The sequence below is a fragment of the Pseudopipra pipra genome, chromosome 3, assembly GCF_036250125.1.
Source record: "Pseudopipra pipra isolate bDixPip1 chromosome 3, bDixPip1.hap1, whole genome shotgun sequence".
In the NCBI taxonomy this organism is placed as follows: domain Eukaryota; kingdom Metazoa; phylum Chordata; class Aves; order Passeriformes; family Pipridae; genus Pseudopipra; species Pseudopipra pipra.
The window spans coordinates 40,002,592-40,290,949 of record NC_087551.1 but is presented as its reverse complement, the minus strand read 5'-3'; the positions used below and the strand labels follow the sequence as shown (position 1 = coordinate 40,290,949).

At 40.9% G+C, this 288,358-nt stretch overlaps 7 protein-coding genes, 3 long non-coding RNA genes and 1 other non-coding gene across 33 annotated transcripts; 4 read left to right on the top strand and 7 right to left on the bottom strand.

Moving 5' to 3' along the window:
- Nucleotides 1–9,906: 9,906 nt before the first annotated feature.
- On the bottom strand, nt 9,907–22,589 carry LOC135411351 (uncharacterized). Its single transcript, XR_010429108.1, has 3 exons — nt 22,351–22,589; nt 16,970–17,047; nt 9,907–10,471 (listed from the first exon to the last, which is right to left on the bottom strand). It is a non-coding gene; the product is annotated as an uncharacterized LOC135411351 (long non-coding RNA).
- A 23,860-nt stretch (nt 22,590–46,449) lies between these two features.
- Nucleotides 46,450–59,175, top strand: LOC135411337 (uncharacterized). 2 transcript variants are annotated; one of them, XR_010429102.1, is made up of 3 exons: nt 46,450–47,108; nt 48,573–48,785; nt 58,680–59,175. It is a non-coding gene; the product is annotated as an uncharacterized LOC135411337 (long non-coding RNA). The 2 variants fall into 2 exon arrangements; XR_010429101.1 differs by lacking the exon at nt 58,680–59,175 and adding an exon at nt 53,453–53,560 and having other exon boundaries at nt 46,451–47,108.
- On the bottom strand, nt 53,969–90,405 carry LOC135411335 (uncharacterized). Of its 7 annotated transcripts, none has more exons than XM_064648763.1 (8): nt 90,317–90,405; nt 65,871–65,953; nt 65,674–65,772; nt 64,641–65,074; nt 63,970–64,051; nt 58,535–58,607; nt 55,905–56,081; nt 53,969–54,370 (listed from the first exon to the last, which is right to left on the bottom strand). In XM_064648763.1, exons 3-7 carry the CDS (start codon nt 65,730–65,732, stop codon nt 55,950–55,952), a joined length of 780 nt encoding a protein of 259 aa, XP_064504833.1. In that variant the 5' UTR covers nt 65,733–65,772; nt 65,871–65,953; nt 90,317–90,405; the 3' UTR covers nt 53,969–54,370; nt 55,905–55,949. The 7 variants fall into 7 exon arrangements, 6 of the variants coding, with proteins under 6 accessions (XP_064504833.1, XP_064504837.1, XP_064504839.1 ...); XM_064648767.1 differs by lacking the exon at nt 90,317–90,405 and having other exon boundaries at nt 64,641–64,704; nt 64,956–65,105; nt 65,871–66,191; XM_064648769.1 differs by lacking the exon at nt 90,317–90,405 and having other exon boundaries at nt 64,641–64,704; nt 64,956–65,074; nt 65,871–66,191.
- Nucleotides 90,406–96,321: 5,916 nt separating this feature from the next.
- On the bottom strand, nt 96,322–104,453 carry TOMM20 (translocase of outer mitochondrial membrane 20). The gene is made up of 5 exons (XM_064648770.1): nt 104,226–104,453; nt 99,048–99,094; nt 98,256–98,337; nt 97,856–97,998; nt 96,322–96,727 (listed from the first exon to the last, which is right to left on the bottom strand). Exons 1-5 carry the CDS (start codon nt 104,347–104,349, stop codon nt 96,683–96,685), a joined length of 441 nt encoding a protein of 146 aa, XP_064504840.1. The 5' UTR covers nt 104,350–104,453; the 3' UTR covers nt 96,322–96,682.
- Nucleotides 103,289–103,423, bottom strand: LOC135412538 (small nucleolar RNA SNORA14). The gene has a single exon (XR_010429734.1). It is a non-coding gene; the product is annotated as a small nucleolar RNA SNORA14 (small nucleolar RNA).
- Nucleotides 104,454–105,274: 821 nt separating the features above from the next.
- RBM34 (RNA binding motif protein 34) lies at nt 105,275–112,388 on the bottom strand. 2 transcript variants are annotated; one of them, XM_064648760.1, is made up of 10 exons: nt 112,159–112,388; nt 111,784–111,929; nt 110,493–110,712; nt 109,859–109,918; nt 109,260–109,303; nt 108,687–108,770; nt 108,403–108,466; nt 108,232–108,274; nt 106,376–106,494; nt 105,275–105,642 (listed from the first exon to the last, which is right to left on the bottom strand). In XM_064648760.1, exons 1-10 carry the CDS (start codon nt 112,342–112,344, stop codon nt 105,331–105,333), a joined length of 1,278 nt encoding a protein of 425 aa, XP_064504830.1. In that variant the 5' UTR covers nt 112,345–112,388; the 3' UTR covers nt 105,275–105,330. The 2 variants fall into 2 exon arrangements, with proteins under 2 accessions (XP_064504830.1, XP_064504831.1); XM_064648761.1 differs by having other exon boundaries at nt 111,784–111,926.
- Nucleotides 112,389–114,744: 2,356 nt separating this feature from the next.
- Nucleotides 114,745–204,640, bottom strand: ARID4B (AT-rich interaction domain 4B). 4 transcript variants are annotated; one of them, XM_064648757.1, is made up of 24 exons: nt 204,410–204,640; nt 203,205–203,266; nt 173,708–173,818; nt 169,196–169,261; nt 168,513–168,603; nt 164,208–164,287; nt 161,772–161,863; nt 158,776–158,914; nt 155,140–155,219; nt 153,768–153,841; nt 152,768–152,913; nt 148,778–148,850; nt 147,520–147,614; nt 146,303–146,400; nt 145,823–146,090; nt 144,644–144,816; nt 134,591–134,842; nt 127,943–128,027; nt 126,929–127,121; nt 124,236–125,447; nt 122,224–122,334; nt 119,288–119,503; nt 117,465–117,611; nt 114,745–116,508 (listed from the first exon to the last, which is right to left on the bottom strand). In XM_064648757.1, exons 2-24 carry the CDS (start codon nt 203,208–203,210, stop codon nt 116,378–116,380), a joined length of 3,939 nt encoding a protein of 1,312 aa, XP_064504827.1. In that variant the 5' UTR covers nt 203,211–203,266; nt 204,410–204,640; the 3' UTR covers nt 114,745–116,377. The 4 variants fall into 4 exon arrangements, with proteins under 4 accessions (XP_064504827.1, XP_064504829.1, XP_064504826.1 ...); XM_064648759.1 differs by lacking the exon at nt 204,410–204,640 and adding an exon at nt 204,102–204,270; XM_064648756.1 differs by lacking the exons at nt 203,205–203,266; nt 204,410–204,640 and adding an exon at nt 177,646–177,904.
- LOC135411333 (uncharacterized) lies at nt 177,987–192,943 on the top strand. The gene is made up of 2 exons (XR_010429099.1): nt 177,987–184,733; nt 192,775–192,943. It is a non-coding gene; the product is annotated as an uncharacterized LOC135411333 (long non-coding RNA).
- Nucleotides 204,641–204,968: 328 nt separating the features above from the next.
- On the top strand, nt 204,969–228,324 carry GGPS1 (geranylgeranyl diphosphate synthase 1). 9 transcript variants are annotated; one of them, XM_064648789.1, is made up of 4 exons: nt 204,969–205,140; nt 210,668–210,760; nt 219,362–219,432; nt 223,188–228,324. In XM_064648789.1, exons 2-4 carry the CDS (start codon nt 210,694–210,696, stop codon nt 223,947–223,949), a joined length of 900 nt encoding a protein of 299 aa, XP_064504859.1. In that variant the 5' UTR covers nt 204,969–205,140; nt 210,668–210,693; the 3' UTR covers nt 223,950–228,324. The 9 variants fall into 9 exon arrangements, with proteins under 9 accessions (XP_064504859.1, XP_064504865.1, XP_064504860.1 ...); XM_064648795.1 differs by lacking the exon at nt 210,668–210,760 and adding an exon at nt 222,735–222,802 and having other exon boundaries at nt 204,986–205,140; XM_064648790.1 differs by having other exon boundaries at nt 204,986–205,140; nt 210,656–210,760.
- Nucleotides 228,325–231,112: 2,788 nt separating this feature from the next.
- TBCE (tubulin folding cofactor E) lies at nt 231,113–257,268 on the top strand. 3 transcript variants are annotated; one of them, XM_064648784.1, is made up of 17 exons: nt 231,113–231,131; nt 231,479–231,611; nt 234,563–234,647; nt 242,650–242,838; nt 243,904–243,992; nt 244,680–244,779; nt 246,526–246,628; nt 250,738–250,814; nt 251,075–251,170; nt 251,783–251,847; nt 251,937–252,001; nt 252,455–252,607; nt 253,341–253,494; nt 254,032–254,100; nt 255,168–255,227; nt 256,548–256,639; nt 256,895–257,268. In XM_064648784.1, exons 2-17 carry the CDS (start codon nt 231,512–231,514, stop codon nt 256,985–256,987), a joined length of 1,590 nt encoding a protein of 529 aa, XP_064504854.1. In that variant the 5' UTR covers nt 231,113–231,131; nt 231,479–231,511; the 3' UTR covers nt 256,988–257,268. The 3 variants fall into 3 exon arrangements, 2 of the variants coding, with proteins under 2 accessions (XP_064504854.1, XP_064504853.1); XM_064648783.1 differs by lacking the exon at nt 231,113–231,131 and adding an exon at nt 231,201–231,282; XR_010429107.1 differs by lacking the exons at nt 231,113–231,131; nt 256,895–257,268 and adding an exon at nt 231,200–231,282 and having other exon boundaries at nt 253,991–254,100; nt 256,548–256,688.
- Nucleotides 255,739–287,877, bottom strand: B3GALNT2 (beta-1,3-N-acetylgalactosaminyltransferase 2). Of its 2 annotated transcripts, none has more exons than XM_064648785.1 (12): nt 287,687–287,877; nt 272,486–272,633; nt 271,122–271,222; nt 269,834–270,027; nt 268,695–268,790; nt 265,539–265,649; nt 264,707–264,788; nt 263,283–263,466; nt 261,474–261,599; nt 259,215–259,374; nt 258,716–258,772; nt 255,739–258,350 (listed from the first exon to the last, which is right to left on the bottom strand). In XM_064648785.1, the coding sequence occupies exons 1-12, from the start codon at nt 287,778–287,780 to the stop codon at nt 258,216–258,218; spliced, it is 1,488 nt and encodes a 495-aa protein (XP_064504855.1). In that variant the 5' UTR covers nt 287,781–287,877; the 3' UTR covers nt 255,739–258,215. The 2 variants fall into 2 exon arrangements, with proteins under 2 accessions (XP_064504855.1, XP_064504857.1); XM_064648787.1 differs by having other exon boundaries at nt 264,707–264,785; nt 287,687–287,876.
- Nucleotides 287,878–288,358: the final 481 nt, after the last annotated feature.

The window sequence follows — 288,358 nt, the reverse complement described above, 5'->3', positions numbered from 1 at the left end:
GAATGCCAGTGCATGCAGCAAGGGCCACTGAAATATTCCCAAAGCCACAGACAAAGCTGACAATTTACAATATTTTAGCATAAGCTCTGACCCCGTATACAGCAAAACAGATGAATGGCACTTCCCTCAGGGCAGGAATCTCATCTGAAGTTGCTGACAACTCACTGTTTCTCTCATTGCTGTCCCACTCTTAATCACTGTTTGAGATGAAACTTTTTCTAACCCATATTCCAGCCTGAAGATGTCCAGAAGAAAGACCCTTGACCTCTCTCCTGGTAGCCTTCTCAGCTCCTGGCAGTGCTGCCTGTCAAGATGCTGTGGTATTGCTTTGTGCTTGCAGGGCAAGAGGAGTGGGTGGTCTGAGCTAGGCTCCATTCCCCACTGCCCTGTGAGGAGCCTGCCTCGGGGCAGGCAGCAAGGCCTCCAGCTGGGAAAAGAGCTCATGACAGGAGTGGCATGCCCAGATCTCGGCCAGCCTGACTCTCCCAGCTTCTTGAAAGTTCAGCTCTGTTTGCTCCTGTTGTTGGCTCTGAAGAAGGAACAAAGCAGCAGATGCACCACTTAGTCAGTTTTGGTATTGCACAACTGAAAGAGAATAGGAAAGCACCCTCAGGAACTGAGCCAAGACCATAATGGAGACAGATTAAGCAATACATGCACCTGGCTGTCAGAAGTGTAAGATACTCTCTCCTTAGTAATTACAAAGCAATTATGAAGTTAACAGCAATTCCAATAAGGACATGTATTTCACAATAAAATTTTGTTCACGATCCATCAGGAACAGTCACACCAAGGAGATACAGCTCTGAAACCAAACTGTCCTTACCCCTGCAGGCGTAGTCCTCTAAATGCCAATCCTTGGTGGGGTGGTATCTTGCACTGAGTTGCCATTAAATTATTAGTTATTAATAGGATGTAATTGAAATTGTACTTCAATGTGACTTTAAAAAAAAATCTCAATTTTAAGATAGATAATAGAAACTAAGATGAGGTGAAGAGTTTGTGTATTGGGTTTTTACAAGCTTAGTTAATCTATATTGTAATTCTGTAAAACCATAAACAGATTCAAGCTGGATTTCAATATCTCTGAAGTCATCAAAGTCTGTTCTGCATGCTCTGGATGAAAAGCTTCAGAATTTGTGACTCTTTATAGTAGTAAAATTACAATTATCTCAGTTTCTCTATTCCATCCAAGGAGTAAACAGGGAACAGAAACTGTTCTAAGGTTCAGAGCAGATCCACCCCTGAATTTGAGATTCTAATTCAAACTCAGATCTGTTGAAATTTGCAAAGTCTGACTTGCACTGAAATCCAGCTTTGTTACAAAGTGCTGAGGTCTGCCATTTTGTGCCTGTTCTAAGAGAAAAAAAAATCAGCTTGCCCTGCCCCAAGTACTGCATGGCAGCACAAAGTGGAGGTCACCTGTGATGGCATTGTACTGCCACGGCTCACAGCCAGGAGGAACGCTGCACCATCACCATTTGTTAACAAGGACTAGAAATTATTGAGCAAGTGACCCAGGTTGGCTGCTTCAGCACCTGGCCTGACCTGAGCCTGGAACAGGTTGCCCGAGTGCACGTGGCAGCAGTGCCCACAGGGATGTCCTCTGGTGCCATTGAACTGGATTTTCAAGCACTCCAGATTCACATGCAGGCTATAAGCCTTCCCACAGCCATCAAGCCATCCAGCCAGGCAGTGACATTTTAGTATTGTCCATTTCCCCAACCTTGCTCTACCTTTATGTTGCAGATGAGCCCATCCCCACAGACACAAAAGAAAGGGTGACCCAGGCTACAAAACTATAAACACAAAGCATTCAAACCTATGACAGAGGAAGAGAGCACACAGAACACGGATGGCATCGGATGAAGAAATGCTGCTAATGTGTGCATAAAACACACTAATTGCATTCTCTGAGGGGCTTTCTGGGCAAAAGCAGCCAGCCAGGAAATCTTCCATCAAGACTAGCATTAATCTCCTCACTGTCTCTTTCTCATATCTTCTTTCAGGCTTTATTTCATTCAAGTAGTGAAACCTGTTGTGGTTTACTTTGATAAAGGTAGAGCCAGTCACTCAGTGTGTTCAGGCAATGGGGATGTTTTACCATCTTGCTGCATCGCCAGTAGGGCTGAAAAGGTGCTATTGTGGTTTGACAGCTAAGGGGATATGTGATTCTATCAAGAGGTATCCAAAGATTTAAGTGCTCTATAAAGATTAAATAATTAATTATCAGAACTCCTGGCAGAAATGTAGCCAAGCATTATCCCCATTCTCCACACAGCAAGGATATTTTTGTAATGAGGTTATAAGAGCTACCCAAGGTTATAAGAGCTACCCAAGGTTTTTTGTGAGCTAATGAACTAAAGCACAGACAGTGTGAAAGCCAAAGTATGTGAATGCCCTCTAACAAACTGGTAGACAGGGGCTTGAGCTCATGGAAGACATACAATAGTACGTATGAGTTACAATTTTAGTACACAGAGCTCAACAGCACTTGGAGGGTTCAGAAGGGAAACAAGGTGGCCAGGGAAAACTCTTACACTTCTATCTTCTTTTTGTCTTCATCCCCTTTGACCAGCAAACATCACTAAGGAGTTTTTTAGTTCAAATTATTTATGGGATGAATTTTTAGCAACTATAGCTAAAGTAATGGTTGTAAATACACCTATGCATGTGTGCGTATACATGCATAGACACACAGAGAATTGCACCGCTAGACTTCACAAACTTAGCAAAGGCTGCAATACCCCAGATACAACAACTTGATGCCTTTCCCTCTAGTGTCCCGTTATGTCATCTTTTTAGTTGCTTTATCTATGCTTAGATCATATCTCTGGGGCAACGACTGCATCCTTTATACATTTCTCTGATGTGCTTTTGAGATTAGAGACACCGAGTTGAAATAACTCAAGTGTCTCCATGAAGAGCATGCTACATTTCTGTGTTTTATGGTGGGTCCCTGGCAGTGAGAAGCTTTAACAGCAAAGAACTAGAAGGATAAACCATAGATCACCTTTAAATGACAACATTTCAGTGCATTGCACTTGCTGTGCTGTTGCCTTAGAAGGAGCCACACAGAAGAGGTAAGCAGGGTAAGGTGGTGGAGAGCTCAGCAGTCAGACCACCCCTAAACCACATCTCCAGGACCAAGTGTCCCCTGCTGCTGATGTGTGGGTACATCATCTGCACCAAATTCCTGCATGCCAAGTGGCTGGACAGAGAGCACCTGCACAGCCCTTGGGAGGCTCAAAGGCCTCCAGACTGACAGCTCTGCACATCATGCTTTCTTCTTATCCCCTGATACTGCATTTAGTTCCCCATTGGCCCTCTTTCTCTCACCAGTTTTGTTCAGCAAACTTAGAGTTAGCCTCTTCCTCTCACCTCAGTCCAGATCAACTAACATTACTTTTTAATTAAAAAAAAAAATTAGCTTGCCTTGAGCATTGCCCTTTTTATAGACAACTTAATGAAACAAGGTACAGCTGCCCTGATGCTGCCTCCACACCACCTGGGAGAGCCCTGACAGTGCTATCTGCCCAGGCCAACAGGAATTCATCCAAAAACCCCCATGGTTTGATGAGGACAGCCAAGACAGGGCCCTAGGTGTGACCAATGGACCCTTTGGGTCATGAGAACCACATGCTGTGCCAGGGAGGAGACTCCCCAGCCCTCTCCTGCTCACTGCCATGCTGGCACCCCATCCTGCTACCATCAGGTCAGCTCTGTGGGGCCCCAGTGCTGCTTCTTTCAAGCAGGTGTCATTTGTTTCCTCTCCGTATCACATTTAAAGGCCGTATTCATCTTGTCATATCTCGCAGCAGTTTCCCTGTGGCAAGTTGCCGAGGATGATGCTGGGATGTTTATTTCACCCTTTTGTTAAAAAGGATGACAGGTTTTTGGATGAGCCTGACATGGCTTGTAAAAGCAGAAAGGAAAAAACAAGTTGGTCTGAGGTGAAGGAAAAGAGGTATAGGCTGAGAATATTTCTGAGGCACCCGGATTTGCACTAGGAAGGATTTGTTCCCTTGTGTGAGCACAGCTCCTGTCATCAATAGTTTTGACACCATTGCCTCCCACTTTGACAGAACTGGCATGCTCACCAAATCACTCTGCAATCCCTCTGCACACAACTTTCTGGAAATTTGTCTTCATATCTTGATGCAAACTGCCAGAACTGGGGTTTTCTTCTCCCTGGTTTGTTTTCTTTTAATATGATACCATTACTTAATGGAAGTTCTGGAGGGTTGGGTTAATTTTCTGTTGAAAGAGAAAAGAGTCATCCAGTGGCATTGATAAAATCTGCTTTGGAACAAAGAGAGTATTAACAGGGAAAGGCTGACGTCTCCTGGCACTGCATGGGTCTGAAAGGATGCAGTAGCTTATTTACAGTGTGGTGGCCCCTGCTGCTCTGAGGAGGGAGTTTATGCTGCCTGAACATCACCTCTGCACTGACCCCAAAAGTAATGGGATCTCCCCTTATCTTCCTGCTCCTCCTCCTCTCCCCCAAGCATGAAGCTCATGTTAGCCTACTACACCCAGCACTTGTCATTCCAACACTTGCTGAGATGAAGGGTGTGTTGGGACACAGCGCCATGGTCAGCCAACACTGACCTAATACAGCATCCCTGCTGAAAGCTTACTGTCTTATCCTGCCTCTCATCGCTGCTCCTACCTTCCTGCCACCTGCCTGACATCAGACGGAGGGCTCATGAAGCTGTGGAGTGAATTGTTGCTGCTCATCCACCCTCCGGAGACTGAGCACTGCCTCACCAAGTCATTCATTTCCACCTGGACCAATGAACTGCTCCAGCTCATGTTGTGGCTGTAGGAGAGCTCATACAGCACTCTGTGGCACATGAACCAGGGAAAATGCAGAAAGACCCTCTGGTATGGCAGCATGACTTTAGGTGAGCTTGATGGTAGCCCAACACTCCAGCCTGAGCGGCAAAGGATGCCCTGCCCCTGCTGCAGTGGTGCAGCACCAGATCTGGGTAGTGCTTGGCCTTGCAAAGACTTATGAATTGTGCTTAGTTTCCAGTAAAAATCACTCTGCTACATTTGCAGAAAATGTAAAAATACAATTTTGAACCAGCTTAGCCTGGATCTGCTTTTCAGTCAGATTTCCCAAGGGAACAGGTCATGAGACGTGCAAGAGGATGTTGGGATCAAGGAGGTGGGAGCATGGAAAAGAGCTGAGGTTACAGCAGTAATAAGGTGGAAGACAACTGAAAGTTAGAGGGAGATGGGGGTTTGGGAAGGAGCTGTCAATGCTAAAGGGTGCCCGAAGTTATAGGGGACATGGTGGAGCAAACATGTTTCAGTGGTGTTGCAGAACACAAAGGACATAAATTTGTAATAAAAAGGGCTTTTTGAATTCCATAGCTCATGGACCAAATGACTTTTTAAATCCAGGCATTCTGTACACAAATGGACTGGATGAATCCAGCTACAGCCCAATACTGCAGGAAGCAGATTTATCATGTGAAGTCAGCTCTCCATTTAAAACAACTGGTCACTGCGCCTCTGAACAAGAGTCTAAACCAAAGCCACAGGTCCAAAATACCCTACATCTTGGGAAATTGTAGTCTGCAGCTGGGGCCTCCAGTACACACTGCAAACATAGCATTTCAGACCAGCCAGCCATCTGCAGATGCCAAATGAAGACTATTTCCCAAGACATCAGGCTATTTGTCTGGCAACAGGCTACATGTACAGTCCCACTCTCACACAGCTCATGTCAAACAGAGAATGATGTACTGTTCACCCCAGATCAGCCCACCAACACCTCAGCATAAGGAGAAGCAGGAATAAATTATTTGTTCCCACCATCCCTGAAGAAGATGGGAACAAGCCACCAGCTGGCCACCAGCAGCCTCAGGAGGGATACGGACCCAGTGAGCAGTGTTCAGAACCAAGTATTCACTGCTCCCACAGAGGTTAGCTGGACAGTTTACAAGATCAGGACTGCATACACTATGGAAACAGCAACAGCCTTGGAGAGCCCAGGTAAGCAGCAGGACCCAGGAGGGAGGAAATCCCATATCTTGATGGGGATGCATGTGCTTAGAAGTTGCCACTGACCCAGCTCTCCTTGCTGCTGAACTCATTGGCATCGCAGGGTAGGCATTGCTGATGCCCTGTGTATTGGTCTCCTGCTGATCCCAGTGAAGCCAAGAAAAAATTCAGCTTCTTTCAACTTCCAGGGAAACAGTGAAGAGCTGTGTGGTTTTGCAATACTCCATCAATGGGAAGAACACTCCAGCATGCCTGCCAACAGCCACAAAGAGCCAATTTCCTGCTTTCTGCAGTGCAAGGAGGGTGTGAGCAGGTATGAACCACTACACCACTGGTAAACAGCTACCAGAGCCAGTGAAATCTCTGCCTCAACCACTTTAACACAAAGGGCTTCTTAGGCTAGTGCTACCATGCTCTCCCTGTGCCCCGAGGCAGGCAGGGATGGATTACCCATGGCCAAGGGTGAGGCATCCCAGGACAGAGAGGATGAGGAGCCTGGGTCATCCTGAATGTTTGTCAGCTGGGCACATAGCTTGGCTGTTGGCACACACCACACTCAGGCCTTTCACCCTGGAAAGGCAACCCCAGCACCTGGGTGCCTTTATTGCCACTTCCCAAGGGGTGACCAACCTCTTCCAAATACAGGGAGAAGGGGTGGAACAGTGGGCTCAAAGCAAATGTGGGGCCAGGACCTTCCATTTTGCACGAGTGAGTTGCACTGTAACATTACAGTCTTGGAGCTTTTTCTAAGAGATCTTCCCAAGGGATCTGAGAGCATAGTGCCTCGCTTGCTCTCCCTGTTTCTGAGCAGCCCTTCCCATGCCCTTTTTGCTCATCTGAGAAGTACAGCCCTTTTCAGGTTTGTAGTTCCTCTCAACAAGCACACTATGAATTCCTGTCCTGACTGAGAAAAGGGTAGTTTGCTATCATTTTCACGAAGTGCTGACTTAGCTAACAGAGCCTTTGGGCAGATTACAGTAAATTTACTGCACTTCTCAAAGTCTATTTCCTTAAGTGCAGTGAGCTGTCTGCAGAGAGGTACTGACAGTTCCTGTGCCTTTTCTTCTCTCTACCATCCAATTTGCAGTGTGAGAAAGATGAGATCTTAAAAACGGACAATTAGTGCCCTTACTAATTACCGGTACTAAGCATCTCAATTAGAAGAGTGCTCCAGGGGGCCTTAACCAAAGCTGGAGCTCTGCTGTGCCAAGTTTCATGTGGTGCTGTTCCTGCCCTCATGTGCTGCGAGGGGTTACCCGAGACCCACAGTGCTAACCTGACCTGGGTTGGTTTTCAAAAGGGAAAATTGAAGAACCAAGACCTCCAGCTATCACTTGGCAAGCAGAGCCAGTGTCATTGCAACTCTTCTAGGAATTTACTCTCCACATGCTCATCAGATTCATTGTGGGTTTGCCCTCTGTGGGGCTTTGCTACTAAATGCCTTGGCAAATTACTCTGCATTGTGAAGCACACAACCCCAAGGTTTGGTCCCACTTTGCCCCTCTCTGCCGTGTTTTCCCTTCTCCCTCAATGAGCAAAACTGAGATTCCTGGATCTGATACGAAGATGAGGAACATGAAAAGGAGATTCTCTGAGTCTGAATACATGAGCAGAGAGAAACTCTGCAAATTGTCCCACTCTTCATGAACAAAAGCTAAGCTGGGATGATGTGATTGCACATATCAGTGGAGGATCTACAGTTAAAGTGAATGGGATTACAGAAAATGTGGACACAGCAGCTGAGAGAAGGGCTAGGAAGCATGCAAAGGACCAGGCGTTGGTGCAAAGAGTAGATTGGAAAGATGCTGTGTGTTTGAAACTCAAGAAGGCAAGAAAATATTAATGAATCAGCACCAACCAGTAACAAAGAAATCCATTATTTATAGGGAAGAAAATAATTATACATGCAAGGTCAAAGAAGACATTCTCACTGAAGTTTCTAAAGAGACATGAGAGCAGAAAGTAATTGACTGTCTAGACAAGCCACTGCTCAAACATTGAAATCCCGTGATTTGGATAAGTAGGAACAACTGGGTCATGTTGGTCAAACACAGATAGTCCATGGAGGGAACTCCAAAAACATATCCACAAAGGAGATGGGTCTTGGTGGCACCAGGGACCACACTGTGGACACCAGGCTGAAAACTCAAGTCCCAAAACTTTTCTGAGGGGACCAGGGAGACTCCCACATTAAAGGCTGGAATTCAGACAACTTAGGGCAAGCTACATTTGCTGTATGGATTCAAGTTGATTCTTCAATAAGAAAAAGCTCTACTCTATTAGATAAATTCTTGTGTTTGCCACAGGATATTATGGTCCAACCAGCAGAGAGGCAGGCAGCCTCGAGCATCCCAGGAGGCCAGTGGGAGCCAGCACTAGCCAGGCCATCTGGGCACAGGCTCTTTCCTCATCAGCCCCAGGACCCCAGGAAGAACAAGATACTCTGGATTTGGGTATCTGGGGAGCCGGAGAAATGCCACAGCCTGAGGGTGAACCTACAGCTTGCAGGAGGCAGAAAGCAGCAGGTTCACCTGACAGAGCCCGACAGAAAATGAAGCTGCCTTCTGAATTGGGAATATTTAGATGCCACCAGTGCAAATAATAAGCACTCAGAAGCACAACAAAGAAGCACAAGGGTGGACCACAGGCCTTACATAGCAAGAGATGCCTTTCCTCCGACAGACTTCTTTGCTCAGCTTGTTCAAAGCCAGCTTGATTACCGCTGCTGCCACTGGCAATATCGATGTGGCCATCCTGCTCTTCTCCCACCATATGCACACCATCCACCTCCAACAGCACAGGTCGAGTTCATGCTCCTGGTGGCTCTTCCTTCCTCTTCCCACAGCCTCCCAGGGGCACACTAAGCAAACAGCAAAAATCCCTTGCGCTGGCCATTTCCCTCTTTACTAAACCTCATCAGTCTTTACAAAGAAAGACACACACACACAAATGAGAACCCAAATTCCCAGATTTCTGCAGGAAGATCTGATGAGTGTTTGTTTTGCTTTTCAATGTGGTATGCATGCTCTTTGTGGAAGCCGAGGGCATTTTCCCACTAGGAAAAGCATTTACTTTAAAGCCAGAAGGCCCCACAGTTACAACCATTCTCATAGTTATGAAATACTACCACTTTGCAGGGGAGAGAGAAAAAATTACTACTAAGAATGAAAATCAAGTACAATTGGCAGTTTAGGTAAAAAGTCTGTTATTAGTAATGCTGTGCCAGTATATTAGCCTCATAAGGACAACCTGGATTTCCTTCAGTTGCACTGGCCTGAAATACTGGAGGTGATTCACTTGACATCTAGATGTGGGTCAGATACTTATCTCTAACCTATATTAGATGCATGAGGACAGGCTTTGCAGTGTTCCCTTCCTGGGAACTGGGAGCTTGTGGACAACCACACAATGTTTCCTAAAACTCCAGCCCCTTGGGCAGAGCAGAATGAAGTGCTGCATGCCTAGAAGGCTCATGATGGCACATGCACCTCTATGTGAAATGCAGGGGGGGGAGGAGACCAGATGGGATAAACTACACACTAAAAGAAAATGGGTCTGAGTATATGTGCACTTGGATATCACATAAAGCGATTTGTAGCTGCAAGTTGGGTGTAGTTAAAGGATTGAGTAGAGTGGATGCTACGCTGGAAACACATGGAGAAATCAGGACTAGTGAGCTCTTGCTGTGACTCCCGCTGTGAAACAGCATATGAGATGCTGTTATGACATGTGCAGTCTATTGGCCATCACTACCAACCTTTCACACAGCTCATTAGGGAAAGGTCACGGGTTATTTTTATTTTAATTCCCAAGGACATACTTGGTTTGCTTCACACACTTCTACACAGGATTTCAATCTGCACACCCAGATCTCTCCACCCTTATAAACACAGCCATACATAGCATGTATTCCTTTCTGCTCTTTACTTATAAAACAAAACACAAAGCCATAAAAAGCCTTCTCAAACTCCAGCTGTACCACTTTATGGAAGCATTTGAAAACTATTACTTTTAGTGAATTCACTAAAAGTATCTGGCATATTATCCCAGTTTTGAAGATTGATTTAGGAAGAGACTCTCACCACCCATCACATCTGGAGTGGTGCTTTGCTCCAGGAGCAGTAGCAGTGTCCACGGAACTACTCGTGGAGTAGCACCAGGAGACTCAAACTTGATTAGGAAGCCCACCAGGATGCTGAACCAGTGGACTTCATCCTCAAATCAGCCCCATCTGACAGCTATCCATGCAAATTCACTGACAGTGTCCTTGGTAAGGCTTTGGTCTCCCTCTTTTTATTATTTTACCTCCTCTTCATTACACGGACCATCATTGTAATGCTTCTATCCTTGAGGAGGTCACCTCTTGTAATAACATGGTACTTTCCTTCCTGTAGCCAATCATAGATCCTGCTTTTAACATGGTGTCAAACATCTGCTTCAGGGTAGTTTATCCCTTCTGTAGAGGAGATAAAAGGACAGTGTTGGTAGGTGACTTGTCCAAGGTCATTCAGTAAAGCCGTGGCAGACCTGTGGTGAGGCACTGGGACATTCTGGATTCTGCTACATGGCTTGCCAGGATTTTGCACAGGAAGAAAGTTTCCATGTTTGTCTTTTCTGAGTTACTCTCACATGAGGAGAAGAAAGGACTTTCTTAATTTAAAAAATGTGTATGTCTCATTGCGTACCCCTCCCATAATGTAAGAATTTGTCCTTTTATAACTAAACAAGCCTGTAGGTTGCCAAAGCAGGGTTCCCAACAATTGTCCTAGTGTTACAGTAAGTGGCAGCCACTTTGGACTGTTGCTGGAGATAAATGCACATTGTTCAGAAAGATAATGGTACTTTGCATCTGGTTACAGTTAATTCCAGCACTGGTTTTCTCCCAGGCAACTTTCTTTCCTATTTAATGTTTGTTTAAACCTTCTTTCTGCGGTTGAAGTGGCTTTTTATTAATATGATACTAATTTATTGATTTCATCACTTTTGTCATGTCTATATTTTTCCTTCTTCAAAACACTTCACTTATATTGTTATAAGGAAGCAAACACATTGGCCAGGAAGTTTCTATCTGTACATTTTCCTTGGAAGCCAGACTTGCTTTCACCTCAAATAATATCCATCTCACTCTTCCCAACCTCCACAGATAACTCGGACAATGCTAAATACCATTTGACACCATTAAACCCAGAAGTTGCCATAAACAGAAATACTTGCCAATGGAAAAAGCGCTGTTCCTCCAAGTATCTCAGCGCCTTCTCCAAAGGCAAAGAGATGTCTCATTTCACAGATGGGAAGATGAGGAGCAGAGAGATTAAGTGTAGGGGGCCACAAATCATACGGGCAGGAATTGCAGGGTAGCACACTCTGCTGCTGCTCAACACACTGATGGGGTCTCACACTCATCCTTCTCTATACCCAAGAAGGTCCCAGTGATATCAGGGTGTATCAAGGCCTTTAAACCGGCACAGGATAGATGAAAGAGATCCACGTATATTTTGTTCCCTCCTCAACTGCCTAAAGAAGGTTCCAAGCATGTGTTCTGCCACTCCTACATCTAAGATGAAATAGGAGGGAATGATTTTTTTGCATTAAAATGTATGAAATAGTGGAGACCGCTCCAGTATTTCAAGGAGCAAAGAAATATGGACTGTAAGTGTTCCTCTGAAGTGCAATCAGCTGCAACACATAGACACCTCCTGTGCATAAGTGCCCAAAATACCTAGAATAATATTAATCTGGAGACCAGCTAGCAAGGCAGCGAGAACAGGCCACATTCTTGGAAAGTGTGAATCAGCACAGCCACGTGGACTTTCACAAGATGCACAGCTTTGCCTCAGCTGATGCTGTGGCTACTTGCAAAGAGCAAAGGGAGGAGGTGAAGGATGGTGCCCTGGGTGGGTGCTGCATGTGGGTCCCCTATCCATGGTGCTCCATGGCAGCACCATGGTGTAGGACCCCAGTGGTGCTGGCTGCCTCTTAAGTACAAGGGCCTTAAGAGTGACTTTCAAACCCAAAGTGCTGCTTTTGTCTTTCCTCTGCTATTTGTTTGGATGGGCACATTGCAATAACATTTATGGTAGGAAACCTGTTGTGAAGAGTGCCTTGGATGAAAGGAAGCCTGAGCTTATGCCTTGCTGACTTTGATGTGCACAATTCACACAGCCTCTGGCTTCCTTTTCTGTGCATCTTAACTGATTTCCCCAGTCAGATGGTTACACCTTCCCCTCGCCTCCAGCCTGTCTCGCTGCAAGAAGCCAGAGAGAGATTTTCCCTTCATGGTGAGCCTGGATGTTTCAGATCTCAGAGCAAAGACCTCAGCCAGTGCCTGCTCAACCTCTGTTTCCAGGGGAAAGAAGTTGCATTTTCCACTCCAGCAGCTTGCATTAGGGATCCTGTAAGATGAGCAAAGCAATTTTGAACAGCTTAGGGCAACAGTTCGTTGCCCTAAGCTTTAGCCATTGCTGCAGAATCATGACACCTCACACAGCTTGGAAAGGAAAGGGGCCGTAAGAGGGACCAAGGCCATAAATTTATATAATGCCTGTTCCTTTAATTTGTGGCAGAGGTATGTAAGTAGGCAAGTAAGGCGTGATGGCTGACAGCTTTCACCAACTGTTCAGACACTTAAGGCTTTTTTAAATCTATCATCTACATCCCTTGAAGAGAGATACAAGCCTCTCTTTTCCTACTGCTTTCTATTCCACTCCTTCCCCAGGCACTCCCTTGAGGCCCCATGTCTCAGATTTACTTCATCTATTTTTCAAGAAGAACAAGGGGCAGGTGGTGCCTGCAGAAGCTGAAAGAGAAAAGATGGACATATCTAGCACATGCCAAGAAAATAAACATGAAATCTCTGGAGCCACCCAATCCTCTGGAACACTGAGCAACTTGCCACTTTCTTCTTGATGCATTTATTTTTATGAGCTCAAAGAATAAAGTATTGGATGTTACACAGCAGCTGTCCCAGGAAATAATTCACTCATTCCATTGGTGCAGACTTCGAGGGAAAAAAAAAAGCAGTGAAGGGGGAAAAAAAAGCCAGTTCCTTTGCAAATATCCAGTTTCCCAGCAGCTCTAACAGCGTAAATGAGAAGAATGTTTGGATTTGGTGTCCCTCCAATTCTCGTGGTTTCGTTGAGGATTTTGGAGAATGCATTTACTCCTTTGCTAACTGCAAGAACAGATTTATCCTGCAGCCATGTGCTGAATGAGTATACAGGCCTAAAGGGAGTCTGAAAGCATAAACATTTACTTCATAAAAGAGATTCTGCAGACAGGAAGCCAGAGACAGTTGACTCTGGGTAAGCATTTGTGCTCCATTGTGAAAAAAAGTGCCCTTGTTTGCCAGCAGCCAGAAGGAGACACGCATACACTTCATGCACTGGCCTTTGCTACGGTGGACAGTGATCCAAAGGGGCCTAGGAAGAAGCTGTCTGTTGACTGAGCCATAAGTGAGGCAGTTCCAGCACTGCCATCTTTACTGCAGATGCAAAACTGGCCCCAGCTCCGCCTCTTGCTATGCAGTGCTTTGCCTTGACTCGGGATGGGGAAATGCAAAAATAGCTCCATAACCAGGGAAACCCCTGGAGCTTTGTGTCTCCCCTCCAGATGCTGTAATGAGATACAAGCTCATAATTTAGCCTTTCCCACAGTAGGAATATCAGTGAGGACTTCTTTCCTCTTTACCTGGCTGTTTATTTTCACAAAACTTGTTAAGAACATAAAGTTGCTGAGATCTCCATCCTTCTGACAAATTTGATTGAAATCTGCCAAATGTCGAAAGATGTTTGTCAGGGACTTTCTTTCACACATACGTGAACAAAGACCCCATGGGCCTTGCTCTGTTGAGAAGCCAGGCTACAAATGCAGGAGAAGGGAAGCACTATTCCAAGGGGAATGATGGCAGTCTGAAAGAGGCTCACCAGCCTCCTTGCATCCTGTAGGCATGTGTGGAATTTTAGGAGCAGCCTGTACCCCATTAGCTTTGGGTTACCTGCATAATTTTCCAAAAATGTGGCAGCATCTCATAATTTTTCATTACAACTTCAAATCCCAACATGGAGAATAGAACCAAAGCAAGAGTTGCGCACAAAATGAAACATCTTCCGGCAGCATCTTGCCATTGCAGGCTACTTATATTTTTCCTGAAAAATGAATAGTTAGGAGGTTCAGCCCTATCTGCCGGGAAAACTAAGCACAGATGAAGTTGAAAGAGGATGTAGCAAACACTTCTGCAATGTCCTCCCAGCCAGGAGCTTGCCCAGGATAGAGGGGCCTGAACCTGTGCTGGGCACACTGGGATCACTGCACCACATGGCTCCTCAGCTGATGACAATCCCCAAGCAGAGCATCGTGCATGCATATGAAAGCAAAATGCTGAGGAAGACTCTAGTATTTTTTTTTTCCCATGGCATGGTGTAGAAGTGATGGAGTGTACTTGGTCTGGACAATTGCTAATGTTTTCATTTTTCCCTTTCTAATGTCATTGCTGCTTGACTGTTTAGACTACAGCTCCTGGCACTGAGGAAGAAGTTTTACGAGCCTACCCACCGAGAACACTTTTCCTATGCTACCCACCAAGGTCTGACTATGTGGGAATTGGGGACACAGTGTAGCAAGTCTTTTAACCGATCACCAGTCTGCTTTTCCTTGGATATGTGTGAATGTATTTGATGGGCTGTTTTGAGATCTTAACTACCAATTTGTATTTGTAGAGGAAAACCAATAGATTTAGAGGCAGTAGATTTCGTTTGGGATTTTGGCCACAAGATCCCTTATAAGACCAAGACTTTCCAGCTCTCAGGTGATGAAAAACCATGGTTGATTGCAAATACTGCTCTATCTCAATAAATGCCGAAGTCTGTTGAAGGACAGTCACAACCTATGCACAGGATAAGGAGCTGAAGGGCTGGTGAATCATCAGCATTATCATTATCGCATACAAATCCAAGCAGTTGAATCATTGCCTTTCAGTGGCACCTTTCTCCCCATCATCTTTCCAGACCTCTTTAGTTTTCTGTCCAGATGAAGAAAAGACTGTGCAAATTTCAGGCTTGATGGTAGAAAGGCTCATGCATGGAGGATGCATACAGGAAGCAAAGGGGTAACTAATCTTCCTACGTGCCTGCCGTTATCAGTGAAGATAGACTACTATTTTTTGAGGGCATTTCAAAAGAGAAGCTTCACAGAGGTGCTCTGAACTATTCCCTGCAGGAGCCTCTTTCTCTCTGCCAGGTAGCCTAAGGCTTGCCTTTGTGGAAACCTCTTTAGATCGAGTTTCTTGGGGCTGATACTGAGGTTTGCTGTCAAGCCAAGAAAATCCTCCTTCATCTGCTTTTACTCAAGCAGCCCAAACCGGCCCCAAAGGCAATGAATAGCAGCATCCTCTGTTGTAAAGGCCTAAAACTTGGATCAGCACCAATCACTTAAAGTTATAAAGAAGGATCATCCTACTTGATGAAGCAGGCCTACAGCCCAGGGAAGTTGTGAAATCTCCATCCTTGGAGATATGTAGAATGTGCCTGAGCAAGGCCTTGAAAAACCTGATCTCCTTGTGAAGTTCTGAGCAGGAGTTTGGACAGAGAACTTCAGAGCTTCCGTGTGTTCCACAGTGTAGACTTAAGCAAGAAACTCTACTGAAACAGAGCACTATACAGTACACATTCCTCCCCATGTGGAGAGGAATAGAACAAAACAGCCCAGGACAGATAGTGGTGGTATGTAACACAACTAAGGAAGGCATCAATCAGGTACTGCAGAGATGAATGTGATGTAAAACCTGCCCAAAACAGATCCTTTACCAAACATCCTGTTGCCACCAGCACTTTCTGCAGCCTCCATAGCTGCTGTTGAAACGAAGGCTGATATCTTGGCTAACTACTGGTTCATAAATTGTTATGTGGCCAGCAGTGAGTCTCAGGACTTAAAATAGGCAAGGGTATGCAAGACTTGAAAAGCAAATGGTCCTCATGGGGCTGTCACTCTCCAACAGTTAACTCTCAAAATTATTAATTTCAGGATTCCCAGGTTTACAAGCTCCAGGCTTCATGGTTATTTTCAGTCACTGCCAAAATAAAACTCAGTTTCCACATGCATACACTTTCCTCAGACTCTCCCCCCTACTGGCCTCATCAACATTTTCTATCAGGAAACCCATTATTTATACTCTTCTGGCAAAGACATTATATTTCATCGGTGTTGCCAGCAATGCCAATTTCCCTTCCTTACAGTTCTATCCCAAACTGTTTTCATTTCTCTCATCTTGTATTTCTCAGTAAACCAATAAAGTACAAATTCTAAGCCTTCCAGTTTCCCTCTTTTCCCTCCCACAATAGTCACTGATGTCTAACTACAGACGTCTGTGCTTCTTTTCAATAACTGTGCATGCAGTTGCCTATAAAGTATGCATATGATAGTGCAGGGAAATTCCACACACGTTTTCCCCATCTGAAGATATACCGGTTAATACGTTACATTTATATTGGGTCTGGATCATGTCCTGCCATCATTCCGCGAGGAGAAATCCCAAGGCAGTCAACAGAGGCTTTTCAAGCAGATAAATGACAGAACTTGGCCCTACAGGCAGAATATTGTATGATATATTTCCTTTTCTGTTTGCCAAATTGATGTTAAGAAGAGGTTATGCACTTAGACAGTCATCATAAGTTTCAGAAATAATCAGCAGACATTTTTACTGAAACCCCAGAAAACAGAGCAATTAATCAGAATACCACTGCTTTTTCTGTGAAGTTACAGTTGCTTCTATTTTACTGGCATTGCATCACCTAGCAGTTTCTCCACCATGGAAGTTTTGAGGTCACTATTAATTTATGGGGGAAAGCCTTTTTTACTCTGGGTTTTCTGAAAATACACAAACAAGCACCACTCAGACATGACATAACTGAACCACAGATCCAAGCCCCTCTCAGGTTCCAGTGTCCCCTTTGGTACCCACCAGATGTGCTGCACCCATGGAGAATGACTGGGGAGGACGCAAGTACATTGAATAAGCTGTTACAGGGGGGCAGGTGGGCTGAAACAAAAGGCAGATAAGATTGACACTTTGATGTATTTGTGCTCTGTGAAGGAGCAAAGTCAAATTAACAGTCTGAGCTCCCCAATAGCAATGGCATTGAAGGGGAATATTAATGTAGTTACCACATCTGCATCTCATTTTCCTTCAGTGTTTCCTGGTCATACTGAGTTCACCCACCGGAGAGTGACATAACAGCATGAGCTGATGGGAAAGTGTCTTGAGATGGAGTGTGAGGAAAAAATATGCAGAATACACAAATACAGCAAGGACAGAGGGAAGTGAGTTGACCAAACCTTGCATTTTCCATTTATGAAAAATGATAGGAGGCATTTTTAGGACACCTCCTGTCTCCCATGCACCTGAAACAGCAGTGTTGCCAGGCTCAGTATTTAGCCACGGTCCTCTGTCACAGTCTGGCATTGCCTCTGAAGGCTTGCTATGACACAGAAGTACACACACACCTCCTGCGATGGTGTTAAAGTGCTGAAGCACACCATTTGCCCCCGTGGAGGGTCCCAAAGTAGGCACTGCACACATGTCTGCACAGGATCCCACTGAGTGTCCCTGCATGGTACCACACCAGCTGCTGTGGGCATCTTCTGCAAGATGCCCACGTAGACAAGTTCTGTGCCTTCAGGTAGGATTAAAATGGAGGAGGCTGAAGCCACCTTATTCTAAATGACTGGAGTTCAGTGCTCGTTAGATTCACGGTGATAGGCGAATTGCCTTTGCTTGCTTGAGGGCATCTGTGCTATCAGGCCAAAAGTTTGTGTGTGCCAAAAGTTCACAAGTGGTGACCTAATTACCTGTCTGTAGCAGCAAGGCTGTGGTATCTGGCAGGCAGATCATGCAATACCTTAGCACTTAGGTCAAGGCACTAAGCCTTCTTGAATTGCATGTTTTAGTTGTATCTGGTTTCGTAGAGAAGTCATGGACAAAAAATTAACTGCAGCAATGGAGGTAATCTAGGGAGTTTTAAAGATTTCTGTTGGATTTTATCACACTCAACAACGTGTCTGCTTGAGTTACAATTAACGGCAAAGTTCCCACTGAGTTTGACAGGGCACATCCATGGAAATATGAAAAAAGCATCAAGTCTTTTTTCCTACCTTACCTCCCCTCTCACTTAGAGGCACATTAAAAGAAACACTGCTACCTCTGAGAAAATGACAAGCTCATGGTCCCAGTCCAAGAGGGGTATTGGGCCTTCTGCCCCCAGGGGAGCATCATAACAGCCCAAAAGAGGTACCTGTCTGTGTCGGCCATGAGCCACAACAGGAACCCCAAATCCTACTCCACACCAGCATTTCCCCTGAGCTGTGGGAAATCTCACAGTGAGATATAACCAGTACTTGAGCATGCTGGCAGGGGTCCACCTACGTTGGGAAGCAATGTCTTTGGGAAACTGTATTCCACCTTCAGGAAGAGCCACGTCACACTATCCTCCGCTACCAGCATCCTTCATCTGGCAGCTCTGGTTCCCTCAAAAAGGTAGACCATCAAGGACTTCTCCATGAGCAGACACACCCAGTGCTGATTTGCAGCCTGCCTGTGTCATCAGTGGAAGACACCACCGATGAAATGGGATGTCCCAAGGAAACACGCGGGATGAAGTATTTCTTTGCTTCTCAGCCTGCAAGTGCCACAGCTACATTTGTTCAAACTGTGGCTGCAGATCTGTCTCCCCCCAGCACTTTGCCCTCCAGAAAAAGATTGCAGCTTGTTAGCTGCTGCCTGGGCCAGAATGCAGCTCTCACGGGTGTGTGGGGACCAAACTCAGAAGTGGTCCTGGTGCTGCAGCTGAATGTGAGGGAAGATATAGTCTCCACTCCAGCAGGAGTCAATGGGGATGCCATTGTAGGAGAAAAAACATTCGGGTAAAGAGCTCAATCTAAAGCTTCTTTGGTTCTATTTGATTTGTCAGTGAAATAAAATTGGAAGCTTTGCAGCATGCTTTTTGTTCTCTTCATACTTTTCTAGCTCAGTGTAGGGAGTGAAGAGGTGCAACACAAAGATTATGAGTGACAGGTTGATACAATGATTAAGCATCGTGGCTTATTTTCATTGTTAGACCAACTAAGCATAGCTAGCAGGTAACAAATCTGAGCTGCAATTAAAGGTCTGCAGTGCTTTTACTAGATGAAGTTCAAATTCACAGACCTAATTCCTGTTCCTAGACCTTGGTATCATGTTAGAGGTGTGAGATTTTATTCTTACCTTTTTCATCAAAGATGACAGAAACTGCACTGGAGGCAGTGATCAGATGGCTCTCCTGCCACATGGCAGCACGAACCTCAACTGCAGCAGCAGCAGCAGCAGCAGTTATGTCATTTAAGGGGTCTGTACATTTTGATCCTGGTGGCTCCAAACACAGACTTCATCCTAAGTCAGAAGGCTGGTCTAAGCTCTGTCTGAAGCTTAGAAACTTCATCTGTCAAACAACAAAGAACCCCTTAGCTCTGTTTCTGGTCGTTTATTCAAAGGTGCTAGAGTAGCCTTCTGTAAGTTTTAAATCCTGATGTAAGGGAAATTAGCCATTGTTCTCCTTCAGGATCCCAGATTCACTACTATTAGCATTCAAAAATAAAATGAAGTTATGGCCAGCTGTGAAAACACTAGCTAAAGAAGTTGCAGATGTTCCTAGGGGAGCTACTGAAATATTTTGGCACTTTTGCTCTGTCATTAAAAACAAAACACGATAGTCAGTTAGGGCTGCAGTGTGAGTTCAAGGGGACAGAAAAAAACAGGAAAGCATTGAAGAGTGCTAATAGCGAATGTGGGTTCAGCCCTACAAAAAGTTTGCAAAAGCACCAGCATGACTCCAGCTCCCAAGCCTCATGCTCTACCCTGACTGTGGCATTTAGGTCCTGGAGCCTCAACGAGTGGCTGCAGAGAAGTCAGGATTGCAGTAAAAGCATTTGCCGCAGAATCACCAGTGTGAGCTAGAGACAGCTTTGAACAGGGCTTGGTACAGGATAAAGGATGGCAGCAGGCAGGTATAATGGTCTGGCAAATACACTGCTATGGGTAAACTACTTCTAGCAGCCAAACTTGATCAACCTAGCTCAGGTATCTCCACAAGACACTACTCCACTTCAAGCTAGCTCCAATATTGGCAACAGGGATGTAGCCTGAGACTCAAAGGAGACCAAGAAGCTTATAAAAATATAAAAAGGGGGCCCCTAAGGCACCCTTGAAATGTTTACTTCTAAGAGCAGGGCCTAAGCTGTTGTGCATGTTACAGAAAAGAGTAAATTGCTCTGCCTTAAGCCAGCCAGGAGGAAGCTTCATTCCAAGAGCAAATAGTTCCCATCTCCAAATTCTTTCATCTTCCTCTGCCTGCTTCTTTCTGGCTCATCTCTACTTTTACTCTTCTGTCCAGATGCTGTGGGGAAACTCTAAGGATTGAAAGATTCTGCCCTAATTCTCCCTGAGGAAAAGAAATGAGATACATAGCCAAACAGGTGAGGAAGATGCAATCAAAGCAAGTGTATGGCCCAGAGATAGGAAGGTGAGTGTGACAAGGTAGTGCTGGGAAAAAAGTGGGGCTTACCCATTCATAAAGCCTGCCTTGGAAAAGGAGGCAGAGCCAAGAAGCAGTAACTGGTCCAGTGCACATTAATACCTTACCTGGGAAGGGGGAACCTGTGTAATGCACTATGCAGAAGGCTCCAGGTCCAGGTAGCAATGTACATATGAACTGTAGTCACAGAACTATCTGTGAGAGCCATCTTGTGCTACCACTCACTGATATTCCGCAAGTTAACAGCTGGGTTGACGTTAATTAGAAACACTTTTGCCTTTTCTAATCCCTAATAGGTCATGTAATCCATGCCAAATGAATTGTGGGGTTTTTCAGAAAAATAGATTGTAAAAAGCTCTTTCATCTACTGGAGAGGTTTGAATAATTGGACATTTCTACTGGAAAATTAATCTCTGATCTAATAGACATCACATAGCTGAAATTTTCCTCAGTGTTCACTTCTGCCCAGACAACTGAGCACCATGCTGTATCCTCCACAAACAAAATGTCCATCCAAGAAAAAGAGGTTACTGCACTCAGTACAGTACTCGGAATCTTGATATGCCACCAACTATGCATGACAAATGCTGGAAAGGAGCAAAGCCTACAAGAAGAAAAGAGCGTGCATGCTCTGGAGAGGCAGAAGGGTCCCAGCCCACAATGTTTAAGCCTAGCTCCAAATTTTCTCAGCGTTCCTGCTTTTTTGGATGGGAGTTTGGATCTGTGTGCATTTCTGTGAAGGAGGCAAAGAGGAAGGGAGGGAGCCTTTTCTTGGTTCCCAAACAACATCTCAGCCCATTTCAGGCTCACCCGCCAACATCTAACAAGCAAAGACAAATAACATCACAGCTCCACAATGCTTAAGCTTGATTGAATGACGACAATTCCATGATAAATAAAAAAGAACATCAGAGCCTTCCACAGCTGCATCAACATTATCTATTAAAAAAAGCATGACACTACATGAAGCTTTGGCTGTGCAAGCCAAGAACCTAAATCAGCCACAGTTTGGAATGAGGCCATTGTTGAATTCTCGTGTAAAGCAGTGCTGCCATATTGCTTACTTTCCACTGAGGTTTTCCACAAATTAACAGCTGCAGCAGACTCCCAGAAAACAGCAACCCTTTCCAAGTCTTTCTTCTCTGAAAATGTTGTTTCTTCACTTTATTCTTCCACATATGGAAGGGGAGAGGAGGGTAAAAAAACCTCCACAGCCCTATGAAACAAACCTCCAAAAAACCCAGACAGACTGTGAGAAAAATTAATCACAAAGATTGCCTGGAAAGAGAGTGGTTATCTGTAAAATTAAATCAGTGGTGGGCCCAATTTTTCTTTTCATTATACCAGCATGGTGGGATGGAGAATCAAACCCAGGGAAAATATTTCTGGAGCAGCCCTTCTGATTTATGACTATCTCAGCCACTCTGACAAGATCAGAAAACTGCTGGAATCTTTCCAGCTGAGCACCACCAAAGGCCAAATCATTCCTATTTAGGGAAAAACAAAACTTCCCTCTGCTTCAGTGAGAATAGTGTTTGGCACCAAGCACAGAGAAAACTGCCTCATTTCAGCTGGATTGCTGAAGTGCAGCTGAGACAGAAAGGTAATATCACGCTGGTGTGGGTGGCTTCAGATCATACTCTTTCCTCCTGATTGCATCTTGGACATCACTAGGTACCACATAGGGTGATGCAGAGGGATTCATTATAAGTGACAAAAAAAACCTTAAAGAAAAAATTTTTTGATTTTTAGCATGCACAGATGGCTGTTGACTCACTTGAGAGAGGAGCGATGGAACTAGCAGACTGGCAGAGGCAATGGGACTCTCAGCATTAGGAAACACGGATTCATGGAGTGGGTTGACTTCTGAAGATCTGTGAGCTGTGGTGTAGTAATAAGCAATGCTTGTGCAGAGAGACGGGGCTTTCCAGCTGGTGGAGTCCTGGGTATTGCCTCCTTGTGACTACCAGCATGATGCAAAGATGTGGGTTGCTACGGGTATTTGGGTGTGCCCACTAAGAGTAACACAGGGTGCTAAAGAGAACAGCAATATAAGGTCATAGAGGGTAGCCAGTGCTGTGCCCTTCAGCGGCTGCTGACCCCAGGGTCACATCCATGCAGCTACAAACAGACACAAGGCCTCTGCCAAATGCAAGTCTGCTTTGGGGAGGGCTGGGAGGCTGACAGCCATGTGAACTATCATTAAGAGAAGCCTAGCACCTTGGGAAGTCAACTGAGATGAGCCTGCACCACTTTCATTGATGCTGTTACAAACTCCTAGCTGACTTACCCGGGGTGTCAGAGGCAGGAGTAGCCTCAAGCCCAAGGGCCATCACAGGGCTGTGCTGGCTCCTCTTCCCCATCTGCTGCTGGCATGCTCTGCAGTCGCAGGAGCCACACATTGCAGTCAGAAAACAGGTACCACAAAGCCAAACTTCCTAATTCCAGGCAGTGTAGGATGTGACAACATCGTGTTTAGGTCAAACAGCAAACTGCACCACATGGCGACTCACCCAAATGCACTGCTACCTGAGGAGGGAACTTATCTTACTGCAAGTCCCCTTCTCCATGAAGTCCTTCTCTCTCCGTTTTGTTCAAGTTGGCATCTGGAGGCTTGCACGTTGTACTTCTGATTTAAGCCATGTACAACCTATCAACAGCCAATTCTCTGTTCAGGGAAGTTTGTCTACAGATAATTTTTTTCCAAAAGTATCAGCCTGCTGGCAGACCACTGGAGCACAGGACTGCTGCTTCAGCTTCAAGTACAGAAGCCTCTGCAGTCCATGTTGCTACTGACCAGAGTCCCTCAAATTTTGATGGCCATCTCACACCTCTGTGACCCCACTTTATTAGCTAGGTCTCATGTGATCAGTGCTCACTTCACACAACAAGCTGGAAAAATAAACATAGCTATCTCATCTTTCAAGTATAGCCACTTCCTATGAGTTAAAAAAAAAAAAAACAAAACACCAAACATGCAAATAATGCTGGAGAACAAAGGTCCTGACCATTTCTTCTGACCCCAATTTTAAAAAAAGGTTGAAATATCAGTTTACTACTGAGGGGCTCTGTCCTCAGTACACTCCCCAGCCTCAGAGATGTTCTGTCATACTGTTCGCTAATTGTTTTCAGTGTTTGATGTGAATATTTTTGGCAGTTGGTTTGTCATGAATTGACACTTATTTTGTCAACCTATCTTCAGCAAAACTGCACACCCTCCCTCCTCGTAGACCTGTCAGAAACATAAAGATTACTCATTGCATGTTTCTAAGAAGCTCCTGAAGCCAGCACTCAGAGTTTGCATAACAACCATTGTCGACAATCCACCTACAGAAGCTTAAAAATACAGATTTGAATGGGTGAAGAGAGGCCGGGAGTTCTCAGAAGGACGAGTCAGATTCAGGATTTTATTAATAGAACCGGAGGTGTGCTCATGAAGGCAGAAAAAAACCCCAAAACCCACTCTCTTGTTATCTTAGTTGTCATCAGCAGTCACCTTTTCAAAAACAGGCAGGCGAGATGCAGAGTATTCCTGTAGATGAGCAAACAGAAAGCTGCTGAAGAAAAACATGAGAGCAAGATGGAGAGCAGCAAGCACCATGGATCATCGCTCAGGTCCTCCTTGGGAAGTGCTGGGCGTGCAGCTGCCTGCTTCATGCCCACTGGCCTTGCTGAAGGGACTTCATCTATTTTTTTTCTAACCTAGTGCCACACATGTCACCCCTGGAGAGTTAATTGCCAAACAAAGGGAACTCGCCAGAAAAACACAAAGCTGTTTGTGGCGTGGGCTCCAGTGCTCTCTCCAGCAAAATAAAGCAATTATACTAATTAGAGTGCACAATAGGCACTCCCCAAAATAGCAGATTAATAGATGCAGATCAGCAATGGCTGTTGGTGAGGGCAGGGAGTACCAGAGCACATGATAGAGAGAGCAATGGGTGGCTGGTGTATATTCCTGCCATGCTGCCGCAGCAGCGCCTTGTCCATCCCTGCCTCCGCAGGTAGGGAAGGGGCAGTGCGTCATGGCCACCTCCTAAACTCGGGCTTGCACCTCGAAGGATGGCAAGCTGCGGCACAGTGGAGAAGGTGCTGACCTGCCTGAAGGGTTTACTATGCGCTTGTGCCACCTTCTCCCAGGTCTTTGGAGGAAGGAGGGACATTGGGGGTAGTCACGAGAGCGAGGGGCGTAGACAGGAGAGCTCAGAGAACAACAGGGACATCAGAGGTGTCATCCAGCCGTGAAAAAACCTCCGCTCTGAATAAACATCAACACTGACAGTCTTTTCCAAGCCAGATCCCCAGCCTGTTAGGTTCACCATTAACAACAATCCCTGCAACTTTCTCAGCCTTGCTGTTTACACAAGCTAGAGCTTTCATACATAAAACTCTTAAATGAAAACATTAAAGAGCAGCTGGCGCCTCTTGGAAAACTCATAAAAAGTCTGTTTCCAAACAGCGTCGCTTCTATACCATAAATTTCTGTATTTCTCACTCGCCTCATTCCTTATTTCTAAAGACATTTGCATGAAAACAGGAACTTTGTTTATTAAAGAGTTCATCTGCTCCTGCTGTTAATTTCCCACCTGAAGCCAGAATCCCCTGGGTATGACATCAGTAGTACAGGCTCTGGAAATGATCATGAAGTCACAAACAGTGGGTTAGGGCTCCACTCAGAGAATAAACAGAAAGAACACAGAACCTTTCCTACTGCCAAACCTCAGATCCTTATCCAGTTTTTCCTGGAGCAACATCCCATTGACTTCAGTGGGACATTGACCAAAATAAGGCTGTCAGCAATTTCTGTTTCAGCCATTCCTCCATCCTGTTCCTGCCTCCAGGGCATCAGGGACTTGCCCCATGCATCAGTTCTGGGACACGAGAAGCCCTGCCCTGGTATGATGCCGGTCCTCCCAGTGCCACATCCTCACACTGATCTCTGAAGCAGGGGCAATCCGAAGAAGATACCAAGAAGATACCACCTCACCCCTGTATCAGTTCCAGTGAGAGTCCCCCTTTTCCACTAAGCACCATGATATGACTTGCTTGCATGAAGGCCATCACATGGGGATCTCACACAGTCCAGGAGAGAAGCTGCTGGGATACATGAGACCAGAAGGGAGCCCTGCTGCAGCTGCTCCACACTGCACATGGCTGTGGGGGAGTGGGGCTGCCCCATGCACAGCCACAGACAGGAACAGCAGCAATGGAGACTGGGCATGACTGAGGGCAACTGAAGATCAAGGATAAATACCTTTACAGTGAGACCTATAGGAAGGAAAGATCTGTTTCATGTGCAGAGGTAGAAAAAAAGAAACACAGAAACTAAAATGTCTCCTTGTGTGCAGATGGGAAGACACAGTAAAGATGGTTTTGGTCAGAATGGATCCAGCAACACTAATCAAATCTACATTTTTCACCTCATGCTCCAAAAAAAGCACAAGAAAATTACTGTGAGTTTAGAGGGCTTCATTAAATCTCTTCTCACATATAAAATCTCTGACACAGTTGAAACCCTCCCCTCCCATCACCAGGCATGCACAGCTAATATATAATTACCCAGGCCAAATACTACTCTTTTTTAAATCGATACCCATGCATGCAAGTGGTGTATTTTTCATGTGATGGCTCTCTGCATGAAGCATGACGTGCTTGTGACGGATCTCTGCATGAGTGCCACGATGCTGTGTTGCTGCAGCAGCAAGTATCATCTGGCCCCACACAACCAGCATTCTTCATCCTGCAGCCTGTGGTAAGCAGGCTGCTTGCCTCACTGCCTTCCCACCCGTGGCCACATTGGCATCTAGTCTGGGCTGCTCAATACTACTGTTGAGCAGACACCTGAGGATAGATGTTTGAAGATCTACATACCTGGGAGAGTGGGACGTGGCCAAGTGGGACAGAGACAGTCTGGTTTGAAACAAGGTTATTAACACTGCATGGGAAAGGTGGAGGCAGAATATGGCATTGATCAGATACAGTCCTTAAAGGATTTTTTCAGTTCATCCTTGTACTCCAAGCTTTAAAATCTTTACATACATAGTGCTACTTTCCTTATTCAGAGCTGGTGCTGCAATCCTGAACAGTGTTTCAGAAAGACTGACTATTTGTCAAACACAAGCAGGTAATATTTGATATAGCAGAGGGGAAAGAAAAAAAGAAAAATATATGTATTTACTCTTGCAAATAAAACCTAAATTCTTCTCTTAGTGAAATCACTGTGATTTGATTGATCACCACAAACCTGCTCCATGGTGACAGTGCTCTGCTTTCATGACCTGATTTGGGCTTTGCTGCTGGGAGACACTGTCTGGGGAAGAGTGAGCCAAGCAGCTCTCCGGATGCATGGCATGGCACGGCACAACCACCACGTGGTTGTCCTCCCTCGGGTCCACCGTCAGGTCCCCCTCCCCCCCAGCTCTCACCAGAACAGCCTGTAGGCACCACAGCCTTCCGTTTCCTTCAGTTTGGTCCATTGTTATAGCAAGTCCAAGTGTTTTCCTTGGCATATGCTAGTAGTCCCATAGTACTGTACTTCCTCCACACAGAATAAGTGTTATTTAATAGCTCTGATTATTTTGGAGAGATGTTCAGACTTTTTTTTTGAGAAGAGAATATACTGAAACTGCTTGTATTGGCTGCTTGCGCCTGTTTTTTCTGGATGGTACTGGCTCTCTTTGTACAAAATACGAGATACAGACCTGGGCAACTTTTCAAGAGGGGCACAGTGCCACTGTCACATGTGCCTTGTTTAAAGGAGTTGTCACCTCTGTCAAGATAAGCGTGCAAAAAAAGGAAATGCAGGCACACTGGGAAGAGGTGTTCAGGCTTTGCGCTCAGTCACCCCAAGCACGCACCCAACCGAGTCAATAAGAATTTGGTCCAAAGCAAGTAACAACAGGAAGAGCTGATAAAGGTCCTCTGGATGCTGTTATTTATCCTCTTAGCACACCTCCTGATAGCATAACTCTAACCTGTCAAAGAAGGGTTGCCCTCGTTTCTTGATGTGGATACAGGCAGACAAAGAGTAAATATTTCAGTGCAACCGAAAGTGCCTCTGACTCATCACATCATCATCATTTTTCTGGAAGCCCCTGGCTTCATCCTCTTTCCTCAGCCCTTCCCTTAGGATAGTTCATTCCAGGAGCTCTGCATTTTCTCAGAAAATCCCTAATGTTCTCTTCAGGAGTCAGTATTGTTAATTTTAAAGAGCAAGCAGGAGATGAGCCCTCCCTTGCTCTGCCTTCCAACCCTTGTTTTTCCATTTCCTTACTTTCAAATCAAAGTGTAACAAATGTTCAAGGTCTTCCTCCCACCTGCTTCTCCAAGGCAGTTTTAAATTAGCCATGATTTCCTTGTCTTCTTGGCTTCTCATTTTTTCCAAAGTCTGTACTATCAAATTCTAACGCCCTCCTTCCCTCTTTGTTATTCAAGGCAGCCCCACTTCGCTCCCTTCGTGCTGCTCATTCATGAGGACACTTCCGCCCACTCTGCTGAGCCAATATTCCCCACCTCTGTTCTGCATAAATGCTTTCATCCCCACATTAGTCTAGCTCTAACTTCCAGCAGCTGCTTTTTATTTTGGGGTGGGGGGTTTTTTGTTGGGTTTTTTTTGTTTGTCTGTTTTGTGTGTGTGTGTGTGTAGTGTGTGTGTGTGTCTGTTTTGTGATCAGCCCTTCACACTCTGCAGGGCTACAGAGTCTTTCTGAAGTGAGTTCTTTCCTGGGAGTAGGGCAGATCATGGCAACAGAAGTGAAGGTTGCTTGCTGGAAAGATCATTTGTTCTCTTCAGTAATGAAAAGAAAAATAAATTGCTGCTAATTCCAAGGGGGCCCACCCTCTCCTTCAGGCATCTTTATAGCCATGAAAATTACAATGTCACTGGTATTAACGGCGAGAAACAGCAACGGCTCATCCCACTGATCCTACAGTGCTCCCGACAACAGCTGAAACTTCAAATTAAATTAAGAAGCTACCTCCCCAACCAATGCCTTCCAGCAACCTTTCACAGAGAGAAGTGGGGCCACAGGGCATGACTGGAGAGGTAGTGAACATCCAGGTTTCTGGAGGTCATGGGGGAGTGAGTCCCAGACTGGTATTTTTTTTTTAAAATGAGGGTGGTGAAACACTGGAATGGGTTGTCCAGGGGTGCCCTATCCTTGGAAACATTCAAGGTCAGGTTGGACAGGGCTCTAGGCAGCCTGATCTAGTTGAAGATAGCCCTGCTCATTGCAGGGAGGTTGAACTAGATGGCCTTTAAAAGTTCCTTCCAACCCAAACTATTCCATGATTCTATGAGATCTGGCAAGCATTCTCACAAGCAGAGCATTGTATGCCCCAGCATACAAGGATAGTGACCCATGGAGAGCTGACACAGGCCAAACAAATTCCCATAAGGTGGAAGTGGGGGGCCTGGTCAACCAACCTGTCCCATCTTTAAAAAGCCAGGAACACACTGCAATCAGTGAGAGCTAGCCAGTTCAGCCACAACAGTGGCCATTCAGACCTGAGGTATAAGGGTTAAACTTGCCTGGCTTTTGAAACCCCAAAATTCTTGTGTGCACGGAGCTGTTACACTGCAATTTACTACAAATTGATGCTCCATTTATCTATCCATAGCCTTGGCATCTTGCTGCCCCTACACTCCTAAATCACCCTTCTTAGACTCTTCTTATTTAATTTTCCAGCTCTTCAAGCAAACTCTTCCACTAACAGTCTCTGCATACCTCTGAGCCCTCATCTTTGAAAATGCTGGCCCTTGTTTCACTTTCCATGCAAACATGTAAAGGCATGAAGCTGCAATGCCATGCCAGAAAAAGCAACCCGGGTTGTTTTGGTACATGCAGTGGTCAGTATGCCCTGATGGAGAGCCTACCAATGCAGGCTGCCACATAACTAATATCCCAAGTTTCTGAGCCAGATGAGTCCTATTCCTTCTCTTGGCCAAACCACAGAGACAAGAACATCCAGCCTCTCTGACATCTCACAAATCCTGGGATCAATGTGGAGATACAGAGAGGGGAAAGACGAAAAGCCACCAAGCTGCCCAGCAATGCTGGCATTAGGATCTGGGACATTCTCATGCTTGTGGAAGCAGTGATGCCCCTTACTGGAGTGGGCAGGCTGTGACATTTGACTGAGGGCGTCTTATCTAGATGCAGTAGTTGAGACCTCCCTCTTGAACATACCGATGAGCCTCACCTACCTTGGCTGAGATGAAATCAGAGGAAAGCCTGGGGAAAATGGAATCTGAACACAGTAAAAAGAGATATTTACATACAAGGAATAGCTGTAACACCAAAAACCCATTCTTTTTTTTCTGCTAGCCTGCCACACCACTTTGAAAAATCCTTCTCTTTCTGCTGGCCTTAGTCCTCTGGGTGAGGGAAGCAAAGGCATATAGCACTGCACGTTAATTCTCCTCCGATGCTCCAGTGGTGACAGCACATTTCAAACCTACGGTGTGAAAGCCCCTCTCAGACACTGAGGCAACCCTTGCTCTGCTGTGCTTCTGCACGGGCACCAGAATCAGCACCAGAATCAGCACAGAAACACATCTGTCTAGGGCTGGCATCTTTGATTTATTGATTTGTTTTGAATACATCCTCTTGCACATCCAACTCTTCCCTCCAAGGACACAAGACCTTTGCACTTTCCTGATGACTTCATCCTTCATACTCCACTACCACAAGGTATAGGTCAGAGATCAGATGACAGACTTGACCCAAACTGGCTGACAAAGGCTTCTCATCTGTTTGGCATGGCATTCAGAGAAATCGATTCACTGAAGTGTCAATGCTGCATTGCATTCAGTAGTGGTTTCCAGGCATGCCATGAAAGGCACCAGCACATCAGTGGGCTTATTGACCCATTCAGTAGAAATTCTGGTACTGAGCATCCTTCTCAGTTCCCCAGTTTGAGGGTGAACTTTAATTCAATCTTTACATCAAGTATAAAGAATAAAGGTTTCAATTTTGCAGAGTTGCCTTCCCAACACTTTTCATAGGCACCCCTAAGGTCTCTTCCGAATGAAAGCAATGCTACCTCTTTCCAACATCAATGGATATTTCATCCTTTTTGCTCTAAAAATTAGCTCTTCAAGGGGATACTGGTAAGCATTGAAACAGGAGCAGGTACAGATAGAAATGTGCCACTGCTGTTCGTAAAAGACAAAGCACAAGAAATGACAAGTTCCCTGAATGAGCACCCTCAGATGAAGTCACCTGTCCTTCCAGGTCCTGTCATCTTCAGGCACACAGATCAGCCCTAGACTTTCTTTCTAATTTTGCTCCATCTTACCATTGAACCAGACTTCAACTCTCACAAAGCCCATCCACCTTGTCTCCTCTCATTATCAATACTTTCCTGAGCATCTATTTTCTCCATTTTCCTCCTCAACTCCTTGTGAACTCATTTAGCACTTTTGCTGGTTTGCCTTGTTAATAATTATCTATTCCTCTCCTCTTTCTCACTTTTCTCCAGGGAGGAGGGAACCTGCCTGTCCAGGAGTGTATCCCAACAGTGGACAAGTGTTAATGTCCTGCTGGTGTCCTGACCCCTCTGCCCTCAAATACCAGCCACTTGGCAATGGGGCACTTAATAAGACCACCTCACAGTGGAATCCAGGTCCCATAGCAATAACATACATTTTCTGAATTCCTAAAATCTGCAAAAGACTATGCTCCAGGGTTTTTTTCACCACCTGCCTAGTGTGGTAAAAATGAAGACCCATTTAGGACAGATGACAGCAGATTAACAGTGTTAAAATGGAAGTCTACAGATGTTTTTGCCACTAGTGTCCGAATAAACAGGGACTTCAACAAGGCTAGATATAGTTTGGCGAAGATATCAGAACTTTTCAAGCGCTTTGAATATTTTTAGGTATACCCATCAGTAACTGTAGACAGAGTTAGGTAATTTCTTGGGATATATTTGAAGTAATTTGAAAAAGTGAGCATGAAAACTGAAAGCACTATGGAAATGTGCTCTGAATGGCTGCACTATGCTGACATAAATTCCTAAAGAGGGAATTTAGCACAGAGGAGGGAACACACACACACACACACACACATATATATACACACACATATATATACATACATACGTATATATATATGTATGTAAAATTCAGTTCAGAGATGGCTGGCTGGTTCTCAGCTGTGGTGCCCCAAAATGCCCCATTCTGCAGCCTTCTGAAATGACAGGCTGTCTGATATGAAAATCACTTTGAACTTTCATATTTCTGGTCTACAGAGTCTCTTTCTATAAGATTTCTCCTATGCATTGATTGCTTTTGCATATGATGACTGTTTTCAAAGCCAAGTCACATATTCAGCATATCTTCACATTGTGGTTTCACTATGCAAATTGCCTGTGCTCCTCTCTTCTAGGTACTGTATCTGAAACATCCCCCTGCCTTTTTACCTCATCGGGGGTCCCGTCAGGGCTTGCTTCCCAACTCCAAGAGCACAACCAAACATCAGCACATCCACTGAACAGGCTGCTCATATGGAGAAATGCCTCACAGTTTGAGACAGAGTCTTGTCAGGTTGATGTATAAAAAAAGCCCTACATTCATTTCTCTCACTTGCAGGCTTGCTGCTTAGTCAGCTGTTACACTGCCGCGTAAAACTTTTGCTAAAAGAGCTGTGGTAGAAAATAGCTGATCAGTAAGTCTGAAGTGTCAGAGCTGTCTGGGTAGGTGGAGGCACTAACAGGAAGGCAGGAAACCCAGTCTGTAAGCTTAGGGCTGGGAGAGAGGAAACCGTTTCCATTCAGCACAGAGATTGCTGGGCAACACTGATGGAAGGGCTCAGGCGCAGCCAAAAGTCATTTTTTTCTCCTCTGGTTTAATGATTCCTGGTTGCTGGAACTTGGAACCCCAGGGAGGAAGAGTGGGCCAGCCTACACTGAATGCTGCTCCTTGCTCCTACCCTTGCAGCCATGGAGAACGGAGAGAGAGGATCTATAAACATTATTTCACAGAAGTATGTGTGAAATAACCCACATAAAACACCCTGCAAGACGTTTTTTAACTGCATGCTACCTGTAACACCAGCCACAATTAGCACACTAACTTATTTACATGTCATAAATCCACAGCTCACAAAGACCTGTTGTACTGACTTTTTGCCACACACCTGAGAGCTTTGGTAAATTCGTTAAATCAGACTCTACCCTTTCTTACGAAAGGTTTCAGCAGTTCTCAGCAGCATGAAGGTAAATCACACAAGGGCTGCCTTGTCCTCCCAGACTCACAGCTCTAACATTCACCTCTTTGCAAGTCCAAATCCTGATTAGATCTGGGAATAGATCCTGCAGATGGATCTAGGCATGGGGAAAACAACGTACCAAAGACCTGGAGTTCACTAACCCCCTTGGAGCCCCCACCAACATCCCCCAGCCTGGCAGCTGCTTCAAGGCAGCTTTCAGTTTTAATCACAAATTATTCTCCTGACAGCCCACAGTAAAATTAAAACAAGTATCACAAGACAAAGAGGCTTGACTTTGCTTTAGAAATTTAATGCAATATCCTTCAGAGGTTCTAGTTTGATTCCAAGAAGAGCAAACCAGTCACGCAGATGCAGCAGCTGTGCCCAGAAGCACCTGAGGCAGCAGTGCCACTGGCTTCTCACACCCTGCGGTATCTGACAGCGGTTACTGCACGTCAGCGCCTCTGGCCAGTACTGCCAGTGGGCTGTGCTCTGCTCTGCCCATGTACACACTGCTATAGATGTCACTGCACAGTCTACATTCCTCCTCCTCACTGACAAAGCCCAACAGGGAAATACATCTCTTATAAGCAGTTTGAACCAGACACTCTCATACCAGTGTGCGTTGTGTGAGGGAAACCAAAAGCAAGTTATGTTTGAACCTGCAGTGTCCAAACAGCTTGACTAAGCCATAAAAATGCAGCTGTATCAGTACAGAGACACTCAGAAGTGTGCATTTGCTCCTGAGTATGCATGCATGTGCTTGCAGTGTGGTCTTAGCACTGCCTGGCACACTGAAGCCTTTCTGCAAATTAGGGATGAGGGATTATTTTTCAGTTTCCCAATTGGCAAACTAAGGATTTACCCATCCCTCCATCCCTCCCACAGAGGTCTTCTGAGAATAAACTGTTATTTGAACATTTTGAAGGCTGGAAGTGCTAAAAGCCAGACAGGAGGGAGTGGTCCAGAGGCACAAGGAAGCCGAGCATACATTCAGCAGAGGAGTTGTCCCAGCTAATGCACAGTGAGCTCCCCTTCTCCCTGAAAAGCCACTCCAGACAATGCCTAACAAAATGCACATATTGCAGAGACTCACGTATTCAATTTTTCCCAGAAAAGAAGAGAGCAGTGGTGGTTTCGGCAGTGAGCGCACACCATGTATTGTGCATGGGGCTCTGCTTGGGCTCTGACTGCTCAGAGCATCATATCACCTCTAATGCCTGTCCATTAACAGAATTTAGGGCCCACATTTCTCATTCCTTTTCCTACTCCATTCCTGGTGACTGCCAAAGGCAGACGTTTCCACATTCCTCTTCCCTAAAATAAGGCAGCAGCATTCCTTGTACATCATGATTTAGCATCTTCAGTCGATGAGGCAGTGACCAGTCAACCCAAATGGCATCATCACATCAGCAGGCAAAACCCCTAAGAAGCACAGAAATTTATTTATCTCCCCTGCACCATACTACCGAAGGGGATGGTAGGAAGAAAATGACCAGTGGTCACCTACAGCACTCACCAGACCTAACAGCACGTGTAGATCCAAATGCAGAGGACCCTTGAGCTCAGCATGGCGGGGCAAGGGAAGGTCAGCATCAGGGAGCAGCGAAAGGGATGGCTATGCACACCCCCACTCCACTGCCAGCTGAATCAGTGAATGATCCCCCTGTCACACATGGCCACAACCTCCACACAACTGAGAAGAGGGAAAAATCTATGAACTGCAGCCTGAAGAAAATACCCTGCAGTAGAAATCATGCTACCTTTTAGCCAAGAAAGGTGTTAATAACAAGAAGGATTGAACGGAAGAAGGAAAGATGGCTGTTCTGGACACTCCAGCAAGTTTCCCATCTCTTCCCTGGGTAAAGAAGGGCAGCAAGGCTACAGAGTTGACCACCTATATTGGCATTTTTCCCACTAATTGAAGTTTCCACTCACATAAAACTATCCCATGTTAATACATTGCACTTTCATTAAAATCACATCAATTCTTTATATTTTTATTATGGCATATAAATTAGATTGTCCAAACAAAACAAAAAAAGTCATTACAAAATGAAATTCTGAAATTAAGTGCTCCATTCCAACCATTTAAAAAGGGAACATTTTGAACAAAATAATTTGGTCTGTATATTTTTCTAAACAAAGCCTGTGCCACAACAAGTGCAATCCTATAAAGACCATTTGTATTAATAAAATGGTATTTTTGCAATATAAAAAACTGTTGGCAAAGTGTTCAGCTGGGTTTATTAGTGTCATTAAGAATCCTCCCACATTCCCTTATTTTTCCATGGCTAGGAAGGAGGTACATTCAGAATTTCATTATTTGAAAATGAGGCAATAGATAAAATAAAAAATAAAGAGCAATTTGTACCGCTGTAATGGTTTCCTCTCCAGAGCTTCACAGCAGTTTAAAAAAACTCCATGATTTAACCTCCTCTCTTGCAGTGTAGCTATTTCCCCCTTTTATAGCTGGGGAAAATATCTCTTGAGAGATATCTCTCTGCTCGTTTCAAACATCTGTATTCTGCGTGCCAAGAGCCTGATTTACCACAGTTTATTGTGCTCCAAATCAATGTCTAGGATAGGTACTCAGTATTTCTAGCAAAAGAGACCACAGGCATCTCACATCAGCTATCCCAGACTCCTGGAATCTGCTAGGGAGCTGGAGTGAATTTGGGACAGTGGGAAACTCAACCCCTGTTCCTTAGCTCTGGGTTTCTTCTCAGTTTCCAGGCTCCAGGGCAGAGGAGGCAGTGCCTTTCACCTTGTTCTAGCCTTCTCCAAAAACACGGGACATTTCAGATGTTTTGTTAGGCGGGAATAAGCTCTTTGCAGAAGCACTGACTGGCTCAATTCTCTTTTGTCTGTTTTACAGTCTCTGCATTCCTGTTGGGCGACATTTAAAAACGCAGAAGAATTCCCGGTATTTAAAAAACTTCTTATTTTTAATGTTTTCTGGTGCCAAAACTGACAGACGTCTATGTATGTACGGAAAAGGCAGGAAAGCAGGGCTGTTTCTGGGGAAGAAATGCTTCTTTCATTTCCTTCCCTCTTCAACGTCGGTTGATATTAATTTTAAACCTGGCTGGCACTCCAGGAGAGTGAAAGATCTTGTTCTTTCATCCAAAAAAGTATCAAAAAGGTGTAGCTGCAATTTTAAAGCAACCCCACCAAGCCATTTAGTTCCCAAAAGGACGGTGGCTTTCCTAGCAGCATAGGGTTTGCCATATCAGATGCAGCAGATTACCAGATCACAAAGCCTTACTGCTTCATTCTAGCCATGACCCATATTTCATCCTATGCTTCAGAGGAAGAAGAAAGGCCTTCATAATGCATCCTAAACATAACCATATGGAAAAATCTTGTAGCATTTAAAAAGGATAAGCAAATAGGGTCCCATAGAAATACTAGGACGCTATAGCATTCATTTCTAAAATCCCAGTGGGGCAATTATAATGTCTTTAATTTCTATAGCGGGGAACTGCTTTCCTGCTATATTCTATAGGCAGTTGTGATGAAAGATTTTCAGCACAATAAAGACAGGACAGAATGCAAAAAATATCCTGATGCCCAAATGTGTGAAAAATTGAATCCTTGAACTCTACTTTTTAATGAAGGTAGGCCAGGATTCGATCTGTACCTTTAATATTGTATAATGACAGTAACTATAAAGACCCAGAACTACCACAAGGACCGGTGAGGCCATTAATAATAGTAATAAACACAGTTCTGCATGAGGAAAACACCCAAGGAATAAAAAAAAAGTAATTTTAGAATATGTTATGTCCTCTGTAAAATTCCCACTGCATTTGTACATTGCACTAGCAATTAAGCAGCAATTCCCTGTCTCAGAAAACAGGCTGTAATCTACCCTATGTTATCAGATATTGCTTAGGAGGTCAGGAATGCTCCAAATGGTGCTGCTTCTGCTGGGGTCTCCTTGCCCTTGGGGCACAGGCACCAGCCAGACGTGGAGAGCTGCTCTCGGCCTCGAAGCTGCAGGGCAAGGACTGCCTGAGCTCCCTGGCTCCGAGTAGGATGGAGAGAGTCCACGTCTCTGCCCTGGCTGCTCAGAGAGAGCAGCAGGAACAAAAGCAATACCCCTCTTGCAGAGGTGTGTACCATGGTGTTATTTGCAGCATTGAAGCTTTCCCTGGAGAAACGGTTTGCATGGAAATGGGGGAGATGCAGCCCGTCCTGGCTGCTGGCACGGGGCCCCTCCTCTAGGCTGCTATGGCACGAGTCCTGCCTCACTGAGCACCGAGAGCCAGTAACCTTTCAGCCTCCCTCCTTCCCATGTACCACCAACTGCCATAGGTCTATAGATGGACAGCTGCATCTTTAACAAATATACCAAATGTTTCCCTTCCTTGTACTGTTTTTTCTGGGTAACTCTGGAGAGCAAACTGCACATTTTGCTCCTTGGTTGCACAGTTTCAATGCCCAAATCTTTTCCCCCCATAAGGCAGTAAATGCAGCTATTGTTCTGCCAGTTGGTGGGGTTACTGCTTTTTTGGAGAGCCTCGTGGACCTGGGTGTTGCTGCCAAGGTAATGCATGATGTTACACACTTTAGAAACCATCCCTCATTGTGTAATGATACCCTACCACCACCAAACAATTTAGGACTCTGTCAGGCCAGGGAAATAACAAGCCTGGAAGCTAGAGGAGAGAAGATTAAAGCAAAGCAGCAACATGGTTTTTAATTGTGCCTTAGAATTTCTAATCTAGTTAATGGCCCTTCCAGCCCATCTTGTGTAAAGACATGAGCATGTGGCATGTACTGAAGGAGGATCAACACTGACACACCGACAGATGCGCTTATTGGCACAAGAGACTAGATTAGGTTTTGGACTGGATTTTTTAACTTGTTAGCTAGCCAGCAGCAACTTGCTTTTTTGGAGGGGGAGGGATCAAACAATTGCTGCAGAGGGATATTTGTTCCCTGGCACTTCATCTTCTTCCATTACAGATTCTCTGTTTAAACATGAGACAATGCTGCCATTCCTTCCCCTGATTCACTGGCAATTCTTTATCCATCTCTGGTGTGCTGCTTTGGAGATTTTTTTGGCTGGAATTTGATCACCCCAGCCTGCCCTTTTACTCTCTCTCCATATTTTCCAACACTTCTGTCTCCTTCATCACTTTCCAAAGCTCTGCCATGTAGTGAAAGCCTGCAAGTTAACCAAAAGTTCAACACGTTCACCTTGACACCATGCAGTTTTGCTTGCCCATCTGAGGAGGATAAGGAGCGAGTGCTTCACACCAAAAGCAAGCCGGCACGTGTGGCAAAGAGCACAGCACAGAAGGTGGACAGTGGCTGCCTGCCAAGAGGGATGCAGCTAATGTTTAACAGCACATGGATGAAAGCTAGCTCTGTTCACTTTCCTCGGGAGAGTCATCCCACAAGTTGACAGAGGGCTGTTCGCTGAAGAGGGCAGGAGTCATTTAGGACAACTGAATTCTAGCTGGTGGGAGGTGGGGGATTGCACAAGTCCCTGGAGCCTGGCCAGGATGCTGGTTAGAGGTTAGAGGTGCCATGGGTGCTCTCATTCTGATGGCAGAGTGCTGCCAGAGATGTCCTGCCTTCCCGCCAGGCTCATAGCTTTTCGGAGTTCGAGCAGCAGCTGAGCAGAGGCCGACTGGCACACACACATCTCCCATACAGCCCACGAGTGCTCAGCCCAGTCCCCCTTTGCCATCTCACCACATCCCCATAACACAGGCAAGTGAAAGGGAGTAGAAGTTTGGGGCAATGATGGCACTGTAACTGGGCTGCACTTCTTGATAAACCTTGTGTGTTCCTTCAAGTCTTCTCTCCTTTCTCTCCTGCTGTGTCTGGCACCGCTGTGCATGATCCCCACAGGGAGAAGCCACTGCTCGGACACCACATCGCTGCTGCAAGGGTGGCAGGAGCAGGGACTGAGACTTTGATGGAGCACAGCAGAGACACCACAGCCAGGGCTGCTGGCAGAGGAGTGCCTGCGCCTGGCTGGCTTTCCTGCAGCCACACAGCCCCAAGGTTGCGCCTCTCAGGGAGGCTATTCATGGAGCAAAGGAGTAGGCTGGGGCACTATCCCTGCTTGTGGCAGCATCCCAGGTGGTGCCAAGGCATGTGCTTCCAGAAGACAGCAGCAGTCTGAGGAGCCCTTGCTAAGACCTGGCTCCGAAAGCTGATGCTCTGGGGTTCAGAGGCTCCTGTGCCTGCACCCTCCACATGGAAGGTGAACACACATCGTTTCCCTAGAGCAAACAAACAGGAGCACCCCAGCCAAATCCCTCCTAGCCCACAGGAGCAGTGCCAGGTGAGGAAGAGAACAATTCACCCACCTACAGATGAGATCGCTGTACAAACAACCACATAGGAAATAGGTGAGCCACTTGAAGGGGCCAGTTAAGCAGGTAATAACAAGGTCTGCTCTGCATCTACCCTCCAGAGAGTCACCAGCCCTCAGCCTGGGGGCTTGTATGTCCCAGGAAGGAGCTGGAGGAGCTGCCAGGAGCCTCACCATCCCTTCTGAGGGCTTAAATAGCTAACATGCTTCCTGCATGCCCGCACTGAGGAGTCTTGCTGCTTCACCTGGCCAAGCTGCTCCTTCAGTGGTTTTCCAAGCATGGTACATTTATTTTTTAATTGGGTGAGCAGTAACGATCAAGACCTAAGCTAGTGAAGAGCAAGAGGGCTCTTATCAAGCCATACAGCCCCTTTGGGCCAGCATTAGCACCACTGCACCCAGCTGTGCTCTGACTCTGCATTCCATGGGAGGGTTCAGGGTCCCAGCCTGCCCCTGGGGCACAGTAAGCATGCCACAGAGAGCTAGTCTGTGCCCACAAAAACTACAGCCTACAGCCAGGTTTGTCCTGCAGGTTTTTGCTGGTGGAACAGTGTCACTGAGGTAAGTGCAGAGATGCAGCCATCTGACTTGCCAAGGCAGGACACACCTGCAGCCCTGGGAATGTTGCAGCTCTGCAAGGAAGATGGGCAGGCACTTCTCAGTCCCATGTCCCAAATGTCATCACAAGGGTTTTGCTGAGCATGGAGGTCTGAGCAGAGAGGTGGCTGGCTTCTGGAACAGGCAGATGGTGGTGGATCCTCTATCCAAAACTGCAGATTCTTGGCCCAGGGTGCAAATGGCAGTAAAAGAATGATTTGTCTGCAGTGAGAACAGAGGGATGCCAGCTGTCAGCTCTCAACCTGACCTGCAGTTCTGAATTCTTGGTTCAGCTCCCTGTGCAGAGGCAGGACAACCTGTCCTTAGTCACAGCCCTGCTTGAATCCACGCCCTTCAGATCCAAAACAAACAACAACCAGTTCCTGGTAGGGCTGAGGAGCAAACAGCAGGGCCATCAAGTGAGAGCTGGGTGGGAGCTTCTGGCTCCAAGCCTGAGTGAGCTGGAGAGGAGGAGGAGGAAGCAGGAACATTGCTCTCCAGAGAAGGGGTGCAGCAGGGGTGTCAGAGAGTGCACAAGTCAGTTCGTAACTACCAGTTAGGGGACCAGCTATGCATTTAGGAGGTGCTTCCTTGTGCCAGCCATAGCTCAGCAGCTAAAGGATCAGCAGCATGACAGCAGGAGCAGTAGGCTACCAGTAGGCTACCACTTTCTCCTGGCCACCCACGGTGTTCACCCATCTCTTGCATTCATACACATGTAGAAGCCCAGGGCCAGCCACTCTTCAAACTGCAAAGTTATTTAGCCCCAGAATGCTGATTCCTCCCTCAGCAGGGAGGAAATACAACAACATGAGTCCATCAGGGGAAAAGGATATACGGGACAGTAAAATACTGTATCTGTCTGTCAATGACATGTGGGATGCTGCTGAAAGAATTTTGGAATGACCATGAGACTTTTTGAATGCTCAAACACTGAATGAGTCAAAAAATCATCTGTGTCCTACAGAGAAACATTTTAGAAAACAAAGGAATTGGCTTCTAGCAACATGATGTAACCTTGGTTTTTCCTCCCCTTATTTTAAGTGTATCTCTGGGTGTTTGCTTTTAAAGCTGTATCCATTAATAATGTGCCTCTATATTTATTTAGAGATATGTCAAACAAGGAGCACTTATCCGTAGCTCCAGGCAACCCAACAATTTTAATACATAAACAGCTATATAAATGAGTCTCATAATCGTCCAACAAAAGCTTCAGCAACAAAGAACACCATAAGCACACCGTCTCTTCTCAGGATGCTCGAAATGTGGCATCCACTTCAGCAGCCAAGGAGAATAAATAAGCTTTCCAAGGGAACTAGCTCGGGTTATTACAGATCAAATGGAGGAACAAGTTGTTTGCCTTTCCTTAACTTAAAAAAAAAAAACAACCAACCCACAAATGGAAAAACATGGGCCAGTTTTTCAAGCAAGCTCGGCACATTGCCCACCTAAATTACACTTACATGCAAGTGCATGCAAATGCTTAGTTTCCCTGGTCATATGCCTGAACTGCATCCACATTTTCCTCAAATGCCTTCTTGAACGCGACAGGACACGCATGAGCAGCCTCCCCAACCTTTCAGAAACCAGAGCATGAGCACATTGGTGGAAACAGAGGAAATACCTGCATTCCTCCAAAGTACAAATGTGGCCAAAATAATGATGAGTCTGAAAAAAGACCAAGTGAAGGCAAAGGTCAGCGTGTGGGACTTTTCAGAGTGGAGGGGGCTCAGCTTGATGCTTGGCATGAGGGGGCCTTATCCCTTTGTGCTTTTAAATGTATTTTACTACAGGAGGTGGGGAAAAAAGCCAAATAAAACCAAGCAAACATTTTCAGCTTCTGCTGCAGTTTGTAGATGGGTGACTAAACACTGCTAGGGATAGCTCAGCCCCCAGCAGATTCTGATGCTGTTAGCTCTTTCCCTTCCAGAGGGACAGGGAGCTGCCAGCTGCTGAGGTGAAGGGAGGTGCACGGTGGGGCACTATGTGGTGCCCCTGTTTCATGGGCAGGCAATTGTGCCCCTGCACAATGCCAGCCACTGCTTCAGGCCAAGCCCTGCTTCACTGAAAATCCAAAAAATGTGCTTGCTGAAACCTTGCAGGACCTATCATACACACTCCCTGCCATTAAATACTAATAGTGATGTTTTTCTCTGGTTTTACTCTGGTGAGATGCTGCTGATCTCTCAGTTGGGCATCATCCACCCCACACGTGGGACCACAGGACAGCACCAAAGACACCAAGCTGAAACTCACTTTTGTCTTTCTGGCTGGGAGTTACATGCAAAAAAATTATATCAGAGTGCCACAAGAAAGAAGGGTAAGAAAACCCTCAGGAGTTCAGCTTAGACACTTTTTTTAAAAAATCCTCCTCCCTCTGTCTGTCTGATGCCCAAAGGAAAAAATAAAGTGCTTGGACAGGCCAGTTTGGTGTGAGTCTCTGTCCCTCCCTTCCTGCTCCCCCTTGCTGCAGCACAAGAGGAAAAACACTTGAAAGGCTCTTGGGGGGGCGGCCGCAAGGATGTCTGTTTTGCCTCCACTCATGCCACTCTTCCTTTTGCAGCTTTTCTCACATCCAGAGAGGATAAAGGCACCCAGGTGCCTCTCTCACATACACACACAGACGAGCACATTCCCATTCAAAACAAGACTGCAGTGCATTGAACTTGTCCCTGAATGTAACCCTTCTGTTTTGAACAGCCCTGCTGGCTCCTGCCTTGGGCAAGGTTTCAGTTTCCCTGTAGCTTGATGACGTGGTTTGGGCAGGATTTATAAGGCTTACAAAAAAACCACAATTAAATCTAAGGGGCAATGGAGGGGATTGTTTTTTTCTTTCTTTTTTTTTTTTTTCCTCCCTTTTCATTGCTTGCTTCTAGGACCAAGGCAAAAGTTGAGTTGGCAAAAGTCCACTGTGTTGGCTGGAGCTTGAATTTCTAGCCAAAAAAAGCCAATTTCTCCAAGTTTAGATAAATTAATTTCCTGAAGTTTTTCAAACGTTTTCTTTGCTCTAAGTGACTGAGAAGACATTGACATTTCAGTTGAAGAGCAATTGAAATATAGGACCTGAAGGACCAAAGCCATCTCTGCTGGAGCTCTACTGTGGCCAGCACTGAAGCTGCCGATGGTGAGAAAACCAGATTAAGTGAACATTCTTGAAGGTAATGCAGGTAGGGAGGGGAAGCCAGGTTGGGATTGAAATATTCCCTCTGCTTCCAGGAAGAGAAGAGCCATCCTGTTGGGAAGGGACCCAGTCAGGTCCCTGTCTGACCCCTAGGGCTCGAAAAATGGACATACCCAAATTCAACAGGAAGGAGCATGACCTCCACTGGAAACCAGAGATGCTGGGAAAGACAAAGCCTGTGTCCCAACTTTGTCCATTGAGTCCTGTTCAATAAATAATAACAGAGTGTGCTGGAACTGTGTCAGCTATGTCATTTCAGGTGAGAAAGACTTGTGTTTTCTAGGTACCAGCTCTGTAAATCCCTGAGGAGCATGCTGCCAGTGCAAGCAAGGGTCACACTGTGTTCAGCAAGACACGTGTGCACCAGCAGCCACGTGTGCCCAGGCAAATGCATTTCTCTGTCCTGTACAAACTAAACTTCAGACCTTGTGGCCTGATTTTCTTAATCCAAAAGCAAAGGTCAAACAGAAAGTACATGGCTTTGGTTTATTTATGGAGAAACGTAGCCATCAGAGTTTCCAAAAGCATCAGCAAATTCTGCACATCCATGTTTAAACCCCACAGAAAGCCCTGCCCTCCCAAAGCCCTCCCTGTTTGGGTGGCAGTGTCAGGAGCCAGGCTCAGCATCAGGCAGCCTGGCACAGCCCACAGCAGAGCCATGTCTGCTGGGAGAGGGGACAGGGTGAGCTCAGACACAGAGCATCCTCTGAGGATGTCGGACTGCTTGGATTATTTACTTCTTTCTTATTACATTACTGAAAAGGAGAGTGAGAAAAAAATGCTCCCAGCTCACCCAAAGAGGAAGTGGGTAGGGAAACTTTGAGATTTCTCAGCCCTCCAAAAAGCCCCGTGGCTGGATGTGAGCATGGCCACCACAGCTGCCCCTTCACCATATGCACCACCACCATCCCAACAGGCCTTGCACCGCCTCAATCCTGATACCCACAAGGAAGTACAATCACTTAACCGCATAGCCAGTTTCTTTTCTAAGCCTTCGGGTTGCCTCAGAAGTTTTTTAAACAAGACGCTTTCCTGTTTTTGAAACCTGTGCATCTGTATGGTTTGCAGGTTACTCAAATAACCTTATCACTTGAAGCAACGCTGGCATAAATTTCAAAACTGCTTACTGCGGTGCTCCCCTCCCCTCTCCACACATATCTATTTACTCATAGGGAGCCTTATTTACAGTATCTTCCTGCCAACTGCTGACACAGAAGAAAAAAAAGCCCTGGGTTACACATTAAGCTTTATCGTTGAAGTATTCATGCCAGACGGTGTCCAAACAGAGTTAACTGACTGACCTTAGCTCAGGGTAAGCCACACAAGGGGGAAATTTCTATCGCAATCTGCTTGCACGGGCAGAGCTCGTTTCGCACCACCAGCTTTTTCATCTCCTCCCCCCCTTCGTCTGGGCTGAAAAGGCTTTTCAAAGAAAACACAGTTTTATTTTCAGAAAGCCAACTGAAGTAGAGCTGGTTCCTTGCAAGTTTGTTAAACAAGGAATTACCAGAGAGGTTTGCAGGTAAATGTTAGGGCACGGAGAGGGCTGCCTGTACAAAAATACTGACCTAAAATCCATGCAGTCTGTAAGCCATACACATTCTTATGCCAAAATGGGGAAAATGAAGAAGACTGCTCTGCAAGAATATGCTGTTCAGAGGGTCTGGAAAATCCAGAAATCAGCTTCACTATGCCTGTTTTGCACAGCAGCTTTGGAAAGATCTGCCAAACGTAACAGTTTCATTTGACAGTCATCTTCTGGCTTAACTTCTGAGCTGGCCAGTGGCCATCTCACGTTGCACAATAAATGCCTGCAAAATTAATCATAAACTCCCTGCCTGGAACTCCCAGTGCTGCTCTCCTGAAGGGTACCCGCAGCCTGCTCCAAATCCCTGCCACCAGCTCAAATCCTGTGTTCATCAGTGGCCCAGCGGGCGAGGGAGGACAAAGCATCACAAAAACAACCCATGAACTTTATTCTTCCACTCCCACTTCTGTGATTTGCTGGCCGAGCCGTTTACCTCTGTGTACACTTCATGACAGCTACACGATAGATGGGCACACAGGAGCTTATCTAAATCTCACACTTCGCAGCCTTTCTTCTCACAGCTAATGCCTGGTTGGTGAAGAAAGCTGTAGGACCCAGTCCAGGGAAAGAAGAACCAAGAGCTGCTCGCAGATTAACATGCTCTCATCCTCTCTCTCCAATACATTCATTACTGCCAAATCGGTAGGGATGTGGCAAGGTCCCCTTGCTGCAACACTGTCTGCATGTGTTGGTTTAGTCAGTAGGGACTAATGGGAAGGTAAAGAGGCAGAGTGGGTTTGTTGTTTGTGAGAAGTGTTGCTTGGCCAACCCTGCCACAGGAGCGTGGGGCATGGGGCATGCAGCATGGGTGGGGCATCATGGCACTACCTCTGCTCCTGCCACTCCCTGGATAAACTAGGTCCCACTTAAATGCTCCTATGTAGGGGGACACAGGAAATGTAAAATTACTTTCTCCTGCCAAGCTAGCTGCTCTGCAGTGGGGAGGGAAAGCCTCTGCTCCTCATTTCTTATCCTCAGCGTTCAGTGCTAGCATCTGGGGGATGCCTTTCCCCACTGCCCCTGTCCCACCATAGGGGTGCAGCCCCTTCTCTGGCCACCTCGTTAATGGCTTAGCACCTCGTTTGCAACATGGATCTCTCCCTCCATGAACTCACCGGAGAGCTGAGGCTCAGGCAGCCCTCAGACCTTCTGAGCACACCTGGCTCTTGCCCAGCTTGCACTGGGCTGCTGCTGTCATGCTGCCAGCCCTGGGCTTTCCTGCAAAGATGCGGCCATCAAATCCAGGGTGCTATCTCTTTTCCCTGCAACTCTAATTAAATTGCTCATTTAAAAAATAAGTGAATTGCATTCCTACTATGTTAATTACTTCCTCCTATGTAATGCTGTTCTTCCAATAGACTAAATTGAATTGAGCATACAAACATCCCAGGAAAATAACAACAACAACAAAAAAAACCCACCAAAACCAAACAACAAGTAGGATGTAAACAGCTCCAGAAGGGAGAGAGAATGCATTTCCTAACATCTCTAACACCAAAATATAAAGGTATAAAGTAAATGTGATTAAAACCAGAGAAGCAAGCAGTACACATTTTATTGCTATGTTTTCACTTCTTATTTCTTTTTAACAAGAATAAAAAATAAATTGTGCAACCTCCACCAGGAAGTGAGTGGATCTTTGAACTCTGCCATCTGGCTAGTGGAATCTATATTTTCATCGCCTCGGGTTACAGGTTAATCCTGCCAGTTTTTATTATTTGTAGAAGTAGTTCGCCTCTCGGAAGCTTTTATGGTCTCTGTCACAGAGAAGACTGCTGCTGAGCAAAATACATGCTCAAAATACTGGGGTCAGTGGAGTGAGGACATTGAGCAGGGAAGAAAAGAGAGAGAGAGAGAGAAAAAAAAGCTAGTTCTGGCTAATCTAAAATTATCCTTTTTATTACAAGAGAAGACACTGCAACATGTGCTGGCAAATTTGCCTCGCATTGCAAGTCAGCACAGACAGGAAGGCTGAGCCTCCCAGCTCATGGTGGAAGTCAAGCCCGAGCATGCCCAGCAGCTGGGGAGCCCCACGTGATGACAACAGCATCCAGCTCCATCTGGTGATGTTCTCCCAGCCCCCCGGGCACTTTTCCATCTAGTCTTGCAAGCAGCTGGATCAATTTACTCTAGCCTACGGTGCGCTGCACAGGCACAGACTGAAATTATTACTCATGGAAATCCCCTCTGTCTCAGTGCTTTGAACAAGGAATCAGGTAGCTTTCAAGCTCCTGACAATTAATAGCCTTTGGTCGAGGGAGAACAGTGCAAACACGCTGGAAGCAATGGGTTTCAAAACAGCTTGCTTAGTTTCTAGTAAATTAAAGGGAGTGGGCGGTTGAGGTACACGGTAATATTATCCAGCACAGTGTGGTCTTCACTGACGTCAGCAGGACATTTTTTTTCCCCCTCTTTCTCTCTCTCTGCCTGTCTCCCAGAAAGAGACACATGGAGGTTAACTCTGACAGAAGCATGGCTCGTACCACCCGGAGAACCTCCAGTTTTCCATCAACAATGCCAGAGCGCAGATGCTACTATGTTGCAAATGAGCAGCACCAAATTACATGCAAGTCATTTCAGAGGAGAAAAAAGCTGTTGGAAACAGAAATCATGAGGACTTACAGTATGTATTTCTCATGTGACATGATTAACCATCCAGATTAAGACCATTCTCTTCCTGCGGCTAAGAATACATCCTCTTCTCAGATTTTGCTTGAAATAGCGCATTTGTCCACGACCCCTCCCTGCAACTGCTGTGCCCTTCCCAGTATAGCTCTGTGGTGTCTGTGACTGTGTTTTCTCAGTCTCACTAACACATCATTTTCTCTGAGGCCCCTGTACTGTAGGCTGGAGGCATTATACAATAGCTGCCAGCTTTGCATTGAAAATATGCCAATAAGTTCAGCAGAAGAATTCTGCTATGCTTTCAGCACACTTTTCAAAATGTGATTTCTGTGTGCAATCATATATGCTTGCAGCCTTTTCATACATACTAATTGTATATCTAATAAAAGGCGGTTGGACAGCAAATAAAAGGATGCACAACACTGAGATGCTGCAGGTAGGAAAACAGACCTAACCTAGGTCTGAAGACATCACCTTCCTGGTGAAACATAACACTACAGTGCCCATATTTTCTGTGTCAAAAATGTGAAACATAGAAAGTGTTTGGGCCAGAATTTTTTTAGGGTTGCAAAAGACAAAGGGGACTTTTTTATAACAAAAATGTGTACTGAAGCTGCTGTGCCAGGTTCTGACTCAACACAGACGCATGCATACTCCTCAAAGTGGAAGATTTTTCCAGTAATTGAGTGGACTGAATGAGCTCATCATGACCCACTGAGCAAGTTTTTTTAGTATTTGTTTTGAGCAAGAGAACAGCTTCGATCAGTGTTTGCACTCAGTTGACTTCTCCCCTCTTCCCAAACTTTTGTTGCTTTCATGAAACACCCATTCCATTTGGCTCCTCTTGGTAAAAGGAGCAATTTTTTCCTGAGTGTGGCCACAGGACCTAAGTAAATATCGCTGAAGCATTAAATGTATTAATGAAATGTATTTAATATATTAATGAAATGATACTGCAGGCATTGTCGAGTTGCAGGATCACCGGAGCAGGTGAGGGAGAAGAGTACTGTCCAGGAAAGCCAAGAGACACAGTTCTCCCACAGAACACTGCAGAGACAGACAGTGCATCCTTGTGCAGGAGGCTGAGGGGAATTTGTGAAAGTGGAAGACCATGAATCACTGCAAACAAATTATGTGATCACCAACTGGCACATTCTTCTTGTCCTTCCATATCCTGATCTGATTTTGCTATGGTTACCTATGCATCTTGGTACTATTCTGCCTGCTGCTCTGAGGGGCATTTTTGCTGCTTGTCATTAGGTATGAAACCTAACATGCTGTAAAGGTTGAGGAAAAGGTCTTGAACCAAGTAATTTTTGGCAGGAGTAGCTGTAATTCCCTCAGGGCCACAGCTGCAGATTGGACTTTGCTGCAAACACCGCAGTCCTTGTGTGCCTGCCTTTGGGGAACGAGTCACAGATTTTTACAAGTAAATATTGCACAACGTTTTCCTTTTCTGCAGAGTTGCCTGCTGAGGTCCCTTTGACAACAGTGTCTTTCAGGATTCATTTGCACCTTTCATCAGGACATTTTGGAGAAAAAAATGGAAGGAATTAATAGCTATCCGTAATTATGCCTCAGATTGGCAGTGCCTGGGGGTGAATGGAGCTCATATCTCCAAGTTGCCATTCCTGAGTTTTAGCCACCAACCTATGCTCCCTTCTTTCTGCAAATGGTAAGTACCTATTGCTTTACACAGTAGGCAAAGACAATTATGCTCCAGACTTTGAAAGAAAAGGAACATTGGTGAATACATAACTCTGCTAAGCAGCACTTTCATTTTAAAGAAAACGCTCTCCTGTTTTCACACCCAAAAGGCACAGCCTGCTTTCTTTCAAGGTCTCACCAAAGAGTGGGAAAGGCACCCCAGAGCCCTGCCTAAACAGCTTTGGGCTCTCCGACTGAGCATTTTAACAACTTAATTGTGGCCACAACAGCCTGCAGCACAATGTGACCAGCCACGGCAGAAGAGGTTGAAAGGAAATCCACAGGTTTCTCCAGTTCTCTTTTTCAGCTATATTTGGAAATGTGGTCAAGCCCAGGTCAGGCTGACCTGCAGAGCTATCTTCAGACAGCCGTTGGCTGCCCTGCCACATGAGAGCAGAGCCTGAGCCCAGGTTTTCAGTTCCAAGCAAGGTGGCCCTGATGGTGAGAAACATAGCCCAGCCTGCTCAGCTTGCGCTGAGGTTGTGCACATATACTGGTTTTGTGGCACAGGATCAAAGGCAGCTGCCAACTCCTATCACTCTGGCCACCAAAGAGCTATGGGCTGGTCATGGGTCTGAGCCACTCACACTACAGGCAAGGCTGAAGGTGGACCTGAAGGTGCACTTGCCTGAAGGTGGGAACGAGACAACCAGGCAGAGCAATGCCCCATTATCTCCAGACAAATGCAAGCAAAAATGTTAACCATCCCATGAGACAAGCCTTTTGTGATTGCCTCTCACTAGCCTTGGTGAGAGACACGGAGAGGGAGAAAGCTGCACATCACAGCCGGCAGGCAAAGAGTCCTTTACAGGGACGCCCTGAACTATTATTACCATCACTCTCCTTCTTTATAAAGCCTTCAGATAGCTTTCCAAGATGGTATTTTTGTGACCAGACAAAGGTCAGAGTCCCTGCTATGATAAATCAGGCCTGATTCGGAGGCAGGTTCAGCTGACAGAGTCATCTGACCAGCGCAGCTGTGCACAAACCCTGAACCAGTTCCCTTCCTATGTCTCTGTCAGGCTGGGCACGAAGCTCAGACATCTGCTAGTTCCTGAATTACAGCGTGCACGCAATAACGGACGTGCCCTGCTCGGGGAAGCTTGTGTTTATTATTCTCCAAGCTTTGCATCAACTACACACACAACCAGACCGCAGCGTCCGGTCACCAAATCTGCTGTGTGCAGCTGCTTTGGCTGCAAAAATGAATGGTGACTTCGTAAGCCTGTGGCTTCCCTAGCAAAAAAAAAAAAAAAAAAAAAAAAAGGAAAAAGTTTGCATTTCTCCTTTTCTGTGTTGCCAAATCCTTCCCTTTGAGAAACTACGCAAAGTGCTGCTTAAGTAGCCTCGCACCTGTAAGGGAGGCAGCAGGCACAGCTCATATCACCCACAGTCCACAGCTCTGCTAATGTCCAGCAGAAATGCTTGGGGATGGTTCACAGCCACCTGGTGAGGGCCAGTGCATGCAAGTGCTGCCTGGATTTTGGGAGGATTGATGTAAACAGTGAGCCAGTGCAAGGACAGCTGGCCCTGCACCGCTTCCCACAACATGTCCTGGGCTTGTGCTATTGTGCCAGCCTGGGCACTAGTGTGCCCCCCCGCCCTGCTCCCATGCCTGTGCCTGCCTACTGAGGGGCATTTTGTGTTTCTCCACTATGCTGCCCTGCTGAGCAGCTCCGAATCATCCCCTGCACCAGCAGGCAGGAAACTGTGGCTGCCAGGCCCCCAGCGAGCTGTGTGCAATGCCAGGGTGCCCCTCCAGACCCAAAAATGCCAACGTTGGGCTGAGCAGCAGCTGGGTCCCCCACAGCCAATACCAGGGTCCAGGGTGAGCTCACAGCTCACAGCTGTTGTCCCACAAATGAAGCTGAAATCCCCTTCTGCCAGCACCACCGAGCTGCACCACTTTGACCTTTTCAGGGAAATCTGCCTGGACATTTTGGCTCTGCCCCCCTAGCAGCCACAGCAGAGGGGGAGCTGAGCTGGCCAGCTTGCAGGGCTGACCCCACTGTAAAGGTCAGAGAGGCACAGCCTGCCCTACCACTCAGGGGCTGCCAAGCCTGCGAACTCAGCTGTTGTCTTCCTGTGACTACGGCTGCCATCACTGCTTGGAAAGCATACAAGTGCGACCCTGGTATTACAGCAGCTTGGAGATCGTAAGGCCATGGTCTCAGATGGGCTCTCAGAAGCAGGCAGGGTGCTCTGTGCTGGCTCCTTCCCAGGGAAAACTGAGAAGGGTCTGCACAAGAAGCTGCTTTTAGGGCTGATCACTTCTCAGAGCTACCTACTCCCAACTCAAAGGGCCAGGCCTTGTGATCCACATAAGCCATTTGTGTCTGCTTGAAAGAAACAGTAAAAATCCCCAGAGACTCAGAGATTGTAAAGACACAGCAAAAAAGCCCAAAACTTCAAGCCTGTGAGCACCACTCCCAAGCATACACAAATTGCTTCCATATTTTACACGTTTTGAAGAGTGTGTGTGTATGTACACTTTGTAAATCAGCAAGCTTGACCCTGAAGCCATCCAAAACTCATGATCAAAAACTTCTGAGTTTTTGAGGTTCAGGTGACATCATTCTCCAAAGGGTTGCTTCATCTAAGCCAAAAAAAAAGGTAGGAATTTTTGAAGCATAGTAACAGAAGCCCTGAAAACGTTTTCTGTGCTAGGAAACACAGTGTGTAATGAGGACACACACAGTCCCATCAGTATAAGTGAGAAGCAAAGCAGCCCCCTTTTTCTGCGCTTACAGGGCTAAAATGACGTGCAGACAGAAACCCCACCACCTGTGATGTTTGAGTGTTCAGAAACAAAATCTGTCCCATGACGCCTGTGCCTTTTGTCTAGCCTCCTGTACCTCTGCATCCAGTTTGGAGATCACAGGCATGGCATGGAGACATGGCTGAGGGGGTGCTGCCACCCAAGTGCCTCTGTAGTGCCCCTCACTGTAGTGCCCCTGGGTCCTTCAAGGACAACAAGATCCCTCTGACCCCCGTCATACCCCAGTCAGGTACAGAAATGTAGTGACCCCCATTTCCAGCAGAGAACTGAAGACAAAGACCCCAAGGACTCGCTCTGGGGCAATTATGGTTCCCATCCCACCTATCTGCCTTGTCCAGGCACTGTGGATATCTGTCAACACTGCTGAACTGCTGTGGTTGACGCTTTGGTGTGTCAAAGTTGCCCGGTACTAATTTCAGTCTATAACATCCCAAAAACATTAGGCTGTGGCCACTACCAAGAGAGCTCAGGTTTGCTCCCTTACCTCAGCAGCAGTCCTAAGGGCTGAGGCTGTGAGAGCAAGTCATGCAGTCCAACAGGAGCAGATCGGTAGGGCAAAGCACTTGGGACTGAGGATATTACACCCATGTAGCACATCTTTTAGGAGGGGTTGCATCAGACCAGCTGCAGTTTGGCTCAATGAACTGAGCTGGGAAGCAGATGGGGTGTTTCTGGGGAGCTTTTTCCGGTTTAGTCTCCTCCACTAGAAACCCAGCCTATATACTGCGAGGTCACCCCACAAGGTGAAGTGGAGTCTGTGGGAGCAACCAGGACATTTGCTCAAAAGGGCATCTCCAGCCGGAACTGAGCCAGGAACACAGGGACTTCCAGCTCATCCATCTGTCCTGGGCATGGAAGTGGAAGAGCCCCATTGCCACTCTTACCAAATGCTAAGGGATTTGTATGAGCAACCTAGGTGGACAAGGCATCCTGACACAAGGCACAAGCACAGAGGGTGCTGGCTGAGAAGAGGAAGGAGGGGAAATATGTTTAGAGCAATGTGCTTACAAATGCTGCAGAGGAGGGTGGGCACAGTGACAGCCGCTCCCTGGGATCCCAAGGGACAGGACAAAGTTTTCCCTGCCATCCCACGTCATCCCCATTTCCATTCCCAGCCCACACTGTGCTCCAACAGGCTGTGGTGACAGAGGAGAGAGGTGCTCCTCAACCCACAGCTGAGGAAAGGCCTGCACATGGGAGTGGAGGTGGTGCAGCAGGGGCATCCAGCTCAGCCCCAGGCTCCTCTGGGAGAAGGCGGTTGGGCGGGCTGGCCTGCAGCCCAGGCAGCTCCAGAAAGGATATGAAACCCCATCATTGTGAAAGCAGGAGGTGACAGTTCATGCTAAGGCAAGGGGCTCCAGAGTGATCTTACTGCCAGCATGAGGTGCAGCATGCTGCTACTCTGCACCTCCTTAGAGCTCTCTCCCAGGCACAAGCAGCCACAGCCAGGCTCCAGGAGTGTTGTCCCTCTCCACTAGCTGGGGCAGCTGACAGCATGGCCAAGACCTTCAGGACTTGTCATATTTCCGTCTTTAGAGTGAAGAATAAAGAGAGGAAGATAAAGGCCAATATTTGTGGCAAAAAAAGGGGGTGTAAAATCCTGAAGGTCCCAGGTAGCACTAGTGTGGAATTCCATGAAAAAGCAGGGCCATCTCAAACAGCCAGATGCCTATGAAATGTTATTTCTGGATACCGCTTCAGAACTGACTTGGAGGGAAGTGTGACATTTACTGAGTCACCTCCACCACTTCCTGCAGCACCTGGAGCTTACTTCAAGGGCTCTCATTTAGATACTGAGAATTTGCTCACTGTTCAGGCTGAAAAAACACCGTTTACTTTTTTTTTTTAAAAAAAAGCTCTGCTGAAAGCATGATCTGTGATGCAACAGCCTCCAGTGCAGCCCAGTCCCCATGTGCAGTTCACACAGCACAATGAAAAAGCAATTTAAAAGTCGTCAGTCACCTGGTACTTCTCCCAGGAGGTAATCAGCAACATCTAGCTGCTTTGCCCTTGGATGATCCAGCAACAGGCAACAAAACTTTCTTTTTCCAAGCCACCCAAACCATGCTGCATCCTGAACAGTGATGGAGGTTTTCGCCACTTCCTCTGACAAGACCAGTAAGCTGCGGCCTTCTCAGCCTCCAATATATGCTGCAGCAGCTGCACGGTGAACTGAAATAATTTTGAAGGACAGCTCTGAATCTCTGCCTTTATGAAGAGTAATTCAAGGCTCCTGTGTTCCTGCTTGTTCCTGCCAGAGCCCTCCGGGGCTCAGGATGCAGAGCCTCAAAGTGCAAGCAACTTCAGAGAAGAGGAATTGAAAAGAAAAGCCAAATCTAATTTAAAAAAGAAACCAACCAAACACGCAAATATATCTTTAGTTTCATATATAAATTATTTTTGCACATTTTATCTGTATTTAAATACTCCCCTTACTGGGGATGTAAAACTCTGATGAATTCATTGTGTATAAAACCATTTAGGCTTTAAGCACTCTTGTTTTGATATACAGTTTGTTAATAAGGAAAGGACATATTTTCTCCCTTGGTATTACAGAATTTACACAACATTTCACATCCAATCCAAAAATGTTTGTAGTGTTTCCTTCAAAAGTTGAAGCTGGATAAAGGATATTTTGTCCTTCCAAAGACAAAACCTTTCATTAAATGCCGTTACAATTGCAAAGGATCAGCCATCGAAACCCAAGTGTCTTTGTTGGCAGCGCATCCATTAAAACAACTCCTCGAACAGGATGTGACATGTGAATGTTTAGTCTGTGGAAAAAAAAGAAAAAAGCAAAAAAAGCATCAAATGTCAAAATGTAGAAATGTCAAAGGTGAAAGAGGAACTGGGTTGTTTGCTGTTAGAAATGCCTCCTCTTGCATCACACTGGCCTGTGAGAGCCATGCACGCAGAAGGACCATGGAAGTTCTAGGAAAGGATGAAAAACCTTCCTTTCTTGTGAAATACACAGTTTTCTCAGGGACCATTCCAACTCAGAGTCAGACAGGAGTAAAAGTGCAAAGCTGTCTGAGGAGAGCTGCAAAACCATGTTTTTCTGCCCATGCATTTTGATGGGAAGGCCCCTGGGACCCACTGCACAGCAGCTCTGCAGCACAGCAGTGTGAGGGAGAACAGTGTTTGCCAAGCCAAGAGCAAACCCACCAGAGCAGACACTGTGTCGATGCTCTGCCTGCTCCAGGGCCTTGGGCAGACTCTTAAATTTAAGGGGATAGTTCATTTGTTTCCACTCTCTCCTTTGTTTCTCTAATCTGGGATACTGAGCAAAAGGCACGGAAAAACGTAATGTGGACAATAAACTGCCTATTTAAAAAAATTAATACTATGCCTCCAGGGCCTGGGAGGTTTCACACAGGTACACAACTGGACATTCAGTTCTGAAAAATGAGACTGGACAGAGTAAAACAAAATTATCTTCTTTCCAGCTGGACATATTTTACAGCCTTTCTGTCTGCTATATTAAATAGAAGACAGGAAAGACCAGTTGGGATGTGCACTCAAGATGAGATCTTCTGATCATCTCTTTTTTTCCTCTTTCTACTCATAAACCTGGGGACTTTGTTCAGCCAGCCTTTGAAATCTCATTGCAGGCTGAGGCTGGTTATGAACCAAAACAAGGAGAGGGCTGTTGTGGACAACTGTGCTTGCTTTCTGTGGGATTTGTTGGAAGAAGAGGCATGCTGCATTTTGACTGGAAGGGATGATTAATCATCTAGAAGATGCAAACACAGAGAAAAGAAATAGTATCTGTTGAGACACTTCCAGCTGCATGTCCATCCTGCCCCTTGACCAGCATCTGCCTGGCCTTGTGGGCAGGCTCAGCACCCAATGGTCTCCAGGGCTCTAAAACACATGAGGCTGCAGGGGAACAGCTGGGTGCCAGAGACAGGCACCTCCCTTGCCACTGCCAAGGCAGCAAGATCCTGCACACTGCCACATTCTTCATAAAATTACAAAAAGTGTTAATTTATAGCAAATCCTACCCAATTAAAGACGATAAAGCTCTGCAGTTAATCAAGCTGATTAAATGAATTAAACTTGTTAAGAACAGTTTTATCAAAACATTTACATTTCTGCTGAGCAGAGATTCATGTGACTTTGAGCTGCAAAGTACACAGTTGCCATGAGAGGACTAAAAAGAGGATTGGGAACATTAACCATGTAAAAATCAAGTCTACCTCTGCATCTCCCAGCATTCATTTAAACAAAAGAGCTTCTTGGCCCATTAATTTCATCACTGTGTCAGGTATCTTCTACTTCCTGGAAACAGAGGCATTGCTTACTCACTCTGGGAGGCGACACGTGTCCAAAGGGGGGGAATTCGTCCCTGCCTTATGAAACATCTCCAAGACAATGTGTTGCAAGAGGTCCTGGGAGAGCAGCATCCCTCACCCAACCCATGGTGTGCCCCCATGGCATGTGTTCAGGTAAAACAGTGGTCTCATCTCCTGGGTCTGAGAGCACCTATAGAAGAAACACATATGTAAGAGTACACAACACAAACGTTTCCATAGCTGTCTGAAAGATTAAAGTAAAACAGCAGGAGATTTTTTCCTTACATATAAGTCTGCTCAGCTTCAGTCCCCACAGAGATGGGTTCAATAAAGGCTTTAAATGCTTAACTTCTTAATTTAGACACTCATCTTTAGCTGTTAGCCAACCATGGAGAAGTGTACTGCTGACAGCTACTTGAAGTTCCTCCAGTATCCTACATCCTTCAGAAGAGAGCAGAGCAGGTTGGTGGTGACATTCCATTTACCTGTGCCACATCAGGACCCATCAGCAACCTGTCCTCCCAGAGCCTCACGTGATGGGGCTAAGCTGGGAGTAGACAGACCTGTAATGGCTGAACACAGGCTTAGCTGAGGTTGAAGGTTTTCTCTGAGCTTATGAAAAGAGAGAGGCACCCTTACACAGCACTCCACACCTGTTTTAGAATAAAAAACCTGTGGGGGGGAGAGATGACTGTCTCTCTGCTAACTGTAGTACAACTCAGGATGAGGGGACTTACACTGAATGCCTCACTTATGGACAGCTCGAATAAAATCATGTCCTTAAATATTCCTGGCAATATAAACACCAACTGGATAACAAACCATGGCCAGGAACAGGGGGTCTAACCACACAGCAGCAAGTATGGCTGCTTGCCAAAAGGGCAGTCGTCACATGCATGCAGAAGGCAGGTTAGTGTGGGCTTCAGATCCTTCTCAAATATTTAGCCCACCTCATTGATGGGTTTTCTTTGCTGCTGCAACGTGCACTGCTCTCCATGGCAGGTAGTTTGAACACTGTAAGTAGCACTGCACCCACAATAATTTCCTACCAAATGAGGATTTAAATAGTGAGAGTGCATAATCCCAACTAAAAAGGCATTAGGAGTAGGCCTTCCCCTTTCTCTCAATGAGCATATTTAGAAGATCTGCAACTTCAGCATTTTGCAGAGAGTTCTGCTAAGGCAAAGACAAACTTGGCATTGGCGCTCCATCTTCTGTGCCATATGCTTCATTCATCTGAGAGTTGTTTTTCCTGCAGGGGAGGGTGGATTGGCACGTATGGAAATTCATTAAAATTATTTTGTTTGGTTCTTTGTGCTGGCCACCATCTCCATTTTAATTTTTATTTCTCATGCCCAGAACAATCTCAAAACAAAGACAACTTCTCCTGAAGCACAATAAATATTCTCAAAAGCAGTGTCTGAAAGGTCATGCTCCTTGGATGAGCCTGTAAAGGTTACAAGTTGTGGCTGGAGTATTTCTAAAGAGGGTGATAGAAACCAAGAGATTGAAAATAAAAGTAACACATGTTAAGAAACCAGATATACTGACATGCCACGTAACTACCTGGGTATTGGCAAAGGTACCATCTGCTTATGTGCAAGCCACTTCCCTGGTTTTGCAACAACAAGTCTCTCAAATGATGCTTATACTGAGTTACCTATTCCATTTTTCACTGCTTGTCAGATAAATGGCAGCTTTTTTAATAGGAAGACAGACGTTTGATTATTTTAGGTTCAGGGATTCTGGCCAATTCCTTCCCAAAAGTGGCTAGGGTTGAATAGCCAAAGAAAATTTATGCATTTAAACTTAATGATGCTTAAACACTGCAAGTAACAACACAGAAATGGACAGAAGCCTGAGGGGTAGCAGAAATCTCCAAGAAAAGGACTTTTCTGTTCAGACAAACTGCCAGCAGCTCCTGATAGTAGCCATTATGATTGTATTTCCACGTTGTGCCCTTTAAAAGTATATATTATTTTCAGTTAAAAAGAAGTCTGAATTCATTTTTGGAGTCCTGTGATGTTTCTGCACCTAATGGTTTCCAGGTCTCTCCATAGGCTGTAGCTAGCTTTTGTTTATCCATACAAGACAAAGTTTTGAAGAGTTCAGATCTCAAAAGCAGAAAAATTAACTCATGACCCACAGGCAAACAGAGTGGGACATTTTGCTCCACAGCTTTGGAGAAGCTTCCAGCTCACTGCTGGTTTAACACAATGTACTGGGGAGCTACACTGACAAAGACCTTTTGTTCCCCCCTTTCCCTGTTTATGAGGTTAGGTACAAACCCCATTCTATTTCCACTTCTAATGCCTGCAGAGAAGAAATAGTCAATAAGGTTTCATAAGAAAGATGAAATCTGCACAGACATCCTAGTAAATGCTCTTCAGGTAGTGCATGTTTCACACAGGTTGGTGTTAGGTGTCATTTGCAGATTAGGTTGAAATTGGGTCTTTTCACGTCCTAATGTACACTGAATATAAAAATGAAATGTCACCTGCACACACAAAGTGCATACACCATTCCAAAGCATATATACCTGTTCAAACAATTAGCTCTTAAAACCTCTGCATGAGTTTCAGCAGAATACATTAGTGCTGAGAATAACCAAGGACTGAACTTCTCCAGAGGAGCCTTGCTCACTGTTTTAATGCCACTCTCTTTCCATGCAACCAAACTGTCAGCCTGCTCAGACCCCAGGGAGTGTCCAGTGTGGCTGTGAATGGAAAGATATCATTATGAATTATGAAAATGTAAAACATTTCTTTTTTTTTTCCTTTTTTTACAGGGTCATTTTGGATGCAGCAATGAGGAAGAGTGCATGAACTTCAGTCTCTAGTTATGATTTCAAACTCACAAAAAAATCTGTGAAATGGGGGATTGGAAAGGAAAACAGCAATTAACAGCTCCTGACTAGGACATGGGCAATGCCAGGAAACATTCAGAAAAATAACCCATGGCAGTTGCTGAAAGGGGCCTAGCAAATGAATAAGAGGGAGTAGCAAACTAGATGCTGGTTTATAAAATGAGAGGGTCTGATTTTGACCTGCAGAGAGGTGAAGAACATTGTATCACAGAAGAGAAGGGAGATGGCTTCTCTCTGCAGGGTGCTGCTGAGTCTGAGCCATCCTCTGAACAGAGAAAGCAACTGCAGGCATTCGTGTGTCAAGGAGACATCATACTGGAAAGAATTCAACAATGAACAACAATCAAATAACTAAAGGGAAGATTAAATAACTAAATAGTACAGTTTGGATAAGTAAGCCCCTAAGAAGAAGATAAAATCATTTGAAGGTGTCAACATAAAGGAGAGAGCGCTGTTTACACAGCTCTAGATAAAGTGTAACAAGAAAGGAAAATACCTTTTCCTGCAGAAAGGGAAAATGCAGACTGGCAGTAAGAACTGCTAACCTGCTGCTGCTGACCTTCACAGCCCTTCCAACCCCCTACCAAAACCTCTGTTGGTGTAGAGGTTGTCAGGTGAGCACCCAGGAGTGCTCAGATAGAGCACCCAGATGTTGCTCACTATAGCAACATCTTTCTGCAAAGCAACCTGCCACACATGTCATGTGTGCTGCACACCAGCAGGTAAGGGCCAGCATCACCATCCCTCTACACCTCCGCCTCCTGCAGGGAAAGAGAAGTCCAAAGTGTTTCTCTCATGCTTCACCATCATTCAAATACATTTGATTCAACAGCAAAACACAAAGTCCAGTAAGTCTGTAAAACAGCCAGTCCACACCTGGAGCCTGCAAATGCCACATTACAAGCTCAGGTATTTGCCTGTAGCAATCAGGTAACCGGATGCGTAGCAGCAAGATTTCATGTGCTCATGTACATGTTTTCTGGTGTGGCCATCCACAGAGGCAAAGTTTCTCATTTCCCCCTGTGAGCGCTGTCTGCATTTGTTTAACTCTTCCCATTAATGATGACTCGCTCAAGCTCAAATACACCATGCTGGATGTCTGCCTCAGGCAGCCTCTTTTGGTAATTTTTAGCTAAAATAATTCAACCGCCTCCTAGAATAAGATTAGGAAGATATATGTTAGCTTGCTCTGTTCAAATCAAGAGATTAAACATGTCTATCTTCAGAGACTGATACTGATAGACAGAGCCAGGGAAGGAGGATGTGCCTTCGCAAGGGTCCTAGGTTTTCTCATTTGTGGTCAAGTTACAAGTTATACAAGGCTTCACTCTGCACCTGCCTCATGGGGGTTTGTTTGAATTTGGTAGATAATTTAACTGAGGACTCCATGTGTTTTGGCCTTGCTGCAGGCCAGGGACACAGGTGCTGCCTACCATCCCCAATGCTGACAGCTGGAGTCTGCTGTGGCCTGAAGGTAAAGCAGGGATCCTCCCGTCCTGCACAGATGCAATTAGGCAGGACAAAGACCTTTCCCCATACAGCCTCCACTCCCTTGCTGAGAACTGTCTGCCCTGGGTATTAAAAGAGGTAGAGCTGTTGTGGGGAAAAACAAATATTTATATATGCATTTGATCCTATAGCTAAAAGCAGCCCTATCATGATGCCTGTGCAGATGGGACTCGGATGGCAAGGGCAGTGTTAAATCAGGCGTTTCTAGCTGTCCAGTGCTTGACCCTACAAGCTTCCCATACTTTCAATCTACGTCAAATTTGTGTCATTTCCTTGATTTGCAGATGGCAAACTGAAATAAAAATGCAGGAATCCCATCATGTGGCATCATACTGTCTACCGCATGACTCACTGGCAGAACTGGCTCTTATTCTCAGCTGTTAATTCCATCATGCTTGAAAAGCAGACTAGCTGGGAATACTGATAGCCCTACAGCCTCTGCTGAGGGAGCAGGCAGAACTCATCCACGGCCTGCACCAATAGCTTCCCCAAATATTTGCTGACAACAGACACCTACTGTGCTACAGAAATCCCTGGGTTGGCTGTGTCCCAGGTTCTGCAGGAGGTATGATCTGGTGAGGAGATATATTCCCAAATCTGACTCCTCCTGCCCCTCCTAGTCCTTTCAGCCTGTCTTCTGCTTTGGTCCTGCTCCCACATCTACTTCAACACCTGTCATTAGTTCCCCTCTCCAGGCAGGGGGTCCTCAGCCCCTGTGCTGCAGTAGGGCTCCCTCTCTCCTTCCCTTCTTCCCTCGGCCAGGTCCAGCCCTAGTCAACATCAGCCTTCCTGCATGTTCATTTAAGTATCAGCAAAGGAGCACATCCAAGAGTATCTTCAGCACTACAATGACCCTGGCAGCACAGAAAAACAAGGTCAAAGAGCTGCTGCTCTGCACCTGCAGCAGGAGGCTGCTCTGTGCTGGCCACACCATCGTCTGTGATTTAGCCACCAGATTTGAACAAGTTTCCACTGAGCAAGTGTCTTCAAAGAATTCAGATTCTAACTCTGAAGAAGTTTCTGTTGAGTGTCTGAGATCTGAGGCTTCTTTTATTTCCTAAGGTTTCTCAGTTCAACTTATTTTTTTCCCCCATGAAAAACAACCAAAGGTGGGTTCCTGATATCTGCCAAATTTCAAGCCTCTTCCTCAGAGGCAGAAAGTGCTAGAGTTTCTCAACAGATCACTTTAAGAACATGTTTGAATATGAAGAAAAAAATTGTTTCTCTCATCTCTTTCTTGTAAGCAAGTAAAAATGTTTTTTGCTGAAGCTTCCCAGATGCATTCAGCCTGAGACAGATACTCAGAACAGAAAAAAACAGCTAAGCAGTAGACAGATAACGTTTTCGGGGTTTACAAGCAACTAAATATTTGGTCTTATAAGAAATGTTGGATAGCCTTAAAAACAGACAGAGGCATCAAGGTCATCAAGTACGTGTAATTTAAACTGAGCTTCTGCTGAGTCAGGAGGGGAGAAACAGAAAATGCATGAATTTGGTGGTAATTTCCCCAAATTTGTGACTGCTTTTGTACTTTCTAAGAAGACTGTGGTGAAGAGATTTGCTTCCTTTGGAGGTGCCTGTGCTCTGCCACAAGCTGCCTGGGCAGAGGCTAAATGAGCTTGGCAGGTGACTCTCCCCTAGGATCTCCACTGGATCTCCATGAGCCCACTCTGGGATCTGGAGCTGTATCTCCCCCTTTTCCCAGCACTCATAGACCTCTGGAGAAGGCGACTCATTCTACAGGGGCACCATGGGGATGCAGGTGCCAAGTATACCTGTTGCATTGCTCAGGGCTCAGTTGGGAGCCAGGCACAGAGTGCTGCTGAGCTGGGTAGGGGAGCAAGGGCCCCAGCTTTTTGGGTTTATCGTGCATCTGTGGATTATTTAGAGCCTGGAGTAACGGGCACCCTCAGTGAAGGGTGCTATCAAAAAAAGGGAAAGCTGTGAGTCGTTGTTATTTCAGATCAGGTCAGGAAGGTCTCATCACTTCACAATGATGCTATGGCATGAAATAACCAAGCTGAGCCTCACCCCCTCTCTCAGTCTGTCACTCTGCTGAGCATTTCCACTTCTACATCACACACACACAGAGGCTCTCCCTGCACAGGGCCATCCCACCAGTACACACCATGGCACCATACCTCTATCAGGCCACTTGCTCAGGAAGCATCTGTGCAGTATGTGTGATCCTCTGCCACTCCATGTTCAAAGCACAGGCACAACCTATTCTCCATTTGTTTATGCGGACATGAGTAGGTAGCAGGGAACAGGTCTGCAGGCAGATAGGTCCCTTCCCTTCCCGCCTCCCACTCTTTCCCAAGAATGCCCCCAGCATGCTTGCATCTGCAGCAGAGCCACAGCAGCTGACAAAACACCTGTCTCCCTGTTCCAGGGATGATTTTGCCTGTGACTGACAAGCAGGCACTGGTGTTTCACAGTGCTGCTCTTCAAACCACTCTTTCATAGACACGCCATGATTCCTGGTCCTTGTGAATGGGAACCCACTTATTAATTTTTGCTGACAGCAACAGAAAGGAGTACAGGGGGTGCGCAGGGGGGAAGAGAGAAGTATGCTTTAATTTCTCTGCTTTTGGCTTTGTCTGAGAAATACAGAAAAGCTGCCCCTACCCAAAGAAGATGGTGTGGCCACTGTCGTGGCAGCAAGGGAGTGAACAAGAGGGCCTGTGAGCCCAGTAGTGCAGTGGCATCTCTACGTGTAGGGAACCCATGCACAAGTTTTCATATGAATAATTAAAACCCAAGCCTCCTCACTCTTCTCCACTTTCCAATCCCTCCTCCTGTTTTCTCTGTAATTCTATTTTCCTCTCTCTCGCTTCTTTCCACTGCCATTTTACAGATATTATTGTTCCTTTGGCGAAGAGCATGCCTATGCTGAGATGATGAGTTTATAAGGCAGAGGGCTGCAGCAAACGCCTCGTGAAGCCCAGCCAGCAGCCCCCAGCCCCCTTCCTCCCCTCCTCAAAGTTCACACGGTTTAGTATGCAAGCTTCCTGCTGCCTGCCCAGCCAGCTCACTATTCACAGGCAAACTGCGCTCCTCCGCTTGGCTCCCAAAGAAGAATAAGTATAAAAAGCCCTGAAAGTCTTGCTGCTGAGCCAGCAGGAAACTCAAACTGCTCTGAGCATGGGAACCAAGAGAACCGCTGTGGCCAGCACAACAGGTATTGTTTGGGAGGAAATCCCGGCAGCAGACATGACTGCCTACACACACACACACACATATATATATGCTTAGTGAGGGTTTGGCAAAAGGGAAGGCTGGGGAAGTGTACGAGGAGAGAAGAATAGATTAGCAGCTATATCCAAAAAAGAGTAAGAGAGCTGCTCAGACAAGAAAAACAGCTATTTCACTAGCCAACAAACTGACCCATTTGCCACACATACAAACCATGTGGGACCTCAAGTGATGTCTCTGGCCAAGGTCTCTTGACAGGTCTTTCTATGTCCTTGTTTTAGTTTGCATCAGGAGCGAGTTCATGAGGCACATGCCCTGTTTGTCCCACTTGCCACATTTTGCTTTATGTCAGGGAGCAATTTTTAAATTGAATTCTCTTTGAGTGAAAGGAAACCAGGAGATGGACCCCAGGAGCATAACTCCTGCACTCCAACCTCTAATGAGCGTCTGGTCCCTGGGAATCAGAACTGAGGCAAACCAGTGAACTGGTGTAAATCCCCTGACATACCAAGTCCTTGGCACAAAACAGCCACCTCTGTGGATCTGCTTCCTGCTGCACCACACCAGCTGCTGACATAGGCACAGTTTATCTGCAAATATGGTAAATTTGAGTGCAAAAAAGAGAAGGAAGAAGGAAAAGCTTGAATTATGTAACTTCTTTTCTCACCAAAAAGTGATTAAAAGCTGTGGTAAAACAGCTCACAAATGTCACATTCACAAGGAGTCATAACAAGAAGTTTGACAAGACAAGACTTGGTAATCTAGAAGTATTTTAATTATATATCTTACAGTCTTTCTTGTTAGAGATGCTCTAAAGAAATAAACCAGAGAGCAACAGGTCATCCCACCCAACTCAGCACCTCTTGCAACCATTCCAAAGAGCAGCAGCTGTGAAAATCCCAGATTACAGAATGTGTGGCCCCGAGTCTCATCACCATAAGGAGATGGCTAGAAGAGCAACACACATGCCTTGGAAAGCGAGAAAGCATGCAAAACAAAAGGGCCCAACTTTAAGTCAACATGAAGACATGCAAGTGACAGACCATCCTTATGGGATGGATTTTTGTAACCCAAATAGTCCAAACTGAACAGCATTATGAACCCTACTGGTCAAATGCCCAACAGTTACACATGGCCATGTTTCTGAACTGCTTTAAAGTGCATTAGGATTTTACTCACCACATAGAAAGGGGTTGGCTGCGAAAGTTAGATCTGGACTGAGCTTCAGTGTCCTCATATGGCTCTTTTTGGGGGAGAAGAGGGAAGTTGAGCTGGGGTTGTGTTCTGGCCCCACTCCAGTTGTAGAAGCATAATGGAGCAGCATCTGTGCAACTGGGTTCATTCCTTTAATTTGGTTAGACAATTTTGGGATAGGAAATGTCAATGCACAGGCTTGTTTTGGATAAACACCAAAAAGCAGTTTGGGAACCTGGCTGAAACAAGCTGATTCTCCAGAGTCTGTAACACCAGTGGAAAATGTGGGTAAGAGCTTACCTCTGCTATTAGCAGCTTTCCCATAATAGATTTTTCCTGTGCTATATGGGAGCTCCAGGATACCCAGGACTTCTGCAGTGCTCCTACCTCTGAAGATCCACTGCAGAGTCAGGAACCTCCTGAGAGAGGGAGAATCCGAACTCTTACCTACTGGGCTCCCAAAAGAAAAAATAAATGTATCTTAACACTGTGCTAACTGCCTCAGTGACCCTGGCATGGGCACTGAGCAGTGATGAAGGCTGGTCAGCTATCAAGAGCCAAGCAGTAGGAAAGGCAGTTGGTTTGTGCACAGATAACCTGGGATGTTCAGAGCAGCCACATAGAGTCAAGAATGGAAAATGTGAACAGTCCTTTGTGGCAGATGGGACAGAGTCACATGCAGAAGATTTTTAGTCAGCAGTGCAAAGCTCAGAGCTTTCCACCAGCATTTCTCCCTGCTATAGCCTCCTGGAAGAAAACAAAGCAGAGCCCCGGGGATCAGCAGCCCCTTGGCCCCCTGGAGCTCCTTGGTTTCCACCCTGTAGGGTGGTGACAGTAAGCAGAAGCACTCACTCCTCTCCTCATCTGTCCTCACTCAAAGGGCACTTTGAGGAAAGGGAATTAGACTGTAGCACAGCACTCCTGCACAGGAGATGGGCTACATTGTGGAACACTTCTGCCCCAGGTAGCGTTGCATGCACACTGCACCCACAGGCACAGCTGTGTGGCTTCCCCTTACCTTTGAACATGTGTAAGTGCAGTGCTGGTCACAGGGAGCAAATGAGTAGCCCAGAGCATCCCAGGTCTCTGCAGGATGAGCAGAGAACAGTCTATGCCACTGCAAGAGCAATGGTCATTGTGTCATCCATGTCCTCCCACATGAACCATAGGAACTGAGGGAGCAGGACCTGTGACGGGTCTGAAAAGATAACTCACCTCCCCAGGGCTCAGGAACAGAGGAGAAGGGGTAAACCCTCCCAGCGGCAGGCTCTCACACACAGCCTTGGCACCGCGCCTCCCTGTTGACCAGGAAAATTGGCTGCCGTTACGTAGAGCCCCATTCAGTCTCACGGGCCCATTCAGTGCATTGCCTGGTGGGTGGACTGCCAGGGAGTAGGACACCCATTAACAGACTCCGTAAGCACTGCACACATGGTCCCTTGCATTCACTACCCAGGGTGGGACATCCGTCAGCGGCTTCAGGGAGAAAGGACCTGCGTGTTCACTGGTGTTTGTTACGGGAGTCCAGAGAGAACAAAACTGTAAAGCAAGACAATACTTCTAAGTTGAGGGGAACATTTCTTCCTCCATTAATTATTTCCCATGCTATTCCTGGCAGTGACCTTCACTGGGAAGGAAAAAAACCCAGATTTGTTTTTATATCTTTTATTTGACTTCCTATACTAAAGCCCCTGGCTAGAATGACTCACACACTTATATCAGCCATCACATTACGCTATATGAGTGCTGCTACCTGTCTTGTCTTCTTCACCATTAAGGTTTGTTAGCATTAAACCAGGCAATTTGCAGCTCTATTTAAAGATACCTGCCTCAGTGGCAAGTGTCCATAATACCCTTGTTTCATCTTTGGAAGTAACACCGTGAAGACTGCATTTGAGACTGCTGGCAATCTGCCCCAGATTGAAGGGGAATTTTTCTGGTTCTGTGCAGAGAAGTGTTTGCCTGTTGCAGACCAGGCATCTCTTCTCCAACCATTTACAATGAAATTGCTTATGTGCATCACTGTCCTGTTACGTACCCACTTGCCCCTTTAGAGATTCCTGGTGTTATTTCTGCTCCCTGCATGCAACAGAGCTGCACGGTGAGACTACAGCCCTGGGGAGGCAGCGAATATTACCTCTCTGGTTGCAGGGATTACCCTCATGGTTCCTCATCTGTCATTGGCCCAGCTTCCCCTGCCTGACAATTTAAAGGGTTGAGAAGAAACTCTACCAGGAGTCTCATGCCCCTCCCACAGACCTTCCCATGGAAGGCAGCGGGTTGGTCCTTGGTGTCTCATTTCATTCACACTTGCTTTCTTCCTCTGCTTTACAAACACAGTGCTCATAAATCATCACCTTTTGCATGAAAGGGGCACTTGCAAGCAGGTTACAATCCAGATTTCATTTGTTTTTTTAAAATAGGCATTCAGATTGCAGCAACGGCCTGTCTCCTGCCAGAACTGACACCATACTGTGCCAGGAGCTGTGTGAGTGTCCAGGAATAGTCCTAGTAGCCCTCAGCTGCTTCCAGCTGAGAAGTGAAGCAGTCTAAAAGTTAAAAGAAAAATGTCATATTAGATGTTTTAACACAGTGACATAACTGAAAAAGAGTTTGATCTTCATCCTGCAGAATCCCAAGGAATCCTAGTCAAAATGTAGCCATCCCACAGAGACATCCCACATTTTTGTCTCCCTCACAAATGCTGTTGTTATGTGTCCACCACTGCTTAGAGACCCTGACCTGCAGTATGAGGGCAGAACAAACGCTGGCTGCTGTCCATTCAGGGGCCCTTTTCCATCTCTGAGCCATGGCTCATGGCATGCCAGCTGGGCCAGTGCAGAATGTACCAACCTCTTTTTTCAACAAAACAGCACCATGAACCTTGGTGTGAAATCAGCTAATTTAAGGCAAATTGCAACAAGTGTGACAAACAGCAGGAGGTAAGGAAAACTTAAGGGTACTTCATAAAAGTGTGTTTATTTCACTGACATCCCCAGAAGAGGTCATAGTTTGGAACAGGCAGAACGTGTTACTAAGCTGTTCTTTCTAGTGCAGGTCGACTTGATTTTACATGACACGAGATCTAACCACTGGGCTTGAGGCTGTATCACAGGATTTTAGTTTTAAAAAAAAAAGGCCCAAGAGAGATACTCTAAATATATATATATATTTGGGTCCACAAACAAACAAACAAACAAGCATACATGACAGATGAAAATAGGTAAGACTTTTCATTAATTTTACTGATGATTTCATTACACCATCAGAAATAGGCATGGAATATTTTCAGTGGCTGAAAAGTCTCATCCTGAAATAAAAGGTATGCATTAACATCCATTGCAAAACTACCTCTTCATGTTGGTAAGCTTTGTTGATAGAGGAGAGGAAACACACAGGCTCTCCCAGGCAAGCTCTTATTCACAGGTACAAATCTCTTTTCAGTGATGAATGAATCCTTTCAGAAATGCTAATATCAGGATTTACACAAGGTGGCCAATGTAAACTGTAACTGCTGGTTCATGATTCTTTTTGGATCCTTTGCCAACTTACAAATCTTCAGAGTTAGTGTTGAAACAGGCAGCATTTTGTTGGAAAAGAGCAAAAATGCATTTCTGAACCAAAATCTACTGATGGGAATAGATGACACAACAACCTCAAGAAAGAGCTTCCTTGTGAACCCAACCAGTGTGAGAGAGGAGGAGAGACAGTAAGAAGATGGGGATTTTGATGCTTGGATCATATCTCACTTCTTGCATTCCCCCAGGAGATTTAGTACTACTTCTGAAGGCAGCAGCCAAAAATATGCTTTGATGTATCTTTCATCTAAAGCTATCTATATTGATAGACTGTGTTTGTGCAGTTGAAGCACTGAACCAGAGATAGGACTTTTGTTCCCACTTCTACCACAGACTCTTGGTATGTCCTCAGAAAAGCAATGAGAGTTTGTGTGTCTGACCCGGGCCTCTCTCAGCCAAGCAGAGAAGAGACCACTTTCCCACACAGCAGCATGGAAAAAAGCTCTGTGCTTTTTTCTGTCCATGAGATGGACAGGTCCCATCATCCTGAGTCCTCCTGAAAGCAGTGAAAACAAATTGACACTGGTCAGATTCAGGCTGCCCTAAAATTAATCATATGATTCATTAGGAAACAAATTCTTCAGTTCAGAAATTACCAGTAACAATCTTTTCTTCTGGATTATTGCTCCCACAGATGAGCCAAATAAAGGACCATTTCAAAGGTCGTGATTCATTTCAGTGCAAAGCAATTGGCTTTGCTTTGATTGCAGGGGAATGTGACTTAAATTAGGCCAGCTGACTTTGTCCTGAAGAGGACTACAGCTTCTCACATGATCTGTAGCATAGCCCAGCTGTGGACGTTGACCTCTCTGGCTAAAGCCACAAGACATTCAACTCTGCCATAGGACATTTGCCCCAGTAAAGAGAAAATAGACTGGATGGAAATGGAGTTGTCAGAAGAAACTGTTGAGAACAGCAATACGATTCCAGAAAAAAAGCACTTCCTCAGATCATAGGAGATAATCATATCTCATACTTGCACTCTTCTTCCCCAGGTAACTGAGCACTGCTGGATTAAGCTCATGAGACGGGAGGATGGAGGAGCAAGAAGCAAACTTTTTTCATAAGGGAACATATACAGTAAATAACAGCTGCAAAGGCTCTCTCATGTATTGAAGACATAATTCAGTGTTTTCCTTCCCAAAATCAGGATTTAATGGGAAGCAAGTTTCACCCTTTCTAAAGGAGTACTCTACAATAAGCTTGTTAAGTTTGGAAAGTACTTTGGGAGCCCTTGGGATGAAAGGCACTCTAGGAATGAAAGCTGATATTTACGATTATTGCTTGAAAGGAACAGAGAGGAACAGTAATGTAAAATATGAATGGCTGCTGGTGCTAAAAAACGTATCGTTGACTTGGTGCCAAAGAAGATAGTCTTAGCTCTCAAACCTGAATGACAAGGATTTAGGAGATACAAGACGTGGAAGAGACTCGTGCAAATAACAGCAAAAGCCAACTTGATTGCAGGGCAAATAGGTGTCTTGTGGGTTTTTCTTTTCTTCCTCCTAAATTGCAGGCCATATGATCTGATCTCTCCCATCCCAGCTCTGCCAGCCAAAACAGATGCCTATTAACCACAGTAAGTACTGCTGGTTTGTACTCCTCTTGAAGGAGAAACCTACAGATCCCTTAGGACATGAGGCAAGGAGAATACCCTTCATAAGTGGTCATATGTTATGGATTGGCCTAAGTAGATTCATATCTTATCTCACTCAAAGGACTAAGAGCAGAACCACTTCAGGCTAATGTAAATTAAACTTCTCTATTTTAGAAAGCTATAAGAGAAGAAAATCAGGCTAACACGTTCTGCTTCTGCAAACATCTAGCTGCATGCTCTCTGCTTGCATAAGTGTCTTTTATTGATTTTACACTGGGCATCTGGTCCTCTAATATGGCACTGTACAGCTCCTAGAGAGGACGTTTCTCTATCTGCACCTGGTATTCAGACACCTTTACCTTAGTCTCCCACTCTTCCACTTTTCCCTGAGAAGATCTAAAAGAAAAATCCTTTGAGAGAAAGAATTCTGCTTCTTCACTTCTTCAAAAAACAAGCTTGAAAGTGACTCTAGTGCATAAGAAACCTTCACTGCAAAAACCCACAGGATCTTGAGAAGTGTTTTTTTTTTTTTCATATAGCAGAGAATAACACAGCATGCACCAGAGGCTGAATGTTAATATCATACACATTTAAATGAGATATAAGGTACAATTATTTTTTAACGAGCTACTGCAGTGAATTAACAAGAAAGGCTGTGTTCTCTAATTCACAGGCTCCAAATGAAGATGGGATACCTTTCACAGGCATGCTTCAAGCAGATGTAGGTTAGTGGGCTAGAAGAATTGGTATGGCTCTAGGGATAGAGATTTTGCCAATGAACACCCCACCCAGGCTATCAGCCTTCTGTGTCACTTGGGCAAGCCTTGCAATCTCTCTGCAGGCCAGTCTCCCACATTTCCAATGTGGCTAAACCCCACAGCAGCCAGGAGAGCGCTGTGTCTGTTCTCTTTGGGTTGCTGAAGGCCAAGTAAAGCCCTGGCCTTGCCTCCGACTCTGGAGAAGTACCATTTCACCAAATCCACACTAACAGGACTGCTAATGGCCCTTCACTGAGGTGCAGCTGCTGCACTGGCACATTGTTAAGGGAAAGAAGGTCCCCTGGCAGCTTGTGCTGCCAGGGCTGTGGTGTGGAGCATGCTTCTGCAAGATCCTCTCCATCAGCACTGCCTCTTTGTCCTGGCACAGTCTAATGCTGATGGATCTGTATTAGAAATAACAGAAAGTCCTCGGCCTTTTTTTAATCCCTTTCTTTCTTATTTCCTTCCCTTCAGCTATTTAGGCCAACTCTGGCTAATCACGCTCTCTAACTTATACTCAGTCACTGCCATGGCAACCATTTCAACATGCAGTTCATAGACTACCTCTGAGATGCACAGCCCTTTTCAGAAACACATAGACCTTGATGCTTCAGGAGAGGCATTAAGAGAGGAGAACTATCATCTGCTACGCTGACACATTTTTCTACAGTCTTACCTCTGGCAGCATGAATCTCTTCTTTTAGCTCTGAATAGCTCATCACTTGTTCTGTCCCCCTTTTCTCCCCCCCAAAATAGGTTCTTTAGAAACTGACACAGATTTATGGAGATGAAAAAGAAAAGGTGTAGGAAGGGAAATGCATTTGCAAATTCCACTCTCTGGCATCTAAATTCGCCCTTGTAAGAATGCTGCAAAGCCTGTCCTGTTACTGCTTCAAAGGAAATCCTGTTTTGTTCTGTTGTGTCATAGTGGAAAAGGAGAAAGCTTTGGGGCTTGCTTTCTGGTTTTCTCGAACCCTGGAGGGAGACAGTGGCTCAGGAATAGGGTAGGTGCTGCTGCTTCTTCCTCATTTGCAAAATGGCTCCTGCTCAGAAGTGCAACCACACTACAATGTGCAAAACCAGGTCTGCATTTGTCCAAGTGAAGAGAGCAAGATTTGAACAGCACTGAAAAAAGATCTATCTGGAACATGTAGATGCATTTTTCCAACAGTCACCTCTGAGGATCTTGCTCAAGATGTACTGTAATTAGTTCTGCTTTTGACTAGTCATGATGCCTGACATGCAGGCAGCATAGGAAGGTGCTGCAGTGAGGTGCTACACAGGTGTCTGCCATGCTGCTTATGAACGGATCATTTATTCTGCTCACACTTAACACAGTCTTCTCCCAGGTGCAGTCAGAGAGGAGGCTCTGATTGCCAGGACTACAGTATGAAAAAATCCTTTTTAGTTTCTTTATGTAATTGTAGCTGCTCTGTGAAAGAACCCGATTCCACATCTTGAATGTTTTATGTATTTATGCATATAGGTTTCAAATGTGTATATATCACATATAGTGTTGCGATCTTTATCAGGTGTAATTATACTATCCATTCCTTTTTTCCTAACTTTTTCTACATTTTTATCACTACCTATTGTTAGCTGGCCATTAGCCACAAACAAGGCCTGCCCTTACAACTACCATCTACTTGACATCAATAAGAAAAATGCTTCTGCAGCTGACCAAGGGAGAAGAGAAATCCAGATGCACTCACAAGCAAACAAATATCGGCACACCTAAAATAAACTGGGTGGGACATTTGATTTCAAGTTAAATTATTTCAGTTTAAACTCAGCCCTTCTAGCCATAGGAGAACATCCGCAAACACACTTCTTCAAACTGAAATGTTTCCTAGGAACAAAATCTGAGGGATAAGAGCCAGGAATCCCTAAGGCAGGCAGATAAATCTGAGCCAGCAGATAAATAATATATGGCAGTCACCTCTGCCCTGTTATTTTAATGCACGCACACACAGACACGCTCACTGTTTCATAAGACCTGCATATGCACTTCTCAGCAAGCATCCTGTCCTATCTTCCACTCAAATCAAGCCTCAGAGACTGCTGAAGTAAGGAAACATGTTGTGTGCTCAGAAAGAAACATCATATATAGTCTATCAAATATCTGGGACTCCTTGACTATGTATAGACTTCTTATGAGGACCCAGATCCTCAGCTATCCTTTCTAATCTGCAACCTAAAGTCAAGACAAAGGCTGGAAGGAGGAGAATATAGAACACAAGTTACTGCTTTTAGCCCACATACTTTAATGCTAATGCATTTCTGTAACTGCATAATAAGCATGGACAAAATTACAATATGTCTGTGAATGGGGAATACCATCTTCATGGCATGTATATACCACAGACCCAACTCTTCAGTGAATCAAATTTCTATAAACCACTGCAGTGAATTTAGACTTTAACTACACCCCACTTGCCCAATGTATCCAAATCTGGCAGTCTCCCTTACTCTGTAGGTACGGATGCACTCTTATCCCCATGTGAGAGAGGGCTTGAAGGGTCAAAGGCTAGAACTGAAGCTGGAAGAGTCTTCTCTTCCTTATGTCATGCATTAGGTAACTTGTCTGACACCAGCCAGACTGGCAGCATCTAGAGCAGAAAATCAAGCCAGTGAATCAGGGCACGAGTAGGGGAGCTTAACCATCCATCCTTCCGGATCTTAGTGCAGTCATAGGTACAGTTTTGGCCCAAGCCAACCACACTCTCCCAAACTGTTCCCAAGCACAGCCCAGGAGTTAGCATGGACCAGGACTGTTTCCAATAGGTAGTCTGTATGTGGCCACGTGGTTTTGGAGGGCAAGAGGGTTTATCTGTCCCACCATGGCCAATGTTACTACTTAGTCACAAAGCAAAGCACAGCTCCTGCCCCTGCCTGGTTTATTAGCACAGACATGGTCCATGCCACACAAGCTTGTGCCTCAGGCTTTTTCCAGTGACCCAATGTACCTGCCTTTGCTGATCGGGACACAACTCTGAGCCTCTCATGCAGGCTCCACTTTGTTCCAGTATAAAGTCAAACTAACTTTGGTGACAGGTGGCTTAAACCATCACATCTGATACTGAAGAGGCTGAGCAGAGAAGTGTTGATGCAGCCAGCACCACCTCCTAGCTAGGAGCTGGGCCTGCCCCCAGGAGCATCTTACTCTGCTTTGCTCCACCAGCCCAAAGCCCACTAGGTGAGCACCTGGGCATACCTGACTTGTAGCAAGGGGGAAAGATAGCGCCACAGTTGCCTGTTTCTCCACTGGAAGGTCTTCCTTCACTTTGACTGCAGCAAGCAGAAGAGGTGCCTCAGTGGGCTGGCTTCACAGTGGCAGCAGCAGCAGTCCAGCCCCTGGCATGTGGCCTCTGCAGGACCCTCCTGCCCCAGCCTCAGCATGATGAGCCTTCCCTCGCTGCTCCAGCCAAAGAAGGCCTCAGACTTGACCAAGGATGTACCACAAGCCAGCTGAGGACTTCAACTGCCCAAATAGGCAGTGCATGATCATAGACTGGGCCCAAATCTGGGCTAAGCATATGCTACAGACATACCCCTAGCAAGTCTGGCACAACCATGAAATGAATCTGGATGTCCTGAGGTCATCAGTCCTCCCTTCCTTAGCCTTGCATTCCTGTGAATATAAACTAAACCTTTCAAGGGCAGAAGAGCAGAAGAAGACAAATATTTTGTTTTCATTTGATAAAAATTAAGTCGTGGGTGCTTGCACAGCTGATCTCTTGCATTTTACCTCCTGCATTCTCCAACAGAAAAACCTGACCTCTCGGAAGGCTGCATTAGCAAGAACCCCTCATTCCTCCTCCACTGCCTGGGCAGCACAGCATCTTCTCTCCACAGTACTGAGGTGAGGAAAGCTGTCAGTTTTCAGGCAGTGCAGACACCTGTACTGTGCACTCTTCACATCTTCTTTGGAATCCAAGTTATCTTGCTTTCCAAACCCATGTGAAAGAGGTTAGGAAGAAAGTTAAAAGATGTTTCTCATATCTATTTAAGAAACATTCAGATCCTGTTATGTTCCAAGGGAGGGCACTGGCAAAGGAAAGAGATCAGGACTGCTCCAATGGAGTAATTCTTATGTTCCCAAGTAGGTCAGGAGAGATTGCAGAGTAAAGCAAGCATTGCAAAAACCTTTTGCAATGCAAAGCTCTACAAACAATTGCAAATTATTTGAGTTAAAGCAGAGAAATTGCTTGAATGGGTTTTGAACCCTTTTTCTTCTTCCTAATAATGAGCATTTTCTTTTTTGCATGGGCCTGGAATGAGAAGTCTCATAGTTTGGGGATATGTTCACACTGGGAACATTCACGTGACCTTTCAGATCACATTCCTCCTATTTATAAGAGTATTAGTCATCCACTTAGAGAGCAGAACTAATACCAGGTTGACTGGTATTAGTATGACTAAATGCACGCTACGAATAACCAGCGGAGGGTACTTAAAACCACAGTTATATCCAAGAGCACACAGAGAAGCCATAGCCAGCTAAAGCTTACACAAACACAAATAATACTACTGTATCTAAAATACATTTCAAAGACAATCTGAAGACAGTTCATCCACAGGAAGAAAGGACGAATAATTGGATATGTTATTTTCCAGAGATAGTTCACCTAGTTATTTAGACATATAGGATCGCTGGCAAGAAGGCATGACAGCTGAAGACTGAAATTTGAAAAATGTCCAGGCACTAAGAGGATGGATCACAACTCCGCAGAAGCTTGGCCATTACACTACACAGAAAACGTCAGAACTGTTGTACTTCAAGTTTGCAACTTTGTCATCGGCAAAACACGAGGTCTATGAGCCCTGAGTAATGCCTTACTTGTTAAATAACATGTTGCTCAACTTAGCTGCAGGGAAAGCACCATACAAACCATGTGCCCCAACACGTTTGTGAGTCCCAGCCAGCATGAGTCAACTTTCCATGCCTCAGATGTTACCAGTACCTCCAATAAACTGCCACAAGCAATATCAGTTCCTGGGTCAGGAAAAATGGTGCTTCCCAGGTGCTGAGGACTTCCCTGCTCAGTGCTTTGGGAAGCATTTATCAGGACGAGATAGATGTAGGCAGCGCACAGACCATTTTAACCATTCTGGTGAAACCATATGAGTAGTGTCCACACCTGGCAGGAAGGAATCTGGAGGAGAGGAAGAGCAAGGGACAAAAAGGTGGGTATAAGAGGAAAAACAGATATATAGACAGCAGCATGAGAAATGAAAAGAGATGACAAGCTATGTGCCCCTATATAAAAGAAACACAGAAGCATCTGGGCTGTGTGAGCTCCACATATCTGACAGCAGGGAAAATGGAAATGGGAATAGTTCTGCAAAGAATTTACGAGTTTTGAATAATGATGTGCAAATTACGGGCTGGAGCACAGAGAATTAAAGAACTTTGAGTTCCCACCTGCTCTTCAGTTTAGCATAAATGATGTGCTTCCACAGGATGGCGATGGGGGGACACTGGGATGTCTGGCTGCACTACACTTCGGCCAAACCCTCTTAGGGTGAACATTATCAGCAGGAGGTGTCCAGCTGTAGTCACATGGCAGTGTCAGGAGCTACCCCTGCCATCAAACTTCCCCAATGTCAGCCTGACCAGAGGCAGTGGCTGAAAGATTCAGTGAGAAGGTGGCAGCTAAAGGTGCAAACATCACTTCCTCATTGAAGCCTTGGTGAATGGCCCTGCCTGTGCAACACAGAGGATGTTTTGAATGGCAGAGCACAGGCAGTGAATCATTGTATAATCACTGCTGGTGTGTCCCAGCCTCAGTGTATCATCAAGCCTTTCTTTGGGTCAAGTAATCATTTGAGTCTGACTCATCGCCGCACAGGTTTCTCCTAGTGCAGGCTGGTGTGGTCAATGAGCAGAGCTAATTGAATGTGCTCTCACTGCTTCACCCATATTCTGGGAGGGCTGGCAAAGCTGCTGCTTGCAGCTTTGCTTTGCAGACCCTGACAGCACAGAGGGTTCCTACAGACCACATAGTCTGTTGGGCCCTACACAAAAGTCAGGCAGCAAATTGTTAACCACGTTAAGTTATCACCGTTTCCTTAAAAACTTCTCATGGGTCAAAGGGTTAGCACTTTCCCGGGCTAGAACAATGTCAGTAGCAAGCCAGGGCCTCTAAAATAAGGAATAACTGAGGCTGGAAGGGACCTCAGAAGGTCATCTGGTTTGAGACACCTTAAAAGCCAGGTTTGAACATCCCCCTCCTTGTCCTCAGAGTCTGAGCCGCCAATGCAGAGGAAATGGAAACCCCATGCAAGCCAAGGAGCACTTGAGCTGGTGGAGCCCTGCTGAGATCACACAGCTAAGAAGACAGCATGACAGGAAAATCCAGCAACATCAGGTAGTAGCAGAGGGCCACAGAAAAGATAGAGTAAACTGAGGGAAAGATCAGCAAAACCAGTGTGGGACAGAGAGAGAAGATGTTTGCTTCCTTTGCTGCTAAGATGGAGGCAGGAAGGGTAGTGTGGAGGCATTTCTCCTTTCTCCCAGTTTGCTGCACATAGAAAGGAGCCACCTCTGGACACCAAGCAGGCAAAGTAAGAGTCAAGGTTGCTGCAGCTGGAAGAAGGAGCAGAGTCTTGGCTCCACCCTGCCTGCACAGTCCTTCCTTCTCAGGCTTTGAAAGGAGGGGAGGGAAAGGGTAACCCTCATCTCCTCTCTAGGCCAGATGGGGGAAGGACTCACCAGGTCTCGCCTCCACCCTGTCACTAATATCAAATAATAATAGTATTTAGCATTTCCATAATTACCTTCGCACTCTGATATCACAGACACAGCTGAATTGGAAGTAATTAAGATCATTATAATGAGCTTCAGTGGATCCTTTCAGTCAGAGGCATTATTTAGCCAGTCCTCATTTTTGCGGTTACATCTGAATAAGCTCTTTGCACTGAGGTGAGGTTCGCCAATGAGACACTTCGGCATAAAGGCAGTCTCCTACTTGCAAAGGCAGAATAAGTGTCATTATACATCATGTTTCACCAGACTTCAAAATGCCAAGGGAGGTAAGTCAGGTTACAGCTCACTTGTAAGAGCTGCAAAACTCTTCCCATGGACAGGCACTTGGGGAACGTCTGCCATGACCCCCTGCTTACAGAAGCTGCAATTCTAGAGGCCTTCAGTGATCACTACAAGCAGCCACCACAACCTCTCACTGTAGGTGTCAATTCAGCAAGAATTCTTATTCAAGGGGAGGGCACAGAAAGCCAGAAGCTCTGAGAGCACCTTGCACCAGGAACAGGTTGCTGGACTGAGCACTGCTGGGCCCAGCGAGCTCCAGAACAGAGATCTGCTGGTCCTGGATCTACTTGTAGCCTCACTGAAGACTTCTTCCTTTGGCCTTTCACTAAGAATAAATTAAGTACCCCTTTAATTGCGGTTACTTCAGTTCCCTGTTCATAAGTGCAAATAAAGGCACTTATTTTTCCCATTTTTATTTGCCCTTTATGTTTGGGCTGTGTATCCCTTGGGAATCCACAGCCCAAACATCAAGGGCTTCTAGGTATATTTCTCTTATTAATAACAAAACCAATGTGCTGCTTTTGTCACTGAAGAAGGAGGAAATGTAGGCACATGGAACAAACACTTGTATTGCAATTTCTTATGTTTAAAAAAAGAACAACAAGGTAATAGAGTGTACTACTTTGACCAAGAGCAAAGGTAAAATCACAGCAGCTGACTCAGTGTAACAGAAAACTTAATAGAGTTGGCAACATTTCAACCTGCTTTCTTGGGAACTTGAACATGGGAATGTAGTATAAGTAGCATAACATATCCAAAGCACTGCTTGAATGAAAAAAAAAAAGAGTTAGTTTTGGGCAAAAGAGTTATTTCCAGCAGCAAGAAAGTTCTTCCAGCAAAGCATGAATATAAACTTGTGTTTATTTCTCAGTGTTCAGCTACTGTCAATGTTACAAATAAACCCAACCAAGGCAGAGAATCTAAGCCTGTGCTACTGGCCCCAAATACAGCTGAAATACTCCCCTAATGTGTTTGTAACCTAACCGTTCAGTCCATCCTCCAGAAACAGGTCAAAATGGAAGACTTGGACAAGACCCAAACAAGCTTCAGTGCAGTTTAGAAATACAGTTAAGACACAAAGTTGTTTCTCTACTTCAAGACAAACTGCCTGTTACAAAAAACATTGAGGAGCAATGACATTTCCTGAGGTCTGGCTGTATCTGCAGTGGAAAGGAGTTTCCCATGCTGTTTCCTTAATTAGCACAAACATGCTGACAATCTTCTCCATGCTGAAATCAAGCCATAGGTCACTAAAAAGTTGATCTATCTATGCATCCAAATCCACCACATGCTGAGCCAACATGTTTCAATGCCGTAATCAGTACCCAGATTATAACATGGCTTTGTCATGCATACCTTTGCTGAAACAAACTTGGATGTCCCAATATGAAACCTATTTGTCCTGCAGTCAGCATATAGGAAATGTGCCAATATATAAATTCAATGTTTTGTAAGTGCTAGGATTGTGTGCTGGCATTTACTGGATCATTTTGACCATCACATGAATTTATAAATACGACCGGTTGAATTAGAGAAATAACATGATCTGAAGGCCAGATTCTAAGCTTGTTTAAACTGAAATAAACAGTAATTTACTCTGGTTTCACCATGCAGAGATCAAGGTCACGGTTATCTCTATACACAGTTTAGTCCTTGTCAACAGCACGTGATATAATACAATCATGCGGCAGCCGAACAGAAAAGACAGCATGCCAATACAATAAATATTGTAGTCCCAGCCCTGGTGAGAAGTTCAGCAACCTTATGACAGGTACCATTTAAGTGTGTGAACCTGAGACTTGTTCCTCGGACAATTTTTGCTTTGTTGGTAGCGCAGCTGGCAGGACTAACTGTAAAAGCAATTTATGCCTGGCCAGCTCCTGGCCAGCTCCTAGCTAACTCTAAGTAAAAGCTGTGATAGCTAAGCTGTTCTCTCCTGGCCAAGCAGCCCATTTTCTGTGGCCGGTTCAGTAAGGTTGCTGCCTGCTGTGTGGACAGGACACTGCAACGTGCCGGTGTGCCAGGTCTGATCCTTTCTCCCACTTTTCAGTTGTCCCTATATTAGTGCATCCCACGGTATGCTGCACCATGGGCTGCTGCTCTCAGTAGGCTTATTCCAGGAATTCACCTCCATCGTTACTTGTCTATGGCGTCACCGCCCGCATTTTCCCAGAATCTCTTGGCACCACTGGGGCTGGACAGCATGGCAGGTATCCCTGCCAGCATAGCTGCTGCTTGGAAAATCTGCCCTGTGGACGTAAGTTGAGCATCTCACTAGTTACCGGCTATAACTCTTTTAGCTGGATACAAGGTCACAGTTGTGAAAGTAACAAGAATGTATCTTTGATGACATTGACATAAATTTCCTGCAGGTTCTTGTCAGATAAAAAAAAAAGAACACCAGAAAGTGATGCCCCATGAAGAACAAATTAGATCCCATTTTGTGTCCCTTCGCCTGTAGAGAAAGGTTTCAATGTCACTGAATTCTGCACTTGTGACTGTCACCCAGCCCAAAACAAATAAAATCAGGCTGATGGCTATGCCCATAACTTTCCTGTTGAGCTGTTTTCTTTCCTGAATTTTATTTTGCTACGTTTATTTATTTATTTCAATAACTGTCCTTCAGTACCACAAAGCAGCTTTAAGACAGAAATACACTGTCATCAGACACCTCAAGTTTTCCCTAGGCACTGTCAGTAAAAGCACACCCTCAAAATTTATCATGGATGGGGCTCCTCCTGAGCTGGTGAGGCCAGAGGGAAAACTACGCCAAGGGCCGGTCACAGGAGGTCGCAAGCATTCACAACTGGCCTTGGCTTCCATTTGAGGTACAGGCAGCCGAACCCTTGTAGGGGCAGCTGGACACTCCAGTGGTTACGTGGGGAAAGTAGACAGCTGTCTCTGCCTGCTTGCAGGACGAGAAACTGGCAGGAAGCAAAGGTGCTTTCTCCTGCTCAGACTGCACCCTGAACCCTTGTTGTCATTAAACATCCTTACTCTCCCAGGGAGAAGGGGAGGGATGGAGTGAAAGTAACTCTGACCTTCATGGAGGAATGGACTTACTGATACTGTGCTGGTCTGCAACCTGAAACCACTGAAACTCTGGGCCTTGAAAGAGGGAATTGCCAAAAACCCAGCCCAGCATGATTCAATAATGCAAACTAAGGCTCACACAGCTTCCTCTTCCTAACCTCATTCCTTCTCTCTGAAAGACAGTTTGCATGTTGCAACCCCATGGAAGCAGTGAACTAGACACCGAGAAAGCCTGCTGATGTTTGGCTATGCGTCAGCACAAGACAGAGGGACATAAATCAGACAAGGTGCAGGTAGTCAACTCACTTATAAAGACTTCTCCGAGGTTCTCCATTGTGCTCAAGCAGTGGCAAAAAAACCCCTATCCACCCAAAGACTGACACACCTTTGCTTCCCACTGACCTCAATATAAAACTCATATTTGGAGAACAGAATCCCAGGAGCCTGGCCTCATTTACACCAGTTTTACACAGTTATCTCCTTGAGAAATATCCCATCTTTACATAGGTGTTCCCAAGATCAAACCTGGCTCAGTCTGCATCTCTGAGCACCACCAACATCTAGGTCTTTCTTCACCCCAAAAAGGTCAACCTCAACATGGCTCGAAAGCTGCTTTTCCTCTCCCCCAGTTACTTACCACTGAAGACATAGTTTAAGAAGCTCACAAACAGGAAGGCAATGGCAGCCTCCAGATCCTTCACAAAACACATAAGCAAGCACCACACAAACTTTCCCTGCAATCCCACAGCTGCTGGGCCCTGACCAGGAAGTACCACCAACACAAGGGAAGTTTCCACAATCCCCATTCTCTGGAGAGTTTCTGCTGCACTGCTATGGCTGAACTGTTTGTTTAGGATGTCAAAGAGCTCCATGCTGGAAATGAGAGCACCACTCACAGCATACACTGCATTTGAGCTGGCACTGGCTTCTTCCTGTTTTCTAGCCCTTGCCATGACAGCTTAAAACAGTTTTAGTGTATGCCTTGTTTACAACATCAGCTCAGAAAAAAAACCCAGATTTAAGTTTGGTGACCAAAGGCTAACAGGCCTCACCTTGGTCATTAGCTGTCCAGGTGACTTGCTGAAGAATAAGGAAGTGCTAAAACAGAAAATGCCCAAGACCAAAGGCTCAAGAGGAGTCTTGCTCCATTTCTCACCTGACAGACAACACTGCGCCCTGTGAACATATCACAGCACACTAAACAGAAGAAATGTTCTCTATCCCAGACATTGTAAACTACTGCACTAACGTTACAAGCTGGAGCAAGGATGTGGTGCAGAAGTCTCAGACAGCCGTGGAGGCAGGATTACTCATTTATCACGAAATTCAGATGAAATTGTGCTACTTATATTGCTATGGGGCAAGGAAGGGAGAGAGACAGACTTTTACATTTCCAGAAGACTTGTTTTAGCAACTGATGACATATGGGGACAGGATTCTCGGAACTTCCCTTGGCTCAAGAATACAAAATCCTGTTCCCCCATATACCTTTAGTTCTCTGGCCACCTAGTCATCTGCTATTTAAAGCCCAAGCTTTAAGTTCTTCTTGCCTAGTTCTCTGTATTGCCCTCTGCCGTTCCACATGGAACAAGATCGTCACTTCGGGAAACCATTTTCTATCAAAGTTGTCTGAACTGGCTCTGCCCTTCTCCTAGAGATTAGGTATGTCTACAGCCAGCGTGTTGAATTGAAATAAGTAGTTTATACAGGTGGAATTAGGGAAAGATAATGGAAATAAACAGCAGCTTGATATTTGAGGAGTTTCTGTGCATTGTTTCATTTGTGTCTATTAGCCTACAGGTGTCCTACAAGCTAAGGATACTTCAGCTGACTTGTTTTTTCACACCACCCTCGCATGTTTCTAAAAGCATGTCTCCTTTTGATCACATGGCAGCAGGTACTCACTTGCTTACACACACAGCAGTGTTACAAGTGACTGTGCTAAACACATGCTGGACAGGTGAGCCCTGCAATATTGTCTGCGGCTGTACAGCCATCACCCCACCCACACTGTCTCCTTTCTCTCAGCATAACCCCAGTTTTGGCCCTACTCAACACTTGGCCACTTCCAGATGAAAGCTTGCTCTTTCTCTACTCCATCTCCACCCCTCTGAGCTCAGCAATCAGGAATACAGAGGAAAACTTCTGGTCATTTGTGCTTGGGATGAGCAAACAACCAGCCCACACTGTCCGGCAGCATGAACGCCAGGTTACATGAGGACATGACAGCAGAGCCCACATACCACTGCTGGGCTATGAGCACTTCAGATATGACTGACTCTGCTCAGGAGACTGAAATATAAACAGCAATTTCTGGGAGGAGTGGCTCCATCCAAATACTCCCCCATCTTAGTCACAGGTTAAAATAAATAAATAAACAAACAAAGCTGTACTAATCTCCCAATTGGCCTGCTCACAGTCATGTAGCTGGTGTCAGCCTTCACCCTGAGATGAAATATGGACCCAAAGACCAGGTCCCAGCTTCATGGTGTTCCAATGGCACACACAGCAGCCCCTAACTGGGATGGCAAGGACTTCAGCTTGTGGTGTAAGGGAACACCCACCTGGCAGACAGCAGAGCCCAGATGTACACCACCTGCTCCCGGCTCCATCACACTTACATAAGGGAAATACTGAGGGAGCCAGGACACATTTAACCCAGAGATCCTCACGTGACCAAGTGGATCCAAAGCGAAACAGAGCAGACTTGGGTCTGCTTTCCATTCCATGCAAAGCCACATCTGGGAAGCAAAACAAACAGGGGCAACTGCACAACAGGGACCCAAAGAAGCCGGAGAACAGGACTAAGGAAGTAGCTGCCTCTTCCCCTGTCCTTTAGTGAACGAGAATAGCTATGCTGGGAGCCAAGAAGGCACATTGGGGCAGTCAGTCTAGACTTGCTCTGCTTCTTGTCCTCTTTCCCCCAGCATCTGCTGCTGGCCCCTGTCAGAGGCAGGATGAAGAGCTAAGTGGACCTCACATCCGGTACAGCACAGCCATTTGTACTCCTCTTCCTTGTGAGTCTGGCCAAAGCTCCTGCGTGTGCATGAAAGACGATCCCGGCATTAAATATATTCCTTCTCTTGGTCCAAACTAGAAATGAATGGCTCCTCAGCCTACAACATCAACAGGCTATGTTAAAACATTTAAATATAATCAGGAATGCAGCTGGAGGTCTAAGCATGGGGTAAGCAAACACTAGCATATATTTTAACAGGAACTATCCCAATGGGCTCTGAAAGCTACCTACAGTATATCTGCCTGTTCCTAATTATATTTACTGGTGGTAGTTGGCCTTTTTTTTTCCAAGCTGAAGATGAGTCAGAAAAAGAAAAAAAAGTCCTTTATTGTTGTGGAAGCAGAAGGATGTCTCCTGAGGGTGTATGTAATGCACTACTGTCACGGCATGACAATGGAAAAACTGACTGCTGAGCCAACCAAACCCCCATAAATACCTAATGATATCTCTCCTGGCCCAGATTTTCTACAAGTCGGTGCCTGAACTGCATACAAAATGACAATCGATATGAAAGGATCTTTTTTCTCAACAGAGCCGGAATTTAAGAGCCCAGCTTAGCATTATATTCCAGTTCATACAAAGACATCCTTTTAAAGGTCTGTCACAATAACTTAAAGGTGGTGATCCAGCAAAAAAACTGCTAGGCCTCTCCTCACCCTCTCCCCCACACCTCCAGCCATTAGCACAAAGAACAGCTGGCTTCAGCAAACAGACATCATTATTAATTACAACATGGAGACAAAAACAATGCATGCCTAGGTATGTTATTGGGTCTGCATTCATGTGGGATGAGAACAAAATTTTCTTCCTTCTCTTCTTCTTCTTCTCTTCCTGGCTTGAGTAGCTCTGCCACCTCGTGTACTTGGCTGGGGAGGCGGCCATGCCAAGCACCTGGCCCAGTTACAGGTATGTGCAGAGGGAGCCCGTTGTGAGAAAACCCAGCCTTAGCAAATTTCTCTGGCAGTCAGCCAGCCTCCGCACATTGGGCAAGTGACTCTCCCCGGCCGCAGTTACATCAGTCACCACCACCTCCCTCAATGTCATGGCACGGGAAGCAGCTGCCAGGGGGGAGAGAGAGGCAGTCGCTGGCTTTTGAAACAGGCTGTCCAAAAAACATTACAACACCCTTGCTGGTTTCCAGTGCGTTTGCTCAGTTCCTCCTTTCCCGTGAAGACCACACAGGCTTTGCGAGGGTGTTACACCCTGCTGCAGAAAGGCGGTCTCTGGGGCCCGCTGCTCCTGGCAGCCGCTCCGCAACACTGTGATTCCCCCAGCTTCCTCCAGACACTCTCCCAGTTTCCACTGAGGGCAGAACCAAACTCAAAAGCTGGTATTTAGGGGAAAAAACATAGGTATTTTCTTTCTTTTTTTTTCCAGAGGGAGATTCTCCATGCTGCTCTGCCTCAGCACAAGTGGGAGGCAGGGCTGGAACTTGGAGCAGATGGAGAAGCCCCACACAGTTCCACTCCCTCCTCTCACCTGCCTCTCCTCTGCCTGCTCTAGTCCCTCATGCCCTGCCGTACTTGCATGCCCTAAGCACAGAGGCTGCCCAACGCAGCCCTTGTGGGAGACCGGTACTCCCTGCCTTCCCAAGCCAGCAGCAGGTCACAGGGGCCTAGGCAGGGACTGCCAGCCCTGGGAGTGCAGGCAGGCTGGAGGACCACTGCCAGCAGGGCCAACAGCCAGATTCTGCTCTTGGCTACTGCCCCAGTAAATTTAGTAAATTTAGAGTGACCCCCTAGCACTGACTGGGGATTTGGTCTTTGCAAGTGGTCAGAGCAGACCTTGGACAAGGGATGGCACTTCAAGACAATCATCTGGGGCATGGTGTAAGCAAAATCACCCTATAAAAGAGAGCAAAACTGGCAAATAAAAGTATTGCTCCTGGCATGCAAGTACTTCCATATTGATTCAACACTTAAAAAGGCAGTGAAGTGAGGATGTCCTTGTTTCAAACCCTCCAGCAAATTCACTTTCGCTTTTGGCAACATGCTGTCTTCTCACCCCTCAACTCCTTCCCCATGACTGCAGCAGCACCTTCCTCCACTGCTGAACCCCAGTAGCCTCTGTACTGCCTCCCCTGCTCCCTCCTCTGCTTAGCTTCCTGCTTCAAGTCCTTCTAGAGCAGAAGCAGAAAATTTTGCCTGACCACCCTGGCAAAAGCAGGGAGAAATGCTTGCTGAAGTCCACCAGGAAGCTGTCACCCATGCAGGCATTGCAGCTGAGCCTTGGGCTGCGAACCTGCCCCCTCAGCCCTGTCTCTCCCGGGACACAGAAGCCCATAAGGGACTGCAAGCTGGCCAGATCAGGGTAGTTTTTTCTCCAGTCAGAGGCTCTGGAAGGATTATTTGGCTGCAACATATCATATGACTTTGTTCTTAGAGTTACATTTTAACTGAGAAAGTTTAACAAGTATGACTTATGGGCTTCTAAAATTGGCAGTAGAAAAATGAGCTGAGGAAGTCATGGAAAAAAACCACAAGCGAGGCCATTCCATGTTATGCACAATTTCTGGGCTCTTTTTCCAATCTTCTGGTTTTTTTGGATGGTGGAAAATATTTTCCAGCTACACAGGCCTGGCTTCACTGAGTATGTATTTATGCCAAGTTTATAAAAAGCAGCTGCAGACATGGTTGAATGAAAGGATTACACTGCTGTCTGTCCTCCAGAAGGTGCTTCAGTTCACACCCTGTCCCACAGAGCGAGGCTCACTTCTCAGATCTCCATCAATTTATGTAAAGAAGGACAGAATTTGAACCGTACAGTAAAAACTATGGCTGTGCACACAAATGGGCATGCACACATGTACATATGGCTATCTGGCTAGTTAGTGGCAGTTTCTGGCCACTGCTAATGCTGGCTTTTAGTGCCTGAAGCTTACCACCATTCCTCCAACCTCTCCCAACCCTAGTCCACCTTCCATGAATACAACAATGGGGAGTGGGCTTTCAGGGTCGAGCCCCTGGTCTCAGTGTATTTCTGCTGCCTGCTTCACATGTACCTGCTCTCCAGCTGCTCCCACTGAAATTCAGGCTTCACCAACCTCACGTACTCTCAGGCTGCCAGGCTTTAAGGCTAGAAGGGATTTCTGTGAACATGCAGCCTGATCTCCTCCACAGCACACTGCCACTGAATTTCAATCAGGAATCCAGGCAGCAGAGGCATAACCTTAATTTTCAGCCGTGCCTTGTCACAGCCTTGGCCTGATACACTACTCACAAGAGGAAAGTCACAAATAATTCTTCACTCTCCTAAACAGAATAGCTCCGGGGGCAGGGGGGGGGAAGGACACAAGCTGAAAGTAAATGCATATAAAAAGGTAAGGTAGGTGGTAAGCTGCAGATTGTGCATTACAGATCTGTACCCTGCTGTTTTTGCAGTCGAGTATCTTAGAATAACAGTACTGAGAACGACAGTGTTACATCAGGAATATCGGTCAAGACAATATTTCCTGGCAATTGTTTGAGAAATGCTTTTCTCACAGCTAATTGCTCCCTAGAGGCTGCATTTTCTCTGTTTTTAGAAGGAGAGCGATTAAGAAAGGTTTTTAAACCTCTGCACCCTGCTGTAGGACAAAGAACTGTGGGGGAAAACGGAAAAAAAGAAAGAAAAGAAAAAGGCACAACAGCTGTAATGTTCTATGAAATGATTTTGTTCTGTTCTCTTGCCGGGGTGGTGGGTGCAATCATCAGTTTGGCAGAGATAAATACAGAAAAAGGAAGACATTTTACAGAAGCTCCAGCTGCAGGAGTACCACATTGCCATCTAGCGACACCGGCTCTGGGAAGCTGAAACACATGGGGCTTCGCAGGCTCTCTGTGCCTCCCACACCGGTGCCTGCCCCTGGGCAGAAGGCAGCTACCTGGACATGGGGCCTCATTTCCTTCCTGTGCTTTACAGCCAAGCTTGAGAACTGCAAAACCACTTGGTCTATAAAAGACATGTGTAGGAAGGCAAGGGGAAAATGGAAAAATTCCACCCAAAGGAAGTTTAAGACAAACTTGACTTTGCTGGGATAAACCTGGCGCTTACACTGAGGCCCACAGATTCTCATCTTCCATTGCTGCTGCTGTTGCACACAAAGTTACCACACCTTGGGCATCTTCTGCAATTGTCATATGAATGTCTACGGCAAAATGATGGGCTGGGAGGAGCATGAGCACTACCTTGTCCCAAGGAGACAGGCCTGAATCTTGACCTGATGCGCTCTCCCCAGTTATGCTGCCAAACACCTCAGTACCTGTGTGCCCAGGTGCTATCCTGCAGTGCCAACTCTGATAATTTGACTCCGTTATGTGCCTCTGCAATTACACATTTCCTTCGTATTCTGAAAAGAATACAAACGTTAACCTTTCAACACTTTAAAAAAGAAAAGTCAAAATGCTAATAAGCCCCTTAGACAGCAAAAGGCAGGCACTTGATCTTCAGAAGATGCCTAGCAAAGGGCAGTGAATGAATACTTTTGTATGACCTTCACACAGGAAGTTAAAAAGAAAAAAGAGCTTTGGTGTATAGAAATTCTTACATTCATTGAAAGATTTTAAATTGGAAGATCCTGGATGCAGCAGACTTATATTTAACCAGAAAACAAAAACACTCCCAAATGCCTGAACTGCCAGAAGAGACCATCATTTTGGGAAGCAATGGCAGAAGCCTTGCATCAGGCATCCAAGACTGCCCACATGTGCTTCATGGCACATGCACTTTCCACTGGAAATACATGACCACTCTCACACCTTATGGGCAATGAAAGATGATTAGTAGCAGACTGTATTGGCTGTGGTGCATAGGACAGTACGTCTAGCTAATCATTAGCTCTGTCTCTTTGGTCTCCCAGTCCTGTGAAGCTTCACAAGAGCACAGCTGTACTGCATTTGCAGCAATGTCAATAAGGATGACATTCTTTGATATTATCAAATATAATGTAGTCTTCCAAGAAAAAAGAAAAATGCAGTAAAGTTCCCCAATATGAAGATAATCTATGCTGCTCCAGTGAATTACTCTTACAGCAGCATTTCTTCAATAACCCAGAGTGATGGCCTCTACAAATTCTTTGGTGACTGAACACTATGAGGACCTACAAATACTTTGAATTTACAAAACTATTTCTTCATCAATCAATAACAAAGCTTGTGTTGTCACCCCCCGAGATCAAGCCCACATCACCTGCAACATTATCAGGAGCTGGGGAGGCAGAATTTGAACAGTAAGATTTTAAAAAAGGAAAGCCATAAAGGATCCTGAGTCTGAGCCATTGCTGGTTCTGTCAGACTGCAATCTGGTTCTTTTTTTTTTTCTTTAAAATCAGGGTGAGATCACTATTTTTCTTGAAAATGTGCTGCCCAAGATAGGAAACATCCATCTGCGAAAAGATCTAAAGTCTAATGACAAATATTGTCAGGCCTGCTGAAAATCTTCAAGGGCAATGCAGCAGACAAAACACTGCTCCCGACCTTGTCAGTTGGGACAAGGTCCTAACGCTATCCTGGAAACAATGAAAATGAAGGGAGGGATTCTACACAGAAGCCAATTTTTTTCCCTGTTTCCCATTTTGTGACATAAACAAGGGGGAGAGCACTGCCCCAATATCAATATAGTTCATCCCTGGGACTCTGTGCCCTTTAGAAAATCAATATAACTTCTGAGCACTTACTTCCATGGTTGCCCAGAGAAGCCAAGGTGCCAAAGTGGTTAGTTAGCTCAAGCTTCCACTAAGAACCAGATGGTCCATTGGTTCTTGAGGGTGGCAGGACACACCAGTCTGATCATCTCACTTTCTGAATATATGGCTACCACATATCCAGCTCCTGCCAGGCAGAAGCTTTCCAGAAACCAGCTCCAAAGCAGAAAAAGGAGGACAGAGCCAAATGGCCAACAGATAACATCTGTTCTAACCACCAAGACTTTGAAGGTCAAAAGCATGATTTAGAAGGCTGCATTGTTTTTAAGGATGGGGCAGCTGTCCAAAACTGGGCTACAACTTTCTCTCTGTAAAATTTTCAACTGTTTTATCAGGTTGTCAAGTTTTCACGGTTTGCAATCCACCATCTAGTGGACACTGACTCCCTGCATTGCCTTCTAAGCTATTTCCCTCACTTACACCTGCTTAATACCTATGACCCAGTTTTCCTATTTGCATGATGGTGTCACCAAATTTCACGCACTACAGTGTGGGCTGATTACTAAGTTTTGACAGAACAGTCAGAGTTCCTTCTAAAGTTACTATCCAACAGCAAGCTAGATTTTTGAAAGATTGCTTCTTACATTTACAATGCAGAAGGCACCTATGAACTGCAGGACTGCCAGCAGAGCAATTAACCCAGTGCTCGACAGCTCGTGTTCTTTGATTTCAGCTGGGACGGGGGAGATGTGCTTCAAATCTATTCAGTTAGAGAGAGTGTCTTTAATACTTTTTTCTTTTAGTAGGTTTCATGATTTATAGGCAAGTCTATGGTTGGTTGAGGTCTGATTTTTCCTGATTACACTAGTAACTACCACTGATTAGCCAACTACTCTGAAACGACTGTGACATAAGAAAAGAAGCAAGCTTTAGAGCTTCATACATAATTCAGATAAAACACCCACCCAATTGCTACCAAAACAGTCGTACTATCCTAAACCTTACCTTCTCCCTTCCTGTGTCACTGTCCCAATGTCCTGCTCTTGACTGCTTAGGTTTCCATGAGGAAAGGACCATGCAGAGTAAATTACGGGATCAGGACCGCAGGTTGTGAGCTTGCAGAAGCAGAGACTTCGTCTTGACAGATTCTTCAGAGTGCCACACACATCTCTGCTGGTACAGAAGTAATAATAATAATTTCATGCTAAGAATTCTGCCAGTGTCAATGGCCAGTAAATACAAAGAAGTAAAAAAGGGCCCTGAGCTGTGTTAGACAACTTCTAACATAAGCTCAAAACTTCAGATGGAGAGATAAAACCAAATGAAACATAAATCAAATAGCAACCCCTCATGGTTATGCAAATTCAGGTGAGTGTCATTATGTCAAACACTCAAATTAGAAGAACTCCATAAACATGGAGGCTGTAACCTGGAGTCAGATGGGGCTTCTCTTCTTTATACAGGCAAAAGCTTCCACCTCCTTAATTCTAGGAGTTGGTAGTCTTCATCACCGTAACTTACAGGACCAAGCAATTACATTATACCAGGTCAATGTGTGGTGAAAGTAAATTTCCATCAAAATCAAATTGTTCCCACCAATAATGAGATACTGCTATGAATTGATTAGGTGTGTACTATCAATTAAAAACAACAGCGAAGAGTTTCTCAAAGAACATGCTTGCTCAGGAATCCCTTTTCTCCATTTCTCCATTTAATTAGTCATTGCATTATAATGAACAAATTCATGCAATAATCATTGTAATTTTAATCATCAAAACTGAATGTACATTCTTTCTCATTAAATAATATTAAATACAACAAGAGAGGCTAACCAGGTTGTTTCAGAATTCCAGGAAATGCTCTTTTACATACATGCCAAAACAGGCAAATATTGTTTTCTTACAGCAAAATTCTGTATCTTCCAGGCTATGTTACAGAGTGTAACATAGACAGTGACCTAAGGAAGGAGGAGAAGCATGGCTTGCTGAGACAGTATCTTTTAGTAAACAGTTCTCTCTAGATACTTGTCATGTTTTAAGCAGACTTTGAAGAATTTCTAACGAACAAGCTGAATGCTTGGAAAAATGTTGACTAACAGTTACAAGGGTGGAAAATTTCCATTTACTTGTATGGCATAAACATACACTTTCCCTCTGCAAACACAGACCAGGAAGCAGAGAAAAATCACTTCTGAGGTGTACAAGTAGTTAAGATTCAGTTTTGAGCCAGGATGTCACTACAATACAAATATCTGTCTCCAAGGCATGAGGGAGACCCTATCAGCTCCCTTCATGTCAGCTACAGGATCGCAACAGGGTAAGTAGATTTTGCCACCTTATTTGAAATTCAACCAGCATTGAAAATGCATCCTGTCACGAACCTATAACATCTTGCCCCCTCATTTTTTTAGTTGGCTCTCCTTACATGTGTCATCACTTCCACCCCTACTTCAGTTAACAGGTACACTTCTTTCACTCCAGCTAGCAAAGCTCATGCAGCTGGGCAGGGGAAAACTCTTCTCTTGCATGCCTGGGAATGGGATTCAATTGTATTTTGTTGCAGAGTTGAAGTTGTACAATGCAGCTGGCTTATCTATATACCTAGTTTGTGTAGAGGGATGGAGAGAAAAAGGGAAATCCTTCTAATCACGTCATCTCAACAAGTCAGACACACAGGATTTAAAAAGCCAAATTTAGGTATTATCAGTAGAAACACTTGCCACTGCTGCCCCACTGAGCCTGTCTTATACACTGTACCAAATCTGTCTCAACAAAATGCTGCATTGCATCACCTCACAAGACACGAAGATCCTAAAAATCAGGATTTTGTAGGATGAGCTTGCACAAAATGTGTGTGCAAAACTGCCCTCTGCTGTTTAGATTAAGACCTGTGCAGGCAAATGATGCGTGACCAAATCAGTTTTGAGCTACAAGGGTCCAAGATGCAAAGAGGCAAAACTATCTGACTTCATCTGTTTTCTGCCTCCATGCACACTAGGAATTTCATAGGTGAACACCACTCACAACTGTCTTGCAGCATGGACCATCCGACAGATCTGTAGGCTGTAGCAACATTGTACCAGTTGCAACACTCTGTTAAGCAACTCTCCCACGATGGGTGAGCATCACCAGACATCTTCTCACCCCAAAGATGAGTTGAGAACACCCTCAGGGTGCAAGGGAAATGATGTAATTGCAGGTGAGCGCTGCAGGACATACATGCAGGACATGTTAAATCAAGGTCTGAGCTTTACACAACAGGAACAGAAACCGTATGCCTGGAATCAAAAGCTTATAGCACAGAGGCCTTTATGACTTAAGGATTACTAAGTTGCAGTGATGATCAGAAAACAGGGTAGCAAGCTCATCAAAAGATGTCGAGTAAATATTCTGTAAAACTAGCCCCTGCTGCAAGGAAAGAAGAGAGAACCTGGGTTTTTTTTCACGAACACATGGAAATCACTATATTTTGAAAAAGCTGCCCATTATCTACGGCCAGTATGCTGGACACTTTGGTACAGAAACATCACAGAAGGGCCAGCTGTTTTCTATGGCTTCACTCACACATTCATACGTGGATGTGGCAAATTCTGCCCTCTCAGAACAGCATCAGATATCCACATCTTCTTTGGGAAGTTCTAGTTTGGTACAAATGCAGAAAACAAGTACAGATACCCACACCAGTTCAATTTCTGGAGTGCCTCTAACAAAAGCTAGCCCAGTCCTCGTGAATTAAGCACAAGTTTCAGCTCTTTGCAACAGGCTTTTGGTCAATGCATAAAGAACACTGTAAGCTATGCTGGTCAGTGGAAACACACAAACTAAAAACCAAACCAAAACTTGGGTACAACAGAAGCCTTGAAGAATACTTTTTTTTCCACAACAGCCCTTTTCATATCCATACATTTAAATACACAGAAGCATGGGTGTACTGTACAACATGCCTTTGAAACCATCACTGAAAGCACTTAGTGACCACTTCAAAGCTTCCCTTGATGTTTAACTCATGTTAACTGTAACACAACAGTCATGTAGGGCCACTGTTCAGCCTAGGGGACTTTAAACACACCATCAACAGATGTACAAATGAAATTTTAGAGATTCTTCTCAGTGCATAAATAGCTAGAGCTTTACTTTGATGATGGCTGGCTGGCCTCCTACACAGCAGGCCTGGGACTTCTCCGTTTTTCAAGTTAAGGGCAACAATAATATTCTGTCAGCCCCCAGGAAAAGGAAATTAATGCCAGATGATTCAGTGTGTGCCTGATCATTCTGGTTTTGGATTTGATTCCATTATCTAGAAAGCTTAATGGTGAAACATCAAAGGTAGTCCTGCATGATAATGAAACTAGCTGGGTGTTTTTTCTATAAAAGCTGCCTGAGAAGCTCATAACCAACGACAGAAGACTTCCCAGCATAAAACTAACAGACCTCTCATATTCTTTATGGGAAATCCTTTTAGTGCTGAAAACAAGCGCCTTATTCTTGGAGAACCACAGAAAAGAAGATGGCTCTTTCTGGGAGAAAGATTAGTAGTTTAACCTGCAGTAAAATAAGATTATAGATCTTATTCACCAGCAGCTGTGAGCTCAGTAGCAGCAAATACACAGCTGGAACGGCTCACTTTCACGTCTTCTTAATTTGCACAGGTGAAAAGAAATACAGTACTACACAGAGCTAAGGTAATGGCATTACTGCTGCTGATGCAGTACCATCAATCACTACCACCACCCTTCTCATGACCCGTACTTTGCTTGTGTCTGAAACACCTGTGGGCTGTGCATGCTAGCTACACCACTGCCAGCCTGCCACTGTTGGAGCAACAGCAAATTCCCATTCTAGACAACATCTTCCAAGTCTTCAGTTTGTAAGGTATTAGCTTCACTGGGAGATTTGGAGAGAAAAAAAATTCAAGTCTTATTAAAAGGATTTATCATTCCCACTCTATTAGCCAAGGCACTCAAAACAGGTATCAGAGCTTGCTCTGGCATACTAACCAGGTACTTCTGGGTTATCAAGTAGGAGAATAAATTTTCATTTAAGGCTACATTTAAACCTATGCTATCTAAAATTTTGTTTGTATCTGACTTAGCAGGATCAAGAAAACTAAAAAGGGTTAGGGCAATATGTGTGTCTGTGATGCTTATTAAAACAAATAACATTTATAGACATAATCAGAGTATCACCAAGCCTTCCATCAAGATCAGAATTGACACCCAGGCTTGCTAAAACACACTTAGTTCAGAAGAGATTTGCTGTAAGCTAAAAGGTGAATTCAAATTGCCATCATTACACCAAAGAGCGTAGAAAATTGTTCAGGTTTGAAGGAAGGGTGCTACTTTTGTCTTATGCTGTTTGGGTTTGTTTTTCAAGGCAGGATGGAAGAGTTTGATCTACCTTAAGACAATGTTAAAAGCTGAACTAAAAAGATATACTGAAGTGACCACCACCAGCAAGGACAGCAGGTAAATATGCTAACAGTTCTGTCAACATAACCTATGAATTCCTACTTTTTACTTATAAGGGTTAGAAAAGAAAAACTCCTCCAAAAAGTCTCATTAAAAACATAATCTTCTGCAATTTCACAGTAAGTGCAAAATAACTTTGTCCCTCTAAAATAAATTAAAAGAGCACCTCATCCATTGTCACCTGAAGAATATGGCTATTAAATTTTACTTTTACCTTATGCTACCTGAACAATTCAAGGACAACAACTAAACTACAGCCAGCTGTTCAAGAAATTTTTGTTCACACCAGCCATTAACTTCAGTATTTGTCGCATTACAGAATGATTCAATAGCACCTCAAATCTTTGGAAATCGTGTTTTCAAGGGGTTAAGGGAAATTACTCTTCCATGGCAAATTATCTAAGCAGACTGTCTCAGTAAGAAACATTTCTACTCCGAAACTCAGGTATCTGACTGCTAGGTCACAATCAGCTATCCACCTAACCTCTGAAAAATCCTGTATGAGGCAATTTTTGAACTGTTGAGGAGAATCTGCCTTTACAGAAACTTACACCAGGCTGAAACGAGACAGAGACAGATGAGAATGTTGGCTAAAGTGCTCTCAAAGTACCTCACTTCTACTTAGACTATGCCACCTTGTACCTTACTCATTAATTTATCAGCATCATTAGTACAAACTGTCAGCTGGTCTGAAAACTGACACTTCAAAGCATTCTCCTCAAGCTGAAAATCAGTCACCATGCCAAAAAGATAAAGCTACATTTTTAATTGTTTCTTCTGCCACCTGAGTGCTGATAGCTCAAACCCAGAAAACAGCAAAAGCCAATCTGTTTTGACATTTAGAAGATCCTATCCATGAAAAACTTGCTTTCACAAGTCCACTTCTGCTACTCACTTGAGTCTGTGTATTATTTGCCTCCTTTGCTCTAGCAGAGGAAAATTCACCACACCACACCAAAATTTTACAACATCCAATTCCATTAGCTTTAAATATTTACCCCAGGGATATCATTGTCTTACCTTATCAGTGCAATTTTTTTCTTAAGGCAAATGCCTTAAAAAGAATATTAAAAACCATTTTCTACGGTCTTGAAGACTAGAGATTGAAGTGTTAACTGTATATCTTGCAAAAAGTTTCAAGCTTTCAAAAAACCACCTTTGTGCTCTTACAACCTGCCCCAGGTTCTATTCCAAACAGCTTTGTTTCAGACACCTGCATTAACAGAGCTTTCATGTTTGCCAGATAGTTTTGACTTGCATCATTTTACATGTTATTGTTCCTGACAGAAATGGATTTGTCACTCTTTCTGCAGCCAGCATCTATTACCATTGTGATTTGCTTGTCTTTCTAAGGTGATCTGTTACTGTTTAATGATCATATGTTTATTTTTTCAGGAAATGACACAAGGTTTTAAGCTTAATTAAAAGCATTGGAAGACCAGCCATAACATTAAAAATAAATTTTAATGTTGCAATTTTTAGATCATTTGCTCTGACACTCAAATATTCTGAAATTTAAAGTAGTACTATAGGGACACACAAGTGCAGATAAATCTTTATTGCCATAACTTTGTTTTTTTCAAAAATGAGCATTGGGTTTTCAATAGGTCGTAGTTTTATGTCTTATATGTACAACATTACAAGTGTGTATTTTAATAATAATGAAGTGATACTTTGATAACTCAACACAGTGTATTTATAAAATGAATTCTTATCAAAATACACTTTTCACTGGGATAATAAATAAAATCCTGCGAAACCCACCTACACAAAGTTAATTTTAACTCTGGTAGAACCCGATGTGGTACACAGTCCATTAACTACTATGTTTGCCCCTTTATCCCCCTACTGATGCTCATCTTCTGGGGTAAGAAAACTTTTTTTCCCCCCGTTGTGGTGTGACCTCATTCAACATCATCTTCAGCCAAGCACTGTGCACTTACAATTCTCTGTAAGAAGGAGAAAAACTCATTCACAATTACATAAAATTGACAGTAGGCAACTGATTATCAAGCAATGTAATTTTACACTGAACATTAAGCAGTGTAATTACTGAGCAAACTGATTAAAGTTAAAAATGGCAATCTATTTGACTTAAGTTTTTGAAGTCAGTTCCACAGAAATTACATACAGTACAATGCCTAATAAAGCCAAAGACAGATAAACAATATCCTATCAGCCTCAAGTAATGATCTCTGTGTGGTTTTGGCACTGTTCTCATAGGAAACATTTTTGCTCAATTGTTGCCCCTGACATTTACATCTCCTGTACCCGATGCTTTTTGGTGTTACCACTAACTATAGGTACCTTAACCTGAAATGTAACCAGGCCTGAGCTGTAAAAAGAGCTGATTGATACCCAGCACTGAGCCTCTGCTTTATGTCAGGTAACACCATCAGGGAGTACCCTTGCATTTCCAAGAACATAAAACATATTATTTATTTTACAACAGACTCACCTGCCAGCATATTACCAACATTACCTGCACAGTACTCAGACTAAAAAGGGAGGGCATTTTATACACAGATCTACTAACACTTTTCTCATCACGGAAACTCCCAAGCTTCCAAAATTGTCATGTGTTCTGGGGCTAGTTAACATTTTGTTTTTATAGCTGGCCCAGAAGCAACCGGGTAGCAAAAGCAACAGATTAATTTTAATGGACTTTCATAGCACTCACAGACACTTGTAGATATGTAATTTAATAAAAACCCAACAAACTCAAGACCCAGAGCATTGAAGTTACCGCTCTTCTGATTCCCCCAGCTTGTATTTGGCAAACAGTGGATTCACTTGTAGTATCAGAGCTGCAGTCAGATTCTCTACTTCAAGAGCTTAGCATACCCTACACACAAGAGAAGCACTGTATTTCTATTTTATCCTGTTTGCTATTAATGCTACATGAAGATTTTCATATTCACTTTTTAATGTCTCGGGTGAAAAAAAAGCTTCTTTAAATCTAACTGAACGTATTAAAAAAAACAGATTACAAAACCCAATACTCAAGACTGATGTAGTGGATAAATTAAGTAGTTCAATTACTTTGAACCCCAAACAACACTGAACACTTCACATACCTGGCTTATTGTAGGGAGCTTAGTTAGAAGCATTTGAAACACTGGTGGTGGAAGAGTCTGCTGTAGAACTTGTAGTAGCTGCTGGGGCTGTCCACACACAGCAATGGCATTGGTCAAGTGATCAACACCTTTTTCATATTCACCTGTATGACAAATTATAATGTTTTGAAATCAACCTTCTTCCACACTGTAACACATTTACATAAAACACCCACCAACACTGGATTAAACTCCTTGCTGGATCTTCCGAACACAAAAGGTTAGATACAAGTAAACAGATTTCCTAGAGGAATTTGACTCCCCCAAATATCTTAGTATATAAAAATCATCTTCTAGCAAAGGTGAAGAAAAATTATTTTACAATTTACCCTTCAGAAAAAAAAATAAAAAATGCCATCACCTTGAGCTAGCAGTTCCTCGCCAAGTTGAATCTCCTCAAGGAAAAACTTCTGAACCGCATCAGCATCTTTCAGATCAGGCAACTATGACACACAGAGTAAAAGTTAAGTTGGCCCTTAAACACCAAGTAATAAACAAGTTAGCAGAAAACATTCTCAACTGAAATCAAACATGTACACAACCACACTGTTACACTGAAACTGGCAAAAAAATACCTGTCACCACTAAGTTAAATGTACACAAAATGTTTTTGAAAATCAGACTCAGGTCTCATATCATTGCATTGCAAATTTGTAGAGAGACAGAACCTGAAATACCTCTATTCACTTTATTAAGTATACAATTTTGTAGCAAATACAAGTTCTAAGGTGTGTTACGTTTATAACAACTATATTTCTTACAATTGTTTAAGAAAAACCCTATCTTTTCTTTCTGGTGATAAGGAAAGGGAAATCAAATACTTATGGCAAAAAAAATATTAAGCTCAGTTATACATGTATCCCATCAATGATTTTAAGTCTGAAAAGTCCTTGTGCATACCACAAAGAGAAAAACACCACAAAAATCACACACTGAATGTTGTACTTTCTAGTACAACCCCTCTGTCTGAAACAAAAAAGGAACAATCATTTTTTTGAGCATTAAAAAAAACTAAAGACTGTATATTTGCAGAAGTATTTGTAACACTGCAATCAAAAAAATCCAGCTGTAATGCTGGATTTAAATAAATCTTACAAATAACACAAATGAAACATCTTTCAAAATAGCACTGCATTATTGAACACATTATTACCTTGGAAAGCCCTGCTCTCTCTTTGGCAAGCTTCTGTTTCTTCCTTCCTGTAAGAATAAAAACATTTTACACTTTTAATTTGCAATTAAAAAGCCCTTCAGCTTACAGTTTGAAACCGTGAACAAATCAAAGTTATTTTCAGAATAAAAAACTGCTACTGTATTCCAAACATCGAAGACTGAACACAAGACCGCAGCCCACTCTCTGCGACAGAACATCACTTAGAGGTCTAATGAGGGCTGGCAGTCGCACACCAACCCAAAATGGCAACTCTTCTCCTGCGGCTACGGCAAACACCAACCGTGCAGGGCCTGCAGCACACACACCTCGAGCACTAGAGGCACACAGAAGCAAGGAGAATTAGTCATACAGGAATTCTCTACAGGATTCCTAACAATAAGCCACACAAGAGCTGTATACAAGTCAAAGCTATCTAGTTTTGAACTGTATGGTGGACCACCAACAGGGACTTCAGCAGGTCACAGCACTTTCCCAGCTGCTTTATAGCAAAGGCTTGGGAACCAGGTAATAGGTGGCAGTATCTCATCATCCCACAGCAAGAGCAATACTAAGGGATACATTTCTGAAACCTGAGGAAAGCAAACCTCTAGAGATGGAACAAACATGGACAGATTTAATTGCCCAACCTACAGGCAAAAAAGTTGGTCTGCTACTAAAGTTGTACCACTCCAGCAAAACTATGGTAATTAAAATGATTGTGTGATAAATGTAATTAAAATTAAAGTGGCTTTTAAAGCAACTAGGCAGGTATAAAGGTATTTTTATAGTAGCAGCTATTCACACAAGAAAGAATAATTATACTAATACTGGTAATTTCCTTAGAATAATCATTCTTCTAAGTCTTCAGCTCATCAACTGAAATAGTTACACCAATAAAACTTCTAAATACAGCCTGTGGTTAAACTGTCCTCTCACCATTTGTTCTCGGTGCTCAGAGAAAAACTGTATTTACAAAGAACAACTGTTACACAGCCCTGATTTTTCTTTTGAGACAATTTTACAAGCTGGAAATACTTCTAAATATGACTAGCAGTTTTAAATCGTAATTAAAAATTTTCAATTGTCCACACGATGAAGACACTTGGGAATGCTATTTCCTAGCAGAGTGATAACATAATGCATAACATTTGTGGAAACGATCAATCGATCTTTATATAAAGGGAGTTCACATTCTAACTACATGGATCACCCTTTCTACCTTTTACAACACCTAAATAACCCTTAGCACCTGGATTTCTACAACTTATTGACCTGTGTACATTATTTTACAACATTATATACAGAAAAATGCGTTGTATAGAACTGTAGCGTACTACAATTTTATTATGGTTATTTTTGTTATTAAAGAATTTATCTTGAAAATCAGTGCTAATAAAACTAGCTCACTCCAACTTTTCTGAAGCATTAATTTGCACAAAACTTGAAACTGCGCTACTATGTAAACAAGTTTTGCTAATACATAAAATCTTTAAGATTTAATTAAAACAAAAGTAATATTTAAATGTTTCATTATCAAAACAAGCCACATTGTAACTGTAGTGCATTCAGTGAAAACACCAAAAAGAAGTACAAAGAGTAAGACCTTAATATTGATATAACATTTTCAGGAGAAAATTGTGTTTTCTTGGCGTACTATGACATCTTCTAAAATGTTATAAAAGGTATCATTCACCAGGTTAAGCATTCAGAGATAAAGAAATACAAGACATGCAGGTAACTGCAACTATTTAATAAAAGCTTTTGACCACTGATCACACACATTTGAAATCATGTACTATAACCAGAAAATGGTAAAGGAATATGAAGAATCACCAAGATTTAGACACTGAACACTGATCTACTGAATCTTTCAAGTCTGATTATTGTGCAACTTTTCTTCTTCTTAATACTCTTCTACAGATCTCTTTAAAAAAAAGTCCACTAGATAAATCAATTACAAAATCCAGATAACTCTGATGGATATTTAGGAATTCTTCCCATATTGTTTGGTAACACTGGTTTCAAAGTATCTTTGTAACCAACAGCCAAAAGTTACATTTGTAATACCATAAGCAAAAAGCAATGACTTTGAGGGGGGGAAAAAAACAAATCTAAAAACCTCTCCAAGTTTGTTTTCCCTTAAGGACCTCCAAGAAAGTGAAACACTTCAGAGATAACCACATTAAAAATGGGAAGGGCAACGTTTTACAGAAGGAATCTTTATTAACATGGAAATGCAGTGTATCCACCCAAAACTCAAAGCTGAGCTGCAGCTCTTGAACTGCACAGGACCTGCAGGCCCTCCAGGCCAGCCCTTGTACACCGGGAGCGAGTTTCCAGCATGAACCAATGGATAACCTGTCCCACTGGCATGGGCTGCAAAAAGCCCCAGACAGCCCCAGCAGCTTCCCAACCAGTCCCACAAAGGAGCAGGAGGAACAAAAAGCTGTTTGCACTTTCAGCTCCCATCCGCGCAGTCCTGCCTACTGCCCTCCTCTCGTGCCACTGTCCAGGCAGAAGGTGCAAAATTCAGCTTGGTCGGGAATTCCAGCTGTCTCTGAATGAGGAGATCAGTGACAGAACACTTTCTATTTTATTCATTCAAGAAGGCAAATAGTAAACACATCTAAACTCTTGTAATCTTAAAATATAGCTGGGGAACCTAAGCAGATGTTTATGGCTTTGCTATCTGTTGGTCCCAAGACTAAATATGGACATGCCCCCAAAGCAGCAACACCAAAACCTAAAAAAATCCGAACAAAAAACTCCACCCACAAAACTTGCTAAATAAAATTAAAACATCTGGAAAACCAAAGTGAAGTAGTTCCTCAAGCCTTCCAGAAACTTCCAGGAAATCAAGGTTTTTTTCCCCCAAAACCTGAATCTAGCCACCTCATTTTGATGCTGGGCCTTTGCAACGTAAACTGCGGTCCTAACACAGACCACAGGGACGTACAATGTAACTGCGAGGCCAAAACAAAATAGTTGTTATTTGCCAGCATGCACTTGACCAAATATGACAGGCAATCCACTGACTTGTCAGAACTCCTGTCCTTCCCAAATTCTGCTGACATTGCATCACAGAGGCTGAAAAACAATCTTATCCTAAGAAGGTTAGTGAAAAAAAATGTGCTGTAAAGGTGGTTTCTACAAGTTTTCCATCACATGCTCCCACTATTGCCCAACAAATGGAGCACCTTCATATAAAGAACTGCAAGTGGCTGCTGCACTGGACCTTTTTGGCCAAATATTTTATAGTCCAAGCCTTACTGTCTACCCAACAGTAGAAATGCTGTAATAACCAGATCAGTGGCACCAGTGCTAGACCACTCATACTAAAGAATCTGTTACACTACTACAAAAATAAATTAACCCAAGTTCCTTAATATTAACTAAAGCCTTACAGCTGAAAGCAGACAGTGCATCATGTGCAAGGACTGTAAGACATACAATGATGTTCTCCAAATGACAACTGTCACCCTGCAGCATAACACTATGGATGTGTTTCCCACTTCAAAGAACGTGACAATTCTTAACCAGAGTGATTCTAAGGTTTATTCATAACATGACTGGGTAGAAGCTCAGCTAATGAAAACCTGGACTGCAAGAATCTTATGTAATTCGGTATTTCTCCTACGATGTATTTGGCATCAAAGCAAAAACCCCAGGGCTGATTATACAGCCAAAAATCGAGTCTGCTTGAGTAAGACAAGCACATATCATTTTACTGTGCTAGAACTTCCCAATGAAGGACTTGCACTGCAGGGAAAAAAGTGCTCAGAAGACACACAAGAGGTATGTGCCTAAAATCCTACACACATGAGCAAGGGCCTGAAGATGAAATATTTGACAGACATGGTTGGCTGTGGAGGAGCTTTCAGAGAGCGGAATTAATTTGCTGTTAAACATCAACACAGGTCACTCAACAATTCAATCCATCAAGGCAGGACCAAAGCTCTTTGGTTGCATTTAAATGTTATCAGGTAAATATTCATTTTCAACCCATCTAGTTATTGACTTTTCCATCCATGGAACTGCTGATCACGTCATGTTTGTTTGCCAGGGAACTTCACCTTAATGGTAACTTCTTATCTTCAGAGTAGTTACCAAAGGAAATAGACATATTCCCACGACAGAAACAACTCAGCACAGCAAACATCAGCTTATTTCTCATGATTTATTTGAGTCCCTTCAGTGCCCATGCTTACAACTCCATTTAAAACCCTCACTAACTATTAAAAAAATGTTGAAGACGTGAAATAATGAAGAGCCACGGGAGAAGAGCTCTACATTTTGGATTAATCAACAGTTTTCTCTGGCATTCATTCTTATCCTGGAAGCCAACAGCAGAGCTGCCAGGAGGGTTTAGAATGCAGCCGATGAAATACCTGAGAGCTGCCACCGACCCCTGTCTCACACAGCAACAACTTCACTGTAAGAGATCACTGTTTTATCTGCTCATCTTCCAAGAGTGAAAAAGAATAAGTGTCACCACATAAAAGTGGTGGCTATAATAGCGCAGCTGAGCCTGTAGGAGAGCAATATGTGAAAAAAAAAGGGGGAGGGGAGGTAAATTATTTCTAAGCCAAGCATCTGAGACGGAAACTACAAGTTACCCAACACCTACAGCAAAGGACGACCCTGCCCAGAACTACCTGAAAGGAGGGGGTAGTGAGGCGGGGGCCGGCCTCTGCTACCGTGCCTGCAGTGAGAGGGCCAGAGGAAAAGGGCTTAGGCTGAGACAGAGAACATTCAGATTAGATATTAGAAAAAAATATTTTCACTGTTCGGGTGGTCGGGCATTGGAATGGGTTGTCCAGGGAGCTGGTGGAGTTACCGTCCCTGGAGGTGTTCAGGAGACGTCCGGATCTGGTGCGGGGTGATGCTGTTTAATGGATTAAGGGTTACAGTGGGACCGCCGGGCGGATGGCTGGGCTGCATGGCCCTGAAGGTCTCTTCCAACCTTGGTGACACTGATTCTGTGCCCCGGCCCCTACCTTCGGTGCAGGGACAGCGAAACCCCACAAGCACCGAGGAGGCCCGGCGGGGTCCGGGGGCGGCGGGGCCAGGAGCGGCCCTCGCGCGGACGGGGCGGATGGGGGGGCAGAGCAGGGGGCACTGACGGGAGAGCGCGGGGGGGGCGGGACGGGAGGGGAGGGGGCGTCCCGGGACACTCACGCTCCCGCAGCCGGTTCTTGAAATTGGGGTCGCTTCGCCTCTTGCGGTCGAAGTAGATGCAGTAGCCGATGAAGAGCGCCCCGCAGAGCCCCGCGGCGATGGCGCTGGTCCTGCCCACCATCATGGCGCCCCCCGACCCGCGCCCGCGCGAGCTCCGCAGGCACCTTGGGCCGAGCGGCCAAGGGAAAGGACCCCTCCGCGCTTCCGCTTACGTCATCACACGGCGGCGGCACAGGGCGCCTCCCGCAGTGCCTGCAAGAGGCGCGGAGCGCATGCGCGTGGCGGCGGGAGGTGCGCGGCGGCGGTAGGCGCGCGGGCGAAGGGGCGTGGCCTCAGCAGCGGCGTTGGGCGCCGGGAGAGCGAAGGGCTGGAACAGCAACGTCTGACTGGGACACAGGCACGGGGGCAAGAGACCTTGGGGATCATCCAGTCCAGCTTGTGACCCTGTCAACTAGACCATGGCACCAAGTGCCACATCCAGTCTTTCCTTAAACACCTCCAGGGACAGTGAATCCACCACTCCCTGGGCAGCCCATTCCACTGTCTGATCACCCCTTCTGTGAACAGATTCCCCCCAGTGTCCAACCTAAACCTCCCCTGGCACAGCTCATCCCATCACGTGTTACCTTGACCCCCACCTGGCTACACCCTCCTTTCAGGTAGTTGTAGAGAGTGATGAGGTCTCCCCCAAGCCTCCTTCTTTCTATGCTAAATACCCCCAGACGTTCCTCATAGGACGTGCACTCCAGACCCTTCACCAGCTCCATTGCCCTTCCTTCCATTGGACAACCACCAAACCCGCAAAACAAGTGTATCTTGGTAACAATTACCATTTCATCACACCCGAGTCTGCTGTGAGTCGCTTTTCCTGTAGTCATTTTGGGTAATCCTACACAACTCCAAAAGAAACAGTTCATAGTTAACCTCTGCAGCAAGACCTCAGCTGGAAGTGGATTCTTGGAACACAGAATAAAATCATGCAACACCTCATGCTACCTGCTGGGAGAAGCCAAATGCCCCAGAGGAAACACCAAGAACGACTACAGCTGTATTAGCAAACAAAATTTATGACAAAACACTCTTACATACATGAATCTTTGTGACACTAATTAGCATTTTTATCTGCTCGATTTTTATCAAACTTCTGTTTGTTTTTTCCAGCTTTTTTCCTAGGAATAGTTTTTAGTCTTTTTGGTTTAGTGCTCTTCTTCAACGGGGTTGCTTTTTCACCAACAAAAGAATCATCAGAGGAGCTCTTCTTTTTTGTTGTGGTATTAACTGTAGCCTTGGGAGCACGAGACCGGCCTGGAATTTTCTGTGGTGCTTTCCTCTTGTCTCCTGTGCGCTGCACTCGTATCTTTCTTCCCATCAGAACAGAGTTGTTGAGTTTCAGAGCAAGATGTACAGCATCTGTGTTCTACAAAAACAGACATGGAGTTTAAAAGTAGCATTACTTCCAATTCATTGCTTTCAAATTAATGGTAACCTTTCTTCAAAATTTGTAAGCAGGATTTTACAATGAAGGGCAAACTGCTCTAGTGAATGACACAAGATCTCTGTTCAGGAACACCAGCACACCCATGCAGCCCACACATTGAGGCACAGATACTTGACAATGGGCTACAGAACAGCTTAAATGAGACACAAAAGAAGGGTGCAGAGAGACGAAGGAGAAACTCGGAGAAAAGAGGTACTGAGCTGAAGAAATACACTAAGGAAGATGAGGTTGGGAGACTATGAGAAAGCAAGTTGTACTGACTGAAAAATGGAGAGTCCATAAGCAAACCAGTCGCAGGAAAGAACTCCACTCACATTTAGACACATAAGAAATAGTAGAACATTGCAGTTATACCAAACAAACTCATCTGTCCCTCCTTTAAGACTTTCCCTTAAAGTCACTTCTTTCACCTCGTTTTACAACTTTTACTTGTACAAAGATGCAATAGTTTGTTTTGTGTCTGCTTCCACAGAACTGGTCTTCCAAGCTGCTTTTAACATACACAACAGCACTACCATTTAACATCATACACCTACAAGCATACACAAACCTGAAAAAGTTACTAAAAAGGTTAAAAAAATGCTATAAAGGCAGATGCCAATTCAGATTTTGAATAATTCCCACTGTGCTGGAGCAGGCCATGCACACATACCTCAAAGAGAACGTATCCAAAGCCTTTTCCCAGGCCAGTCTTTCTGTCTCTCACAACTCGCACTCCCACGACATCTCCACAGACATGGAAGTGTTCTCTCACAGCATCATCAAGGATGTCTGCAGGCAAGCACAAGGGAACAGATCTCTCTTCAGCAACACGCACAGCTTTAAAAGCCTGGCCCAAACCCAAATATTTCATATTCACCAATTCAGGTACATGGTATCAGTGGTTCAGAAAAACCCCAGCAAGTTAACAATGCAGACTTTATAAAAGGTTATTTATTTTGATAGTTACCCATTCTCCTGCTATGAAGAGTACAACATAAATCATAAATAAGAATGAAAGCAAAGACTGAAATAAATTTTTCAAATAATTTCATTTATGATTGGAACACAGTGGAAATTATGATGCCTGCTACATTTTTGTAGCTCCTTCTTACGCCAACATTTCTTTCTAAGAATTAATGCTGATGATAATGAGCTTGAGCTGGCTGTTGACTTCAAGTCAAATGCTCAGTGACTGAGCCGTGAATTTTAGCTGAATGGGGGAGAAGGGAGAAGCTTCCAGCCACAGCTGCTATACAATTATTTTGATAATAACTGGATGTGCAATGCTTTCTCCATCTCACGCCTACACAAACAGACAAGTGTGATGTACCATCACAAAAATACAGGTTATTCTCTTTTTTGAATAGTTATGCTTCATACAATCCCCTTACATAGATATCAACATCTCTCTATTAAGGGGAGGGGCTGAACTTAATATGATGGGTGTAACTACAGCAATGGGACTTAGATGTGCTGAGAAAGGTTCAAGCTGCTGAAGTAATTTCAGAGCATGGCAAATCACAGAGTCATAGAATATTCTGAGTTGGAACAGATTCACAGGGATCATCGAGTCCAACTCCTGGCCCTGCACAGGACATCCCCAAGAATCACACCATGTGCCTGAGAGCATTGTCCAAACACTTCTTGAACCCTGTCAGGCTTGGAGCTGTGACCACTTCCCTGGGCCCGTAATGTCCAAACTTTTTTCTGCAGCACGTACACAGGAACACACAGTCCTGACACAAGCTCTACACAAGAGGCACTAGTAATGTCACCACAATCAGATTTGTCACCTGTCAAGGTTTTCAGACAGGTCAAGTGTGATGCATCAAGACTGATGCCTGTTTGTTCCAGTGTTACTGTCACAGTACATGATACAGGCTCTGCACCAGGCCACAGGCACAGGGCAAGCCTTCATCCAGAGTATTTACACACTCACGCGACCCCCAAGACAGATGCTTGTACCGAGCACCCTGACTCCTTAATACCCTCACAAAGACCACACCCAATGACAATCCCTTCATCTGCTCTCCAGTCTGCTCAGAAGCAGCTGAGTATTCCTCAAGCATTGACCTCAGCTGCATGGTAAACACCTCCACAGGGGTCACAATTGATCACCAAGAGCCATATGGGCACTAACCCTGTGGCTCATAAACAGCATCAAAATGAGAAGCCATCACTGTCCATCACTCCAAATTGGTTCACGACAGATACCGGTACCCCTTGAACAGTTTAGAAAGCTATGGCCTGTGCAACTTAGTCATATTTATTTAAAAAACATCAAGTGACAACAAGAACTAAAGCACTTGCAGAGCTACCTACAATGAAGAAAACAATCAACTTGCAGAACTTGACAAAAACTTACAACCCCTTTAGGTGTTTCCACTAACAAACAAAAATTAATACCAGCAAAAGATATTTAGCTACCTAATCATGCTATCCTAAATATAAAGAAATAAAAAGCCTAATGTCAAAATATTCCATAAATGTTAAGTGATGATGCATAACAACCCACTTTTGACCTACCATATGGCAGATTTCCCAAGAATACAGAACGTTTATTGTCATGCTAAAGAAAACAAGAGAGACAAGACAGTAAGTTATTTGTAACAGAAAAAAAACCCAAACAACCAAACAAAAACAATAACCCCTCCCAACCAAACCAGAAAAGTTTTTCCAGTCACACATCTTACTTACTGAACTGGTTTTAGATGCGGTGTCAACTCTGATGTGAAATCCACTAGCAATTTCTGTTCCATTCCTTTTGTAGCCAAAAGCAAAAAGTTTTAAACATGAAATGAGTGTTATTTAACTTAGAATGTCACTGCATTCAAAATGCAGTGTATTCAAAATGAAAAGTTACTTTTAAGTTTGTTCAAACATCTTGATTCAAGCAAGAGCAGTGAGATAGTTCAGGGAGATTTGCAGCTAAATTTAAACAATCTCTTCGACAGGGAACGAGGAACAAAACTGAGACTTACTCCTTCAGAGCCTTCTCGGCGTCACATTCTTCCTTAAAGACAACATAAGCATTAACAAACTTTGCATTGGGGTGCAGCTTGTGCCTAGAACATGAAAAGGACACATTACTGTTTAAATCATTTTGATGCTGTGCAATGCACAAACACTTCTTGTTGGACACATTTATGCCTCTGCTTGTTTTGTGCACACTAACAGCTTCATTTCTCTTATAGGTCAAGCTAGCCCTGCATGTGCAAGGGTGTCCCACTGTTCACCTTGTACAGCCTGTCTATGCACCCTGAGCAAGCTTCCTCAGCTCATAAACGTATCCAAAGGAATTAAAGACTATTAGTAACTTTCTCCTTCCTAAAATATAAGAAATGCAAACTCAGATAACAAATTACTAGTACACATAGCACATAATTCTTTATCACTTGTCAAGAAAACTTAACACACGCAAAGGTAATGACAAAAGACAAAAAACCACAAAATACATTAAAAAAGACCTAATATAGCCAAACTTTTAGAAACCAACACACAAAAATTATTTTGGCCTTGAAAAATAAAGCACGACATTCACAAGAGGAACCTACTTGATTGCTGCTACCTTTTTGGATATAGTATCTTCTGCTGGAATCTTTAAGATAAAAAGAACTCGAGTTAGGTGGGCCTAGTGTGAACTTATCACAAAGACTTGTGCTTGAAGACAAACAGGAATTCAACCAGTGCCATTCCCACCCAAAGCAATGTAGCCAGTACAGTGAGCAAATGATGGAAGTGGCTCATCTTAGAGATGATCTACAAAAACCTGGGAGTTAGAGAGCTTGCTCTGTCTGTTTCTTGAGTTCCATGACTGTTATTGTCAACTATTTTAGCAAGTACACCAATTTACAATCAACATGTCTTTGCTACTATGAATTAAAAACAGGTAAGTAATGCCTTAGCTAAACAAGCAATAATAAGACATTGCTCTTTCAGAGAACATAAAGCTCTGATTCTGGATCAACTGCTGCTACAGGAAAAATGCATTTGCGCTGCTTCTGTGGTAACATCTCCAAGGCTTCTTCTAATGGCAAACCTACATAACCCCAAACCCATTTCTGAATCAATGAAGATATAAGCTTTGCAAATACTATTGCTGTTTAATATGAACAAATAATTTTGTTACGTAATGTCTGAAGAAATAACATACCAATGACCGGAAGCGAATGGACTGGATTTGTCCATACTTCTTAAAAAGAGACTTCAGTACCTAAACAGAAGATATTACAAATATTCAGTACATTCTTGCACCCTGGTAATGAAAATGATTGTTTAATATTTATTAATAACACTGTTCTTACACTGTTTTCCTTTTACTTTTATGAGGTCCCTTAAAGGGATCATAAAATATGAGAGTAATTCATAACTATTTCTGTCTTTCTTGTGTCAGCTTCTTCTACAGATTGCCAAAACTGAAGTCGTGTCCCTTATTATGGAAGAAAGTATAAATTTAACATGCTTTATGTAAGAGTCTGAAGCGTTGTTTGCATTCAAAATTAAAAGCAGACTAACTTTGTAATTGCAGTTCTCATTCATTCAATTTTTCACTGACAGACCAATTCTACTCAAGAAAGACAAACTGTATCCACTGCTGTAAAAAGCCCAACTCCAAGAAACCAAAGAGATGACCTCTACTGGTTTCTAAGAATGAGCACTATTTTCTACTTTCCCAAAAGCAATTTCAGTCACAAATGTGCGTGACTCTTCAGCTGGAAACATCCCCTCAGACTGAGGACTGCTGTAAATTCTTTCATTCCTTTAGCTGACAAAATCCACCCACGTACCTGAACAGTACAGCTGACAGGTAAGTTTCCAACAAACACTGTTCTTCTGTCTACCTTTTCATCAGCCACCTTTTTTCTCTTTTGTTGTTTTGCAGTTGTGCCCATAGGTGAATTAACAACACTTTCGGTGATGGCTTGAGAAGCCTTTTTCTTTTGCTTCGTTTTGTTTTGAAACACTTTTTGATCCTCCTCTTCATCTGCCTGCTTCAAAGCGTTCTCTCTTATCACAAACAGACATGCAGATTAGAATTGATGGGGATAAAACAGGGAGTTTGAAGTCAAAGAACTGAAGCCTCCAAGATAAATATTTTAGCTTACATTTTAAATTATGTTCACCATAAAATTTCAAACATTATTGTGTTTGTTATGCATTAAACAAACATATCTGACTGTTCCATAACATGGAAACCATTTGCTATCCCCAGGACATTGCATTCACTATTTAGCAGGAATAACAAAGAAACATTTCAGAATTATATAATTTGATACCATCTAAAAATGAAGTGAAAAAAAAAAATCTTTGCATGCTAGAACTAAAAACAGATTTAATCCTTTACAGTATCCAGGATCAGAACAAACAAACCTTTGGAATTCTGCCATGCACTGAAAAACCTCTATCTATCCAAACCCACCAACAAGCAGATCTGAAGGAGCCTCTGGAAAGCTACTGGCATCAACACAGCACACAGGTTCCATGGGCATGGAAGAGGCAAAAAGACAGAGTGCCAGAGAGGTGTTAGCCTTGCGCTACAATCAAGCGCACTTTATTATCCAAACTGCATCGTATAACCTGCTCTGACAGTGTCTTGGTTCAAGTATTTAAGAGAACAGACAGTGTAACAGAGGTCACCTCCTGTAACAGAGGTTCTGTGTCACAGCAGAGGTCAGGTGTGATCAGGACGACTCCCCCTGTCTGGCACCTTGCTCCTGCTGAAATCACCTCTGCTTCTTTGACTGTAGCTCTGCTGGATAAAGCCAACCACAGCTAGAAAATATCTCCCCATGCTAGAGAAAACTAGATCCAAGTGTCTTCATCTACAACCACTGGACATGGTAGCTCCTTAACAGGGAATTTGCATTTCACGGACCCAGAGCATCAAGAAGCTGCACCTACTTCATACCTTCAGCAGAAAGCTACAGAAAATTTGCACAATCTTGAAAATAATCTTGAACACCAAGTTGAAGATGAATAGTAAAAGAGAACTTCGTTATTTTGTCAAACTCATGATATTATGATTAATCTAGATGTTGAGGTTTTTAATTTCACCATAAAACGGTCTCACCTACTCACCTCTCTGACAGTTTTTTCTCTGCTTTTGAAGGTTCCTTTTTTCCGGCTTTCTTTGCTTTTACCGAAGGTTCTTGCACGATGAAAGAGCTCTGGTCTTCTGACACTTTCTCCGCTTCTTCCGCATGCTTCCTTTTCTTATTTCCCTTCTAAAAATTGGTAAGAGAAACGGACTTCAAGAACAAAACTCCAGGAACGCACGACAAGCATTTAACACGCTGTACCTTACCCGGAGCGCCACGTCCGGAGCCCACCGCTGCACGGGGCCGTGCTGCCGGCAGCCGCACCTGCGGAATCACCCCACCGAGCCACCCACCCACCCACCCACCGCCGCCGCTGCCCCCCGGCCCTCACCCCCCCCCCCACCCCCTCACTCACCGCGGGCACGGCCACCAGCACGGGCGGGGCGGCGCCGCGGAACAGGCGTGCGAGGGGCGCGGGGGGCGCCGCGCCCGCCCCGAGGCTGCCCGACACCTGCCCCACCACGTACTGCTCTTGCTCCTTCTGCTCCTTCCCGGCCGCCGGCGGGTCCCGCGCCCCCGAGCCCTCCCTGCGGACCCGCATGGTGGATGCGGAGCTGGGCGGGAACGGGCTGGGCGCGCGTCACTTCCGACGCGCAGGGCCCGCGGTATTCCCGGGACCGCCCCCGCAGCGCTCCGGGTCATCCGCCCCCGCCCGCCCCCTCCGATGCCTCCGCTCACCGGGGACCCGCCCCGCGTCCCGGCCGGAGCCTCTCCCAGCCACGGTGTGGCGGTGCCGCGTGTGTGCCCGTTCGGCCGAGCTCTGCGTGGGCGCGGTGGTAACGCAGAAACATCCAACATCAGGACGAGATGGACATAGTCTTAAGCTGTAACAGGGGAGGTTTAGGTTGAGCGTCAGGAAGAATTTATTCGCAGAAAGAGTGATTAGACATTGGAATGGGCTGCCCAGGGAGGTCGTGGAGTCACCATCCCTGGAGGTGTGTACCGAAAGACTAGATGGAGCACTTAGTGCCATGGCCTAGCTGACAGGGTGGTTTTCGGTCATAGGTTGGACTCGATCTGAGAAGTCTTTTCCAACCTCATTGAATCTGAATCTGCGATCAGCATGGGACTGGGTTGTCTCACTGATTGCCCACGATCCTCAGATCCAAGCGGAGCTGAAGCAAACAGGATAGCTCTTGGGCTGTCACGTTACACGTTTGATGCAGTTTTTGAGGTGCCAGCATTAGCAACTTTGTTGGCACCAATCTGGAATCGAAGGCAAAACAAGTAATGCAGCTGTGGAATAAAGGGAAAGCATTAGTCTTGACATGTGCACCAGGTATCCCCTGCCTTGTCCTCTGAATGCTGGGAAAGGCAGGGACCCTCATGGATGGGGTCAGCCCAAGAGAATACACGAATTTTTAAGAATGGGCAGGTGGCTGCTGCATGACTTTTAAGTGGCTTTTCCAATCTCCCTTCAGACAGAGGAGCAGCACTGCAGGTGACACAGGTGGGGCAGAAGAGGCTCAACCACCGTGACACATCCACATGACACTGGACAAGCATTCAGCTGGTATGTTTCAGAGACTCAGTCAGTGAAGCTCAGCAAGAGGCACAGAGCCTCCAGAACTCTGGCAGAGAGCAGGAAATTTCACAGCATGATGGGAACTACCCAGTCATAAGTATGTACAGGCAACAGTGGAGACTGCAAATTAAGGGAGGTGGGAGCAATGCAGAGCCTTAAAGCAAGGCACGTTTCTCTCAGCATACGCCAATCTCAGCTATTCCCTACATCGTCAATTGTGAGACACACAAGACCAAGTTTGTTGCTCAGCCAAAGTGTAAAGGATAAACCAGGGGTAGTTTGTCTTGCTTCGTCTCTCAGGTTGTGGTCCAAGCAGGCACTCAGGAGTAAGGGAACAGCCCAGCAGGCACTGCTAGAGGTAAACTTCCTCAGCTGCAAGAAGAGTGCACATGCCAGGCAGGGAGCTCACCCACGTGTAAAGCTGCATTACAATACGTATCCTGAAAAGCAGCTCAGGTTTGACCCACTGGAACATGGGATAAAACTGCTGCCTAACAGATTGGCAAAGGTGCCTTCCTTTGTAACCACTGGGACACAAGTGGTTCCACGAACCTGGAGAGTACCATTTACAGACACACTTCCCAGAAGAGGTGTAGTGTAAAACATGCAGAACAAAATGTTTGACTAGCCATCAAACTGCATGAGAAGTACAATAAAAATCAAATAATCTCTGTATTGAGGAAAAGCAAAAATCCTACTAATGCAAAAACTCCATTTGGGAGTGGGAAGGTGATTAATGATCCCTGTTTTAAACAGGTAAAACAAATTGCCCCCCCCCCCCCCCCCGACCTCAGTCAGTAATTGTCACATCAAAACAAATATGCTGGCACTAAAACTGAGAACTCATCAAGAACTAGCAGTGAGTGAAGAGCTGAATTTGCTCTTGCTTGCCCAGATGTAGTTCCCAGTTACATCAACACCTGTTATGCCTACTGGGACTGAAAAGCAGAACTGAACTATTACAACTTTGATTCCACTCAAACAGATGAAAATACCCTCTGAGGAGCCCCACTGAAATTATTAGAATTACTCCTATCAGCGTCAGGTCACTGGTAGTTCTTAACACGGTCAGTGTTTCCAGAAGTTATTTATCATTGTTTGCTCCTGTCAGTCTCATCAGTAATCTGTCATTTTGCAGGTGTAACAGTATTTTGGTTAACTAAACTGTAGCCAGCAGTTTGTTTCAAGAGGCACTGCCTTCATGATGGGCCACGCTTTCGCTTTCTGCTGAAAAAGAAGATGTATTTGAATTAATTGCCAAGAGGAAAATCTGGCCAATGCACCTGCTCTAAGGTATCTTTATATGCCTACTACAGCACATCAAAGATCATCTGCTAAACTGATTCTGCAGCTTGACGTAATTTTCATGAACACACTACAGTTGCTTAATTAAACTGTTAGAAACAAAATCAGGGATTCACAAACTATGGCATTTTATTTCAGAGGCCTTTGCTTACATTTGTACAATATATTACATAACTCTCCATTTTCTGCAGAACCTAATATATATTTTATAGCTTTTTTCTATAAGCTTTTCCTTCAATGTCTGTCAACAAATTTTTACAGTCCTGTACAATTCTGAATACTTGGAAACCATTTTCAATAAAATCAGTTATAATCTTAAGCGCACACTACGAAGACTGAAAATGCTTTTCTTAGAAAAGTCAAATGAAAAGGATTCTGACACTCTAGCATCTACAAACAAAATGCTTTGAATTCTTACATGTTGTATTGCCAGAAAACAAAGAAAAACATGCCAGCCCCTATTTCCCCAGGCAAAAGAAGTACACAGAACTACAATTAAAACAGTAAAACAATCTGTACAATAAAGTACTGTGTATTAACAGTGCCAGGTATTAAATAGCTTGAATGAACACTTCCGCAATATACAAATGTCTTACAAAGGTATAGAATTAACAGGAGAGAGCTTGGGATCCATTCAACATAAAATCAATACAAGTGAAAACATTTTGAAGTTGGTTTTGGAATTTGTACAAGGCATTTAAAAAATTAAACATCTACCACTCGGCTAGCTAGTTATTTTAAAAACAATTACCCTTTTGTGGCAGTGTTGGTATCAGCAACCACAAATTATAACCTCACACTTTACTCCCTCTTGAAGTCCTCTCCTTGAAGCTCGTAATAAAATAAGCATTAAAAATGAAATATTTGTTGCTTTAAGGGGAAAAGAAACATTTACAAGAAAACACAAAAATATACCTGTTATAATCCATTATGAATAAATATACACTTTAAACTGGCTGAATACAATCTTTATACATTAAGATTTAATACAGTTTGTTAGCCATTTTCTTTCTTTTTCATAATGTATTTTATCAAAATTAAAAAAAAAATACTGTTTTATAGAAAAATGGCAAAGTACAGTAGTTTCATTCCAATTAATGGGTCCTTAAAACCCAGAGTAACCTCTTTAAGCCTAATTCAAACCTGTAAACATTAGTCAGTCTTTTTTTTTTTTAAGGAATCCTCATATTTGGTTATCAGGACTGATGTCAAACATCTTACTAACTGCAGGTTTTGAATAGATGTGCTTGACGTATACAATTAAGCCACTATAAGGTGACTTAGCAGTTAAAAAACAATTAGCTTGTACAAATGAAAATATTTTCAATATTTGTCATAAATAAATGGAAAAATATCAAATGTTCCAGCTTTAACAAAATACCAGGGAATACAGTAAGCCTTACCACATTGATTTAGATCACCCCAACAACTATATGCTTATTGTCCTGTCTCTACAGGCAGTGAACAGCCTCCATTTGCCACAGTGGAAGGCCTTCGAGTCACTAGACTTACAATTCCCAGACAAGTTGGAAACAATTATTGCTTGAGGAAAAGCAGTTTGTTGTACTTTTTCTTCATAAAAGTGCACTTAAGTGCAAAGTTAGCTTGTCAAGAAACAACTTTAAATATAAAATAGTGCTTGTCTGAATTTTGTGCCACTGTGCAGTATAAAAAAAAAAAAAGAAAAAAAAAAGAGTGGCCCTCAGCAGCCATTAAGTGCAAAGTGCTTTGGCAAGTCCTGCTGTCACCTGCACTCAACTGACATTCCATTCTGTGACGAACTTGACATAGAAGGTTCTGCTAACGTTAACATAACTGCAGCCGTAATGGAACTAGAGGAAGGTGATGAGGAGGAAGATGATGTAGTAGCAGCACCTGCACGGGAAAAGGAAAACACAGGTTATACAGATTTATAAATCAAGCAATAAAAATGTTTTCCTCTTCAACAACAAGCATTGGTATATACTGACTCCAGCAACTAATGCCTAGCAATTAAAAAGAAAAAAGCCTTTTTATTCCCTAGTTTCCTAGTAGGAAATACCCTGACAGAAATAGTCAGCTGTATGCAAGACACTACAGCATTTTTAACCTTGTAGCCCTGGTTCATCAACCACGCAGATCAAGGGCTCAGCCAAAGGATGCCAGAGCTCATTCCTGACCCACCAGCACAGTCAACTGTTCCTTTTCTTTTCTGTGGGACTCAGCACTGAATCTGCGCATACACCCTGCTCCGGCAACCGAGCAGCAACTGCAATTCCCATGTGATGGCTGCAGCTACAAAAATCTTACATGTGGCATTTCTCACACTGAGAAAATGATCCTTTTAGCATTCCTAGAAGCAGGCACACCAGAACATTCCCTACAGCAATAGGTGCAGCTGCTTCAGAAAGATGAGCAATTTGATTGGTCTCCCTTAAACTCATGGAACAAACTCCTTATCCTAAGGGCAAAGCACTAACTAGGCCCACAAGCAGTACTACAGTAAATTTATCTATAACTTGAAGAAAAGTGATTCATACCCTTAGATGCTTTGTTCACTGGATAGAAAAGTTTATATTTCTGTTGTTTTTTTTTCCTGTATAGTAGTTCTGCCAGAACAGTATTAAATAGATTGCATGCCTTGTTAATGCTCCCTTACATAGTGACTGGGTATCTAATCGCTACCTTCTGAAGGTCATAAAATAACTGCACACAGCATATCCCAAAAAACAAACAAAACCACACTCCTAATGGCACAGGTTTCCCTATAAATTATCCAATCTTGTTAGCACCTTAATAACATGACATGCAATTTATCCCTCTAGAAGTAGAATTTAGTTCCCAGCACTTACTTTCCCGCTCTTTTTTCTTTAAGCGCTTTCTTCTTCGGTCAATGGAAGCCACCTCAGATTTCAAGGACAGGTAATGTTTCCTGATTTCTTGCAGTTTCTCTTGGAGAACTGTTATGCGCTCAGCGCTAGTCAAGTTTTCCAAGTCAGCTGCAAGTTAAACAATCTTTGTTAATTATTGCTTATTTTTAAGCATTTCCAAACACTTCTGAATGTCAGTGAAGTGGGAAGTACTCAAAAGCTTAGTGATGTGCTTTGAGGTAGCAGACAGCAAAGCTAAGAAACACAGCAACAGCAGCAGCTGCTGTTTGTTACCACAAATTTGTTCATATTTTTTATTATTTTTTACAAGACACCATCATACACCTTTTTGGATTTTTTTAAGGAAGAGGAAAAAAAAGCATTCCACTCCCCATAGGAAGGAAAACAAAATAAAATTAAAACAACTGGTGAAAACATAAGGGCCAGAACTAGTTTTAAGCCTGTTGTTTTCAGTCCTTCCTAGAGCTCAGTTTGGCCCAAGACACCAGGCCTGATTTGTCATGGTTGTGACAAAACAAGCAGGTTACAACAGGAATCTGAACAGCTGTGGGGTGGTTCTAATAGAATCCATGGAGTATGGGCTGTAAGGTACAACCATGCAGGACTCTCCTCACTGGACACAGCCAGCACAGGAGCTGTTTCAGCTGGGAGCTCTCCACAGCATGGCATACAGCTGTGGGCGGCACTGGCAGGAGAAATTCTCAGTTCAATCCAGGGCAGCCACACTGGAGAAACTCAATTCAAAAACATTTAAGAATCATTTAAACTACTGTGTGGGGTGCAGAATGCACTCCATCAACCTACAATGAAGGTAGCACCTAAGGACCAAAAGCCACAACTATATTAGGCTGTGGGAAAACAAAGAAAGCTCAGAGACACTGCAAGTGTCTTTGACTCTGCAACAGCAGGAAATGTGTCAAACAGCACTCCATAGACCACCTTCTGCCAAGCAGCTTCAGTATATGGAATGTAGCCAAGGTACAAGGAATGGAAGGAGCAAAAGCTCTTTAAAGGTGTTGCACCAGGAAAGCATTCAATGAATCTCAACAGGCCAGTAAGTGACAACAAAAACCTTTTACGTTACACACTCCTGAAGAGCACCAGAATGTAACTTGACTGTAAAGAAGTATTAGGAGAAAAATACTTTTAAAAGTAGAGTAATGCTGAGATTCAGGGTTGGAGAGGAAAAAAAAAAACAACACATCAGGGTCAGATTCAATTAATAAGTTGCACTAATATCAGGGCTTTAATAAGCCATTGATCTCTTTTTCAGATAAGCAAATGCATGATCCTTTCCACACTGCTCACTTCCAGCTACACCTAGCTCACCCCTAGCTGTACCTGTAGCTTGACTGAAACAAACACCACGAAAGCTCTTAATACTAGAAATAGTAAACATGTCCTGGGTCATTGAGACAGAACGGAAGGGAAAAAGTTACAAATCAATCACCTAAGTGTCTGAACGCTAGAGAATGAGGAGTAAAACAGCAAGAAAATATCAAGGGAAGAAGCACACAGAGTAGATAACACTCATCCCAGAACGGCAGGTATGCAGAGGACAGCAAGAACCTCAAGTCAGCTCAGGAGCCATATCTAAAAACAGTCCTGGAAGAGTGTGATATAGGTGGTTCCCTGTGCTACATTTGCAAAAAAAAAAAAAAGATTTATCACAAAATTAAGCAAACTCAGGATGAAAAAAAAAAGCCAAAATACAGAAAATTAAAAAAGCCTTTTTATACTATACCACAAGATGCCACTAGGTGTGTTTTCAAGAAAATACTTACACATTTGAAAACTCCATTTGTAAACTTTGGGCAAACGATTATTCTGTTCTTTGAGATCAGACTCCTTCTCTCCATTTTTCCCACATTTTCCTGGAGATTGTGTTCTTGTGAGTGATTTGGTTTGGTGAGACTTCATGCCAGTAGAAACTGATTTTGCTGACTGAGACTTGGACACACTTTCACCAGCAGATAGTTCGTCACTGTCACTGCTGTTTGCTGAAAAAACAAGAAGACCTTGTTATAAAACAAAGCCCAAATGAATGCTTATCAGAAGCTATTCCTGCACCAATTTTCATGTAATGGGAGTTTATTTGACCCAAATCCTATAACTCTAAAATGACAGAACTCATCCTGGTATAGCAGCTTGGCACACAGCTCTCTGCATCACTGGTGCCCAAGTATAGAACCACAAACCAGGTATATAATGGGGCCTCTGATTGTTGCAAACTGTGAAAGAGAAACCTTGCACTGGAAACACCACCCTGTTAGTTGCTGTGCAGGTAGACTCAGAGCTGTTCTGTGGACCTATGGGAACCACGATCCTACAGACCTAGAGGGTGGTTAGAAATGCCAGACTCTGGCACCACAATTCATCCTAAAGACTGGCAAGGATTTTGCTGAAAGTGTGTGTGCAAAAACATAAGGGGGTGGGGTCAGGACACGCTTCTTGTAAGGAGACTCTCGAATACAACCCAACTGCTCAAGGTCCCCAGAGGGAAGGTGCACTCTACTCTCTGAATGGTTCATGACAGCATCACACTTGTTGCTCTAGAATCACAGCCATAAATAAATTGCCTATATTAGAAAATAAGGCAAAGAGGCAGTCCAATGCATCAGCCTTGTGCCAAAATGAACCACATCTGTCTGCTTATGGGGCTGCACTTTTTCTAAGAGTTCGCAAGTTTGACTGTTACGTCCCGTCTCCTGTTTACATTTTTTAATATCAATTTCTAACACAGCACTCAATATATATATTAATTTCTATCTCATTTTTGAACAAACAATTACAGACAAGCCTTTGACTGTGTTTTTAGGACACGTGTAGCAGAAATGAGAGTAAACAATCGGCCTTTTCTTTACCATATGGCACCCTATTTTTTCTCTACTAAAATGACTATCAATAATCTGAATGTGTGTGACATAATCTACAAATTCCTCAGATATGATGACAAAATTTTTTAATTTTGGGAAAATAGCTGACCCAAAACAGAATAACTTTTTCAACATCAAGTGGAGAAAACTAACTATAAAGCAACAGGCTGAACTGAACAGTTTTCTAATCAAACTGCCCAAAGGACAGTAACAAGGTAATCTGTCTAAAAGACAAGATTTATGAGTAACAATTGAAAGGATGATGGTTTTTTAGCATTACTGAAATAAAACTGGGGTGAAAGCAGGGGCAAGAGACTAATTCAACACAAGTCTAGTGAAGCAGTGGAATAAAATGACTAGGAAATCTTCAGATTCTCCATCATTAGAGTTGTTTTTAAAACCATGTTGAACTCTAATTTATTAAGAAAAACGTATGCCTCAGTTGTTCCTGCCCTGGGTGTTGACAAAATGAGACCTGAAAGTTTCTTTTGGTCCTGGCCTTCATGCTTTGGTGATCTACAGAGGAGAAACTGAATATCAAGATACCTGTAGCATGAAGGAACTCAGCCAGCTGCAGAGTTGCTGGTGTTGGCTGGCTTAACACAAAGGCAAGAGCTGAAGCTGCCACAAAAGCAGGTTTAAGAAGTATACCTGAATTTTGGCAAAAGTATTTTTTTTGCTTACAACTAACGCCATATTTTATCTATTTATTTTCCTTATCACATTCAGCAGTGCCTGAAGTCTAACAAAAACATCACATACACACCAAGGACTACGTGGTACAAAAAACAATTCTAGATTTGAACTGTTTGCATCCTGATGGAGACATAGGTTGAGAGAAAGGGATATATTCACCAAATCCAAGGGAATAATGGCAAGGCTAAAAATGGTGTATTAGTTCTGCAAATTCAGTTTGTTTTGTTACTTTAATTCCTGGGGTGAGGGGAGGAATAAGGAAAATGGAAGAGACTAGAGAAATAGAATTAAAAAGGGTAAGAAAATATGAAGAGGAGATCAATAAACATGAAGGAAAGGTGGGGTGAAAGCAAATACCAGACCAGAAAGTACAAACTTTTAGTAAAAGCTGTTAAAAGAAATAAAACAGGGAGGGAAGGAAGGGAGGTGGGGGAGAGAGGGGAAAAAAGGCATGGTGTATGCTTTGGATCCTTCCTTTAACTGCATTTTTTCAGTTATCCTCCTGACTCCACTCCCTAGTTGACTGTTTCCTGGTATTCTTTATTAACAGTGAAATGAAGCAGTAATTGATCTTGTTGTCTCCCAAACACATGTGCGTATGACCCCTAATACACCTCTGCTTTTATTAAGCTTCCCAGTACTGTGGTTTCTATTCCAATTAGCTTCTACAACTACAAAAAACTGCAAAAGCTACACTATTTACTGTACAGGAAGAAAACAAGAGTCTCTATTCTTCTGGAATTATTCTCATATTTGCTAGAGGGTAGAGATATGAGCCTCTAAAAATTCATCTTGCAGAAAACAGAGACTATAATTTCCTTCACGTCCTCTAAAACAGGCAGTTATCGTGGTACAGAGATACCTGTCCCAATTCTGCCATGTGTGAAATACTCTCTCTTCTTAGTCTTCTTGAATTACACGATATTAAGGACCTCTCAGAAATAGGCCCAGAAGTAATACAAGACATTTAAAAACACTTTGACATTCAGGTAGAGCAGTTTCTTCATTTAAACAGTATTAAGAATTCCCTGATGAGAACATTTTGTCCTACTACATTTTTTATATCCAGACTTTATCTCCTACAATCATCTGAACAGATGACACGGTACTTTCACACATTTCATTTCACATTAAGCCGCTGTACTTACTAGTTTTACTTTTCTTTTTGCTGTTCACAGATGTTTTGTGGCTTCTTTTCTGCTTTTTTGAGGAGCTGCCTCCCCCCTGAGCATCTTTAAGTCTTTTTTGGCCTGTACAGACTATAATTGGGAAAAGAAAAAAAAGAAGAAATCGAAAGTAAATAAATGCTCGCACTTCTGTGTGTTTTTCTCAGTCTCACTCCCTCCCCTGCCAAAAATACTTCAGAACTTAAGTCTGTAGACAACAATGCAACTGTTCCTGCCTATCCTTAATACAGCTCAGTTTTGTACTTTTACTGACAAGAGTAGGTGAAAGACAATGGAAGGCAAAGTTTTTTCATATGGAGTGCCCAGGTAAGATGATTACAGATAACTTTCCCGCATACATCACCAGAATTTCTCTTGAACCATGTGGATTTATTATTTTTTGAATACTGTAAATTAAAAAGGAATACATTTACTAGAAAAGTTATCAAGACCTACTGGAACTGAAAAATGTTTTTAAAAGTTTGTTGTACTTGGAAGCTGTGAGAAAAAAACTGAAGCCATCACTTGTGATCAGCAGTTACGTTAATTGAAAGTATTAAAATCTTAGATAATATTAAAAAAAATCCACAAAAAAAGGAAGGCAAACAAAAAAAACCAAGGGAAAAAGTCTACTGGTATTTGTGACTACAAGGGGAAAAAGTAGAAAAGGAAGATAAAATAATTCTAGTACACATGCTAAAAGAGAGAGTTTTAGGAGTTGTTCAAATGTTGTTTCCCAGCCATGTGACCTACAGATTAAAAATGACCCCTATAATAAAACAATTTAAATTAAGGAACCCAATTTTCTGAAGCAGGCAACATGCTGACGAAATCAGAGAGGAAGTTGAAGTCTAAGGCATGTAAAAGTAATCTTGTACAATAGTGTAAAACTTCTTTTAAGTGGCAATAAATTGCTTTAATATAAAACAGCAAACAAATTAAGTTCTAAACCTATGCAGCTATAATTAACAAAGCGATACAGGTGTATTTACTGAGGGCTACACATTCATCTCTTCCAAACTCTCTCCTTTGTTTAAGGAAACACATTTTGTTGCATATTTTCAGAAGAACATTTCCAACAGAATGCTGAAGATCACATCGCTTAAGGGCATTTTGAGCAAAATTAGTTAACGGTTAACTGAAATCTACTGAGATGAAGAAACCACTTTTATCTCAGGATTATAGCCAAAATGCATTTTTCTTCCTTTATGTTCATAATTTTTAGGCAATACAACACAGTGAAAGTAGCTGTACTTTTCATGAACTGCAAAAGAGCCAGCTACTTTCAGAAAAAAAGCTTTTGGATCTTGCCAACAGTTAAAAAGTAGGCAGCACTACACTGATATCATGTGCACAAGTGCTGGTCATGTTTATTATCCCCTTTTCTCTAGTGGTTTCAAGATAGGAACTTCAATCTGCAAAATCACATCTGATAGTGAAACATAGCTAAAAAGGTCAATGCTTGTTATCAGCTTGACTTGAATCTTATGAAGTTAATGTTCTAAAAAAAATAAAAGTTTGAAATGGCTGCCTAAGCAGCCTAGCAGCAAGAGGGCTTTCTACCCCCAAATACACACCTTACAGAGAATCAAATTTTATGCAAGAATCTTCTTCTTCTACTTCTGAGGAGGGTGTTTAAAATACTTCCATCTTGCTACAATAAATAGGCCTTACACAAGCTATTACTGTTTGCTCTGGGCTTTTCTTGCCTAGAAAAACTTAATTCTACTTAATTTTACTACTTGTCTAGTAAAAACTTAATTCTTACATACTTTATCCCTCACTGACACCATCACCATTTTCTTTTTAATGGAAGGCCAATAAACTTCTTGGCAGATCATATTTATTCACTTAATTATTAAGCTATTTCCACACATTTGAAATGGACAGCAGGCTACTACTTCCTCCAACAACTAACTTCCCTGCAGCATAACCACAACAGAATGAAAACACATCAGCAATGCTAAAAATGCTCTGTTTACCCTTTCCTTTACCTTTTTCAGCATGCTCTGGCTCTGGTTGATTACTACTACTGGAGCTGACGCTGGCATCAAAGCCCGTTGGAGAAATATTTCCCTCAGACTGGAGGTCTTGCAGTTCCCCTGCCACACTGTCCACCTCTATTGTGCTATCTGTTTCACTTTTGATGCTTCGTATCTCTTCTTGATTTGGTGGCAGCGTCTCAGAGACAGTGACACTGGACTGATGTCTACTGGACTCCGTTACAGTTACAGAGGAAGGCGACTCAGGAGTTGTAGGAGGAGTATTTAGCACTGAATTGCTGCCACTGCTTGGAAATTCAACTTTCTTCTCACCCACTTCAGTCGGTTTCTCCTCAACAGGTTTCACATCCACACTAGCCGGCAAAGATTTTTCAAGTTCACAGCTAGGCAAAGAAATACCTTCTTCTGCAAGAGTCTGAAGCTGCTCCTCTGCTGCAGCATCCTCGGGAGCAGCATGTGGAGGGGAGGCGGCAGCCTCAGTGTCAGAGTCTGAGAACAGTTCCTTCAGTGTTTTCTTCGGCCATTGCCCTTGAATACTTGACCAGACATCTTTTCGATCCTTTGCTCTGGTGTTCTGAAGTCTTTCATCAGAGTTATTTAGAAGCTTTATTCTTTTCTCTCCCACTTCAGAAAATCCGGAATAGAAAGTACTTGTCCGTAAAGACTTCCTTTTCTCCTCTAGTCCATTGTACTTTTTCGTTGGAGTGATTTTCAGTTTAGATTTGTCTTCCTCATCTTCATCCGAGGAGCTGTTACTGCTGTTTTCTAAACTAAGGGAGTCTTTGTTTTTGGACTTCTCATCCTTTCTATTAGGTGACACTGTCTTCAAAGATTCCTCTGCAACACAGTGTCTTCGTTTACCACGTTTCACTTGTGGTTTTGCTGTTTTATCCACTATCTCCTTTTTTACATCCTTTCTCTTCTTTGTAGCTTCATCTTCTCCATCGGAGTCACTCTCTTCAGATAACTCTTCCATCTCTTTTCTCAGTCTTTCAGGAGACTTGGATACTGACTTGGGCACTCCTGCATCTGTAAGAGCTTTAGTTTCTTCTGGGAGGGATGAACTGCTCTGTTCTTCTTTTAGACGGAGTTCGTTTTTATCTTGGCTTACAGCTTCAGGCTGAGATTCCTCTTTGCCATCAGCATGTACATTCGGGGCACTTTGGTCATCTTCTTGCTCGCTATCATCAGAACTTTCAGAAGCTAATTAAAAGTAAATCCAAAATAAAAAAAAAAGAAAAACAAAACAAGAAAAGTTTGTCTTGATTCTGGTTACAAAGAATTATTACCAAAAAAAAAAAATCCAACTGAAGAAAACTCTACAGATATGAAGACATGCTATAATAATCTTTAGCAGTATATCGCTTAAATGGTACCTCCTGAAGAGTTCAAAAACTTAAGGTATAATGCCTAGATTAGAAACTAGGAAGATTCTGTATTATACAGTACATCTCCAGGAATTTCTGAAGATGTGGAGAAAGCATAGAGTACATTAATCCATAAAATACCAACTTCTGCATAATTACCCAAACCAGGAACTGAAAGATGTGCTTACATATTTCTTACAGGTTACAAATACTACCATTATCTGCCTTTTTTCCAAAGCCTAGAACAGAGACATCATTTTCCCTGGAAAATCCAGTCTAAAGGACAGAATAACAACACACACATTGGATACTCTCTAACAAACCAACCTGATGACAAGGCTGGAAAAAGGAAGTGAAAGCAATAATGGACGGTACTTAGAGAAACAAATGGACAACAAGAGTGTAGCACAACAGCAAGAACATTCAGGGTCAGCAATAAAGAAACTGAGAAAAGAAGAACAAAAATACAATGGAGAAGGAATCATCAGCAATCCCATTCAATGGGAAAAGGTATGAATACAAGGAGAAATACGGGAATTGGCTCAAATATATATATACATATAACTCCTTGATTTGTAAAGTTAATTACAGATTAATTATAGCACTAATAATAGTGTCACCACTAATTGCTTTTTTGTTTCTCATTTCCGAAGGAAATGAAGCTTCATAGATTATGTTGACTGTTATTCCACCTACAATTTTGGAACCCAGTGGCCAGTGTCAGCCAAGTTCAAATAACTCTGAAAGATTATTAAATTCACATAATTCCCACAAAAATTTGCGGTAGCCCAAACTACCTACACCATATGATTTCTTTCTCTGGAGGCTAAAGGATAAAGAGAAGCAACTCTAAACTAAGGATAAAGAGAAGCAACCAGTTATTATAATGTTGCTGTAAATGTGTGGAAAAGGGCAAACAGTGTTAGCAACGACAGACAAGCTGATGTGAAACCTAGCTTTATTAGTTCTGTTTTTCAAGGCAAAAAAAAAAATTAAAAATAATGGGTCCTAAAAGTTAGATAAATCAAAAATTGAAAATTTACACATTACATAGGAAGCAAAAATTCTTTGCTCTATATCAAACAAAAAGAGGATGGCAACACATAGAATGTAACTGACTGTTGACACACTGAATCCACACTACCTGTTTTCAGAAACTGCCAACATTGCTTTTGTCCAAGGGTTATTTCTGAAGATAATGTTGTAATTAGCCAGACAAACACTGGCAAAGTGTTCAGTTGCATCAGTTGTTCTACACTGACATTTACCCCTGTTTAAAGGCCATTTACAGAATTAGAAAACTTTATAGTACAATACCTTGTAGCCCATTAATCACAGAAGTAATTTCTATTGATTTAACTGGAGCTTGTTCAGTATTTTTGGCTTCAGTGCTGTCAAGTTTGGACCCAGTCTCTGGTGATGTGCTGGTGTGAAAGGGGGGTTTTGACAAACGTCGCAATTTAGAGGGTTTAGGAGAATACTTCTCTTCCTTCTCTCTGTCAGTTTTGTTCTAGGCGAAAGAAAAGATTTAAAAAAAATAACAAACATTTCATTTGACCGCACATCTTAACAAAGATTACAATTACACAATATTTACAGTTATCTTTAACATTCAACCTGTGAAGAAAAGCTCTCCCCTTCGTTTGAAAGATTACGAATACCTTTCTGTGTTCCATGCCAAGACCTTTCTACTGAAGACAGGGACTTTGCCAATACTAAAACAAACTGGAAAGCAAACACAGCCAGTGCTCTAGGAGCAATGGCACCGCAGGATGCCAGGCTCAGCAGTGGCAGGGCAGCTGTCAGGTTCTGAAGGTGCTGGGCAGGGGGTAGGAAGAGTGCCAGTATCTGTGGCAGAAGGAAAAGCTTCCTTGCAGCTCACAGTCCAAGGAATATATCATCACCTGAGCCTAAATATCAGTTGTAAAAGAATGAATTTTGGAAGAAATGCTTGGCAATAAAATTATAAAGTCCCATGCACATAGACTAGTCATAGGTTTGCTCTCCAGAATCAGGGAGCTCAGAAATTTCACCCCCTGAGCTGGCTCCCAACACTGATAAAAATTTGGATCCTTCTCATTTGTTTTCTGTAAATGCATACAGTACATTTCATTAAAAAATACAGGAAAGAAGCAAAGAGAAGCTTCCCCCCCCAAAGAGCAAAACCAAAACCTTCACAAAAACAGTATCTGTTTTTAGAAGCCTACAGAGTTGCTTTCCCTGTCAAGCATTTGTAGGCCAATCTAAAGGTCAGGAAGGGAGGTGAGGATTACTGAAGTATGTATCAAATCAAAGTTGGGGGGAACCAGGGAGAAAAGGGAGAAAAACTACCTTTATTTTCTTTCGATGCTTAATTTTTGGTACATTTTTATCAGCTGGCCTCACTATCTTGTCTGCCTTTATCCATTCATCATACCTAAACACAAAAAGAAATTGTACACATTTATGATTTTAAGCAGATAATCACGACATCATATGAGAAATTTAATCAACAAAAAAGAGAATTAGTAGAAATATAAAAACAGAACTGCAATTTGAATCAAGTAACTTGTGTACTTTTCAAATCTGTGAAGTTTCAGCTAAGGTTCAGAGGATTGAAGTTTTTTTTACACTGAAGAGTAACTGCAAAATCTGCTATTTTGCCAGTCTGCACTAAACAACAGGAAATCCATGTATAAAGGTAAAACAAACTACCTGAATGACAAATCTTTATGGACCTCCAAGAGGTATCCCTTCATATATATTTATATTTTTTTATATATATATATATATATATATATGTACACACACACTGTAAAACCTTAACAATAAGTTCTTACAACTGCATAAAATGTGACCAGTTAATAAACTCTTTTGATCCTGCGTGTCTGCAAAGTGATATTTGGAGTGACTAACCCTTTGGAGACACTAACTTTTCAGTCACTGACTCCACAGTAACACTTTTCAATTCCTTTTCAGTTAAATATTTCCGTTTTGTATCAGAATGATACAAGACAGAAACATACTAAATAGTGCCAAGATATTAACAACAGGCATCTTACTATCTAAGACTAGCCCTGTCAAATACAAATCCAGGACTAAAGAAGTACATTCTTAGTAAGAATATACTGTAACTATGGTACTGTACTTGCCAGATTCATTGTGTACTTCTGAAAAAACTCAAGAATCAATTAAATAAATTTTTTTCTCCCAATTATAATCAGCTGTTTTACTACAACTGTGAATTCAAGAACCATCTGCATAAGAAATAGGTCTGTTAAAAAATACTATGTATTAACATACAAACAAATTCTGGTCCCTCTAGGTAAACATGAGAATAGAGGGGGAAAAAAACAACTTCAAAAAACCCATCACCACTAAAGACCTAAAAACCCAAACCACACACCCCTAGACAACTAGTACAAGATGGAGTCAAGCACAATGCACTCATGACCATGCTGACTTTCCACCATTTTTATATATACGACTACTGACACAGCCCCAATTCAGCTTCTTTGCAACACTATCAATTATATCCACAACGGTGACACATAAATTAAAAACATATAGAGAAAAACATGCCCGTTTCCAACTTGCTTTCATGTATATGCTAAGTTAAGATTTATGCAAAGTATTTCAGAAGCTAAATAATGTATATTATTAACTTAAATTTCACATAATAATACAGTGAAAAATGAAGTAGCAGTCATCTCTTAAAAACAGCTTTCCAAAACAATTTGTTGGGCTTTTTTTCCCTTCTCTGTGACATAAAAATCACAAAATCTTGCAGCAGACCATGCAGACTGTGACATACCAAGATTGCCTATACTGCTGCAGATATCACTGTCATTGTACTATTATACTGTCATTACCAGGAGAAAGGTCAGTAAATAGTTTCTCTCCAAAACTGGAATATAACTCTGCAAAGTTTCCCAATACGGAAAAATCCCATATTCTATGAGACTGTGGGAAACTCTATGTGAAGCAATCTTGTCTTCAAGTCAAAGACATGCTTTCCACAAGGAATACTGCTAAGTGACTGCCAAATGGACTTTGTGACCCACAGACAGGTAAGACTGTTTTATTAGGTCTAAATGCTCACAGGAAAACAGCACCAGGACTTGACAAACACAGTGAAAAGTGATGATTCTGACAGTGTCCTTTCTGCCTCACCCATGTTGGAATACAAAATTTGTATTCAGTCATTCTATGCATTTCCAGTAAGAAAACAATCTTCCCCCTATGCAAAGTCTGTGCACAGCCCACACTGTCTGTGATTCAGAGTAACTGCAGTGCCTTTTGGGGTGACAGCTGATAGACATGGGGGCACCCAAAGCAAAGGAGACATGCAGAATCTGAAGAGAATATCTGTACATACCACAGGGCCTTAAATGTTACATATTAGAAGCAGTGGTCACACAAGCCCTCATCTCAAGGAGCACAAACTGAAACACTATGTGTGACAGTCACAGTTCCTGGCCGGAGCATATCCTGCTTTACACCTGACTGCACAAGAAACACACAGACCCTGCAAAGAGGCCAGTGTCACAGAAACCTCACAGCTTCTCCAGGGAATGAGCTGCCCACACTTCACACCTTTGCATCACACAGCTCCTTTCACTATTCACACATCAGATGCATATGGTTTGCCTAAACCTGTGACAATGAGACCCCAGGCTGAAACAGATCCTGCAAAAAGGATACATCCCAAGTGACAGCTGACAACATGATCCTAAATTACTTTTTCCTCTACTGCATGACACAGAGGCACCCTGAAAGGTGCATTTAAATGGGGTGTGTGACTCAGACTAGAGTCTTTCTTTCTGGAATTGCACCTGCTAAAATATGAAAACTTACTTCATCAATATCTTGCTTTAGACAGTCTGTTCACAAAACAAAATAAACCCAAAAATATTATGAAAATAGCTCTTCAGTTCTCATTACAAGAAGTATGTGCTTTCAGAACACCTGCATTGTTTTACTACAATGCTGTCTTTCACACTTACTTGCATCGCCACCCTAAAGTGAGCAGGTGGGTGCAGAGACGAGGGAGAAAAGATGGGGAGCTGCTCTTAAAGAGTTTGCACAGAGTTTTTTGAGAACCAAGAGGAGGGATGTAATATGAAATTATTATTTACCTAATTTTTTTTAATCAGGTTTCATATGAAAACCTGAAATGCCTTCATAAGGAACATCCCTTTTGCCTTACCAAAATGAAGACAAAGAAGAGCCAGTAGGGAGAGAAGCTTTTCTGCCCTACTGGTTAAAATGAATGGCTGCCGGAAAGCGGAGTTTAAACAGGAAGGAAGAAAAAAAGCTAAAATGAAATGAATAGCTGTATAGCAGAAAAAACAAATGGCCCTTTCCATCAGAGTATGTACTGATTCTATTACATCCATATGTACTACTTGCAAGCTAAAATACATCACAACATACTCTCAAAGACTGCACAGTCAATCCTCCACAGAAGTACTAGAGGGGAAACAAGCAGAAAAGCATTTTTTTCCAGACTAGATGTATACTAGCAAAGGTACCACTTTCTCAGGAAGACAAGTGACCTTAAGGAACTAGCAAGTCTTGGCAAATTCACTGAAAAGTTCCAGTAAACTCTCGGTAGCTGCTAACATGGAAGAACCAAGTATTTAATTTGGCTGTGATCAAAGAAAGGAGGAGAGTTAGTCTGACATCCAAATACTGGAATATTAGTTAAAGATTCTGGTTTGTTTAATTTCACTATTTTTTTTTAAATAATTCTGCCCCTGCCTCCTCCATGACATACATTATTTTCCAGAACCAGGAATTTTGCTACACATTAAATTTCAGTGGTTGATAGTTAAGTATAAAATTCATATATGAAGTAACGGTTCAGCTAACTGAGACAGAAATTAGCATTTTCACAGGCAGATTTCTGAAGGAAGGAAAGAAAGGAATGTTGAAAATAGTAAGTCTTAGTTTTAAACAGTTGAAACATTCAAGAATAACAAGCCTTGTGATGTTGTACCATAATGACCCACAGTTTTTAAACAATCTAAATGCTTTTAAAATATGTACCCTTTAATGACTGGGAACGTGCTGCAGAAGAAATTCACCTCAAGCACTTATAAAATGAACTTTTTTTTGCACTGGCAGCTGAAGATTAAAATTACAACAGAAGGAACTGGCACTGTAGGCCCCAAAGAAGTTTTAGTTTCACACAGAGCACATGTAATTAAAAACATTACTGGCCTGTTAGAAGAAACACAGTTTCTCTGTATTTCTCTGCTTTTTTTGGTTAACACATGGTAACATAAGCAGGTCTCTCGGGGTAGAGATTTCTACCGTTCCCTTTCACTACAAGTCAGGCTCCACTGAACGCTGCCATTCTTTACGTTTATCAGAGACACATATCCCTTGAATCTCAGGAGCTAACAACATCCTTTAGCGTAAAGCTGTACAGCTTCTGCACTTCCTATTTACTCATAAAAAAAAGGAAAAAAAAAAAAAAAAGAAGTTCCACAGTTGTTGTCTCTGGTTCCAGAGCATTAAAAACCTCCAAAAACTAAAAAAATGAATATCAAGTTTACCAAATTCCGTTCCAAGTACCCCAAGGTGTGTGAACACGCTCCCTCACCCCCCACGCACAATTGTTCTGAATCTCAGACTGATATTGAAATTAAATTGTGATAAGAAACATTAGTAGCTATTTAGGATTTCTGCTCAAACTTGTAGGGTTTAAAGAATGGGTCATTAAATGGCATACTGACCAAAAGGGGAAACAGGAAAGTCAACCTTTTAGGGGTAGGAGAATGACAGAATTAAAAAAGCCCTAGATGATTAGAAAATCCTAGTTCGGTACGTCCCTGTACCTGTACGTACAGTACTTGTCCTTGCTAAGTAAGCTACAATGATTAAGGAGAGGAAGGAATTGCTTCCTATCCAAGCAAGGCAGTTATTTTTCCAGGTTATGACTGACCAAAAGCTAAATCAAGTTATTACATCTTGTGAGACTAGTCTTCACAATACTAAAATACTGAAGTATTTTGATGATGCCTTAAGCTCAGGCTTATCCACTCTGTCAAATTCAAAACTGTAAGTAATTTTACTTGATTTAAAAAAAATTAGCCACATTTAGCAGAGTCCACACACAGTCCCATAGCTAAATCTCAATCGCTGATATATTTTTCAGTGAATAGTCCTGCTCCCCCAAAGTCTTTCAGAGGGCTCTTTTAAAACACCACATAAAAATAAAAATGCAAGTCCTGCTGTCAGAAAGATCAAACAAGGTTCCTTAATTCTTAAATGAGTGCAAGTTTACTAAAAATGCTTTTCTTATCAAACATATCCTAGTCACAGAAATAATGCCTCTGATACCAGTATGCGTATTTGTTTAAAATGCAGAATTAAAAAATCAGAATCTTGATTTCTCCTTTGAGAATGGGAGTGCTGGGATCTCCAAGGTGAAGAAGGCTCATTTTTGACTTCTCATTTCTTCAGATTTGAAGTAGTATTGCTCAAATAAAAATCTGATCATTTCACCTCATAGCATGCATAATATGCATGGCATGACATTTGCTCAAAAAGGAAAATAACTTCTATGTTTACATGCGAATTCCAAAACAAGAGTTTAAAAGCAAGAAATCTCTTGGAATGGTTACACACAGTAATCCTCAGCGAGTAGAATGAAGTTTCAGCAACTTGCACACCCAAGGGAGTCCTCCCCAGTAAGGGCTGAAATGCAAGTCAGATCCCACCTTGAGCAGGCTGCATCTCCCCTCATGTCTTGACTTCACAGCCCACTATGCTTACAAATGTTGCCTGAAGACAGTTTATGTCAAAGATCCTATTTCTGTAGATCAATGTAGATGTAGACCAAAATTCTACAAATGATCAGTATCAAAACTGGCGACAGTGAGACTTTCCTCCTCAGTAGTGGTTTAGGTGCTCCTGGAAATCACCAGGCCTAGATGTAAAGAGGTGAATTCAAGGGAGGAAGAGAAGCATCACATTTCTCTAACTGTTACCTTTGATAGCAGATCTTGCTAGAACTGAAAAAATGACATTTGTCCTGCCCTCTTGGTCAGAGGTAGCATGTCCAGATGACAGATGATGGTCACAAGAACCTCAGCTTTTTCAGAAAAGGAAAAATAAGTAAAGGAAAAGTCTAGCTGATTTGTCTCAGACTTGTGGGGTTTGGGTTTTTCTTACAGATCTATAAAGACAGTAATAAAGTTAAAAAGATAACAGCTAAAGACAATGAGCAGATACACTGAAAATGAGGAAAGAAGCAGATATGCTTATAAGCTGCTCAAAAAATTGGTTTTCTCTACTGTTTTCAAAGTTGCTTTAAGTTTTAAATGGCAAAAAAGAGGTCTGAAATGGGAAAAACATAAGAATATGTCGACTTATTTCTATTAATGCTAGACTAAAGACAATAAAAAGGCATATACTTCTGCTTGTATTAAAAAAAAGCGTAAGATGCCACTAGGCTAAGAAGAGACTTGTTTGGAAGCTTTAAGGCAGCCTCAGAGGAAAGAAGGGGAGGGGGAAACTGGACCTGATGAAATGCAATTATTTGCTGCACACTAATTTGCCACTAAGAATCTTGTCATTCTCCTGTTAAATATCATACTGGTAGTGTACTCTGTGCTTCACTGACAAAAGTATACAGCCTCAGCTAAGTACACTATTCAAATATTTTATGAGATAAAATTGGCTTAAGAAAGCCAGAGGAGGATTCTGTGAAAGAGTGAACTGTCACTTGTATGGAGAGAGCTAAAAGAAAGATGGGGAACAAATGAAGCCTTTTTTGAACAAGTAGTTTTAAGATGATTTTCTAAGTAACTAAAGTGCTGCATTTATATAGCGCTAAAAATCTAATAGTTTCATACAGTACAGTGACCTTCACAGAACACCAATACTAAAAGTTTAGGACTCCAGATGTCTATTAATTTAGGTTTTAAAAATCATAAGTGTATTTGAGAAGTAATTCAAGAAGTAATCGCTAACTAAAACTCAAGTTACCTCACGTTCCATCCACAGTAGTGCACCAAGTAAAGGACTTCTCCACCTTCGATGTCAGAATCTTTAATACTAGCTTCATACATTTTCTGATTTTTCCCTCTTCCATACCGCACTTGGACTTTCATGCCTGGTGGATAGCATTCAAACTCTTCTTCCTCATTGTTATTGTTGTCTTCTTCCTCCTCCTCCTCCTCTTCTTCCTCCTCCTCTGCTTCTTCTTCATCTTCATCTTCTTCCTTATTCGTGTCATCTCTTGAAAGGTTTAAAAAATTGTAGAGTTAATATGAGATACTTCATAAGCTTTTCAGTTCCAAACCACATATATTGATAAATATTGTGGATGCATTAGAGAGTGGGAAACAGGAGGCTCCAAATATGTGAAACTGTACTACAGCTGAGTAACATCAGCAAAATAGGATATAGCAACATATACAAAATCCAGTGACTGTAAGGTGCAAAAATGACTCAAAGAAAAAAAAAATCCATCAAAATCTGTATGAGGAGAAGTTGTTCAAACTCATCTTTATATGATTCTTTCATGCAGCCTCTTTGTTTAAATGTAATTTTTTCAGTTAAAACTTATCCATTTCAACATAAAGTTTCCTTAATTCCATTTTTCAACCTACAAGTTTCACTAATGCTTCTTGAAACTTGCTTGTCAAAAAAATCCTTGCTTTTTTACAATAAATAAACTCGATCGCAACATCTTGAAATGACTGCAACCAAAACCAAATTTTAGGCAAAAAAATCACCAACATCTTATGTGAGTTTATTAGCAAATTAAGAAAGCTGTGCTAATTTCTGACCTTGTCACTCCTTGCCAATTACGCTGAAGGTCTTCTAAATATGTCAAACTTGCACTTAATTATTATATAAATACACAAGCAGGTGTTCACTGTTTTCAGAAGTAAGCTAATTTTGAATCCATTTTTAGATATTTGGACTAATTTTCAGAAGCAGTAAGAACCCGTGAATCTTGCTAGTCTCAGTCTGTGGTAGCTATGGGCTGTCCAATGATCTGAAAATTATCTGCAATCAACTTAAAGAGGCAGATTGCATTATAAAAGATAAAGGGGAAAATATCTTTTAATCTCAAACAACTATATATATATTAGTATTATTAGCCCTCATATCATTCTAATCCCACACTGTGCAAAACAGAACAGATTTAGCTGCTGACTAAATTCACAATAACTGCTTCCTGCTAATAATTCAAAAACCTGATACGTGCAACAGGTATGTTTGGATGTATTACAGTTTGAGTAAGAAAAGGTAAGTTGCTCCTAGTCTGATTCATGCCAATACTTAAATTAACCTCACAAACACAGAAGTCTCTATTAATAATCTAAACCTTTCTGTAACATCTTCAGTAGCAAATACTCAGATAAACCAAGCTACTTTTGCTCTGTAAAAGGATCAATAGCATTTTAGTTATTCAAATGCTTCTTTGCGGAAGTAAAACTGCAGGAATTAGCTGGCAAAAGAAAAGTCAGAACAATATGCTAAATTCAACTGTAGTGTAACCACACTGATTTAATAAAATTACTTCAGAAATTAAAGTTGTCACATATATATATATATGCACAGACACACATAAATATATAATTATATACATACATGTGCATACACAATGAGAAATGCTAAAAAATCCCTTTGTTGGTATATTAACTGTACCAAGTCACGGAAGAGATATCTGTCCAGGTATACATGGCATGGACTATACGGTTTAATTCTGGATGGTCAAGACTTTGAATTTATTATATACTTGCAGTGAACTACTTTGCTGGTGAAGTTAAAATCACCTGAGTTAAAAATGCAACATAAATAAATAAATGAGCTTTGAAAGCTCACTTGACCTCCACTACACATCATATGGCAAAATTTACTTCCCAAAGAAATCATGAATAAAAGTGCCCAAAGACTAAGATGAAAAATTCCTGAATAGAATTCCACAGCTAACAACAGAAACCACCAACTAGTAATTTAAATGCTTTTAAATTATACCCTCTGCTGCACTAAATCACAACTCCTGATTAACTTCAGTTTAACAGGTATTATCATACAAAAGCTAAAAAACTCAGCATCAGGAGTGAAGTCACCACTGCTCCGAGAACTAGATGTGCTTGTGATTTCCCATTAGTACGCAGACTTTTCCAAACTGCAATGAACCAAATTTGCCAATTCTTTTTTCTCCAAGAACTAGGGGCACAATCCTTGAATGCTGTCTGCAAAGAAAAGCATGCCTATGAGGGAGAGTCAGGATTTTCCAAACACTGGCAATTATGGTGCCAGTGGCTCTTCGGAAGCTGGACAAATTTGCAGTCGCTCTCATCTTAATGACCCTGTAGGTTTCTTGGTGTCCCAAAAGATATCCTACAAAGACTCCATGACAATACCAGAAATTGGTACCATCTGGAAGAGATGGAAGCCTCATTGTGACGTTGAATAACTTGGATGGTCAAATAGATGCAAACAGTAGGCTGTACATAGGTGGAGGGCATGTCAGGAAGCAAAAGCAAAATGGAAGCGGAGATGGCTGCAATTAAAAAGTGTTCTGAGGAATGACTTGGTTAGCAATCATAACCTGGATATTGTAAGAACATTCATAATTTCGGAGCAGAAAAAAATGATGCACTCATATAGCCCCTGAAACAAAAAAAAAAACAAACAACCCAAAAAACAACAACAACAACAAAAAAAAAATCCCAACTCAAAACCCAAGAACATATACCAATGGTTGCAGGGAAGAAAAGATATTGTCTAAGAAGGCCATAAATAGCTCAAACCTGGCAGTGCAGATGAAGGAGAAGCCATGACTGCCATGAAACAGAGGTTTGTAAGAGAAAATTGTGATTGTAGCCATCCAGCATGCACAGTAAGAACCTCATTAGTCCATGGATTTCCTGTAATGCTCTTCAGTCAAAACCCCAGGGAGGGCATGGGGAAAAAGGGAAAACCCCCCAGACAAACAAACAATAATAATAATAATTTAAAAAATCAAGAAAAAAAAAAAAACAACCAACGAGCCTCTTGGCAGCAAACAATAAATTTCAACTTACAACCAGCACCAAGCAATATTTACCACAAAGCTGCAACAATTTTAATAACCTAAGCAGCAGCTGATGAAACAAGGAAGCAGCACATGTGCATGCACACTCTACAGGAGACACAGTAACACAAGTGTAACTGTGTTCCAGAATCCAAAGTATCATCAGAAAGCTTATCAGGACTCAAAGGCACTTCAAATTATAACCACAGACTAAAAATAATATCCCCACTCCATCTCACAAAGATTGGGAACATAAACCTTCAGAAGCAGGAAATTAATGAATTAAAATGCAAAAGTATTTGTTAATAAAACTATTAAAATGTTTAGATTTGCTAAATTCTGCTTATCATTAGTTCCAAAGGACATAGTGAAATCACTAAAATGCTAAAACCACACAGACAGCAGGTAATTCTCAGTCAATATGAAGATTTAGCACCAACAATCCCACCATTAAGTGCATCAACAAACAGAGCTGTTAATAGATGAAACAGTGCATGCTATTACACCACTAAAGAAACTGCAGTATCATGCAAACTTCTCTCAACCCACTTTCTCTGGTGCTAAACACAGAGCTGTCACAAAGCCCGGTGAAATCCATGAGACAGGGTGTGATTTGGAACATTACATCTGCCTCCCAGGATCCCCGTCTTGCAGCAAACCTAACCCTACTCCAATACACTTTCCTTGACACACCAAACCAGCTCACACAGCAGGTGAGATAGCATATGCAAGAATATGTTTTTTTCAGGGGTTATTCTAAAACTTGAGGAAGCAAGATTATTTCAATTATTGGTTCAATTAAGTCATTACAGTTAATTGAACCACTAGCAGAAATAAACTCTAGTGTAATTGACACTTCAACTTTAGCAATTAGCTTCTATTTTTGTTTCCCTCTTATTTTTTTCCTTTTTCTCATCCTAGAGCATAATTTAACCTCTACTTCACATAATACAGAGCTGAAAGATGTTCTGTCTCTTCCATACTCTGACATTCTCAGTCCTAGATGTATTAAGGTGATGCTAAGTTTAAGGCACAGAAGTCATTAAGACCTGTCTTATGCCATGACAACAGAATCTCATCTTTAATTACACAAAATAACAAAACACCCAAAAATTCATCAGTATTTGTCTTCCCTCTTGTCCTGGTTTTGGCTGGGATAGAGTTCATTTTCCCTTAGTAGCTAGTACACTGCTCTGTTTTGGATGCACTGGGGTGACAGGGGAGGTGAGCATGGTTGCACGGTATGTAGTTGCCACCTCTGAAGCTACAAAGGAAGTCTGAAAATAAAAGCTCCAAGGACTTCTGCCTACACACACAAAAAAATTGAATAAGTGCAGTTACGGTCCCTTGTCTTGAGGGAAGGGGAGAGGCACTAACTTGATTTGAATCACATCTGAGTGTAGTACAGTACACTTGAGCAATGCAAGCATGTACTCAGTAACCAGCGTATTCCTCTGCTGCTGTGGAGAAGACAGATGAAAGGACTTCATGTTATTGCTTCTTATCATTCAGCTAAGTATTTTGAAACATTCCTCAAAAGGATAATGGATGGTTCCAAAGTCTGGCTGAAGAGTACAACCCTTTCTATTTTTACAGCACTGGTTCACATTCAGCTTGGAAACATCTAGTATCTGATGAATGTTTAAGGACTCGTCCACTCACATAAGTCTCAGTGACAGCTACCATGGTAAACAGCCTTCATAGTGACCTTAAGCTATGTAAAACACCATGGCAGAACCACTTTTTCCATATCAGATGCCTCCCTTCCATTCAACACGCAGGACTGGTACATTTACACTGCCACTCTACACTTCAGCACTGCACCATTTGCAGCTTATTGCTGCCTCAAAAGCAATCACTACATATGTTTGTTATCAGTGTGTATTCTATATTAAGAAAAAGAAAACAATTAGACTGTTTCTGAAAACATGACTATACAAAAACTTCCTAATACAAAGACAGCTGAAATACATAAATAGAACACACATCACATGTAAAAGCATAGAAATATGTTCCTATAAATGAAACTAAGTATGGGTTTTATAGGCTTTTTTTTTTTTTTTTGCATACACACCAATAATCTAAAATTCTGAGTAGATGTTCACACCATACATGCAATGAACATGACACATTGCTCTCCCTTCTCCCAGTTCCACATGAACCTAAATCACACTGGAACTATCTCGGTAAATAGTTCCCAACTAACCCAGAAGCTGTAAAATATGCCTTCTGTATGGAATCTCCTTCACTCCAAAACATTTTAACCTTTTTGCTACTGGTTCAGATTCACCACCATAAAGCTCTGTCATTTAAACAGATAAGGAACTGAAGAAAACAGTGCCTCTAACAATCTGTTATCTCCCATATGTGAAATGGAGCTTCTGACTATTACATAATCCTATTGTAAATTGCTTTCAGAAAATCCCCAGTAAGTGTTTCCAGAAAATTTAACTCTTGTACAAACAGAAGCCATCACCAGCACAGGCACAGCAGGTAGTCCCTTTAACCTACAAGGGTAATAAACCTTAGTAAAATCCTTCATGTGAAACAATGCCCATCTTTACTTAGTTCTCAATTACTGCTTTTATTACTCCTAGCTCCCTCCTACTGTTTATAGGAGGGGAAATGCTATTAGTGCACATAAAGATGCATATAAACAGCTCTAAGATTAAGATTTTTCCCTTGCATGTGAATGAATGGTTGAACTCTGTTCAAGACTCTAAGCCAAAGAAATTTATCATTTTCACCTTTTGATACTATCAAAATATGACAATACCAATTCCCACAAAACCACACCATGAAGACTTATACCATTAGCATGAGACAATCAGAAGTGTTCAGGTTTCTAAAGAATGTTTGTTCATGCATTCCTTGGAGGATATAAAAAAGCAGACAGTTTTCAAGAAAAAAAAAAAAGAATTCAAAAAGTTTCCTAAGACAAAGGAAGAACTATTTGTGAGTACTGAAAATGACAGCCTGGTGAGAAAGAGCATCCAGAGCCATCCAGAGATGGCAGCCCCTTCTGGTATTAGGGTTAAGGCAGAACCTCAGCCAAAAGAAGGAAAACACAAGAAAGCTTCTTGCAATCTTTATGTACTGTAACTGAGATTATGTCAAAGAATTTTATCCGGTCACCTCAAAAATCCAAGTACTAAGTCTGACAACATATAAGTCTGATGTAAATTTTTGTTCAAAAGCAAAAATTAGCCAGATTGTCAGCATTTAATCTTTCAGTTCAATATAAAGTTCTTGACAACGGGTCTGTCCCAGGTGCTTCAGAGCAAAGTGTTAAAAACAAAACAAAACACAAAGTCAATGAAACAAAATTTCAATAAAAACTTCAAACCCAAATCCAACAAATAAAAACTTGGAGCTGAATTAGTCATCTGGGAAAAAAATTTTCTCACTAGTATTGGTTAGATAGCAATTAACCTACACTTCAGTTCTCATATTTACCTACTACGAAATTTTTAAAAACCTAGCTTTTATTTTATAAGCTTGTACTAAAAAAGCCACACCTTCTAAAAACTCCACTAGGCTCCTGGACTCAATCTCTTTGGAACACATTCAAACACAACACTACATTGCTCATGATGTAGAAAAAGCTCTCAGTTCTCAATTTGTTGACTGAGTCAAGTGTCTAAATAGTTAACAATTAATATTAGATGCTACAAAGGAAAAAGTGCACCAGCTATGCAATGTCACATTTGAAGACCTTTGCTTCCACAACATGAAGTTAGCAGGAACTTCAGAAGTTCTGAATAAAGATGGAGGATTTTTAACTTTTGTGTTTATTCATTGGACAAGTATGAGTCCTTTTTTGTATGTTATGCAAAAAGATGGATTTACAAAGACTCATGAAAAGTAACACATTACTGGCCTTTTTTTAAAACTTTTTTAATGACTAGAAGTTGCACAATCTTTATCTAGCACAGGTATCTTACACTAGCCACAGAAAAAAAACAAAACAAAATGCAAATAACAAAAGCATGTATAGAATAAAGGGCAAGCTGTCTTTGAAACTCTATTCTCAGTGTTCACAGATACACAAGCAGACCAGAAACAGGCATTCTGAGGGAGAAAGGAAGAGAAAGTTCAGCCTTTCCTCCTCTTCATCATATTGTAAAGTCTGCAGAAGGGACCATAGGATTCAACTGGTAGCAATCTCAAAGGGTTGAGACACAAGGGATTGCACAGAGAAACAAAACCTATAAACAACTCTAGCTTCCAGTAGTATTTCCTGAGATCTGGAAGCTGGGAATTACATCCAGTCCTCCCAAAAGAAAGTCATCAAGGAGAAACCCAGAACTTTTTCTTTCCTCAAAGTTTCTTGTGTCTGTGGACAAATAAGCTACATGAGGATGTGTCCAAGGTACTACAGACATAAATGTAAACAGCAAACTCTACAGGTTTGCCTTATATAACATCAGATTTCATTTGCTTGGCTAGTTGGTAAGGACTGTGAAAGACAGATGGTCCATAACAAAAAAAATTCCAGGAACATATTTTAAATACACCAACAAAATTTCAGTCCACATTGATCTATTTTGATTATGTTTGGGTATTGGTGTGTGTTACTAGTTTTCTACCTACAAAAATACCTATTTTCATTTTGCATTTCACTTCAACAAAGAACTCCAACCACAGCATTTCCCCCTCTGTAAAACCTTTGTTACTTCTAATATATAAAGTTGGGTACAGGAGAGCACAGTGTCTAATATAATGCCCCATAAAATTCCTTTACAACATCATGGTATAAATGCTAAAAACACTGTTTAGCATTTAGGATGACAGTGACACTTTTAAAAGCTTTTTAAAGCTGACACAAGTGCATTTTGTATTTCCTAACAATCCCTGAGGGAAGAAGGGAAGAGTAATCATGCTAACAGCACTTTTGCAGTACTGCTTCTTAAAAAACACCTACAATTAAGTCCTATAAACGTTTCAGTATTGTAATTTAAATTATTCCTTGAGACATAACATACCTCCCAGCAATGACCACATCACCACCTACATCTCTTTTTTGAGTTACGCTTTCTATTCTAACCAACTCGTTACAATCTTTCATTTTTCATAATAGCAAAGTAATAGTTAAAAGAGTTTTTCACTGGATGAGTAAAGAGGAGCAGAGGGAAAAGAATTCAAATTACCATCAGGTGAACCAGGAAAAATTAAGAGGAAATAGTGTTTGCTAGAGATTTTCATTGTTTTCATAAATAAAAAACTAGGAAAACTCATAACATTTTTGATGTCATAAATAAGGTAATTTGACATGAATCAGGATAAAAAACCCCACTGAACTAAAAAAAAAACCAAACAAAACCAAAAACAAAAAACCCCACCAAAAAATAAAGGAGTACTGAAAAGTAAATGCAGCTTCTAAACTTTTATATACCATTTACTACAGTAGCATGGTAAGGATTAAGCCACTGGACTTTCCAAATATATAAATAATCATAAATTAACATCACAGACATACACACATACAAACACACAATTTAGGGAACTTTAAAAGCTGCTATTCTGTAATCAGTGCAAAGTTTTCCATCTATTTAGCTCAATATTTTGAAAGCAGCACTGTAAAATCAGTCTTTAATTATGATGAAAATCTCGCAAACCTGCTACAGTACCAATTTCCAAGTTCACCTTAAAAATTGCAAACACAACAAGGTCCAGCAATTAGTCTTTAAGAAAGAAAAGTTTACACAGCACAAATGAAATCACACCCATAAGAGAAAAGGCTCTGTAGCTGAGTTCAGGTAAATTTGATTTTTCTGTATTCTGCATTTCTGAGTTACGGATATTGCCAACGGAATCTCACTGAAAATATTTAGGAAGATAAAAATATTTTACAAAAGGATCATTCCAGAATCAGTTATGAAAATCAAAACCCTTAATAAAATAAAAAAGAACTATTACCAATCAATCAGAAATCAATATACTGAACTAAAACATTCTGCCACAACTTTTAATGGTCCAGAAAAAGCACTAAGAGTTAATGATATTAAGAAAGAAGATTAAGACAGCTGATCTACTAAACAGCAAATTGCTAGAATGAACAAGGGAATTAGTGGTCAGGAAACATCTGGTATTAAGTATTAAAAAAAACCTCAACAAAAACCAACACATCCCTGAAACACAGATTGCTGTGAAAGTATAAGGAGGTGTCATTATATGCTTTCCCTCTTGTAACAGCTTTTCCCTTAAAGCACATCTTAGTGTTTTTTCTTGAAGTCAAATATCCTATTAAAAGAGATCTTTGATCTGACCTCCAAAGGCAATTTTTGTGTTCTTACCACCTGATATCATACTGTATGAGGGCTCTAATTGCAAGAATATAAATTGTTAACACACTGCGGATTAACGAGGATTATATTCAGTTTGTATTTTTTTGTCTGTATGTGGCTGCTAAAAATCACTTGTGGGGTTTTCCTGCATTGAAACAGGAAAACCTGCTATTCCATAAAGGAAATGAGAGATCGCTTACACACATTAATTGATATGATGCATCCCTGTTATTTCAATCTCCTACTTTCAAAACACCTGTGTGAAGGACTTCACAAAACAGACTCCACACACTATCATGCCTACTCAATGGCAAAGCTGCTAACTGAGTAATGTAAGGTACTTTCATTTCTCTCGTGTTACCACTGTCCAAACAGCAAAAGATGGAAACCACAAGTTTGTGATATACTCGAACAAAAATTAAGTAGAAAAATACTACTGGCAATGACTGCAATATTTTTGTTTTAAATCACAGTCACCTAAGCTTTGTATGTTCTTTCCTCACTCAGCCTGAACTCTGTAAAACTTATACTGCCTTTTTTTTTTTAAAAAATAGATCCATGAACTTCAATGGGTTTAACCATGATAAAGTTACAAACACTCTGGAAGACATGAGTCTGATTAACAACGGCATGTCTGATTTGAAGTTCGAATTACAAGAATAAAATTTAATGAATACATATCAGATGTCGTATCAGATTAGAAACAGTGTAACTTACCCCAATTTTTCTTTTTCTTCAGCATCTGGATTTACTGTGGGATTTTCAATTTCTTTAATCTTCTCCTCCTCTTTATCTTCCAGTTTGGTTTCATCTTCAGTTTTGATTACATTTAAGTCCTTTTCTTGATCAGGCTGAGTATACACAGAATCTGGCAAATTTTTTTTGTTTCCCTAGGATAATAAAACCTTTAGTTAACTCATAAGGTGAAAACAAAAGATTTAAGAAAAGGCAGACAAAACACACTGAAGCTGTAAGAGCAAAAGAACCCCTACAGTCTGGGACTTGGCCTAAAATTACAGCACCTCTGCTGTTTTTCCTTCTGAAAATCTTAAGCTAAATCTAACAAACTTCAAAGTTGCAGCCAGTCTCCTAGCTCGTTTTGTCACAATGACACAGGCATGCAGCTCTTAGACCTGGACTGTAAAGCAATCCCCAAGAGAAACACTCCAGAAAGTATGTTTTCACTTGGGCTGCAGAGATATCAGTACTGGCCCATCTGGAATTCACCCCGGAGAATACCAGCATACAGCTGGCTGCCACTTCTATGCAGAAGCATTACGATTGTGTTGCACACTGACTTTGGGAGCTACACTGGTTCCACAGCAACTGCTAGGCCTGTACAGTGCAGCACATCAGCTTATTGCCCTGAACTTCCTTTGCTAAAGCCATTAAGTCAACACTGGATTTTGAAAAGCTATAAACATTAGTCTCTCTGGACCACTGAACTACATTAGATCATGCGTACATCGTATGGCCCAGGTCTTCGTACAGCTTCACTTGTTTCACTGGAACACTGAGTTAAAATCAAAATTTAGGAGGACTTAAAAGCATAGCTAAATGCACAATAAAAGTATCAGCACTGTAGGTTAGTTGTGAGCGTGCACTACCTATATAAAGATAAAGCCGCACACTAATTAGTCTCCATTTAATGTGGGAGTTCCCCAAACAAGTGGAACGTTAGAGCTGCTTCCTAACAAGTCAGACACCATGATCACCCTAAAACAGACACCTAGGGATAAATATAGCTCAAATGTGTTGTTTGGAATTAGGTTTACAGCAAGTTTTTGTCTTATTTTAAATCCATTACAGAGATTTCAATCTTTACAGTAAGTCATGGTGATTACACACCAGCTGACTTTATAAGCAAGACATAACATGAACTTTAGAATATATTACCAGAACAGAGGGCTTATCGTTTTCTTTACTTTCATTATCATTCTCAGCTAACTTTTTTTCTTCCTGTTGTACTACTGCTGCTTCCTCCTGCTTGCGCTCATCCTTGTCCACTTTTGTATCTTTTGCATCCTGCTCTGGTTCTTCACGCATCTTCAACTCTTTTTCTTTTTCACAGTCTTTACAAGGCTTGTTCGTCACTTTCTCTGGCAATGCCATTTGAAATTCGATGTTAGCTGATGTACAATACTCTTCAAAACCATAGAGATATCTAAAAGAGAAAAACTGCCTGTGATAAGCAAGTTTTATTCAAGAAGGAACATGTTATCTAGAGAGGCTAAACATGAACTATATGTTTAACACCTAAAAAACTGCACTATAACCAAAAAGTTATGGACTTTATGTATATTATCACTAGCACAGGATCACTTCAGTTCATTCTACTGCTGTTTTTAGCACAAACTTCATAGCTTTATTACTTACTTTCTGTATGCACATTTAACATTATATCCTGCAGCTGAATTCAATACAGGGATTCCAAGATCTTGATAAACTTGCTTCCACACTGCTCCACTTTCAATCTGTTAAAGAAAATGAAGTAATTGTTTTTGAATTAACTCACTGACACAAGACTAAGTCGACAAAGTTTATAACTTTGGAAAATAAACATAAGTAATTTCCTTTGATCTATAAAATTACTATTTATCACACAGTATTTCACTGTAATGCAAGCTGTAGTCTAATGTAATTACTTTAAGCAATTTAGCATTGCAATAAGCCACAGCAGGCTTTCCTCTCCAGGTGGCAATAAAACAAAGAAAATATAAAGATCGGAAAAATCAGTACATCATTTTTGTTTTATGTTTAAAGTAATTCTTAACTATCACGGCTAGAATTTTAATTAAATTGGAAAGAAAAAAAATTCAAAGTGTTAACAATACTTATCCCTGCCAGTACTGCACCAAAACAGTGGCTACCAGTCTTTCATTACATCCTTAATACACCCTTCCGTGACAAAGTTCCATGACAGTGTGATATGCTCATTTCTAGCCATCTGTGAAGGTAGAGCAGATGTACTGCAATACTCAAATACTATATCCTCTCTTGTATATCAGAAAGGTGTCACTGCACAAACATACCTCCTCAACTGACAGGCTAAATTTATGGGAAGCAGTTCAAAGCACTAACAGAATCTGCTTGGCCATGAATTCCATATGTTTCAATTACTCCTCCGAGACCAATCCCAATCAGAACATTCTTCTATATACTGCCCAGAATAAACAGAAAGGGCCTCACAACAGACCTTAAACTAAATTATTTGTCTTTGAGATTTTATTGAGCAGTGACTCCTTTCACTTTGAGGTAACATATCAGGAACTATTTGTCAGATAAAGGTATCACAAAAACACAAATACTGGCTGATTTTATGCAGCAATAATTAAAAATGCTGAGTAGATGTAATTTATTTAGACTACAACTAGTTTCTCATTCATGTTAAAGCATAGTTTTTATAGAGCTACAAGGTGTCTTACATAGACACAGTACTCAACTTTCATACAACTGAAGCTTCTGTCTAAGAGGAGCTCCTGTGTTCTTCTCTATCACTACTTCCCAGAATAATAAACAATTAATTACTTCATGATAATAAATAGCATCCTCAGATTTTATGGCTTTGAAATACTCATCATACTAATACTCACATTATCAAATCCTCCAAGCTTGTGTACTAGTCTGAATAATTTGAAGAGATTCAAATTTCTATATCCTAATACAGGTCGCTTGTTAATAGGAGTGCCTGGGAACAAAGACAGTTATTATGATGTTTTGAAGAACTTTTTTTTTCAGAATAACTTGAAATCCACATCATATGCAATACTACACGATTAAATAGAGTATTGCAAACCCCACCTCACATATCTGGTACTCTCTCTTCATGAAACTAAAAGAGTTTTAATTACTGAACTACAGAGAAAATGGGTTATGTTACTTAATACATATTTATGCATTCTTCCATATATTACTGAACATGCAGAAATGATACAACTTTTCTTGCTACCTGTATTATACTTATTTTTATTTCACCCACCGAAACATTTACATCTAAAAATACCAGCACGGTCCTTTCACTGCAATAAAACAAACATACCACAAAACAAAACAAAAAAACATCAAACACCCCAAACAAAACAAACAAACACCACCAACAACAAACAAACAAAAAACCCAAACCTCCCCAGGAACAATTCCACAATGCTCCAAAGAGCTGACACCTCCTATACTACTGTACTAGCAGTAGCTAGAACTTCATCATCTTTTGTGAACCATTCCTCAATTCATCTTCACATGGCATTAAAAAAAGATGCTACTTTAACCAGTTATAATAGTAATTTAAATACAAACACCCTCACCTCTGCCAACAGACTCTATACTTTTCTTGCAGTGTCTAAATACTTGATAAAGATTTAATATAGCGGATGGCACTGGCTTTTAAAAGTGTTTCAATCTACTTTACAGATGATGCTCATGCATTTAAGTGATCGGGATTCCCAAAAGAAAATTAGTACAAAGTAAATGCTTTTTTCCATGATCTGAAAAGCGGAGGGGGGTGTCAATAAATTTTATTTTATTTAAGTATTTTAAATTTATTAAACTGAGCATATAAACTAATATGATTGAGGAGATTAAATGTTTGATTACACAAACTATAAGTACACAGTAGAAAATATAATAGGATGTGCAAAATATAACAGGATATATGTGGGTATTCTCATTCATGTTTTTGTGAAAGCAAAAATAAGGGACTGTATTTCAGGAAATGAATCAAGTGACAGCCTCATCTTCTAAATCTCGGGGAAGTCAGAAGGGATGAATACAGTCTCCCTCTTTCCAAAACTGTACTGTAAAGCACTACTAGTTTACAGATTCAATTTTTAAAGTACTGCTAATTAAAACGCCTACCTCTGTCTTCCATGAACTTGTACAATTGCTGAAGAAAGTTCTCTCGTTCTTCAGGAAATGGCTCTATTTCCTCCTGTTTAAAGCAATGCAGACAAGAAAATTATCATCATTTTGAATTACAGGCCATTATTAAGAAATGTATTGCAGTGATAATTTAGGTTCAGATGTTTAAGTTTGTTTTACTGTGGTCAGCAACAGGATATTATACAAAGAGACACATGTTCTCGGTGCTATGCCAGGTGAAAGTACATTTTATAAACAACGAACAGTGTTTCAAAATATATAAAACACTGACTGTAAACATACATTGAAATTGGATTTTTGATTGATCACTGAAGTATCATAAGTGATACCATAAATCAAGATGTGTTCTCAATTTTGTCCATTTATGCAGAGAGTCTGGGAGACAGCACTGTGAATGATCAAGAGATTGTATCAGAAACCTCAGCTCTATTAACTGCAGTTAAGTGACTCCTTGATTCCTGCATAGACTAGACACTTTCAGAGACGAAGTGAAAGAGAAAATGGTGCTTTCACTTTCTTAGGAGTTCTAATCCACTGTACTGGCAAACCTCAGGCAATGGCACTGCATGCATACTGCCATGGGGCACCAACTGAACACATGGTGAGCAGGATCAATGCAGAACTGAAGTAACAATGGATATTTTGGAAGTTCAGTTCATTGCACTAATAAAACTTTGTATTAGATTTACTTAGATTAATCAACAGTGGAGTTTAAAAACAAAGCACTATGGTTTATTTTATAACACCTCATAATTTCCTTAGGAAATGGGACTTGCCACTAGCTGCAGCAATATGATATTAATATAATCAAATTCTTAGGGAATTCTGATGACTGAGCTACTTCAAAACAATACACCAAATATGAGTTGATTAATTTTTAATACTACCTGTAATGTTTCTAAAAATAACTAGTTATTCAGCAACCTGAAATAAATTATTTTTCCTTCGTGTATTTTCATTCCGTGTTTATCATTTCCATTCTTCAACAGTCTCCTTGTACTAAATATTAAAGCTTCACCTACCCTGAAGCAAAGGGACAAAAGACATTGCCTTTAAAGTAATACCAAGACAGTTGAGAAGTCAACAGAAACAGAATATCGTTACTAAACAGAACTGGGAAAAACATATACACACAAACAAAAACAAACCCCAGACATCTACTGAAGCTATTTAATAAAGAGACGGATGGCTGAAAATAAGGTCAAGAAATGTTATGACTAATAGTCATAGTAAGGGAGTAAGGTTTTTTCCTTATCCTATACTTTCTCTTAAATGCACTTGGATGACAGATCAGAGCAAATAGGCAAAAAATTAAGAACCAGTATTCACAATATGCTGAAACAGCTGTCCTTTAGGTATAATTATCAACACAAATGCAATATTTCACAGTCTCGCAAAGGCAATGCAAAAGGAAAGATTCTGCAAGGGGCATCACGTGTGAATAACTGATACTCAGAATACCAGCAGAGCTCAGAGCACGTCGTTTCAATAATCAAGAAGGACAGGCTGGGTAGAGAACTGCAACCTGTATGCTAGATATCATCCTCATAGGGCAGGGGTACCATAAATCAGGCATATCTAGCAATTCTTCACCAACAGGTAGAAGGTGATGCTGCAGCTCTGTGTATAGTGCAGACAAAAGTTTGGTTAAGAACATTCACATTCCACAGGCCATAAAGAACAAATTACATGAGTGGAATCTAACACCAAAACTGTATCATTTTCATTTGTTTTAATAGCAGGTACTCGGAAAGGACTTTTACCAGCATCTGCTGGATCATGGAAAAGAGATCATGAGCAGCTATTTGGGTTACCCATAGTCCTTAACAACAAGAAAAAACTCGCCATAAGAAAATAGTCCCACAGAGCATTTAGGAGAGGGGTGGGGGCTGTCACTGAACAAAACCTGCAGGAAACCCAATGAAGTTCTGTAGAAGGAATATATGCTTTCTAAATATATGGGGAACTGAGATAAAGGTGATGAAGAGGTTGACACTCCTTTCTCACTATAAAATCCACAGCAAGTGAATAATATTCATTAATTTTCCCAATAGAGAATACAGCAACTTTCTGAGAAAGTGTGCTAAGGGGAAAACCTTAAGACCCTGCATGCCTCTGAAAAGGATTTACACTTTCTCAGAATGTCTACAGAATCAGTATGTATTATACCCTACCAAAAATACTGAACAGAATGTCTTAATCAAGAAGTTAGACAAGGTTTCCTCGATAATGGTTCGAAGCAGGCGTGTCACACTGTCATATTTACTTATTTTCAAGTTAGACAACCAGGGTTCTAGCAGGTCACTCTGCAGGCTCTAATGTATCTGTCTATGTTAAAAAAGGCAAAAGAAAGTGGCTTTTATGTAGGATAATGATATCCAGTAAAACAGCAACATGCTTTTTGAAACACAAAATTCGCACAGTATTATAGGCCAGCACTAGAAAAGAGGGTCTTTGCCAACTCTTTTATCTACCATCAGATTTCATAAAGGAAAGGAAGGACATTTTCCACTCTCTTTCATTTGAAAAAAAAAAAATGCAACTCCTCTTCTAATGAGAGAAGTACAGAGGATTTTCATGTCAATTCCTATCTAAATAGGATGGAAGAAGCACTAGAACAACCTGCAGGTGAGTAACAAAGTCCCAAGAGCAGGCCCACAGGTCCTGTTTGAGAAGAGATGCTGCTTGATAACCAAGAAGTTACAGGCACAAACAAAAATAAAGAGAGAAGTCTGCAGAAAAAAAAAAAGAAAAAAAAAATATTTTGTTTTTTAGAAGCCTCCTAGTTCAACAGGTGACTGAAATCACCGGATACTAGAAAAGAAATTATCACAAGAGATGTCACAGTAAATATCAAAATATTGGCCCTAGATGAAATCTTTATGTCTAGCACATGGAAAGACTAGCTCAAACAACATCACATGCAACTAAGAGGAGTTCAAGCTCCTTAAGAGAGAGTATACAAAGGGTACAAGGTCAAATATTTACAAATGCTGTAGCTAATGGCTCCATATTTTTCACCTAAAGGTAGAGAGGGAATGGTAACTACATAAAGATCATGTGTCATCCTGCATAGGTACCAACCTATCTACATTCATCATGGCCATAGCTGAACACGAACCTGCTCTAAAAGTTCAGGAATTGTACTGAGCCCAAGGAAGAACTACTTGCTTCTCAAAATACTATGCAAAGCACAGTCCCTTTCAAACTGGGTTTTATAACTTTTGATCAGGGCTGAATAATCTACTCTGAGTTTAAAGAAGAGGCAGAATGAAATTATCAGCATGGTGAAGTGGCAAAATCATAACTTCACACCTTTGCAGTCTCTCAATAAATCTTGAAGAAATGAATGAGTAAAAGATGGAATACCATCTTCTGGTATGCCAGAGCCTCAATCTCCAGGGAGGATGTATTGAGAGAAGGACTCTAACATCATTTAAGACCTAGACCAGTTCAGTTTCTCCTTTACAATTCCACTGTCAATGGGATACAAAGTCTCCTGCATTACTGGTCCTTGCTTAACAAATTAGAGAACAAATGATTATGGGCACAGAGAGATTCTGAGTACCACAAGAAGACAGAGGAATTAAAACATTCAAAAGCCTCTCTTTCAGCCTCTCAGCCACTTTTTTTCTGGATAGGAGGCTGGGAGGAAATAACAAATAATTAGAAAACCAAGCATGAGGCAGGACTTCTTACTTACAGAACCCAAAAAGAGCAGAAAGTAGAAGTGGAGTGCATGGGCTAATGCCTTGATTGAAAGCTCTTTTGCTTCTTTACATCAGGGTAGCCAGAAAGATAGCTTGCAGTGAAGCAATTCTTCAGTAGACCAGGATAAGAGAGAGGTACTCAACAATGCCTATGTTAACATCTTAAATGTTCCCTAATGTTAAAAAGGCTTACTTAAATATTACAGCCTTGCTAATTTTTATCAGCTGTCTGTCTGTGCCCTTTAACTTCACTTGCCTCTTCCTCACTGCTGTTATCTTCTTTTTCTTTTTCATCCTCTTCCTCTTCTTCAGCTTCACTGCTGGAGCTGTCTTCTTTCAATTCTGTTTTCCAGTTACTAGGAACAGTTCTGTTTTTACGGAATTCAAGGGCTTGGTCAAAAGCTGTAAAAGGACCAGCACTTGTTAACACTGCAGGAAGTATCAGTTTGACCACATATTTTAATAAGGAAACAGTAGTCAGTGGGGAAGGGAAGAAGAAGGAAAGTCTGCTAATTAACAATTCCACCCCCAAATTCAAAGAACCTCAACAACCACTCCCTGTTGTCCATCCTTACTTGTCTTACCCAGTTAAACTGGCCTAGTGCTCTCTGCACATCAAGTCATTCAGAGCTATTACTGGTATTATTAACATGTTAGTGTCTATAGACAAATAAGGATCTTCTGCAGACGACATGTATGAAAATTTAATTGAGAAAATCCCTATCCAACAGGTTTACACAGCAGTTTATATATATCAAACAGGGAGGACAAGGAGGATTAAACAAGCCAAAGCTAATTCTAAGAGTTTCATCACAAAACTTAAACTTTCAAATTAATTCACAATTACAGATTCTTGACAGTCCATAAAGGAACTTACTTGCAACTATGAGGGGTACTATGGTGAGAATAATTCTATGAAGATCTAAAGCAAATAGATATATACTAAAATAACCTATAAAGCCAACATGTGCTGTACGATTACATCCTTTGTTTAGCACATCTCTAAGCTTGAAACAAGTGTGGTAGGTGGGGGGAGGCATATTGGTTTTTGTGGGTTTTCTTAGATTTTATTTGTTTGTTTTAAAAAAGTCCCTCTAGTTTTTCAAAAGTGTTTTTCTTCAATACACTATTCTATAGGAAAAGATCCTGTATTTTAGCGTTTTTAAGACATGAACCAATCTGCCATAAATTTAGACCAATTTATGTAATTGAGTAAATACATACATGTGTGTTTTCTCATAGAAAGTTATTTTTACCTTGTTTTAACAAAGCGTCAGGCTTTGGTGAAGTTTCACTAATCTCCCGGACATCTTTTCTTGGCACAGAAGTGCTAGATAATTTAGAAAGCATTAAAAAAAATTACAATATTTTAAAGGTAAACTAAGAGTATAATACAGAGCTATCACTCAGACTACAACACACTTAAAAATATACATAAGCAGCATATGGAATATATCTTGACAATTCTATAGTGTTAGTCTGGTACAGTATTAGTCAGAGGATTAAAAAAATATTTCTACATGAAATTGGTTTGACCACCTATATGCATTCACTGCATACTAAAGAAAGCGTGCTACTTCCACAAACAGGTAGTTTCTGGAGTCTCCCAAATATATAACATTAACAAAAATCTCACATTAATTTAATGCTAATTTAAAACCCTACTTCACTTAAAGCATAAATAAGTATTAGTATAAATTGCCAGTATGAAACTAAAGACTTACAAATTGAAAGAACAAAGCACTTTCTAATTTCTACTGTGGCTATAACCAAGGAAGCAAATCTGAACTGCAGCTCTGGGGACCTGGGGGTAGGTGTGTGCTCATGTGCACACACATCTTGTATGTATTTCTTTGGAGACGTGCACTGATGCCTGAAAAACTATCAAATGGTAAAGGATAGCCTAGACTTAGTAAGTAATTAAACAAAGCTTAAATATTTCAATTTCCTTTCTGCAAAACATTCTATTAAATTGAACCAAGCCAAACTGCAATTTTGAAAATAAAAACTAAAACCTAGAAAAAGAATTCTATTGTCATTAGCTTAAGAACACAAAGTTTCTTATTCTGTTGCAAACATCATACAGTCTGGTTTTCCACATTTCTCTACTATTTTTCCTACTTCGAGTAGTATTGTTGCTCTTTTCAAGGAACGTGATAAGATGCAGTTGCTGTCTAGTCTGAGATAAACATATGCTTTACTACCTCAAAACAAGAAAGAGGATTTCTGTGCGTGCACGCGGTGTACGTGCGTGCATGCACGCAGCCCCACCCACCCTTCTGTAGCTGGATAAGCTTATGGCCCACATCCCTGAAAAGCAGTGCTCTATTCCAACCACAGCAGGAAAGTCTCCAGCCATTCTTGAAGTCATGTAATCCTGCTTTGTTTGCCACAATTGTGACAATGAAATTAAAACTAAGACAGATAGATTTATCACCCCATTATTAATAATGGCAAAGTTCAAGACTAATTTAGTTACTGTTAACAGTTTTTTAAACATTAGAAAAATCTTGGCAAATTTACTGAGCTTACTGACGTTATTAATACTTTACCCAACACAACTCATACTACATTTTATTTGACTGGTATAAATTTAGTTCAGTTATCAAACTCTACATTCCTACTTACAATTTGCCATCTTTGAATGAGCGAACGAGAATATTGTCTTTTTTCACTGCAATATCATCACTACAGTCTGGGCAAACCACCTGCAAAAATATTACAAATGCAAAGTTTAGAGAGAAAAGGTAAAACAAGAGAGTAATAGTATATACCAGTGCTACTCAAAAAGCTTTTGGGCCCATTTCTCTTTAGCAACCCTAAGATGGGACCAACTGAGATCCCTCAAAACACAGGAGTGATGACCTCCTGAAATTACTGAATGCATGAGTTCATGCTTGCTTCCTAGAGGGAACTGACAGCTGCTGCCAGAGATATAAGAATAGCATTCTGACAAAAGGTAAGTATCTGCCATGCCACTATAGCTTTTTCTAGTCTTCATCCTAAAAGGACAAGAAATGCCACAAATACTGCCATTTGAGTTAGAGACTACTTCTGAAAACTTCCAGAAATGGCAGGCATGTAATCACAAACAGTTTCAAAAACAAAGGTTTACAGGATTTATGAAATTGAATTTTATAATGGAAGACTTGTAAGTCATCTACCTAGGAGAGTGCCTCGAGTACAAGTATTATGATAGGTTCTTTAATTCAAGAAGCAGACTAATCAAGTCTAGCATTGAGACACTATTTTTTTGCAATTTTAAAAACTATTTAAGTTTTGTTAAACCAGTTTTTAATTAAAAAGCTTCAGAAATTTATTTTAAAAATATATCTCTATTGAATTTCCAGAGTTATAGAACAGAAAAGCAACCCTCTTCATCACTCATATCTCTCTTCTCTCAAAAAGTGTAGTTCCCTGAAAGTTAGGAAAATTATGGCTGCTGTAAAACGCCAAGGAGGAGAAAATGACTTTAGCCATAATTTAGCCCAGGTAAATACCTCTTCTTACATCAGCTGTTGCCTTTCGGTCTTAATTTTCCACAAAATACACAAAGATACTGTGTGACAAAAGCTTTTTTTCCCTCTTACACAGGTCACCAGCCATATAGCATTGTAGAAGGTAAGTGATTTGGAAACAGGCTCTTATTTGTACAGGCTAAATATGAGAGCATAAGCTAGAGCATGGGCTAGAGCATAGGCTAAATACGCTTCTTGAGAGAAATAAAACTTAACAGCCCAAGTCTCAAAATCCAATGCATTCTACAGTCTTTAAAGAAATTACTTTACAAACTACAACTTTCTAATTGAAATGCAGTTTAAGATATAGTTTGCAACACTGAGGTAAAAGAAAGTGATTCTCAAACTCCTAGCTCGTTAAAGATGGAGAAAGACCCTTCAGGCTTTAGCTATAGGTTTTCTAGAAGCATCAAGATCTTAGAAATCCATTCAGAGGTTGGAAAACAGCTTACCACAACCTCATCTAGTGCCTTTACATCAAGCAACATCACCTCAATTTTGCCTGAATGCAAAAGAAACTCCACTGGAGTAATAGGAGGATGAAAGAGATGATCCTATGTAAACTCAATTTTCTGAAAATGCTGCAGGCAGATTTCCTCACTACAACTTCCAAAAGCCTTTAAGTACACATTAAAACTAAGCTATGCTATAAAGCTTGCTAAATCACACTCTTTGACATAAGAAACAACTGTCAGGCCTTTTTACAATTACAATTAGTCATTGTACTCACCACTTCCCCCCAGAACCCACAAAAACAAGCAAACAAACAAACTAAAAACGCCCAACCCAAACATGAAAGAAGGATTAAAACAATGTCAATCATCGAGTCCTAACAGTTATTTTTACCAAATTTAGAACCTCTACAGTTTTAGATTTGTAAGAGCTGTTTATAGGGCTGATATCCAAAGCACTCAGTTTCCACTACTAATCTTAATTGTTACTTGCTGTAAAGGTTTAGACTAATCCCTTAACTTCTTTTCACATAATAAACTTGCACAAAGTCCTCTGTGCTTATACACAAAGCATATCAGTACACATAACGAAGTAATGCTGATACACATTCTTCAGCATATTAAACCTCAATTTTCATTTGATTATTCACATAATTACACTTACCATAATATAAAGTTAATGCAAAATTTATCAGTAATAAGATAAGATTACTTTGTTGATACAGTAGGGTAACCTGCTTACAAGGTAAAATAGCTGAGAGGCATAGCTACTGGGGAGGGGATTATAACAAAAAAACCCACAAAAACAAAAAAATCCCAAACCAATATGATGCAGAGCTATAAACCTGATTACTAAAGTAAGAGTTAATCTAGGATAAGCTATTTTAGCGTTAACAAGCTTCACCCTCAAACTTTATCCCCCTACTGCTTCTCATTCATTGCAGGAAGCTTTCCATGAAGAATGAGCTATTCCAATCTTCATCTGAAAGCCAAAGAAATAATTCATATAACTTTGGAGCAGAAGCAACAATTCAGTTACACTTTAAGGTCTGACCCAAAGCTATCCTGAGCATCACTCAAGAGCAAGCTCAGGCCTGCCATGGAAACTGGTATCTGTGATGTGCATGACCAGAAGGGCAAACCCAAGAGCGTGACATAAAGCTGCTCAAGCGAGTTTCACAGACCACTTCTGAGTGCAGCTGGGAGGCAGGATATTGCATCAATCTTGATGACAGCTTTCAGTACAGAAACATCTCAATTTTTCTTGCTTATTACCGAAAACCTTTCTTAAAGCTATCTGCCATTAACATGGTATCTCCTTGCTGTACATTCTGCCCTCTCCCTTGCTGTAAAAAAGACTTCAGTGACTCATTTTCTTCCAACAACTTCCCCAAAAGAAGTCCTGCTGGAAAGCTACTGGACTGCATTACAAGACACAGCAGGTGACAAGAAGAGAGCTACAATTGAGAGCTATTGCACATACTAAGAACAGTTAAGTGTTACTGTATGGCATCTTTTCAAAAGCAGAGCACAAGTCTTCCTGAAATTAGAAAAGTATGCTAAGCTTTCGTTACCAGAAAGCAATTAATCAAATATTTACAATTAATAATAAAATAAAAATTAAAAACCATGATACCAGAAGGTACCACATATAGAAATACATTAATTTCCAAATATATCAGTCAGTTTATATGCAATCCCTATACTAGCTGTGATATTTTATTAGAATTTTATTTGTTAAAAAATAAGTCAGAATAAAGGAAGAGAGCAAGTATTTGTACTGAAAGGCTACAATGTAATTTTAAAGGAAATTTACTGTCAATTCTCCACTACCTATCACAGTGACCAAGAAGAAATATCTGATTTTATTATCAAATGTATTTATATTGAACCCTGAAAAATAATGTCTGTGTAATCGATAAACTTCCCCTCTCTTTGTACTTTATATTTTCTCCTCAATAAAACTCAGTAATTCAGAAAATTGGCATGCAACAGCCTAGGAAAAAAGCCCTGAAATTTTAGTTCAATAGTATTAAACACACTGCTGAGCTGAAATTAGGTCAACAAGCTCTGGCTGTTTGGAAAAACTAAAGCCACATTAGCAATCCCTTTTTGTAAACAAATACATTTAGATACATAATATTTTCTGTAACTATTATGATACAGTTCAATTTGAAGAACCATATGAAGGTCTAACAAAAAAACACCAAAATGAAAAAAACCCACACTTTTCTCTGGTTCCTAAAAAACAAAAGAAAGCTTTAGTAAATTATAATAAAGATGGAAACCCTTACCAAGGCTGGAAACCACAGAGCTTTCTTTTTATCCACACTGAAGCAGTCCACGCACACAACTTTTCCTAATAACTCGTCACTTTGTTTTCTATCATCTTCATCTTCATCGCTGGAAGAGGATGAAGATTCTTCTTCAGGACTAAACAACAGAAAGAGACTTAAAAGTCAACTATTCAAAACTTGCATATTATAATGACAGGAGATCCAAAGCTAATTGTCAAAGAGGCATGAGTAATAGCGACTTGAATTGTTTGTTTGTTAAGTGTTTTAGCATAAAAATGAATAGAAATGTTTATAATTACAGTATAGTAACAATTCAAACATTATAAACTCAGAAATGCATATTTACTAGTAAGACATGCAAATACTAAACAAAACACCACCATGCGTTCACATGGAGGAAGATAAATGCATTGTCAGGGCATTCAAGTGAGACCAATTCTGCCCTACAGAAGCACTGCTCAAAAATACTGTTGCAGTTGTAGTTTTGGACAAACGTCAAGTTAAACTGTTTTGTTTTTCCCTCTTAATCTCTCTAGGCTTTTACTTAAACAGCCATACAGAATAAAAGGCTGTTCTGAGAGAGGACAAATCTCTGAAGAAGAAACATCAGCTATAAAGATGAATAGCAAAGAGAAAAAGACGTCTATTTATCTTTAAACAGTTCTTTAAAGAAGTGCAGTGAAGCATTTCAATGACTGTTTCAATTTCACATTGAATGTAGTGCTGGAATGTAAGTAGATGGGCAAAGGTGCAAATACATTTTGATTTAAAAAGGTTCTGGATTACTGTTTTGACTGTTCAAGTACAAAGTTGCACCTGGTTTTAACCATATGGGGAGTCTAAATGTACAAAACCAACTAAAATTACCTGCAACTGATTAACAAAAAAATAAAATAAAAAAAAATCAGAACTCCCGCCACTCTCTCTAGATCTTTTTTTACTCGTCACTTTGAAGGCTAATTCTCAGGAAATATACAGCATGTTCAATGAGCACAGGAAGCATAATTTTAAAAGCTACCTTCCATTTTTCACATAACTGCTTTTGAGTACAAAATTCAGTATTTACAAAAACCTCAGTTAGAATTTGTTTAACAGAAGACAACTGATGTTACAGTTTAAGGTAAATTATGTTTCCTTTTTCCCACCTTAATTTCCAGTGCTGATAAAGCATTCTCTTGGAATTTTTTTCCCTCAACACCTTTTTTTTTAAAGTAATGGTTTCTTTTCAAATACAATATGAAACACTTTCAGGCTGCTTTCTGGGGTTCAGTAATCTCTTGTGGGAAGAGAAAGAAGTCTAGGACTAGAGAGAAAGCCAGAACTATTTAAGAGAGGCTACTTCCTAGCTCAGTTATGCCAGTATCTGCGCAATTTCTCTTTTTACTCAGTTAAGTCTATTAATTGTAAGATAAAGGGAAGTGCGTTGCTTCTGACATAATAATGTCCTGTATAGTTATGGAAACAGAGAAAACAATGACCCAGTCACAGACACCAAGGGTGTTGCAATCATGTTCTCTGTGGTAATACCAGCTTTTTCATTCGCTACAGCACAAATTAGTAAGTCAGTAATTTTATGAGTAAATTCATAGCACCTCTACATAGAGAGGGCAACATCTATTTCAAGCTATCAAAAAGAGAGCAAAAGGCTAGCCCAAGCACAAAACCCACTACCACCCAAAAACTGTAACCAAAACAAAAAACAAGAGCAAACAAAAAACCCCCCCCCCCCCCACCATACACACATTAAAAAAAAAAAAGAAACCCCACAACCCACCCACAAACAACAGAGAACAGTCACTGGATTACTTAACACCAGTTTATCAAGATCACAACTACTAATTCTGGCACCCAGGAAATCAAGTCACTACTCTTGAACTTGGTTTTTTTATCAGTAAACTTTGCTGGAAACCATAATAGAAACAATGGGCAGAAACTGTTACACAGGAAGTTCCACCTGTGTGGGGTGAAGTCACAGCCCCACAACTGAAGTTTGAGGAGTTTGGAGTGTTGCGGGGTGTTGGGCCGTTTTCCATGGGAGCAGTGAAGCTAACTAGATAGTTCCCATGGACACAGCCTTGAGCTGTGTGGCTGAAGTGCAGGTGTGCATTCCTCAGTGTTTTTGTGGAAATATGTTTGTGTTGTGTGTGTGGGAAAGTAGAAGTGGAAGAACCTGATAAAAGGCTGCCTGCTGCGCTGAGCAGGCAGACATCTCTTTGTCTCACTCCCTCGTGTATGTTGTGTGTCTTCTTCCCCCCTCGGACCGAGACCCTTTGACAGATACCCAGCGACACACCTGTATATGAAGAAGAACTTTATCTGTGGGTGACCATGCACTAGAATAGATTGCCCAGAGAGGTTGTGCAGTTTCCCTCACCAGAGGTATTCAAAAACCGTCTGGACACAATCCTCTGCCATGTGCTCTGGGATGACCCTGCCTAAGCAGGGAGGCTGGTTGGACCAGATGACCCACTGGGGTTCCTTCCAATCTGACCCATTCTGTGATTCTATAATACTGTTCACCTATTTCTAAAAGCTCTCAGAGATCCTGTAATGAGAAACCAGAGGTCTAGAGGAGGATTCTGGTACCTTGTACAAAGACTTCATATCAGCTGGACAAAGACTGCATTGTAATGATTTTAGTTTGAGTCCAACACATTCATAACGCTGACAGTCTACTACAGAGACATTTCTGACTACAGTTTACCATCATCACTTGTTATGCTATTTTTTTTGTTTTACTCAATAAAACCAAGAAAAAACTCTTGCCTATACCTGGTGCTATTTTAAATATCGATTACACAAAGACTTGAAATGCTTATACACAACAGTGCATATGCACCTGACTTTCAATCTGAGTGCTTAACAACATTTTTCATCTGGCCTCCTGTTTTTTGAATAAGAGAAGCCCAAAGATACAAGTAATAAAACTCCGCACACACTGAAAGCTTCAGAATTGAATACACACAGCACAGGTATCGAGATGTTTAACTTACATATGATTGGATCTCCTTCCTCTGTTTGTTTTCTTTCCGATAACAGGAGTCCCAAAGTGTTCAGGATTGGTCAGTGGAAGCTGATCTAATGTCTGTTGAAATGTAAAAATATATATGCACACACATAAAAAAAAACCTGGTATGAGTTATTCTCCAAACCACATGGTTCATAAAAGTAATTTTTCAGTAGACTTTCTCATTACAAAAGAAGTACAGAAGTACATCATACGTGTCATGCTTTGATTTTAAAAAAGCAATGTGTTTTGATCTGGGTTTTTTTCAACACTTTCTCTGCACCTCTGAATAACTGACTTTTGTCCAAAACACATAGATAATTCTTCCCAGAAGTCCTGCCTTTGGACCATTAAAACACGGAGAAGTAAGTATCAGGTATTCTGCCAACCTGGGATATTCCATCTCTACTGGATGAATTTTCTGTACTTCCTATTATTTAGACTAAACATCCAATCATCTACTTAAAAATGAACGAAGGTCCCCTTTGAAATGAAGCTGCAAGATAACAGCAGCAAACACAACAAGTTAATTGTATTTTTTGTTAGTAATTCATAATTTGATATGTGAGGGAGACTCTAAAACAATTTTAAAGAGGCTGCTATATTGATAATTGAGAGGGTGCTAATTGATGCTTTATCAGCATCAAAACAAAAAGAGAGGGAGAGAAAGAACTTTCCTTGTTCAGGGAGAATACTTCAAGAGAAGAACTCATGGATGTGCAGTATCTTCTGCCTCTAAGCCTGCTGTTAACTGTTTAAATGATAAACATTCCAGATTTGAAGGCTCCTGGTACACAAGAGTTTTTTGTACAGCCACTTACTCTCGCTCTTTGAAAGAAGGGAGAAAGTCTTCCAAATTAAAAACAATCCTCTGACTTAAACTTCTTTGTCGTGTACTGATTTTTGAATGTGTAACACCAACGAGAATCTCAAATGTATTCTGTGCCAGAGAACTAACATAGGCACAATAAAACTGGCTTTTTAAAATCTGAAAATAAATGCACAACTACTTCTGAGTGTGATGGACATCCTAAAAGACTCTACACCACACACTTGGGAAGGCAGAGATGAAGCTAAAGCAACATCAGAACAAGACAACTGTGCGGCACTGGCCTAATTACAAAAGAAATTTGAGATGCAATTTTCCCTGCTGAGTAGCTGTGCAATCACGAGGTAATTATTAGAAATGCACAACATGTGTTTCATTGAGGGCTGGTGACAACGAATTGCGTATCAGTGACTTTTGGCAAAACATCAAAAGCTAAGACAATAAAAGTTGATAAAATAGAAAGTAGCTGTCACCTGAGTATATGGTTTCTTTGAATCTGACAAAATAATGCAAATTATTCTACTTCAGCCAAACAGGTCACAAAGCAATATATATATACTAAAATTTTAAATCTGCTTACTATAAGGTAATACCCCTGAAACCATATTAAAATAGTCTTTATGGAATAGAAGAAATCTAATCTTCAGTTGTGCTGATCATTAATAACAGAGCTAATTGAAGGAACATCACAGTCTTTAAAATTTTGGCGTTTATATCTGAATCCAGATTTAGGCACATAATTAGAGCCCCTTCTTTACATGTGTTTAATCTTGACTTCAGATTCTAGAGGGTACCTGAATCTTCACGAGAACGCAGTACACAAACAACAAGCTCAGCTGATTACAATAATAACATCATATTTATGTAGAGCAAAAAACCCCATCTTCAGTAGCTGTCCAATAAGCAAACATGTTTACATAAGTCTGCCCACCAGTCCAGACTGTCTTACATAATACGAAGGAGTAACCCTCATTTTGAAATTCCAACTATTTGTAATTTGCTACAAATGTGTGCCTATTTTAATGGGCAAGTCACCTTTAAGTCATGAGCCAGCTTCAAAATACTGATAACTGCTGTCAAATTACCAAACAACAGCAATTAATTATTGGCCTTTTAAAAGATAAGCATTCATCTTTCAGGTTTATCAACTATTACAAACCTTGATCATCTATCTAAAATCCAGCAGAACTGTGAAAAGAAGTACATCCATTTTTAATTATAATTTATATGAATTTTTATATTATAATTATATTGTGATTCCCCCCAATTAATACTTACAGATAATTTTTATACATAGCAAAGCAGTTGTGTGATTGCAATTTTTTGTGTGATCTACAATCTGTGAACTATCAAAAATATAAAAATGAAAGAGATGAAATTCTGATTTTGCTTCTTAACTTACACAGTTTGATGAAATCTAATTGTACTTCTTGATTTTAAAAAAGAATAAGCCAGACCCTGTAGACTGTACTTTACACAACCCCCATTTTTAGCAGCATGAATGTACATAACATACTAAAGACTGAGGTACTAAAAATATCACTTTTAAATTTTTCTAAATAAAAAGTTGTAATACAAAAATTCTTCAATTACCTCACTTTCAGCAAAATGTCTTTCTCCTTTTAAACACAGGGAAGAGCGTCTCAGAGTCTTCTCATCACCATCATCAAATACTGTCACCGGGTAACAAGTGAGGAAAGAAAAAGATTTTCTTTTTAAATCAAGATATTGTTGATTCATTTAGATGTTCAGAAAGAAAGGGATATATATTCCTGTAGCTAATTCTTAAAACAAAGTTATACCTGGATAGATAATGCTGCATATCCAGTAAAGCATTTCACAGACTGACCAAATACATTAGCTGCTGTATCACCACAGCTCGTATATGTTAAAAGGAATCTTTAGTAATCAGCAGTTGAGAAGATAAAAATTAAATACCCACTAGAATTCAAAAACTATTCTTCTAACATTTACAATTTTTACAAAACTTTATTATGTAACCAGAACTCATACAATATTCAAGTAGAAGTTATGCTTACTACAAAGAAACATAAATGGATGTTTACAGAAAAAAGTTACAACTTAATGTTATATGAAAGTTCAATGTCTTTCTCTACTGACTTCATTCAACTATGCTACAAAACAACAGTGATATCAGCCTAAGGAAGATGACAACAGTCAAAGTGCTGACAATCATCAAAACCAGCTCTACTGACAGAACTGTGGAGTTCCCAGTTTCTAGACTTTTTGCCACCTCTGCTATCACTAAGTCAAGTGGAAACAAGTTCATAATACTGTTGATTCAGCTACATATATTATCTTTTTGAATCCTAAAATGCACTGCACACATTTAAGGTGGGGTCTTCAGAAGCTGATAAACTGGTCATATAAAAAGTAAGCTTTTGTCAAGTCTTCTTCAAGTATTTAACAGATTAAAACTGAAAAATTTTGACTCTCAGGCTTTGCTTGCACTGTTCAGTGAGACAAAAATGGATCTCTTCTTCCCTCCTGAACACTGATAATAATTACATTCTTGTCTCCACACTGCAGTGACCTTGAAGACTTTTGTAAGCACGGAGACAACACCAAGATTAGATTAAAATATTACATTAAAAAGTAAAAGTTTTTGCAATTTCGTAACATGTCTCTTTCACCTTCATTCAAATCTTCGCTTCTGTCCATCAACAGATCAAAAAACAGTGTTAGAAGAATGGTTGTCAGCCAGCAAGATCAGAGAGGTTAATTTTCAGCCATGTCTGGCTTTCAGATAGTGGGTGTTACACTCTTCAACATTTACTAATTTAAATACAAATATATAAAAAGCAACAAGATACAGCAAAATTCTTGACTAATACTTGTTTGATATGAAAGAAACTTTTATCTAGTTGTGAGAATTTTTGATCCCTGTGTTAAATTCAGTACTGTTGATAACAAACTTCCACTCGTGACTACCATTCCCCGGACTGTATTATATACTACAGTAACTGCTGAACACTGTTCAGTGATAAACTATCAGTCAGAGATGCACAATTGTCACTTCAACATTTGTTGAAAAATATCAACATCAAGAACCGCACACAAAACCACGTAGATTTGGAACTGCATCTCAAATGGTCAACACATAATTAAGCCCCCTCTCCGTTAAATGAAGTAGAAGGCAGCAGGTTCCTAATCCAGTTTGTGTTAATTAAGATAATAGTCTCCTTACATAATGAGAGATTAAAAAAAAATCTATCCACTTCAGGAGATAAGCTGACTACAGCAGAGGTAAACCTATTCAGAGCTAGGTAGGTAGCCACATTATGCGTCCTGTGTGGTAATCTGCCTGTGGCCTCTTCCCTGCCAGGGGGATTCCTAATCTTGTTCCATGAATACTTCCAAAGGAAAAGCTTCACCTCCCTGTAAGACTTGTGCGGCCAGCATGGCACATATGGCTGATTACATATGACATTCTGATCTAATGGAACATCCTGAAAACAACCTACTGAGCAGGCATACAACAGTGTAATGCATTTAAAATCATGTATTCTGAAACTGCAAGGAAAAGAGGAAAAAAGAAAGGAGGCAACTTATGTAAATAAAGCCACTTTAAATTCCGAGAAAGGGCAATGTAATGACAAAATCATGCAGAAGGGGTTTAAAACTACTTTTGAACATGCACAATTCTGCATTTTTAGTCAAGTAAACAATCCTACAATTTCCCCCCCCATAGTAAACACAGAGATAAATGTTAAGAATAGCAATTAAACTTTAAAAGTTTCATTAAAAAACGTTTAATTAAAATCATATGAATGTTGAAACAGTATCCAGTTACCAGGACTGGAATACCTTGAGCTCTTTGAGGAATTTTTACAGGACAGGCAGGGACACTTGGTGTATGTATATGCATGTGTATGAGTGTGTATTTATTTATTTTTATATAATATATATATATTTTTTATATATGTGTTACATTTACAGTTTTTATACACATATATACAAACTGTGCTATAGTAATTTTAAAAGACTATATAAGTTGGGATTTTATAAAAATTTAATTTGATTCTTATCACCCTTTGGTAGGAAAGCAGTAGCACGAAAAAAGGACATGTAAACAAACCAATGTGCAATTTCTCATCAGACAACACCTTATGAATACAAGATAGACAGGGATGCTCTTAAAGCAGCCTTGCCTGTACTTCATTGTTAAAAGAGTTCTCAAGCAGCCCTCAAATGGTTATTACTCTCCAGATACTGCTGCAGTGGCATATATGGTCTTAAGTATCTTTTGGAAAGGTATTACTTCAGATCGATCTGATCCCTTCACAAAGTTTTTGACCAAATCATAGTAATTTTATTCAAAAAATCATTAACAACACAAATAATTAGATGCTTCTCAACAAGTGCTGGGACAACATTAGGTAACTGCTGGTTAAGATGTGTGCTAATTCTGAAGTCTGGGAAATGGCAACTATACCTTAAAGTAGAAATTTCATTCAGATCGGCAAAGTCATCACTGTCTATAAAGATAATTTCTGTCTCATTCCACTCACCCTCCTGACAAAAATTATTCTAATCATCCACTGCTAGAGTCACTTCTCTATCAAAGTGCATTACACAGCCAGCAGCTGTGCTATTTTTATTGATTCTGCAAGGTCAACATGCTTTTGTCTACTTTTATCTACGAAATGTAAGAGTTGAGACTGAAAACCATACCTCTTCTTCCTATTTCTCAAGCTCAGGATTTTTGACAGACATCTACTTTGATTTACAGACTGCAACTCCATGACATCTACCTTCAAAATTTATTCTGCATGGACTCCTATCTTATTCTTCTTGCTGAACCGCTAACCTCACACTTTCTCAGAAACATAAACATACAACACAGTTCTAACACCAGCTATACCATTTACTTCTTAAAAGCTCTCTTATCTGATCCACTTCTGTAATAATTACCAAAACACTATCTATAATGTTAATTCCTGTCTTTGTACCTCATGTTTCACCCCATCCTAACCCGATTTCTCCTTTATTAATAGATTCTACTTCTCCAACAAAAAAACATGTATTTTTTGCAACTAGTTCTATTCCTTTCTAAAAGTAGGGAAAGTTAAGTCTTTCCCTAGCTGTTCAACATCACTTCATCACCAACAACCCACAATATCTCAAAACAACTAAGTCTTGCTAAAGTTCTTTCAAGATCTGGTCTTCATCTTCCCATGTCCCACTTATCTGCCCAGGAGAGGCTTATATAGTTTCTCAAGAATCAATACATTTCCTGTAGTGCCTTTAAGACTACCAGGGCACAGACAGAATATATGTTATCATTCTACAACTGACCACTGACTTGGCACTAAAGAGTAAACCTACATGTATGAAGCCTTTAAAAATATATCAAAAAACCCCACCCTATATTTGTTTGAGGACATGTGGATATACCATCTATCATCTGAAATGTCACATTATAAAATAGGAAAAACAAATACGAAAAGACTTCTTATAAAAACAAGCTATGTCTGTTTCAACAGTAGTTTTATCAGGGCTAAGTCTGGAAGCAGGGAAAAATAAGCGTTCCAACCTGTGTTTTAAAAGCACTTCTTTGCTTTTTCTTTAAGGAAGTATGACAGCATACTTTGCTTCAGAATATTTAGCAATAGTATATTAAATTTCTAAGAAGTAGTCACTGATTACAGAACAATTGACTAGGTCTTTATTTAGTGTCCCGATTTCACATTGTGAGGGGTACGGTTTCTTATAAAAACCCAAAATAAGAAGTTTATTTTTGAGGGGTTTTCACACAAACTCTGAATACCTAAGCATCTCCAAAAAAATCTCTCTCACCATGTTTAAGACATGTCCAAGTCACAGGCTTATTTTTAAGTCATGAATTTTATTCAAATACATAAATATTTCTCTTACCTACAGTGTACCAACTTGCATCTGTTAATTTGTTGATAACTGCTTCCTGGTATGTTCCATCTGGATTCTTCACTTCTACAACAGTTCCTACCTAAAATACAAAAGTCACATAGCAATGCAGAGTTCTAAAACAGGCAATAAAGTCAACGCTTTTGTATTAGCAAACAGAGATATTTCTAACCTATTCCACGTTAAATATAACATACTTTTTCAGTTTCACTTGAATGTATTTGTATCCCTCAAACTTCTTTTTCCATTCCTCTAAAATAAGGCAACTAACTGAGCTGATTATTTCCTGCCAGCAGGTGGGGAACAAGAACCAATCTGAGTGATGTCATTCTCTTGTATAAGAGCTTTCCCATCAAATCCTCCAGCCGAGTTCTCAAAAGATACAGTGACTAAAAATCAGAGCCAGCCATACTTCTTAGCTTTAAGGTAAAAAGAACAAAGAGCCTTGCACCAGCCTATGGTGCACCCCTTTTAACTACAAAGGAAAAAGCTAACATGCAGAGTACACTACCTCTAACTATGCAGCACTACCTTTTATGCTTTGTGATCCTATCTGGCCTGTGTAATAAGTTGAACCTTCCACTGTTACCCCATATTGTATATGCACATTTATGTCGAATACTGAAAAAAAATGTTTTTCAAAGCACTAGTAAAAGATAAACCAAATTTATTACCTTTAAGGGACCCTTTATGTGGTCATCCTGCACTTCCACTGTTGAAGAATCATGCCTAAAGGTTACCTAAAAAATATAATTCAACTGACAATCACTTGATACAATTGAGCAGCATAAGCACACACAAATATCAATAGCCCTTCTCTTACTCTCATTTTACAGTTAGTCACCATACTCATTCCACTTGCTGAAATCTGTATATGAGGGGCCAACTTCTTAGTCATCGAAATTTCTAAAATATTTTTTATCCTTCAGAATAGAATCATTACCTCCAAAGGAAATGACGGACTAGAGTTTGTCAAAAACATCTAATGGTTTCAAAAGATCTCTGCTGTTCTGTTAAATGATTTGAACTTCTGTAGTACCAAAGCAAGAAAGGAGAAAGTTTCAAGAGTTACAAGTAAAACTTTTAAGAAACATTTATATTTCAATGCTTTGAAATTTAACAGTTTTAGCACATATATCTAGCCTATGTGCTGGTTTTTTTTTTTGTTTTGCTCATTAAAGCAATTTTCCTCCCTCGAGGTTGAAAGATTCACACAAGAAAAGTACAGGACATTGCTGTCAATTAAACAAAATAACAAACCAAATTGCCTTTCCATTAATGTCCAGCCTACACACTGAGAGGTAACTGTAAGGAAACGTAAAAACAGCTAACCTTTCAGTCCTTCAAAACTTCAGTAAGTAAATCCCATAAACATTCCCAAGCTATTTTCTGATGTCATTCCCATAGAGACACATACAGGCTGTGTCTTTAATCTTACACCTCCTGACCTCATTAAAAAAAAAGAAATGTATGGTAGTTCAAACTTACGATTAAGTTATCTGTACCAGATGCTATAGACATTAATCTTTCATTTCATCCACAATTAACTTGGTCACATTGAAAATCATAGGATTTTCCTATCAATTACATCTGAAGTTTTATTTCCATCTTGGTTTTAAAACTCTAGGAAAATTATAGGAAACTAAGGAAATTCTGGCATTACATTTTATGTACATATGCACATTTATTAACACACACAAATGATGTTCTGATGTTCACCAGACCACACTCTTTGGTGTAAGTATATGATGTTTTATTTAGTATTTGAAATAAGTAAGAATGTAACGTGAGACCCAGCTGTGTAACAGTAACTCTCAACTACAGCAATCCTACATTAAATCTCTGGACTTGTTGGAAGAGTGTACCCAAGATTATACTCTCACTATTGTTAAGAGTTTCACTGCAGCATGTAGCAATAGTAAAATTTCCTTCACAACAAGAGCGTTCTCCAATATCAATTCTCCTACTTAGCCTCCTTAGGAGAAGATTTTAAGAAGTTTTGTAAACCCTGAAAGGAGGAAAAAGCCAAGAACAGCACTACAACCAGGACTAAGGGATTCTATTTTGACAGGCTAATTAGTAAACCAATGCACTAAAATGCTTCACTGTCTTCCAGGCGCTACGTCAACAAAACAGTCATCTTGTCTACCTTCTGTTAGAACTCCAGCAATACATAAGAGTTGTGAGAGTATGTTCTCTTTAGAACATCTGTGTCATCTCACCTACTGATGGCAAATACTTTCTGCCCACCACACATACTTTGTAACCTAGAGCCAGACAAAGGATTCAAGCTAGGAATTAACTGAGCAAAGACCACTCTTTTGAACTTCATCCTGAGAGATACAGGTATTTAATTCTCTCTTGGGGAGGATTTAACTAGAAAGCCAAAGTTCAGTTAAGATGCAAAATAATCTGAAACCAGATGGGTCACCACTGGCTCATTTACTTTCTGTGGTTATCTTACATGTATTTTACAGCAAAAAGGAACTCTATTCAAAACCATGAGCCAGCCACAATGTACTGTGATGACAGGTAAACAAAGCAATTGCTATAGTGTATTCCAGAACGGTTTGTCTTTTTAAAGATGTCTTGGGGCTATGACTCTTTGGGGGGAGAAGATTTTTGATATCAACAGTTTTTGCTTCTTGAGATAGTCATATGTGCTCAAAAAATACTGGTTATTAACAGAAATATTCAAACTCCAAACTTAGTGCGACACCACTAGCTTTTCTTGAAGCTAAGAAAAGTGATGTCAGCATTTGATAGTAGTGGGCTTTAATTCCCACAGTATTTACCAGTGTGGAACCTTTTTGTCTCAGGCAAAAGATTAAGACCCTCAGCACATCATGAATCCGGTTAGGCTCAGCTGGATTTCCCTTTTCTTCACTGTCCTGAAAAGACAGTCCTGGTAAGCCCTATTACAGCAGATGTTTCTCTTGTTTCTGTTTAATAAAGACCTACACAGAAAACAGTTTCTTCTGAAACTTCTGTGCAGGGTGCCCAAATACAAGTGGGTGTGGATGATGGTGCTAATTGTTTTAGGAGTAGCTGTCAAAACAAACCGGCTTAAATAGCTCTCTGAAAAAAGCTGTAAAAGACCCGATGAAGTGGACTAACACCCTGGTAATACCGAAAGTCTTGCCCTTTAGTCAAATTTGGACTGCCTTCAACACTTTTCATAAGTCCAGGCAAATCTTAAGTTTTACTGCTTTCCATGACAAAGTGTGTAAAATGCAGTTACATGTTGTTGTAAAATTCTGTACCATGTACAGAACTTGCCAAAAACCACTAAACTGTGAAATACAGTACCTATGGATACTGAAATTTTAAGTAAATAGCACCTGCAAGAAACTGAATAAAGTTTTTAAATTATGCTGGTGGTGGGAAGTTATTGTGAAGGTATCCCTTCAAAATATTATAGGAAGCAGAATTTAACAAAAGAAAACAGGTAAAAGGAGAAACAATTGAATGTATTTTACTTGTCTGAAGATTACATACTTCACCCTGAAAGACTTTTGTTGCCATCCTACTTTCTCAACAGAGCACCTAGTTGTAAAACTTAAATGAATGCTTTACACCAAAATTGACAGTATGAAGTTAACTGACTTTCCTCTAGTAGTTCTAGAAAACTAAGGCATAAAATGTACTGGGGCCAGAAGAAACTGCTAAACAAGTGGAAAATAAATGTAGCAGATAAACTACCAACTCCAGACAAAACACACCTAATAGCAAGAATCTTTGTTAGAGCTAATACTGAGGAAAGAGTGCATGTGCCAGAAAGAGCTAAAAAGACTTTTAGAAAAATCAAAAGGTCAGTGTTAAGTTTAAGGAATACACATTCCTGGTGGAGAAAAGATAATGTAAACAGATACTGTTACAGCACTTACACACAAAAATCTAAACCACAAATCACACTACTCTACAAAGCAACAACAGTACTGGGGCTGAACTGCCCTAAGCAATACAGTAACAGCAAAGACACACACATTAACTTGAATCCAGAGGGCTTTAGGAACAATCTCCACAAATAATTTACAGTAAAAATTCTATTTCATGTCAAGATCTTTCTGCAAAACATTCCAGTGACAAAACCACAGATAATAAACTCACAAGAAAATATTTAACACTGAATAATAGCAAGTGGCCATCTAAGAAGGCGGACTCAAAGTCCCACAAAGAACTGAAATGAGTTAAGATTTCACCGATCTAGGCACAACACAATTCCTGTACTTAAATACTGATGCATAACAGCTTAAACAGCAATACTTAGCTGCTTAAACTCAGTGGTGCTTTAAAGCATAGACCAGCTGATGCTATTAAGAGTTAAGACTAATGAAATGAAAAAAACACTAATTTGCTCTTTTGTCAGATATAAGACTAAAATCTTCTTGATGTATTTAACATTATTATTATAAAACAAGTGACAATCGTCCTTCTCACCAGGGCTTTTGGAGAGCACCTGCTCTCTCTCTCTCATACACACTATAGGCAAAAATCAGCAATAGCACGAGGGCAGATTCAAATACTGCACAACAGTTTATAGTGCAGACTCTTCAACAACAGGTTATCATCACACACAATTCACACATTTTTCACTTAAATTTACAGTAGATATAAAAAAAATATTCTGCCACTATAACTGTTGCAGAGCAACAATCTAATTTATGTTTTCTAAGTGCTACTTGCTATTTGGTAGGACTCAATATGCCAAGTCTTTTTTGGAAGACAGCAGGGTTTCAGCTTATTCCTGAAGCATTATCTAGTTGCCACTGCTAAATGGCAGTGACCTGTGCTCTCAAGTAAACAAAACCATTTTAAACCTACGTTGAGTGGTTTTAGCTATTTTTTGGTAATTTTCTGCCGTACATAAGCCTACATTTGTCACATTTTAATCAAATACTTTAAGGTCAGCCTACGGCACTGAAGGCCACAAACACTCGATGCAAACAGATGACAAAGCAGTGACAGAAACAGAACATATTTAATTGTGTGGGAGTGGGGGAGCCCCACCCCTCCCAACAATAATAAGCTTACTGTTATTTCAAAGACCGTACTGCCAGCCTCTAAGGAAAGGACAGCCTTTTCGCTGTCCTGAGACTAAAAAGAAGCTTCACATTGTGCCATTTTGAACATGAATGACTTCCCCCCCCAAAAAAAAAAAAAGTGTTTGCAGGAAAACCACATACCTTGACTTTGACAAGCCTTTTTGCTGTCTTGATCTTGGCTTCACAGAAGGCTCCTCTATACTTTGCACTCACATCAGTGCCCACTGTGAGATAGGGAGGCTCATCAATGGCCTGGAACACAAAGTAAAACAACTGCTTTTTATTTGCTGACCACTGGCAACACAGCTGCTAAGTCTCGCCGGCTTTTGTGGACAGAGCACTAAAAACAGCCCAGTAAAACTTAATCTGACAGCATATGTGTATCACAGCAGTAGAAACACAGAACACAACACTAAGCTAAACAATGAATATAAATACAATCTCATAATACAAATGTATAATCTCATTATATAAATATAAGCTCATAGATATAACAAACTGATATCACAGTTATCTACAAGAAGCAACACACAGGCTTCCAACCTCTGCACCATTTGAAGACACAGGAGATGACCAGTTCTGCTGCAGTGGTGAAGGCCAACCAAGAGTTTTAGTTTCTCCTTTAATTGCCTCAAGACCTGATAAGTCACATGACACTGATGTTTATTTCCCTTAAAAAAATCAAGGTTCATTTTACAGTAGGAAGTAGAACAACTCTGAAGAGATTTCCCTTTTTCACTTTCGAATGAAGTAAATTATAAAGCTGGGCTCTCATCAGGAGAGCAGCCCAACGGGAAAAGTACAGTAGGAGACTGACAGAGACTAAACACAAAGTGAAGGTGAAGGGTCCAGACAAAACACAAGGTTCTGTAATACACAACACAGGAACAAGCGACACCCAAATAGGGAAACAAGAAATAGAAGAGGTGGGAAAGTAGTAGTGCAGGGAGTAGGAGGAGACCACAGGTCGAATACAAAGTATATAGAGTGAGCTCATGAAGGCGTTCATTCAAAGGAAGCCCATTTTCTCTCACACAACCTCTCCTGTGGGAGGAGATTCCAGATAACTGAACCACCTCAGTATCACCTCATAGACTGTTGGTCAGAAGAGAGAAGGTAGAGGGTGACAGCAAGAGGAGTGAGGTTTATTTCCAAGAGCTGCAAGTGTCCATGGAGCCCCAAACAAGAGCTGAGAGATCTAAGCCCTTGTCTGCACCACATCATGCTCCTGCACCCCTATGGATTCAGACACATCTTATGAGAGGCAACTCTGGCACACCCAGGCTCTCTGTGGGAAGAATACAGAGATAAATCTTCACAGGTATCAGAGGTACTATTTGAGACTGAGGTGCCTGCACTCAGCATCAGGTAATTCTCACTGGCCGTCTCCAGTTTCAATACATCACAAGTAAAAGCATGAAATTATGTACCTGAATGCTTCAATGCATGATTTTTCAGAAATTTAAGTTCTGCAAAATTTGAAATTGAGAAATATGAGATACTACAGGGTTAACTCCGTATTAATGTTTTTATACCTTGACTCTGTTCCACCCTACCTCTCATTTGCATGTAATAGAATATATTTCTGAGTACTATAAAACTGTTATCAATCTGCACTTTCTAAGATCATTAGAAACATGAAAGTTCTAATGAACCCACTCCCCTCTTTTTCTCTCTCTGCATGCATGGTACGTGACTGCATGTAGAATAGCAGGACATGCCACATTGGTAGTACTATATCCACAAACACCTATCTGTTCCTAATCCAGGCTTAATAACCATAAAACTCAACTGAGATTAACGAGGAACCTTAAGAATGCTGGGATTCTGAAACTGATTCCCTCCTTGCTTGTCCAACAGTGCAGAAGTACTTGCCTTCAAGTCAGGTTGCAATGCTTTTCTCTGACTGCACTTGGAAGGATGCTGGAAGAGGGACTGAGATGGTTCTAGCTAGTACTCTTACTAGAGTGAGCCAGGTAGCGGCTGCTTCACACAATATAAATCTGAACACAGGAAAGCAACAATGTTTTCTCTTGCAAAGACAGTAAAACTAAGAGGGGTGCATCCCTCCTGTTCCACCATACTCTTTACTAAATAAACTCATTCACCACTACAGTGTTTATATTCTCTCATGCCAGTTCATCTTCCAAACTTAAAAGTGGAGTACTGAGATTACTTTAACAAGACTGACAGATTCCAGATGGGTCCACACAGATGCACACAGCTATTATTCTCCTACAAACAAAACTTCAAGAGCTGGTTGTGTATCAGTCTATACCTCCATATACAGCCAAATTATCACAAAGACCAATCCATAATGTTAAGGTGAATTTACATAACATAAAGAATGCTTTTCTTTACTGCTATTGAAGATTAACTAAAAAAAATACTAAAAAAAAGGTGTAAAATTCTGGGAACCAAGATAATCTGAAGTTCTGGTCTTTGACTGGAAATTTATGGCAAAGGAACAGGCAAATCAACAATCAAAATTTAAAGAGAATTTAAAATTCTTATTAAGATCATAATTACCAGTATAATATCACTACTCTGATTCATTCTTAACAACTTCTTCCAAAAAGAATATTCATTTGAAGAACAAACATATGTAAGAATTAATTTCTGTTACTAAAACAGAAGTTCATTTCAATCTCTAGCCTACATCTTTTGAAATTACTCTATCTCCTTCCACTGGAATTAGTTAATATTTACCGCTGTAAAGAATTTCAAAGAATAGCAAACATATGGACCATTTGATTACCACTGTAGGTATGTTTACAAGAAATACAGTATTGGAGTGGCTTTTGAGAGAAAAATGATGAAATGCAGTTCTTTAACTACCACTATGAATCGTTATACACTTTAAAGCAGCATATAAAATCTTCACGGGATACATACTGGAATTTTTTTCTGCTGTTTTATTATTCTGCTGAAAGACAAATTACATGGGCTTTCAAACTCCCCCCTTTCCCCAGATTGCAACAATTTTCAGTGACAAAATCACTTAACTGAAATTTTCAAAATACTTTCCTCATTCTGCCTGATAGTAACAGCAGAAAGTGATAAGTTAAAACAATTAGCAAAATGTGATGCATCACAGAGAATGCAAACTGGAAAAGTAAACAGTAACATTCAAAGTCCGGCATTAATTTCAGATAATTCTTATCACAACTTTGTCATTTTCACCAACTCTGAGACACGTGTTCTCAAGCAGGTTTTATTCAATTCCACCAACATTAGAGAAAGATTTGAAAATTAGTATACAGCTATTTTTACCTTGCTGTTATTCCTTCACTGCTTTGTGCTTACATCATTTAATAGATGTCCTTATACTCAGAGTGAATATATGTTTGCCTGTTAAATTTTGACATGCTTTCTCAGAATTTGTTTTTATTCTGGTTTTGCTTTTCAGAACAGGTTACCAGGAAAAAACAGCACATTAAAATGCAGCTAAAATCTGATAACATAATTCAGTAATCTCAGGAAAGGTATTGCAAGCATACTGAAAGTATCTCAACAAGGAGCACCGCAGCAGTCTTTAAAGGGAAGAGGGAAACACAACACTGGACTACCCTACCACATAAAAAGTTCTGAGCTTCCTAAAATCATTGAAGATATCTTGAGACATCTTGAAACAACTGTACTAGTCTCATATGTTGCTATCTCCCAATTTCTGAGCTGCAGTCTCAGCCTTCATTTTATTTTAAAACACGGTAATCTGAATTTGCATTTACAGTTTATATCTGAACATAATCATTTGCACTTTATAACTTATAGGTAAGAATTATCTTTTCAAAAGTACATCATGAACAAAAGTTTATTGATGGCTTTAACAGGAAAACTGAAAAGTATGTCCAGCACACGCTGTCGTTCATTTATAATGAGATCATAAACTTTTTTCATTCAGAGCACACTCCAGGTTTCCTGTCAATGTTTCTATGTCTCTATACTCTCAAAAATCTTTCAGTTCACACTGGAAGAAGGAGAAAAGTGAAGCTGAGGGTGGCATCTCAGCTTGTTCGCTTCGTTGTTTTACCATTGGCAGCAGACTGGTATTGAAGCTCTTCATGGAAACCACTCACCAAGCAGGCGCTTCCAAGACGGATCACTACTTTGTTTGCATGAATGACCGAGGCCGGGCTACCAGAAGGGGAGCCGGCTCTGCTGAGTGACACCGCGAGACAGGGATACCGGGGGAAGGCTGTACCCCGCGGGAGCGTGGGGCCGCAGCCAGGCGGGGGGTACGGCAGGGCTGTTTTGGGAAAAGACCGGGGCGAGCCCTTCCTCAGCATCGCTGCAGTGGGTGCTGAGCGCTACCAGCGCCTCAGCAGCTCCCCGAGGAGCTGCGAACAGCCGGGTCGATCCTCCAGCTCTGGCAAGGCTGCCGGAGGCAGACGGAGCGCGGGTGATTAGTTTGGCTCGTTCGGGGCGGCAGAGGTGCACCGGTGTCTCTCCGGGGACCTGTCGCTTTAAGGGGAGGGGCCGGAGCCGGGAAGCTGCCAGAAGTTTCTGGCTGCCCGAGCCAGCCCCGAGCGCCGGCGCCCGCCCGCGCCCTCTCCCCGAAAGCGCCCAGGGCTCTGGCAGATTAAGCGCGGATTGCCGTAAACTAAATTTGTCCCCTTAAGGCGATTGCCTGGTAAATCTGCACGCAGGGCTTCCCGGGAGCCGGCCGCTGCTGGAGCCGAGCACCGGCAGCGCCAACTCCCAGGATCCGCCCGGTATCGCTCCCGACCCGGCACCTCGGCCCGGGAAAGCTGCGAGCGCTGCCCGCCCTCCTGCAGTGCAGCTCCTCCGGAACGCCGCTGGAATGTGCCGTGCGCTGAATATCCTAAATCACCAGCCAAACTACTATAAAAATTTCTGGCGCTGTCTTGGGTGACCAAGATGGGATAAAGAGGAAAAAACTTCCTGCAGTTTTGCACTTTCCATTAGGAAATCCAAACTAATGGGCAACCACGATGCTCCTAGTAGCACTTAATTTTGTTTTATTAGTGGGAATAGGATGAATAGTTTCTCTGCTATCTCAATTCACAACTGCTGTGCACGGGCAGGAGTTGCAGGACAAGCTGCCGCAGCTGAAAAGCTGGTTTACCACTCAAATAAGGAGCAGTCTCTAGGTGACCAGTCAGCAATTTCCACCAATTCAGTGGCTGAATTTTCTTTGGCAGGCAAAGCAGGCTGCTGGAAGGGTTCTGCTCCAGCCTTCAAGCTGATTATACCTGGAAGGACTGATAAATGGCTAGATGCCCACATCATAAAACAACCTACACATCTTCTGAATTTGGACATTTACATTGGTATTAATAGTTCTGGTGTTCCAAGTGTGAGGGAGGAAATACATGGACCTCTTCAGAGCACTATGGAATACACATTTTAGCATTGCAATCTAAAATGTAGCATCATGCTTTTACCTACATTTAAAGGCTGTTAAAGAAGTTGGTTCTCCAGCATTTTTTTTTAACAGATTTATATATTTTTCCATCTATGTGGGATGAAATCATCCTCACCCGTCTTCTTTTACTTGTGCTGCATTACTATATTCAAATTCCTTTGTAAAGTCTGTCATGCCATACAGCAGCTGATAAAATTGCTTTACACTGTGCTTTGCCTATAAGCACATCTAATACAGAGTGTGTGAATATATTATTTCTATCTCCTAATCTGTATTCCTCTGCACCACACACAGGATGTTCCAAGTAAACCACATGAAAACAAGATTAAGTATTCAATCTAGAAACACAGCAGACATGGTTACTAGGAAAGCCTGCAGGACTGCTTTCAGATTAATACACAAAGAGAAAACTGGGTCTATACCTTCCCTTTGTCTTTCACATATAGAGAGTTTGAAAAGCTGAGATTTCAGCTTGTATTAAACATCCAAAATTCAACATTTATCTACTCTACAAGACTCTTGAGTCGAGAAACTAGGGAAGCAATTTCAAGAAGCAAAAATCACCCCAACAATCCCACAACTACTGAAAAGAAAGGACTGGTTTTAGTTTTTAAATGAAAATTTCACATTTGTTTATTTTCAATAACCAAGGTTCAGAAAAAGCTCGTTAAAGATTCAAGACTCTCCCCAGACCCCACCTGGCATCCACATTAATTACTGAGTTTAAAAAAGAAACATCATAAGACTCAACATCTGATTTGTTTTCTCATCCATATTATGCAAGAGGAACAGTGGCAAAACTTTTTTTGCTACTGCCTATGGTATTTTGAAGTTATTTTTCCAAGGGACATGTTTTCTAATTGTTTGCCTATCGTCCATAATTCAAAATGGAAACACCCAGTTTGCAAGTGGAATCATCACACACATACTTGAATATTCCACCTACAGTCATCCCAGTCACACAAATCACTGGGAAAAAAACACCAATAATACCCCACTACTTCAACCCAAACCCCAAACCAGATTTTTAAGTCATCTAATGAAGGTCAAAAATTCCCTTTCCATCCTGCAGAATTAGCAGCCACCTCAGTGTCATTCAAAGGTTTTCAGAAACTTTAGGGCAATGAAGGCTTGAAAAGATGCAATTTTGAAAAACAGCATCTTTTTTTTTACAGCAGAATCAATCTCTTAATAAACAAAATCGCAGAGTGTAATTAAGAGGACAAGATTTTGCTTACAGCTCAACCTCCTGTCATTTGAAAGACACTCAACTTTACAGTAATAGCAGATATTTTCAGGAAAAACTGTAATTGTAACACTTTAATATACTCAATTTGGCAGATAATAATTAGTTTATAGTTGATTTTAAATACATTTCTCATGTATTTTCAGAGTAGCAAAGATGAGAAACTTCTAAAACCTTTCTACAACCTATGTTACTGAGACACACAACTCCTCAGAGACAAATGCAGTATCTGAAACAAAGACCGAAGTCCAGAAGACAAAACCTCCTTAAAAAAAAGTAAATCTATTGGCCCATCATCCACCTCCCAGAAATGAGAACACTGCAACAGGAAACAGGAGGAATTTTTCTGTGAACTTGCAAACTACAAAATAGAATAAAAGGCAGTGATGTTTTTCACATGAAAAAGCTATTACATGAAAGCTCAAGAGTAAGAGTATGCTTTGGGCAAATTTTCTTCTGGCTGAAAAAAAATCAGATTTTGACTTGATACTTTGCTTTTGTTACTGTTGTGCATTTCAGAGAAAGGTAAAACTAATAATTTTGAAATTTCTGAAGGAAAATGGTTCAATTTTATCAGTATTTGCCCACAAATAAAAATTATGGTAGAAAACATCCTGATCAAACCAAACATTTACAAGTTAAAAAAGGGGAGGGCGCTTCTTGTAATGAAAATTATTTCCAGTTTCAATTTAAAACCTACAGGAAGTTTCAAGTAACACCTCACTAATCTTGTAAGCAAACATTATACAGCTGTGGCAAAAAGTCATTCCCCTCAACCAAGCTGGAAGTTACCAGACAGATGTCTGGAAGCATTAAACCAACTTCTGACAGCTTTAGCCTTTTCTATAGGTGCAAAGCATATATTTTCTTTATTTCAAATTATTCTGTTAGATCAGTCCAATGCCAAGCTTATTTAAAGTTCTTAAAGACTTGAAAGGGTTCAAAAGCTGATTTTCCTCTTCAAATAAAAATGAGTTCGGTGGAAAGGATTTACAGGTTCTAAGATCATGAAGGACCAAGTGACCCAAAACAAGAGGTTCAATTTGGTACTCACGAGTAACACTTCTTTTATTTAATGTATCTGTATTAAATGCAAAATGGATTTTCATTATTTTTACTTATCTGTGTAAAGCTGAATTTTTATGGGACTAGTAATCCCATTCCTTTTTTTTTCCCAGAACTATGCTAAGTTGATGGATACAGAATTATAAAAATATTTTAACTCTACTCAGAACATGAGAAATATTTAGAAGATTTTAAAAGTTAGTCTATCCTAATAATTTCCAAAGAGCAACTCAATTCTTCATCCAGAAATGTACCAAGTAGCGTTATTTCCAAACATCTAAACTGTAATTACCTCATTTCCTATTTAAAATAGAAAATCCAGAAAGGTGACTATGCTTTAAAAGATTACAGCATTATTTTTTTCCCAACCCAACTGAATGAAACCCACTGAATTCTGATTCTGTTCCTAATTTGGTCACAGACTTGCTGCACCACGATGAGACCCAGCAGGCATGTACCAATTCTCAATTCTGCAGAATGGGGCTAATGCACATCTAATTCAAAGGCAAGTGAGCATTTGATGTTTCTCTAGTACTTTCAAACCTAAGAATGGAAATCTGTATTCTTTCTATTGGTATAGCACATCTCTCTATACAATGTTTTATTTAATAAAAACACTCCAGAACTGCTGATCAAGCTCTCTAAAAATAACACCAATTCCTTACTATTTCTTCTGTAGGTCTCTTGTTTTGTATTGCTGAAAGGCTACATGAAGATATTTTGAATGCCAGCTCCCACTGTTTATCCCTCTAAATATAAAATCTTTTTTGAAGTCAATTATTGCCATAGCTACCAGACTGCATTTTTTTCCTGTAAGGTTTAACTAAATATTCAAACTATTTAACATAATAGTTTAGTACTGTAAAATGGTGCAACTTCATTAATGTCGGCCAGACATTTTTTTGTATGTTTCAAGTGAAGTCTGACCATTAAGTTTCTACATATGTGCAGATAAAAAAGTAACACTTAATTTGAAATAAGAAGCTTTTTGAAAGAGAAGACTTGTCTTTTAGTCACAGATATTTGAAAGCCTTCTTTCACATTTCCTGTGTTTAGTGCAAGAACCAAAATTCATTCAAGTATGGAAAACTGTTAAGTGAAAAAAAGAGGAAGCAATAAATAACATGTTTGTTATTAAAGGGTAAAATAACTTAGTAAAAAGTATGTCCTTGATACCTGTTTTGCACTTGGAAATAAGGACTATATTAAACCTTTACATTAAAAAGTACTCTTTTTCCAACTAAAAGCTTTAGATAACACTTAGAGGCATTATTTAAATTATTAGGTCTGGAAAACTTGCCTCATATTTAAAAGTGTGCCACAGTTCTGTCTAGAGATGCTGCTGTGTAAAACTTGGGATGTTTCAAAGCACTGAAAAGAATGATAGGATAATGATATGCTTGTCTTCCAAATGGATTGGAACAAAGATAATTTGATAGTTTAATCAAACAAACCAGTCCAGGCTGTTCCTGATCAAAATGGTGAAGAGACTAATATATGACTATGCCAAGTGTAAAAAATCAGTAGTCAATGAAATCTCAAGAGACCAAACTCTTTTTAAGACAATTGTATAATTCTTTGGCAATATTTCTATTTCCAGTCAAAGACAGTTTAACTATTGTTTTCTGTTTAAGAAGTTAGTTCTACAGAAATTCAGTATAACAGTATACAGAACAGGAAAATCTATATGTGTGAAACAAATTGTATTCTACAGCAAATCTATTCTAGGGAACTGATAATACTGGCATTTTGGTTGACAGAAAAATATAACAATATTTTTACATACTAAAACTGATACCAAGAACAGGAACAGTGAATAGTAATTAAAATCAGATAATTATCTAAGAATGTTGGGAGTTTTTTCACTGAAATTGTGGCATATTAAGCTTCTGTTTATTATCATCTATTTTTAAAACTATTTTCTATTGTGTAAAACTTCAGACACAAATTCATGCCAAGTTGAAAAACTGAACCTTAAAAAAAAACCACCAAAAATTGAACAAAATCAACACCCAAAACCCCAAAACCTATAAACCATGACTCTCTTTTCTGCAAATACAAAAGAAAACTTCTTATCTTGGTTTACTTCCATACTTTGTACAACACTTTCTAAACTTCTTATGAGGAAAGAAAAGCAGGGAGGTTGTTCCTAGGTTAGAACGGAAAGGGAAAGCTGAAGGGATGAGTTACTAATTCAAAATCCCCCAGCAGAATGAGATTTCTCAAACACTGACCCAAGTCAATTCACTAACTAGCTATGATTTTCTTAGTCTTATATGTACTGATAAAATTATATTCCAAAATTCTAAGCATTTTAAGATTTTATTTTGTATATTTATATGAAATTGTAACTGTAGCTGATGTGTAACTTCATATAAAGTAGTTTTTAAAAATATGTTAAAATTATAACAAAATAACACATTGAATTATATAATCAGTCTGGTAAAAGAATCATGAGTAGCCTTTGAATTTGGTTTTTGCCACTGTTGCCAGCTAAGAGAACAATGAGGGAGTACCAAAAGTAATGCCCAACCTACACATAACTGTCAAACAATATGAAACAAAAAATCTAAATACAAAACAAACTGGAAAACTAGGATTTTTCCGATTGAGAATCGATTCCTCCCAGAAAGACATTATTTAGTACATTAAGCACAACTGATCTGCACATCAAAGCTACGCAAAAATCGAAGCATTCAGGAAGTAAGAACGAGTGCACTTTGGTTCTTGAGACAAAATGAATCTGTAGCAGATCACCAACTGTACACAAGAGTCAACCAAAAGCACAGCAGTATATACTGGCTAACTTCATACAGTAACACAACAAATTTTAGACAGGAGAAAGGATTTTAACTCTGCCATGCTTCTTCGACTGCTGCCTAGCAATTCACTGTAAAATTGCTGGCCAAGGACAAGACATTGAGAAAGAACTATGAAAATTAGTTTAGAAAATACCTACAAAGAGACTAAAATAACTTAATCTAACCATTTTATCAAATTACAATGGATGAGATTCCTGGGAAAAACAAACAAAAACTTAATTACACATAGAAGGTTATCAAGGCTGTTCCTCTCAGCAGGATCATTTTAGCTGTATTATTCGTAACAGATGCCTGTAATATCTATTCTTAAATTTAGAAGTGAATATTCCACACTCTCTGCAGTGCTTACAGGCTTTTCTATAATATCACATCTAAGCATTCCTTGCTATTGTTATTTCTTGTCTGATCAACACTGTATATAGAGAGCAGTGTACTTTTCCTTTGCAGCTTTCAAGAGATGCAACTCCTTAAAGCAATCCCATTTCTAAAAGAAAAAAACAAATTATGATGTAAATTTTACCTATAAGGCAAATATTTATATATATTTCTATTTACCTACAGGCCCTGAATTTCTAATTGCTCCTCTGGAGTTTGATTTAATGACCTCAGATGTTTCTTCTAGTTGGTGCCTAAAAACAGACACAGGTATGTCCTAATTAACTGCAAAAGAAGCAGACATAATTTCACACAATTTTCAAGTAATACCTTAACATTCCAGTATGACATTTGCCTTTTTGGCAGGAGTTTGACATTGCCTCATGTTCCACTTATTTTTTGGCTATTTTTCTAAGAACTGCCCCCTCAGGGGAGGAGGAAATAGCATGCAGCACGTTCCATTTTCAATAGGAGTGAGCTGTTAATGTGGCACATGCCATACTATGAAACTCAAGCAAGTGAGTTGACTGTTGATGGCTCCCCAGTTCAGCCTGTTGGATGTCTTCAACCCCAGATGCTAAAACCTTGGATGAAAAGGCAGCTAGCACAAAGTTCTCAATTCCATGTACTGGGAGTCTTGGCTTACTGAATAAAGCACCAGTCTCACTCCTTCAGAGGATCTGGACTACTGCAAATCCATTACATGAACCACTTCAATGGAAATGAGATGCCTGAACAAGGTACTTGCAGATAGGTCCTGTGCTAACCATCCAGCAGATTCTACCCTACTTCATAAAGTCCTCTCACCTGATTCTCTTTCTGCCCAAGAGGCCATCCACTGCCACAGGCCTGCATTGTTTATAATACAAAGGAGACTCCCACAGTGCCATCACTCCCACTGAGAAGTATCACAAACACCCATAAGTTAGCTAGCTACAGTCCTTCACTGGATTTGGCCCATAGTGTCAAACTCAAGTGCTCTTTCATGGCATAGGAAAGAAGCAATATTGCAAGGTTCTTTAATCTTATAATCTAGGGCATTAAAAATCCCATGGCTTCAGGATGAACAGAACTTTTAGATTTAAAAAAAAGGATATTAACATACTGTGTAACTAGATGCTTGAAGAGATCATAAGGATTGGTACAAATATTCCATCTCTTCGAGGCTTTAAATCAACAATCTTACTAATTAAACAATTAAACAACAATCTTACACATTAAAAGTATGATCAAGCAAAGTTTGAGGTAGCCATTCAGACACCTAAATATGGCTACAGGTATACATGCTCAGATTCTGAATCAACAAGGAACTCCCACAATTAAAACAAAATACTGTGATAAAGGCAACTACAGCAGGAAAGACTTCTAAAGAATTATCTCCATTTTTCAAAATTCTGTGAATTGCCACATATACCAAATAGCCAATCGAAGCGATCAGAAAAACCACTTGGCCAAAGAAATACCAGCTTTACCACTTCTGATATGCGCTGATGTGTGTCAAAACTCATTTTTGCCACCCCCAGGCACTTGTGTGATGTCTCAGACAGACAGGAAGTATGCACATGGTTTCATCTCTGGTTAGAGCTCAACTTACTTACCATACTAATTTTAAAAATACTCTGTACACAACTCCGCTCAGCAACAATCTGTTCACTTCTTTAGTTTTAAAAGCTCAACTGTTGCAGTCAGTCCTCACTTCCTCTCAACAAATTATGTAGGCCAAAGCCGGCTGCTTTGTCCTTATACTTATTGCTCTGAAATCCTGCAATCTTGTGGCTATTACAGCTGTGGGTTTTGTAGCCTCAAAGGCATCCCATTACAATGGATTAGAATTTCATAATGCATTTTTCTTAGTACTTACAAAAACCTGGTAACATAACTTGTAGTTAATACAGTCGCTTATTAGATTTCCGAAATGGCAATATCCATAATGCCACTCTCTGCAAAGGAACAGATGGAATAGGCCCTTTATTTAAATTCAGGATGGGAAGAAGAAAAATGAGGGCTAAAGAAAAAGGAATCTTATTTTAAGTGAGCAATTACTAACATATGCAGTTTCTGCTGTATTTGCAACCCAAAATACACAAGTACCTGTATAAGAATCAAAATATGAATGTTTTGCGTAGAACTGTATGAGTTGACAAATGGCAAGAGACAAAACATCACAACAGCCCAGAATGCTATAGAAACAAGAAACTTCTGAAAATAAAAGCGCTTTAAGACCTACCTACTACAAAAGCATATGGCTTCTTTATGCTAGGAATCTATTAAAACAGAACAAGTCTAAATGCAAGTCACATTCATTTATTTGTTTTTCCTGGTAACTTTGAGTGATCACCAGGATGCAGTTTTGATCATTATGCAAAGTTAGAAAATCAGTCTAGTAAAACAGGTGGAACCTATTCACTCCTAGAAGAATAAAGCCAGAAATACTAGGATAAATATTCAAAAATTTCTATCTACCTACAGAAAACAACAAAAAAAAATAGCCATCAAATATAAATCCAATAAAATGGGTTTAAGCAGTTAGAGTTGGTGACAGACACTACCTACTGCCAACAATAGTTCTTAACTTCTGAAACTACAAAAGGTAGGGGGAGGTGTGTGCTGATAGATGCTCACCACCACAGTTATGCAGATGGTGTGCTCTTTCATATTTCCTTTGTGAGTTGAATTAACAACTCAGGAGTGTAAAAGGGGAAGGCTTTGGCCCTCCAAACTCAAGCCTACATGTATGATGCCTCTCCCTGTCCATCGTCCCTTTTGCACCTGTTCTAATACACCTTTGGTTATGGGCTAAAGTTATTCAACTCACCAATTCAACACTTGTTTCTGTTACTTTTGCTAAACTAATTTTCTTTCACTGTAGTAAGTTGTATCATTTCACTTTAAGATCATACATCAGAGTTAACAAAGTAGAAGAGGATAAATCAATGGGTCAACTGGCAGCCTGCTTCGAACTACAACATGAAGTAGCACTCCATAATAATTTAGAATTTTCAAGGTTCTTGCAAAAAAAACCACAGAAATCTCAACTTAGGAAAAAAATCCTCTTCTTTTCGCCACAATTTCATATGTTTGTGTGATAGCATTTTCTATATTTACCTTTTCATTGCACACTCTAGATCTCTAAGTTCTTTTTTTTCCAAATTCCAAAATCCAGCTTCATCCTAGCTGGATGAAGGTGACGTTTACCATGCTACTTTTTTTTTACTGAATTGGTAGCCAAGCTAACTGTCTCTTCAAATGATCTTGGTGTCAAACAAACAGCTTTCAGTCAAACATCTCCACTAAATCCCTGAAGTGGCTTTAAACTGGCTGAAAGCACTTCAGCACTGGCATATATGCAAGGTCAAACACAAGTTTGTATTCGAAGTCTAATCTACTTGGATAGCACTCAGAAAACCAGTTTATGTTAAGTTTTATATCCAGCCCACATTATTTGCAAACAAAGCAGGTATTAGTGATTGAACTGAGCATTCTGTAGGAATAGACTGTTGATTTTTATAGCAATCTAGCAAAGCACCATCACCACTAGGTGTTTTTGTAAAATAAGAAGTTCAATTGTAAACTGAGAACTAATTTCAAGATTAATTTCAAAAAATTCAGGATCTCCCACAAAACAGACCCTTTACTTAATTCAATTTATAAATGGGATCAGTCCTGTCAAAAAATAACACTGTTTGGTTTGACAGTCCAGAAAATGTGACATTTAATGACTGGACTACAGAAAATCTGCACCAAGATGATGACCCAGTGTTGAAACAATCTTTAAAAGGCCTTCAAGGAGCAGAGATCTATAGTAGAACAAGAAAACTATCCAAAACTATACAGCTGATTGCTCCCAAGAAGTCACTGCTTTGCACACAGAAGGATAAACCTTAACTCCATTGAGTTAAACAGCAATGGCAGACACTAAGTACATTTGAATCCAGAATAACCTGTTTCAGGTTATACCATACTGGCAAAGAGATCAAAATATGAGAAAACATTCTTTCAGTGGTCTCATGGTCTTGCATGGATTTAACCTGGGAATCCCATTAGCACCGTTTGACACAGCACATGCACTCACTGATTCACTACAGTTACAGGAATATGAATATGCAGGCTTTCTCCCCCCTTACAGAGCCTGAAATTCCTATTAAAAAGCAACTAAAGAAAGGTTAAATATAACTACAAAGGTAATTTCAGTCAATTACACCTCTGGCATCTAGTTTTTTCTGATAAATTCAGACTTGGTGGAGATACAGTCAGTTAAGTTCCCATTTCAGACTATATTAAATTAAAGCATGTATATCAAAGGTATCTTACCTACAGAAGAAAGTTCTATTCTCTCCCCCAATTTGCCTTTTGCTTTTTTCCTGGCTTTTCTGAACAGGTTGTTCTGACAAAGTGTAAGACTGAGACTCACTAAGATACAAGTAACAGAATCTGAAGATGCAGTTCAGAACAGTCAAACCAGGCTCTCCTTTGCTTTCCAGTAACTTGCTCTGCAGAAATATCCTTAAATTTCTCTGCTGCCTTCAGGAGATTTAGCATGCACAGACCAACAGTCTGTCTTCCTTTCTAGCTCAGTGCCAGCAATAACTTTTAAGACTCTCGTTTTGCAAACTAGCCAAACTCAAACATTTTTCATTTGGTTTGGGTTTTGGATGATGTTTGAATTCAACTACATTCAACATTAATCCCTAGACTTTTCCTGAGGCTTTAGTGTAAGCCAATCCTTATTTGGAACATTCTGACAGATCTTCACTTCTGCTCTAAACTAGCCAGTTATCTCTCACCACTAACCTGCTACACTATTCTTTAGTCTCCAGGGGAAAATGTTACACAAGAGCTAACAAAACACATCTCATTTGGATAAAACAACTAACACACTAAGAGTGCAGTATTTTGGCTTAGAAATAGTGAGCTCTTATATTTGGCTTTCTGGGAATTCCCTATGCAACAATTACGCATTTGAAACATCTAACAGAATGGAATTGGAATGAAATTCAAAGGCAAGCTAGCCAACAAACAGAACCTTTTAAATAACTGTAGGTAATTTCTAGATATTAAAATATATACATATGTGCTTGAGAGGGTGTGTGTATATAAGTGTTAACTTGATCACTATTACTTTTGCCGCATAAACTTCTGAAAGTAGAAATTACAAGAATTTTCCTTTACAGGTATATCTATACCAGTCTCTTTGCAATGTTTTGGCATGATACATTTTAGATATCTTTGTCAATGTGCTGCAAATTACCCTTTTCTATGTTTTTGCACTTTTACACTTAGCAAATATTAATTTTTCTCTCCAAGATGCCTGTGAAGAAGATTCTTCTTTCTCATAAACAATTATTTAACATTATATTAGTGGAGATACAAATAGCATACAATAACTATACACATGCAAAACATCAGTAGTACCTTAGGCTTAGATCAAGCAGAGGCTATATTTTTATAGCATCTGGAGTACAGTCTTACAGTCTTTGAACTGCCTGTAAATTTACTACAATAAAAATATCTTTCTCTTACAGAGATATGTAGCTCTATCTTTACAGAAAGATATTACATCTTTTGAAACAGTGAAACAATTCTTCAGCTTCTTCTCCCAGTAAATAAAAAGGGAAAGGGAAAAAAAAAACCCATAAAAATTGAAAGTACCTGCAACTTACACCTGCAAGGTGTAAAGAAAAAGGGGACTATGTATATGCAAATAAATATAATTACAAAAGATGAGTTGCATTAGACAAAGTTTTTCAATGTTCTGATTTTCCCCTAATATTCTAATGGAGCTATAGGTCCCTGAATAAAGAACAGTTTGTTTAATTATGTCTCCAAATCTCCTTAGAAACAGGCTACAGAACCCACAGCACTGCATTAAAGACAATGATAAGGCAGCTTCTGGAGACAAACACAAGCAAAGTTAAAGAGAAGCGAAGTATTAGCCTCACTATACACACATTTGCACTATGTAGAAGCATCCAAGCAGCAGAGAAACTGATTCAAATTAAGTTTAGTCTGCCACTACTATACAATGGTTGGTTAAGACTACAGAAAGCTCCCAGTCAAGAAGAGCAGACAGCAGACTGGTTAAGATTGTGGCTATATAATAAATTATAACCACATAAATAATTATCTGAGCCTGGAAGAGGAAAAAAACACCATTTTTTTCTGTTAAATCTCCTCATGTTTCTTACCAGCACCTATTGGCCCACTGCTGTCATGTAAGATAACCACGGCCTTGCAGAACATAGATGTCTTACTTAAGCTGGACACTGGTTAGCTAGGGCAGCACAGAAATTAGTACTGCAAATCATTTACCTGAGAAAACTACAGTAATTTATAACTTATGCTGACGAGCAGACTACTTCCATACTGGCACAGGTATCTCTGTACAACATTGCACTGGAAACTTCCCAAGCAGCAAATAAGTGAAACTGAAATTATCCCAACAAAAATCACAATGCGGCTTTCCCAAATCACAGCAAAAATCAACTTCAAATCACCTCAAATCAACTTCTGGTTGAGCTGCTATGGGTGATGTTAAATTTAAATAGCCTTGCTGTGGCAGAATATACTACTGAATAAATTCTGTTTTCACTAATGCAATCTTCTTCCAGAAAAATATAAACATTATTTTCCGCAGTACACTTTTCTTTCAAATGGACAGTTCCTCAAACTATTAAGTAAACTGTAAATCCTCCCCCCATTGCCCAAGTTGTGAAAAAACAACTTATTTCTTCATCCCACTTCCCCCAGATTAATATAAATAAATGCCAGGACAATGTCTTCTGAAGGAAGACATCCATAATTCAGTACAATTGTACATGGAGTAAAAAAAAAGTCAGGACTGAAACTTCAAGTCCATAGTTTTTATTTTTTGCCTTATTTAATCATAAAAACTATGGTGTTCCTATAAGAATATGCTTCTGTGAGGTAGTTTTACAACTTTCCTAACTTGTAGGAACAAAATTGTAGAAATCTAACAAACATATAAGCGTACATGCAAACTCTTCTCCCATCTCAGTGCATTTTCAGAGAATACTACTGACCAAATATCCCTGCGTGGTCAGTAGCTAGGGTATTATAAGAAACTTGATAATTTCTCTTTTTTATTTCTCTCCACAACAACATTAATCTTGCAGAGTTGTTCTCTACCTATATGTAAGAGTTCAGTATTTAAGTCTGAGGTTTGTGAAAGGAGTTTTGGGGAAAAAAGGCTAAATGTAATCAATATGGCAACTATTCAAAACAAGAGATGCAAGCTTTTCTGTTCAACTAAGTTCTACTATTTGAAAACCCTTTTGAAAATTTTCCACCAGAAAATACTCGTAGCAAACCAAGCATGCAAGCATTAAAAGTAAAACAGTTATTAAGAAAACAGAAAAACCCAGTTGAAGACAAGTTTAGAGGAGATTTGTCAAGTGCTACATAATTATGAAGATATATGTTACACAAAAAGTAGAAGTGCCACTGTAGTAACATAAGCAATAAGAATATATAAACAGTTAGTATTCAGCTAGGTTACTTTTCAGAATTTAAGGAATTAAAGGACCTAAACTACTTGTTTCATACCTTTTATTCAATTTAACTACCCAGAATACTTCAGTGTCTTTGGCTACTCATTGCTGCACCTGTTTCTAAAACATCTTCAGCTGGCTTAAACTGTGACTAATAGCAGCCATTTCCAGAGAGTGGCTATTTAAAGAAAGATCCTTGCTCTGATTTGATAAAACTCTTCAATATATTAAAGGAAATAACAGGAATAAAATTTTTGAAGTTGTATAGGTGATATAAGAGTCTGTTCACTGCTTTCAAGTGTACTGAAGCTATTATGTAAAGCCTGGTTTTTTTCTTAAAAGTCTTTAAGCCTCTTATACTAAAACCTTCATTTTTTTAGCCTCTTTTCAAAAAGTAACATTTAGGATTACCAAAGTGAAAGAGAAAAATTCTATCTTAAGTTTTACTTGATAGTCTTTTCTATGTCAACAATTCTGCTGTTACTTTCCACATTAAACCCTGTTCTGTTCTCAAAAACTGAACAAGAGGCACTGTAAGAGGTCCTCGGTTCCAAAGTTAATGCTGCATTCTTACAATGCCTATCAATAAAATATCAGTGTCTCCATCAAATCAGCATGTTACAGTATCAACTTCGTATGTCAATGAAATTCTAATTCATTACATGTTTATGATCAATGTTTTTTTCCCTAAGCCTAAGAAGATAATTGAAGAGGAATTCTGAAATACATAGCTTAAAGGATAAACCTAATCTTCCAATATGACCGTATGACTAATCAGCCCACTGTAATGTTTGCTTTCACAGAAATATTGTGCATCACCACTGCTAAAAGAGGAACACACAGTTAAAGCACGCTGGCCTTTCTTAGCAACTGATGTGTGCCCACACACTCATGTACTTGGCTGGAATGTTGTTTCAGTGGACACAAAAGCTGTATTAAGAGAAACTACCAGATAAAAGAAAAGAAGCTGCAGTTCCTTTAAGACTAAGAAGTTTTCTTGTAAACACAAGTCCAATTTGCAGATCACATTAAAGTATTGCAGTGTATTTTTTTCCATCCCAAGTTCAACTCTGGGCAAGCACAGTAAGGATATCCCGCTACAGCAGTAAGACAGCAAAATTCTGAAATTGTATCTGGATTTGTCTGGAATCAAGTACCTGAAGTTTACCATTTTCTTTTTGTTTGTTTGTTTTAATATATACGTATTTCCAGGAAGATCACAATTTGCTTCCTCAAAATTCCAGCTAAGTAAATACAGTATACCTAACTAGAGAAACTTGATCAGCTTAAGTATCATGAATGATTTTTATTCCACATAGTAGAAGCTATATTTGATATTTATTGTCAGACCATAATTAAGATTTTGTTACACCAATTCAAATGTTCCAATAATTGCTGTTGCACAGTAAGTTACTCCGGTTAGAAACAGGCAGATTGTTCTCTATTTCAATACAAAACAGACTAAGTATAATTTTACTGATCTGAAATCAGTACTACTGGAGATATAAATAAAAGCATTCCACTAATTTAAAACTGACCTACTACCACTTGAGTTGCTATCTAGATGCTACCAACAGCGTGCACATCACCAGTGAAAAAAGTTTGTCATAGCAGGACATACACCTATCTCTCTCCAACTGATATATTATCAATATTATGCTGTCATCAAACGAGAATTTGTCTTACTATACAGAATATAACAAAAGTAGCTCATTCAATTTACTTGCATGTAGAAACCTAAATAACCCTACACTTCTAAGTGTATCTATAAATATGTATTTTGTATTATGTAAAATGTATGAAATAGATTATTTTTTTTTAATACAGTGAAATATGTTTAACTCATCAATCCAATTTTGCCTCCCATCAGACAAAGTAAAGTGAAATCAGAATATCAGCTCAACAGCCAAAGAATTACTAACAAAGAAAAACTGAATTGCTGCAGACAGACATCTAATATATATACTAACACTTTCTGGAACTTCACGACAAATTATTCCGGAGAACACACTTGGCAGCAGCCTTAGCAGCCCAACTCTAAAATGGATCAAGAATACCAAGATATATCTGAAGTGTGACTCTTGGCTGGTTTCAGTCCACATATCCAATACTGTACATCGTCAGGTGGCACAATGTTTTGTGCTACTTGATTTTTAGGAATGTAAAAACTGCACTAGTAATCTGTGAGTAAAGGAATGAATCCAAGCTTTAATGCCCTTTAAATTGTCCAACATTGCAGGAAAATAGGCATGAAATTCTGCAAAGATGACAAAGACACTTCGCAGTTACCCAAATCATGTTCTACATGTAAATGTATGTGGATTGTCATTTTAAAGTTCTGGAAGAGCACCTCAGAATGAATTTGCATTTAAAAAATGGAAATGACTCAAAGCTGAATTACGGTCTCCATTTTTGTCTCTGTTCCAGGCAACAAGGTATTGGTACATATCATACTCTAATTTTCAAACAGTAGTGCAGTCTTACTTATGCTTAAGTATTTCACTGTCTCCCTTGATGCACATCTAGCAGGACAACCTTCTAAAGAAATTGAAGTGGAAATTTATAAAACTATTGCTATGTTTTCAGAAATGCATTTATATTTATGGAAGTACAGAGCTTAAGAATTATATATATTTTATTTCTAAGTTTAGTGATATAATTTGAGGTAACGTTCATTTAAGATTACAGCAACATCTATCTATCAATAAGCAGAGCAGTAAAATAAGTTAAAAAGTGAAACCACATATTCCATTACAAATTCCTGAATTCTGAAATGCTGGTATAACATGTGCTCATTTCCAAAATGTCTCAACTTCTTATTATTTCTCCTAGGAAAAGAAGTTACATCAACCTAAGTGTCACAGCATTAATAAAAAGATTAAGCTAACACTTAAACACTCATACAGAATATTGGAAAGTCTATCTTCCACCATTCTAAATTAATTTAAAGTATTCTTTGTGATTCTTAGAAGAATGTATTCCACATTTATTTTTAAGAAAACATGAAGTGGACTGTTTTAAATGTACAAACAAGAGATTTAGCACTTGCAATCTGCTGTTGAGAGGACAGCTGAAAGTAGGAAGGAAAAAAAATTATCACAGTGGATCAGATTGCCCTGTCACAAATTGAAACACTTTTTTCAGATCAGAAGAGAATGTGAAAAAACAGACAAATTACTCCCTACTACATTATTTACTACTAGGTGAAGCCTTGGATATGAATTTTGCTGAAGTCAAATCCCATCTCCCAAATTCCATTCAGAAGGATTGTGTAAACAATGAAGAATAATAAGTTAGAAGGGCATCTAAGGGGGAAAATATCACATATAAAAGCTCAGTGAGAACCCAAGTTCTTGGAAAGTAAGACAACAAACGTCCTCCAAATTTTTGCATTAAGTTCCTGGTAATAAGCAGAAAATGCCATACCCCTCACTCTACCATCTCCAACTGGCATTAACATCCAGCTGTCACCAAGTCTCCACTCGTCTACCCATAAATATATGGGACTTATTAATGTGCACCAAAAAAAAAAAATCAAAAAAAAATCAGAAGTTTGACTTCTATTCCCTTCAATTTTCTTATCAAAGAAACAGTGATGTAATTTATCCCCAAATTATCATTCCCTATTGTTTTAATCTGGAATCAGCATAGCACAATTGCTTACATCTTCCACCCATTGGTAAAAATACCTATTGTCAGAACATATTATTAACATAAGTATTAGTTACATGAAGATTGTCATCTTTACATGATAGGAATCTAATATCTATAAATATTTTTCTGCAGAAAATGATATACCAACAGTTTCTCTACTTTAGGGAGAAAGAGACACAATTGCTATTAATAGCATTCTTTCCAAATACTGAATAAGAACCTGGGGGAGGAGAGGAAGCAGAAAGAAGAAGCAAAGCTTGTACTGGCCTTTTTTGTCTGATACCATCTCTTCTTTAAAACCTCTTCATCTTTTGAAATTATGTCTACCATATCAAAAATTGAATTTTATTCATCACCTTCAAGGTACGGCATCAATTCCATTTAATCTTTTCACTCAACACCTTCTACAAAACATGGACTTTGAACCTATAGAGAAGTCCAGCATTCTAGCTACCAAGCAAGCATAGAAAAACCCATGTGGCAATTTCACCTGCAGAGAGTTTACAAAGTGTTTAGCCTGTAAACTGCTACCTTGGCAGAGGGATGGGGAGGAATGTGTGTTCACAAGCAGTTTAAACCAATCCGAATCAGTCTCCATGCACTACTGTTTTTATATCCTTCCTTCCTCTTGCCAGGGATCAGCCAGGATAGGGACTGACTGCAACTGAAGAGTAGATGTATCTGATTGTTCTTAATTTTAGTTTAGTTGCATGTACTATGGGACCACAAAAATGGACTGCTAGAACAAAAGACAAGAATAAACAGCCAGGAGTGGAAGAAGGACACAAGATTGCCTTCTTCCATGACCATACAAGCTTAATTTGACAACCTACTTATGAAACCAAATCCTTTGCTATTGGTTGTTGGGGGACAAACCAACAGATTAAACAATGAGAAGAACAGTGTTGTTCACCAGTTAGTCCAATCTGGGTGATCTGCTCTGCAACAGAGCTCTACAGATGTTTGCACTCACCCTTAGCTTACATGACAGCTGATGAATGCTGCCTCTGTATAGGTACTCCTTAAGGTGATCTGTGGGGAATCTCGGCTAGACCGAGACCCCTAATATAGAACGAAAAGCTGACTGAGAATAGAGGGCCTGCTCCTGACAACATGCACCCTGAGGAGAAAAACATCAGGAGAACAAGAACACTGTCTCGTGAGAACAAGGACACTGTTCCGATGAGAACAGAGACTTATTTTGAACAGTGACTGAGAAAAATATAAACATTGAAGGAAAAACAAGGACAGATGTGCAAAGATGTTATGAGAAAGTGAGACTAAGAGAATCTACCTATTAGCTGTAAGAATTATAATTTGTGTAATTGAACTGACCTATCTGTGTAATATACGTATGCATAAGGAGCTGTATTTAAAGAAGTGTAGACTGCAGTTTGGGGCTGCTGCTGCTTTTTTTTCTTTCCAATACTTTCCTGCTGAATATTATGCGTCGCAGTCCGTTCCAACAACGACAGTGATCTGCACAAGTCACCATCAAAGACTACATAATTTGGGAGTTCTGAATGCTAAAAAGTGTCTTCTTTGGCATACTGACTACCCTCTTCACTCGAGAGCATATTCAGGCTCAAAGACAACAGCAATGGGAGCAAGTAACTTCAGGTTAACTGGAGATACTACTGCTGTTGCTCACAGGAAGGGAAATGCCTTCTCATAGCTCAGCGCAATGTTTCTGCTTAGCCCATATGAAAAGCTTCTTCATAGTGTTCCCAACAAGCTCAGGAACCCCCAAAACAGTGCTCCCTATTCAATTAATTAATAAACACTCACTCAGGAAGTCACACAGTGGTCACACATAATGCAGGCAAGTCACCTCAGTCCTAGTTTCATACAGGTAACTCAGCAACACCCTCCACCACCCTGCTCTGACATTCTCACAGCTGGCTTTCCAGAGCTTGCTTACTAACTGTTCTTGTTAAACAGGTCATGACTGCTTTATAATCTGCCAGAAAAAAAAATACAATAGTGCTTTATTAATTTCTCCTCTAGTTCAAACTAATCTTCAGAAGGAAAATAGATGTCTTGTCAAGCATAGAATATCAAAGCGGCTTGCTGACTTTTCCATACTTGAATTCCTTGAAATATCCTCTCATCTGGTCACCCTATGTTAACAGAAAAAAAAGAACAAAAAACCCAACTACCCAGATTTATGACTTTCCATCAAAACCTTTAAAAATAATTATTCTAACACACATTAAATCACTAACATTTAGTTTATGCATACGGCTAAACAATTTTCCTTAGTTCCCTGGAGGCCTTTTGAAGTCTTCTAGAAGTCTTTAAAAATCCATTCCATGCACATATCCAAGCAAATATCCAGGAGGTAGTAGTAAGCACAGTAACTGGACAACACTAGAAGCGCTAAATAGAAAAGGCAGAAAAGTGGTATTTGTTACTGAAACATATTAACTCAAAAGCAAGCAGCTGTACAGTCCCTGACTTACGAACATTTCTCAACTGTGACCTGAATCACTTTAAGGCAAAAACAGTTCAAGATCTGTATTTTTCAGCTTTGTACATTTCAGTAAAAACAGCTGAAGTGCCTATTATAGTAATAGAAATGCAAAGAATCTATTGTTGCATTTCACAACAGGTAGGGAACAGAAAGTAGGTTAACTACTTTCAAGTAAGTATGAACTGAATAAATAATCTAGCATTTGGGTAGCTGAGTATCACATTAGGGTGCCAAGTAAATTTAAGCTCCGGGGTTTTCTATAAATTTTTTTGTCTTTTTCAAATGAAGACACCTCAAACTCCCTTTTATTCTTCAGCCTATTATAAAAGTGTATGTTTCTAAGCAAGATGTGCTTATCTGTAGGATTTAAACAAAAATTTGAAACCAATTTGTGACAACAGTATCATTTCCACCTGTCTCACAGTTAGCCCTTATTTTTCAGTTTACACGACCAGCAAAGCATTCACATTAAGTATCTGCTAGTAACTGTAAAGCTTAGTATCTCAAAACCATTGCATTTTGTTTCAAAAGACTTTTCAACTACAGTGCAGAATTTCTTTGAAAACAGACACGTAATGTGTACCACAGCGTGCTTCTGCACTGCAAGTGTACCATACTTGTTTCGGATTACAAAGTGAAATGAATAACCATCTCAAAGTGTTCTAGTAAAGCTATGCACATTCTTAATCTAGCATTTTTCTTAATACAGTACGTTGATACAATGGTTATGCTGCCATGAGAGCATTGATCCAAAAAGCCTTCACCAACTTTAAAGATAATAATGCAGGCAATTTAACTGTTTTAATGCTCATAGTTTATTATGACTTCAGAGTCTTCTTAGTCTTTTCAGTCTTCAGCCTTTTTTCCACTACATGGTCTAATTAACTTTGAGTCCTTATCAACCAATAAACTATTCAACAGCCACATACTACACATACAGATTTAAGTTCAAGACTTCCATGCTGTTTAGCCACTGTAAAATATACAAAGATTGGCATTTAAAAGTGCAGACAACTAATTTCAAAATAACATAGATTATTCCAACATGACTTGTAATTGCTGAGTGCAAGTGGTGTTTGCTTTCCTTTCTACATAATTATGCAAGCATGAGGAAGTCAATAACTGCCTCTGATCACTTGTTCCAACTGGAACATCAGGAAAGAACTTAAGAAAATCATTTTTCATAATGCAAAAGCAAGTTACAGGGGAAAACCACCTCCTAAGACTTACCTGTTTTCCTGCCTCCCTCACAAAAATGAGGTACTCTTCCTTTATAAATCTCCATTTCTGCTGTAATTCAAATAATTAAGCAAAAAAGTAAAAGGTCACTACATTCCATGACTGGTTTCCTGCCTGCATAAGAGCAACAGTACTTTCAATTGATTTGTGCTTGAAGTTGGAAATTAGTGGCTGAAAAGTTTACTAGATATTTCACTTTTGTCCTCTGCCATACTGGCACAGAATATGAGCAATGGTCTGGCAGCTTTAAGGGAAAGCAGCAAAAAGCAGCTACAGCATCAGTGTGACCGATGATCTCTGTGGATAGGTGGAGAGGTCACTAGGAAAGACTACTGAAAACAAAAAATAAATTCAGGATCAATTCAAACCAAACCAAATCAAACAATCTACCATAAACTGTACACACAGCTTCCTTAATTTGTTAATATGGCAGCTTTGAGCAAGCACTCAGGAACATCTAGGGATACCAAGTAGAAATGCCTACAACCATTAAATATTTCATATTTTACAGACTGAAAAACATTAACATGCAAATAGCATCAAAACATTTAAACAATCATTTCAGATTTCTTAATTCATAGAGCATTGCTGTAGCTTCTGGGACCATCCACTATTTTGATCTCCAGACAGCAGTGAACTTTTTACTATAGTGGGCATATTACCTTCACTCACATATTTAAATGCTGTGATACATATTAAACATCTCAGGAGCATTTGCAATAGTTCTTACTACAAATCATTGGTGAAATCAAGCTTGTGTTTGTTTCTTTCTTTAAAAGTAGAGACATTGCCTTCCTGACTTTTGGGAAAAAATAGAAACAAGCTATAATAATGTTTTTATACATATCGCTATCTACTTAGTAAGTAGTAATTTGATGGCATGTAATTAGTTTTTAAATCAAACAGATTCTACATGCTTCTGAAGCATACTTAATGCAAAAAGATCTTAAGCAAAAGGTGCCTAAATTAAACAACTTCACTACAACATGCAAGCAAACCCTGCATTATCTATACAACAGTATTCAACATAGGAAAAAGCCTAATTTAGTAGAACTCACAATAACAAGCACAATTATAATAAGACTTGAATACTTCTTGGAAGACATATTTCAAGGCTGCTTAGAAGTGGTCTTTGCGGTCCACAGGAGGACTACTTAATAGTCTAAGGTTACTAGTTTATACAAGGGACTTTATTTCCTTGGACTCAGTTGGGTTATTACAAGGAGAACAATTATGCCAACAGCTTTGGAGCTGGTAATCTCTCAGCAGGCAGCACATCTCTCTTGTCTCAAAGGGTTCCAAAATGCAAGAGCATGAGTAACTTACAGTTTTCTAACAACACAACTTGGTGCTCTTCCTAAATATACCTCACTGTTTTACAGAGAATGATAAACATTCTATCCATACTACATAGGTGGAAAAAGAAGTCACTAAAGCTAAATGAGTTGTTCAAGTTCACCTAAAGAGACTAAGACACTAACAAGGAATCCAGTTCTAATGCTCTATGCACCACAATACACAATCCTCTGCACCTGAAAGAATGATCAAGGCATAAATGAAAACAGAGGCCTCAATCGTGCAGTCAGCAGCAAGTCTGCAGTCAGCAGACTCAAAGCAAGACTAGGCCTTAAAGCATTAAATCCTCTACATGCTGGTGTCCTTGAGGCACACTCTTTCGATAACTTATAAAACAAATGCACAGAAGTATGCGGTCATATTTAAACAGTATCTTGATCTAGTACAGTACAGTCAATGTTACCTTGTAGTGATACAAACAGAAAGCTGGTAATTCTTTTAAGCACTGCTCCTTACTGCTTCTTATTGGACTAACTTATATCCTTGTAAGCTTAACTAATACATTACAAATTGAAGCCAGCCAGAAAGACTGATACACCGTATTACAGTCTTAGTTAGACTGTTGAATCTTAGAAATTTCTTTTGAGCCACAATTCTGTTAAGTTTCACTGTAGTAACTAAAGCTTCAATGTAATGACTTACAGATTAACCTCCCTTAAAGTGACATGGCACAGTAAATAAGTACTGGGAGTTATCTCAAGCAGATGTATCTTTAACACTATATATACACAAATTGCAAAAACTGCAGACTTAAACTTAGCACTTGAACACTCTTAACAGAAGTCATCCTGATTTTAAAAATAAACATGCAACAGTAGCACAAAACTTACTGAAAAATAAGTAAACTTTTTTTAATATGGCTCTTTTTAACAGGTTTCTTTGTTTGCTACTTTAGTCATCTGTTGTACATTCAATTCAGCTTGAAGTAGATCTATATCACTATTTCACAGAACACTTTGTGTTCCACTTGTGATCTGACCTCCTCATGCTCCCTACTGTCTACGTACATATTAATATGTCTCTAAAACCACAGTATCTGAACCTAATCTCCATGGTAACTGTAAGATTTGTTTACATGGAAAAAGTATATTAGAAATGTATGTAAATTTAACTCTCATTTAAATAAGTGGTTTTTTCCTTCTACGGGAAAAAAGCTCCTTATACTGCCTCCTATTTATCTTGCTTCCTTCTCCTGCATCCCCATCAAGCATTAAGCCACATTTGGAAAGCTCCCTATCATACAACCTCAATGGCCTGTTGTTGTAAATTCACAGTTTACTTTCCATAAGGCGGACATGCAGTATTTTACATCTTAGCATTGTTAAAGAAAGATCATAGGGAGGGCAATTAAAACATAATTTTTTAAAAATACTATCACAAAGTCACAAAAGTAAAAAAAACATGCTAAACCTTTAACAGCTATACAGAAAGACTCTGCTGCTCAGCAACTCAGATCAATCTAGAAATTAAAAGAGTTTCTATCATTTACCATTTCCAGCAGTGAATACAGTAATAGGTACACATTTTATGTAATACTCATTCATAGACAGTAGGCACAACTCTGATAGTGCAAGACCTCACATAAAGACTTCTCTTTTTTATTAATAAATACCAAAGAATTGATGTACCACAGGTTTGTAACAATTGTCTTTTATAAGATTTACAGTATTTTGAAATGAGATTTACTGCTGCCCAGCAGGACCGGGAGCTGAATTACACAGGGGTCATGGTAACATAAATGGCAGTTTGAGTGAGACATATCAGCAAAATGATAAAGAACTCCTAACAAACCCAGCTGCTAAAAACTACACAGGTCTTTGCCACACACAGAAATCATTCTATTCCACCGATACGATTTATTTTCCTATAAAACTTGCATAATATATTGGACATAAATAGCCTAGAAAGGTCTCAGAGAAGAAAAATGCACGACAGTGAGGTATGTGAATACTACGCAGCACCAAGAGGAAAATTAGAACCTGTTTGAAAATCTTTCCGCACCTTACAACAATCATTTCACTGCAGAGAATCTCTTACAAGCAGCCTCCCTGATAACATCCGTAAGATTATCCATTCAACAAAACTCCTATTAATGAACAGAAAGTAAGTAAATCTACCCTCTATTCAAGTAAACACGGTTGAAGAGACAGCATTTTCCCCGCAATGTTACTTTCTCGAGCAGGGTGACTGACCCCTGCTTCTCCAGATGAAGCAAGCTCAGCCTAGGCAGCCATGTCCTTATTCTCCTACAATGTTTCTGTAGGAGAACAACCTGCTCAGGGAACTTACAGTTTCCCCCAGCATAACGCGGTGGAGCAAAGCCTGCCCCACCATCAGCGAAGGAGCCAAGGCACCGAAACACGGCAGTGGGGGCGAAGCAGCCCGCAGTCTGGATCCGCACCAGCACTGAGCCTCGCACCGGGGTCGGGACAGATGGACTGATAGATAGGATAGCACTGCCCCATGCAACCCTCCTTTCTCTCCTCCCAGACACACAAACGAGCGTTTTACCTTCATGATGAGCTCAGGCTGCGGTAAAAGCCTCGATCGTGGCTGAGCGGCCGAGACTGGACCTGGAATTTAAAACAAAGCGCTAAGGCACCGCACCAGCCGCTCGCACCGGGCGGGGGGAGGGGAGCCAGGGATCGGGGTGGGGGCGCTGAGCTCCTCCCGAAACTCTCCCTTTCCCTCCCCGGATCCCCCCCTTTCCCCGCGGCTAACCCGCTCCCCTCTTTCCTCGGCCACTGTTTTCTCCCGCGGTTCCCGCACGCCCCGGCTTCCCCTACACTCGCTGCCATTGACGCCATTTCTGTCAGAGGAGGAGAAACTTGCCACAACAACAACCCACCCCCGGCTGCCGCGGAGGGGGGGAGGCGCCCCGGCCGCCTCCCCGGGGCGCTGCGCCCCCCCCCCCCGGGCACCGAGCGGCGAGAGAGAGCCCGCGGGGGTCCCAGCTCCGAGAACAACCCCCTTCTCGCTTCACCGCGGGGAGAGGGAAGGAGAAGAGAGGGAGGGAGGCTCTTCCTCCATTGTACGAGGAAGAGTGCCCGTGTGCGCGGCGGGGGAGCGGGGTGAGGAGAGCAGCTCCCCCCCACCCCCGACACACACACCGACACACACACACACACACGCTTTTGTAGGGGCTGCGGCTCCGGATCGCGGCGGCTCCTCCTCCCTCCGTCTGCCCCCCCCCCCCAATAAAGGAAAGCGCTGACTCCGCCGCAGGAGTTTCGGCAGCAACAGCCGCAACTCCCCAGCTCGGCGCAGCGGGTCCGGGCGGGGGGAGGGAGGGAGGGAGGGCAGGCAGGAGGCGGCGGAGGGGAGGAAGAAAAGGAAGAAGAAGAAGAAAAGAAGGGAGCGGGGTCGGGGAGGGAGGAAGGGAGGGGGGCGGGGAGAAAGGGGCCCGACCTGCTCGGCGGGGACACGGAGCGTGTGTGCGAGTGTGGAGGAGGAGGGTCCGTCCCCTCCCGGCCGAGGGGCTGAAGGAGAAGGCGCCAGTCCCTCCCCCCGGCCCTCCGCTGGCTGTTCGGGGCAGGATGGGGGAGAAGGAGGATCGGCGAGTCCCGCCGCAGTCTCGCTACGAGGAGAAAAACAAGCGCCCCCCTCCCTCTCTCTCCGCCGCACGCCCGGCCCCGCGCCCCCACGGGGCCTCGCGCCGCCTCCCCGGCCGCCGCCGAGGGGGCACGGGGGCTCCCTCTCTGGCTCGGCGCCCTCACCTTTGTTCCGCGGCGACCGCCCGCCCGCTACTCCCCGGCCCGAGGCGGGGGGCACGGAAGGGAACGGGGAGAAGGCTCCTCTCAGCTCCGGGCACCTCCGGCCCCACTCGACGCTCCAGCAGCGGCTCCGCTGGCGGCGGCCCCGCACGGCGCGCAGAGGGGCCGATCCGTCCTACGCGGCCCCGGCGGCGGTGGCGGCGACGGTGACTGCTCGACTCCGTCCCCCTCCCCCTCCGCACGGACTGACTGACTGACGGGCGCACGGCCCGGGCCACGCCCCCCGCCCCGCCTCCCCCATTGGGCCGCGGCCCGCAGAGCCCGCCCTCCGCACGGTCCCATTGGCTGCCGCGTCGGAAATACTGACATCATTCTTCTCCACTTCTATGGAAACTGAGACTCGGCGCCGCGGGGGCTCATGGGGGGCGCAGTTCTCGCCCTCCGCTCGCTCTGTGCTGGGTAAGCGGCGCGGCGCGGCGCGACGGACCATAACTCCCAGAGTGCACCGCGCGCTGGGGAGGTGGAGCCTCGGGCGTATCCTAAGGAGCTGAGGGGGCGGGACTGGCGCGTGCGCAGCGGGGCGCTCGGTGGCGCATTTTACCCCCGGGAGGGGAAGGTGGCGCCCGGTGGGGCGGAAGGAAGGAAGGGGGCGGCGCTCCGGCCCCGGGCTCTGCCGCCACCGCCGCTAGCGCCGCCGCTCCCGGAGCGGAGGCTGTTCGGGAGGAGGCGGCGAGGTGAGGCTGCCTGCCCCGTGAGCCGGCCGTGGCTGGTGGGGGACGCGGGGGGGGGAGGGGGGACGCCTGGCTCGGAGGGGCCGGTCCGAGCCCGGCTGCGGGGGGAGCAGGAGCCGTGGCCGCCCTGCCCCGCCCAGGAGGGGCTGGCATGCTGCCCGGGAAGGGGCCCGGCGAAGGGGGGCCGCCGGTAGAGCTGGGCGGTGCCGGCCGTCGGCGGGGCGGGCGGAGCGGCTGACGGAGAGCTCCGGGGCCGTAGCTGCGCCGGGCGGGCGGCGCTTCCCGGCCCTCCCCGGCGGCCGAGCCCGACAGCGCCGCGCAGAAAATGGGGGCGGACAGGGAGAGCGGGGCGTCCTCGGCTCTCGGTCTCACCGCTTCTAAAATGGCGCTGGAGAGCCGGGGCTGCCTCCCTTGAGCTTTGGAGGCGGCTGGAGAGGCTGCGTCCGTCATGTTGAACTCCGAAAAAAAAAAAATTATTTCCTTCGGTCTAGCTGTGGTGTTCTGGGCGGCAGTTTGGCCGCTGCAGGCAGCTTCTGTGAAATGTGAGTTTTAACCGCGTAGCGCAGCGCTCCAGCAGCCGTCACGGGTTCTGCCGACTCACTTTCTGTCCTCGGGTCAGCCCGCAGCCTCCCCTCTGCCTGCGGGGACTTGGGCGGCCTAGCTGTTACTGTATGGCTTCTGAAGCCTTCGTGCTCGATCATACCTGGAAATCCCGTTAAAACGGAAGCACGATCCCAGCAACGCTATGTTCATGCCCTTCTATCGTTAGTGCTGGAATTGCGGCCGTGGAAAGCTGCTTGTTTACTCAGCTGCATCTTCTGGGAAAGTGTCTGACGGCCCTTCCACCTGTGGGAAGTTGCCCACCCTCAGGTTGGCTGCGGCGTGTTGTTCGGTGTCAGCCTAGGAAGGGTTGTAAACGGGGCTCTGCTAGTTAGAATGAGAACATGGACTAGTGTCCAGGTTACATTTGCATTAAGACTTTTGGTAGTTTTTCTGTAACAATACACATTCACTATGTTTCTGTGTATTCCTTCTGAAACAGACCTTCTCACTCCCACCCCCTACCCCCATTTGGGGCTTTTTTCCCCCCACTGGTTTCGTGTCTTGGTGCACTAAGTTCTGTGATGGAGCCGATTTAAGAACTTTCTAGATGGTTCCTTTTGCACTGCAGGTCTCTGCTTCTTTGGTGGTTGTCTTTTATTTCCTGTGTAACTGTGCTGTGACTGGAGCCAGTGTGATGATGATACTTTTTAAAATACTATCTGTGTATTTGACCTGGACTATTTCAGTGATTATGTATCCCTACCTGGGAGGAGGGGGAGAATATTCTGCAGAATTGAATGCGAGGGATAGAATGAGAAGCTGTTTTGCAAAGTTCCAAAGGGAAGTTTTTTCTTTACATGTAACCTAGAATTAATACTGCCTTCATCCTCTCTAGAAAGCTCCTAGACCCAGATCACACCTTCAGGTATAGCTTTGGAGTAGTTCCAAATTATGGAAGCCCATGTCACCATCTTATTCTAGTGTTGTGTGTGTTTTCAAAGAGATCATTAGAGACACAGCTTGTTGCAGTTCAAAAGACAGTTGTGTGGGCTCTCTGCTGTTCTGTTCTGTGTTCTCATGTGGGGATACTGAGAAGTAACTGGAAGAATAACTTAGTCATGCATGTGAATTGAAATGCAGGAAGTCTGTGCACTGGTTTGAAAGGTAAAATGGCCTTAAATGCTTTAATCCTATTAATAAGCATACATGTAATTGACTCTTGCACTTTCACCAGCAAAGGGCTTTGTGTTCCCTTTCACTTATTGTTTAACTCCTGGCACTTTTATTGGTTGATGATAACTGAGATCTCTCTAAATGTCTTCACTGAGAAGTCTCTCTGCAACAGTGTAACTTCTGTAACAAATGAGTCAGTCACCTCTGCAGAAAAACCTTAATATCAAGTAATTCCCAATTGTGTCACATGTAATAACTTTGTGCAAAGAGACTGCAAGTCTCGTATCATGGTATTTTTGCTTACAGGCCTTTGTAAATTTCATGTACGTGTTTCTTTATCAAGTGTCCCTTTCTTCGAATAAGTTTGGGGGAGGTTCTGCTCACTGTTCTTCTCACTGTTTCAGTGGGTGTGTTAGACATGTAGCTGTCTGATGAATACAGACTGTTTTTCCTTGGCAGAGATTACCTAAGACTTCATTTCATGGTAGCATAGCAATGTAGAGAAGTTTAACAATAGTGATTGAAGCTAAGTTACCATCCACTCTTAGTTCATTAGAGCTAATTTAAAAAAAAAAGTAAAAATCTTTGCACTTGTGGCAGAAGTGCCTGACTAATTTTCTGCTGCCAAGCCATATTTCGCGTGGACTCCTACTAGTTTTGTGAAGCAATAGGCAAATATTTAGGTTGATGATGTATAATACTAGTGAATTTCAAGTTAGTTGGGGATTCTGAATATTATCTTGGTGTCCTACAGACAGGCAAGAGACTTAATTCCCCGAGGGAGAAGGAAGAAGTTTAATATGTGCTTCTGAGCATAAACTTTTATAAGAGAGCACTTCCAGTCCTAACATCTCTTCCCAGTCCAGTTGGATAGCGAGGCACTTAATTCTATCACCATCTGTGTGGCTTTTTGACAAATAATAGTCACAGGGGAGTTGACAAATAATAGTCACAGGGGAGTTGTTAGTATGTCTTTATATCCATCTCTACAGGTTCTTTCTGCTTAAAACATCTGGTGGTGGATTCTGATAGTCTTTTTGATTTTGCTTCCTCACTGAAGTCCTTTGAGACTTATCCTTTATATGTAAGGGTACAGTTTGACAGCTGACTCTCAGTGGCAGTGCTGGTTAAAAGCAGTTCCTGTCGCTTCAGTTACACCAACAAGCTGATAGCAAAATAGGGAGTTGTGCTGGTTTAGAGTTAACCAGCAGGGGAAATGAACTCAACTCAAAAGAGAGATTATAAGTCAGAATAACAATTTACTAAAATAATACAGTAAGTACAAACATACAAACAAACAATTGGTCTTAACCCACAAAACCCAAATGTATAACCCAGCACCCTGGGGCATGAACAAAGTGGTGTTCCTTGGGCCCCCCCTTGAGTCCAAAGTAAAGGGAGAGGGGAAGAACTTGCTGGTGGGAGAGCTGTTGCAGTCTGGTCAAAAGGGGTGATTGCAGTCCAGTGATGGTCTAAGTCTGGTTGAGAGTGATGAGCTGCAGTCTTTCTCTGGATCCCACAGAGTGGTTAAAAAATGTTCCAAGATTATATATCCTCCAGTTCAGGCAGGAATGTTCAGTGCTTCCCTCAGGGCGGGGAGTTCCACAAAGGGTGTGAGGACAAGAGCATCCTCCTATCTCACAGGCCTCTTAACACCTAGTTTATAGCCTGAGGAGTCAGGCTCTATGGGCAGAGGGTGCGAATAGTCTGTTGACAACAGTTTCTGGGAAATGGCATGGAAGGCTATAGAATACACAGTTTTGGGTTACACCCATACCATGATGAACTGGTCTCAGTTGTCCTAACTAGGACAGGAGTCAAGGATGTCGAATCTGATTTAGTTTACTGCATGACCTGACCGTGGATAAGGTGGAAAGGCTGTACTGCTTATAAGTGGCATCACTGCCTAGTAACTATGCAAAGGTGTCCCAGAAGGTGTAGTCTTATGAGCATTTTGTTGGCAACTATGTTTGCTTAAATAGCCTGTCTTGCCCCTGAAGTGCCAATACATTTGATGAACATATGTAGTGAAGCAAGTAGAAGAATTGATCCAAACCTAAGCTTGGGAAAAAGTTATTAATGGAGATCAATTCCCCAAGTATGGACTGCTACAAATGCTTATGGGTGTGGAGGGTGGGAATGGGAGTAGATAGGAACTGACTGAGCTGTACTGAAAGCTATCATGAATGTTGAGGAATAGTGCTTTGTCCAGGTAGCTGAAGAGGAAGGAGTGATCATGATGCTGATCTTCTGAGGTTTTGATGAGAAAATATTGCTGGATTATTTTGAGCAAGTGTGGAACATAGTTTCCGTTCACATTAACCATTCCCCTTAGTGTACCTGCATTAAAAATGCATCAGTTCATACTTCTAAATGTCACTTTAAAATAGTTATTTTCATGGACGCTTGTTGTGATTTAACCCAGCCACAACTAATTTCTGTGCAGCTGTTCGCTCACTCCCCACCACCCCGATGGGATAGGGAGGAAAGTCAGAAAAAAAGGTAAAACCCAGGGTTGAGATAACAGTTTAATAATTTAAATAAAGTAAATTATAATAATGAGAGGAATAAAACCGTCAGTGGCTCCTGGCCAAGTGCCCCCAGTTTATATACTTGGCATGACATTCTATGGTATGGAATATCCCTTTGGCCAGCTTGGGTCAGCTGTACTGGCCATGCTGCCTGCCAGCTTCTTGTGCACCTGCTGCCTAGCAGAGCATGGGAAACTGAAAAGTCCTTCACTTAGGGTGAGCACTACTTAGCAATAGTCAAAACATTAGTGTGTTATCAACAGTGTTCTCACGCCAAGTCCAAAACACAGCACTTCACCCGCTACTAGGAGGAAAATTGGCTGTGTTTTAGCCAAAATCAGGAGAATAATTTACATAACTATTCAGTTGCTCCAGGGGGAAAAAACTGTCCTACAGGATAGTAGCAAAGTAACTGGGAAATGATGCTGAAGTAGTATGAGACTTTGTTACTGCTGCAGTTCCTGTCTTAAAATTACATGAGAAGAATTGTTTTGAGCTGCTGCATCTGCAGTGCAGTAAGGAAGGCTAGAGGTGAAAGGACAGAAAATCTATTACAGAAAACAGTCTAAAAAAAATGCAGATAGAAATGACTAAAAGTATGTGAAATGAAATTTAATCAATAGAAAATTGTTGAACTCTGTAGGCTGTAGATCCTAAAATATTTATCATAAGGGTCTGTTAGTCTATAGTATATGGGAAAGTGTGTAAAGCTGTCTGTATGCTTAAATGGTGGTAAGAGAACGGTATATTTCTGTTCTGGCTTCTAAGACAAGACTGAGGAATTCTATCAGAAGACCGAAGGTAGTGTTCTTTAGTTTGCCTTGGTCTGAGGTGTATTTTCTGCTCTCAGACATCTCCACTTTTGTGTGGGGAAAGCATTTAGGGAAATCTAATCAGATTAGACATATGAGGTTTTGTATGTGTCTTTATATGAGTTTGTATGTGTGGTTTTCTGCAAGTGTCTTTAAAGACTTGAACTGGAGCTTCATTGTTATGAATGGTAATGTTTGAAATACTTTATCAGCTAAGCCCTCTAATACATATAAAGGAGTGAACTAAGTCTTAGGAGTTGGTTTAAACTATTCATGAATAATTAAAGAAAACTGTATTTAATACATATGCATGTTTCTATTACTGAAGGTAGTATTAACTGAAGGTGTGATGTGCAAAAAGGGAGTATTTTTACCTAACCTGGAAGTCACCTGGCTTTTTAATTATATGCATCTGTTGTTTACTTCCCTAATTTTTGATCTAAATAATGTTAATAACAGTTTCTTTAACAGTGAACTACCTCTTACAAAATAAAGAAATGGATGGGATGGATGAAACATCTAAAAGAATCCTAGAGCCATACCAGTATTTACTTCAACTACCAGGCAAGTTTCTTTGTAGTGTGTTGTTTGCAAATATCAAAATTGGTTTTATGGCAACTTTTGTCTTGGGAAATATAAGCCAAGAAGTTTATCCGTTCTTGATTTGTGAATTTAAGAGTAATAAAAAGTAATGCTTTCCAGTATTTGTTCCTCCTCCTGTAGAACCACCCTTTTGGTGAGATTGGTACAGTAGCTCTTGAGTCTGTTTCTAGTGTAAGTAGTATTTCAGTTGCTCTGTTCTCCATTCAGAATAGCTGACTTGCTACTTTAAAAACTGGTAAGGGAAAGTACTGAAGACGTGACTGTATTCTTAAACTCAGTGTTTTGTTCTTTATCTGCTTGCTGTACTGAACTCAGTGGGTTGTGGGTTTTGCTTGAAGGTTTTTCTTTAAAGTTTTTTATATGGTTGGAGGTTCTTTTTTTGTTGGTGTTTTTTTTTTTTTCTGTATTAGCCTGTTTCTCTTGTGTAACTTATTCTCCCTGGTATGCACAGAGCTGGGTTCTTATGGCCAATTTCAGCTGTCCATGGATTGCTTCACTTGTGAGAGGTGCGACCAGTCCTTGTGTAGTATCAGGTTACTAGCAATACAGTCACGTGAACTTTTTAGTCTTGAATCATACTTATGTAGCAGAATTCAGGAGGCAGTTTGATAGCAAACAATATCTTATGCCTCTTGGAAGTCTCTTTGACTAAAAAATCAGATTGTTTGCTGTGACTTTTACTTGTACACCTAAAGTGTAATGCAGACCATACAAGCTATCGAAGTGACTAATTTTGTAAAATTACTGGCAGAATAACTTTGTCATTGGGACTCTTGCATAACTACCTGGTTGCCTTCTGTCCAGTTTATACTGCATGCTGGTGGAGTTAAGGAAGATACAAAATATGGGTAAATATTAAGGAAAATAATCCTGATCAAAATAATCCTGATCTGACCAGGGTAGAAGACCTTCTGCCTGGACAAGTAGCACTGTTAATCACAGGCACCGTGCTAAATGGCTTTTGCACATCTGCAGCAAGACCTGTATATCAGCAGGGTGAGCCCTGTGGGTCCTAATTCATTATACCTGTGTATAATGAAATTCATTATTAATCTCTGCAAATATCCAGGGTCTTCTTGCTTACATTAGTGATTTCATTTGACTTGGCAGTTAGCACTGAGTTAAAACTAAGAAAAGGAAAGTATTTGGCAGTTGCATGCCTTTTTAATGCCAGAAAGTTCATTTCCCATTTCCTCACATGTGTTCCTTTGCCTGTGTTGAACTGGGTGGTGGTCTTTCTAGAGAACTATCTTGAGAAAGGGTTTGTGATATTCCAGAGAGCTTTCTCAGACGTGGTCCTGAAGAAATTGACTTTCCTCCAACACCATCTTTAAATGTACTTTTTGTTTGGTTAGATTATCTCATTAACCAAGGTATGTTGTGACACCTTTGCATCTTTAGCTGCTAATTATTTTTAGAGCTATTGTAGATAGAGAAAAAAACCTGAGCTTATACAAGAGGCACTAAGTGCCCAAAAAAGCTTCTTTAGGCGGTTTATGTAATATTACACTTGCAGACAGTGCAGGTGTTTTATATCCTGTCCTGATAAAGAATCATAAATCTCATAGTCCACTTTACCATGGTGACTTCTACTTAATTCAGAGAAGGTGAGAAACAAGAAACACTTTTCTCTATGCAGTAATGGAGGTGTGACTCAAAAGAGACGACTTCTCTTAAACTGGACAGATGAAAGTGATGTACCTGTGGAAAGTTTGTATTGAGTAACAGTGGAAGCAGTGAGGGTTCACAATCATATAGCTGGTGTTTACTGTTTTTGAAACACTGGCATTGCCTCAAATCAGCTGTGCCAAGTATGAATCAGTAGGACCAAGCTATATGTGTGAACCTTGGAGTTAGTATGAGCACTAAAGCTTGATAAGCAGGGAAAAAAGGGGCGTATAGGTGCTGTTTGTAAATAGGGTGGAACCCAAATGAAATACCTGAGCTAATCTAAGAAGCTCTTGCTGAAAGAGACAGTTTCGTTCTATCCTCTATGCTTCTGGAAGTATTCTGCTGCTTAACTTGTGCTAGTTCTCAGCTTGTGAATCAAATTAGGTGGTACCAACCACCTAACCTGTTAAAAACTTGCCTGGTTAATCTCATCTTGTTAGTGAGCTGGCAAAAGGTTAGGGACAAGAAGCTGTTTCTGTGTTGGATCATTTTGTTTGATCTGAGCTCTGAGGGGCTTTTGCAGGAAGCTTGGCTAAGTGTCAAATATGTATGCTTACAGCCCTACAGTCCAGTTGCTTATCTTGTAAGACTAGTTAAACAAACTCTCCAAGCGGTTTAGTAACCTATGAGTAAATGAATTTAGATACATATCAAACTTTGTTTACATGAAGAGGGATTTTGTAACAGTATTAAGGTTGGGAGGAGGGGAGGGAAGGTGCTGCTAATGTTGTCTGTGGTGTAAGAACACAAATTTTTGTAACTGCTAAGGATTAACCCCTCAATACAAGGAGTTGTATTCCCATTACAGAAATAAGACTTTTAATGGTAATGGTTTGGGGGTGATACATAAAGTAAGCTTGTATATTTCTTTGACTTTCAACAGCACTAGGATAGGGAAGCTACTAGGATTAAAGTATTTTTACTATATTGCTATTTTTAACTGCTAGTATGGTAATTAATGTTTATTCCTTCTCTAGCAGAAATTATTGCCTGGGAGAAGAATTCTGAAACAGTAACTTTTCTTGTAAAATCTCACTGTAGGAGAACATTGCCATACTAGTTTTTAGCAATGTTCTACTTATTAATCTAGTATTTAGTCTCATAAAGCGCAGGATTGACTTTCACAAATTCCATTGTGGTTTGTCTCAAAAATGGCCTGATTCATGCTCACGGTGAATCTTTTATTTCTGCCTGTCTGAGTTAACAGCAGTAGCTGGTTGTGCAGCACTTAGGAGTATATGGAACTTCATTTGCCATAAAACTGATATGGTCAACAGCTTGCTGTTGAAAGGGGTAAATTCTGATCCCTTTCATGACTGCATCTTCCCTTTCATATCTCTGTAGTATTAGCTGCAGTCTTTCCTGGGCTTGTTCAGCAAGCTAAACAATCAGGACTGGCTTTTGTTGTTCAGCTTTTTGTGCTGGGTTGTTGAACTTGACCAGGTTGGTGGAGGAGTTAAGCACCACAGGGCATGATCCCTACCACTGGCACAACTGCACTTGGCACATCAGAGGCCTCAGCTTGGGCCAAGTTCCTCATGGAGGCTGCAGCTCTCTAGATTCTGAGCTGCAGGAGTGCCTGGGGGCACCCATTGGCCAGAAACAAGTGATATCCCTGCCTCTAAAAGGTATGTAGTGGTAGAAAAAGTGTGTCACCAAGCAAAGGAGCAGTGGAAGGGGGTCAGCAGGCTTGCACAGCATCAGAGATAACAAAAATTACAAGACATTACATATTCAGGAGTCTGAAACGTCCGGGTATATTGAAGGAGGGGCAGGAATAGTCTGTGCATATCAGGCTGGGAGATGGATACTCCCACAGTGGTGAAGGCTGGGAACTGGGGAACTGATGGCTTCTGGCACCAGGAGAAAGATTCCTGTTCCTTGAGCAGATGTGCAATTGCCAAATAGGTTCAGTGCACTGTAAGAAGACACATGGTTGGAAGTTCTGTATAGATCTTTTACAACCTAAATGATTCTATGATTTTATACAACTAAGCATCAGAGCAGCACCTAGGGCAGCAGCAAGTGAGAGTAGCGAAGACACTGACTCCTGCAGGGGATGGAGGCTTCCACATGTGGTTGTGTATTAGGGAGATTTGCTGGTTTTGGGTACCTCTGATCTTATGGACAGACTGCCAAGGTGTTTCACCCTTAAAATACTTAACCTTGCAGTTCTTCTGATGGAGCAGTAATGGATATAGCAAGGGGGTGCTTGAAGCTTATCAAGCAAGTCTATGTGGCTTTTGGAATGAGAACCAAGGGCACAGGAAGCCACATGGCTTTTCTCCATGATCCTCAACCCCCTTCCCCTCACTGTCTAGAGGAATAAAGAGATACTGCCTGTCAACAACTAGTTAGTTGCACAGCTCATGTTGATAGCAGAGCTTTGCATCTTATGGCCATGAGACTCCCTTTGTAGAGCAAGGACTACCACGAGGAGATAGCATCCACCTACCCATGTCAGGGCACAAGTGTCTCTGCTAACAGACTGAGCAACGTGTGAGAAGGGACTAAACTAGAAATGACAGTAAAAGAAACTGACTACACAGTCAAGTAAGGAATTAGTGAAGTTGTGGACAAAGGGTACAGGCTGATTTGAACAAGAGACACCTTGGAATCTCAGAGCTGAAAGCAGACCATCCCAGCACTCCAACAAGTACGAACAGAACAACATGATAGGGGAAGCTCTGACTTTTTCTGAGGAATCTGCAAGATTGGATGCCTCTCTGAAGTGCCTCTACACAAATGCATACGTTATTGGGAATACACAGGAGAGGTTAGAGGTTGGCAGTAATTTTATTGGAGTATCTGATTTGTGATAGCTCACACAGCTGAAGCGCTGCAATGGATGGATGTGGACTGCCTAGGAAGACAGCCTAGGATAGCAAGGAGTGGGAGTTGCCTTTTATGTGAAAAAGCAGCTGAATTGCATGGAGTTGTACTTTCAGTCAGATGAGCCTGTTGAGAGCTTATGAGTTAAGACTGGAGGGCAGATCAATAAGGGTGACACTATAGTGAGTCTTTACAATGGACCCCCTTTACAATAGACCCCCCCCTGAGCAGGAAGAAGCAGATGAGACCTTCAAACAACTGTAAGGTGCTTCATATTTACATGCCCTGATTCTTATGAGACTTCAGTTACCTCACTGTCTGGTAGAAGAAGCAACACAGCAGGACACAGGCAATCCAGAAGGTTTCTGTAATGCATTGATGACCTCTTGCTACCACAGGTGATCAAGGAGCTGATTAAAGAAGGCGTTATGCTGGACTTCACACTTAAAACAAGGAAGAATTGGTTAGGACGTGAAGACTGGAGGCAACCTTAGCTGTAGTGACCATGGGATAGAGGCATTCAGGATTGTGAAAAGGAACAAGGCAAAAATCAGGATCACAACTGTGGATGGGTTAACCCTATTAAGAACGGGGAAGTTAAGCTAGAGAATTCTGTCAGTGACCCTAATTTGTCACAAGTGGCTGCCCAGGTTAAAAGTGTATATGCCTGCTCTCTCTGCTTTTCTTCTGCAGTTTGTTTATGCTGGTTGTAGTGTTCTTTGTAGCTGCTTGGGGAGGTCTGCTTGGGGACTTCATCCATTTAGTTTTAATCCATCAAAGGACGCAGCTAAACATACCAGTGTACAATATAGCGGAGGTAGTATAGTGACTTGCTTCCTCCAGAAGGGCAATGCCCCTTTCTCTGGTCCTCAACATCTGCTGCTCACCCTGTACTGACTCTGGTAGATCCACTGCATAAGCTGACTCAGTGCGTTAAGCTGGCAGAAAGCTAACCTAGCAAAAAGCAGAGTTCTCTGCTGGGCTAATGAGTTGAATTAGCTTAGTGAGGCTGTAATGGAGGGTAGGTTAACAGTCCCTCTGCTCTTTTCCATGCTGTTCTAGCCTTTTTATGTACCCTCTCTGTAAGTGGGGTGCTGCCTTAAGGGTGTAATTTATTGTTACTTTAATGCAACGAGAGTGAAAAAATACTAACCAGGAGTCTGTCCAGAGCTGGAGGTCTGTGGGTTTTGGATCTTCCCTGTCACAAGGACAATTGTGGAGAGAAAGAGAGTGAGTTGGCTGATTATTTTTTTTTCTTTTTGTTTTTCTTTAGATGAGAGGCATCTCATCTGAAGAGGTGGAGGGAATGTCCTCAGTACACCTTTAATCTGACTTGATATTTGTTTTAAGGATAAAGCTTTTACATTCTTATCTGTAGAAGGAATTTCATCAGAATGAATCTCTTATATTCTTTTTTTTCCCTCACCTTTTCCACCCAGCATTACTAAGGAGGAAAGCTTTTCATAGTTGCTGTTCAATTTGGGTAATATTGGGTAATAATCTTAGGCAGATTAAACCAAACACATTTAACATACCTTTGATAAAAGCTTGATGCAGTGACATCTATTATTATATCTCTATGCAGTAGGTAGAGCTTCTAATTTTGGATGTTAGACCTCTATTTTTCAATTTTACAATAGCCTGCTTAGAATAATTAACAGAGCAGTGACAAATGACAGTGAAGAAACTAGATAATTCTGGCAGTGCTCATTTTAATTTTGTCTTAGTGTTCTGTATTGTTGTCTAGTTTGGGGAGAGGAGAGGTGTGGCAAGGAATAGTCTTCTGCATCTAGGCTTTAGAGACCAGCATTAGAGAGGTTTGGTCTTTTGCCATTGTAGCATGGCTGCAGGCATAAAATGTGCATACAGCAAATTGCTGTACTATCGCATAGGCCAGGTGAGATTGACTTCAGAACAAGGTAAAATGGCATTTTTGTAGCAATAATGTTCCTTTAGAAGACAAGCAAATCTGCACCTATAAAAGGAAAGATTAATTGCTTCACTACACGGTGTTTTTTCCTTGAATAGTCAGTGTCTAGGAAACCATGTTAGTCAAGATAGACGAGTCTAACAATTCAAATGCTCTCTGTACTAAGGAACTGAAGTGGCAAAATCCATTGTGCATGTTACTAATCCATTTGAAGTGTGTGCTAGTAGTCAAGTTCCTCATGATAAAATAATGCTCGTTGCTGAACATCCAGCATTCTGTAAGCATATTTTCTAGGAGACACATTCAGAAAAACAGAATTAAGTGTTGTCTGTATCAATGTAATTTAGAAGTGAATAAACAGTTATAGATAAGGTACACTTCCTTAATGCGATATTATCTCTGAGTGGTTTTCTTTATGGATGTAGTGAAATATTTGTTAGTACTTAACTGGCAAGCCCTACAGTTTAGCAGATGTTTGTAACAGTTATTTTCAAGGGGAGACAAAACAATCCCTTTCTTCTTCAGGAAGCTATTAGTGTTTAAAACTGAGCACAGAAAACAACAATGGAGAAAACAGGCCAATGACTGTGTATGTCTAGCTAAGAATGCTCTTTCACACTGGATAGAACCAGAGGACAAAGCTACTGGGGGAGGAAAAAGGACCATTTTGTTAATCTCTTCTAGTGAAAACCAAAAGATAGTGGTGACAGAAAGCACTGGAAATCACTGAGAATGGAGACAAAAATTTCAGACCTCTGATCCAGGGAAGAAGGTTATCACCCTTGCTACAGAGCCCAACCCACAAAGCTATTGCTTACCTGGTGGTGACTTAATTAGAAGATGAAAAATTCTCAGTCTGGTTTCTCCAAGGTATATCACTGCAAGTGAATTTACCCATTTTTATTATTCTGTTCTGTATGTGCTGGTCACACAGCAGTAGAGAAGCCTTAGGGAGAGATTCAAATGTTAAAATTTTTTTGGTGCTATGAGCAAGATGGAATTATCAACAGCAGGACAAATATTGCAGAATCATAATGTCTCAGTAGACATTGGGACAAGTAATATGGAACCCACTGTCTATGTTGCACTGCTTTGAAGTTTATTTAAAGCTTTTTCGAAAGCCCTTCCTTATGTGAGCTACGTATGCAGAGCTGTTTTTCTAAACCTGTCTTAAGGTGTTTGAAGATCTTGTACATAGCTGAGCTTCTCAAAGTTCAGAGCAGAATTGTCTCAGTGTGGGTAGGGGGAAGACTTCATTTTATATTGAACAACAGTAGACACTGAATAAATATTTGTACCTGAATACTAACCAATTATTAAAGAAAGCTGGTATCAACAATTTATAGGCGTAGAGTTTAACTTCTCTTGAAATTAACTCTGTCATGTAAATTGCATCTGGATCAAACAATTCTGCTTATTTTGACACTAAACTTGGACATTTGGTGTTGTCTTTCATTCCTATGAAACAGGGTGACTGCCTGACTCCAACAAAGTAGATTTAACCAAAGCAGACCAAATCCTATTATTTGTAGGCAGATTTCTTGAGTATAAGATAAATATCTGAATTCTTGGAAAGTTCCATTCTGTTTGGAATGTTCTGTCCAGATTTTTGTTTAGAGTTATTTAGTAAGTATATGAAATGTCAGTTTCCTGTTTTACAAATTTACAGTAGCAAGTGAAGAATACTACGGGAGAAAAAACTAAAAATTGAGAGATGTACATATTCAACAAATACCCATACTTTCACTAATAATGAATCATACTTGAAAGATTTTAATCTTGAACATTCCTTAGAAACTAGGGCTTACTTTCAGAAGTAGCAAACTGATCTGTCCAGGTTACCAATATACTCAGGATCCCTTACTAATTAAACTGTCAAAACTAAATATAGTAACCTGTAAATATGTACCTTGCATATTACTGTGAAATGTTTAATACTGAAACTGCTGCTAATTGATGTTTATACAGTGAAGAAACAAGCTATGCAATGATATATTTTCCACTTTTGGGTCATCACACTGATCAGGTTTTTTTAATCAGATCTCAAGTCAGCTCTAGTTGTTAAGACAAACTGTCCCTAATAATGAACTTTGTTATTTTTATAAATGCCTATAATATTTTTATTGTAGGTAAGCAAGTGAGAACCAAACTGTCACAGGCCTTTAATCACTGGCTGAATGTTCCGGAAGATAAAATACAGGTACTGGCTAATTATTTTTAAAATGTTGTTATTTTTCTTCCAAGGTTACTGATAACAGATGATTCTAGTAGTTAGCGTAAATTGTAAGAAGTCTTAAATGCACTATTTTCTGAGTATAAAGTAGGCTTTCAGGAAAACAACTCTAGTACAAGGCTTTTAGTATGATGCAACACTAAAGAAATCACTTGCATGATAGTTACTTCTTTCTAAGTCTGTTCAGTCTTTGAAGTTGTAGATAAGCAGGTATCACTGTTACCCACTTAACTCAGTTACTAACACTGAGGTTTTTAATGACTTATGAAAGAAGCTAGACAGTTATCTTGTAAATGTAGTGGTTGAAAATAAAATCTCAAGATTTTGATTCAAGAATATCAAAGACAGCAGTTAAATCAACTTTACAAACCCAAAACTGTGAGGGGTATATCATACAGTCTCCAGTCCTTACTTTCTAATGAAAAGCATTAAACTAGGAATTCTTGTTCCCTTTTGCTTTTCTGTTGGGCAAATGGTGCAAGCTGCATGGTTGTGTATTTAAACACTGTGGCTTGCAAAATGAAAAATTATCCTCTGTGTTAGGTTAAACTGCAGTTTTGCTAAACTGCATATAGAGAGTGCAAAATATTCTGTGTCCAAGACAATGTAAGGAATTAAAATAATCAGTTGTGGTTTTTGACCCTTACCCAGCTGGTCCCTTGTTAATGTCATTAATGGTTGGCAGAAGTACCTTTAGAGTTTGTGAAGTAGTCATTTATAGAGTGGCTTAAGAGTGACACTTCATAGCCCTCAAGTAGCAAAGTGGTTTAAGAGTCTGCATTCGTAATCTAGCAATTCTTCTATTTTTCAATCTGTCTGTATAACTCTTTAGCCAGATTTATTCTGTCTTTCAGCTAGACATGTCTTACCCTTTGTGCTCAGATATATATCCAAAAAAAACATAGCAACCTGTGTATTGTATGTGTTGATTTTGTCTAATATCATAGATCAGAATTCAAATTGAAAGGAGCCTCTGGAATTTACCTAGGACAACCTTCTTCTTAAAGCAGGGCTTGCTCTATATCTACTTTAGGCTTCTGGGAGCCTTGTTGAGTTTGAAAATCTGATGTAGTTTCTTCATATTCCCAGGGTGAGTCTTCTCATGCTGAACTCCTTCCGTTATAACAAACCCTTCCATTCTGTTCAACTAGGATTTTTGTGTTACAGTCTGACAATTGCCTCTTGCCCTTTTGCTGAGCACCCATGACGGTGTGGTCCATTTTTGCTTAGTGATACAATAAACTAAAGCTGCAGTGCCTCTGTATGAGCAGAAGTCACCAGTTCTGTTAGTTTAAACTGATGCTCACATAACTATTATTAAGAAGTTGGACCACTTGTTTTGATTATCTTTATGAAGAAAACCAGTGCTTTAATGTTTCCTTTACCACTTAAGTTGTTTGTGATGGAACTTAGTATTTTCATTCTTCAGGGCCTTTGAGGACAAAACCAAGGCCCTGTCATCTCTTAATCTGCATCCTGACCCATTTATTACAGTTTTTGTGCATTCTTGTACTAATTTTGATAACTAATGATGGTTGAGGTCTGGAGGACCACCTCTGATCATCTTTTTGACATCTCTCATAATCTTAAGATGTCCCCTGTGTCTAACAGCCTGCTTCCCTTCCAGCTATTTGTATTTCTTTTATTAGAAATCTGAATTCTGGCATATATTTGGGACTTTTTTTTTTACTTTAGATTATTTGTCTTTATGTAGTTTATTCAGATGATACAGTTGAGGCTACTGTTCCTCGGCAGTTTATTTTACTATTGACTGCCACCATTTCACTTTTTTCCCCAGCCAGGTGGTCTCTTCACCCCCACCCCTCGCTAAATTTCTTGTAGCAATCTGGTGCTGCACTGAGAGACTCCAGCTTGTTGAATTAGAGAACACTGGGTTTGTCAGAGGAACTTTCTCCTAAGGAAGCACTGAAATGGCCTAGTACAGGGTCAACCAAATTTTAGAGCTATTGCAGATAAGGAGTTGAAGAAATCTGTGTGTTGAACTAATAGTGCAGCAGGTACTGATTAGATAGTTTAGACTGTAAGAAAACAACACTATACTGGGTCTTCAGATGTCATTATGAAGAGCAGTCTTTTCATTTTCTTGAACTGCTTCCTGATGTCTTATAAAATAAGCTTTTTCTGCTATATGAGCTATTTCACTCCTTACTTTCACCTTTGAAGCATTTTTGACACTGTCTTAAGTTCACTAGATAACTTGATTCAAACACAGTCATGAAGCACCGTTTCCATTAAATCTTAAATGTATAGAAGCTGCAAGGGATCTGGAAACTGACAGTGATATCAAATAGGTTAGCAAGAGAAACGCTGGAATAAGCTTATCCAAGGAATTCATAAAACACATAGAACGTTTCCTGATAATACTGAGAATGAGATAGTGGACCAAAAGAATATTCAAACAAATAGGTATATGGAATTGCCTTCAATAAGTGCTCTATCCTTTGATTTTTAAGTCAGTGGTCAACAACGTATCTTGACAGGTCCAAGTAGGGCTTACTTTTTGCTGGTCGGTGAGTCGTGAGGGTTAAGTATGTTGTTCTGGCAGTCATATCTTGGTAAAGCAATTAAATTCCTGGGGTTTAGGTTTTAATTTTTAGGACATTGGTCACTGAACATCAGGTGACTTGCTGCCCAAAAAAACGCTTACAGCAAAGTCCTTATTGTTTTGTCCTACAGGGCCCACCAAATAGGACCATACTAGGTACTTGCTACTATTTTATGGTGGCCTTAGTATTTTTTACCAGTTGTTTTGATGAATGTTGACTGAGTGCAATGTTTGTAGCTAGCAAGTGTAATTGGTTCATTAGCTTTAAAATCATATCTTAATCAGATGTGTTTTGCAGTGAGTTTATACAGTATGCAGTTTTATATGCTTAAATTTATTTCTATTTAAGCAGGTGCTGAATATACCTGTTGATTGCATAACAGCTGTGCAATAAAAGCAGTGTATAGTGTTAAGACTCTTCATTTTTTGTTGAGATGTTAAGGTTCACTTCTAGTCAGCTACAAACCTGATGTTCTGAAGGTCAGAACACGTCAGGTGGTGTATGATATTGTCTACCTAGTAACAAGTAGTAAGTGTGTAGGAAGCTTCCCAAAAGATATCGTAGCTGTTGTCTTTCTGCCAAGAATTTTCCAAATGATGATGTTTCAGAGAGAATAGTCTGTCCTTTAAGAGCTCAGTACTGAAGATAACCACACAAAGTGTGGGAAAAGAAAGATGAACTCTCTCTGCTTATCAAAACAAGGTTTATGAGACAAATGGGATAATGGATGATACCTGACGCTCTCAAGAACTGACCTGGGGAGATTTGAGGTTAGTGAATCTAAATGTTTGAAAACACTGTTTATTTTCTTTTCCCCTAATCATGTTTCTACTAACAGACTTCTAGACAATGGCTGTTTTAGAACTGTAGCAACAATGAAGAGAGGCATGCAAATGGAAGCACTTCAGGGAATAAGTTCACTTTGAATTTGAAAACAGTATACGAAAGACAGACCACATGATCTAGGACTTAGAGCAAACTGGCTGATGAAGAGAATCATAAATCTGTACTAATAGTAAAAGCAAGTGGTCTAAAGGGGAACCTCAGGGATAGAGAATAAATTTCTTTAAAATATTATCAGTTTTAAATAAGGTCTTGCAAAACAGGGTATTAAATTACAATGTCAGACTTAATAATTTTCTCTTCTTATAATAGGTTATCATTGAAGTGACAGAGATGTTGCACAATGCAAGCCTACTTGTGGATGATATTGAAGATAACTCAAAGCTACGACGGGGCTTTCCAGTGGCACACAGTATCTATGGAATTCCATCTGTAATCAACTGTGCTAATTATGTGTATTTTCTTGGCTTAGAGAAGGTTTTAACCCTTGATCATCCAGATGCTGTTAAAGTTTTTACCCGCCAACTTTTGGAACTCCATAAAGGTCAAGGCTTGGATATTTACTGGAGGGATACTTACACCTGTCCTACGGAGGCTGAATATAAAGCTATGGTACTGCAAAAGACAGGTGGTCTCTTCGGATTAGCTGTAGGCCTCATGCAGCTGTTCTCAAATTATAAAAAAGACTTAAAGCCACTCCTTAACACACTTGGTCTCTTCTTCCAAATAAGAGATGATTATGCCAACTTGCACTCCAAAGAATATAGTGAGAACAAGAGTTTTTGTGAAGACTTAACTGAGGGCAAGTTCTCATTCCCAACCATTCATGCAATTTGGTCAAGACCTGAAAGTACTCAGGTGCAAAACATTTTACGTCAAAGGACAGAGAACATAGATATAAAAAAATACTGTGTGCATTACCTTGAAAATGTTGGTTCCTTTGAGTACACTCGGAATACATTGAAAGAGCTTGAATCTGAAGCCTATAAACAAATTGAATCACTTGGGGGAAACCCTGAGCTTGTAGCACTAGTTGAACAGCTGAGCAAAATGTTCAAAGAAACTGAAAATTAAAAATGTAACGTCTGGGTGTGGGTGAAAACTCTTTTTAAAATGGAAAGATAACCAGACTGAGAGATGTGATAATCAGTCTCATGTAAAACTTTCTCTTGTAGCTATGTTAGCAGAAATTACTGTTAAAAACAACTTGCCACTGAGTATTGAAATATATACCCTATTATCTCTAAGGTCTTAACTGTAACTGCTTACAGTCGGCTTTGTTAAAGCAGATGTACTAGAACTGAAACAAGTTTGGAATCTAAATGTGATCATGTTTACACAATCATAGGCATTATTTTATGCCTAAAACTCTTGTGTCTCTAACCAGGCTATCATAGGCTTCTGGTTGAAATTCTGTGTTTAAATCATATTGACATATGTGTATTGTGCATTTTCAAACTATGCTCTGGTAAACCAAAATGTATGTTAAATAACAGAAGAAGATAGTTGCAACCACAATGGATATAAAACCGTTGTATGGTGTTTCTAAGTTAGACTTGTGAAGATCAGATGGATCAGCTTACTAAGTTCTAAGGTGAATATCCTAGCCAGCTTCTGGGGATATTTTCAGAGGAATGTGAATTATGAAAGATAGCATTTTATATGCAAATAAGACATGTTTAGTCTGAAATTGTCACTTTGTAAAGATTTTGAAGTACCCTAGAGATAAAATTCCATCACATCAGCGAAGTGAAAATTCACAGCTGATTCCGGCTTTTCAGTGAATAATTTTGATCACCTGGTTTTAGATTTTGAAACTGTCAAACATTTTGTAGCCAGGAACTTAAATCTATGCATTAGAGCCCATACGTGTAACTGTAAATAGCAACACAGTAAGTTGCTACTACAAGTGGAAAGGGCTTCACATCAGGTAACTTTAGGACTCTGTAATTGGTGCAGGTCTCTTTAATAATTGCTTATAATTGAGGTGCTTCTCCAAGAATTTATTCATAATTCATATTTCATTCCTGTTCTGAATTGCTGTCTGGAGGCATGTTATAGATCTCTCCAAAGATACAAGATCTGTAATTTTTTGCTATAGCAGAGTACAGTATCTTGTTCTACGAGCTACACTACCACTTCAGTTTTGTTAATTGTTTAAATAAAGCTTTAAAACTATAGACAAACCAAAATAGAACTGGGACTGAAAGTAAGATTGAGGGGTAGGACTGATAAGTGACTGCTCACCTCTCTCTATATAAATAAATGTATATAAAGAAAAAAGTGAAGAAAGTGTAAGCAGAGATGTTTGGTTTTTTTTCTTGGCTGGGCTGGCTTTAATCAGGTTCAATTCCCTTTGTCTTCACAGCTATATAAAGCTTTGCTTTGGGGTAGGAAGGTGACGGTTTGGATCAAAGGTAGGACTGGTGCTATAAGCTGTGGTGTTAGCTCAAGCATACTCTGAAATGGCCAGAGTTACTTGGCTTTGAAAGGCTAAAGGATAATTTTATGCAGGTGTTCATTTACTGTACCTGGAAAGCAGGGAGAGCCATGATCTCAACCCACTGAGAAAACTAACTGAAGAAGGTTGCTGTAATGTCTTCCCTGGGCAGCCTTAATATTCTTCTGAAAGTGATCAAACAAAATTCAGAATGACTGCTTTCAGTCAGAGATATTATGTAGTTACGGATGACAGCTTATCCCTTTTATCTGCATGCTGGGGAGGAATCTTTGACTGATTAGGCATAGAATAATAGCCTTTTCACTGAATGGACCTGGTTGCTAGGACTGAATAGCTTCAAGTTGGTGAAAGGTATTTTTAATGTTAATGAAAGAGAATTGTAATTCCTTTTTCATAACTTGCAGTGCTTAGAAGCCTTTAAATTTTTAATGTGTTATGAGAAAATACTATCTGCAGCAAGCTACATTTATTTTGTGCCATGTCTTGGGAGTTTCTAAGCACTGTTGCAGCTGATGTTGAATAGGGGAGAGCACTGAAAAGACTACTGTTGTCAGGAGAATCTCCTAGTCTTACTGTGAAAGGTGTCCTGTCTATTAGGATATTGTAACTGCAACACAGTACGAAGTGTACTTAGTGCTATTTTGTGTCTGTTCAATTGCTGAATGTAAACAGTTTTGTGTAATCAAACTTTCATAATGAGGTAGCCTTCCTTATTTTTTGTATAAAACTTCTTTACCATCTGAGGCTTCTGCTATGTCATTGCTCTTTTGGTTCGGTTCATTCTAGGAATTCACCCCAGTATTTAGTCTAATACCATGTCTTGTAGAGTGTACCTTCATTAATGTAGGAGTAAGTACATTGATGTTTTCCAGCTGCAGGCCATTTAAACTACAAATGGGTAAGAAGGGAAAAGTTGGTCCAGCTTTCTTTTCCCAGGGTACAAAGAAACCATACAGCTCTGTCTTACACTTCTGCCTTCAAGGCTTTTGATACCAGTATTCAAAGCATACCCTGAAGGTATATCTGAAAAGACCCAGAAGCAGAGCTGTTGTTCTTCACTTGGTTAAGATAAACAGGATTGTGAGGGTTTTTCTTGATGTATTCAGGAGTTGGAAGAGACTGGGATGTTTCCCCTTCATCTGTTAAGCTAGTAGAACATCTCTTACGTATTAAATGTCAGTAGTGATGATGTTCCTTAGTCAAGGTAGATTTTATATTTGATGCCGTAAGATGCGATTGTGCATTCTCATCAATATTCTCCAATGTTCCCGCTGATTCAGGCTGCTGAGGTTAAGCAATGTTAGGAAAATCACTTCTTTAAAGCAGCATGGGAGTTCTTGCGGCTGCAGAATTAGTTTAGTTGTACAAGTGCCACTCACTGTTGCTATACCTCCCACAACACAGGAAGTGGGGTGTTTTTCTGATCTTCACAAGGTACTCATTGCTGCAGAACAGAAACCTGAGTTGCAAGTAGAGAAATTTTGCCATGGGGAAACAAAGAGGATGCTGGTTTCAATGTTAGTTGCTTTGAGCCAGAATTGTTCCCCTTATTATCTTTGTACCATTGCTAACAAGTTCGGTTTTGGTCAGGTTATCATGGCATTTCTTGGGGTTTGGCTCTTGCGGTTCATATAAAGAGAAATGCAAATACTCATCAGTCTGCAACATTTCCCCCTACCTCAGTCTGTTTTATTTCTGTTTTATTGTGTGCTTGCTTGGATGTAAATGAATGCTGTCACCTGTCTTTGAGTAGCCAGCCATTGGATGGGACATCTGGCTTTGCTTTTTCAAAGGCTGATGTTCTCCCCATCAATTACAATGAAAATGGCATTATTTCAAGACCTTCCTGAGGACATAGCTTGTCTTTCTCCTCTCTGAACTCGGACTGTACTCAGTACTCAGTTACTAAGAGCAACTTTGTATGTATCAGCCAGTTGTTGATACAAACAGCCTGAAAATGTTAATAGCAGTGGGAAAGAAACTGTTGCCACTTCTCTATGTTTCAACTAAAGTTAATTTTGCTAATTTGCCTGCATGTGCTATGGAGTTTTCCTGTATTAATGAGTGCTTTCCTCAATTATTGTTAAAATGCCAGCATGCTATAAAAACATGGGATTTGTGGGGTTTGAACTTCAATATGACTTTATCACTGAATTGGGCCAGGATTTTATTCATGTGCATGAGCATCTTTTACTTTTCTTTGACCTGTCTTAATTGTTTTACATTTCAGGTTTGATATTTACTATATTCTTTTTATTATTTGCTCAGTACTTTTGCTGTAATTCTTCTTTCAGTTATATTTCTATTCTCTGCTAATACCACAGCATACATAATACCATCAAACTGATTTTTGATCCTGGTCAAACAAAATAGTCTGGGTCTGCTTTTGCAGCAGTAAATCTTGGTTCATCATATGCCTTCACAAAAGTAATCAAAGATTTTCTACAATCCTGAAATGCCTGAAACTTTTTTTTTCCAGGAAGCTAAAGCCTGTAACATTTTATATTGCCATAAATTATTTTTGTCCCGTGTAGCTTGAGCTACTTTCCCTCTCCTACCTGTTTGCTTTCAAGACCTATTTTGCTTTGGTGCTAATGCCTGTTAGGTCTTTTTATGAAAAAAGTTAACTCCCTAGCCCTGGGGAAGAGAAGTTAATTTTTGTCTGGGTTAATGAATTATCCCACTCAGCAAGAGTCTGATGAATGTCAGAGCTGGCAGGTAGTCAGAGGCCAGGGAAAGTATTTGAGAGAATAAGAAAACCCATTTTAGTCTCCCGAGGCTGCCTCATGTAATTTCACCTCATTTTACAGCATTTACTTGACTTTGTTAGAAAAGGCAAAAGAGTGTGGTTAGTTTCTTTGAGCTTCCCTTCTTGCTTTCCAAATAGACTGAGAGATATTCAAGTTAAAAATTATTTATTCTGATAGTTATTTATTTAATTTGGCTATATCATCTAAAGGTTTTGATTAAAGCTACAGATTAAACAGAGTACATTGTTTCATTGTTGTATTTTTCTTTCTCTTAATAACTTTTCTGTTCTTGAAGTCAGGGAAACATAGTCTGCCATGTGTCTGTTTGACTTGTTTGCTACCTCACATTAACATCCTTCCTGAATAACCTTTACCATAGGTGAGCATCAGTGTTCACTGTTTCTGTGGCATTTTTTAAAATTACTTTAGAAGGCACCTTGTGAGGTGTGGCTAGGAGTAATCCATGATTCATTAATTCAATTCAAGCATATTATCTACAAAACTTAGTAATAAAGATTCAGGTTAAACCACATTAATCCTGATAGTTTTCTTCATCTCTCTACTCTGTGAGACAAGTGAGTTCTCCATAAGGCTCATTCAAAAAGTATTTTCTGATCATGTGGGTTTAGTACAGCATAAAGAACTATGGGGGATACTTAAAGAAGACCTAACGTGACACTTCTAGGGAAAGCACTACAAAACCTGATGTGAATTTGTGTAGAAGACTAATGTGAAGGGAAATCATGGATAACTTTCTGCTTTTGAACTCCATGAAAATACTCTCCACTCTGTTGGTATATTAATTATGTGCTGACAGTAAGGAGTTGCATCATCTCTTGACCACGGTAGGTAATTTTCACTCTTCATAATGTTTCAGTTGATATTTCTAAAGCATATAGTGTGAAGTTACTTAATCACTCAGTAATTACTGAAGTCTGTAAAAAAAGGAAAAATGGCAAATGCATACATTTTTTTTAATGTATTTTGAAATACATAAAAACTGGCCTGTTCTCTTGCAATCTACTCTGTTACTCTGCGGTGAACTTCTGCTAGCTGAGGGAGGCATAACTTTTCACTGACTGAAGTTATTAAAACCAGGCTGACACCAAACCTCTATGAACAAATTGGATGGGAGAAAAAAGGGTTGGCAAGGAAAAGTTCTTTAAAAATAGAATTTCTGTTAATTGCAGAGTTAGTACATAAAGCATGGAACTAACTCCAACAGTTTTTCTGTGGCCTTAACTGAAGGATCTGTAGCTAACTATTTCCTTCTTTTTGGGGGTGGGATGGAATGTGCGAGTCAAAGTAAAAGCCATAAGGAGGAATTGTCATTGCTTTTCCCAGAAATATAAAAACTATGCTATAAACCTTATCTTTTATATTTTACACCAACCAACATGTAGTTCAATAAATCTAGAAGGTAAATCCATTTCTACTTAGGTGCTTATAAAATGCAGAAGTTACGATTCTAGGTAACAAGGTGAAAATGTTAAATTGGTCTAGTTGTTTCATTGGCATTGGGACTATCCTGTTCCTTGTCAAGTGCAGAGGATGAACTATAGCTGTTTGATAACAGCACAAAGTGAGGCATGCTCTCAGCTTTGTCCTCAGGAACAGTGGATGAGTCAGAAAAGGAGAGCGAGAGGGGCTTACTGCTGTTCCTGCTATCACATTTATACCACTATCTAGGTAGTTTCAGCATCGTTTTAAACTGGAACAGATCGTTCCAAGGGTGCCCTCTGTGGGAGATGAGTGGGCTTAGGAATCCAGATGAGACACCACCACCACGACTAAAGATGTGAAAGAAGGACTAGGGTGTCTTTTTTTCCCCAAAGCTATTAGTTGGCCTGAAGTAACCGTATTACCTATGGCAAAGGAGGACTCCGAGCTAAAGACACAGAGATCTTTGCTGGATTGTCCCTTTGGGGAGCAGCTGCTTTATGCAAAACAGTAAAGCATGCTCTTGAAGCCTATTACTTGAAGATGCAAGCTCTGGGCATGCTAAAAAATTTACACGTTATCCAGATTATTTTGATAGGAATGTACTAGTGTTACCAAATACCTGTTCTTGATTTCTGTAGTTAGTCTCTATCACAAACTCAGAGTAAAGAGCACAAATATACTGCCTGCCACATTTAATGTAATAGAAGCAGAGGCATGGGACTGAAAGGCTTTCTTGATTACTTGCTGTCATGGTTATTCCAGTCTTGGTGGTCCCAAAATTCAAATCATATTGTTTGAATGAGACATTAAAGTATGAAACACATGAGAGATGAACAAATGTGAAAAACATGAACTAGAATACTTCTAGTTTTATAACCACAGACCTGTGAGAAAGCTATTAGGTCTTCTTGTACCTATCTCTGTCAAACTGAGGAGCTCCTGCTAAACTGTTCCCCAGCGACTGGTACTAGAACACAGGTGTTAATCTACACACAGTAGGCACCTCGATTTTTATTTTGTTTTCTTTTATAAGCTGCGTTCCCTGATTGTTACAGCTCTTCTCTGGGGATATTTTTTTCAAATAGCGGATGTTGAAATAAATGCAGCAACAAATGTAGCAGCGCCCAATACCGAGGGAATACAGCTGCTCGGGAGTTCCCCATGGCAGGTGCTGCTGTCGCTCACCTCCTTCTCAATCGCTGCCTCCCGGGAGAGCGCCCCAGGCTCGGAGCAATCTCTCACTCGGTATCAGTTCACCGGCGCTGCAGGGCTTTGCCCACCGCGCGCTGCTTTACAACACGGCGGCGCTTCCTTGGGGGAATTTCTCTTCCTCTTCACCGCCCAGCGCTAGTCTGCGGTCACTCGCGGGCTGGGCCGGCGGCATCCACCGGCGGTGGCCTCTCCTCCCGGCACCGCCCAGTCAGGGCTCCTGCAGCATTCTGGGAACTGTAGTCCAGGGACAGCAAACCCGCGGAGCGGGGCCGCCTTGACGAACTGCGTTACCCAGGAAGCTTCGCGGCGGCCACGCCCTGCTGCTGTTTGCCCCTGAAGGCGTTGACTCGAGAGGGGCAGAAGGCGGGGGTGGGCCAATAGCGGGCCGAGGTAGGGCGACCCTGTGGGCTCGGGGCCAATGGGAGCGCACCAGTAGCCCGGGCGGGGCGGGGTGGCTGTTGCCGGGCGGCTCCGGGCGGAAGTGGGGCAGCCGGGCGGAGCGGGCGTGTGTGCGGGTCGGCCCGGGCTGCGCCTCCTGCCCGTGCGTGAGCTGCGCCCCGAGCCTCGGGGCCCGTGGGCTGGGAGCGGCACCAAAGAGGCTGCTCTGGGATGGGGGAATGGAACGGGATGGGATGTGGGAGCGGTAGCGCCGGGAGGGAGAAGAGCAGCTCAGGGTACGGGGCTTTGTAAAGCAGCGACTTGCGCGTGTGTTAAGGGCGTCGCTTCTATCCCTGCAGGTCCACGAGAACCCGGACTGCAGGTGTCCCGGGATGACCGCCTGGGTGCCTCCCGATGCGCTGGGTCGGAGGGTCTCGTGTGGCACCGACTACGGGACTGTGCGCTATATGGGCAGCGTGGCTCGTACATCAGGTAAAGGTCACAGAAGCAACTATCTTTACATCTAATGGCTGTTCTCAAAGTTCTATCTATGTGCTTCTTTAAAAACCATTGTCAAGCAGAATGAAAACGTTGTCAAGTAGAATGTTGTCTTTTCCTCGTTGTTCTTGTGTAAATATGGCAACTTCTGGATAAGTTGCTGGGGTTTTTTTAGAAGTTAAGAGTTGTCAAAAGGAGTGTAAGAAGTACTTTGGGCTGAGGTTGGTTATGTTTTTTTCTTACAGCAGAAAGGTCTCAGTGCCTTCTTTTTTCCATTAGTTTTCACAAACAGTGCTGGCATAGTCAGGGAAGGTGAGAGAGAGGCAGGAGGATAGGGGTCCTCCTTTGATAACATATTGTTTTGGGTTTGTAGGACAAGGCTTTGATGGAGGGGGGGCTACAAGGGTGGCTTCTGTGAGAAGCTGCTGGAAGCTTCCTCCATGTCCAACAGAGCCAATGCCAGCCAGCTCCAAGATGGACCTGCATCTGGCCAAGGCCGAGCCCATCAGCAATGGTAGTAACACCTCTGAGATAACATGTTTAAGAAGGGAAAGGAAAAAAACATCATTGTGCAGCAGTAATTATGGCCAGAGAAGAGAGGAGTGTGAATATGTGAGAGGAACAACTATGCAGACACCAAGAGCAGTGAAGAAAGAGGGGGAGAAGGTGCTCCAGACTCAGCCAGAGTTGAGATTTTCCTGCAGCCCATGGAGGTCAACAGGGGTGCAGAGATCCACCTGCAGCCCATGGAGGAGATGCATGCTGGAGCAGGTGGATGCCTGAAAGAAAGTGGTGACCCCATGGGAAGGCCATGCGGGAGCAGGTTCCTGGCAGGACATGTGGACCCATGAAGAGAAGAGTCAACACTGAAACAGGTTTCCTGATAGGACTTGCGACCCTATGGGGTACCCACGCTGGAGCAGCCTGTGAAGGACTGCACCTCATGAAAAAAGGGTTCCACACTGGGGCAGTTCGTGAGGAACTGTACTGTAGCCTGTGGGAAGGACTCATATTGGGAAAGTTTGTGGAGTACTGGCTGCCATGGGAGGGACTCCACATTGGATCAGGGAAAGGACTCCTCTCCCTGAGGAGGAAGCAGTGGCAGAAACGACCCGTGATGAGCTGGCTATAACCTCCATTCCCTGTCTCCCTGCGCTGCTGAGGGGAAGGATGTAGAGCTTAGGAAGGAGGGAGGGTTGGGGGAGGCAGGTGTTAAGATTTGCCTTACTTCTCATCATCCTACTCCGATTGGTAATAAATTCAATTAATTATCCCAAGTTGAGTCTATTTTGCCTGTGACGGCAATCAGTGAGTGATCTCTCCCTGTCCTTGTCTCAACTTGTGAGCCTTTCATTATATTTTTTTCTCCCCTGTCCAGTTGAGGAGGGGAGTGACACAGTAGCTTTGCTGAGCACCTGGTATCCAGCCCAGGTCAAATTTATGGAGCTTGTGGAAAGATCTGGCCAGTCTGACAGTGAGAGTCAGATGACAACATGTCATCTTCGAAAAATTGTGGTGACTGGATGGGGAGATTGCTGGTGCCTGGAAGAAGACCAGCCTTGCATACAGCTCTAAAAGAGGCAAGAAGGATGACCAGGGAGCTGTAGACTCATCAGCTTCTATTTCTGGAAAGACCATGTAGCATGTTCCCTTGAAGTCCATTTCCAGGCCTATGAAGGAGAAGATGGTAGTTGGGAATATTTAATACTTGTAAAGAAGAATAAGTTGTGTTTGGCAAACCTAATTACCTTCTGTGATTATATGACTGGGAATGTGGACAAAGGGAGAGCAAGGAATGTAGCATTCCTTGACTTTAATAAGTCTCTTAATAGTGTGTCCATAAAGAATCTTATTTGGAAGCTGGAGAAATACAAGCCAGCTTGTATTTCTCCATTCATTGGAGAAATGAATGGACTATTAAAGTGCGTTGAAAGTTGTCAAGCAGAAAAGTGGTAATCGATGACTTGATATCAGGGAATGAGGGAGTACTACAGAAGTAAAGCTGGGGTCTGTATTGATTCATGTATTCATTAGTGTCTCAGGTGATGAACAGTGTTCACCCTCAAATGGCTGCTGTGACACAAGTTAGAATTGCAATCCAGATCAAGCTTTATGAACTTAAGGTTTGAGCCCAAGAGATTCAAGAAAGATAAATTTCCACATGTAGTGTATCAGTATGGACCAGGAAGCACTAGCAACTCACACAGTCTGTTGTAAAGGACTAGGGAGTTAAGTTGGATACTGTCATGAGTATGAGCCAACAGTGAGCTCTTTTGACAAGTAGGATACATGTTGTACTAGGTCACCTTAGAATGGTGAACATGGCTTGCAAACTAAAGGAAGCTGTTATCCCCCTCTGGGGGCAGGGGTTCTTGATAGCATTGCACTTGGAGTAATGTATGTGGTGTGGGACCATCCCAATTCAAGAGGGATGCAGATAAACTTGAGAGGATCTCAAAGATCTCCTCTCTGGAGGAGTCTTGGAGAACTGCCAAGGGGGTCAAGGACACAGACCATACACCTGTGTTGTGAAGAGAGGTTGAGGGATCTGGGCTTGGTTAATGTGGTGAAGAGAAGAAAAAGTGGCATCTAATAGCTTCCTGCAACTATTTGACAGGCAGTCACAAAGATGACAGAGCCTAATTGTTCTTACTAGTATTAGATTATATAATAAAGGACAGTGGCCACAGCAGGGAAATCTTTTTCTACAGAAGTAATGCAGCACTGAAATAGGCTGCCCAGATATGTTGGAATCTTTCTCTCCTTGGAAATTTTCAATATCTGGCTAGGTGAAGACTTACCTAGCTGGCTTGTTTTAGAACTGATGATAATCTCCTGCTTTGAGAGAGAAGGTAACTAAGTGAACTTCAGAGCTTCCTTCCAACCGTGATTTCTATGGATATGATGCCATAAACTTTAAAATGTATCTACCATTTTTTTTTCAGGAATTTGGCTGGGTGTGGAATGGGATGATCCTCAGAGAGGAAAACATGATGGCTGCTACGAAGGGACACAGTACTTTAAGTGCAGGTGAGTTGATTCACAGCTTTGGCATGTCTAGACATTGGCATTGACTAGATGGTCATGGGAAAATGCCCTATTGCAATTTTTAGGGCAAACCCTTCTATCATCAGTTAGGTGTTATTAAAAAGGCCGTAGTTCTGAGTGCAGTGACTAGCTAAGCCATAGAGGCTGTTGCATTGTTATTAATCTGGTTACAAGTATTAGAATATGGTTAATACTTAAAAAATACAAGTTATGTTTTCAGATATATGTAATAAAATGGGATTTTTGGATGTTAGTAATATTACCTTTGGTTGGTTTTAGAACTTCTACATTAGTTAGGAAATTGGTAGTTCCCACTAACCTTCCTTAGGTAATTCCAAAGTGGAATACTGGTCCGTATTAACTGTCTCAAACACAGTCTGAGTTTGGACTTAATGTGACCTGCATTTATCTTGTTAAGGGAAAATACCAAGTTCCTATTAATTATTTGGGTTATATTTGTATCACTCAGGAATTAAGTATGTTCACTGCATATACTACATGCAAAACATAGTGTAGCTGTATGGGGTTTTTAAGTATATACATGAATTACATTTAAGTGTAAAGATTTGAGCACTTAACATTTTTGAAATTGTGGAATACAGGATTCTAGGGTTGACACTTATTGCAGCAAGTTGTTGATTTCCATGTCAGAGGACACTGCAACAGCTAAAACTTTGTGAGTTAAATAGTAACTGGATGAATTCATAAAAGAAAAGTCATCAAGAGCTCTTAAACACTACAGACTGCTAAATCAGTAAATTCCTGAGCATGGAAGTGGTGAAGGATGAGAGAACAAAATCTCTTCTTTAGGAAAATGTGTATAGACTCTTGGTGTTTTAGCAACCATTAGCATGTTTCCAGGAGATGAGATCTCAGTGATCTCAATTCTTGAGGTAAGAATCAACTCTTTGAGTGAAGCTGCATATACCTGTAACAAATGTAAATGTGGTCTTTAAACATGTTCTTAGAATACTTGTTCTTTGTACTCTGCTTTTTTCCGATCAGAAAAAGACCTTCTGGAGTCTAAGAGAATAAATAGTAGTTCTAGCAGTCCACCATGACAAATAGACATAAATTCCAGATTTGTAATTCTGGTACTAATTGTGAAGATATAGGCAAACTTAAGTAAAAAATGGTTACCTTATTTTACCAAAAGGATGCTAAAAAAAACCAGCAAAACCCTCCTACAACTTAAAATGTCACCTCTTTACTACTACTTAGGGAGGGAATAATGTTCCTTTGTCTATGTATATACATGTATAAGAGACATAAAATTTCTATTTTTTTTCCCTAAACCTTATCATGAGTATCCTTTGCCTACAAGCTTACTTTGCTCACTCCCTAAATTCTGATAAGCAGAACCAGTTGATCAAGTAGCTTGTACTGTAAACAAATGCAATGGAAGGACTTTTTAAATTATTTTTAGGGCAATTTTAAAAATAAAGCTTTAAAAAATATATCTTTTAGAGTGACATTTGAAAATAGGACCATAAGAGGAAAATAAAACTGAATTTGAGATTCTCACTACCAGAGGATAAATTTTGTAGTCCTTATCTGAGACAGTAGGTCTGCTTACAGCTATGTGTGATCTTTATAGTAAGTTTTTTTAAAATATGACCTAAACTTTTATATTTCATGGCAGTATATTTATCTGGGTCATACATTATGTGGTGATAATTAAGCTTCTTAAGAATATGAAAACCAAAGAAAAAACAGCCATATTTCAAAATATGCTGACATCATGAGCACATTCATGAACTCTGGATCAGCTAGAAATGGCAATGCATACTCTAGTGACATTTTTGTGGGTTCTTTGTTTTTTAATAACTGAGGAAGCTATTATTTTAGCTGTCAGCTGCAGTAGTCTATGATGTAATTAAAATACATTCTACAGTCCTACGAGAGAAAGGAGGAGTACTCAAGCCTTAAAACAGTGTTAAAATTTGTATACGGCTTTTGAAACATGAGTATGTTTTCAAAGAGGTTCTCATCCCACAGACCCATTCACACAGTTACATGCATGTGCTCTCCTGGGAGATGTGGGCTACAAGCACATGCTCCTCCCCTGGGAATGCCAGTGCCTTAGCTACACACAGCTCCTGTGGGAGACATGGGTGCTCCAGCTTCCATATTCCTGTGCTGCTTCCTGACATCTATTAACACGTATATTGGTAGAAAGCACCTCTGAGGTCACATGTGCACACTGAGATGTGGAGCACATACGTTGCTCCTCACAATGTCTGTCCTTGCTGGGCACAGGCTCACCTCATCATCTGATCAGGAGGCAACTCTGACTGGCCAAGGCAAAAATGTGCTGCTGGTGGGGTGACTTTTGGTAGTGTCAAACCAGGTTTTGCCTGCTGCTCTGGTACTCTCTTCTTTCTCCCCACAGTTATTGGTGTTCAGGCTTCTTTTATGCTTCCCATCAAGTGGAGTGTCCTCTCACCCCTCTATTAGTCTGGCAGAGGGGTCACCTTCCTCACTAGCCCTCCTCTCAGTCAGTTTTGGGTATTCCATTTAAACATAGCGTCTACACAGGCACTGCTATTTTAGCAGCTGATTTTATCCATGCCATTTTGCTGAGAGAGATGTGTAGATTTCCCAGCAGTAGATGAACATACTTTTCTGCTTACGTGACAAGATAGGTGTAACATTCTGCTGTATCACACATTTAGAGTACTTTGAGTCATAATTCTCTCCCTACTAGAGAATGTTTTGTTCTTCCTATATCACTTCCCAGAGGAATCCTGATATTTCAGCAGATCCTGGAGCTAGAAGTATTGACCATATTGAATTGTAATCTACTTCCCCAGATTTGACTTTGACAGCAGGCCAGAGAAATGGAGGAAAATATAGTAAAACTTGTTTCTGTGATGTTTCCAGGTTGGCAGAATTGCAATTGCTGCTCAGATCTTTATGGCCTTTTTTTCACCTTTGTGTTACTAAGTTTTCTTCTGGTAGTAACTTTGACTTTTGCATATTTGTGGAGTCCTGAAATGCCTTGGCAAAGGCATTACAGGTTTTCATTTTTTTTCTTCTTCACTTCTTCACTTATAAAACATGAGTTTTATAAGAGTTTATAAGTATAGAGAGCAGTTGTGACCAAGTGTATGTTGCTGTTTCCATGAATTTTATGTTCCTGCCCAACAGAATCATAGAATTTTTTAGCTTGGAGAAGACCTTTAAGATCATCAAGTCTATCAACTTGGCCACCATGTTCACCATTAAACCATGTCCTCAAGTGCCATAACCACATGTTCTTTGAACAGTTCCAGGGATGATGACTCCACCATTTCACTGGGCAGTCTGTTCCAATACTTTATGACCCTTTCTGCAAAGACATTTTTCCTAATATCCCATCTCAACCTCCTTGCCGACACTATTGCTGATACAGGCCAGGATGCCATTGGCCTTCTTGGCCACCTGGGCACACTGCTGGCTCATGTTCAGCCACTGTCAACCAGCACTCTCAGGTTCTTTTCTACCAGGCTGTGGTGCTGGACAGGGCTATCGTGACCCAAGTGCAGGACCTGGCACTTGGCCTTGTTGAACCTCCTACAATTGGCCTTGGCCCATCAATCCAGCCTGTCCAGATCCCTCTGCAGAGCCTTCTGACCTTCCAGCAAATCAATACTTTCATCCAACTTGGTGTCATCTATGAACTTGCTGAGGGTGCACTCAATTCCCTCGTCCAGATCATCGATGAAGATATTAAACAGAACAACACTGAGCCCTGGGGAACCCCAGTAGTGACCGATCAACAGCTGGATGTGCCCCCATTCACTGCCATTCTCTGGGCCCAGCCAGCCAGCCAGTTTTCTACCCAACAGAGAGTACACCCATCCACACCATGGGAAGCCTGTTTCACCAGGAGAATGTGAGAAATGGTGTCAAAGGCTTTACCAAAGTCTAGGTAGACAACATCCACAGCCTTTCCCTCATCCCCTTGTGGGTTACCTGGTCACAGAGGTAGATCAGGTTGGTCAAGCAGGACCTGCCTTTTGTAAATTCCCACTGCCTGGACCTGATCCTCTGGTTGTCCTGTACATGTTGCATGATGTCACTGAAGATGATCTATCTGCTCCATGAAAGAAGAAGATCTGTTTATATTAAATTAGGCTGTTTTTCCTTCAAGAATGACAGATTGATCTTCAGGAATATCTGCTTAGAGCACAAACAAACTCTTCAAATATGGGAAAGATGTCAATAACATTTTAGTGTCTATGAAGAAAAAGTGATTGCCATTTAGCAAAGGGAGAATGCATTCCCAAGATTCTTTTTAGCCTGAAAAGGTTTCAGTTAGGAAGCTTTGACTGTTTCCCTGTGTGTCACTGTATCCATCAGAGACTTCTGCTCTCTGCTGCCAGTAGAACTGTGTTGAAGCAAAACTGTTGTCTCTAACCATTGTTCAAACAGGTCCTGTGCACCAGCAGAACATTAAGATAGCGTCTGGAACTGCAGATGTCTCTTTGTCTTTCCTTGTTTTGTGAAAGCTCCAACTCAGCTTTCATGTCTGTTTAAGGTAAACTTGCAAGAACTTGAAGTTCTTGCTGACGTTTGCAAAGCTTCTGCTGTTCTGTCAGGAATTTGATACACCATAGCACGTGTTACTTATAAGTGTTATTGGATGCCACAGCCTGTTCTAAAACTTGAAGGGTTTACTTTACTGCAGTGTGTAGATCGTTCTAAAAGAAGTCTGGTCCGTTGAGTGCTTCCCCTAGAAGGAAGAGATCTGTTCAGAGCCTATCTAGAAAAGATGTGCATGAATTCAAGCAGCTACATTTTATGACACCTTATGAGCCTGGTAGTGTATTTGCTCTGGTCATGATGATAATTGCCTGGAGATAATCATTGCAAAACAGTCGGTACTGGGCAAAGAAGCCCTTTGATCCACATTTACTGCCAGGCTGATAAAGCTGAGATCTCCTTGGCTCAGAATCTCGCTTCTGCAGTCACACAGCTCAAGTCTGTAACTGTTACGGTTTATGTACTCCTGCATTACTCTTCAGGTACCGAGAGGTGTGTGTGTGTGACATTTCCCTAGCATATGAAGAACCATCATGTACCTGTAATGATGAGCAGTGCCACCACTTAATTTTCCATTAGCAAAGAATGATGCCGAGTTTCCTCTTTATTCAGTGAAAGCCGACAGCTAACCCAAATTCTAATGAATATATTTGAAGTGCCCTGGGCACATCACCAGATGGGCTGTAATGCTTCAGGCTACTGGATCATGAGTAGGAAGTGTCCTACAAGATGACTTCTGAGACTGTGATCAACCTCTCCATTTTAAAAGTCAGTAGGAAGTGTCAGTATTAACCAGAGCCAGCTGGTTGCCAGAGCCCCACTTGGGCAAATGCCTTATTTTCTGCTTAGTGAAATTGGGCCATATCTTCTACCACTTCATTTCCATACAGTATTTTGTCCTGGCTGCAAGAGATTTTACATACGTGGGAGCAAAATCCCTGTTCTTGGACTTCTGAGAGTTCAGCTTAAGTCAGGTTGATCAGTAGTCCACAGGTTCTTCCATTTCGTGATATGCAATGCAGGATGACTCTTTGGATTAGGGTTTATCTGTTTAGTCCCCAGTTACAGAGACTGCTTGCTAATAGGTGTGCATTTTCATTAGTCCAAGTGCTGTACATTATTTGTTTGATATGTACATATTGCTTGTACAGTTCATATGCCCTAGTGTGAAAGTTAATGCAGGCAGTGTATTTCAGGGAAAATGAATTACAGTGATCTCTCTCCTTGAATCCACAATCATTTTGTCTGAAAGTATGTTCCTATTGCAGTCCCTTTTCCTGTCCTTCATGACAGTTCCTGAAAAGGTAGATCAAATTAATAGAATGGAACTGAAAAAGAAACTCAGGCTGTGAAATGGTATTAAATATATGTTAGATAATATATAAAAGCATGCGTCGTACTTTGAAGCGGTAGCAACAGGAGAGAGAAACCCTATGATCTTGTGATCAAAACAAAAATAGAAGAGTCTTGAGAGATAAATACACTATAATTTTCCTTTAAATAAAAGGGGCAAGGTAGCTAGTTTCCTTTGTGGTTTTTTTTTCCTAGGGATAGAACTCACTCCTGCAAAGACAATGAGGAAGGAGATGCCAATAGAAGTGGTGACCTGAGAGGACAGAAATGGGCTAAGGAATGGGTATGGTGATAGAGAGACCCAAAGGGGCTTGGCTATGCAGAGATAAATGGCACAACAGGAAGATGTCTGCGGGCTATCTAGATTAGCTCTGGTGAGAGGGCTGAGGAGAGCAGAGGGAAGAAAGTAGCAGAACTATTGAGTGCATGAGATGGTGATGACAAAATGGAGAGAGTCAAGGTGATAGGAAAATGGACATACAGCAGGACCTACAGTGAATTACAGATAGACAAGAGTACGAGGTTTTTTTCCAGAGCCCCAGGTAGAATCCTGAAGCTGTTTGACTTAATTAAATGCAAAGTGATATACTTTGCAAATAAGAGATGTTATAGTTAAGGTGGTGAAATTGTAATTTACTGTTTTAAGAAGTCATATTAAGAAAGAGTCACATAACATTTAAACCAGTCACATGTTTGCAAGCTATGAAGAATTTCAAAAGGAAAATTCTTAAGAGAAGGTTACTGGATTAAAAATGTAGAGTATTGAAAATGCTTATTGAAAGTGAGAAGTACCTACCAGATTTACATTCTCTACAAGTTTGCCTTTCTGCTTGTTTGGTAGTCATTCCACTCTGAACTCAGTCACTGCAAAACTAGACTGGAAATATTTTGAATGTAAATAATATGTACTTTCTACCCAGATCTTTCTTTAGGATATGAGAGTACTTCTATAAGTATTAGAAATGTTAATGAATGAAACTAGCACTGGAAATTTCCAGTACTGATTTTTTACGAAAAGAAGTGAATATATGGTGCCCAAGCTGTTCCATCTACTTGTAATAGGTCCGTAGGATTCACGGTCTCTGTAAGAGACTTTTGAACTTTGTAGCATTATGTATTGCTAATTAGCCACTTGATGTTTACATGCTGTTTTGAGAAGTTTTATTCACATAAGTGACAGGTAATCATAGCTACCAACTTTTTTCCTGCTGTTTGCAGGCTGATCCTCCTATGAAATCTTCCATCTGCTCTGTGATACCATTTCTATAACTTGTCTCTGCTACTTCATCCTGGATAATGTGTTTCCTTGCTAACTTTGATAGAAAATATCAATGCAATTGCATGGCAAGAAATTGTCATGCACCAAAGTTTTTTCAGTGCTCAAGAAAAACCAAGAAACTTCATAGAACTGTGTAGAACATACATTATTAGCTGGATATTTCTGTTGAATATTCAGTTTCAAAATTGTTACCAAGTTAGTATCAGAAATTTTAAAAGTTTGAGTTTGTATAAGAGTTCTAAGTGCTACAATTTGCATCTTGTGTCATTTGTGTGGATGGAAGGACAAGGTTGCTTTCTCTTAGAATTACAAGGGAATTATGCAAGTCAAATATGATGTAGCAATGACTATCCTGAGTATTCCTGTGGGCCTTAGGCTGTGATAAGACTCCAGACACATTTGTTGTATGATTTAGATAACTTGTGTCTATCCATAGGTAGAAACTTAATTTTCTAACGAAACTGAGTTCATAATGAGTTTGAAAACAAAAGACCAGTTATTTTTAATAATGGCACTGACACTGTGCCATTTTAATTAATGCCACTAATTTTGATGTGTCAATACCTTTGGAGAACTGGTGCCTCAGTTCTCATGGCATCTCACAATGTGAACTCTTCTGTCAAATACTATAAAAGATACTTTGAAAGTCTTAGCTGGTCTCACTGAGTGGGAACAGTGATGTTTAAAATTAGCCTGCAGAATTGCCTTTTGACTGCTTTCGTTCACAGTATTTTTTTTTGAAAAAGTAATAATTAGTACTTTTGAGGCTAGTCGTTGTTACTACAACTTTTCATATTTCAGCTTTTCCTGGCTCCTCTGTTCTAGGCATCCTAAAGGAGGATCATTTATCCGGCCAAACAAGGCAAATTTTGGAGTAGATTTTCTTACTGCAGTAAAGGATCGGTACGGATTGAATGATAAGCAAGATGTTCAATGTGGGACAGAGAATACAGTAGTATTTGGAACGAAGACTGTGGAATTCGTTGGCATGGATTCTGTTGCAGAACAGCAAAGGCAAGTGTAATATATGAAAATCTAAGATACATTATTAGTGATTGATAGTCAAGTAGTATTTCAACTGAAAGGAAAGGAAGCTGACTGCCATGCATATAATATTGTCATATGTCTAAAAGTAAGCCAAACTACACTATGGTGGAAGAGACAAGAAATCTTCCTATTGTGGCTTCATAATTTACAGGTTTTACAGATAGGAACTGGGATTATATCATGCTTGAGTACTCACAATCCTCATTTTGATTTCATAAAGTAGAAGGCGAAGATATCTGGGGAGGAATGACAGATATCATGATATTGGCAATTATCATACACACATGTGGTCCTTTTAAAATAGATGTATTTAAATGTTTTCTTAATATTATACAGTATTATTTAATCTTTGTTTACTCGTATCTCTAATGACTTTGTAACTAAGAAAGGGAAGGCAGAAAGTCACTGTACTGCTAGTGAAGAACTCTTTCAGTCACTTCATGTTGCTTTCATGTACCTGGAAGAGTAAGAAAGGAAGTAACTTAATGACGTGTAGTAAATTGCAGTTTTAATGGCCTCTAGCAGTAGAGATGTATTAGTTCAGTAGGTGGCAGTCTAATTCTGAGCTGATATTCCACAATTATTCTCCCTTTGTCTCCCAGAACATACTAAGCAGTCAAAAATACATTTTTTTAAAATTATTTGCTAAGTGTAACAAAGGATGCACAAATTACTCAGAACCTCTTGGAAAAAATATTGCAAGAAACCTGTTTAACTTGGAACCTCTAATTAAATTCCAATTTGCATAGCTATATTTAACCTGTTTTATCACTCTTTTTTTCAGTTGGATAAGGGTTTTTGGGGGGAGTGTGGGGGGGTGGGAATTGTGGTTCAACCAGACCTATTTTGTAGTAGCAATGTCAAGGCAAAAAACACAGATGTTCAAGTAAGAATGACACTGCAATGTAGCAATCTCCACAATGCTAATTCCAAAGGAGAGGGTATGTATAAAAAGGATGTTATTTATACAGGTATTTATACACACTTGTTTCTATTTGAAGATTAATTAATAGGATGTTCTTTCTCGTTTAGACAACTGAACAAACTGGTAGATATCTCGGTGCGTGAGTGTGCAGTGAGCCATGCTGGTCAGACAGAGGAAATCAGCAGAACGTGTGCCAGTATCCTTTTTTGCTACATTGCATGATACCACAAGTAAAGTATATACTTTAGCATTCCAAGTGTTCACTTCAATGAATGATACTTGTATCCTTTTATTAAAAAATGATTGAAACTGTAGTTTATGTTTAGAAGTTTAATGCAATAGTTACAGAGTTAAAAAGTCGATGCCTACAGTTTTTGAGAGGAAATGCAAATTGTGGATAAAAATACAAGTATTGTCATAGATTGCTACTGTGACTGAAATTTCAAAAGGCTTCAGCAATTTATTTTTTTTTTAAATTTAACCCTAGAATAGATAACTCCATAAAAGTACAACTGATATGTTCTGTAGATACCAGAGATTTCCAATATATAACAAATAATATGTTCAGTATGCTGTGTGTTGTGACAGTGTTACAGAAATACAGAAAAGGTGTTATTTGTTCATTTGAAAGGACTGGTAAGAGTTCTTGTCAGTATAGAAATTAATCCATTTTAGGATTTGAAAAGTTAAACTATTTTATAAAACTGTAAGCCATGTCCATACCACAAATCAAAATAAAATTTGCTGTAACTGAGCAATAGTATCTCTTAGTCCAAACAAGTGTAATCTATTTATGTTTATTTTATTCAAACCCTAATTCTAATTTCTGAAAAAGGAAGTTCAGATTTGAGATAAGTTTCTTTTTCTTAACATGACATTTCAGATATGAGGCATATAAACCTATCAAAAAATTTGATATCGTCTTGGGAGACAGTAATAGATATTGCTTCTCAAGTTCAGAATCTGGAAACACTTAATGTCAGGTATAAATATTCATATTTGGGTTTCTCTTCCTTTGGGACAGGGACAAAATACAAGAGGCTCAGGGTTTAGCTTTCTAAATATATTTGTACACATCTCTTTTCAAGAAAAGACTAGAACTCTAGGAGTTTAGCATCTATGTAAAACTAAGTTCTGGAGGAGTGTTTGGGACAGATGAATGTTGACTGGAGTTTTGTAAAATTAGAAAGATCAGTTGCCTGAAAAATCCTAACACTTTATCTCTGTTTTTTATTATTGTTGATATATTCTGACTGCCCAGGCAAGTCTTTACTTAGGCCCACTTTTGTTTAAGAATGATGTTTACCAAGTGTCCTGACACTAAACTGAAATATCAATAATGCTTTAACCAAATGTTAAGTATCCCAAACCCCAGCTCCTTTCTGTCCTAAAATGATGCTGATAAGAACTGTGGATCATGGTGACAGATCTAGGGGAAAATCTCTTGTACAGTGATGACACTGGAAAAGGAGGGAGGCTGTTGTTAAATAAAGCTGCAATTCCATCAAAACAAGAAAGAATTCACAAAATAATTTCAAAATAAAGAACATTTCTAGTATACACCTATGCACCGTAACTGGCACATGGCAGAATCATTTTCTGATATGAGCTAACACAATGGATTAAAGTCTGTAAATAGGTAGCAGCCTAAACTACCAGGGTTTTTTATTTATTTTTATAGTTAATATTGCAAAAATGAGGTGTTCCATTTTCTTTGATATTTAGCACTGAACAGCTGTTTGCAACCTGGGTGCTATTTGTAAATCTAATTTTACTAGAGCATATCATGATTTATTGTTATCAGCATGCATGAGAATACAGAGAATTTATTTTAATTCACCTAGAATTTAATTCACCCAGTTTTTCATTATTGAGAAGTGTAGATTAGACTGAATGGTTTTCAGAAGTTATTTGTGAAAAGAAATAGAAAACAAAATGAGATTGATGCTGGAATCTGATGCTTACAACTACAAACTGACACAGTCTGAATTAGTTTTTTATTGTTTTGACCTTCTGTTTGTTTAAAAAAGAAAGACCTTTAGAAGGTAAGTCTGCAACTGATTTTTTTTTTTTGTACATGGAATGTTGGAAGACTAAAAGTGATAAACCATCTACCAGTTCTCTATGTGGAAATTTAACCCATAAGTAAGTATGAATTACACTGAGAGATTTTTATGAGAACAAGCAGGTGGATTAGACCTTAGGTAAGAAATAAAAACTTCTGTTTAGGGGTGAGTAATGAAAAATGATTTGAAGACTGCAGATTTGAGACTCTTTTTTATCTTTTCTTTTTTTTAATTTTTTGTAGTGATACTTTGCTATTGAGAGTGGATTTTACATACTTTTGTTTTACTGGCATCTGGATAGTCATGTAGGCTCTTTATTTTCAGTTGACACTAAGGAGTTAGATTCCAAAGATCTCACTTTGTTTCATTTAATATTAATGAAAAACATCCTTTTCATGTTCAAAACTTAGGGGAAGAAAAGGAGAGAAAGAGCCCACAGATGAATAAATATGCATTCCTGAAGTAGAAAAGTAAACTAGGAAAGAGTATGGTTGAATGTAGCTAGAAGTATATTTTATTATATTTTAAAATCTATGATATCTTGACAGTGATTTTTAAAATTTTTTTGGTATAAACTGTTTTTCTCTTTAGTATGTAATTCCAAACTAGTGACTTAAATAAATGCAATTATTCATTATGCAAATAATTATTCTTTTTATATAGTGAAAACAAAATGAAATTTCCATCTACATCAGCTTCTATATCCAGTGCATTTTCAAATTTGAAGATTCTGGCACTTAATCAAACTGAAATAACATGGACAGAGGTAATAACCTTTCCTGGGTTTGTTTTTATTTAATGTCATTAGGTTTTTGAGGCAACGAAAGCACAATAAACATTTAAGCACTATATTATTCTACTGAAATGTAATCATCCTTAGAAAAGGTGCTGTGGGGTAATTGTATTAGTTATGTAGTTAGTTACATCTGTAAGCTGCCAAGTCAAGATAAAGCAGTTGGAGTATAATTGTCTAAATGAAAACTTTTTGGTTCCTTGTAGCTATTGAAGGTTATCTGTACTTTTATGCGTGCAACAGAACAAAGGCAAATGGAAAGAGAATACATCAATATGACAAGAAATACTTGTTTTGGCATCACTTCGCATCAACAGGAGATTGGCTTAGTATCTTTGCACATACTGATCGTTCTTGAAATACCTGATGCCTGGTTGTGTGCAACACAGAGCACAGAATAAACAAAGCTCTGCCTTTCAGGTGCTGAAACATGCAAACATTTAAATTACTCTCCCCTGATATGATTAAGAATGAAGTCTGGTTGTCAAATATGTTAGCAGTGGGCCTTTTTTCAGAGATGGGGCTTAGGAATTGCATCTAAGTAGTGTCACGTTACTTATAAAGGCTTGTAAGTTCCAGACTATTATTTGGATTTGTCAGGGGCAGTTTTTGTTGTACTACATTGTAAAATGACATGAATTTTCATATTTTGGCTGCCAGTCACTATCCAGTAAAAGTGGGGTTTGAGTAGCAAGAAGCTTCTTCATTCTGCTGTCTTGCAGCAGGGCTTGAAGACAGTCACTGCTATATTTTTGTTTAGTGTCCATTCACTGAGCTCTTAAACCATCCACAGGGTTTATAGTAGGACAGTTGATAATCCTTCCATAACAGTGGCAATATGAAGGGTGAAGTGAATGGAAGAACTAAGTGGCTACAAACACTTTAAATGTCATCTAGTGCTCATCACAGTAAATCAGTGCATTGTACTGTTTATAATGTGAAAGCTGCTGCCAGCAGCTTCCCTCCATCCCAGGTGACCAAAAGGCTGGTTGGAGCCACTGCTGAAGGCAGATTAGACTTCTCTAGGGATAACTAAATTTCAGAGAGAAGCCTCGGGTTAGTCAGAGCAATTTAAAATTATGTAGTTTTTGCATTTTTTGTTGAAACTCTGCTCTAGCTGACGATTCATCATTGCTGTAAAGACATTTTTGGTTCAGAAATCTCTTTTATAAATTTGAAAATTATTCCAATTCATTCCCTTTTAAGCTGGGAGACATAAGCCGGGAGACATAAGCCTGTGCCTAAAAGTGCTGTTTCAGGGTAGTCAAACAAAAGGGAAAAAATAAAGGGAACTACCTGACATTAATACTCTGTGAACAAACCACTTGAAAATGTCAGTGCTTAAGCTCTAAGGAGAGTTACTTGAAAAGTCAAAAATGGAAAATAATAATGAATATAATCCAGGAAAAAGAGAAGATATACACTGATTGTCAATGGGAATATAAGCAAAGTCTAGAAGTCCTAGAAATGTTTTAATTAAAGCTAAAACAATTTAATGGTGAACAGCATTTCAAAATAGCTTACTGTCATATGTAAGAATATATGGCATTCTCCTTAAAAGAGAAGATTTTTTTTTTTGATTTTTTATCTGTTCCTTTGTGTTGAAATATTTTTTACAGTAGAGGGATATGCTTAACTGTTATGCAATTATACATAGCTCCACGTTTACATGCCTTGAACATCAGTTTTCAAAAAAGTTCTTTCATTAGTGTGTTATTTGCATATATCTAAATACATCTGAGATTTCTATATCAGTAAAAGAGCTTATTACTGTATAATTGTTAATTGATTGTTCAAAACATAACATATAATCTTCAAGAAGGAAAAATGTCCTGTAAAATATCCTAAAGTTAGCAACCATTGACTTAGAAATGGAATTTATGCATTTGAGTGTAAAGAATTCATATTTATGGTTCTAAAACCATTTTTTCTTATTCAGGATTTAAATAATGTTATATTTGTCATTCAGTTTTCAAACTAAGATCTTACATTCATAATATAATCTACTATTATACAGGGTAAAAGAAAAATCTGGGTTAGAACAGAAGTGCAGGATCATGTTTCTGACACTAGCAAGTAGCAGGTAGTTGGGAAAAATTCTAGGCAAAGGGTAAGCATATGGTAAGAGCTTCTTGTAATCTGGAATTGTGTGTCTTTATGAGTTTGAGATTATGTATCTCTATTTAATTAACCTTTGTGGATTTGTTGTTTCATGATTTATCTAACTGTATTAAGAACCCATTTGAAAATTTTGCTATCCACATCTTTTAACATTCAACTTAACCCTTTTTGGTTTTTGATATTGCTGCCTAAAAATTTCATGTAATAAGTCCCAATCTTTTATATGGCAGTAAATGAGAACTGAGAACTGAAACTCTGTTTCATAGCTTTGATTTTTGTTTAGCTTCTTTGTACCTTTCCCATTTATATTTTTTGCTTCTTGGGATAAAGAGAGTAAAAATACAGAAGCATTATGGACTTACGGAGACACTTGTTTCCTGTCATCTTTATTTTTTTTTGTAATAGGTCTTGCATTTCCACTTTTCTGTTTTTGATGATCAGTGGCTACTCCACTATTTGTTACAACCTCCCCACCAGCTCTCCACAATAAGCCTCCAATCTTTCCTGAGTGTTAATTCAGTGTCAGATCTGTGAACTTTTGTTTCCGTGACAGCTGAAAATTGGGCGAGTTTCTTAGAATTGTGATGTGACCTGTCATTTGGTTTTGGCAATTTTCTAATCATTTGGTCAATCTATTGAAAAATCTTCTTTTACTTCAGTTTTGTGCAGTTTTTATATTCCATCCATCCATCACAACACAGGATGGTTGTGGAAGAATCCCCCAAAGGTTCTCTGTTGCTGAACATGCATCTCATTTCTCTTGACTCTGCAGGTTTCTTGTCATGCTTCTTCACTACCAGTAGATAACTATTATGGTCTGTCTTGTTGACATAGAGAAACACTATCCACATTAGAGAGATAAAATATTGGTGTTTCCTGCTCTTGCTTTGGAGAAGGAAAAGTCATTTTATCTGAGTTTGTAAGTTTTTGTGTTGCAGATATGGCAGCAGGATGATGTTTCATATTTTTGGGTGTGAAGCAGTTGAACCCTAAGTCATATGCTGTCCTCTTGAAGAGATCTCAGTGTTAACACTTTGTGTTGTAAATATAATGAGACAGTTATATATACATCCAGCTGTATGACTTCATACAGCTCTAATGGCCAAGGACAGTAGACATTTGTAGGAGAATGGGTTAACTATAAACCTAACAAATTTAATTGGATTGTCCAAATCTCTGAACTTCACTTCTTGTAACCTTTGTAACCTCCTGTAAGCTTTAGGTGATTGCACTGTGCATCTTTATGTCTATGTTCTTGCATCTCGAAAACTCTGAATTTGCTAGTCAGTTATGATCACATTTTGAAAAGAAGTGAGGGGCTTAAAAATAATTTATTATGTACAAATTCGCAAATAGGAATGTAGATGGATGAAAGAGCCCTTGTAAGTTTTCTAACCAAGGGACAAGTAGCAGGATGAGCTCACACTTAATTTGACTCTGGAGAATACACACCAGAAGAAACTCACTGAAAAGAATAATTTTCCACATGCAGGCACAAATCCGTAGAAAAACTGTCAATTCCGGTGCTTATGGAGTTCCATGTGCTAAAACTGAACATTTTGACACTTTCACAATTGCATACAAGACTCTGTTTTATGCTGTATACAGAGTTTGTACTGCCATTTCCTCACCTAATCATAGGGAAAACCTGGTCACTCCAGCCCACTGAATGAAATTCACTCCATCTCCAGGTCACACAGCCTCAGCTGCAAGGGCAGCCTCAAGCCTGGCACTGTAAGTCCTGTGACCACAGAAACCTTTTGATATCATCTGTGTCGGTATGTTCAGGCACTGGAGAGCCATCTGGCCAAAAGGGAAGACTAGGAAATCTTTAATAATTGTTTCTCTGTTTTTGAGAACTACAGCTTGTTCTGATCACTTTTAGAGCAAATTTGCATAAAATATAATTTCTAGAATATTTTTTCCCAATTTTTGTATATTAAATAAAGTTTTCCTCTCAGGTTCTTCTCTGTGCTCAAGGATGGCCAGCACTTGAAGAGTTGTACCTTTCTTCTAATAGCATTACAGTTTTGGAAAGGTGAGTAACATAAGTCAGTCAATCATCGGTGAGTGATGTACCACAAAGTTATGTTGTACATAAAGTTACAGTCCTGTAACACATCACTGTGACATAACTGTAAAATAATTGATGCAAACTTCACGTGATGTACTTCAAAACATTTATAAATGTACACAATTATGTGCAGTCAACTATATACTTAGGAAACTAGTGTTTTCATTAGCCGATGACTTTAAATGTTCTGTGTTTCTGTTTGGGGGTTTTTTCCAATATATCAGGCCTGATAATGTCCTGAAGACCCTGAAGTTGTTAGACCTTTCAGACAACCAGTTACTGGATGGAAATCAACTGCATCTAATAGCACATCTCCCCAGGTAGCTGTAAACAAATTTGCTGGAAATACTTTGTCCTGGATATTCATCTCCATAGTCTTTGTTGACTGAAATATGATAGTATTGATGTTGCATGAAAGATTTATGAGATCTTGAAGTAGTGGCATTTTGCCCTCTTGAGGAGAGTAACTGCATTATTTAGCTGAGCTATTTTAATATAATCCTGCTTTGCTGCATAACAACACATTCTTAAGCTGTGTCTTATTAGGTTTTCATTATATACTTACGAAACAAACTATTTTACCACATTTTGCTACTTTGCAGACTTATTATCTTTCACTGAGCACTAAAATGGCATCCATGATTGTAAATAGCCACAAGCTGTTGAAATCAACATTTTATTCATTAAATCCAGGAGCCATTCTGAAAGCTTGAAATTGTTGCACTCACTCACTGAAAATTTTATTCCCTGAACACTGCTGAAATCTGGGTACTGTCTATGAGGCAGTTCCCAAATGCTGTTCATTTGTCAGTGATTATGCACCATGTCAAAAGTTGTAGGCCTTTATTAAAAAAAAAAAAATAGCTAGCATTTCTTTATAAAGAAGACTTCCTGTGCCATGTACAGTGATCACTGTATCTATTAAATTTCAGATTAGAACAGCTAATACTTAGAAACACTGGCATATCTTCTATACACTTTCCTGATGCTGGATTTGGTATGTAAAAAAAGTGATTTATTTATAGTTTTATAATTCGGTTTATTTAAAGTTTTCACTGTTGTCTTGTAATTTACTGTTTTTCCTAGGCTGCAAGACTAAAATGTTCCCTTCACTAAAACGCCTTGCAATAAATGACAATAAAATATCACAGGTACGTTACATTGTGATAGTTTCTCATTTTGTAAAATCATGTATCTTTGTTTAAAAATAACTTGCAGTTCGCTTTTTAAAATTTTGTCTGATTGTAAGATTCTGAGACAACTATTGAATACTTTGATCAACAGAGAGGCGTAATTTAAAAGTGTAAAAACATTTCCTAACATGTCAGTTAAACATGTTTATGGTAGCTAGCCATATCCCTCTGCTACCTCATAATTCTAATGATCTGAAATTCTGACTAGCTCCTTGTTTTGTTTTGTCTTTTTTTAATTAAATGTAGTGCAGTTCTTTCCTCAGGTGAATGAACAGAATCCAAGTACTTGGTTCTGATGATCAAAAGAATATTTTCAGTCATGTTTATTGTACAGGAAAAGTCAATGTTACCGTGCATTATTCTGAAATGATGTTTTTTGTTTCCTCAAAAGACTGTTCCCTTCCATTTCAGTGGTCATCTATCAATGAGCTTGATAAACTGCCAAGTTTGCGGTCTCTGCAGTGTAACAATAACCCTCTCATGGACACAGAGAAGAACCCAGAGACCCTGATACAGCTAATTATTGCCAAGATAAGTCAGTTGGAGGTTTTGAATAACTGTGAGGTATGTGATATTTCAACAAATTGCATGAGTCTGGGGAAAAACATTAAATCACTGCCTGAGGAACTGTCTTCAGTTTCTTTTAAGGTTACTGATTTTTTGCATGCAGGAAAAGTAAAATGCCAATGTTCATCACCCACATCAGTGGGACAGCTGGTAAGGCTACAAGACCAAGCCTTCTTTGTCAATGTTGTTAACTCAGTGGGGACTAGGATAAGGTGGGTCAATGGAGTTTTTTTTCAAGTGCCTGTGTTGTTTGTATTATTGAAGTTGCAGGACTGTTAACAAAAACCATACTCTTAAAAAAAAAAAAAGAGCAGCATAGTTGGATCTGTTTCAGTGACAGTAATACCAACATTTGCTTTCCACAGTAGGAAAATATCATTATCTAAACCAAGTCAAATTTTCAGCAAATATCATAAAGAAGAGCAGAAGCAGTGTCTAACCCATAACTACAAAAAACATCCTTGTGTCATCATATACAGCAACATCTTTGCTTAGATGTTCACTTATGGCTCAGTCAGTGCACAGACTTAGGGGTTGTAGGATTCGTAACGGCTCTAAAATGTACTGAATATATGGATCAGTCAGTGTTTGGAGATACGGTTTGTAAGATTCTTGGTATCATTAAACACACTGAACACCAAGTAATACCAAGGAGTCAGTGTCATTAATTTGATTTTATTCTCTGGAAAGTTATACAATTACATTATGTGCCATTCCTGTGTCAGTACAGATCCTTCCTGCTGAAAGAAGAGGAGCAGAGCTTGATTATCGCAAAATATTTGGAAATGACTGGTTAGAAGCTGGTGGGCATTGGGACCCAGAGAAAAACAAACCAAGCGAAGAATTTCTTGCTGCCCATCCCAGATACCCATCACTCTGTCTTAGTAAGTACAAGTACAATAAAAGTAGCATTTCCTCAATTTTGGCACTGTGGCAGCACCGGTTTGGTCTGTCTTCAACTTCTCTTCCCCTTGATGCTTTTTCCATGTGCTGCTACAGCCTTAGGAAAGCCCATGCATTGGCAGGCCTGTGTGTGAGTGGCTTTTGCTCCTGTGGGGCAGCTGCCCAGCACTGCCCAGCACTTCAGGGCACTGTGCCTCAGGAACTTGGGCTCACTGCCTCAGAGATCCCCACACCTGTGAACATCTGCCCCATCACTGTTGGTGAGCACACAGTAGCTCTCTTCCCCTGTGGCTTTTTTAAAGTGAGAATGTTAAGCAGCACCTCCATGTCCCGAATGCTCTGGCAGTTGATCAAGGCTCATGTCTGCAGCACTGTGTGCTGCAGGACCCCAACACTTTCTGTGCTGAGGGAACTGAGGCAGCAGGTTCATGCCTACTCCTACACCACAGTCCTCTTAGGTCTTCTCTTGTGTTTTAGTCTTGAAGGGTTCACGTGTACATGCGCTTTCCTTCACACAGAATATGGTGCACCTGAAGAAGGAGAACTGAAGGGACGACAGCCTTTGACTCTGAAAAATCAGCTTCTGAGTAAGAGGCCAGAAATGGTCAAAATTGTTCTTTCTGCATTTAGAATATTTTATAAGCTAGTGTTTCCTGGGTGTATATGGAGGACAAAAGGTTCGAAAGGCTTTGAGATGTCACAGAGTTCCAGTTTGTATTTCTGCTTTCCTGAACTGTATCAGTGAGTTTGACTAGATCCCTGCTTTTGTGTACTCTCTATTTCCTCCTCAACCCAAGCCACATGATTTTATTAATTATGACAATAAAGAACAGAGGTCATTGATACTCCATTCTGATGTGTGAATGGCTTCTTTACAGAAAACATCTGAAGTTTTAACCTCAGCTGCACTGTTTTCTGGTATTATCTTTTTTATAACTTGTTAACTTTAGGACAGACAAGAAAAATATGAGTAGCTTTGGTATTTGGGGCTGTCAACATACTTAATCTAGGTTATATCCTGGACTTGCAAAGTCATGTAGCTGTGTTTCCCAGATGACAGAAGAACAGAACCTTTTTTCACTCCATGAGGAAAATAGTATTTTAAGGCATTATATTCTAAGGCATTTAGGCGGAAGACTAAATAGAACAAGGAATCGAATTGGCTATATGTAATATAAACCTTTTTTTAAGGATAAGTCTTTTAATCTCTGTAAAAGAATTGGGTTAATAATGTCCTTAAAATCTATTTGTATGGTGCTTTTGAGGGCCAAAAGCCCGTTTTAAACTGAATAAGCAGTTTCCACTCCACTGCAGGTTATTTAAAAAAAAACAAAATAGAAATTAAGCATTTTTAGGTAAATACTCCTTTTGACCAAAAAAAATCTTAAGCATTAGGGAATCACTTCTAAAATATTTTCCCTAATTTACCAAAGATAAATAAAAACTTGATTATTTTAATAAAATTACTTTAAATTTTTCAGAGAATGACTAAAAGCTATCTTAGCTGCTCAGATGCAGCCTACATCCTAATGTTTTTAGACGATCAGGCTGAGCTAAGGAAAACAATTTGTAATAAAAACAGACTGGAAAGACTGTGCTCCTGCCAGAACAGCCTTATTGTTCTTTCACTAATGCCTCACCGTTCTTCCTTAAGCTTTGACAATTAAGTGTCCTGAGAAACCTGAACAGAAGCCAGTAGAGAAAAAGCTACCAGGTAAGAAATCTTGGCTTGTGTTCAAGCAGTTGTTTTGTAGCTCCTTTTCAAATAACTGTATTAAAGAATGGCAGTTGCCTCGGGCTTTGTCAGCTGCTAAAGACTTTCCTCTGTCATATAAAGAAATGTCAAAGGTAGAAATGGTTTGAAAAAGTCACTGTTCTTCTAGCCTTCATACTTACTTTCAGTCCAGCGTGAAGATTGAAAGTTGATGCTTGTCTTATGACCTCTGCTGCTGGTTTCATCATTAATGTGTCTGAGGCAATTAAAGGCTAATTAACTGGTATGAAATCTGGTGGATGTGTTAACCAAGTAATCAGAATGTGAAGTCCTAAGAGGCAATTATGTAATCTGAGGATCTAGATACTGAGGTCTAGGATGTAATACATTAAATTAGAAATCTAGTTCTATCAAATTTGTATTTTGAAGTTTTAGTGCCTGTAATGAGCCTAGAATGAATAAGACTGTTATAAATCAAGCTGATATTTTGGAAAGATGTGTCAGAATGGAGTCTGAGAGAAAAGACTTAAGCTTTATTCTAAAATAAAAATCACATTTATTATCACAAGTTGCATAAAATCAGATAGATACAGCTTTTACAAAAATGTTTGATAGAAAAATATTTGTCTAAGTACAACATGTGGTATTACAGGAATAACTCGCTATTGCTGTGCCTTTAGATAAAGCTTCAAAAGAAGTGAAAGTTCAACCAAAATATTGAGCATATCTATTGCAAACACAGGTATCGCCTCAGGAACAAACTACATCTACTCATTCAAGATCCATTACAAAAAATATCCCTTACTGTTACTGACTTCATTATATGAACAACTCTGCTGACAATTTGTTTGGGACCAATAATATTACACCATTCCTAAGAATGGCACTAGTTCCACAGTGACATTCACTTACTTGTGCTGGGAAAGCCAATTCCTGGTAATGAAAACTTCAAGGAACAGTTGCCAGATGCAAGTAGTCAGAACCTGACTGGTATGTGTCCCAAAGGTCACTTAGTTTAGCATGGAGAAATACAAACTCAAAAATGGTAAGTTATGAAGCCGTAACACTTTAATTTGGTATATGGGATCAAAGCACTTAAACTGCAGTAGCATATCCTGCTGTATCCATCACAGATTAAAGAATTTTCGATTTGATATTAGCAGTTATGATTTTAGGTACTGAAGATGTTATTGCAGTGTTAGAACTGAAGCAGCAATACAGCCTTTCACTGTTGCTATAAGCAAGTGAAACACTGGTACTTAGCTACAGCTCAGTGGCAGCAGCATTTTTCTAATAACTTTTCTTTCTTTCCCTTGACAGAGTCTATGACTATTCAGAAGGTCAAAGGACTGCTCTATCGCCTATTTAAAATTCCTGGTTCAGAACTGAAACTGTCCTACGAAAGTTCTAAAGTAAGTTAAAAATGGGTAATTCAACAACAAAATACTTCATGCTGCTAAAGGTCAATAGCATGTTCTAAAATACTACCTAAGGAAATTCATTTTACTTCAGGAGGGCAGTCTTCATGCTGTAATTTAGGACCTAATTTCATTCCTGTAATATGACAGATTCTCCCTGACTGCAGTTGCCTGATGTGTATTTGGTTTACATGAAGGGATTTCAGTTTAAGTCTGATAGGGGTTTTTTTTTCTCCTTTCTTATTCTAGCTGGAAGGAAAAGAAGTTGAACTAGACAATGACTTAAAGCCTTTGCAGTTTTACTCAATAGAAAGTGGAGACTGTGTGTTAGTACGGTGGTAAGAAGGGACTCTTGCTAGACTGAAGGAAAAGCCGACACAGGAACTGCAGAAGAGTGACAGAGTGGCCGCAGGCAGAATGGACAGCCTGTGCCTGAACACACCTATGGGCGAATACGAGTTTCACACGTGGCACCAGAGGGCTGTACAACTGTACTTTCAGCTCCTCAGCTCAATCATCAGCCTCCCTGAAAGCATCTGCTCATTTCTCTTACTTGAGAGATACCAAATAGTACTTAAATGCTTTAATTAAATAAAACTCAAGGTAACCCTTCTGCCTTCCCACTGCAGCAGTGAGAATTTGTTTTACTGAACCGAGTACAGGGTTTAATTGTGATCTCTTTGCTTACAAGACAAGATTAGTGCTGCACTGAGAGGCTACTTGCTCTTTGTTTTCACCTACGTCCAGCAACCTTAAAGCAAATGAAACCCAGCAGTAATTTTAGAAGTACCTACACAGCCTTAGACTATTAAAAGTCAAAATCTGACAGACCTTTATTCTACCCTACAGTGTTAACATACCATAGTATAAATAAGTTCTCAGCACACTGCAAGGCAATGCTACTTATTTTATATTCTTTAGTGTGCTGGTCCTCAATCTTACTTTACTTTCCCTTGTGTAACCTCAGATTCATATCTAATAACACAGTGAGTTCTCAGAAATCCCTCCTAAGTTTGCAGTACTTGAAGATTTGGTATAAGCAAACTTTGATACTGTTTTTATCTAAAATGGCAATGGTATAAACAAAGTAAGTGTAAATCCTAACCCCCACTGCTGTCCCATCCCCTGCACAGATGAGGGCAACCCTTTAGACAGCACAGAACCTGCTGCAGCAAGACTTACCGGATGCCCTGGTGCTGAGCACAGCTCTCCACTGGATCCTGGTACTGCTCTATACTGAGTTAAATCAGTAATTCTTTAATTTACAAAAGACAGGCTAGTTGGCATTCTTAAGTGCATTTATTAATTACAAGTAGGTCTTTACCTTTATATAAAAAAGAAATTTTTTTATCTTAAGCATTTTGGTTTTCGTCAGATCAATCTATACTATAGAAAATGAATAGTATCAGTCCACTTCTAGTTATCAAAAGGGATGTGCAAATATTGTTATGCTTAAGTTGAAACCCAACATTAAAAGGTACCTTAATATTTCTTATTGTTCCTGGAATAAATCAAAATGTACACTTTTCCATGATCATTATACACTACCCTGTTTTCCAAGGCAAGTCCATCATCTTTCCTCACATCTACATGGATCTCCACACAGTTCCTTTAATCTCCACAGCTCTTTCAGTTCCTGGGGAGAGTACTGGGGGGAAGACAGCATGCCACTCTCACATGTCTTCTCACACAACCAAAGACCATCCTGTTAGAGAGAGAACCATTTCAATAGTTTTTCTTACAAACGATTTAGTCCCCAGGAATTTTCACTTTCAAGAATCAGGTGTTCTTTGTTTACAGCAACAAACTTTGCACACAAAGGTCCCCAAATGATCTGCTCGACCTAATCAGAGAACCTGAGAGGTAGGGATGGCATCTGCAGGTGGTTTGTGGGGGTTTTGTGGTTTATCTTTGAAATACATCTTCAAATTTTGGTGGTTTTTTTCCTCTGGATTTTAATTCAATGGTTGTTTCAATTTCTTTTTAAAAACATAACATTTCCCCTATTTTATGCTACTTGGAACAGGCATGTTCTCTTTCTGTAAGATCAGACAATTCCTTCAGACTTACTTGATATCGCTTGGGTCCTACAGCTGCCATCCAAATGCCCATGCTTACATCTTCACCCTGAGATGACACATTAAAATAAAAAAATACAGATATTAGCATCAGGAAAGCATAAAGCATGACTTGGTGACCTGGAATAAGTTGCATCATCTACCAGCAGTAATGAATGGTAGCTACAAAAACCTACATCTGACTATGTCAGGGCTATTAAATTAATCCTCCCAGCTTTCTTGTGTTAATACATTGTTCTTAGAAGAACAGAGTACAGAAACAAAGATTACAGCTCCCAAGGTTCTCAGTCCAAAACATCTAACATTTGTGCTTTGACCTAGGACAGACACTAAGTGTAGAGACCACAAACATTCCAAAGCCGTCATTAGCCAGGAGAACCCAACACTAATACTTGAGCAATGTTCTCTCCAACTCATTCAATCACTAAAAAAATCACTAAACTGTGTCAAGACCAGTTTAAGATAGTCAACCTGAACCAACTCTTTATTACCTGGTACGTCTTTAACCTTTCAGAGTTGCTTGCCAGCCACTGAACAATGTCTTTGGAGATGACATAGCCGGACCCACAAGCAAAGGCTGGATATGCAGGACTTGGATACTCCAGCTCTTGCCATTTCCCAGTTCGATCAACTGCCCAATTTAGTCTGAAACTGAAGACCATGTTAGGTATGAGATGATTATAGAGAGCCCTCTGTGGAACCTATGAACATTGCTAACAATTGTAAGTAACACTGACAACAAACAGTACTAAGAGGAAGAAGTAGAAGGTGATCCTAATTATAGTTCCTAGCCTCATTTCTCTAGGGCACGCATCTAATTGAACACAAGTGCTTAAATCATAACTATTGTTTGGTGTCACTCTTGGGTAATAAGAGAAAGTTCTCAGAACAGAAACCAATATTGACATAGTCAGGTCTTCAGCATGCTGCACCTTGCTGCTGGGTTTTGATCCAGGAAAGCACATGCATCCTTACCTATGTTCTGTAACAGGCACATCTGTGTCCAGTTAATTAACCCCTTTCATTAATCAACATGACACAACGTCAGTGCCTCCAGCAGGCATGGCGATACAGTGATGTTACACAACCCATTTTCCTGATAAAACTAGTGGCTGCTTAAAAACCAGGAAGCAATATGTACCTTCTCTAAGCCTTTTTCCAAATGAAACTCCACAAAGCGGATGTTCAAAGGCTGCCATCACTGAATTACAAAAAAACCTTCCTGGCAGTGGTGTCCTCTAAGGAAGACTTTATTCACTACTAGAGGCCTGCAGAAAGCCAGTAGTGCTCTGTCTGCAGACAAACTCCCAGCCCCAGGCAGCATGGCAGAGCTCACTGCCACACCGTGTGGCACTATGGACCCTGTCAAACAGCCATGTGAGGCAGAGAGAAGCATCCTGCTTTTCCTTTTTGGGAACAGGCTGGTATTGCACTCCCCTGGCCTTAAAAATACTTCATGCACTCATAGCTAAGTGGCATTAACTGTGTGAATGCAGCAGGTTCTCCCCATTTTACAAAAAGGTTCAGCATTGCTGAGTTCAGTCATGAGCACAGCAGCTGAAAGCTTTAGTGAGCTACTAAGAATTGTCACCTCAGACAACAGCCCTGAAAGGGAGAAATTACAGCTGAGTGGCAGATCTGTTATCAGACTCAGCACATTCTCAGCATAAGCTGACACGTTAAAGCACCAAAGAGATAGAAGTCACATCTGATACCTCAATTCACTTTAGACTCAGTATTTTCCAGTCTTTTGAATCACAGCAGGAAGGGTGCAACCGCCTCCAGACTGAGAAGCACGTGCTTTGATAATCATTTTATACTTCCATAGTTATTTCAGCATTGTTCTCTACACTTCACACTTGCCTTAGCTGAAGACTGACTATTAGAGAATTTACACATGAAGATGTCACCCTTACAGATCTTTGAGATAACCACAAGATAGCCAGCTATTTCACACACACTTGACCACACACCTTATTAAATCACTTTATGAGTAAGCAACAGTCAGTACCAGATTTGTCAAGCAAAGCAGCAAAGGCCTGTTTTTCCTCAGTAAGCAGATGGCAACAGGAAGGCCCATTGTGCCATTATGCTATGTTGACTGTTATAGTAGTGTAGAGTTTCTGCTATATTGGATGCTATACCAGAGCTGCAATGCATCCCATGAATGGAAAGGAACCTGTAGACTATTTTGATCCTCCTAGTTATTCACAAGTGTAATACAGGCTGGGAAAGTTCACTCAAAAATTCACTGATCAGATCTACTGTCTCAAACAGCAGCAAAAATGGGTAGCAATGCCTGTCACTCACAGATGTCAAAATAAAGTGCAGACCATAAAGGAAATTTTGTTTCTCCTGTTCACCCCATCTCCTCAAGCCCACTAGAAAAATCACAAAAAGTAATGTTTACAGTTCTTTAGTATGCACGTGCCTTTTAACCTCACTGTGTTGCTGGAATACTTTTATTTACTTAAGTACCATGACAAAGATGTCTATAACACATTTTGAAACTAGCACATTTTGATAATCAGCAAGTTTAACTCACTGTAAAGGCACACTCTGGAAAGTTACTGTAAATGACTAGTTTCTGTCTTCTGAGATTCAAAGTTCTCACATATACAGAAGTCCTGCCTTTTATAACTGGCTTCCTTAGGCAGAAAAGGGGAGCCCACATGAAAATAGAACTAAATCACTAAACTTTTCACTAAAGACATGCTATCTCCTAAAGACAAGTTCGGAAAATAACTCACTTCCCCCACCAAATGTTTGGCCTGTCCAATTTTTTCTGCATTATCCTGTTAAAAACAGCCTCCAAATCAATGTAACAGTCGTCGTCCGTCTTCAGCAACAAGTCAAAACTTGTTGATTCAACTGTCCTGCAGCCAAAAAGAAAAGTGATGAGATGCTGAGCAACACACCACAATCTACAGATACGCAATACAAGGTTCTGCAAAAGTTTTTTGGGAAGCAGAGGGAGAAGGAAAAGGGAAGGAATGTCTTTCCTACCCTTGACTTTTACATGTTTTCTCTATCAACCAAGGCTGACTGCTTGTCCTACAGAAAGGAGATGCAGCTGCATCCGAGGATAATCTTACACCATGGACTTGTGCATGAGCTGAAGAAAACAAAGTTTTGTTCTCCAGGACAGATGGTGGATTTATTAATAAATCTGTCTTAAACAGTGTTGACTTCAGGAGGATATGAATCCCTGATGATGATGGCAGCACAGCTGTTAAAAGCCACTGGCTACACGTCAGTAGCCTACTTTCAGGATGAGACAGTCAGTTCAAGGTAATGAGAAGGTTGTAGGTTTTACCAAACATCTGTGGAAGCAACGCCGTACTTACTCCTTCTCAGTAAAAGCACCCTTCGAATATGAAAAATGTAATCTTTAACTGTCTGCAATAGTTGAATGTCTGACACTCATAGAATAACCAAAAAGAGCTTGAGATTTTATAGATCATGGCTGAGTTGGTTACAAACACTGCTTTTAAGGGTAATTTCTCATAACAAGAAAGGCATTTTTTAAAGCCTTTTATTACTAAATCTTGAAGTATAGCTAATCTGTAAGAAATGACCACGAAGATCTAAGTCTTGACATTTAAACTCACTTTTAGAACTGAAAGCATGGTTCAGTTTTTCAGTTACATTCATAACCATGAAATTTGTTAAATAAATCCATAATCTTCAAGCAGCTAAACTGAATTCTGGCTAAATTACAACTGTCAGCTATATTTCTTACTCCACAGCAACATCAATTAATTGAAACGGTTGCCTCAGAGTAACGGAAATAATTGAAAATTAGAGATAATAACTTACTAGATTCATCACAGACAATGTGTTACACCATGAAAAATTCTTCCTATAAACCTTCTGCCCCCCCCTACAAGTTTCCCATCCTTCCCTGCAACTCAGCACTGGTGCAGCCACATCTAGACTACAGTGTGCAGTCTTAGACTCTTCAGTACAAGAGGGACACGGACATACTGGGTGGAGAGTCCAGCAAGGGCCATCAAGATGATTAAGGGGCTGAAGCATCTCTCCAATGAGGAAAGGTGAGAGAGCTGAGACTGTTCAGCCTGAAGAAGAAAAGGCTTGGAGAGAGCTTATTAATGTATAAATACCTGAAGGGAGGGTGTAAAGAGGTGGAGCCAAGCTCTTTTCAGTGGTGTCCAGGACAAGAGGCAATGGCCACAAACTGAAACACTGAGTTAAGTACACAAACTGGCCAAAAGCCATCCTTTGAAAGACTAAAACTGCTAGTTTTCAGTTAGATACAAATTAAAAGAAATTACAAGGAGACATGACAATTTTCACACCTGGACTCTTAGGGCAGAAGCCTGTCCTGCCAGCTCATGCTTACTTGAAGCACCAATGGTCAGCATTCAAGACTATAGGTGTTGTTATTTTACTCACTACATGCACCCAAAACTGTGAGAGAGAAATACAACTTGATGAAGTAAATCACATAAGGCATATATTTCATGGAGCCTATGCTAGATCATCTTGCACTACAGACAGCAACATTCTGAACAGAAAACACTTTATTTTCAACTTACCATCGGTAGAAGTTTAGCAGTTTGGTGGGAACATTTCTGTAAGTGTCAATAACATCTACAAAAACAATATCATCATAGGTACTGCTTTCTTCCTTCAATAAAGTATCTTCTTTTTCAAGGTTTTTTATGTGACTTGTAAACCTTTCCGGGCGAGTATGGAGGTTTTGTAAAAGAGCATCACCTTCTGAAAGAAACAACACCCATCATTAAATAAAGATGCATATCTACATACTATTTCACGTGTTTCTCTTGGATCATACACAATCTATTGACAAAATTAATCTGAAAAAATATTCAAATTAACGGGGTTATGAAATTCCTGCAATTAATTTTAAAATTTTTATGAAATGGTAAAAGTTGCAGAACAACAAGGAAATGTATTTTTGTATAAGTCTTGCACAGAAAGTTTCAAATAAAAGGAATTCTCTTCCTTTTCAGTAATAAAATAATTCAACTTTTTAACGTTCTTTAATATAAAGAGCAGTCAGGGACTTCACTATTCCTTTTACCATAAAAAGGCTACTGTTATACACTTACCTGTATTATACAGTATTATAACGTTAATTATATACTTAATTACTCCTAAGTATATGTATCTAGCATAAAAATAAAACAAAACAACAAACAAACAAACCAAAAATCCTATGCTAAATATAATCAAATAGACATTGCTTCGATGTAGCACAGATGGTCCCTGCTGAACCAAATCTCATAACTGACTGCAGGTTAAAGCTAGAAAAATATTGCAGGTAAGGAGATAGTTTGTGGTACTGAAGAACTGTTTGACAAACAAGATGGAAGACCTTTAGCACACACCTCAATTTAGGCTCCTACACAGATGACAGGACAACAGGACTACCCAATTATATCTGTGAGGCCTAGCTATAAAAACACAAGAATAGCAGTCTGAAAGTCACTGCTTATGTTGGGTATGATGGATCAGTAAGAACACTTAGACATTAGTAAAGGCTCCTATAGAGTCTCTGGACATTCTCCTGAAACAGGTGTAAAACAAGGGATGGAAAAGCTGGCTTTGTTAGGTATTTGTCAGTATTAAACATCATGATACAGTATATCTAACAGCAGCAGCACTGGAAAAAATGTGAAAAATATCAGGGAAGGATTTCATTGCACAACATTTTTTAACTTAATTTTGGATAACGAAAAAACAAGAAGAGAAGTCTAGATAAAAAGACAAAGGGATCCAAGTCAAATGGAGTGGCTGACAAAGGGCAAGCAAAGAAACCACATCAGGACATTGACCTTAAGCATTAAAAAAACAGAAAGAAATTAACTGGTTTTACTAAAAGAAAACCTAGGGTGACTAAGTTCACAGAGACAGCACAAACTATATCTTAGAAATGTAATTTAAATTACCTGTTTTATCGTAACATCAAATGCGATGCTACATTTTGCAGACTTACCTTGAATAGTGTAGATAAAACCACCTGCTATTCCCTCCACACCTTCTGTGAGTTCATGTGGCAGTGACCCTTCCCCTGCCTGCTAGGAACAGATTAATGAAAAGAAATAGATTAGTTCATCTTGCATTACTGATGTGTTTTTCCCTATGTTTTTAAGGTGCGAAGTTTTCTGGCAGCTGACAACAAAATGAATTTAAAGGTCTTCTGGTTTAGGTACCTGCACAATCATAAAATCATAGAATATCCTCAGTTGGAAAGGACCCACAAGGATCACCAAAGTCCAGTTCCTGGACCTGCACAGGACCACCCCAAGAATCATGCCATGTGCCATGAAAGACTAAGATTTTTAACTGTACAGTTTTGTGGCATTTTTTTGTTTTACCTAAAACTAGTGGAACCTGAAACTTCCAGAAAACTAGTTTTGAAGTTGATAGCAAAATATAAAGTTATTCTGGCTAAATTACAGCAGCACAGCATGTTTAAGCAATATTGACAGGAAAAGAAACATGCTGTCAAAAAAAACCCCAACTAGACTTAATTCCATCAATTGGGATTTTAGCACAGGATTTTTGACCCACATTTTGTCATCTCTGATGTTGATACTGCTTCACACCTGAGAAAGACAATATGGTGAGATTTACTCCCTCCAAAATAAAAGAAAATGCCACTTACAAGCGCAATTTTTTGCTAGAAGGCAAACTTCCCCTCTAAGACAACAGAAAAACTACTGAAGTAATGATTTACACAAAAAAAATAGAAAAGTAAAATGCTAAATACCCAAGACTTATAGGAAAAACAAAAACATGGTGGAAGGGAATGTGAAGGGACTCACTGTAATGACTCTGAAAACACCTCCTCCATCGTTCACCATCACTTTATGAAGGTTTCTTGAAATGAGGCCTTGAAGATCCTGGCTCTCCCACACAATGGTACCTTCAAAACTCTGGTAAAACAGCAAAACACTGTTTTGCAGGTATTCAAAGATTTCAAAGGATGAAAATCAAACAGTTTGGGTCTTCTTTTATTTTAAAATAGTCAACTTCACAAAAGATTTAGCTTGAATGCATGACATCGATGTTTTACTTACACTTCAATAGAAAAAAATTACTCATAAAAGAAATACACCCATGAAACTCAGTAACACATAATCATGCTTTTAAGACTAAACACGAATCTCTGTATTAGGAACATTACACTTTTAACAGAAGCCTAGTGTAAAAAGCTTTGGCTTTCTAAAATCATCAAGACTGCATTTAAAAGTGATCTAATGAATTTTTAAAAATCAAATATAAAATCCTGCATTACAAAGAGAATACGTTAAAATAGATTTGGAAGTAAGTGCAGCTTTTTAGTTATCTGCTAAACAGAGATCAGAGACTCGATCCTGACACCAGCAAAACTCAAAGGAAAATACAGCCACCTTTATCCTGGTAAAGGTGTCACAAGCTACTGTAGGAGAGTCACAGAACTCTGGCCTCACATTTTGGCTGATAAAGAAGAAAAAGACAAGTGACTATCTTTAAAATTTTCTGGTTTTACCTGTCAAATTAAGCTATGTCACTCCACGGTTTATATATATATTTGTGTGTGTGTGTGTGTGTGTGTAAATTCTTGCATTTAAAAGTACTTCATCTCATCTTTAAACTGAAGACCCCTGAGAACATGCAAAGGAACAGGTGGCATGTTGTACAGTAAGAGTACTGGTAGCATTATACTTTTTTATATTTTTTAAGCAATTTTACCCTTATGACAGAGGAGTAAAGAGTAGTTGTAGGGTTATTATACTCCTGACTGCTAGATGAGCACATTCTGTTTCATCTCTCCCAATTTCATAGGAAACACACTGATAGTTATTATGGGCCTTGAAAGAAAGAAAAAACTTGTTTGTAGATGCATCTCTGTTGCTGTAGGAAGTCTGTTTACCTGTACTAACCTCTGATCTCTTCCCCATTTTAGCTTCCTTGTACATTAGAAACCTTCTCCAGAAATTCTCCAGTTATTGACACACTGTTGAAGTCTATATTAGAGTTCAGCTTAATTCTTTGCTTTCCTCTAGAAGTAGGTCTTAACATCTGCAGCAGTCTCAGTATTTAATGACAGCTGTGTATTTCAGAAGTCTCTCATCTATCTTTTACAATGCCAGTTTTATAATCTAATAATGGAGCTAGCCAGTGTTTATCAGGCCTGACTTTCATGCTCAATACCTTCTCCTTGTTTGTTTAATTATCTCTCAGTTATCAAAACAAATGGACCATTATTAAAGACTTTTTTTAGCAGCAGGACCTCTGAACACCCTGCACAGTAAAACCTACATGCTCAATTTCTCTGTTTGCAATGACTGTCATTTCCCATTCCAATGTTTTTTGCTGTAGGGACTGGGCTCTAATCACTCTTCAGCGGCTTGTTTACAGACACAACCTTTGGTAAGTTGTTAGTGAACAGGAAAGTCCTTTCACGCCTCAGCAACCAGAAACATTAACATTCTCAGCACTGACTCTTACTGATACTGACTTCGAACATGTACCAAGAGTCTTACTCAGTTATTACCAGTGAACTTCAGTGCAAGGTGTCCTAAAGCTGCAAACTATCATTATTCTCCAAGTTGAGAGACTTGTAAGCAAATTTTCTAATGACTTTAGCCTTCAGCTATTCTTATTCCAAGCCACTTAATGAAAGCTGAGGCCTGAAAATGCTTAAAGCAAAACCAGTAGTGGCACACCTGAGACTACATCATCTGTTTTTCCCCATTTAAATTCCAGCCTTGTTGCTGCCAGAGCGCAGTGGCATTTGCAGTGAATACCGAACAGCTGTACCCACATAATGCAGCCCTGCCAAACTCCTTTCCTAATGTTAAACAGTGCTGTGGTTTTTGTTCCTCTAACTACTCCCCATTAGTAACACAGAGTATGCCTAGTACAGAGTCCCATTTTCATGCAAGCGGCCGGTGGCTTTTTGACAAAATAAATGCATTGCTAAGACTTGGCTCTAAGAGCCCCTGTGTGAGTTTTAGTTATCTGCTAGTGGTTCTGCTCTTCTGTGCTTTCAGTCGTTCCAAAGCTGAATGATCGATTCTGTCTTTCACAATCTGGCCTGCCAGATGCTTATTCGAATGCTGCATTTCCCTTCCTTTCCCCAAGACGAGCAGAAAGAGCAGCACTTCAGCTGGAAGATGAATGAAGCTCTTCAGCAGTCTGTACAATCCATTACTTCTTCAAGGTGGAAAGGCAGAGAATAGATACTGCCTCAGAAACCATTTTATGACAATTAAACAGCTTATTAAATTTACTGCTCACAAACAAGAAGACAGGAACACGTGAGCATCCCCATCTCTTCTGAATCACTGTGTATGGTTCAGCATCCTGAGTATCACAGGAGACTACATGCTGTGCATAAGCCCCATTAATCTACATTACAAACATCATGTTATCCTGTAAGCATTCAGCACGTGACACATATCAGATTAAGGAAGCCCACACAAAGAAATATATGAATACTAATATCCTCTCTCCGAAGGAAATACTTGCCATCTGTCTCGCAGGAAAAATGCAATCATTTATAGCAAAATTACAACTGCCTGGAATTTTAGTATCTCAGAAGTAAGTCTTACAGGGAAAAGGCTCACATGATATACTACCAAATTACTGGGTAACTAATACACTTTTTTAAAAAATAAAATAAACCCTTAATCATTTCAGTATGAAATTAGATTGTCAAAACATATGCACAAAGTACTGCAAGTCATCTGCTCACCCGAAAGGTCTCCTGCCAGCATAAAAACTTGCACAGTATTTAGTTACCACTGCCTAAGATGATAAACCAATCAATCAGCTGCAGATTCCCCTTAAAATGAACAGGTTTCCAAATACATTCATTCTTATGCAGCCAGGGGAATAAATGAGGGAATAAACTGGCCCAAATTGTCCATTTTATCAGTCAGTCTGTCCAGATGACTTAAAAGAACTGAAGGCAGTTCTGATACTCCACATACCTCTGGCAAAATAAACTGCTCTACTGGCTTGTACCACAATCGGTTCACTTGCACTCCACAGCTCGGTGGACTAAAGCGAGCACTGAAGATCGCTTCCTATGAAAAACAGAAAAAAAAAAGCAAAATAAAAAAACCCCAAACACCCATTAAAAGTGTTATTATATTACACAGGCCATCAAATGGTTCTTAGATAATAACAAATTACATAAAGACGCTCCATTGCCAAATTCCAAATCTTCAGAAAACAGTCTCCAAGCTCTCCTATGTTACTAATTTTTCTCCTTCACTGGAAGTAAAAAGCTAATGTAGATAAAATTATTAGACTTTGAACATGAAGAATTCTACCATTTAACAAACATAAACCAGATTACAGTGTAATTTTATTTTTATTACAGCTATTATGAACCAAATTCTTTAAAAGTTCATCATAAAAGTCATACTTAAAATTCTTTCTACTGTAGCACAGCCAGAAGTCTTGAAATTCACCTATTAACTTATTGGTAGAGATAAATGCAATATATCAAACGCAACAATCATACTTAATGATTTTTTTTTCCTCCAAGTTAGCACTAAGCTATGCTATCAAACCCATAACAGCTTGGGAGTAGGGGAAATTATCAACCAAGTTTGATTATTATCTGTAAATAATATCAGTTTCTAGAAATCTTAAAATGTTTTGCCAGAAGACAGACAAGAAAAAATTCCAGTTGTCCTGCATCTCTCTGCTTGAAGGCACCAAATGTATGTTTCTGCACGTGTTTTAAATATATTAGTTTATTTTTTATTCCTTAATACATATCAATACTTTAGAATCTCAAATACAATCAAAAAACTGTGCACTGGAATTAGATGTAAGTGCTCTTTCATAAGAGAATTTAGATTAACTCATAGCACTTCATGAATTCCATCTTTTCCTCATCCAGGATGTGTCTCTGCATGTGTGTATATATATATACATATATATGAATGAAATAAGAATTTACAATGCAACAGAACAAAAATGTAATTTATACACTTGTCAGTTAAGTACTTCTCTTCTAAATCACCAACCCAGCATGTCACTTTCTGTAAGAATTAAATCCACAATAAAGAGACAACATGCTTTAGTCCACTTTCAAAAGATAACTACAATACTCTACCTCATGTTCTGCCTGGTACAGTTTTACAGTGATGTTCCTCTGGAATCCTACCCCATCAGCCTCATAAAATACCCCAAGACTGGTAATGACAATGGGGTAAAGCACACGAAAATTCACGCTGACAATTCTGTCTTCAGATAGCACAAAAGGTACATCCTCAGGGAGACTGAATGCTTCGATTTCCTGATTCAAAACTGTATGAAAAGGAAAGGACAGAGGTAAGGTGAGAAGACTTCTCGGTTTCTGAACTGGATACACACATAGCACACTGGATATATGCAAAGCATTCTGATTAATTAGCACAGCTCACAAGTGCACAATGTTAATCAAACACTGGAGTAAAAGAAAATACAACAGGCTGCAGACTGCAGCAAGGAGAAATTCAGTGATGCAGCAATCTGCAGGCTAATAACAATTGCAACTCAATGCCTATATATCCACAAGGAAAAGATTAGAAACACAATAAATCCACAGAGTGAAGGCAAAAAGTGCTATTTGACTGCATGAATACCTGTATATTAGCATATTAAAATAATTATTCATGCCATCAAAATGGCATACACCTCCACTTCATTCAGCTACTTGCTTTTTGGCATTACTGCCTCCCTAAGCCCTGAGGTACTATTTACACTTGGGAGCAGTGGATGTTACCATTCAAAGAGAAAGCAACAGAAGTTGCATTTTGTGTTCAATCATGGCTTACATGCCAAGCAGTCCTTACTTAACTTGTAATTAAAGAGCAAAAATAAAATAGAAAATAAAAGGTGACAGGATAAATTTACAATTTTAGTCAGAAATTCTGGTATGGCAGCATTTAACCTTTTTCCCCATAGTACATTTCTTAGTTTTTCTCTCTCTAAAGTGGAATCTGAAAAACCTATCATCCAGACTTGCTTGGAATTCACGTCGTCACCAGAGAAGTCCATCTGACACTCAAGACTCAGTCACCTTGGCTACCTTCTTCATATTTGACACCATACTGCGTCATTCTGGCTCTCTCCAACTTCATTTGACATATGGATCAAGTAAAAATGTATGTTATATGGGAGAGACTGTCCCTAACACAAGGAAAACGCAAATCCATTAGAAGTCAATGACTCCCTCCCCTTCACACACCTCAATATCTCTCCCTTTTCTGCCTGCACATGGTACTTACAGGAAGGTTATGCAACTGTTAAGACAGCAAGTCCTAGGCAGCATTTGTTTTCAAGACTGGCTGTCCCAGTTTAACTCCCCAAACTATTCTCAGAATTCAGACCATAGAGTTTTTAAAAGTTAACTTCTTTACCTGGGTTACTGATGTTCAGTAGTTTGCAGGAGTAGGGGTCTTCTCTGTCCTTCACTGGCACAGCACAACCATGCGCACCTATTATAAACTTCACAAGGACACTAAAATAATTTGGTTTTATTAACACCAGTTCTCTTCCCTCCTCCCTCCATCTTCAATCACCTTATTTTATCACAACAGCCTGTCTTTCACAGGTTTAAAGCTTTGCTTAAAAATCAGCAATGACAATCTGTACGTAGAGCAATCATGTGAATCCTCTCATAGGAGCTCAATTCCAAACCCACATTAACATTTACATCTCATTATGAGGATGCAGGAAGATTGGCAGCTAGGAATGAGATTCAAGGCAGTCAGCACACTGAACAGAAAAAGTACCTAGGGTAACACTGAAGAATCCTGAAGACCTGCCTTTCCCAGCCTGGCTTTATTATTTAATTCAAGATTGTTTAAATACTCTACATTCAAAAGGCAGTGAAAAAAATAAGGAAAAAAAAGACGTGTAGCATAAAAGGAGGAACAAGGACTCTAGACTATCTGTTACAAAGAAATGTTTCAACTTTGGGTTGTAGCAAAACAAGAGGTTCCTCTCTCCAGCCCCAATCATAGTTGTTCCACAGTCAGGAGACAAGTAGTACAAAGAGCAAGAGAATCCACCTTAGCTCTTCACCTAGCAGCTAAATGCCCTCCCAGACCTCCATATAAGCTACAAAAGGTCACATTTTTAGATGACTGAAGTAGCTCCAGACTGTACATTGACATGAAATCTGTGAATAGTGAAGCGCTTTCGGTGCAAGGTGTGAGGCCTATCAAGACGACAACGTTTCCAGGAACGAACTGCAGCAGAACTTCTCAGCAAAAACAGCCCTGTCTGTAGACTGACAGGTCTATGCAAGCAATCAGGAAGGGTCACTCACACTGCAGCAGTTTGGTGCACCTGGTTCAGTGGGACACAAACCTGAACTTTACAGTTGAGGCTGTTGCAAGAGTTTTTTGTGTTTCTCTCGCCAAATGCAATCCTGCCCACTTTCGAGTATCCTGGATTACTAAGCATTTCAAGTTGCATACCGTACAAAGCAGACATTGCGACACAAAAAAGAGAAAGGTTTATATTATACATCATTAATGAACAGTGGTGACTAACTGCAAAAACTAACAGAGTGTAAAAAAAATAGTTACAGCCCAAGACAAGAAGTATTCTTATATATTACTAAATAGATTAAAAAAATCTATCAGAGTACAAGATGCTCAAAAATAGAGAGAAAAAAAAGGAAATACTTAAAAAAAAATTATTAAATCAAGATATTTCAGCATTACAGTCCTCACCCCCTCCCTTCAGACCCAAATTACAAAACACTAGAGATTACCGTTGGCTCAGTGCAGGATGTTGTTTCAGGTGCTTGAACCAAGTGTTCCTTATGACACTGCGGAGTTCATGATTGTGTCGAGCGGACAAAACACCTACAATAACATCATAATGTTTCAGCTTCCACTGAGGAAATAAGGACAGTGGACCTAGAAATAGAAAGTGACAAAGATTTATTACATGCACATATTACCACAATCCTGAGCTGCAAGCAAGAATTAAAATTCCAGCCTTCCACTACTTAAAGGAGGCTTATAAAAAGGAGGGAGAGCAACTTTTTACATGGGCGTATAGTAATAGGATGAGGGGGAATGGTTTTAAACTAAAATAAGGGAGATTTACATTAGATGTTAGGAAGAAATTCTTTACTCAGAGGGTGGTGAGACACTGGCACAATTTGCCCAGAGAAGTTGTGGCTTCCCCACCCCTGGAAGTGTTCAAGGCCAGGTTAAATGGGGCTTTGAGCAACCTGGTCTAGTGGAAGGTGTCCCTGCCCATTGGATTCCAAATCCATAGGGGATTTGGAACTAGATAATCCTTATGGTCCCTTTCAACCCAAATCATTCTGTGATTCTGTGATTCAAGTACATCTCAAAAGCAAGAGAACTGAAACACTAAAACAAGCAGCAGAATTACTATTGCATTCTTAGTTCAGAATCAGGGAAACATTTTCAACATGCCAAAATCTGCACTAACATCCCTATTTTCTCCTTTCTTTTTAAAGCTGCTGGACCACCCTTCTATCTAAGGCCTATCTTTTCTAACCTTTTGAAGGTGAACACTACTCTGCCTTCAGACAGGGTGTTACATCCCTTCACAAGGGAATGCTCTGGCTTTGTTCAAAGCTGGATGTCACCACCAATACTTGTAATCCAGGATTTAGCTTGTGCTGTTTTAATTTAGAGATCATGAAACCTGAACTTGATTTCAAGCCAGATTACGAGCAGATAGAGACCTGAGAAGCTCTGATTTAGAGCCTTCAAAGAGTCAGGCAAGTAGCTAAAGTGAATTTGCTTAGTTTAATCTATCAGACATTCTAGAGTTAAGACAGATTTGTATTTAATTTTAGCAATGCATTGGTCCCCTCTCATCTCACTATTTTTTTCATTAGGCTGCAGACAAACAAAACAATTGTGAGTGCACTCTAAACTACTGCATACTACTGCATAGACAAGATTCTTTACAATACAATCTTTAGGAGACCAAAAATAAGGTCAAATCTGTATTGTGTACTCCCACTAGAAAGAGAATTCTTCTTATTATAATAATATTATAATTATATTATTATCTAGATTCTATCCCCTGTAAGAGCATACCTTTTCTCCACTTTGAAGTTGACAGACGTTTTTTTTAAACTGCTCACTAACCTAGGACCTCACAGTACCTGCTACAAGAACTACTGTGCCAAATCACACCAGAAATCTATCTAAGCCTTATATCCCACCATCAGTGTGCAGCATGCAGAGAGGAGAGGACTTGGCCTTAGCCTTGTTCTGCACTGTGCTGAATCAGCATCAAGAGATTTCAGAACTTTTTTTTTTGCTTTAGGGCTATTTAGCCCCGATTCCCTAGTCCCAAAGCCAAATAAAACTGATCTGCAATTGATTCTCATAACAATACAAGAGCAGAAAAAGTACAGCTATGTTTCCACAGGTAGACCTTTCCCAGTCTATTTCTCACTAATGTAAGCATGCAAACAGTGGTTTTCCAGAAGAAGATTAAGTTCCACAGTTATTTAAATGAATCTGTACTGAAATGTACAGGTCATTACATAACCAAGAATCACCAGCTCTCCAAGACAGCAGAGATACATGATACAGACTTATGTTTATAAGACTACAACATTATAGCAAATTCCTGTGTGGTCACACATCCCTTTTTTTTATCTTGTTCTTCTTTCATCCTTTGATTATTCTTCAGCCTCAAATGCAAGCCTTCCAATACAAAGCTCATAGGACTAATGTGCTTGTAGATCATATATAAGATATCGTTTACACAGATTTGGTTTTTAAGATATCATTTTTAATTAGAAGCAGAACCATTTCATTACATTAAAAAAAGAAAAATAAAACTAAGCATAAGTCTATGGGGTGAGTTGATTCAGGATAGCATAAGTTGGCTTGAATCAATTAAAAAAAACCCCCAATCTAAAAATAAGCCACTCAAATCAAATATACATACTTTTAATTAGTTTATATTTTAAAATGAGTGAAGCTTTTCCTTATGAACCATTCACATGGGAACAATGTTCATGTAACAGATGCTTCAGAATTAATATCCTATTGCTTTCAGAACAGCATTACAGTGGTCTATATTCAGAAGATTGTCTTCTCTGTCCCAAAGGTTATGTCATTTTATTTTTAAAACTACCGAAAATGGAAAAAAAAAATAAAGGTTAATTTCACAAAAATCTAATTAATCAGGTTTCTGCTTGTTAGCAAATGTTTTTACGTCCTATGGCAAAGCAGGAATAACACTAAACTTTCAGGAAAATAGATTCATGTGTCTCTCTGAACCAGCACTATTAAAAAAAGGGAGATAAAGAGAGAGGTACAGGGAAAAAATACTAAGGCTATTATTAATTTATAAGGATAATTCAGATATTTGCATAAATATTCCCTGATGCAGCATAATTTAATAGAAAACATTGCTGACCTCAAAGTCAATGATGATAATTTAGACAACCAATCAATACTTGCCACTGGGGACCAAACCTATTTATTTTACATTCTATTTTTGTGCACTCTTAGGCCAAAACTTTAAGAGTTGGTAATAAGCTTAAAAAATACATACCATATTGCTCTTACCTTGAACTATTTGTGCAAGACAATTAAGCCTTCACATTTTCTGATTTTAAAGGCAAAAAAAAGTGTAAATTTTGTGGTTTGTGAAGGAGGTGAAAAAATAGAAGAAAGCTATACATCACATTCCACAATAAACCCTAAAAGTGTTGCAAACCAGAGGGAAGCAAAAGGAGAAGCCTTTCCAGTTCAAAGGTCTCACTGCCTTGCTTTTGAATTCTTACTGACTTGAAGCTGCATCTCTGTTGCATTACTTAGCCCAAGACTTCTCAGTGGAACATAAGACAAATACACAATGCCTACCCTACACTCTTTTAGCATCAGGAGCAAAATTGATTTCACTTTGCTGGATGCTGTTAAGTCACAGCAAAAGCCACAAAAACATGAAAGGAAGTGGCCCTCTCTCAACTGCTGAGATCCATTTAATGCTGTACAGCAACTGCAAGGTGTACTTCTGTCAGCCTTAAGACTACTGAAGTCCAGTTTGCCAGAGCCTTGTGTCACAGTGTTAATAGGCTCCTACTGAAGCTTTCTTGGGCTGTGATATTTGTAAGGCTCCCACACAGTTCTCTGACACCTGACCATACTACTTTTATTAGTACAGGTTTTCACCTCAGTAGGAGCTTCAGTAAGCTTTCACAAGATTCTCAGTCACCAAGTTTCATGAAAGTTGGTGAAAATGCTGGTCTTTGGGACCTCAACCTGTCAAACTTGACTGAGAACAGATCAAAGTTTGGGAAAGATGAAGGAAAAAGTATACAAGGACCTATGTAAAGCACAAAGTTCTGCCTTTAGAAGACAAGGGTAAAGACGCAGAGGTGTATCTCCTGTGGAGCTGGTCATGGAAAGAGGTCACTGCTGACATACAGTCTGTTGACCCTACTCAAATTTTAACCACCTCAGCAGCAGTCAACAGCTCTTGAGATTTTACAAAATCCCAAACTACAAAGATGAACATGCATCTCTTCTTCCCGTGAGACTGATTCTCAAGTAAAATGTCAAGTTAAGCTGTTAATTATGTTTACTTCATTACGAGGAGATGAAAAGAGTGAGAGATCATTTAGCTAGATTTTGTCAACAAACACGGTCTTGCTGCACATCTCTCTGTTGATGAATCCTCTACCAACTACTGAATTTGCCAGTCATTTTTTGTTAAGTGTGACATAATATGCAGCCCACAAGGTGATTAAGCAGCCACATTTCGTGCAACTGGACTGGACAGAGAAAAGACTCGTTAGTGCCTGCACTGAGAAATGCAGGAGTGTAGGCTCCCCTGCCCTATCAGGCACCATAGCACCTCCACTGGAAACTGCTAAAATAAGTGAGGTCCACAGAAGGCTGGGCTTTTTATCTTCTGCTACCCATGCAGCCTTTTTTTTTTTTTTGTGTGTGTGTGTGAATAAATCAATGAATGGAACTAAGTAGGCCAGGCAGAAGTTATTTAGAATATGCTCAACTAATCCACTTCATAAGATAAGATTAAAAAGGAAAACTCCCTCTCCAAAATAAAAAAGCCTATACATTCCAGGGTTTTATCTCTGCCTATTCCTGAGACTTTGCAACCATAGTCCTGGTTTTTAATGCCCTTTTCTTCTCTGCTACTTTATGAAAGATCCAAACAAAGAAAGGAATTAACCAAATATAAAGATTTGTATTCACAGAATTCTGACACACACAGAAAAAGAACAAACCAAAGAGTAAAAGCAGCTCTTTCCCCTTACTAATCTACTTCACTTAGAGTAATTTGCTGTAGCTCATCTGCATTACACGTTTTGCTGCAAGCCCAGCGATATGACTCCCCTGCAGTACCTACTTTATATCAGAGCCAAAAATCGCCAAGATGTGCAGCCCTGGTTTCTGCAGGAGCACAGTACTCCTCGAGGCAGACAAGCTTTTAAACAAGCTTTACAGATTCAAAGAAGAAAACCTCTGCAGGCAGAGGTTTCTGTTTTGTTTGTTTGTTTTACATCAACAGCATTCCCTTAAAAAAATAGGACAGCAGGGCCCTTCTGAACTGCAAAGTGACTGTAGGGATAATGCTGGGCTGACAGTACCCTGAACTCCATTAATGATACAGCACATGCACATTTCTAGACAAAACTGGGAACAATGGCCAAAGCATCAGAAACAGAGACACAAAAGGAACAAAGCAGATCCTTTTTGCAACACTGAACCTAATGCCCTCTTTTTTTTCTGGAACGGAGGGGTGGGGGTGTGTCAGGGCAGGGGAAGCAGAGCACAGCACCTTTACCCGTTGAAAACTGGTTACCAATCCCTGATGCCATGGAAGAAAAGCCTGATCGCAGGGAAGGCTATTTGCTCTCTTCTGGTTGTTCTATTCAGTGGCCAGTTTAGAGGACAACTGCTGAAAACCTTTATTCAGCCAACCCTGGAAGAACTCGTTCTCTTTGCCCCAGTACCAAACTACAAAATACAGCTCCATTGCTGCTCATTAGTAGTTTGCAATGTCTCAGACACCAGTCCACGGAATAACTGCAAACTCTAAAAACATTCCAATTCAGTTGGAAAATACCATCAGCTTTGTTGTGGATTATTTGTCAGTTATTTTAAAGCCATCAAAGGTAAGAGGATTGTTTTATGGTGGGGATGGCCCATACATGAAAAACAATGTTATAGTAAAATAGACAGGATTATTAACAGATTTCAGACAACATCTTTTCTTAAGGAAATCTCACATTTTGGCAAAATTTCTCCCTACAGAGCACAACATCACTCAGGGGTTGTTTCTACATTTTGGTTCCATTAGGCCAGTGCCTAAAGAATTACATGCTGAGCCATGGGACAACAGATGGCATACAAGCAGACTCTAGAAAATTGTGGGGTTTAATCTGTTGCATAATTATTCACTAGTAAAAGATTGACTCTAACAAAACCAAAAGGGCCAAGTCTTAGCTGCCATACACCCCCAGAAATGTGACAGGAATAACGTCTAAAAGGGTATTAGCATCAGCAAAGTAGCAGCAAATTACACAGAATGTGTGGGGCTCTCTGATTAGGCACTGTAACTGAAGCCCTACAGTGAGTAATTTCCTACTCAATAAGATTTGTGCCATCAATTAAAACACACAATTAGCAATGAATCCACCTGGAGTGCTAAAAGAAGGTTTATCTGTTCCTTCTCAAGTTTATGAGGTCATTTTATAATTAGCATTTATCTAAGACTTTTACAGAAAATTAAGTAAAGCCTCCTACCCAATAACTTCTTTTGGATAGCACTTGTTGTAACCAGACAGACGAGGACTTCAATTAAACCTAAAAGCATGTTCTTGCACCAATCTTGCTCAGCAGTGTGAAATACAATCTCATTAACTGATGAACAAAAAGAAAGCAGGAAGCCATCAAAGTCAGGACACTAAAACAAAGGCCTTTGGTTTCAGAACTTGATATTATTTATTTTTTTTCTGATTAGTGAGTACTGCCTAGAAGAAGTGTACTCTATCTTCTGTGACACCATGGTAAAAGTGATCATGAACACAGAGAAAGTCAGAATATTGTACAGGAAGAGACACAACTGAGGGCCAAAGGATGCGGGCAGACTACAGGTCTTTCACAAGGGGTAGTAAAGAGAAAGTATTTATTACAGAAGGTGCTTCCAATAGAGGAAGAAAAGTAGATGAAATGAGCAAAGACTGGAACACTGTTTACATTTAAAGTCATCTGACCTATAGATAACAAAAATGAATTGTTTTCCAGAAATGGAAAGCCTATTTTACCAGTAGAAGTTAGAAGTACCTGAATTGCTCATCTTAAGAAAACAAAGATTTAAAACAATGACACCTTTGATCTCTGTCTCTATGGTTACATGCTGGAAGTGTACCTGAATGAGGAGAAAGACCCCTTTAACTGAGAGGCCTAAGAACTAAAGGGCATAAACCAGTTGCTAGTAAGCTTAGGCTAGAAATGAGAAGAGGTTTTTAATCAGGGCAACAAGCTTCTGGAACAGCCTCTTCCTACGACTGCCACGAATCCAACTGAACAAACAAAAAGCCACCCCAATCCTTCACTAAGTAAATGTAGGCTGCCCAGCTGCCATTTTAAGACAGAGATCAAGAGCTTAACAGAAACAGTAAGCAGAATTGATGGCTGGAGATGTCTATTCCAATCTTATGTTAGTGAGTCAATGAAGTCAAAGTAAATAATCACTAAAACAGGTTATCCACTTTTCAGTAGATTTCCATTTTTGTGTGTGATGATTATTGAGAGAGGAATTAAACTCCTCAAAAAACAAAACTGCTGTTCACTCTGCCTTTGACCTCTCCTGGTAGCTAATTTCATAACTGTTGAGACAGTACACAACTACTGAGACACATGGATACTGCACAGAAATACCACAGAATACACAAATAACTCATTTTTATGTCACAGCTATTGTAAAACACTGCCCCATGAGAAGATTTATTTTTTATTCATACCAGGGATTCCAGGTGATAGGTAATACAGAGAAGCTGGAGTAGTAAACAAGGGGAGGGAAAAGATTACTCAATCAAGTGGAACAAGACTGGCTTTATCAGCCACTACCAGATCCTCTTTAACAGTTTCAGACTCAAGAAGCCTTTTAATAAAGAGACATTTCTTTCTTTTGTATATAAATTCACTAATGTTCCCAAAACACTCTGAATAATAAAAAAAATACAACACAGAAGACATCAGAGATAAAAGAGGTCCCTTAGCTCATCCTTCTTTCCTCTGCAAAGGCAGCCATACCTACAGCTTGTACATTTTGCAGTTCTTTGAAGGTTAAGAGACAGACTCTTCCTTAAATTATCATGCAAGGCTCAAGCCTTCAAAGAGACAGCACATGTACCATATGGAGCATTTTCCTACAGATGCTGTAAGTTCTCTTGTTATACGAGGCATAGGGTTTTCTCTCCTCAGTGTGAATAGATTACAACTAAATAATTCCCATAGAAATAAAACATACACTTGCCTTTCAGTATTAAAAAAAACCTTTTTAAAAATCCTAGTTATCCTAACACTATCCAATGCAACACAATTTTACAGGAATAAACATAAACTCCGATAATAACTGCTCAAAACAGAGAAACTCTGAAAAGCAAAGCTTCTCCTCTCTTTCCCCAGCTGTGGTGGTGCATTCCTCTCCCTCCTTGGGGCTGCTTTATGATCTCAGAAATTCCATTAGGCCTTGGCCTTTGTGTAATGATTTGGGCAGTGAAGCCATCCTTGACCAGACCAGGAATCAATGCCACAACAGTTAAGGTGGGGGCAGCACTGACCATACCAGGAACTCCTGTTGCCTGACCAAGGAGGGAATGAGAGCAGGAATAATCAGTTATCCCCTGAAAGGCCTGGAACATTCCTTACCTGAACTGTAGCGTGAGTGGAATGGTACCATTATTACTGGATTTTTTAAAATACTAGCAATTACCAACCCAGACTGCATCCAGGAAGGAAATTTACAGATGACTAAACCCAAATATCTAACAACCCTAAAAACAGTGGTCCTGAGTGAGGCCCTTTGGCTCCCCTGGATCGCAGCAGGCTGCCACCAGCATCTTCCTGAGTAGAACTCCTCTCAGAGCTCACAGACTCTCAAGTTTGCGAAGTTCTGAGGATCGGCACTAAAAGTTGATGATGGGGCCTGCGCTGAAACCCTCCACTCCCAAAGGCCCAACCCTCATCCACTGAGAAATGCCAAGATATTTGAAGTGAGTATTTCACTGAGCTCCAGAGGAATTTTTAACAGGTATACCTCTATTGATGTATACACATATTTCCCTGTATATAAATATATCTCTTTGTGCCAGTGTGTCTGCATGTGTGAACTGAATTAGATATTCCCTAGCCAGTATAGCATGAATGTTGCCATCTTGGATGTATAATTAAGTCACTATTGCAATTATAGTAAATCCTATCGCTTTGTAAATGTTCAATAAGTCAATGATTAAGTGCTGATAAATCCTTTAGATATTGATCCTCGATCAAGTCAGAGACTAAGATTGGACCTAGCTGCACCTCAGCTCCATCAGGAGCTTAAAAAAGCAAGAGGGTCCACTCTGAATCTTATGACTCAACAGGAAAGTCTCCCTTATCCTTTTGTGTCTTCAGTATCCATGTAAATCATTCTAAATTAATTCTAAATTGATTCTCCTCTGTATGTTTCATCCATGTAGTAAGCAACAGAGTGAACCTTGCCATGGAACTTTGTTCAGCTGCACTTTTACAAATTCATATTAAGCCTACTGTCCTGGTTTTGGCTGAAATAGAGTTTCTTTGCTTTCTTCCTAGTAGCTGGTACAGTGCTGTGTTTTGGATTCAGTATGAGAATAATATTGATAATACACTGGTGTTTTAGTTGTGGCTCAGTAGTGCTTACCCAAAGTAAGGACTTCAGTTTCTCATGCTCTGCCAGTAAGCAGGTGCACAAAAATCTGGGAAGGAGCACAGCCAGGACAGCTGAATTGAGCTGGCCAACGTGTTATTCCATAACACAGAATGTCATGCCCAGCATATAAACTGGGGGAATTGGTCAAGAGGGGCCGATCACTGCTCAAGGATGGGATGTGCATTTGTCAGCAGATGATGAGCAACTGTATTGTGCATCACTTGTCTTTCTTGGTTTGTTTGGGTTTGCTTTCTTCTTTTTATTACAATTAGCATTATTATTATAACTTTGTTTCAATTGTAGAACTGTTCCTATCTGAATTCATGAGGGATTTTTCCTTTTTTTTTAATTCCTGATCCCTCTCCCCATCCCACTGCAGGGATGGGGGGCAGTGGAATGAGTAAGTTGGCTGCATGGTGCTTAGTTGCCAGCTGGGGTTAAACCCAAGTGACACCTATTCTTGCTACTACCTTTGATGGCGATTCTTTAAGTAAGCAAAACTATTCATTTGTGACAAATTGGCATAGTTGGCAGGATGGCAGATTGTAGCATGAATAACTTAGGAAAGCATGGAATAAGTCTGAGTCCCCAGTACTCAGAAGAATGGGCTCATGACAACTGGTATGATTGTAAAGCTGTGGAAGGACAGCTAAAGGTGGGGCCATACAAAGGATGGAAAAGGAGTTATTTGTAAAATGTTAACTATCTGGTTAAAAGCTGCTTATCAAGATAGGAAGAATAACAATAAAAAGGAACTGGAGCTAAAGAAAGGAATAAAACTCACAAAGGCAACTGAATTCATACTATCTCTGAAAATAGAATGGCTGCAAAATCAGTTAAGGAAGAAAAGAAGAAAAAAAAAGGTTGGAGGTAAAGATCAAAATGATGCTTATGCGGGCTCCCCATCCTCCTGACATTGTACAGATTCCTTGTTTCCCTCAGATTCCTCTAAATATGAGCCTAGACCCATTATTAAAGCAAACTACATCCTGATTCCTGTTGGCCCTCAGCAACTGATAAAATTCCAAATAGATAAAGGAGCACAAATTTTCATATTAACACAACAGGATGCTGAGAAGCTGAGTGAACCTGGACAGCAAAGAGTTAAAATAACTGCAGTGAATGGAGCAAGTGTTATTTGCCAAGCAGCAAAAGTTAATTTATGGCTCCTGGGTGGGAAGTGCATGTCATCTACTTGCTTTGCAGTTAAAGACCACAATGGAACTATTTTTGGTTTTGACATTTTGAACATCCAAACCTGGCGCCTGACAGGTGGCAGCGTGTGGTCCCTTGGTTCACATGTTGACTTGTCAGAAATCAGGGGGTTACAGTGCGTGTACTTTGTGCAATCCCTGCACTCCCTGATTCAAAGTTACTGACGTACCACAGTACCCAATTTTTACTGCAGCATGAAATGGAACTTCTGAGGTAACAGCAGACTTGGAAAAATGGCACACTATTTCTAGAACTCACTTCCCATACAACTCACCCATCTGGCCAGTCAGAAAACTGGGTGGGAAGTGGCATCTAACAACTGATTATCAACTCTCAAATGCCAACATGGCCTCACTAACAGCTGCAGTACCCAATATTGCAACTTTAACAGCTACGCTACAAGCAGCCGCACACCCATGGATGACAGTGTTAGGTGTGAAAGATATATTCTTTATGATCCCCTTACAGGAGGATAAAAAGAAATTTGTTTTTACTTAAGAAGGTACACAATATACCTTCACCAGACTTCCACAGGGTTAGGGTCGACGCTCATCCATGGCTGCTCATCCCATGCTTGCTGAACTTTCATAGTCTCACTCCCTTAGAATGTGAAACTCTACGAATACATAGGTGATATTTTAATTGGAGGAAATTCCCTTGAAAAGATGGGGGAAAACATAGCAGCAGCTCAGCAAGCACTGCACAAAGCAGAAGTTCAGATGGCACCTGAAAAATGTCAGAGAATTAAAGTTTTTAGGTACCTGGTGGACAGTGCGTAGTGTGGTGGGACACTTAAGTGGGAAAAGGGACTTCTCTCTTTAGTCCAAGCAGTAAAACAAATTGAGAAAATACACCAGGAACAGCCTGCACAAACCAGAGGACCACTGAATTTGCTAGAAGCAATCCTAAATGGGACTGCTCCCCCACAAGGAGTAGCAAAATAACCCATGGTCAGAAAATGGTATGCCTGCTTGACAGGAATTGCAGAGAAAATTAAATTAACCAAAGGACATACTAAACTTTCCAAATTACAGATGCCTGCAAGTGGAGATTCATTAGTGTTACAAGAACATTTTAAATCCTCACCTCTATAAAAAGACCAAAGAGAGATGTGACAGGCATCCTGGAAACAGGATTAAGAGCATTACATAGCACAGACGCCGAAGTTTTAGCAAACAAAATAAGCTGAGCAACAAGTAATTTACACAAATTAGAACATACATCGCAATCTCATCTATCAGCATTGGGAACTAACCAATGGCTCTTATTGGATATATCACCCCTCCAATTAATTGTGAATGCACTAGGTGCAGCCCAAACCAATGTCTCTCATGCTCTTTGTTTTATCGAGGCTCAACTGTGGGTTCAATCGACTGTGGCAGCAATTGCAAGAGAAGGTAAGGAAGGCACCTTACTTACTGAAAAATCAAAAAATAATCTGGGATAATGCAACTAAATTGGAAAGAAAATTTCAATCCAAACTAGATGCCATTTCACTTATGACCCCACCAACAGTAAAACCACATCTTCTGTTTCGACAACGGGCAATGCTACCATATACGGTATGTGTGCAATCACTGCATATATTGGGATTAAATCACAATGGAAGTATCCTCTATCATGGGCCCAGTAAAATGGGAACAAATAGCAAATTGTCCATGTTGATTGCATATGTTGTACAAGAACAACAGGGATTTATTTGTGAAAGTGATACCATTAAGGCCAAGAAATTTGTTTTGAAATTAAACAGAATTATTATTATTATTTTGAAATATATCCCAGTGAAACCCCTGGAACTGTACTTGTTGGAAATGGATGTGTTTGTATAAGAATCCTTTTTGATTCTGTATTTACAGACAACACCACTGTAAAAACATATAATCACTCAAATATCTGTATTTGTAATTTTACCAAGATTACAGGATGCAACTTTAACTAGTCAACTCCTGTCACAACCCAACAATTGCTACAATCTAACACATCATATCAAGATTTACTACCTACCCCCATTAGAATGAATCTGACCTTAGAGAAAAAACTAGAACACACAATGACCTGTGTCACCTACTAGAACGCATCCAAAACAACAGACACAAAACTCTAATCATCATTCATCATGACACAGAAGACATACGATGTCCCGGAAAGAGTGAAGAAGGATGCAGAACACCACAAGTGGAAAACCTTATTCAGATGGTTACTGACAGCAACAGAAAATTTGAATGTAATGCTGCATCCAATTTATGTTCTATCATGCTTGTTATCAAACGTTATTCTACTTGCTAGAGTGTAGAGGATAGCTAGATGGGTTGCATTGTTACAAAGACCTCTTTGCAAATACATACTGCTTAATTACATTTAACAAAACCTTAATAATTAAATAGGCCAACCAAAAATTTCCCTCAAATTAAAACTGAAATACAGCATTAACATGTTAATAGGCACAGAGGCAAGAAGCAACCACATTACCACTCTTTGAGAGAAAGATGGATTGACTTTAGTCGTGGGGTGGATTGTAGTGGTGCATTATCCCTGTCCTCCTCAATGTCCCTCTACACTCTACAATCTCAGGAATTCTTATTAGCCCTCAGCCTTTGTGTAGTGAGTTGGGCAGAGAAATGTCCCTTGACTCTCACATGGCCAAGGTGGGGGTGGCACTGACTGTACCCGAAATTACTCTTGCCTGACCAAGGTGGGGGACAAGAGCAAATCAGTCATCCCCCGACAGCCTTGGAACATGCCTTGCCTGAACCAGAGCCTGAGTGGAATGCTACCATTGTTATTGAATTTTTGAAAATTCCAGCAATTACTGACCCAGACTGTGTTCAGGATGGGAATTTATGAATGACTAAAGCCAAACACCTTGTGACCTTATAAACAGCAGTCCTGAGTGAGGCTCTTTGGCTCTCCTGGACTGCAGCAGGCTGCCACCATCATCTCCCTGAGTGGGACACCTCTCAGAGCTCACAAACTCTCAAATTTGCAAAGTTCAGAGGACCATCAACGAAAGCTGATGATGGAGCCTGGGCCAAACCCTCCACTCCCCAAAGCTCAACCCTCACCCATTAAGAAATGAGAGGATATTTAACAGGTATACCTTCCTACATTTATATACATATGTCTCCATATATTTCTACACATATATCCATATAGGTATCTTTGTGTCAGCATGCATGCATGTGTGAATTCAGTTAGATAGCTTCTGGCAAGTAAAGCATTAATGTTGCCACATCAGATCTACAATGAAGTCACTGTTGTAATTACAGTACATTTCATTGAAGCACTCTGTAAATGTTAAATTAGTCAATGATTAAGTGCTGATAAATCATTTAGATATAAATTGGAGACCAGGATTGGATTTAGCTGCACCTCAGCTCCATCAAGAGTCTAGAAAGCAAGGGACCCACTCTGAACCTTGTGACTCAACCAGTGGGTCTCCCTTACCCATCTGAGTCTCTGGTCTCTGTGTAAATCATTTTAAGGTCAATTCTATTTTCCTTTGGATGTTTCATCCACGTAGTAAGCAGCAGCGCAAACCTTGCCATCGAAGTTTGTTAAGTTGCACTTTTACAAATTTGTGTTCCACCTACTTTTGCTAATACCTTTAACTGATTCTTTAAGTGACCTAAACCACTCGTTCACAACACCAACTGAGAAACTTCTGGATTTTCTTTAGAAATGTTTGTTAGTGGAAAACACATTTATGCAGAAAAGATCATAATGAGATTCCATACTGCCACTTTCAACTCCACCTTAATGCTCCGAAGTTACAGAACCACACCGGAGTATTCAAACACATTTCAGGCTAGAAGTTCAACAACTAGAACTCCCATTCTTTTATAATTCCAGCGTGACCACTGCTCATTTGATATGCAAGAGCCAGAATATAGACACAGAGACACCCATGCAACTCTGCAGCCTTCAGACTGTGCAAATGCACTGACCTTGCTTCTCTCACATTTGCGTTATTAATTGCCACTGGAAATCAGCAGACTCTTTTCCTCACAGCTGCGTATAGCCTGCACAGGGAACAGGCACCAGTTGCAGAGTGTGGCTTCATTAGTGAACAGGCTACTGGGTCACTAAACAGAGTTCTAAGCAGATCTTAAGTAAAAAGACACCATCACGTGTCACATAGAGGATTTCTTAATGTTGTCAAAGAGCACCTATGGGTAGCTGACAAAAGTTTCTGTTCCAACAGGTGACTGTTTCCTCCAGGCACGAAGATTTGCTGCCTGAAAAGTACAACTCATTTTATGAGGAGCACAACGTAAGCCCTCAGGGGTCTGATTTCACTTGCGTTGGATCACACCCGGTCCTATGAATAGCTTTGTGCAGCACAAGGGTTTTAAAGACCGCTGAGGCAAACAGAGCGCGGTGCAAAGAGCTATTGCTAGGAGCAGGAATGAAGCGACACAGGTGAAACCGGTGGGAATTTCTTTCCCACGTGCCTGGGTGAGAGCCTCTGCACCCCTGGCGCAGAAGGCTGTTCGGGAGCGAGGGGTGCTGCCCCGCAGAGAGCGCACGGCACCCTCGGTAGCCCCGCACCGCCACCGCGCTCGGCATCTCCGCTCCGGGCGGCGGAGACAGCGCTGCTCCCGCCGCCGCCCCACGGTACGAGCCGCTCCCTCCCGATGAGCCCCCGCAGGCACTCCGGGCGCTGCTCCCCGAGGGATGCCCCGGCCACGGCACCCCTCCTCTCGCCCCTCTGCCCCGCCAGCCCCGCCGCCTCGACCTCTCCTCGCCAGGCTCCTGGGGAGGGTGGGGGAGCCCTGCCCGCCCGGGGTGCCCCGGCATCCCCCGCCGCCCGCTCCTCTCCTACCTGCCGGGTGGCTCCCGCGGCAGCTCAGCAGCAGCCAGAGGTGCAGCGCGACCCCGACCGCACAGGGGCACAGCAGCACCAGCCAGTTTCGCATTGGCCGCCGCCGCCGCAGCCGCCGGCCCCTTCCCCTCCGCGCCGGCCTCTCTCAGCGGCGCCGGGGCGACGGCCCGGCTCGGCCGCCCGCGGCTCCTCCCCGCTCGGCCGGGCCGGGCTCGGCTGCCCCGCGGCCGCCGGGAGCTGCAGTCCCGCCCCGGCCCGGGCGGGCGGCGGCGGCGCGGGCGGCGGCGGCGGCCGCCTACAGCCCCCACAATGCCGCGGGGCGCCGGGGGAGCGCGGCCGCACCGCGCGTCTCACATGGCGGGGGAGCGCGGGGGCCGGGGAACGGCGGCGGGGGCGGTGGCACCGCGTCACCCTCACGGACTGTGGCCCGCCGGGGGCCCTGGGGTGCTCCCGAAAGCGTCCGGCTGCCCTGGGGCCCCCGCCGGGAAAGGCCTTCCCGGTTAAACGCTATTCGATAATCCGCTGGATGCCTCTTCAAGGAAGTCGTTATATCAGAAACAAAATAGCTTTCCAGAACAATCCTTCATTAATCCAATAAAGAGAGGAGAAAGTGCTTCGCCTTGGCAAAGACCTGCTATGGCTCTTACGAATTGTTTCTGAAGTATTTTATTC

Excerpts from the sequence above, each read along its gene's own strand:
- LOC135411335 (XM_064648763.1), bottom strand. The coding sequence starts at position 65,732 with ATGCTCTGGGCTACTCATTTGCTCCCTGTGACCAGCACTGCACTTACA. Across the intron at positions 65,075-65,673 it reads GCACTTACACATGTTCAAAG|GAGGTTCCTGACTCTGCAGT; the intron begins GTAAGGGGAAGC and ends TCCCTCTCTCAG. Across the intron at positions 58,608-63,969 it reads TGTTTTGTGCCAAGGACTTG|CCACACTGGACACTCCCTGG; the intron begins GTATGTCAGGGG and ends TTCCATTCACAG.
- TOMM20 (XM_064648770.1), bottom strand. The coding sequence starts at position 104,349 with ATGATGGTGGGCAGGACCAGCGCCATCGCCGCGGGGCTCTGCGGGGCG. Across the intron at positions 97,999-98,255 it reads CGAGGAACTGCTAGCTCAAG|GTGAATATGAAAAAGGTGTT; the intron begins GTGATGGCATTT and ends TTTGTCATACAG. Across the intron at positions 96,728-97,855 it reads AGCTCCCTACAATAAGCCAG|AGAATTGTAAGTGCACAGTG; the intron begins GTATGTGAAGTG and ends TCCTTCTTACAG.
- RBM34 (XM_064648760.1), bottom strand. The coding sequence starts at position 112,344 with ATGCGGGTCCGCAGGGAGGGCTCGGGGGCGCGGGACCCGCCGGCGGCC. Across the intron at positions 109,919-110,492 it reads CTGTCAGCTGTACTGTTCAG|GTACTGAAGTCTCTTTTTAA; the intron begins GTACGTGGGTGG and ends TCTTCTGTTTAG. Across the intron at positions 108,275-108,402 it reads CCGCATCTAAAACCAGTTCA|CATGACAATAAACGTTCTGT; the intron begins GTAAGTAAGATG and ends TGTTTTCTTTAG.
- ARID4B (XM_064648756.1), bottom strand. The coding sequence starts at position 177,855 with ATGCTGAGGAAGGGCTCGCCCCGGTCTTTTCCCAAAACAGCCCTGCCG. Across the intron at positions 155,220-158,775 it reads CTCTGTGGTTTCCAGCCTTG|GTGGTTTGCCCAGACTGTAG; the intron begins GTAAGGGTTTCC and ends ATATTTTTGCAG. Across the intron at positions 146,401-147,519 it reads AGCTTGGAGGATTTGATAAT|ATTGAAAGTGGAGCAGTGTG; the intron begins GTGAGTATTAGT and ends TTTCTTTAACAG.
- GGPS1 (XM_064648788.1), top strand. The coding sequence starts at position 205,586 with ATGTTGAACTCCGAAAAAAAAAAAATTATTTCCTTCGGTCTAGCTGTG. Across the intron at positions 205,680-210,667 it reads GCAGGCAGCTTCTGTGAAAT|TGAACTACCTCTTACAAAAT; the intron begins GTGAGTTTTAAC and ends TTTCTTTAACAG. Across the intron at positions 219,433-223,187 it reads TTCCGGAAGATAAAATACAG|GTTATCATTGAAGTGACAGA; the intron begins GTACTGGCTAAT and ends TTCTTATAATAG.
- TBCE (XM_064648784.1), top strand. The coding sequence starts at position 231,512 with ATGACCGCCTGGGTGCCTCCCGATGCGCTGGGTCGGAGGGTCTCGTGT. Across the intron at positions 253,495-254,031 it reads ATACCCATCACTCTGTCTTA|AATATGGTGCACCTGAAGAA; the intron begins GTAAGTACAAGT and ends TCCTTCACACAG. Across the intron at positions 255,228-256,547 it reads AGTAGAGAAAAAGCTACCAG|AGTCTATGACTATTCAGAAG; the intron begins GTAAGAAATCTT and ends TTCCCTTGACAG.
- B3GALNT2 (XM_064648785.1), bottom strand. The coding sequence starts at position 287,780 with ATGCGAAACTGGCTGGTGCTGCTGTGCCCCTGTGCGGTCGGGGTCGCG. Across the intron at positions 271,223-272,485 it reads CATCCTGCACTGAGCCAACG|TGTCCTTGTGAAGTTTATAA; the intron begins GTAATCTCTAGT and ends AAATTATTTTAG. Across the intron at positions 261,600-263,282 it reads CTGCTAAACTTCTACCGATG|GACAGTTGAATCAACAAGTT; the intron begins GTAAGTTGAAAA and ends TTTTGGCTGCAG.